The sequence below is a fragment of the Plectropomus leopardus genome, chromosome 6 (genome assembly GCF_008729295.1).
Source record: "Plectropomus leopardus isolate mb chromosome 6, YSFRI_Pleo_2.0, whole genome shotgun sequence".
Taxonomy (NCBI): Eukaryota; Metazoa; Chordata; class Actinopteri; order Perciformes; family Serranidae; genus Plectropomus; species Plectropomus leopardus.
The window spans coordinates 26,719,456-26,984,770 of NC_056468.1; the positions used below are offsets into that span (position 1 = coordinate 26,719,456).

Here is a 265,315-nt window from a genome sequence, read left to right on the forward strand (position 1 = left end):
TTTGTGGTAGTCTTCTCCTTTCCTGTCCTCTTTATCATTTCTTCCTCTGTGGTGATCTTTTTCTTTTCCTCGTTTGCTGTTCCATCCTATGTGGGGGCCGTCATCTCCTTCCTCCTCTTTGTTGTTGGTTGTTCCTCTGTGATGGCCTTCCTCTTGTCCTCCTCTCTCATTCTCCTGTCTCTTTGGTGTCAATCCCTCCTCTGATGTGGTGTTCTTCTGCTCCTCCATTTTCCTCTTGGTTGTCATTCATTTCCTTTGTGGCAGTCTTCTCCTGTTCCTCCTCCCTCCCTCTTTGTCGTTCCTTCTCTGTGGTGGTCTTCATTTCCTCCTCTTCCCTCTTCAGTGTTGATTTTCCATCCTTCATGGTGGCCTTCATCTCCTTCCTCCTCTTTGTTGTTGGTTTTTCCTCTGTGATGGTCTTCCTCTTGTCCTTCGCCCTCTTTCTCCCTCCTCTTTGGTGTCAATACCTCCTTTGATGTGGTCTTGTTCAACTCCACCATCTCCCTTCTTGTTGTTCATTTCTCCTGTGGTGGTTATCTCATCCTTTTCCCTGTCTCTTCCCTTCATCGTCCTTCCTTCCTACATGGTGGTTTTCATCTTCTCCTTCCAATTGTCCTCTCTCCTTTTTGCTGTTGTTCCTTCCTCCATTTTGGTTTATTTCTTCTCCTCCTCCTCCACCTCCTTTACCCTCCTCTTTGTTGTCCTCAATCTCTCTTGCAGTCTGCTCCTCCTTCTCGTCCTCCTCCATCCTGTTTACTGCCATTCCTTCCTCTGTAGTGATCTTCTCATCACCCTCATCCTCCTTGTTTCTTCTTTGATTTTGTTCCTTCCTCTGTGGTGGTCTTTATTTTCTCCTCCTGCCTCCCAATGACACATCCCGATTTCTTATTTTATTTTTTTTTTACTGGGGTGGCCCAAGTGGGGCATTGACCTATGCAGGGGTGGCATGAAGAACAAGCATGTTGCGGGCACCAATACCTACTTTAACTGCTAACACTGCAGTATCCTACATGCCCTGTTGTCTCAGATGGTCTGGTGTCATGAGTTTTGGTTTACACTCTGCTGGGTATAAACCAGGAGACCTGACCACCAGGCCATCTGGGACAAAAGGACACTGAGATCTAAAACAGAAAAATGCCCGTGCATAGCTTTAGTCAAGGTGCTGGTACTATGGCAAAAGTACAAACGTGTAAAGAAAAAAACAACACTGAGATCTAATTTTACTTGTAAATGGTAAGGCAAGCAGCACAATGTATTAATCCAATGAGGCTAAAAAAATTGTAGATATGAGCCAATAACAACCCTATTTCATACAGCAAGCCCTTGATTAACTCAAATCTTCATCTGAACTAAAACTTAAGGTCCTTTAAGGCACAGATTAAATGTAGCCTCTAATGTTAAGTTTTTCTTTAAAATAAAAACACTTACCCATCAAGCTAGCTAATTAATCTGGCTCAACAACCTGGGCTCAAATATACTCACGTTCTCTCTATTCCTTCCTCTGTGGTCCACAGTGGAAATTGGGAAATTCACACGTTGAAATTGGGAAATTCACAAGTTGAGATTGGGAAATTCGGAAGTTGAAATTGGGAAAATCACAAGTTGAAACTGGGAAATTCACAAGTTGAAATTGGGAAATTCGCAAGTTGAAATTCGGAAAATCACAAGTTGAAGCTGGGAAATTTGCAAGTTGAAATTCGTAAAATCACAAATTGAAATTCGTAAAATCACAAATTGAAATTCGTAAAATCACAAATTGAAATTCGTAAAATTGATGTGAAACCGACGTGACGCTTGAAATTTGACTCCCACATTCACTCATCACAAGCAGTCCCGTGTGACACACCTCAGGCAGGATTTTGGCGGTTGATATCCTTAACCACTGGACTGTCTTGGGCATCAATGAACTCTACAAAGCAGAAGAAGAAAGAAGATGAGACCTTAGATATAAAAAGTTCCTGCACATTTAAAACTGTTGTGGTGATCTTCAAGTCTGTTCTAGAGGCTCTTTAGGTGGTTCTGAGTTTTGTTGTACTTGTAACTTCTGAGTGTTAAATAAGTTTGTTGTCAAGATGCTAGTCAAACCAGATCTCAGTGTCCTGTTGTACCAGATGGCCTGGTGGTCAGGACTCCTGATTTACACCCAGCCGGTTTAGTTTCAGCTCCAGGTCTGTCCACAGCTGGACAATAAATTTAACAGTTCAAATAACTTTCTGGTAGCAACCTTTAAATTAATATTTACACATTTATGTTAATATTAAAAATATTTTATTTAATGAAAAAGTACACTGCACTACTTGAAAGTTTGATGCCATTTTAGTATCTACTGTTGTAAATACTCCTGTTGTCTGCTGTGTTTAGACTCAAGTTATGACTCCTGGAAAGCTTGGCTCATAGAAGGTTCATTCTAATGCAAATTTCAGTGATTGTGAATTGTATTTTGTCTCCCTATGTGTCTCTGTCTGCAATTTTTGTTCTCACTGCTGACTGTCTTGGCCATGTCTCCCTTTTGAAAGAGATTCTTAATCTCAATGGGACCAACCTGGTGAAATAAGGATTTCCATAGCTTAAGTCTCACAGTTCGCAGATGGTCTCTGTTACTGGTCCACATCCAAAATCTCCACAACTTGCAGACAAAAAACTTCAACGCTGCATTACTGAAATAAAAGAATGGTCCAAACTATGGAGAATCACCCTCAACCTCATCAAAACTCAATGTGTCATCTTCTGCAAAAACAACCAACTACAGTACAATAACATCAATGTCACGCTCCACCATCATAAGATCACCATCAGCAAAGAAGTAACTTTCCTTGGCATCACATTCCAAAATAACATGACGTGTGTGTGTGTGTGTGTGTGTGTGTGTGTGTGTGTGTGTGTGTGTGTGTGTGTGTGTGTGTGTGTGTTTGTGTGTGTGTTAGAGCCATTTCGGCATATTTTTTTGATTATTGTTGTTATTAATAATATTGCATTATGGACGATGAAATAATTAATGGCTCTAGGTTTATGTTTTATTTTTAGTTAAGTAAATGTTTATATTATAAGATCCTCCTCCCCGGAAATGAGATATAGAGGAGCGAGGGACAGGTGTTACTGATGAGACAGGGGAGAGCTGTATTGTTTTTGGACCGCTCTCTTTTTTTGTTATTTTTCACACTACAGTAATGGCCTAATTGTGCTAACCTTTTGTTATGGACATTGCACTATCAACAGCAATAAATCTTCAGTTCGATCCAAGCCAGACTGATTATTTAATTTCAGCGCGTCAGGACCGCAGGTCTCCTCTGAACAAAGGAAGGCGGCCAAAACCTATGTAGCCTATAAATATAACTATGCATACAAATATATATATATGTTTACTCCACCCCTCTGTGCATCTGATCCCTTATAGATTAATCTATACTCATTTTATGTATTTATTGTCAATTTTTAATGTTCAATTCTATTTTGGTGCCTTGGTCCTCATGTGTGCTCTTACCTTCTAAGCCCTCTGTCCCCTCCTTTCCTTTATCCTCACCAAGCCTCCAACTATGGATAGAAAAGCGCAAAAGCCCTGAGCTATCCCTCCATGCTCAATGTCTGTCTGTCATATGGCTGACTACACCTTCCGGGGATGAGCCAAAGAAACATGGGGGGTAGCACATTCAAACTAGCATAAAGAGACAGTTATATCCTAGTTATATCCTGACCACAGTCGATATTTACTCAGATAATCTAGCTTGTTAGTTACAATTTGAGGTAGCGTTACTTGGGTTTTCCATTGGAATACTTAATTTCAGTGCTAAATATTGCGCTTAAATAGATTTATTTGACATTAATGTAGTCACTTTTCATGGAGATTTAATGCGGCAGTTATCAAATTTCTGAAAGGGAGTGCAGTCAGATAACCTAATATTAACCAACAACACTGTAGCTAACATGACATTTCCTGGTTTATATCTAACGTTAGCTGGCAAGAAATCAGTTGTTCACTGTTAATTTCTCCACCTTTTTCATTGTAATGCTGCTCCACACTGTGAGAACTTAACTCTTTCTCCACTTCTTTAAGAAAATAATCTAACTCTGCACAGTCACTTCTGAACGGGAATGATGCAGACAGATCATAAACTGTAGGTAAAGACACAGATATTACATGCAGTCTATAAAATAGGTAAATTGAAAAAAAATGCCAGAAACTATAAGCTGCTGTGATTGGTTGATTCCGCTATGAGCATTTAATAACGTGCGGCGGAGATCCCGCCTACCTCCCTCCGGACGATCCATTCTAGCATCACCCTTAATGCTCTACTGCTGAATAAAATGATAAAACCGTGAAGACTGTCTAGACTTTCCAAAGAGCATTGATTACTCTCTGACAGTGAAGGCATGAATAACTGCAGCTGGGTAAGGCAAATAAGATAATAGATTAGCTAAATGATCATAGTACCACCATCTAAAATGAAAAAACTTGAACATATAACCCAGTATATTCACTTTTTGTTCAAAACTGAGCCGGGGAGCGAAAACAGAGATGGGAAAGGAGAATTACACAGTGGTGAAAATGTTCTCCTAGCCAAGAGAGATTAAATGCAGCAGTGAATTATGCACACTTTGATCATGATGCACTACTATTTCGTAAATCTATAGCCTACAACTTGCTTAGACATCTTCTCTTTGTTGTGTTCACTTATTTTTAAGTTTTCAATATGCAGAATGAAAAAAAAATTGAACGCAAATAAATAGATTTCTGATCCCTCCAAAACTCAGACAAAAATACCACCAACAAATAAAAACTCTGGACACCAGTGGTGGGTGCAAACAGCAGCCTAACTGAGCTACGCGAATTAGGCTAAATAAGCCAATCCCACACATTTTGTTGCACCACCAAGACAGACAACACGGAGCTGTTTAAACTTGAAACTGCAGCAACACAAACACATTACAGCAAAGAGGAGCAATAGGAGGGGCTGTAGGCTACGAAAAGTTGTTTTTGATATCATCTCGAGTTGTTGCACTCACCTGTATGAGTCTCTGTGAGCTGTGTCCTCGCGAAGTCCTCCATTTGCACTGCAGCGAGACAAAAATGCATTAAAGAGAAGCAAAATAAGGGAATGTATACAGTATTGCCTGTAGTGGTTGTTGATATTATAATCTCGAGTTGTCGTACTCACCTGTATGAAGCATTCTGAGAGCTCTGTCCAAGCGAAGTCCCCCTCTTCCTCAAACGTCTCTGCTCGTTCATCTAAAAGTATAATGTGAATATAACCAGTCCACTCGTCCTTCTCGTGCCACTGCGCTCCTCAAAGTTTTCCAAAAATGTTGAGTTGAATGCGGTCATATTAAGTTTTATTGTCAAAACAGTATAAAGTACTTTGAATGAAAAATCCCTCTTGTCAAAGCTCTGACGGACGCACGTGGACTTTAGCGTGGTATGCAAGCACCTGCAAAGCCGCAGAATGTTTGTTTTTGGTCACTAGCATACACGACGCGTTGAACATTAAATGAGTCAATATTTAGGGTAGACGCAACCTTTCTTAGAGCTATGTCCAGGCACAGCAACCCTAACCATAACCCACACGGAAGCAAACTTAATTTGACTGTGTTGTTGCGCATTTGAAATGTTTGGTTCGTTCCAGCTGAACGCCTGGAGAGCAGGCGAGGGCAGGCGGCCGCAGCGGGAGGCGGTGACTAATTTAAGACTTTTGCAGCGGCCTTCAGCCTGTACAGGAAGTCACTGAATCACCCACATCCTGTTAGATAGGATTCCTATTCATTCAGATCTTATCATATCATTTATCAGACTGTTTAGAGTCTCAAATTATTTTATTGATTGACAATGTAAACTTTTCAAATATTATACAGGCAATCTGTGATTTCTGTTCATGGTTCAGCCTTCATTTACATGAATTCTAATGTATATCAGCATTATATCATTTTGCTGCTGTATGTAAATCTGCCAAGCACATCTGTCACCCTCAAACTACAGAAATGAATCAAAACCATTTTAACAGCTCTTAGTGCAGATCAGTCAGAAAGCCTATGGTCAGGGCTTCACATCTGTACACACTATTTTAAGAATCCTCACATCCCACTTAGACTACTGACTACAAGTTGTGCTGTTTAATCCTGAATCCTTCTTTTCCTTCCTTCTTCAAAATCATTAACATACTATACAAAAGACTGTGTATAGTCTATGATGAATGTATTTCCTCTTTGTGATTGCAAAACAACAACAACATTCTGGTTTGGGGACCTCAGAATTGCATCTCTTCTTTTTGCAGATGATGTGGTTCTCTTGGCTTCATCACACTGTACACTCAACATGCACTGGGACGGTTTGCAACCAAGTGTGAAGTAGCAGAGATGCAAGTCAGCACCTCCAAATCTGAGGCCATGGTTCTCTGCCAGAAAACGGTGCTGTCACCTCTGGGTGGGAGGAGAGTTGCTGCCCCAAGCAAAGGAGTTCAAGTATCTTGGGGTCTTGTCCATTAATGAGGGTAGAACAGAGTGTGAGATGGACAGGCGGTTTGGCGCAGTGTCTGCAGTGATGCAGGCACTCCATTGGACCATGGTGGTTAAGGAGCTGAGCCGGAAGGCAAAGCTCTTGATTTACCAGTCCATCTACGTTCCAACTCTCCCCTATGGTCATGAGCACTTGGTAGTAGCGGCCTAAATGAGTTTCTTTTGCAGGGTGGCTGGGCTCAGCCTTAGAGATAGGGTAAGGAGCTTGGACATCCGGGAGGAGCTCGTAGTAGAGCCACTTCTCCTTCACGTCGAAAGGGACCAGTTGAGGTGGTTCGGGCATCTGATAAGGATACCTCCTGGGCGCCACCCACTGGAGGTGTTCAGGGCACGTCTTACTGGTAGGAGGCCCCAGGGCAGACCCAGAACACACTGGAGGGATTACATATCTCGTCTGGCCTGGGGACGCCTCGGGGTCCCACAGGAGGAGCTGGAAAGCGTTGCTGGGGAGAGCGACGTCTGGAATGTTCTGCTCCACCTGTTGCCCCCGCAACCCGGCCCCAGATAAGCGTAAGAAAATGGATGGATGGATAATATTATACAATATGATATTATTATTTAATTTTAATTTGGAACATTTATTTAGTTGTCTGTATTTATGTACTTTTTAAAATGTTTTGATATGTATTTTTATTGTTAGATACGTTTTGTGTAAATAAAAAGTAAACACAAACTGCAGAAAAGGTTTTTTAACATTGTTTTCACAGCAAGAAATTCTAGTAGGACATTTGCAGATTTGTCAATGTTTATATATTTAAGGAATTAACATTATTATGGGAAAATGTGATGTTTAGTATCTTCAGAAATCCAAAAGAAAAAGACTGATTTTTTAAAGGATACATTTGACAAGTATGTTTGCAAAAATGTATTCATAATTAAATGGATGGTTGCAATATGTGACACTACTTTCCAACTCAACTAAAAAAAGCTATCAAGACAATACTATCTGTACGATATGTAATGTTTTTGTCTAGTATTTCTTTTGTTATTATTCTGTTTGTATACTTTTCCATGCATTCTGAATCTGTATTATGTTCTTTTTTTTTTAATAAAATAATTAAAAAAATATACCAACTATACACACACTAATGCATTGTATATTTTCAAACCATACAAGTTTCTGCAATAATACATATACAATTACGTCACAAAAATATCATTATTATAAACCACCAGCCAGTTTTACGCAAAGACAAAACACATCTCAACAAATTATATTTTGAGCTAAATCTATCACTGTTTACTGCCAAGTTTACGGTGCACTTACTTATTTTCTCTTCCAAGAGAAAACATATTATAGCAAATTCAGTAGCATGTATTTTGTAACTGATAATTAATAACCGCAATGCTTGACCTGTTATAAAATTCAGCCAATTCAGTTCATAATATAGAGTCTTATATTTTCAAAAAGAAAATACATCTCTAACAACAAAATAATTATCTGTTTTGGAAAGTTGTTAGATAACACAATTACAAAATGAACATTAATCTCAATAAAGCAGTGAATTGACAGGACCATTTCCTCTTCCTCTTCATCCTCCTCTTGTGTTAGGAGTCTATTTTTACATAAACTTTGTCCCTGGAGAATATTTTAATTGCCTCCTCGATTTCAGAAAGTCTACAATCAAGATGAGCCCGGCGTGAACGAACACTCAGATTGTCAGCTTTGAGAGGGAGAGACAGCAGCTCACTGACCAAGGAGCGATGGGCTGAAAAAACAAAGTCAGCAAAATTAGAGAGGCAAGTATTCAGTATACATGTGGTACCTTAAGGTAATGTTGTCTTTATTAATATAAGGACGGAGATAAAAAGCTCTGAAGAAAAGCTGTTAGCTCGAAACATCCCTTGTGAGTAGCTCAATAAAAGCTGCAAGGGGAGCTTAAGTGTACGGACCTTTCTCAGTGTTTTGCTTGTACTTTATGTGGGTCCAGCACCTTTCTCAACGTTATATGAACATGCTCATTTTCTACCCTTTTTTCCATAAAGAACAATGGAAACATACTCTCTTGGAGGGACTTCAGGGTCTCCTGTCTCTCACTCTCAGGCATCAGGGTGTGACCAGCTGGGGCTGTAGGATCAGGTGCGTTTCTCTTCCTTTCCTCCTCCTCTCTCTGCCACTGCTCCTTCCTTTCCTCAAGACTGAGTGTCAGAGAGAAGGAGAACAGAAATAAGCGGAGTGAAAAAGGCAAAAATCCACCTGTTGTGAAGGGTTATGTGGTTTTACCAAATATTTATATAAAATTGAAGAAGACCTAAAATCAAGAGAGGTGGACCAGTGTAGTAATCACATCTGGTATTGATTTGTAAAACATTTGTGAATTTTCCATAAAAATGTTTATATGAAATAGAAGATGGGCTAAAATCCAATATAAAGAGGTTTGTTCTGCATAGTAATGAAATCTGGCATTGAGTACAGTCATGGGGTCACATTACATTGAAGCTTTCTACAAAAACATACATTTTCCAAAAAATAGAGAAGGAAATCTGACACTAAGTGGTGGGTCCTGTATAGTAATGACATCTGGTATTGCTTTTGAGTAACTGGCTTACATTACCTTGAGGCTATTGAAGAAAAAAACCCCAGTAATTTTGCATTAAAAAAAATGGAAAAGTCATTGGACATCTAGTCCAATGACTTTTCAAGACTTTTAAGGCCCAATTTCCTTGAATTTAAGGACCCAACACAGCTCAGACACAGCTAAAAAATAATTACTGTTATAGATGTCGACCCATGTCAAAAGAACTCCCATTTCTATTCTTGTACAAAACATAAATCCAAGCTCTTTCAATGACTCATGGCTGTTTATGTCTATTTTTAAAGTTTTAATAACTTTTTTCCCCTCTGTTTCACAACGTTTCAAAGACTTCAATAGAGATACAAAACAGAAGCTTTAAATTCCTATATGAAAAGCTGTTTTCTGTATATCTATTGTAGCCATAATATCTCATGCTGAGTTTGAGTCACTGGATTACATTACATAAAACCTATTGAAACAAAACGTGAATTTTTCATAAAAATGTTTATATAAAATAGAAAAAGCACTAAAATCCAATATGAGGATGAATATGAATACTCACTACTGAGGCACCTGTCCCTTGACTGCACTGGGGATGGGCTTCTCTCTAAGGTTTGTCAGTGACTGTGACCTACGCAGCGAAGTTTTTCCTGCAGATCGGGCATTGTGTTTTATGAAGTCTATCGTTCGGCCTTGCACCTGTAACTGTATCCATATACAACAGTTTGTGGAATTAAAACAAAAAGGAAATTGTGCAGATACACATCTACGAGAGAAAAAATGCACAATAATGTTGTTTGATGTTTACTTTTGAAGCAAAATACACTTCTCTTTTCAAAATAATTTTACTGTTCTTACTGTCTCATCATCTGTGTATAAATACTAAGTAAACATTTACTGGAAATTCTCACTTGCAAGTTTTGATCCTGTATAGAGTTGCAGGAGGCCGGGCGTTGCAAAGTTACAGGAGAGGTTCTGGCATGTGGTCTTTGTGGGGTAGTAGAGTGGGCCTTCAGAAAGTTTTGACACTGTGGTTTAGGAGCTGGAGTAGAAACCTGCACGAAGGAGAATAGAATTAAACATAATCCAGAGAAAATATTCATAACTGAAATACTTCCATCTTTCACCTCCTTACCTGTAGCTGGACCATCACCCTGGATGGGATGTTCTGGTATTTGGAGGAGGTCCAAAGAGCTTTGACTGGAACTGGACGAGACTGTGATCTCTCAGCCTCCTGCTCTTTACAGCGTCTCTGGATCTCCCTGAGCCGACGCACATTCTCTTTACCAAAGTCATGGACCCGCTGTTCTGAGGGTCAAGAATCACAAAAACTGTCTTGATTATTTAAAAAAATAAAAATAATTATGTAGGGTTAGCACACTCAATCAAACTCAGTTCTTGCTATAACAACTCAAAAATTGAAAAACAATAAATAAGAAGACAGACATGTCCTTCAAGTCCACATGGAACCACTCGGTTCTTGCATAACACAACTTTGAAGAGCTGAAATTTTTTTGCACTTACTAGGTTTGAGAACAGGGGTGATAGAGACACTGTCTAGTTTGAGTAGTTCCCCTACTACCCCTCTCTGTCCTCGTTCCAGAATATGGGTGGCACTGGGGCCGATGCGGGGAGGATGTGCTGGGGTACGAACACTGTAGCAGCCAGGGTACAACACAGGATCTGGAGCGAGTGGCCCTGAGAGCAGGGCCAAAGTCCCATCATGGTTTCCCTCTAAACGGCCACGTGCTGGGGAAAGAAGGAAAAACTAATCCATCTCATTTGAGGCTAATATTTTGTCAATAAAACAGTGAGTTCAAAGTCATGAAGAGAATATGTTAAAAAAACAACAACGTATTTTCCTCCATTTGACTGATCTGCAGCCTCATTTGTTAAAAGCACTCAAAGATGTTAAAAGTCTACTTCCAAAAAAATTGCAATGATTCAAATAAATCAATTTATATTTGTGTGATATGGCACAAAAAGACTCCTGGTTTATACTTGTCTATACTGGGATTTTAGTATTTTTGTCTGTTCTACATCTATTGCATGTCTGTCTATGCTGCGAGAAGGATCCCTACTCAGTTGCTCTTCCTGAGATTTCTTTCTTTTTTTTCTCAATTAAAAGTTTTTTTTGGAGTTTTTCCTTATCCGCTGTAAGGGGTCCAAGGACATGAGGTGTCATATCTTTGTAAAGCCCTCTGAGGCAAATTGTCATGTGTGATATTAGGCAATACAAATTAAATTGATCCAAATTATTATACTATTACCATTAATATTAAGTTTACTGTCCAAGCACAGACTGTTTCAAGTCTGGGTTGTTTTTTTTAATATAGCATAGTGTGACCACATCTAACCTGAAGCAGGTCGTTTGTAGTACTGGGGAAACAAAGAAGGATCCGGGGGAATTGGCCCAGATATTGATGAAGGTCCCTCACACATCTGAAGCTGCAAACTGCACAAAAAATAAGAGGAGAACGGTGAAAAGAGTATCAGCTAAGAAACAGGGTGAAGTCAGGTAATTTGAGACACTTTTTGGTAGATTACCAAGAAAACCACTCAAAATTCTGAATACTACCTTAAGTGTACTTTTAGAACAGGTTATAGACCTTTGCTATATTTCTATAAAGAATACATGGTACCAAATAAAAGAATTCAGAAACAGGGACAGTCATGTTTGTTTTTTAAATTGTTAAATCCATATATCAGTTCAGTCTTTAATTAATTAAATCATCTATGTAACCTGCGGCTGGTCACTTAGTAATATTATCCAACCTTTCTGACATGCTTTCTCTGCCATATTGTCTTTAATGGGCGTGGATGTGTGCTTGAGTGTGTGTAATAATTTTGACTAATTCTGGAATATTGTGGTTGACATAGACTCACTGCATTATTTCTTAAGTGACACAAATACTAATAATGTCTATGACATTACGGGATGGCACAAAATTATTATTGTTATTAAATTATTATTATATGAATTAATCATTATTTTATGGCACCTGATAGCCTAAAGGCATGTTGGTTTCACTTCAGAAAAATTACCCATTTTTAGCTTAATATTTTGTTCCGTTTTACCTGAATGCAACAACTACTCACTGAAAACCCTTCCCCAGATAAATTAATGTATATTGTGGGAAATTTTGAAAACAAATTAAACATACAGCGCAACATTCCACAACCATTCTAGCTGTTATATTCATATTATTTTCGCTGCAGTACTCTTATTATCAAAACTAGAAAATCATCATGCCTCATGGCTTTGCTTGCACATTGTGGGACCGGTGATTTGTTGACTTTCTGCCCTGCTCATGCTAGTTATCTCAGACTAATAAAAAAAATGTTTCATGTATTTGTAGCATGTTTAGTGACTGGCTGCTAATATTTACAGAGCCAACGATGTAACATCTTATTTGTCCCATTTTAACTTAACTCACCCTGTAATTCAAGCCAAAAAGAAACACACATTTGTCATTATGTTCGGCTCGAGTGAGATCGTAAATAATTAGGCCAGCAGGTGGTGTAATAACTTCACTTTTCCAGCAAAACATAATGGCTATAAATCAAATCAAACATAATGAATTAATAAGACCGATGCAGAGGTGTAATTTATTTTTTGATCAAGCATTTACTGTGTGTGGCGGCGGCTACAGTAACAACTATAACACTTGGAATAAATGAATGAATGAATAAATAAATAAATCAGATTACAACAATGAATAGTTGATGAATTACATGAAAATACAGGTTCATCTAGCGCTACATTGCTTGCTAACGCTATCTAACGCTCTCTAACTGCAGCTATTGTTAACTTATTAAGCTTGCTCGCTGTAGTTACCTAATCCTCACGGGCTCATTCGACGAAATTTATTCCTAAACATGCATCTACCGAAAATATACGCAATTTGCACGTCGACCAAATAACTGAAACCGATTTCGATGCATAAAGTAATCACGTTAATTTGTTTACCTTTTATACCGTCTTGTTTATCTGTTGAGGATTTTGTTCACGCAGACTGATGACGCTGCGCTATCAACACTTGTTTCAGTATTCTTCACCATGGCAACGGGACAGCCGCACATAGAACTAGACCCGACTGAAGAGACGTACGCCACATGAGAGTATCAACCTTTCTTCCACATTGATCCAAATCCGGTCTTTATAAGCAGTTGGGACTTTATCAGACATAGCACACACACAAAACAACCCAAAAATAGTGTGTGAATGCAAATTATTTCGCAATCAGTGTCAGATACAATTGTGGAGCATTCGTTTGGAGACAAGTCATAAAGAGATAAAGTGATAAAGGGCTGTTCTTTATTTATCACAGGATTGGGGGTGACTGGGATGTGACTTTGTTTTTTTATCCTCCCAAAAGCTACAAATATTTTCTTTGAGCGTACTTGAGTGAACGCATGGCCCTTCCCTCCACTATAAATTAGTTGCTTGATTTTAAAAATTTACCATTTGGTATTATTAAATCTTGGAGTATGCAGTTTATTATTGGCAAAATTTAAACGACACATAGAATAAAGTTAATTTGATGAAATACCAAAAATTTAAGCTATTTGCTAATGATTTGTTTTATTATTATTTTTTCTACGGAAGTGTTCGTCCCACACAATATGTTCAAGGACCACTGATTTTTTTAAAATCCAACGATAATTTCTGTTTTTACAGGTTCTTGTCTATTGTTGTTGTTTTATAAGTAAACATGGCTTTAAAGAAAACGTGCAGGTTTGGAAGGCATATTTTCTTCACAACCGATGATTTAATGGGTTAGGGTTAGGGTCTTAAAAAGTTCGTGTTATATAGTACTCCCCTGCTTTTGGAGCAGTTGTAGGTTCTAGCAGGTGTATTTCTATGGTAATTGTGCTAGTTTAAAGACGGGTTTTTTGATCTCCGTTTTTTGTCTTTCAGGTTTACCAAACAACCCCTCCTAATTCAATATGACTGCCACACCCAAACCCTCACTATGGCTCTAATCTTAACTATTCATAATCTAAATCAATATACATTATTTAATTGCTGGAGCGTCCTGGGAACGTACACAGTACACAGTCTGCGATTAGGGTCTGCCTGACAGGTAATCATCAGGGCTTCTATACCATTCTATACCACACTAGGGGTATGTCTTTAAGCTAGAGGTCATTGCCCCTGAGTGGTGTGCCAGTCTTATTACGCCAAATAAAATGCAGCATTTCCACAGTTGTGCTTCCAACGGCGGTTTCGCATTGGCAGTGCCTGCAATGAAATGAAATAAAATGAAATAGGATATGTTGATATTAAGACATGTAAGCAACACATTTCTCATATTCAATTGTTGCTGCAATTTTATTAATCATTTTATTTTAATTATTTTATTGATAGTATTTATATAAGTAGTTTTCCGTAATAAAACTATAATCACATTTTTTCTACAGATATCATACGTATATTGGGGATATATAATCAGACAGATTGGCCAATCTCAAATAAACACAAACAGAGCACCAGAGATATTCTCAGCATCATTGTTTATGTTGTAAAACATTTTCAAACAGTACACTCTTTGAGAAGGGACTAGTATGTCAAATCGTTTTTGAAACACTGGGGAGAGACTTATGTATTTTATTTTAGCTTAGAAAACACACTTTCAAAACTCAACAGCGGATTTGTAAGACATGATATCTCTAAAAATCGCCATTAATCTTACCCAGACACCATAAAAATAAATCATGAATGGATTTTTAAATTTCAAACAATCCTTAACTACATCATGAGGGACGAAGGCTTCCATCAGAAAAAACAACCACAACAAAATACTTCATTGTTCTCCAGGGGGAAATTGTGATTCGTACAGTCACTCTGATGCTAAGCATAGAGAATAATAAAAGTAGAAATAATAAGTATTAAAATAAGCATTGAATACAAAATATAAAATTAAATAAGGATACCATTAAAAAATAAAAATAAAATAAAACTGTGCATTACTAATTATATAAAATAAAAACGTGCATTATTCTTTGATTTGACACCAGCATGTAAGAATTTAAAGATGTAAAATCTGTATAACATGGTAAGTGTGTAAAAGATTTAAATATATATAATTTTTATATAATAATAATAATTACATTGAACAAACTGGTATGTAAGGGTTCGAATTATAAAAAAATGTGACAATTCATCAAAATCACCTTTTCTACAGGTATCATTAAAAATTCTGCTAAAGAGTCAGAACGAACTATCCAACATGCACGGCGAGTGAAAAACAAGGCTTTTTTCATCTTTCAAAACATCAAAGGCAGAACAATAAAAATTAAGTCACATCCCAGCCACACCCTCCTCTGATAAATACAGAACAGTCCCTAACTTTTCTTTCTCAATGTGAGTTGCACAACGGCCCCGCCCCCGGTCTGCCTCGCGCCTGCCCAGTCTGTTTGTCTCTGCTTTCTCCTTCACTGTGCCCCGCTGCACCGAACAGCGTCGTCAAACTCCGCACGCTCCGCCCCACAAATAAAGGTAAGAAACAACTGACATTATCGAATTGATATTTTCACAAACTTATTCACTCATGTGGTTTATCTGCATGACGATTTAGCTGCTGACAAATGTCGCCGGATTGTCAGTAAGAGAAATGAGTCACACATATAAAAAGGGATGGGTGTGAAGCAGCAGCTGCGGGTATGACAAGATTTTAACGCCAGTTCAGGCCTGCACGGTTCCTTTTGAGTATATTGTAAACTACCTGAAAACTAATAGTCACAAAAGGAATTTTACGTAATGTAGCTGCTTAAATGTGACGCAGACGGGACACAGAGGGGTGCCCCGTTCTCTGCAGACGTTACAATGTAGCAGATTTTTACAAATGCTATGCAACACTCAGAATGTAACAGCTAAAGAAAGGGTTTTTTTTGTTTGGAAAGAGCTGTTGCAGTGGTGGCGGTCACCTCTCAGACTGACAAACAAAAGAAATCAGAAGCGGACGCATCTGGCAAAATAAAAAAAAAAAAAAACACGCGTCCTCTATGAGGCAGAGCGCAGTGATGCCATAGATCCGGCTCAAACGTAATTTATGACTTTTTGTCTTAAAGCACAAGGTCCACGAACAGCTCCTAACATTGACCGTTAACTTCTGGCACGGACCACTTTTACGCACGCCCCTTCCTATGTAATTACAGTCTGCTCAGTGTTAATAGTGACCTACACTGAATGTTCATTGGGCAAATTAATCATCATGTTCAGCCTGGATGCACAAGTGAACGTTAAACTGTTTTTTTTTTTTTTTTTTTGCTTGATAAAAATGGGAAATTGTGGTAATTTATATACTTTTTAAGGATGTTGCTCTCCAGAGTTCTGAAATCACGCCTGGTTATGAAACACTAGAGCTGAAAAACATGACCCATGACTTAGGTCCATTAGTAAACAGGTGCTTACACATCTTGTCATTGTACAACTTTAAACCCATTGGATGCTGAACAAATCACACTATGAAACATATTCACCACTACCTCATGCTCTTTACATTCAAGCTATAAATTGTCTTGTTGTAATTTGACTACACTTGACCTTATCTCACACCCACACATTCCTACAGTTATATGCCACACACACTTGCCTTGGTTTCACCTTATCTGAGGGTTCGGCCAGTAGTTGGGTAACGGCCTGTTTACATAATTTTATAGTTTCTTTTTGTTCAGTATCTGCTTATTAGCAAGGGGTCTATCATCAGTGTTTAACTACTAAGTTCTCACTGTTATCTAGATGTTGGATAAATGATAAAATTATTGCTAGAATTAGGTTAGCTCTGCGATATGGAGAAAATCGGGTAACATGATATTTATGACCAAATAACTCGATATCAACATTTTGACAATAGTGTAGGGTTGACTACTGGCGCTTTCATGAAATATTCAGACATGATATTTCAGATAAATAATCATCAGTATTGTAGATGTAAAGGCACATAATAGCACAGCTAGAACAATCTGGAAAGTTCAGAAAAATACACAATTTTACTGTAAAGCCCTCTTTTAAAACGTGGAATAGACAACCCTTACAGTATTACAATATCTAAAATTTATGGTGATATCTAGTCTCTTACATATGGAATTAATATCATTATAACATCCGCGCTAGAAATATTGGCAATTAAAACAAATTTTGCTTTGTTTATTGAACATATCAACAGCTGTACCTGATTTCTAGGAGCAGGTCTCTGACATATCAAGTCATTTAGTCATTTATTAAGACTAAATTCTTACAAGCGCATAAAACAATGTTATCTTTGTTAGACAAATATGGGTAAATAACTAATTGGCAAAATACAGACTTTGTACTATTTCAAACATAGTGTTTTAGAAATATTAATTGTCTATGTTTGATTGACCCTGTCATAACCACCATCTTGTTGTATGTGCAGTCGCCCTTTTCCTTTCACATACTTCTGTTGTTTATGGCTGTCTTTTTGACCTTTGAGCTCAGTCAAGGCTGTCATCTGGTTGCAGCTCATGAAAGTGTTAAGATGAGTCACAGGAGTTTGTTTGTATATAAATACGGTGTGTGGGTACAATACAGACAAATGAATCTGTTTTCATAGGGGTTTTAATAGGCTGAACCTGGAGGAGGACACATGCTGAAGCTATAGTCACATGTGTTGTAGTGTTGGGTTGACCTGAGCTAAATTTAGAGCTGCGTGTTGAGACCAAGAGATGAAGGCCAGGACGGAAAGGGTCAAAAATGGACTGAGTGGTGGAGGAGGTGAAGGGGGTGCAGAGTGCAGAAGGAGTGAATGTTGGGTGAAATGACAAAGACGGTCCAGGACTTGCATGTGGTCAGCAAAATGCAGGTTCGCTGGCACGCATTTGCTTACTGTGTGAGAAATGAAGTGTCACACTGAGAGAGCAGAGAGGGACAGGACTTCATGACACATACTGTGATTTATGGTCAGGTGTTTGTGTGTGAGGAAGATGGAGATCTTAAAACAGCAGTGTGCAGGATTTAGTGATGTTTAGCGGTTAGTATTGCAGATTGCAACAAGCTGAAACTTCTCCCAGTTAGGATTCCCTCAGTGTTCATTGTTCAATAGGATTTACTGGGAGCCAAATTAACTGCAGAGGTTTCTTCCTCTCTAAAACTGCCACACCAGGTAGTTTAGACCAACAAAAACACTTAATAAAACAGTTTCATGTTAGAAATCAGTGTTTTTCTGACACTGCTCTGGACATCTCAGACTTGCCTCTAGCCCTGCACCTGCCAATGTGTGCTCAACTTTTTTTTTCTCTGATAATATAAGATCCAGGCATTCAGGAAGGTTTTAAATGGGAGTCAAATTTCCCAGAGGTCTCTTCTTTACAAAAACAAATGGACCTGGTGATTCAAACAGGTGAAAAAAAACAACTAAATAAAGCAGTTTCACAATAAAATATTTGTTTTTTCCAACACTCTCAACACGTGTGGGCTGCCATCTACAGTGGCCAACGTGAATACGCAAATGGCCTTATCTAGAGCCAGTGTTTGTTTTTTCCGTTCTGGGCTATTGTAGAAATATGGCGGACCTTGTGGGCGATGGACCGCTCCTATGTAGATATAAACAACTCAATCATATTTAACGAAAAAACGTTTTTTTTCAAGAGCTGAGCAACATTGAAAATCAGAATCTGATGAACGTTGTGGGGTTTCTTGCTTATGTTAACAGTACTTTGTCAGTTATAATAAAAGTACACCCACACCACCTTGATGAAGCTGATATGCTGTTTGGGTTTTTTGAGTCATAAACTTAGAGGTTACTTTACACGGAAAAAATACCATTTGTATACAAATGTCCATGCCATGTTACCTTCAATTCATTAAAAAAAATATTTTTAAAGCATGCCTCCACAAAAACAGCAAATGGATATGGATTTGTTGATTGATTGGGGACCACGTTTAACAGCTGCAAAACTATATCAAAACACCATTTTTCAAATTCTTACACAACTCATCCAGTTTAATCTAAGTCTCATTTATCAAGTTGTATGCTCAGTACTTTCCAAACAATTTATCAGTGTTCTTGTCTGATGCCATTATTCAGTGTCAGTGTCATACAAGGGCTCTACATGGTCCTTATCATGTTCAAATGGTGTGCACAAAGCACATGTGTTCATCATCTGCTGGCCTGTGCACATACTGCGCCACGTGATGTAATAGTTCTCTGCACAGAAAGGAGACCTCTGAGCTCTGACTGCATGCTAAAGAAACATGCTCATAATCACAGCAGCTACAGACAAACCCACATATTGTGTGCTGTTGCTGTCAAAGCAGTGCCAGACTACTTGTCAAAGTTTTCTCTTGTCCCTCCTTGCACTTCCCTTCTCTGAAGAGACATGGCAGAGAAAGGAGTGGGGAGTGAGGTGAAGCAGGACGAGACAGGAAAAGGCAAGCAGGCAGAGATCAAAGGCCACTGTGGGACGTGTCAGCACCACGCACCCAAGGGACATGGTGAGTGTGGGGGTTTGTGTAGAGAGAGACAGATAACGCATCATCAGGGTCCCTGGATTTAGCTTTTGGCTGCAGTGACATTAATCTTGGATATCTGTGACTATTTCATCGTTACATTTTGTCAATTCTGCTGCATTTGATCACAGTGACATTTTTATTTTCTACACTGGCTCATTGATTTATTAGCTTAAAGAGTGCACATTTTCCAAAGGAAAGTCTCCATCGTCTGCAGAAAATATATCATTGATGAGATTAATAGTGGATGAAGTAGCAGGACTAAAACACAGAAAGGAAGGCAAGTCACAAGTTAAACATTAACCAAGCTCTGAGGAATAAGTGAGTGCAGGATATTCAGATTGCTCCTGCAAAGTCACCTTGTCAAAAATGTCTTCCTCACACACACACAAAGAGTGTGCACACACATATGCACTGAGCCAGGGGACCCTGATGACTGTCTGAAGCCCGGTGCAGTGCAGTGGTGTGCAGAACTCATAGCTGCTGACTAACCAAACCTGCCTTTGCTTCGGTTAGCTCTACTGCATCAGCTCGCATAGTATTTCTTTGGACATCTTACATATTATATCTCTTTTCACAAGTGTGGCATACTTGTGGAGTTTTTAATGTTGAAAGACAGTGATATGCCTTACAGAAAAATGTCTCTTTTGGATGGATTTACTGCTGCACATTTCGACTCCCTTCCTCCTAGTGAATCAGTTGCATTAGTTTAACAACCTCCATTGCTTGCTAGTGGACTGCTGCCAAGCAATCAATAGGGTTCACATGGAAGAGGGAGGGGGAGGAGAGAAGCTGGACACAGACAGGCCCCCCTCCAGATGGCGAGGGTCTCCCAACACAGAGAGATATGCATACTAATGACTGTTTGCAAATAAATATATGGTAGAAATTGCTATCTGCAATGCTTAGTGTGTGAGTGAATACACAGCTTCACATGTCTGTGCCCTCAGAGTTGCATTGTTCATCTTCCACAAAGGTGCTTGTAGTTGTTTGTAGCATTTATTCTAGCATTGTCATGTGAAGAGCCTGAAAAAAGTCTGACAAATTGGGTTTAAGACTGGCTATGTGTTCCAATACCCACACTACTACAATATTTAGTATGCCAGAAGAAGGTTTAATATGTCCCAATACATAGTATGTCAAATGCACTATGCCAAAAAATATCAGGATATCAAACTGCATCTTTTCAGATTATGCAGCATGCAAACCAACATGCCACAATCCTCTGTAGAGCGGGAGATACATCAAATGGATTGAGCCACAAACAGCTCTTTGGCAGAGGATGACAGTGCATTCAAGTGACAGATGAGCAGTCAAGTGAACAAACACTCATTAAGATAACCAATAACAGGGTTTGAAAATAACAATGACAGAGAAATGCATATGTAATTTTACGGTTGTGAATATAATGCTCCATATTAGAATCAAGCGGGATGAAAAAAAAAAAGCCAACGCAGAGTTACCAAAAACTGCAGTTTCTCGAAACGCCACTTGAGGTTGGCTTCAGAAGCGAGTCAGTCCTCATAGATCCCTATGTTAAAATGCTTAACTTTACAAAAACAGCACTGCAATATACAAACAGTACAGTTTGTGCCTGAGTGCACTCCGGCACACGGACCAAGAATTTCAAAAGCATTTTTAGTAGCGAATGAAAGACATTTTGGAGTTGTATCATGGGAAATATAGGATCTAGGATTTTTGGATTGTGGCCCATGCTAGGTACTAAAAATCTGCACTTTCCAGTCTCTGCTGCATCACTTTTTTCATTTTTTGAAAAAAATTCTTTGTGAATTCTCCAACTTTATGTTAATGCATTACTCAGTTGGTGAGTAATTCTTTATGTATTTGGACAGATTACTGCTGTAAAATATTTATTTGTGTCTTATTACAATGTGCATGTCTGTTTTTGCAGGCACAATGGCCGTCCCTCCTGCATACTCAGACTTGGGGAAATCTGCCAAAGACATCTTCAACAAGGGCTTTGGTAACTCAACACATTCTTCAAACATATACATACACCACAGATATGATATTGTTTTTTTTGACAAGATTTGCTCAAACAGGACTAATGTTAGTGAACATTTTGTTTACTCTGTCACTTTGAATGCTGTTTATTTTTGCTGCAGCTGTTTGAGAACCACGCTGTGCAGTATAAGGATGTAAGTTATTTTACCACCCTTTGTTTTTTTTTCTCAATTTCCTTTCTTTTACCAGGATATGGCATTCTGAAGCTGGATGTTAAGACCAAATCCCAGAGTGGTGTTGTAAGTACTGCTGTTGTCTCTGTAAGCCTGATATGTTTAAGTTTTATGTTCAGGCCTCTCTCTCGCCACTAAGTTGTGTGCACCAAATGGCTGACTCACGGCCTTGCAGCACTTCATGTCAGACAGTTTTTGTTGCCTGACATGAACTCAATCAGTCAGCAGACTGTCTGCTCGACAAGTTTACACCTTACTCTTTTCTCTCAACCAACATGTTGTGTCATGATGGGAAGTGCTCAATTTCACGGAGTGTTCACTTAACTTTAGACAAATTGTGTGTCTGTGTTGCCATGGTAAAGCCATAATGAGCACTTGCATACAGAGTTTCCCACATGCCACAAAACTCAAACCTCAGTGGAAAAACATTGTAAATGTATTCCCTCTGTGTCTGAACTACTGCTTCCCAACTAGCATGTAAACTCTGTGTGGTTCTCCCTAACTTTCTCTCTTTTCTCTTTTTTTCTCTGCATCTTCTTTTGGATCTTCCTGTTAGATGGTAAGAAAGAGTGTGTTTGAGCGTAATTAAACACAGGTACTCTGCAGGGTAAGCCAGTGATACCAGTCATGTTTGTGTGCAGGCGATGCGTGCAGGCGTTCTGCCAAGTGTTTCTTTGCAGCTGTAGCTCGTCTTGGCGACACCCTTAGCGAAACAACTGCTGCAGCCGCAACAGCAACACTCACAACCAACCTCTCCCTCACAGTCCCACCTGTATTTTCCCAAATCTGTCTTAAAAGGTGTAGTTCAGGGATACTCAACTTGCTTTGCTTTGGGGCCACTTTTGTGAAATGACAGGAGGCCAGGGGCCTTTTGCAGCAGCTCCATATGTTTCTAGGATTTTAGGATGTTGCTAGGTTTTTAGGACATTTCTCAGATATTAGGACACTTTTAGGATTTCAGGACATTTCTAGGATTTTACGACATTAGAGTCTTAGCTAGGGTGCGGGGGATCTTCCGCTGGCACTTTTTTAGAAATCTATTTTGATTTCTTTTATATGCACTATAGCACCTTATGTATACTAAAAGCACAAAAGCAGTTTCCATTGTAATTCACTTCATTTTCTGGGGGGGGGGGGGGGGGTTCCCCTCTTGGGGGCCAGATTTGGCCCACAGACTGTAAGTTGAGTATCACTGGTGTAGTTCTTCATTTACATAACCAGCCATACAAACCTGAAATGGATTGTGTGGCAGAGGAAAAGCAGAGAAGCAATGCTTGTTTCCCTCGCTTTTATTTTTCCTTCTTTTTCCTCCCTGTATGCTTCCTCTCCCCTTCTGACTCTAGTTTCTGTAGTTAAGCTCTAATATGACTTTCTGCTTCTTTTCCTACCTTTTCCATCTTCATCTCCCCCCGTCATCATGTCATCCCTCTTTGTCCTGCAGGAGTTTGCCACCTCTGGCACCAACAACACAGACACAGGGAAGTCAGGAGGCCACCTGGAGACCAAGTACAAAGTGAATGAGCTGGGCCTCAACTTCAGCCAGAAATGGAACACAGACAATACTCTCACCACAGAAATCACCATGGAGGACCAGGTGGGTCCAAACTAACAAGATATGGGTCACTTTAAATACTAAAAGAATACCAGACAATGGTGGAAGAAGTAGGTCCTTCACTTGAGTATTCATACCACACTGTGAAAATACTCCACTGCAAGTTAAAGCCCTGCATGCAAAACCAAACTCAACAGAGCAGTGTGTAAGATTTTGGGGAATTTAGTGTCATCTAGTGGTGAGGATTGCAGATTGCAACCAGCTGCAACTTGTGCCAAGCCTGAACTTTTGGTGTAGATTCCTTCAGTGTTCATTCTTCAGAGTGTTTTTCAGCATGAGCCAAAAAGGTGTCTTCCTCTTCAAAACAAATTGATCAGACAAGTCAAACCAGTAAAACTCTGAATGAAGCAGTTGAAACTGAAAATCACCACATTTGGAGATCCATAGTTTTCACTGAACAGGAAAGGCAAACAAAACTTATCTGAAAAGTAACTAAAGCTGTCGTGAACATAAAGGCAAATAGAAACAACACTGACCTCTGAGATGTACTGGAGTAGAAGTAGAAAGTTGCATAACAGAAATACTCAAGTAAGGTACAAGTACCTCAAATTTGTACATAAGTAGTAAATGGAGTTAGTTAAATTAATTAGTTAGTTAAATTAAATTAAAAACATCAGTATATTAACTTTCAGATAGAATTTTTTGACGGTTTTCTGTCCATTTGTAGCTGGCCAAGGGCCTGAAGCTTGGTCTGGATGCATCATTTGTGCCAAACACTGGGTAAGACCAAGCCTGTTCATGCTAAGTAGTCTTAAATAAATGTACAAAAAAGTGAATAAATAGGTCATTCAATACAAATACATATCATTAATATATTAAGAAACAGTACTGCTGATCTTAACGACTTTCTCTCTTTTCGTTTCTTGTTATTCCTTCTGCAGCAAGAAGAGTGCCAAACTGAAGTCCGGCTACAAACGTGACTTTGTAAATGTCGGCTGCGACCTCGACTTCGACATGTCCGGGCCCACTGTCCATGCAGCTGCTGTGCTTGGCTACGAGGGCTGGCTGGCAGGCTACCAGTTGGCTTTTGACACAGCCAAGTCTAAACTGACCCAGAACAACTTCGCCCTCGGATACAAGGCCGGTGACTTCCAGCTTCACACCAGCGTGTGAGTCCCTATCACAGTAAAGAGAGGCAGGAAATGGAAGTGATATTTTTGATGAGGGCAGCATTGAGAGAGGAAGTACTTCTAAAGGATGAAACTTCAACTTCAGACTAATTACTACTCCTGCTAATCTCCACCTTCTGTATCTGTGCTTTGTATTTCAGGAATGACAGCACAGAGTTTGGTGGCTCCATTTACCAAAAGGTGAACAGCAACTTGGAGACAGCCGTCCACCTGGCCTGGACGGCTGGCAGCAACAACACACGCTTTGGGATTGGAGCCAAATACCAGCTGGATAAGGATGCCTCCCTGTCTGTAAGAACTGACTTCAAATAATCATTTAAAATGATGAAACCCTAATCATTTAGTAGTAGCAATACCTGCTTAATGTATTGTCGTCATGCAGTGCACACTGAATTAGGGACTGTTCTTCTGTCAGAGGAGGGGGTAGCCGGGGTGTGATTTTTTTTTTTTTTTTATCTCGAGTCTCGCTGAGTAACTAGGGCTGTGACTCGCACCAAATGTAGGTATTGGAGCGAATGCAATAAACAAACAGCGCGGAGGGAGTGACAGTTGTCACCAGAACTAATGGCTAACTTCTTAAGCAAAATGCAGTGCAATACAATCTCCTTACAAATTACATCATCACACAGGTTGTGTCTGCATTTCACCAGAATATGAGTGCATGACAGCCACTCGCCCAACCACACAAACCAACAAAATTTAACAAGACCACACATCACACGCACAAATCATAGCACACCCGCAGCCAACCATAGCATCATGTGCATAATTTTCATATTCCCAAATAAACCATAACATTCACAACAGTGGCAGCAGCGGTTGGCCAGAAAAATATCTGTAAGTTGGCACAGCGGCCATCATTCGATTTTAAAAAAAACTACCCTTTGATGTTTTAAAGGTAAAACTTGAAAACAAAATCCTGGAGTTAAAAAAGCCTTGGTTTGCAATAGGTGCTCAGAATTTACCAAGTGCTTTATCTTTGGTGACAATTTAAATGAGACATGTAGAATAACCTGATTTTGATGAAATATCACTATTATTGTCTTAGATTTGCTGATTATTCATGGTGGTAGCATTTCGTTGCCCTTCAAACCCACCAGCAGATTTTGGGTTCAGATCAGAGAGCAGAGATAGTGTGGTGTCTCAACACAGTGACAAGACGATTAGGAAATACAATACTTCTAGACTAATTAATGTTGGTTAATGTTAATACCTCCGGGCCACCTGAAGCAGCAGCCTATCTCCAGAGTGCCAAAAGGGAATTTCTTTAAAATTGGCACAAATGTCCACTCAGACTCAAGGATGAACTAATTAGATTTTGGTGATCAAAGGTCAAGGTCACAGTGACCTCAAAAAATGATCTTGATTCTTGTGCAAAAATTTCACATAAATGTCTAATAGGATAAAATTATGAAATTTTATATCCAAAAGGTCAATTTCACTGTGACATCATAATGTTCTGCAAAAACACTTTCTTGGTCATTACTCAACATCATAAGTCTGGAACAGATGGGGAGACATTTGATCAGATACTGAATTGCTAACACTAATCTTGGGTGTTCACCTTGAAACTGTGCTCATTGTATAGATCTTCTGTGCTGCTGGGGGGGTGGGGAGTCTTCCATGATTTCTCAGACGTGGATTTAAACTGTAAGTGGAACTTGACTGGTGTGCAGAGGCATTCAACCATGTGGCAGTAATTACAGGTTTTCTTCAATTTGGGTAATATGAAATTGGTTTTAAATTTCAGAAGAAGTCATCCTTTGGGGATCATTAACATCATTCTTAATGTCAGGCTATCCATTTATTAGTTGTTGAGTTATTTCAGTCTGGTCCAAAGTGACAGACTGACAGACCAGCAGGCCAACATTGCCACCCCTAAAGCAAAGCTGCTAGTGTAGCCAATAAAACCCCCTGACCTGCAGAACTACCTGCCATACAACCCAGGAATGAGACTTAACAATCAACTATCTTTCTCCAGAGTTACATACAGCACTTTCAACTCTGTGTTAATGATTATCTCACCTGTCCATAATGTTCTGTTTTTCCACACAGACCAAAGTTAACAACGCCTGCCTCGTTGGAATTGGATACACACAAACCCTCAGGCCAGGTCAGCTGATTTAACTTTTCTTTCCTGTAACAATACAAAGAGCAAGACTAGACTACTTGACATACAATCTCACCCTCTCTGCTGCAGGAGTGAAGCTCACCCTCTCTGGTCTGATTGACGGCAAGAACGTGAATGGCGGCGGACACAAAGTTGGCTTGGGTTTCGAGCTGGAGGCGTAAAGATTCAGTGAAGGACAGACAAGAAGAGAGGAAAGCAACACAGGAGAAGAATAAAGAGCCCACATGTGAAACCACAACAGAGGTCCACTCAGCGACACATAAACACATCTTCCCTCTGAATCCTACACACATATGCACACAGATAATAACACGTTCGTTGGCCTTATCCCTGAAACCCCAAGCAGCTTCTAAGACCTCTGATACTGTAGTTTTAAAAGAATCAAGCATTATTTTGTGTGGTTACTTTTAAAATTTTCATTATTTAGAGCTCCCACAATTTTTGAGTATACGTTATCAGAATACAGGAATAGAACATATGCATCAGCCGAAAAGTCATGCAAAACCCCTGTTCCCCAAAGAACATGCTGCTTATGACCAGTTTGACCAGACAAAGTGCACTTCTAGTAGAGCATTTGTGTCTCAGACAAATGTTTTCCTCTGAAATCAGATTCAAAGCACTTTTTTATTTTGACTGTGTGGTCAGCTTGTTTTTGTTCAGATATACTCTGGGTTTAAGACATTAATAAGAATATTAGAGGATGCTTGTTTTGGTATATTGTGGTTTCGTTGCATGCTTTCAAGACTAGAGGGATGCTTTTTGACTTTTCATTGTCACATTGACATGTACAGTGACTTTAAACAGATGCAATAAGAGCTGGAGAAAACGAAAAGACAAAGAGCGTCTGATCCTGAGTGGACTGATTCCACCATTTGACCTCAGTAATGCAGTTTTTAACTGTGAACCTTCAGTTGCCTATATGTCTATTTTTCAGGTCCTGTTTGATAAAAAGGCAGAGGGCAATTTGAGACTATGTGTCCTCTCTTTGTCTTGTCTCGTTTTGTGTCCTGTACCAGTTCAACCTTTACAACATTTCACTTTATCTGTGCTGTGCTTTGTATAGGAGCGTTAGTCAACAGTTAGGACCTCAAACTGATTTTATTGAATTAATGGAATAAAGAATGTTAAACACTATGATTTTGATGGTTGTGTTTAATTTTGGTTGATTTAACAGGTGAAGAACTTATGTGCTCATTCCCCAAAAACATCACTTACAGAACATTACAAATACTGTATTCAAGATACAAAATTAACTTTTTTTATGGAGATTATTCTAAAAATGTCTAACATTCTGTTATTCTGACATCATTACAATCTTAAACTTACATGTTTTGAGGCTGCAGTGCAATCCCTATGTGCAATTTTATCATGGAAAAGACCCTACAGAGAAATTAAATGTTTTTCTTTATCCTACACTTGTCTGTTTCTTACTGTAACTAAGTCTTAACTGAAGAACAGTCAAGTTCACTTGAGTTAGAGAGAGGAGAGCTGAGAAGAGTTTGTTGTGTTTGAGTACAAAAAGTGTATCTTAATTTTATCTAAAAGATTTTAAATGTCATCACTAAATATTTAAGTTATTTCATCAATGTGAAAAAGTAAAGCAACAAACAAATTAACAAAAGTTAAACAAATTAACAGAGAGACTAGATCAGCAAAAGGTCTCTGTACAGTCCTTTTCAAAACGTTTTCAAACAATCTGAGCCTGTCGGAGGCAAAAACAAACACTTTCACTGGACAGAAAATGACGCTGCAAAATTGCCTGAAAGGATAACATTGCAACCTGTTTTGGATGCTGCGGCTGCAGCGCTCTCTCTCAATGCTGGACTGATTTAAAAAATTGCTGTCTCCATGGGTCACTCAGACAGAGAAATTTGAGTTTATCTTTAACAGCTTGGAGTGAGTTCATAAAGATAGACAAGATATCACAGAGCAATATGTTATATATCTCATCAATTTCTATAGTCTGTGCACAGTAAAGACCACATCCACTTGATCTAAATATAATAGAGGTTAAGTCAATATAAAATATTTATTTTGTAGCTGTTTTTAAAGTTTTGTGCCAATCCAAATATTTTACTCTAATTTTGCATTTGCAATGTTTCAGTGAAACAAGGAAATAATTCAGAATCATAGTTTAGACCATAAATCATATGTTTGAACCAAGCCAAGACAGACACAGGATGTGTTTATTATATTTTTGACTATGGCCACAAACCCAACCTCTCTTGAATCAGCCTTGAAATGAATTCAACATTACAAGCTTCAAGGCACTTTAAAACCATTAGAACTGCAATTATTATTATGGATTAATCCATTACTTGTCAACTATCAATTCAGTCGCCAACTAATTTGATCATGGATTCATCCATTTGAATTAAAAAAAAAAAAAAAAACTCACTGAACACCTGCTGGTCCACCATCAGTTTGTTTGTTTGGGTTATTGTGAAATTTTGGTTTTTAAAGGGGTAGTTTGGATTCACAAAAGTCACATAATAATATAAACTAGATAGCTGATTGAAGCAGTGTTAGACCAGTAGCTCCCATGTTCAATGATCTAAAATCATTGTTTTTGTCAATGGAGTCTAGTGGCTTTGACTTGAGCACAGACTGGGAACTGAAGCAATTAATGGCTTCCCTTGTCAGAGCGAACTATCTGACCAAAAGGTAAAGCAGGGTTGGAAATTAGCACCAGCCAAATGATGGAGTCCAGCAGCCACAGTGGAAAGTGGACAAAATAGTTATTTTCTAAATAAATGTCCTACCCTGATAAAGTGAAAACATTCTTAACACAGCACACACTTAAACTGTTCATATATTTTTTTAGGTGGCCAAAATATGTTTTTTTGCTGAGCCCATGGACGTATTAAGAAGATCTGACCCCCACCCACGGCAGTACACGGCACCTTACGTTAGTTCCTCCTGCTCCTCTTTAATCTGTGGAGGCTCTGGGTCCTCTTGGTCCAGACTGGTGCTCTTCTGCTGAGTACAGAGCTGCTGGTCAGCGAGAACCTCCTCCTCTTTACAGACATGTTGAAGTTGGGAGCTCTGGAGTCACAGAGAACAAAACAATAAGATACGACTATGATGGAAAGAAAAAAAAAGATTATTTTTAAATCAAACTTCTCCATTAAATGTTATTAGTTAGATCTTTATATAACATGGCAAATAAAATAAGACAACAAAACATCAGAAAATAAAAAAAACATCAGAATGCCCGTTGAACAGATTCAGTAAACAAATATAAATATTTCATGTTGGAAATCGAGTAGATGTCTTGCATCAGATCTTACTGTGCCCGCTCCCCTCTCTGCTCTAACATCTCATAATTTTAAATTCCACACTACAGCTGTACTACACATTTTACTGTAATAAATGATATTTAGTGTCAGTCCTCACTAACTGTTTCTTGAACATACAAATTCCTCCCAAGTCATGCATCACACAAATGAAATAATTATCTAGGCTACGATTTTAATAACGTATTCAGGCGGTGTGAACCGTGTAAACAAATGCATGCCGCTGCTACTATGGATGTGAAATCTGCTACTCGCGCTTCTGTTGTTCACTTCCTCCTTCTCCTTCTCTAAATTTAATGGCGGATCGCAAACCAACGTGAAAAGGTGCATACCGCCACCTACTGTATCGGAGTGTGTGACCTTAGGGTAACGTACTTCTGTTAACATTGCACAGGAATAAAATAGCATAACAATAGAAATTACATCAACACTCATTTTCTCCCTTTTCGTCTTCGTTTGTTTTAATTGGCAGGCTACAGACCAACGTTAAAGGTGCATGCTGTCACCTACTGCACTGTTACACACCGTGTGTTACACAGTGTGTAACGTTAATGACTTTTGGAGAGTTGTATCCTGGAATTTAACCAATTTCAAATAAATATTTAAGTAATGCCTTCTGGACAATTGATTGTTCATCTCCTATCTCTAAGAGGCCTTTGATGCTCCACTTTCTTCCTAATCCAACCATCCATCCTTCAATCTGCTTCTTTCTGCTCTGAACCTGCTACAGTCCAACAGTACATGCTCTACAGTTTCCCTGCAGGAAGGCCCACACATTTCATATTCATCTGACCCTGCCTTTTAAAATTTTCCTTAAATCCTGTATGCTCTAATCATAATTGAATTCATAAATGAAATTCTCTTTGTGATTCCTTTGTCAAAGGGATACATACTCCCACCCCAACATGTTTTGTTCACTCCCAATGGATATCACACTATAAAGTTATGGCAGTGGAAGTGACTTCCTCTTTTGTTCAATTTTCACTTAAGGTAAAAGTTTTCACTCTTTAAATTTGGCATTTGATAGGGATTCTTTGTTTTATTTAATTTTATTCACTTTCTTCATTGAGCACAACTTAATTTCCAGAAATACAAAAAAACATACATAAAAATCAGGAAAAGCATTTTCTGGAGTAAGTGTAAAAAAAAAATAAATAAATAAAATAAAAATTTAACAGGTCAAACATTACAACTGTTTCAAAGATTCTTCTTACAGAAATGTACAGTAAGTGGGAAAAGCTTTAACAAACTTACTAGCATTGTTAATGGTATACTTTTCATTACAGTGAGATGCTGTGAACTGATTTGTAAGAAATGCTTTCAAGATTTTGCTTTTAAACTAGTGTTTCGTTGGATTATTTTGTCTATTATGACAGTTAAAAACAAAATTCCCACGAGTGCTGTAATTATGTGGCTCTTCACTTTCGTGGCTTTCAATAGAAAACTGCTTGTCTGTATGCACTCTTTTATGCCTTACCAATCCAAACACTGTAATAAATCTTTTCCCGCAGGTCTTGCAAAGGTGTGGCTTTTCACCAGTGTGGGCTCTTCTCATGTGGACCATCAAATTACTACCGCACCTGAAATTTTTCCCACATTTTTCACAAATATATGGCTTTTCACCCGTGTGGACTCTCATGTGGCTTGTCAGTGCTGAACTCCTACAAAATCGTTTCTCACAGATCTTGCAAACGTACGGCTTCTCACCTGTGTGGGTTCTCATGTGGACCAACAAGTTACTACTGTGTCCAAAATCTTTCCCACATATTTTGCAAATAAATGGCTTCTCGCCTGTGTGGGTTCTCATGTGGACAAACATGTTATAATTTTGTGCAAAATCTTTACCACACGTTGTGCAAGTGTATGGCTTCTCACCTGTGTGGATTCTCATGTGGTTCAACCAGTCCTTCTTTTGTCCAAATACATTTCCACACAATTTGCAACAATAAGGCTTCTCACCTGTGTGAGTTCTCATGTGCGTCAACAAGCCATAATTATGTTTGAATTCTTTCCCACATGTTTTACAAGAATATGGCCTCTCACCTGTGTGGATTCTCAGGTGTCTCTTCAGTGAACACTTATGCCTAAAATCTTTCCCACATGTTTCACATTTGAAAGACTTTTTACCTGTGTGAGTATTATGGTGAATATCTGATAAGTTAGGGATGTTTACATTGTCACTTTGACTTCTGCTTTTGTGAGAGTTTTTCTTTGATTCTGCCTCCTCAGTCGATCCTGAGCCTCCATGCTTGCCTCCTTCCTGATCTTGGCTCTCAGCTCCATGAGAGCTGTGAGAGAGGAGCTGCTGGTCTCTGTGAGCTTCTGTTACCACACAGATTATAACTGGCATGTTGACTGAAGTCTCGTTACTGCTGCACCAAGAGTGTCATCAGGGTTGAAGTTGAGAGTCTGATCTTCACTGTATTCACTTTCCTCATGAGTAGAAGTAAACATAAATGTATCAGTCTCCTCCTTCAGTTCAAACTGCTCTCTCTCCTGACTGGTGCAGACCTCCTCCTGCTCCTCTTTAATCTGTGGAGGCTCTGGGTCTTCTTGGTCCAGACTGGAGCTCCTCTGCTGAGTACAGAGCTGCTGGTCAGTGAGATCCTCCTCCTCCTTACAGACATGCTGATGTGGGAGCTCTGGAGATACAGACAAGAGAAATAGGACACTGACGTGATGGCAGAGAAAAATAATGTAGAAATGCAGGGATGTTGGAACAAATCACATCTAAAAAAAAAAAAGAGCTTACAAATCTAAATTCTCATTTTTATGTTATTAATTGGTTAAGTTTTACACACCCATTCAGTTGAACTTTATTTCAGGTTTCCAAACGATATCCAGCCGTTTGCGCTGACGGTTGATCTCTTCGTACTCGACGGTAAATGTTTTAAAGCTCTGAATATTTCCTCGGCAGCAGCATATGGTCGCTCGCTGACAAACTCTCTCAAATGCTCAACTGAAGACATTGTTGCGTGATTATAGATGAAATAATTATCGAAGCTACGCTTTTAATATCATCTTCACATAGGCTGAAGACACACATGACGCTGCGACTTGCGCCTCCGTCGTACACTTCCGCTGGAAGTCACACTGCTAAGTTCCGGTAGAGGAAGTGAGCCCGTCTTTCGTTCCGCTTTCACTTTCAGTAAAAGTTTCCACTCATTTAATTTCACAAGAATTTATCTTATTTAGTTTAAATGTATTACTTTTCACTTTATTTATTGTGCACAAGTCAATTTACAGAAATACAAAAAAAAAATATTTAAAATAATTTAACAACTCCAACATTACAACTGTTTTTAATGACACTGCTTCTAACTGAAATTCATAGTAAGGGAAAAAGTTTTTGACAAAACTTGCTGACATTATTGTAGAGGCCCTATTATGCTAATTTTTGGGATCATATTTGTATTTTGGGGGTTTGCTAGGATGGGTTTACATGCTTTAATGAAAAACACATCGTGTATCTCATATTCCCTCTGCTGCATCACCTGTCTGAAACAGTTTGGTCTGAGTTTTATGTACCCAGTCTGCTCTGATTGGTCAGCTGGCTCTATTTGTTACTTAAGCAATATTACACCAGAGGAAGTGCTGTTGTACTGTACATCATCAGGGCTGTGAATCAGTCATAGGCTCAAGGCTGCAGGCCTCATGCTGAAGATAAACACAGCCGTGATAATATACAATACAACAACACGACCTCAAGTGTTCTATTTGCTTTTATACAACAGTTCAACAAGCTCTCATTTATTAGGCAACATTTATTATTTTGGCTCTGCTGAAACAAATAGTTACGCAACTGCTGGAAGTGACAGCTGTTGACTACCAACACAAAACTTTTTCCTGCAAACTAGCAGGAAAAAAAAATAACTTGCTACATTGTGTTAGCTAGGTCTACATGTTATGTGCAGGGCTGGTGCTTAGTATCATGTGCAATTATCTGCATGTTTCCATTTAAATAAGAGTCTGTTAACTGTAGCAGACTGTTGTATATTGTGTGTCTCTCTCTGGAATTACTGAGGCGAGTACGCAGAATCCTTTTCGGGCTCATAACTGCAGTCTCCGCCACCTCCAGCTGCTTCACCCCGCTGAGGAAACTCTGGCTCCGGTCACCAGTGAAGGGAGAGTCTCTGCCGGGCGAGCGACAGTCAAACATCCCCGTGCCGGACTTAAAAGAATACTTGTCTCCGCACCACATCTTCATAACATAGTTGTAAACAGTCTTGAAGCACCATGCATGGGTTAGCCAGCTAGCTAAACTGAGGCAGCTAAGCTAAAAACAACAGCAAGGCTAACGGCTCCACACGTGCACAGAAAAGCTCTCAGGCGGCTTGTTGATGAACACTGCTGCCACCAATGTGACTAACAAAACAATACATGGGACGGAAGACAGCGTGATAGCTCCAACAGCAACTGCTGCCATTTTTATTTTCCTTAACAAAAACTCCCACACATGCACAAGCCCCAAAAAGAGTGAAGGCTCCCCTGATTACCTTTTTTCTTGCTTCAGGGCAATTTCAGAGTGACACACACTAGGCCTCCAGAGTAGTCTGTCACACTACAATCTACAGTACCGTTAAATAACTACTGGCCGTTAATGTAGGCCTAATTAACTGTTTATAACAGATGTAATGCAGAGTTATACATGAAGATGTACAAGTCCCAGTGCTGTTGTGCTGTCCTGTATATCATATCTGACCAATAAAATTGCTTAGTGAGAACTAACAGTTGTACAAATTGTGATATCAACAAGTTACAGAACTAACAATGAAACTCAAATTAGCTGTTTCAAGCAGATTAGGAGTAATGTTTTATGAGGAAGAGAGAGCTCCCTTTGACTTGGACTTTGGGCTTTATTACTCAGGAGACCTTTTACATGCACAGAAATGTTTCACAGAATAAAGAGAAAAACCCAAAAGCAGAATAGGTACCTTTTAATGGTATGCCTCCTTATTACAGTCAGATACTATGTATCGAAAATGCTTTCAAGATTTTGCTTTAACAAAAGTGTTTCATTTTAGTGGGTGGACACTTATGCAGAGTGGGGTCTTGTTCTATCTATGGATTGTTTTGTCAGGTATGACAGTTGAAAAAAAGATCCCACTAGTGCTGTAATTATGTGGCTCCTCACTTATGTGACAGAAAACTACTCGTCTGCATGCACTCTTTAATGCTTTTCCAATTGAAGCATTTCTAAGTATCTTTTCCCACATATCTAAAAAAAGGTGCAGCTTTTAACCAATGTGGAGTCTTTTCATGTGGAGAGTCAAGTTACTACTAGACCCGAATTTTTTCCCACATTTTTCACAAGTATACGGCTTTTCACCCGTGTGGACTCTCATATGCGTGGTCAATGTTGAACTGTAACAGAATGTTTTCCCGCAGGTCTTGCAAATGTAGGGCTTCTCACCTGTGTGGGTTTCTCATGTGTACCAACAAGCTCCCTCTGTGTCTGAAATCTTTTCCACATGTTGTGCAAGTATACGGCTTCTCACCTGTGTGAGTTCTCATATGATTTTTTAATACCGTAAATGCACGGAATTTTTTCCCACAGCTCTTGCAATGGTGCGGCCTGTCATCTGAGTGGATTCTCATGTGGTTCAACAAGCGATCATTATATTTGAATTCGTTTCCACATATTTTGCAAGAATATGGCCTCTCATCTGTGTGGACTGTCAGGTGTCTCTCCAGTGATGACTTCCGGTGAAAATCTTTCCCACATATTTTGCATGTAAAAAGTCTCTCAGTTGAATGAGTTCTCATGTGGAACAACAAGCCATCATTATGTTTGAATTCATTTCCACATATTTTGCAAGAATATGGCCTCTCATCCGTGTGGACTCTCAGGTGTCGTTCCAGTGATGACTTGTGCCTAAAATCTTTCCCACATGTTTCACATTTTAAAGACGTTTTACCTGTGTGAGTGTTATGGTGAGTCTCTGACAACTTAGGGTTGTTTACACTGTTACTGTAGCTTCTGCTTTTATGGCGTCTTTTGTGTTTAATTTTGCCTCCTCATCTCTAGTCGATCCTGAGCCTCCATGCTTGCCTCCTTCCTGATCTTGGCTCTCAGCTCCATGAGAGCTGTGAGAGAGGAGCTGCTGGTCTCTGTGAGCTTCTGTTACCACAAAGCTTATAACTGGCATGTTGACTGAAGTCTCGTTATCTGCTGCACCAAGAGTGTCATCAGGGTTGAAGTTGAGAGTCTGATCTTCACTGTATTCACTTTCCTCATGAGTAGAAGTAAACATAAATGTATCAGTCTCCTCCTTCAGTTCAAGCCGCTCTCCCTCCTGACTGGTGCAGACCTCCTCCTGCTCCTCTTTAATCTGTGGAGGCTCTGGGTCTTCTTGGTCCAGACTGGAGCTCCTCTGCTGAGTACAGAGCTGCTGGTCAGTGAGATCCTCCTCCTCCTTACAGACATGCTGATGTGGGAGCTCTGGAGATACAGACAAGAGAAATAGGACACTGACGTGATGGCAGAGAAAAATAATGTAAAAATGCGAGCAAAATAGTAACATAATGCATAAAAACTGGGATTATAAATAAATGTCCCCCTTTTTATGTTATTTAAATTATTATAAAGTGTTACACACCGATCTCGTGTAACTTTACTTCAGGTTTCCAAACGATATCCAGCAGTTTGCGCTGACGGTTAATCTCCTCTTCGTACTCGACGATAGTTGTTTTAAAAGCTCTGAATATTTCCTCAGCAGCAGCAGTTAGTCGCTCCTTGACAAACTCTCTCAAATGCTCAACTGAAGACATTGTTGCGTGATTACAAATTAAACAATTATCTAGACTACGATTTTAATACCGCATTCATGCGTGTGTAAACAAATGCATGCCGCTGCTACTCGCGCGTCGGTTGTTCACTTCCTCCCTTTTCTTCTTCGTTTATTTTAATTGGCGGGCTTCAAACCAACGTTAAAGGTGCATGTCGCCACCTATTGCACCGGAGTGTTTAACATAATGACTTTTGGAGAGTTATATCCTGGAAATTAAACCAGTTTCAAATAAATATTTAAGTAATGTCTTTTGGACACTTGATTTTTCATCTATCTCTAAGAGGCCTTTCACACTGCAGGCAGGCCTACATATTTCACATTTATCTGACCCCTGGCCTTTTTCAGTTCATCCTTAAATCCTGTATGCTCTAATCATAATCTAGAGAAACCCACTTCTTCCTGCCCACATTTGCATCTTGTTCCTCTCACTCTAACATTATTTTAACTTCACAGTACTCATTTGAAGAAGTGATTTTGCTTCCTTTCCTCTTCCTTCTTATGTCAAATTCTGGGATTCCCAGAGACACTCTTTCACTTATTCTGTCACTATGATCATACCAGAAGGCTATGTTATGACTTGAGCAGATATATTATTGATAATATTGACCCTGATTTTAATCTACGTCTAGATAATGTTTGGTTTGGTTTTCATAGAGGTAAAAGTAAAACCTGTGAATATTATATTACTAATATGGCTTTTCTTTTGAGCAAATTTCATACACACAAATCCAAATTTAGGAGATATAGGCCCTTTTTTTTATTGTTTGAAAATCAAACCAAACCATACATTAGAACAAATTCTCCCCCCCCAGAACAAAAAGGCAATGAAGATAATAAATTTGTGTACATCTTTACGCATTTCTAGTTTAATTTATATTGCTATCTGGCTTTGTTTTTGCATATTTCTTTTCATTTGTCTGATTTTTCTTGTTGTAATTTTCCTATCTCTCTCTGACAATATATATATGTACATTTTTTTGTGCAATAAAGAGAGGAAAACAACAACAACAAAAAGCAACTCTGGGATATATACGCCTGCCCCTACATGTTTTGTTTACTTCCAGTGGATGTCATACTACTATGTCTTTCGTTCTGTTTTCACTTAAGGTGAAAGTTTCACTCGTATAAACTAACAGAGAATCTTTCTTTTACTTTATTTAATTCACTTTCTTCACTGTTCACATGTTCATTTACAGAAATTAAGAAAAGAAACATACATAGAAAATAGAAAAAGCATTTTCTGAAGTGGTGTATAAAAATAATTTAACAGGTTAAACATTAAAATGGTTTAAACGGTACTGCTTCTGACAGAAATACACAATAAAGGGAAAAACGTTTTAACAGAACTTGCTAGCATTGTTGATATAATTCATTACAATAAGATATTGTGAACTCTTCATTATATGAAATGCTTTAAAGACTTTGCTTTTACAAAAGTGTTTCATTTTAGAGGATGGGACCCTGTTTCAGACTGGTGAATGTCTTGTTTTGTCTGTTTTGACAGTTAAGAAACAAGAATCCCACGAGTGCTGTAATTATGTGGCTCTTCACTTTGTGGCTTCCAATAGAAAACTGCTTGTCTGTATGCACTCTTTTATGCCTTACCAATCCAAACACTGTAAAGAATCTTTTCCCGCAGGTCTTGCAAAGGCGCGGCTTTTCACCAGTGAGGGCTCTTCTCATGTGGACCATCAAGTTACTACTACACCTGAAATTTTTCCCACATTTTTCACAAATATACAGCTTTTCACTTGTGTGGGTTCTCATGTGGACCAACAAGTTACGATTGCGCCCAAAATCTTTTCCACATATTTTGCAAATAAATGGCTTCTTGCCTGTGTGGATTTTCCTGTGATTTATCAACGCTGAAACAGAACAGAACTTTTTCCCGCAGCTCTTGCAGATGTATGGCTTCTCGCCTGTGTGTATTCTCATATGGACCAACAGGTTTTTCTCCAGTCTGAAATCTTTTCCACATATTTTGCAAGAACAAGGCTTCTCACCTGTGTGGATTCTCATGTGGCCGATTAAGTCATGCTTATATGTGAAATCTTTGCCACATATTGTACAAGTGAATGGCTTCTCACCTGTGTGGATCCTCATGTGGGCCAACAAGACACTATTATATCCAAATTCTTTCCCACATGTTTTACAAATATAAGGCCTCTCACCTGTGTGGACTCTCAGGTGTCTCTCCTGTGATGATTTATGTTTGAAACCTTTCCCACATGTTTCACATTTAAAATACTTTTTATCTGTGTGAGTATTGTTGTAAATATCTGACAAGTTAGGGATGTTTACATTGTCACTTTGACTTCTGCTTTTGTGAGAGTTTTTCTTTGATTCTGCCTCCTCAGTCGATCCTGAGCCTCCATGCTTGCCTCCTTCCTGATCTTGGCTCTCAGCTCCATGAGAGCTGTGAGAGAGGAGCTGCTGGTCTCTGTGAGCTTCTGTTACCACACAGATTATAACTGGCATGTTGACTGAAGTCTCGTTATCTGCTGCACCAAGAGTGTCATCAGGGTTGAAGTTGAGAGTCTGATCTTCACTGTATTCACTTTCCTCATGAGTAGAAGTAAACATAAATGTATCAGTCTCCTCCTTCAGTTCAAACTGCTCTCCCTCCTGACTGGTGCAGACCTCCTCCTGCTCCTCTTTAATCTGTGGAGGCTCTGGGTCTTCTTGGTCCAGACTGGAGCTCCTCTGCTGAGTACAGAGCTGCTGGTCAGTGAGATCCTCCTCCTCCTTACAGACATGCTGATGTGGGAGCTCTGGAGATACAGACAAGAGAAATAGGACACTGACGTGATGGCAGAGAAAAAAAAAACTATACGAGGATAATATAGAAAACACATTTATTCGTTTTGTTATTAGAAAGCTTTACACACCCAAACAGTGCGATTTTATTTCAGGTTTCCAAACGATATCCAGCAGTTTGCGCTGACGGTTGATCTCTTCTTCATACTCCATGAGTCTTTTAAAAAGCTCTGAATATTTCCTCAGCAGCAGCAGTTAGTCGCTTGTCGACAAACTCTCTCAAATACTCAACTGAAGACATTGTTGCGTGATTACAAATGAATAATTTTCTAGGCTACAATTTTAATCCATCTTTCAGCAACTCTCACATATTACTGCAGCGCTATTACCGCGTGTGTTGTTTACTTCCGCTGTATGTCACACGTTCCGGCAGCGGACTTGAGCTCTCCGCTCCGTTAGTTCCGCCTTCACTCTCCTCGCTTTCCTTGCAGGAAGGAGATGATACATCCGTGGGAGATGACGCGCCCTCCTTTCACTGTCTTTGTCTGTGGACTGAGGCAGCCTGAGGCAACCATAATTTGTGAGGAAATGTATTCGTTTGGAAAATGAGGTCACTGTACTCTTAATGACAACAATAATTCATTTAAGGGAACAGGATCAATATGCCTTGGTGTAGGACTGGATAGTGCTGACTGCCACTGAAGTTTGGGAAGCATCCTCGAGAAACAGGATAATGTCATCTCCCTGCTGACTATTCCCCTGCTGGCAGCGGCAACACGATTTTTTATATATTTTTCAGGTTGTTTTGGACACTTTATGTCCTTTTTTTCCAGATAGTTTTGTGTGTTAACACAAGTACAACTGTAACGATAAGTTAGATAATCAGTCGACTCACAACTATTTTGATAAAGATTTTGATTTTTAAGATTAAGATTTTATTATTATTATTATTATTATTATTTATTAATTTTTTTTATATATATAATTTTAAGTATTTATAAGTATTTAAGCATACTTTTTATACTGTAAGTTCATTTTCCTCACTGTACTTACTTTTACTCAAGTTACATTTTCAAAACGGACCTTTTACTTATCAAAAAAATATTTTCATAGGGTGGTATTAGTACTTTTACTTGAGAAAGGGATCTAGATCCTTCCTCCACCTCTGATAGTGTCAGTAAAGATCTCCTTTAGAGCAGAAAAACAGCCCGGTGCAGATTTCAGCTGCTGAGTGTAATTATAAAGGAGTGTTGTCGCCCTCCTGTGGTCACAGAGCGGAACTGCAACATTGAATTAATCAAGCTCGCGTCACTTGTAACGTTACAGTTTATGAACACTTCCGTTAACCGCTTTCAAAATAAAGTCACACAAACTGACGCAATCAGACACGAAAACACAAAAATGCTCTTTAAATATTTATTAGCGCGGACAGTTAGCGATTAAAACGTTATATTCTCTAGATCAGTGGTGGAATGCAACTTATACATTTGAAGTATTTGTACTTTAGGCTACTTTAGTATCTTCTTTCCATGCTACTTTATTCCTTTACTACACTATACAGCAGAGGGAAATATTGTCCTGTTACTTCACTAAATCTATCTGACAGCTTTAGTTCACTTACAAATTAGGATTCTCTAAACATCAGAAGAATGATTTATAAAATATGATGTTTTAATATAAATGAGATCACCCAACAGATGACAAAACTACAACTGTAATGATAAATTAAATAAAATTATATTTTAAAAAAGAACATTGAAAAAAAGACTCAAAATGTTTATCAAAATAGTTAGAGATTAATTCTCTGTGAATCGACTGATTGATTACATTTTGTGGATGTTTTTTTTTTCTTTTTAATTTACTTTCCTTCTTTTTTATTAAAAGTAATTTTGAGTTTTAGGGGGTGTAATGACTTTTTGAATATAATTTTAAGTTTTGATGTGGTTTTTTTCTAATTTTATTTTTTTTAAAATCATTTTGAGTTTAGGGGGTGTTTTATAAGCATTTTTTTTTTCATTTTTTCTTGACTTTTTTGTTGTCTTTTTTTAAGATAATTTTGAGTATTGGTGTGTTTTTTTTTTTCTTATTCCTATATTTAAAATGAATTAAGAACTTTTATTTTTATTGTATTTATTTATTTATTTATTTTCAAGATTTGTCTACATATGGATACATTTACTTTTTATACTTTAAGTTAATTTTCCTCACAATACGTACTTTTAATCAAGTTACATTTACAAAACCGGCCTTTTACTTATCAAAAAATATTTTCACAGGGTGGTATTAGTACTTTTACTTGAGAAAAGGATCTAAATCCTTCCTCCACCTCTGATAGTGTCAGTAAAGATCTCCTTTAGAGCAGATAAACAGCCCGGTGCAGATTTCAGCTGCTGGGTGTAATTATAAAGGAGTGTTGTCGCCCTCCTGTGGTCACAGAGCGGAACTGCAACATTGAATTCGTCAAGCTCGCGTCACTTGTAACGTTACAGTTTAAGAACACTTCCGTTGACCGCTTTCAAAATAAAGTCATACAAACTGACGCAATCAGACACGAAAACACAAAAATGCTCTTTAAATATTTACTAGCGCGGACAGTTAGCGATTAAAACGTTATATTCTCTAGATCAGTGGTGGAATGCAACTTATACATTTGAAGTATTTGTACTTTAGGCTACTTTAGTATCTTCTTTCCATGCTACTTTATTCCTTTACTACACTATATGGCAGAGGAAAATATTGTACTGTTTACTTCACTAAATCTATCTGACAGCTTTAGTTCACTTACAAATTAGGATTCTCTAAACATCAGAAGAATAATTTATAAAATATGATGTTTTAATATAAATGAGATCACCCAACAGATGACAAAACTACAACTGTAATGATAAATTAAATAAAATTATATTTTAAAAAAGAAAATTGAAAAAAGACTCAAAATGTTTATCAAAATAGTTAGAGATTAATTCTCTGTGAATCGACTGATTGATTACATTTTGTGGATGTTTTTTTCTTTTTAATGAACTTTCCTTCTTTTTTTTTTTTTTTTTTTTTTATAATTTTGAGTTTTAGGGGGTGTAATGACTTTTTGAGTATAATTTTAAGCTTTGATGTGGTTTTTTTTCTAATTTATTTTTTAAAATCATTTTGAGTTTTGGGGATGTTTTATAAACATATATTAATTTTTTTTTTCATTTTTTCTTGACTTTTTTTGTTGTCTTTTTTTAAGATAATTTTGAGTTTTGGTGTGTTATTTTCTAGTTCCTTATTTTAAAATGAATTAAGAACTTTTATTTTTTATTGTATTTATTTATTTTCAAGATTTGTCTACATATGGATACATTTACTTTTTATACTTTAAGTTAATTTTCCTCACAATACGTACTTTTAATCAAGTTACATTTACAAAACCGGCCTTTTACTTATCAAAAAAATATTTTCACAGGGTGGTATTAGTACTTTTACTTGAGAAAGGGATCTAAATCCTTCCTCCACCTCTGATAGTGTCAGTAAAGATCTCCTTTAGAGCAGATAAACAGCCCGGTGCAGATTTCAGCTGCTGGGTGTAATTATAAAGGAGTGTTGTCGCCCTCCTGTGGTCACAGAGCGGAACTGCAACATTAAATTCGTCAAGCTCGCGTCACTTGTAACGTTACAGTTTAAGAACACTTCCGTTGACCGCTTTCAAAATAAAGTCACACAAACTGACGCAATCAGACACGAAAACACAAAAATGCTCTTTAAATATTTACTAGCGCGGACAGTTAGCGATTAAAACGTTATATTCTCTAGATCAGTGGTGGAATGCAACTTATACATTTGAAGTATTTGTACTTTAGGCTACTTTAGTATCTTCTTTCCATGCTACTTTATTCCTTTACTACACTATGTGGCAGAGGAAAATATTGTACTGTTTACTTCACTAAATCTATCTGACAGCTTTAGTTCACTTACAAATTAGGATTCTCTCTAAACATCAGAAGAATAATTTATAAAATATGATGTTTTAATATAAATGAGATCACCCAACAGATGACAAAACTACAACTGTAATGATAAATTAAATAAAATTATATTTTAAAAAAGAAAATTGAAAAAAAGACTCAAAATGTTTATCAAAATAGTGAGAGATTAATTCTCTGTGAATTGACTGATTGATTAAGTTTTGTGGATGTTTTTTTCTTTTTAATGAACTTTCCTTCTTTTTTTTTTTTTTTTTTAATAATTTTGAGTTTTAGGGGGTGTAATGACTTTTTGAATATAATTTTAAGCTTTGATGTGGTTTTTTTTTCTAATTTATTTTTTTAAAATCATTTTGAGTTTTGGGGATGTTTTATAAACATATATTAACTTTTTTTCATTTTTTCTTGACTTTTTTTGTTGTCTTTTTTTAAGATAATTTTGAGTTTTGGTGTGTTATTTTCTAGTTCCTTATTTTAAAATGAATTAAGAACTTTTATTTTTATTGTATTTATTTATTTTTTCAAGATTTGTCTACATATGGATACATTTACTTTTTATACTTTAAGTTAATTTTCCTCACAATACGTACTTTTAATCAACTTACATTTACAAAACTGGCCTTTTACTTATCAAAAAATATTTTCACAGGGTGGTATTAGTACTTCTACTTGAGAAAAGGATCTAAATCCTTCCTCCACCTCTGATAGTGTCAGTAAAGATCTCCTTTAGAGCAGATAAACAGCCCGGTGCAGATTTCAGCTGCTGGGTGTAATTATAAAGGAGTGTTGTCGCCCTCCTGTGGTCACAGAGCGGAACTGCAACATTGAATTAATCAAGCTCGCGTCACTTATAACGTGACAGTTCGAAGTGTAAGACAGTTTTGGTGTGTTTTTTCTAATTTATTTTAGTTTGGGTGTGTTTTTTTTTCTAGTTCCTTATTTTAAAAATAATTATGATTTTTTAAAAAATTTTTTAATGGTATTTATTTATTTATTTTCAATAATAATTGTGTTTCCTCATCTGAGATAGCGTTTCCTGAGTTGATAATGCCCGTCGTTAGCTAGTTTTTTTTTTTTTTTTAATTTTTTTTAACGTAGATTAATGTTTTAACCTTATGCAGGATGGGGATGGTGGGCTGGCAGGTTGTATTTTTGTATTATTTATGTCTGTCTGTTTGTAGAGTACTTCGTGCTACAATGTTTTTTTGTGTGAAAAGTCTAGTATAAATCAAGTTTCATTGATTGAAAAAACATTTTCACAGGGTGGTATTAGTACTTTTACTTGAGAAAAGGATCTAAATCCTTCTTCCACCTCTGATAGTGTCAGTAAAGATCTCCTTTAGAGCAGATAATCAGCCCGGTGCAGACTTTAGCTGCTGTGTGTAATTATAAAGGAGTGTTGTCGCCCTCCTGTGGTCACAGAGCGGAACTGCAACATTGAATTCGTCAAGCTGACGTCACTGTAACATTACTACCACTTCCGTTGAGTACTTTCAAAGTAAAGTCTAACAAAATGACGCGATAACGCACGAAAACACAAAAATGCACTTTAAATACTCTCTTGTGTTGACAGTTAGAGGGTAAGGCTTTATATTCATCTGTAGAATCGATACTCGGCTAACAAATGTAATACAGTGCCAGTAAAGTTCACCTTTTGAATTAATAAGCAGGGGATTTCAACCAGTGTTAGAGCCCTCCAGTGATCACAGTGCGCAACGGCAACATGGAATACATTAATATAATTAAATTTGTTACACACAACACATTCCCATCATTTTTCTAAAACTATCAATGATTTTTAATAGTTCCATGAATTTTCTAGGTTTTCCATGACTGTGGGAACCCTGGCATTTTATAACAACTAACTTATCAAATTGGGAGTTATTCTGAGTAAAATATGATGCCGAACTTAGCAGCAGACCTCACTTATATCAGTAATATAAAGTAGTGGTGAAATAAAACTTAATGCATTCATTAGAGGAGTATGGTAAAACCAACATTCTCAACGAAGATGACTAAACACATAATTCATGGTGTGATGCTGTGATTGTTTTATAACAATCAATTTTCAAATTTAAATTGTAGCATTTCTTCATTGTGACCTTTGGAGGGAGATTATCATTAGTAGCTTTTACTGCCGTTTTTTAAATTTTACAGTTAATGTTACTAATTATCTGGTGTGCATAGACAGGAGGGCGACAATGTGTGAAAATGGTCAAAAGGAAAACAAAGGCGCAGGCAGCGCAGATCAGTTTTACTGCAGTCACAAGCTTCACAATATAACTGAAACCTTTTTTTTTTATCATAAAATATCTATTGTTTCCTGTTAAAGTCCATCAAACATTGTGAAACAAATGTAACTAAAATATACAGTTTCAAAATATAGAACAAATATTTGTTTCTGTCAACTTTGGTAAAACATTATTTACATTATGAATTCTCTCACTTCTGTATCTCAACATTGAATTAGCTCTTTATGTCTGTGTGTTTTAAAATTAGATTCAGATGCTTTGTACAGTGTGTACACCTCTCCACATACTGACACTGCAGGAATGTATGAAGGTTTGATGTGAGTGAGATTTTCTTTCTTTTTTTTTATGATTTTATTTATTGAGATTCTGTTAGTAACTGTATGAGTGAGATTTTCTAAGTAGTTTGCATGTGCAATTTTACCTTAAAAACATATTTAATATTTTGTTAAAATTCAAAAGGGGTAAATAAATAAGATCCTGCTTTAATAAATTCCTCTGATGTTAATTCTTATTTGAGATAAATTTGTTATTAATTTTCCTTTTTTTCTTTTTTTTTTTTGTTACTTTTTACATCAGCCAGGAGTTGTGAGCAGGTTTACCTACTCCTTAATCTCATTCTCTCACTATTACTCTATTCACATTATTTAACAGACCAGTTACTAACACATCTCTGTGCAGTTTGACATCTAATCCACCAAGAGGCAGTAAAATACCATATGTGAGCAAAGAATGAAATCCAGCTCAGGAGAGGTCGCTGGAGAAATTGTTGCTCCCACGCAGCCACGTCCACTCCCTCAGCACCTAGGACGAAAAACAAACGTGGTCCTTTTTAATCGTCATCAGTTGTAGAACAATTAAAATGATAATAAACTACACCAGACAGCTGCTTGGCAGTGTGAGAGGTGAAGAAGAGAGTGTGAACATGTCCGTACCTCCATACTGCTTTCTGATTCCTGGATGGTGTCATGCAGCAAACTCTGGAGTCGGCTCTCGAATGTCCTGCTCTCCTCCACAAGAGACTCATCACTGTAGACACACCCAAAGTGATTTGTGCAGATGTTATTCATAATTTTGATGATAGCTCATCTCTACTGTTTCAATGGGAAATGCTTTTGTGCCTTTCTGAAAGGTTACAATGATTAGAAAGTGAGGTGGACACAACATGTGAAAGCACATTTAAGTTGTGGAGTTTGTAGGAGATCAACAGTATACTGTCCAAAGAAATCATGCCCAATTTTGACTGAAAAAAAGGTAATTAGTTTAAAATATTCTCAAACAGTCAAGTTTATTTGCTGAAGTCTTTATAAGGATGGTGACATAATTTATTTCATTTGTCAGAGTTTTGCTGGCTCTCAGGCTGTTGCTTGAACTACAGACTGTACTTTCATACTGTCTGCCACCACGGTCACAAAGAGTATAGCACTGGTTTGAAGGACTTACCCGCCTCTCTCTCTTTCAAAGTTGGACCTAAATCCGATCAAACGGTGCTGATCGAATATAAATCAAGAGGAAGTTAATCCACTGCCTATTTCTCTCCCGATGTATTTTTGGAAACGTATTTAAATGTCCCATCTAGCTGTAATAGTGAAAGTTTGTGAACAAGAAGTGGGCGCCATACTGCTTCCTGCACAGTGAAAACGAGAAAACAGGCTGAAAAAACGGAGATCAATTGGTAGAACTAAGCAGCGCTGATTAAATAGAAACCAAGATTCTGTTACTGCGTCAACTTCGTCACCCACAAGTGGGAGTGTCTCATAAGGTGCAAGGCATTCTGGTGGTTGTAGGTTTTCTACCTCTTGAGCATCTTTTTTCTGTTTTTTTATGGTCATGTAGCACAAATTTCAAAAGCATTTGCATCTTTCTACTGCAGAGACGACCTAGTTTTATGTGATGTCTCTATTTATATCCCTGAAATACTTCTTTGACAACATTTACAAAAGATGCGTCTTAGTCCCTGGAAAGAAAACCCCAGTGAGCGGTTTTGTGGTGGTGTGTGTGTACTCTTAGTGCACTCACAGCTGCTGTAAGCTGTGTCTGGGGGTCAACAGAGGCGGCACTGAAGAGGGGGTCCGTAGTCCATCAGGACTTCCACTGACCGGGCTGCGGACTTTACTCTGCATGAGACAAGAGGATGCTTTATGAGAACTGGAGCACATATAATCACGCTGAAAGTGATGCTGATGAATTAACACAAGCATTGATAAAGTGAGAGCAGGACTTGGAGACTGTGTGTGTGTGTGTGTGAGCAGGTCACGTGTCCTCACACAGGCGACTTTGAGCAGGTTCCACAGCTCCCTCTGTCGTTTCTCCTGCAGACTCATCAGGACTTGTTCGCTCTCAGCCATCTTCTGGACCACGCCCTCCACTTTCGGCAGCAGCTCCATCACATGCTGACGGCACACTGCTGTCTTACTGCACAACACACACACACACACACACACACACACACACAAAAATAGTGTGTCTAGAAGCATTCTGTAGAGCATTCAGGCTCTAGACCACTTATTAACGACTTCACACACTAGTAACTGCAGGCTGGATGGTTTAATTTTAAAGGAAAATTTTCATTAATAGAGGGTTGTGACTTTTTACACTCCTTTATAAATACTGGCATGCACTTAATTAATTGTTGCAAAATGGTTCACCTTACACTTAGCCATGACTTAACAGTTACATTACAGAAGTATTACTGGAAAAACATTGCTTCACTTTAAAACTGATACACAAATTCCACAATGAGAGTTTCACAGTGCAACACTGCCCAGTCCCAATATCCTCCCTTTAAAAATTAAGCCTTGAACTCTCAAGGACTTTACGTCACCTGATTAGTGCTTGAGTGTGAGAGGCTGCCGAGGCTTGAAACTGTATAAACAGGAACCCTGACGACGCCTAAAAATGTTCTGTACAATTGTGAGTTCAGGATTTTTTACTTTATGTTCTTTTTTTCTTTTTTTTATACCCTTTTGAACAGAATAGTTTTGTTGGATCAGATCTGATGAAATCATTATCATATTGTCATAGGACAAAATACTACACACAGTTCTGGCTATGAATCACCAGTGAGCTATGTGTTTATACCTACATGTGAACTTCTTTTATCTTGTAGCTGCTCCTTCCATGTTGATGTGCCATGTTTTTTAACACTTCAGTGCTTGGTCCAGTGTTTAACATCACAACACTATGAACTTATACACTCAGGCCAAGTCTGCAGAAGTCTGCAAGAAAAAGACCTTACCCACTTGATAATTTCACAATGGGACACCCATAAACCCGTGCATACTTTGCAGGAACGTGCCTCAAAGTCTGTGAGTTCTTGAAGAAAAACAAGTAAAAACACTAAATAAAGCAGTTTCATGTGACACATCAGTGTATCTCCTACATTGTGTGACAATTCGCAGATGGGTCGCTAGTCCAGCAGCTGCTGGTGCGTGCCCACTTGTTTTCTGATAACTTAAGATCCAGACGTTCAGGAGGTTTTTACCAGGAGCCGAATTATCCAGAGGTCTCTTCCTCTCTAAAACTATCAGATCCAGTGATTTAAACCATTAAAAACACAGAATAAAGCTGTTTCACAAAGAAAAGTTAGTGTTTTTCTGATGCTCTCATCACAGAGGGGCTGCTAACTACTGTCTATAACGCAAAAATGCAAATTGGCCTGTCTAGAGCCAGTGTTTGGTTTGTCCATTCTGGGCTGCTGTAGAAACATGGCAGTGCAAGATTATGTTCTTCATGGACAAAGACTTGCTCCCTATATAAATATAAACAGCTTATTGTAAGGTAAAGAAAACACAATCATTCTTATTTTCAGGCAATTATACACTAACTAAAACATATTTATTATATTATATTCAATTTCTGCAGATATATCCTCCTAAATCCTACACACTGAACGTCTAAATGCAGAATTCCAGCTCAGTGGTAATTAAACCTTACATGAAAATTTGTAAAGTGTCCCATGTGTATTTTTGAATTGTTTGTACGATGCATTCAGACCGAGCCATTCAGTTCCCCACCCCACCTCAAACACAATAACATACTGTGTTTGTTATTCTTCAAAAGATATGCTTTGTCTTTGGTCTGTGAAACCATAAAAATACTGTTACGTGTTTAAGTACCTGAGATGTGTGTAAAAGTCTCGGAGTTTCTTTTCATAGAACTGCACAGCCTGAAACACCAGCCGCACCACCTCCTGACTGTCCCCTGGGCATCTCTGGTCTGCGCAGGGGAAGGAAAAGGAAAGCCTGGTTTATTTTCACATGGAAACACTGTTACTAATGTTATGTAAGAAGTGCAGAGATGCGTGCCATCCAGACCTCTGGGCTTCTCTCTGAGTTTGCGGAACAGCTCCATGGCCTTTCCTTCACTGGGGAACAAAGAGGGGAAGAGAGCAGGGTCCAAGGTCATAAAGCAGTTGTTACTGTCGTTTTTACAGTTGAGTTTGGTTCAGACTTACAGATTGTCCAGGGCTTCTCCACTCCTCCACGGTTGTCTTTGCACATCCACTATGTCTGGCTGCAGCTGCATCATCTCTTCCTCCAGTTCGCTCACTTTGGCCTGGACACCCATATGTGGGTTTGAGTCTTTTTAAAGCACATGTTAATACTCCTCACAGACACACACACACAGACACACACTCAACTCTACCTGACCACAGCTGACAGCAGTCTGCTCCATCTCCCTCCACACACCCAGGAGTTTCTCTGATGCTAGAAAATGTAAAAGGCTATCATTAGTCAGACAGAGGCAAACTGAATTGCTATAGACATTCAAGTGCACTTTCCACCAAACTAAAGGATCAGTGCGTATGATTTAGAGGGATTTAGTGGCATTGTTGATTTCAACCAGCTGAAACTTCTCTGTTTGGCATGTTGCAGATGAGCTATGAGCCCAGTACCTGCACCTGGTTTGTCCGTTTTGGACTACTGTAGCAAAATTGCCGTGCCACATGGTGATCTTCGTTGACGAAGACGCAATCCTTAGGTAGATAGAAACAGCTCATTCTAAGGTAACAAAAACCAAGCGATTCTTTTTTTTTTCAAGTCATTATACACTATATGGGTCTTAAACAATGGGTCCTAACATTTACGGATTTAAGTGTTTTTGTTGTTTTTTTTCTTTCAAAAATTAAAGTATGTCTAAAAATACACATTAACATAAATCTAACGCATGATGAGCAAATATAAATCAGCCCAATAATGAAAAAAAATCAGAGTAAACAACATTAATGATAAGTTAACTGTTACCAACGAATACTTGTACGATCACGTGAGTTAACTCGCATTACACTTATCCATAACTCCAAGGTAATGTAGTTGGTTAACAGTTTTATCAACAAGGGCTGTTTTTATACTATATGTGTAGTAGGGGGACCCTGCTCCGTCTTTTTTTCAGCTAAGGGGTCCTCTGCCTGAAATAAGTTAGAAGACCCCTGCCCTAACAAAATACACTTATCATATTATATACCATTTCTGCGATTATATCCCCCTAAATTGTATGCACTGGACCTTTAAACAATACATCATTATGACTAAGGGACAGACTAAATGCAGGTTTTGGCAGCTGTAGTGTAAACATCTTTCTATCTACCATTGTGTTTTTGTAACATACCGATCCCCGTGGCTGTCTGCTCCTGGTACTTGTCCATGTCTATGTGAAGGCTGGTGGTGAAGAAGTCCAGTTTGGCCATGAGTCTCTGATGCATGGACACCATCTCATTCTTCTGTTTGGACAGTGAAGAGTTGTGTCTCAGCAGGCTCATGCTAAAAGAAAAAGAAAGGAGCTGTTTTTCTGTCTTTTTTCATGAAACACTTAATACATGTGTGTGCATGGGACTTTGTGTGTGTATTTCTGTGTGTCCTACATGGCAGCTTTCTGTCCCTGCTGCAGACGTTGCCAGTCTTCCTTCAGGGAGCGAATGGTGTGCCACGCCTGGCCGCAAGTCCTCCTCAGAGGGCTGTAAGCCAGAATGTGTTTGGGGTCGGTTTCTATGACAAAGACAAAGAAAGAGTGAGACAGAAACAGTCATACAAAAGCAAAGTTTGTTTTTTGTTATCTTATCTTATCTATTCTACTTTGTAGTCATAAAAAGAGTTTATTTCCCTGCAGGGTTTTCAATTCAAGCATAAATATAGTTTGTGTTTCATATGATCTTAAAACTTTCTATTTTAGTCATACCTGTAAGCAACCATACATTCTGAAGGCCCCTTTCACACACAGACACACACACACACACACACACACACACTAACTGTGTGTGTGTGCGTGTGTGCGTGTGTGTGTATGTGTGTGTGTGTGTGTGTGTGTGTGTGTGTGTGTGTGTGTGTGTGTGTGTGTGTGTGTGTGTGTGTCTGTGTTTTAAAGGTAGTAAAGTGTCTGCTGATTCTTGTTTTGAACAAAACTTTCTCTAGAGCTCTACTGTGGGAATGTGGGAACCCCAAGTGAAGGATACATCTTAGTTGAGGCACAAAAGAAAATAATTACTTGTATCCATAATTAACCAAAAATATTTAACAAAAGTGTTTACAAAATATTGTTTAAGCACCACTAAGGCACTAGTTCAAGTCACTTAGATTATTTCACGTAAATCAACAAAAGAGAAAAAGAAGGCAGTTTAAAGGGATAGTTTTGATCTTTTGAAGTGGGTTTGTATGAGGTAGTTATCCAGAGTTAGTGTATTATCTACAGTAGATGTCAGTCAGCACACGTCCAGTTTGGAGAAGCAGGCAGGAGTACCAACACATAAGCAACGGGATGTGCTGCTGTGAAGGGATTAGCAACAAAATGTATTTCAGCCATCTAAAAAGAGGTTCAACCCCCCAAAAAACAATATCAGTTTAAGAGTAGTTTATCAGAGTGCCCTGTATTTAGAATACTTTCACTACTTAACTTTTTTGTAAGACACCGATTTCCAACAGGCAACTGAAGCCATTATATTACTATGTTCAAAGCCGGTAGCCATTGAGAAAAAACAGTTATTTAACATTACTGAACACAGAACCTGCTTGTCTAAAGCTAGCTCGACCAGTTAGTTTATGTGTGTAATTGTGAGACTTTCATGTTCAAAAGGGTGTGTTTGAATTCATCACATTCAGACAATAACACAAACTAACCAATTAAGGCAGCAGTAGACCAGCAACTCTCATGTTCTGCACACTAAAATGACTGAAGCTGTTAATGGCTTCTCCATTGGAACAGACTGCCTGATGAAAATATAATGACAGAAAATATTCTAAATATGGCTAAAACTTAAACAGTTACAGTTTTTTTTTAGGTGGTTAAAATATGTTTCACTACGGTCCCAGTCCACAGCAGTACATTGCTTAGTTTTCACGTTGGTAGTCTTGACTCCTTCCCTAAATTGGGAGCATACCGACTGACATCTACTGTGTGTAATGCACTGACTCTGGATATGATTACCTCATACAACCCCACTTCAAAATGTTGAACTATCCCTTTAAACAGAAAAGATTTGCAGGAAACCACAGATGAAAAAGCTTTTAAATGTTGCTCTCTAATTGCTGTGTACTCACGGACAAAGCGGATGTTTTCTGGAAGGGTGCGAGGAGCAAACTGAGGTTCGTAAGTGCACGAGGAACGATCAAACAGGAAGACCAGAGGCAAGTCTGTCCGTCGCCCATCTATCTCCTACAGATGAAGATAGTAATACTTTGACTCAGTCCATTATCACATTATCCCACTGACTATTCTGTGAACATATTGTGTGCACAGTGTTAATATTTGATATTACTGTGTAATCTATGGCACACTGTGTGGCCAGTCCATGGGGCTCCAAGGCTAACCCGGCCTCAAGCAGCAGCTCCTGATTGGCTGCAGGGATGTTGGTGTCTTTTTCTATCCTTAGCTGCAGGTCGGCGACAGTCTCTTCATCTGAGACGGAGTACGTCAGGATTTTAGCAGAAATCATGTTCAGGACATGAACCAGCTGAGGGAAGACAGAAGGGCCGAGCACATTTAAGAAACAAAAAGTTAATTTGTTGGTCTAAATAAAGAAAAAGGGGCAAAAACCATTCAAATTCAATCAAAATGGAAACAGAAAAAAATGAAAAAATAAAGAAACACACATACACACACACACACACACACACACACACACACACACACACACACACAGTGTTACGTCGACAGCTGCAGAACATAAATTTGCAGTTATGTTACATTACATGGACATTATCCATGTGTAGTTACTGTAACAATTTCACCATACACTACAAAATCCCATCTCTTTTCCTAAAACTTTCTATGTTCTTTTTAGTAATAACTTTTCTAGGTTTTTTCATGACCATAGGAATCCTTTGTAAAGTAGCATAAAATGAAAATACTAACATAGAGAATAAGTATCTTAAAACTGTGTAGTACTTGACTAAATGTATTTAATTACCTACCACTTATGACTGAAGTTCACCAAAATAACAAAAATATGTCCACAATGAGTGAAAATGAGAAAATGTTAAAGAATAAATGAATGAGTTATTCACTGACCTTGAGCTGTAGAATGACCTCCAGCTGGGAGAAGCAGTCCGAGGGCGTAGCGTTGGGGTCTTTGCCTCTCTCCTGAGGAGACCACTTTAACATCAGCTGCAGCCACCCCTCCATTCTCTCTAATAACAGACTGTTAAAAACACCAGTCAAAACGTTAGGCTGAGATAGTCCTATTGGTCCTGTGTGTAGGATTTAGTGGCATCTAGCTGTGAGGTTGCAAGAATGAAACTTTTCCCGTTTACCGAACGTGTAGGAGAACTACTGTGGGATGCCAAAATGCAAATGGCCCTATCTAGAGTCAGTGTTAAATTTGTCCGTTCTGGGCTACTGTAGAAACATGGTGGACTCTGTGGAAGAGGACTCTCCATATGTAAATATAAAAAGCTACAAGACATGTTATTCTTACAAAATTTCTCTTATTTTTGTTTGGATCCAGGATTTTTTCTTAATTTGTTATTACCGACTGATTTCTTTTCAGGATTCACCAATGTTTTCTTATTCTTATACACTCTAACCAAGATAAGAGAAAATAAACATCTAATTTTCACAGTCCATAAATGATGCTCTTTATAAGGAAAAGTATGTTTTATATTTGAGGAACATTTAGGAAAACATAATATCATATAACTGAATTGTGATTATGTTTTAGAGTAATTTTAATGATTGTATTAATAAATTTCAGGGCTTAAGAAATACTAGTACACTTAACTGTATGAGTAGTTTTACTTTTAATACTTAAATACATTTGCCTGATTGCACTTATATACTTCTACTTGACTTTTTAATGCAGGGCTTTTACTGGTAACAGATATTTTTTTAGTGTGGTATTAGTACTTTTACTTAATTAAAGGATCTGAATACTTCCTCCACCACTGCTGCAAACATGGCAAAGGTTTTCCATTGCTGGGTTTTTGATTTTCCTATAACAGCAGTATTGGCACTCTGGAAAATCACATTGACTTTTTTTAGTTTATTTAACAGTACGTCAGTTTTACTACTGCTAAAGTTCTTCCTCCTCTGACAGCCTTTTTTGATGGCATCGCTCCAATCCTGGCCATGTGCAAGAGTCTTTGACACATCCCAAAACCTGCCCTTTTGACCTCACTTATATTTTCTCTTACCAGAAAATTAAAAAAAATATATAAGAGCAATTTAAGAGAATATTGCTGCATGAGGCCCAGTGATTTTAGTCAGGTGATTATACAAAAAAGAAAACATACTTATAGTATATTCAATTTCCGCCATTATATCCCCCTAAGTCCTACACATTGGACCTTGAAATTCATATTTGTATGTGTATATGTATGTGTATGTCTATGTGTGTGACAGATAAAATCACCTGTTGAGATTGTTGGGCTGGGGCAGATGTTTAGAGAAGCGGACTTCCCCTGAGAGGTCCTCATAGACAACAATATCATTGTCCTCCTTCATCCTCAGTTTGTTGTGCCTTAAAAGGATACAGATGGATTACATGTGAGAAAATACTTAAAAATCAATTTTTTAAAAAGATTTTTTCCCCATTTTATCCTAATTTGTTCATGGTAAATGCTGATCTGCAAAAACAGCCAGTTTTGTGCCAGAAACTAAGCCTTCAATAATGGAAGGGCATTTTTCCTTCATGTAACCAGACCCCCCTGAGCTTCCATATCTGTCACTCATCATATTAGTGAGGCACAAGGGACAATGATGTTGGCACAACCCACATATCCTGTAATTCTTAGCTTTGGCAACTCCTGTTTATTTTTATAATTCCTGTGAGTTATGATGCAGTCACATAACAAAATGTTTCTTTTCATTGCTTAACATTCCAAAACATCATTGTTAAACTTATTTTGCAAAAGCTAGACGAAAAAAAAAGAGGAAATCTGATTTGAGAAATATTGGAAATTTTGACATGCATCATCCTCAAAAAACAACCATGGAAAACATGACTTCACGACTTTCGTGACATTTTGAACAAACTTGGTTCAGATGCAGAAGTTTTGAAAGGTGGTACTACCAAGGAACAGGTTGCCAGGTTGGTAAGAAAGGGCGAAATCCTGTGATACACTCAAACACTAACGTCCCAAAGCTCCAGTAGTCCACAGTGACCGTGTATTTCTGTCTCTCAATGAGCTCTGGAGCCTGAAGGGTGTAAACAGGTTCAGTTGTTACTGTCCAGAAAACTGTAAGAGGATCATGTGCAATAGTTGTCAACTGGTGTTTTCATCACTTACCAAGTACTGAAGCGTTCCCACGAATGAGGTGCACAGGCTGCTCTGGTCCAGCTCTTTAGCATAGCCAAGGTCTATGATCTTGTGGATCAACTAATATTAAAGGAGAGAAAAAAAGGTGTTGCCAGAAAAATCTTATCCTACAATAACCAATGGACAACTTCATGGAATAGTTGGATATTTTCAGAAATATCCTTATGCCCTTGCTGTAGTAAGTAAGATGAGAAGATAAATGCCACTCTTGTATCTGGTGCCAGGCAACTGCTCAAAGCCAAGACTTGCGCGGGTCCATTGTTTCACAATTTGCCCATGTCTGTGCCAATCTCAGCTCTAGTCAAAATATGAAAATAATTTTCAAAAAATATATCATGCTGATGGCATGATGAACAGCAGGTTTTACTGTTCGACAGAGTCAGAAAAAGATGAGAGATGTATCTTCTCATTATACTTTCCAGCAGAGAGCAAGTAAGTTTCCCAAAATGTCAAACTATTCCTGAAAATCCTGAGCAACTCAAGAATACATGAGCAGAAATCAACTTTTCTATTTTTGTACCAAAAACTAAGTCTGTATGTTGAATTGACTGTTTCTTTAGAGTGCCACACAAAAATAACTGCAAAACTATAAAAAAGTTAGACCAGAAAAATTCTGTAGTGTGCATAAACATGAATATATAGGCCTCTTTAATATGTCTGGCCTCATTTTTCACACTTTTCAACACTTTCAACACTTTTCATTTTGCTGTACTACTGCAGGCTGGAGAGTGACATTATGTAATTTGCTAGAATTAACAAAATTAAGAGGAAATTAAGAGAAAGTCAACCCCAAACGTGTCTCATGACAGTAAGGATCAGTTTAGGATTTCCACATTAAATATTCAGTGCAGCAAAGTTCTTGCTAAACTGGTGTCCGTAAACATGGACGTGAAAGAGACGAGTCTCCTGCACTTATTCCACATAACCCACATGGAGACAAAAAGGCTTTATATGGCATCTTTGTTGTGGTTTGGGTGTATTTGTCATAATTAGATGGTTCACAGGGTCTTTAACTCACTCTTTTCTCTCCCTGCTGCAGCACAATGTTTTCTGGTTTTAAATCTCTGTGGATGATCCTCTTCTTATGGAGGTAGGTTAGTGCCGACGCTGTAGGGAGAGAAGAAGAAGAAGGAACAAGAGTCAACAAAAAAGAAAAATTAAGAGTTGTGGATGCTTTCTGCGTGAAACATCTGCAGGGGTTGTGAGTGTCAAAATCGCTGATGTGACGTCACATCATCAGACAACCCCTTTTTTGGGGATCTTGTTCGTCGTGTTTTTTGCCTGCTTGTGAACAAACAATATTTTCTATCTACACATACAAGGATCGGCAGAGAAAATGCAGAAATCATGCTTTTTATACACTGCCCCCGACAGTTTAAAAAAAATCTGGTTTGCTGCAAGGACGAAACCGCACAGAGTGTAAAAGATCCAAACCTTACCTCGCCACAATTCCATGTCAGCTCATGTCCGCAATCATGTCAAAGGCTATGTATGTGAATGTTACTATTTATTATGTGGTCAATCATCACAATCATGATTATGTTTTAACTTTTGCACTTTTTAAGTTAAAATCCTAACCATAGATATTGGTTGCAAACTGACTTGGCTAGAAATACGATATGCAATACATCTTAAACCTGTTTCAATGTATTTAACATTGCCTTTGACAAATAAGCTAATACATTGCTAAATTAATTTTCTTGTTCTTCAGTCCGAATTGACTGACTTAACTTGAGGCAATTTTTTCAGACTGTACAGTTCCCTCTGGATTTATTTGTACATACAGTAGTTCTCCTTAAGACCTGTAAACATACTTAAACACAAAGCTTAAAAGCAGTTAAAAGCTGACTCAAAGGTCTTCTGACCACAACAAGTGTCACTGAAGAATGTGATCAGAAATGTGCTAAGTTTTATTACAAAAGTGATGTCACAGTGTACTGACACACCCTAGAGTACACTTCCACTTCACAGCTGCAAGGAAAGACATTCAACCACTAGAGGTCACCAAAAACATAATTTTCTGCCAGTGCTAAGTTGCTTTTTAAGAAGTAAATTAACTTTTATTTTCTTTACTTACCTCCAGATGTTTATCCTCTTTTTGCTGCAGTTATGTAAAGGTGAACTACAGGACCTTGTGACAATACTGTTGGGTATGCAGGTAGGGTAATGGTCAGAGGTGAAACAGGCTCATCAATTTTAACCAGAGGGAGCAGTAAAAGAGTGAATTTAAGCCTGGTGTTATGTCAGTCTTTAATAAGATCAGTAAGAGGATAAGACTCATGTATATACACATTCTGCAGCCTTTTATCTGCTGGAACCAAGGTTAAAATCTAATAGGCCGAAACTATAATGTTCCTTTATTTATGCGTCAAAGGATGACTAGTGTGTGTGCTGGCAAAAAGTGTTCAACGAAGCAGAACTCATAACCTTTGGGCACCTGTGTGTGTGTGTGTGTGTGTGTGTGTGTGTGTGTGTGTGTGTGTGTGTGTGTGTGTGTGTGTGTGTGTGTATGTTTGGGTGTGGATGTGCATGCCTATGCTTTGACCCTCACCCATGAAGCAGTTTAAAGGGGATCACTCATTATCAGGAAATGTCCACCAGTGGGTAACAGGAAAAGGAGTTTCTGTGCGAGTGTGTAAGTATGTGTGTCTGTTTGTGTGTGTGTGTGTGTGTGTGTGTGTGTGTGTGTGCGCGGGTTAGGGGGGGCTGGGGGGGGGACTACTCTCCACACTAGATGTCTATGATCTATACCATATGTGTCCTTTCTCACACCTGTTTATACAGCGTGTAATGTACAATGTCTTGTTGTTGTCCAGTTGTTGACGTAAACCTCCGTCTGAGTGTGAGCTGTTGCCACGGTGACTAAGAGGTTGGTGGTTTGGGGTGAATGATGACATCATGCTAACGGTCACCATGACCATTTCCTCCATACTGCAGGAAACTAATCATACTGCCAGCTCACTCAATCACACAATCAATCTATCACTCTCACACACACACAGTTTAAAGTGGTTTATTGGTTATATTAAAGCTGAAAATTGAGGATGATACTTACAAATGTCACGTAACAGAATCAAAACGGAGCCCTCCCTCATTCCACAGCAGTTCTCCAAGAGGTTAAGATACTGTAGACAACACAAACAGACACTTAATACAACAAATAAAATTTATCTGTCCCCTCTATTAATGTTTTACAACTTTCTGCTCTTCGTTAGAACGGCTGTTTTCTATCCATTCAGCACACTGAGTTTATAAGGCATCAGACATGTACTGGAGGTTAAAACAGGCTAAAATAAACCCAAGTATCAACGTCATCTAATATATCAGTAGGCTCTTTTCACAAGGCATTTTTGAACTGCTGATGTGGTTTTTAAGAGCATTTCTGGTAGTGATTTTAAACTAAAAGAAGTTTTTCAAATGAGCAAATCAGCACTTTTGTTGTAAATCTTTTGATTGTTTTTACTTAAAACAATAAACTTAAATTGTTCTACTGCTGGAAACTTGTGGCAGGCCCGATAAAAGACTACTTGGTTTTTTGGCCATCTGGGATGCTTTGAAATATTTATGACACTGCGGTTTGTGATGGTTGGCATTTTCCTCCTCTACTGGCTGCCTGGTGCCAAAGTTGCCTATCGCCTCAGGCTGCACACTCAGTTTCCAATTAAAAACTGCTCTAGATATCACCTACAGAAGAAGTGCAAACAATCAACTGGTTGTTAGCCCAAAAAAATCAGTCTCATTCATGTGTGAGCTTCTTTAACTCAGTAAAATACAAAAATTGTGATCAATAGTTACATTTGTGATGTGCCTGTACACGAAAAACAGTATAATTTTTTTGAAGGACATCATAAAAAGGATCACCACCACACATGATTACCAATCTTTATTCATTTGTTATGATAGAAAACTTTGACCTGCAAGTCTATGGGCTCTGATCCGGTGTGCTAAACAACACGCTCTGATTTTTACCTTTCTCAGGTCTCCTCCTTGACAATACTCCATCGCCAGCAGCGGCAGATCATTGGTCGCCACCATTTTCTGCATCCCCTCAGGAACCTCTCTGGCTGCAACAACATTAACATGATCCAACCTATGTGAGGAGCAGACATCAGTCAGGAGGGCGGCACAGTTTATCATTTTATATTTGTTTCATTATGGAGATTTTTCACAAAATCCACTTCCAAGAGCTGCTATATTAGACACTGAAGATTTGTAAATGTGGCAGTCACAGTGCAGTTTGTTCGAGCTGTAAGACAGTCCTTCTTTGCAAAGTTTGCGGACACATACATGGAATAAAATGCTCCTGTTACGTCAACAAGTATGTTCAGAAAATTGTTCTCAGTGCATTACACTGTTGTTTGTTATGTGTTGATAGAGATAGTCCGCTGATGCAAATCAACGAAGGGAGGTTGGACAGGGTGGTGGATGGGTCAAACTTAGGACTTTCACCCAGGAGACCAGAATTTGTGTCCTGTGTGAAACCAAAAGTTAACGTTGAGTTATTATCCTGCTGTGAGGGACCAAGGACAGAGGGATGTCATATGCTGTAAAGCCCTCAGAGGCAAATTGTGATTTGTGATATTGGGCTTGATAAATAAAATTATATTATGTTGTGTGTGACTTATGTCACATGACATACATGTTGTAACATACTTATTACTTTAAGCAAAACAATGTTTTTATTACCACAACTTAACCTAACCTAAACCTAAGTGTAAGTGCGAAACCTTTCTAACTTACCAACCTATGTGTCTACTTGCCCCCCGACTGCAAATGTTAATAAGTTCTGATAAGTAGATTTATTTTTTTGTTTTGTTTAAGTTGGTTTCTTCCAGTTGTTCAAGAATGAAAAGCAACAATTATAGAAAACTGGGCAGAATTTTGTTTATCTACCAAGTACTGAACTGAAAACATGAATATCTCAGTATGTACCCACATCAAATCATTCAGAGATGTAGATTTAAATCCTTTCTCTCTTGCATCCAATCTCTATTGCCATGTTTGTTATTTCATTTTTACGACGATACCTCTTCATCACAAAGATCGTCATCCTTCTCTCTCTGTTCTTTCTCTGCTCTGTTACTTTCTCTTTCTCTCATTCTTCGCTGTTTCATAACTCTGATTGAAACAGTGTGTTTCTGCTTGCCACAAAGTCAGGCCCTCTTTGAAAAACAAAGGAGAAATATAAAGATAACAAACTTAAATTGACTCCAGATGGACCTGGAAAAGGACTGGAATCATAACACTGTAGAAAATGCAATCAGTGTGTGGAAACGGCTACGACAGCAGGAGAGAGATATGATAGTCGTCAGTAGAATAATAAGCTCGTTGTTACGTTATTATCAGTCATTAAAAAGTTTTTCTTTTTCCCGCAAACCTATAATGTTTGGTTGAATCAGAAAACACTAAAACAAACCTAAACACGATTAGAAGCATTGTAATATTGCATTACAATTTGCAACATACAGACGTTGCGTAAGCGCTCCATATATGATGTGATCTCATCTTTGTTCTGTCTCTCTTCAGCTTACATAAAACACATTTTGGCGACAGAAAAAGAGATAGAGAGAGCAGGATTAAATAGTGAACCTATGCAAAATCGTGGATAAATAAATATTTTTTCTTGATTTTAAAAAATTCAGCCAATGCAAGGTAATGCAGTAAAAGCTCTATAAACATTTGCGTACATCTGTGTTAAGGAGTTGCAATAATAAAATTTTAGGTTGCCATGTATGTGTCCCCTGCCCTGTGGTTTTTCAACAAGTTTAGCGTGGGTGCATGGGGTTGGGTCGTGACCATGTCTGTCTGAAGACAACACACTTGTTAAACTGGGAATAGGAAAGAAATGGTTTTATACGCATGTTTGCACCAGCAAATAACAAAACACTCACATCTCACAAAGCCGCATGAGCTGCCATTTAGCTCCAGTGACCCAAACTGAAACTGTTAATAGACAACGCAGACGTGTATGGAAATGAATAACACACACCAAAGCAGAGCAAAATGAGGAGGCGGCACATTATCCCGTCAGAAATAACCACCAACAGACCAAAATAACCCAAACGTCCCTGTTGTTCTAATTATTTAATGTCCTGAGTGATTTTTACTATTTCAGGATACAAATTTAACTTATGTATTTTAAGACAACTTCTGAAACAGATGGGTACATAAAAATCAAATGTCAAACTCATAAGCACTCCACGTCTCATGGAATGTACAAAGTTGAGTCACAACATGCAAAACAAAACTTGTCTCAAAAGAGCTGCCAAAAAGAGCTTTAGGCAAAGCATGACAGGGAAAAAAAGAACGGGGGAAATCACCAATTTCTCCAGCCGGGTTAAATGTGTCACACACTAAGATGCTTTACAGGGGGAAAAGACACCCCTGAAACTCTTTGACACAGACACGAAAGCTTAGGCAAGGTGCTGCTGTCACAATAAACAAACAGCAACATTATATTAGGAAATCTGGTCTTTTTCACTTCCTGCACATTACAGAATGAATCTTTCTCAAGACAAAACTGTGACTAATCCTCATGACCTGAAGTCAGGTCTTGTTATTTAATACTGAGGGCAGTGGACTTATTTTTGGCCTGTGTTAAAATCTAGTTTATAGGTTTATTATTCTGGTAAATGTTGTGCACATATGGTCCAGAGTCGTACATAAATTTCTATTTACAGCACAGGGACATTGGGTATAGTGTGTCCTATTAGTGAAGACACAAACTGTACAACACACCACAGTTGTCCCCCTTTTCTCTTCTATGTTTCCTGTCTTCACTGTGATCTATCTAGTAAAGATGACATGCCATAAAAAGAAAACTAGTGAGCATCTGGGTGAAGTGACATGAAACTGATGTGTGCCCTGTAGATGTTATGTGTGTATGAAGGTGACAGAGGACAGGCTCATGCACTGTTTGTATTATATGTTTTCCTACAAAAAATAATACACAAAAACTTGTGTGTAACCAAAGTATTTCGGAACGCTGTGATAACATGACTTGAGTAAAGAAGAAAGCAGTCCTGTAAGGAGGTAGGTTGAGGTTGTGGATTCGTCACAAAATGCAGGACTTTCTTCCAGGAGAACAGTGTTTGGAACAACTTTGAGTAATTTTTAAGTACATCATCACCATGTTCATTTTCCTTGACCAGACATGCCCAAAGTCTGGCTCGGGGGCCATTTGTGGCAAACAGTCCGCAGCTTGTTGTTCAACATATACTATATGTGTCCCACCACACAATATTCATCAATAAAGCCAGGTCACTCTGAATTTTTTCTGTTTACCTCACAATTGCGGGTATATCATACAGTTTCTAGACATGCACCAAGTAGGAACTATGCAGGTGGAACTGATGTGTTTTCATAAACTGGCGGTAAGTAAGCAAATGAAACAACAGCAGTCATTTCCTGCTCGGTAGCAACCATGGCTGGAGCGGTGGAAAGTTGAATACATTTTCACTAAAAGAAACAGTTTTTTTTTTTGCTATTGGGCTCTTTAGGATGTTGATAAATGTGAGCATGAAACTGACCTCTTCATGATCTGGATCTCCAGACACCATCTCTCTTTGTTTCTCTCGCTGAGCTCCTGACGGCACTGCTTTATAGCAATCTGCTCCTCTGTGTCCTGAAATCACACCCACAAAAACACACAAACATCCATTTGAAATATTGTCAATAGGCATTTCATAAGGAAGAGAAATTAATGTTGATATTTAGAAGCTAATCACCATGTTTGAAGTGCACATAATTGGGAAATTATGTTACTGTTACATGTCTGTTTACATTTCAACTTAAACTTCTGCAAAAACTTAAGTTAGTTAAGAACATCCCTCATTAGTATCTGCCTGATATCCAATATCAGTTTTGGATCTGTGCCTTCCACACACATTATACATTTAACCCCTTTGCCAAAAACGATTAGCAACACAATATCTCACTACCTGTTTCTTGTGGCATCATTGATGAAAAAGCTCCCACCCTGCTTCCCATAACTTGATCTATGAACTAATAATAGCCCAGAGTATTGTCATTAATACAGGAAGACGGGAAATTTTCTAATGAGGAAGTTTGGTCATCACAGCAGCAGCAGTGCCAGTGGTGCCCACTTTAGTCAGATCACTTCCACCTCTTAAACTCTGTTCTGCCATTATGAAGTACTTTGCTATGATTAATTGGTTGAAATATATCATTTACTCTTGAACATGATTTCATTATTTACTGTTAAGAGCAGTACAATTGAATTACATGTCAATCTTAACTGTTCATGATGTACTGACACTAAATTTCACACATAACGCAGGTTTGATATAAAATGAAATTATACAGGAGTAATGACTGTAAACAAACTACAATGAGTGTGACACACATTCTCAGTCTTTTTTAGCAAAAACTTAATAATGGTCGGAAATCCAGCCACACAAGGGAGCAGTCAGCAGATGTTGCCTGTTTACTTTATTACTCTACTGCTTAATATACTCAAGTGATGACAAATGCTTCTGAAAAAATCTTTTATTTTTTGAAACTGCAAGAGAAAATATTTAAAAGGAATCATATTCTCAAGTGCTTCCTACAGTTTCTGACTCTCCATCACTTGGATATCTACATTCACACGATGATGCTTCCCGGTTCAGAGCCAGCTCTGAGTTTACTTTGACAGTTCGTGTGAGTAAGACAGCTGAAGTACAGTTCATAGAGAGGAAGAGGAAGGCCCACTAAGAGGGCGTGTTCGTATTCCCATAGTGCTTTGATGCAACTCTACTATGCCCTCATCCTGTGACTAGGAGTGATATCATTACAATAGACGCCTTTTCGGTTGGACTCAGTGCACAAAGAAGAAAGCTTCCTGGACTGATGTCATACTAAAACGTCCAGATAAAAACCCATTTAAACACTGTGGTTTCAATCTCTGAACTGTTGTCATGCCATTGTGATCATGTACAACTGTTTTTAATTTAGATGTGACAAGCAGGTGATTTGAGTTCACACATGGATATGCACAATGCTTTTTTTTCCTTTTTCTCCTTTCAATTCTGATTTCATTAGCCAGAGGTTTAGAGGGCAGCACAGAGGGAGGGATGAGTCTACGATTTCGGTCAAATTTTAGTCAAGTCTAAGCACACATGCATAATACACTTAATAATAATAATAATATTAATAACACACGGATTCAGCATGATGCTTCCAAAGAAGGCATGGGGGCAAGTGATAATGCATAGTATCGAGTATTTTCGTGGCAATATTTTCAGACACCAACTATCAATTTTTTTAATTCTATAAATTTTCTTTTATTAAGTCCAGTGGATATGTTTTGCTGCAGTAAAAGTGAGAGAAGTGAGAAGAACAGACTGAAAACTTTATCTTATTAGATAAGAGAGGTTGAAAATCACAGTACATGTCATTGCAATACCCAGCATTCAGCAAAAAGTTTAAAATAGCAACAACATTGTATCTTGACCTAAATATTGTGATAATATCTTATTGTTAGGCTTCTATTGCACAAGATATCATTATCTCATTCATCCTGAATAAACATCCATAAATCTGCTCAAACTCTCAAACTCCAGGACTTGCCTGAGAATCATCACAGTTTTAACTTCTCTTCAATATGAAAGTAATCCAGTGATTGTCATTGATATTTATTCACGGTACATTGCAAACAGGAACTGTAATGTAAATGTAAATGTAAACAAATGTAAACAAATATGGGCTTAAAAAGCTGGGCTCGTAGCCCACAACTAACTCTTAGACTCCATGGCAACATTATACTTCCTGTTTACATCCCACAAAGCCCTCACATTATGGAAACTCTGGGGCTACTTTGGCTCAGGAGGTAGAGCAGGTCATCCTTAAATAACAGTGAGAGTGCAGTTATCTATTTTTGCTTCAATTTTAAGGAGCCAGTTAAAAGTTCAAGGGTTAATTTGTAAATAGGACCAGTATTCATTTATGTATTTCCTTTAATGTATTTTATTAGTTTTATAAGTTAGCTTACTTGAAGAAAACTTGTTTTAACATTTTGTTTAATCAAAGCTTTTTGTTTTTTTTTTTTGTTTTCATTTTGTCGTATGTTAATTGCACTGATGGTGATTTTGTTTCTGTCTGCTGGGAAACAACAACAGATTAACTGTAGTTAACTTCCATCTGAGTAAAAATGCTCAAATATTTTCAGTCAGTCTAGTAGTCTGTTATTTAAACATTATTTCTGTCTTGTACTTTCACAGCCAAAAATCAAAAAGTTTCTGTCGCGATAAAGATATAACAGTGTGTTAAAGTGTGTGGATAGTGTACCTTGTTTTGCCATCTTGTGACATTCCCAAAGCCTCCAGTGCCCAGACGCTCCTTCAGCTCCCAGGACCCACAGCTCTGCTGCTGCTGCAGGGGGACTCTATTCATGGCGTCCGCTGCTGGTCCTACGGCCAGGACAACAATCTAAAAAGATTGCAAAACAAATAATCAACTGACTGATTAATTAGGAAAAATAGCACAAGTTGCAACCCAGATTCCGATATCCAGTGGCTGTTCAAGCACTCCCAAACTCACTCTGATTGTGCACAAACACAGTGGTTTAATGTTGCTTTTCAAATAAGATGCATTTATACAAAACAAATAATCAACACATAATCTATGGAGGAGTGAAAAGTCAGGTCCCTCTTTATATATATATATATATATATATATATATAGCTATAGTAACTATCCCACAGGCTGGGATAGTTTAGTTCAGGCCTATTCAATACTGCAGGGAAGGCACATGCATCAGTCAGGTCAGTCTGCTTCCGTTTTTAGATTTATGCTCTATATTTCTGCTTATGAGACAAGTATGCTCTCAAACACAAGAAAAAAACTTTCTTTTATGAAGTTTTTCCAATGCACGAGTGCGTACATGTTTTCGGGTTTCATATTTATGCAGACAATCGCTTTAAGTGCAATGGTCTTTTTTTTAAAAACTGAATCCTACCTTAGACTTCGTAGGCTGCGTTCACACCTGGTTTTCTTTCAACAGTGTGTGTATGTGTGTGTGTCCTCGGACCTCGGTCTTCAACCGAGGTAATCTTTGAAGACGACAGTAGTAATTTCGGCGACACAACAAATCTCAAAAACTTTCTACTTCCTGAAACTCATATTTCCTGTAAACCTGATGGGACCCGCCCACGAGGAGGCAGAGTCCTCGGCTCAGAGCTCAGCTGGAGGTTTCATGCCCGCAAGATTAACACTTATTCACACATTGAATATATTTTTTTCATGAATGATTAACCTCTTTCAATACCAATTTGTATTGAATACCAAAAATTATTTAATTTCAAATGTGCAGTTCTGCAATTCAGTTTATACAACTCAGCTTGAATTGTGACACATGATTTTTTTTTTTTTTTAAATAGTAAACACATTTTCCTATTTCTTTCTTTTTGTCTTTCTTTCTATTTATTTATGTATTAAATATCTAAATATTCCACCATAGCCACTTAAAATTAATTCACAATAATACAACAATAATACATTATATTAATTTACACTGATTTACTGTAACTGTACAGTATAACAAACACTTTTTTGCTATACTGTACAGTGGGGTTTTTTTTGCATTTTTAAATTAATGTGCTAATCATAAATTTTAGGTAAGGACAAGGCCTCTTCTACTACAGTCAATAAATGTATAACTTGTCGCATGTGCCTTACAAAATTGCTTATTAGCTACATGACAAAAAGAGGTTTTAATTTTAAATATTTGTGCCATTAAAGTGGAGAATGCATCACAATTAATATAATATATCGATTGGTTATTGTTAGAAGGTAGCAGGATTATCTCTAAATTGAATCCCTGTGTTGCTATACATATGTGTGAAGCCCCATTGGTGTCAAAATTGTGGTTCGGGGGCCCCTATGAGTCCTTTATCATGCTTCAGTGGGTCCAGTAGGGAGGGATTATTTTAAATCTCTATTTACAAAATGGGGAAAACAGCTAATTTTAATTCTATAAAGAGGTGTATGAGCCAGACTGTATTCAGCCTGTGTTATGTATTATTATCAGTTCAGACTGCACATGTTCTTTTGTTATCACCTCTGGACATTAACACAGGGGTTTGGATTCATATTATTTACTTGGTCATTTAATGGGCCGGTTGGATTCAGACAAACAGGGTGAGTTCAGCTTCCATATTTTGTTTAATTAACACCATGAAATACTTTTGGACTTCAGTATGGATTTGTTCAAAAGTGTCACAGTTAAGACGATACTTAGCCTCTTGGTGACCTTTGTCATTGATAGACTTTACTGTAGGTTTTAATCAGTTCTCTGATATTTTCACATGAGATTACTGAGGCAAGTTTGACATTTAAAGTATCAGTCCTGTGGAATAGTCTGTCAGTCCATAGTGTGGTGTAAAAGCTTACAAAAGGACAATTCATGTATTTACTTTTTTTGTTAAGGATCCAATGGCTTCCACTATTTTAGGAATGGACATAATAAACTCAGTTTTATAACTTCTCGCTAATGGTTGGATCAAGTTCCCAAACCATACAAGACAGCAGAGTCACCCCCCTATCTGCTTTCATGACCTGACAACTCATCTGAACTATTACATCATGTCTTCCTCTCGAATTACACCTCTCACTTTTAGTTGTGAAAACTTTTTTCTGTGTTGGTTTTTAATATATTTTCAGGGCTGATCTTGTTTTTGTAGTACTCAATCATAATCTTATCTAAAAAATATTACACTAGGTGCTGATGTGTCCCAAATGGTTTGCTAATGCTATTTTGTAATGCGTCTGTGACCATTTTCTTAGTGAGGCATACTTAAAAACATTTCATGTGGGTTAAACTAGCTAAACAGCAAAAACACATACAATCAGTCTTCAAAAAGACACTCAAAGACATTCTTATTTGAAGTACTTGATGTATCTTTGTGTAAATCAAATATTTAGCTCAGTATTTAACATTCTCTGTCTTTGCAGCGTCATTGTTGATCCAATGGATGTTGTATTTGGAGAGGATACACTTCAAAATTTCCAGAGTACAGCAGTGATGTTTTTTTTTTTTTATTTCATCAGATGTTACTCTTGGATTGAATAGTTCAGGTGAAAAAAGATAACTCACTTTGAGACAATCAACAAACTTCAGCTGTATCTCTTTCCTAACACATAACTGACGTTCCTCTGACGTGATCTGTGGGAGTGTAAGACCTGCTTTATCAGTATGTAAATGTTTGTGAAAGAAAAAAATAGTTTTTTCCTGTTTATACTACAAAAATATGGAGCTGCTTCCTGATCTTTGCCAGTGAGATACACAACAGAGAGTGCTTTCAGATTTAGCTCATAATGAAAGACCGTTGTTGTCTTATTTAGCTCTGTTTACTCACGTAAACCGAGCCTGTGGAGATGGCTTAAATGTTGTCCTCAATTATGTGTCTGACACAAGTATTTATTTTCCACAACCATCTGTTTCAGTATATAACCTTTATACTTTGCCATTTGTAGTTATTGTCAGTTGAACATCCTGTTACCACTAGCAACCGTTACTAGTACAGTGCCACAGCAGTTTAACCGATACTGTTGGAGCCATGGATTGATTACTGAACAGGCCTGCAGGCCCAGGAGCCCAGAGTGTTAGGTGCCCCACACCCTTTATCTTAAAAATGTCACTCAAACTACTATAACATGGACTGACCTTGAAGAGACTCAAAATGAGATTATTATTATTACTATTATTATTACAGACAACTCTGTCCCCCCAATTCTGTCTTTGTACCTGTCACACAGAATAACAAGGCAGCGCTGTGAAACTTCTGCCTTTCAGAGGAAATTTTAAAGGGGCTTATGTTGGAGAGGTGTCTGGGCGTTTTGCGTATCTGTGCCAAGCGGTCCATTGTCTCATAATCTGACTATGGTTTCAGCCATCATTTTGTCAAACCTGGCTAAATATTGATTTATATACTTTACTCCTTAATTAATTCCCTTGAAGCACACCATCACATCAACAATCACAAAAAGCTATCAACAGACTTAATAATAGCTTTTTTGTGACTGTTGATGTGCAGCTTGTTAATTAGGTTTCCTTGCAAACAGTTATCATTTTAGCTATTACCCTACCCTAATCGTTTGAGGCTAATGTGTCACAAACAGACATTTTTTTTAAACTGTCTAAATGGGTCTATTTGTATTTTCCTGTTTGAATGTTTTGTAATTGAATGACATAGCTGACTTGAAGTAAGCATGGATCAATGCTGTAGCTCATGCATTTCCTGGGAAATGGTTTATGGGTTACACATTTATGAGTAACTGCTAAAGCTGTATGTATGCCAGACACACTTAATTACTCTCCTACTGAGAGCTACATGAGAAGATTAATACCACTGTTATATCTGTTGGTTCAACGTACCCCTCAACAGGCAGTGCAAGAAACTCAAGCATGTCTAGTCGTCTATTACATAACACTTTAAAGTTTATTTGAGTGGCACTTTACAGGTGAGGGATGGTTTAGTTCGGGCCCCTGGGCCTGTGCACATTAATCCTGTTTGGTAATCTTTCCACAATTAAGAGTCACTTTGCATATGGATTCAGAGAGTCTAGTCCAAAACATTCACCCACACACTGAGACAGTAAACAAAAATGTTTAAAAATAGTGGTTGTCTAATTTCTAAAATGCAGTTAATTGCCAATCATTGCATAATTTAAACAATGGGTGGTCAAATCAAGGATAATTTATATACTTTTTCAACAATTCAACACAAGGGGGAGTGTGCTTTAACTGTTCCATGTGTTTAATGAATCTGATATTCTGTGATGAAGAAACAGAGAATAAGTCAAAGAGATATGACTCTTGGCTGATGTAATGCATAACTCTCAGTTTGAGCTTAAAATATTTCATTTTTAAGTACATTTGTGTGTGTTTATGTGCAATTTTCCTCAGCAAGAAGTGGGAGTGTGCTCTAATCTAACAAAGATGGAAACAAAGAGGACAGGCGCCAAACTAACTACCACCGCCCATCACATCCTCGAGTACCATATTCTCAGCTATTTAATGTGGAGTTAACAGACAGTAAAAACAATGAACATGAATTATCCAATGATAATAAAATCAATGTTGGCGCTAAGAAAAGATGGAGCTATTCTTGAGGCTAAGTGACTGATTTCCTGAGGAAGGGATGGGTTGAATTAAGAGGATTGTGGCCGTAACAAATGAGTCTTGGTGCCAGGTGGTTAACCACACAGATATAGTGTCACCCCACAGCCCATCACAGACTGCCAGAGGTCACTGATGGTGTGAAGAATCAATAGTGTGCCAGTTTTTGTGTCACTCCATCAGAGTCCTTTTAGAAGCTCTGATAAAGTGATGTCAGCACAAAACGATCAAATATAACACACCAGTTTATTGTGGTCTAGGCTAAATGTTTGTGCATTATACTATATAGTGCCTTTATTTTTATTTTTGTACAACAGGTTGTACATATTAGATGATTGTGATGTTGTATTTTGGTTTAATGAGGTTAAACTTTCCCCATTGACAGAGCTGGCCCTACCCATTAAGCAATATAGCATTTGCTTTTGCCTACTATAATCAAATCCTACTTAGGCCCCCCCAAAGTCTAGGTTTGGCCCTGTTTATTCCTAATATGCACTAGTTTGTTTGTTTTTTTAACTTTAATTTGCTTCTTGGCACTTTACCAATATCAGATCAATAAATCTTATCATAACAATGTGTATCGTGTGCGTCTCACAAATTTTTGCTTTTTATAAATACTAAATAAAAACACATTCTCCTGTTAACAATGGTTTATTCATATTTAAATTTTCATAAATACATCTAAGTATACAAGTTTATTATATTTTCCACACACGTATTGATTGGTGGGCTTTTTATCTTTTTATAAAACAGTATATATACACACACACACACACATTTATGTATATGATTACAAAATGATATAATATAATATTTCAGAACTGATCGTCTCAGTGATTTTCCCCGTGAATCTCCTGGGGCACTTGGGACTGTCCCGTCAGCATCGGCCCCGCCCAGCGAGGCTGCATCAACATCCGTCCGGCCCGCGACGCTTCCCCGCTGAGCCCTCCCCTTTACGCACCGGCAGAACCGGAGCGCTCCGATAAAAACTGAGAACAGAGGACCAACCAACTCAGTCCGAGCGACAAAACCGTGTGAAAATCTCACGACTGCTCCAGAAAAACTGAGAAGTTAACGACTGAGAAGACATTTAATCTGGTAAGAGCTTGTTTCTCGCATTTATTATAGTCATATGCTCTCGTGGCACAGATCTATAGAGTATGCACCAGACTGTTTTCTGATTCACTCTCAATTGTGCCATTATGAAGATATTGTTATCTGGAGCTGAAAGTTCATAGGATAGGCTTATAGATGATGTTATTGCATTAAATATTTTGCATGTTTTTTGATATGGCAATAGATAAATAGATACAATCATTATTAACTCTTATCAGTTATTTATTATTAGTTATTATGTTAGAGACAATATATGTGCAAAGTTTAATTTTAACATATGAAGTCTTACCATTGAATCTTTTACGGTTAGATGATACTATGGATTGACCCACAGTTTTTTTTCCATCTTATTCAAAGATAATAAGCAAAAACCAACTAGTAACCTGCAACACCTTCAGTGTTGTAATTAAGCATGACACACAGCTTGAGGGTAATGCAGTTATTATTATTATTATGGTGATATGAATTTTCTGTGTGTGGATGTGAAAATGTGACTTTAGAATACCTTGTGCTCACTCATTTATTTGGCATCCCAACACTTTCTCACTCAGACTCCAGCAGCTCTTAATTTACCTTTCTCAATCCACATCCACCTGTTTGATCTGGTGAGAATACTCTACCACTTAAACATCACAGCATCACACATTCACTCTTCATCATCCCCAAGCTTCACTTTAATTTTTTTCCAACACCAAATGCTACAAATGTAAAGAACGTGGTGATTTTGTTCTCAGCTGCTGGACTCGGTGTGTGTTTGTTATCAAGGAATATCCTTGCTATGATGCAGGGATTTATCTCAGTTTGTGTGTGTATCTGTAGTACTCTGAGCCAAAACCTGCACAGGATCACTGCAGACTCTTATCAGCCTAATGAGTTGGATTTGGAGCTGGAGTTTTGGGAGTTCTGCTTCCCCTGAGATCCGTCAGCGCTGATACTCTTCATCACACTGATACTCTGTACTGTTGCATGTTCAGAGAATGTAGAGTTTGTATCCGTTATCTGCATTCCCGGCAGTGTGGTCAGCTGTGTTTATGCCTCACACTGATGTTTGTGACTCACTGGATAGGCCTGGTGGTCTTAAAGCTGTAAGTAAAGAGTGGGTCAGACAGAGGATAGAGCCAGATCAGACTGTGGGAACAATAAGCAAGAAGATGACTACGTTGAAACCGATACTAATACAACTAGAGTTTCACTTGATTCTGGACAAAAACCCACTGTTACATCTCTGCTCTTCTTATCTGACTAATTTTGTTGAATTGTGGCTTCATCTGATGAACTTGATACTGGTTATAAATCCCATCAATGCCTCCATCTGTGTCCCAGTGCAGTCCTGGAAGCTGGGATGACTCAGGACTACTCACCGTCTTTCTGCTGACCTTTTGGGATTTAATTTCTCTCCCTCCTTTCCCCCTTCTCTTCTCTCTTTTCATCCTATCATCTTCTTCCACATATAGCAATCTCCTCACTCATTTCTTATGTCAACACCTGCTCTGTCTACCTGCATTTTTTGACTTTATTAGTCTGTGTTTTCTTTCTGATTAGGAGCTCAAGGCTCAATATTGAGCATAGAGGGGAGCAGTGATGAAACAATGCAGCTCTCTGTTCTTGTGGACTTTTTTCAGAGATGGATCACAGCTGGTTTATTGAAGCTTTACTGAAAACCCCCGAGTAAAGAATGCATAATTCCTCCTAGGTAGCTTACCAACGTGACACTACATGCCATAATACATCATCGACAAACATGCAACACACGTGCACAGGAACAATGCCTCAACTGAAGCTATTGCAATGGTTCAATGCAAGTTTGGGGATCCCAGCAGGTCAAACCAGTACAAAAAGGTATTGTGAGGTTCAGATTTGCTGCCACTGCTTGGACAAAAGAACAGGAATAGTTTTTACAAGCCAATTCCATCAATATTTAGCTCTCAAATAAATATTTTTAAAAAAATAACATCAGTGCCAAAGAAAATAAGTCTGCCATAATGCTTTCTTTAAAGGTATTTCCTCTGTCACTTCCTCCCCTGGGTGCCAATGTGACAATCCACCCACTCTAACTACTCCATTAAGTATCAATTCTATTGAAGACAGACAGTATAAGTAACATCAAAGATACTTTAAAGTGCACAGTTAACCATAATTTAAACTTCACATGCAGATGCAAATATGTTTCCTGCATGCCGTTCAACCATTCGAACCATTTTAGACTTTTTTTTGGCGTGTTACTGGAAGACAAGAATGTCTCAGCTCCGACCTTTACAACCTCAGAGCACCATCATCATTACACATCCTTGCTAATGGTCCAGTGAACTCACCGCTAAAATGTCAGAGGTTGTTGTCAAGTTGAGCTTCTTTGAATATACTAAAACTGCATGCTAATAGGAAATGAATAACATTTCAGCTTTGGACATTAATTCTGTAAGTGCATTTGCATGTGTCTGTGTTACCATCTTGTTGCATGCGTTTGCTCCACTGAAGTGGTGGATCTTAAAACGGCTGTTGGAAGCTGTTGCTGACTCACAGTCTGGCTGCTGCTACTCCGAAGATGTTTTCACTTCTTCCATTCATATTTGACCTACTGGGGAACCACACTCTCCTCAGGCTGCATACTTGGTGGTACATGTTTTAACTATTAACTTATTGGGTGTAACAGACAGAGGCCTTAACCCTGTCAGTGTTGGTGTGACTGGGCTTGCTCATAAATCCATTGCTGCATCTTGCTACCAGTCAACATATCATAACTTAGCCCATTAGTTGTAACCCCTCTTGACCAGGGGTGGATTAACAGACAATGGTCCCCCAGGCACAAAAATGCAATCGGCCCCACTCCCTGCCCTTAATAGGAGTTTGTAGTTGAATTTGGCATCTTTTTTTTGCTTGTTTTGTGTCTCTATGTGCTTGTTTTGCCCCTTTTTTGTTATTATTTTGTGTCTCTTTACAATTTCTATGCATCTCTTTATGGTCATTTTGAATCTTTTCCTGGTCAGTATCCATTAATTTGAGTGACATGTTGCAAGGGGGGGGACAGGGAGCCCCTGTGTTGTTATGGCAGTCCACGTGTGTGCATCAAATTGGCAGAAGAGGCTGTAAATAGTTCACTGAATATTTATTCATTTTTTATTTGCTATGCAGTCAGAAAGGTCGAGGACATACTGTAGTTTGACTTAAGTCGTTTGAGCTTTTTAAATTTTATTTATTTACTTGTTATGAAGTTGTTGTATGCCTAGCTGCTAACTGTAACACCAAAAAATCTAAAAAATTACTGTACTCTAATGAGCTGTCATATGTGACACCTTCAGATTTTTGTGTCAGATATTCTCCATGCAGTCTTAAATTCACATAAAATATTTCTTAATTTTCAAATAGCCCTAGTTATCCTGAAAAAGAGCATGTGCAAGATAATATATCTATTAAGCTCTTATGATATTTTGAGAGTCATATAACTACAACTAATACAACAAAAACTGTTTTTGTTGAGAGATTCTAAGAGTTGATCACCTCTAGGATGTTTATTGTACTTAAAGAGCAGCTACAGTTTTAATTTGTATCCTGTAAATGAAACTGTACATTTTTACTGTGTATTTTTGTCTGCCCATATGCATTAAATGTTGTAAGACAGACCACAAAAACAGCTTAAACTAAGGGCAATTGCATTGTGGGATTCTCAGAGGACCAGTGCTGAACACCGCCTCTGTATGTTGTACGTACTATGAACTTTAAAAAGGGTGGGGTACACATATGTTCATATCTGATGTGTGCATGTTGGCATGTGTTGATATGAGCGCATGTTTTCGAAATCGATGAGGCCCGTGCTGGCAGTATTACAGCAGGAAACACATGTTTTAAGCTGACAGGGCTGGAGTGAGGGGTGACTGAACGGAGCTGGACAGCTGCACAAAGGAAACAAAAAGGAAACTGGTGTGTTGTTGTCGCCCTGCCAGTGAGGCTCAGTTGGGGGGTGAAAGCGGAAGACAGAAAGGCTTTTATTTGTTGGAGGCAAGGATAGCTTTCAAGGAATCTGTTCTCTTAATGGTGAGTGTGTGAATGCATGTGTTGTGTTTTAAAAGTCAAATCCTGAGAGAGAGTCTTTCTCCCAATGAACAATGAGCAGTAAATCTTTGTGTGTTGGGCTGTTGATTAGCTCCACATTCCTGAACACTTTGTGTGTGTGTTTGTGAGAAAGACTTTGTATGTGTGTGCGTGGTTGCCAGCGTAGCAGTTTTACCTCACTGTTATACCAAAACATACCGCTGTTAAGTCAACCGCAAAAGATGAGTCAGTGGAGAACCAGCCGATGGTGCAATGGTGAGGAGAGTATAAAAACGTGGAGGCATGTATGCACATGGTATGTCTGGCTCTTTGCATGCAAGTGTCTGTAGAAGACGTTTCTTACAGTTATTTTTAAAGCAGTTGGGAAGATCTGTATATTGATGTCATTTCTACTTTTCATTCCTCATTGTGTGCATCTTCTTTTTTGTCTTTTTCCAAGTTTCCTCTCTACTCCTTCCTCTCACCCCCTCCTTCTTGTGACTCATGTTTACTCACACTTGAATAAAGAGCAATGTGAGCTCTTCTCCAAACATCTTTACTGCATAATATGAGTCCTTTGAAACAGAAAAGAGGAACAAATCTGTTAATAACAGACATGTTTTCGTAGAAGCATAAAAGGGAAATATAAGTTTAGTTACTTTTTCTCGCTGCAGGCTTTCCCTCCTGTTTCCTTTTAAGTCCTGAGTCACTTCATCCTCCCACAGCTGCCGCTTTGCTCTGATAGAGAAGGAATGCTGTCAGTATGGTGCAGAAACTTTCTGCTGTGCGTGCTGCCTTTCATCACTCCAGGGTTGTCTAGATTCTGTTGTTTGATGTGGTGGTCAGTTTCACATTTGTAGCATGAAGTGAAGATGATCTGCTTCCTGTTTTTTTCTCCAGTTGGGAAGTCATAGTGAAATTATAATAAAAGGGACATTCACTGAAGCAGGACAACAAAGACATATGCAGCACGAAACTTACTGTCCTATCAGACAGTCCTGCACAGGCTGTTCAAACTTCCTGTCTGAGTCAACAAGTCAAAACAACTTAAAGAAATTACCTCCAGTTTCCCACAAGCACTCTTTTCCCACCATTTCCTCTCCAGTGACCTCCCTCAGTAGCAGGCATAGGGACGGAGGAAGGAAGCTGAACAGAGAAACAGTATAGTCTGGAGATGGTGACCAGTGTCAGTTGTTTTCCTGCAATTGTTACCTCAGTAGTAGTGACAGATTCATGGCAAAAGATTTAGATAGTTAGACATACAACCATGAAATCCATGCTCAGTCTCCCCATACAGATTCACCAGCTATCATTGCTCACATAAGTCCATCGAAACTTTATTAGTTTGTTAAATCTTTTGTCAGTTATTTCCAATATGTATTTCTATGCTTTTTCCAGCAACTTGAAGACCACTTGAATAGCCATGACCAGAACACCTGGATTATTAATGCTCCTGTCTGCTCTATGCTGCTGTTTAGCGGACAATGTAAGTACTACATTCTTGTTATGTGTGGAGCATAAAACAGGTTTTGCCTCAAATCCTGCATACTTAACAAGGTCCTATCTTACTACATTTCAATTCTTGTGGTTTATAATCCATCAGAGCAAACATCTAGTGTGTTTAATGTGTTTGCATTTGTGTATTTCTTTTTTTTTTTTGTGCATGGTTTGGTTGAAAACGCCTCATTGGCAGCACCCTCAAACTTAAAGGGACAGTTCAATCCCAAATCAAATATACACATCTTCCCTCTTGCCTGTAGTAGTATTGATAAATCTAGATTTCTCTAGTGTGATTGGCTGAGTGTTGGAGAAATCCAATGTAGAGATGTATGCCTTCTCTCGACCATAATGGAACCAGATGGCGCTCTGCTTGTGGTGTTTAAAGTGCTATAAAAGTACATTTGAAAAACATAACAGCAATGTCTCCTTCTAGAATTCATGAGCTGGTCAGTCAAGATAATCCAAAGACCGTGAGCAGTTTCATGGAGGAACTTTTTTTTTTTTAACCAAACTACACCCACCAACCATATCATTTCACAGAAGGAAGCGTGCATCTCCTTATGCATAAGATATTGGACTCGTGACAGTGCAAGATGCAAAAACTAATGGCTTCCTCCTTGGATGAGCTGTACTCTTTCAGAAGGGTAAACAGTCATTCAGTTTTTAATTTAACTGTTTGATTGTGAAACAGTAGCTATTGGTCATTAACTCACTGTTGTCCTGCATTAAACTCTCAAAACTTGGGTAATTTGAGCACATCTGTGCTGTGTGTACCAACGAGTGACTTTTGACTAAAACTTAAAGGCAGATAAATGTTGACTGGGATAGATTACATACTGTGCGCAAAGCAAATGAATTTTCACAGTATCCCGAGGAATTTAATAACAGCACTGGCTGCTTAGGTTGGAAACCAGTGCCTTGCAACCAGTTCCCATGCACTGCTTCTCTATGTTTAACATCTCCTTTTTTTCTGTTGCAGGTGGAGCTGCTCCGCACTAAGAGAGGGACTCGTTTTTACAGAGGTGAGCCTGACAGGCAGCCAACCAGAGGGACGCTTTTGGTTATTCATGTCCAGAAGTCTTCACCTTCCTTTGACTCCTCCTGTGAGCCCCATCACTCTTCTGTTTGCCTTCCATTAACACCATCACCACACAATCATTATCATCATTCTTTCAATTCACTATTCTCATTCATGTGTTTGTGTTCCTCTTCTGTTTCGGCACCTTTATGTTTGTAACAGCCTGTACATGTGATAGTTATTTTCTGTGTGTCTTCCTGTTTGACTGGGTGTTTACTTATTGTTTGTATTTGTGTGTGTGTTTTCTCAGTATATTGTGTGGATAGTGACACGTCAGCAGTGCGTAGTTTTGGGGACACTTGGCTGCGATGGAGGGGACAGCGTGTGGAGTATTGCCGTTGTGCATTAAGAGGACGAGAGCGTTGTCATATTGTGCCCGTCATCAGTGAGTTTGACATGGAAGCAAACACACACAAACATATGGATTGGCTTGACTATCTTATCACTAATACGTATAATATAGTGTTCTGTTTGTTCATTTGTCTGTCAGTCTTCTTGCCTGCCCTTACTGACCTCTGTCTTTATAGCTTCACTTTACCTCTAACTTGCTGTTACAACCTCTGATGATTATTTTTTTGTTGGTTTGCCTCGCTCTTGTGTCCAAATCCCTGTTATTTCAGCATATCCAGATGAAGAGCTATTGGGTTTCTGTGTTTTTGTGTGGGTGTAGTTTAGTCTAAGATTGTTTGAAATACACTTGCCAGACAAACCCTCATGCGCACTTTCACCCCCATTGACGAATCCTGTGAAGTATGCTTGCCCCTCCCTTTAGACAAATTACAACCACATTTTCAGCCCGCCAAACTGTGCCGTCTGTGAGCTCATACCACTGAGAGTGAGTGGGGTGCTGTTATTCTGAATGCCAGTCTTTAGGAAATGTTGAAATAATAAATAAAAAACCAAACTGGTAATGGCATACAACCAGTTCTGCTCTAGAAAGAAACCCTTGGCCTGACAAAACATTTTAACAGTAGCTATGAAGATGCTTGAGAGTCAGGATGAACCATGAACACAGACCTATGCATATTTCGCAGTATTTCTACGTCAAATGTGACACACAAGGCCAATCCCACACATTTAATTATTTGTATACCCAAGTGGTCATGGCCAATCAATCATATTCTGATTATTCAATTTTTTTTTCTGAAGAACTGGATGAAGTATGACTGACTAACTGACCTTCTGTCTTCCAGACTGCTACACATCTCAGTGCTACAACGGAGGAACCTGTAAGGAGGCTGTGTACACATCAGACTTCATTTGCCAGTGTCCCCCAGGCTTCAGTGGGACTCAGTGTGAGATCAGTAAGTACTCAACCAACTTTTTTTTAATGGTGTAATTATTTTTTTTTGATCATTAACATGTTTTTTTCTTGATCAATGAAATCCTTCTCTCTTAATGTCTTTTACATGCAGAGTTCCAGATGCTTCAGTCAGGGTGGAGCTTTAGTCTCCCCTAAGATGACACTAATACATACAGATTGACTTTTGTTGCATTTGCTATTGTTTTTTTTTTTTTAATTATTAACCCTAGATGTCATGTCATTGTGTGTCTTCTTTCTATTTTTTTCCATTACTTTGGTAAAAGCATAGGAGATTTGAACCTTATGCTGTGTTGTATATTTGTGTTGGACAGCTCTCAGCAAAATAAATTGCTGCTTGGGGACATAAACGTTTTTTGAATCTTGAATCATCTGTACAGGCACACCCCAGCTCTTTCACCATGTCTAGTATTTAATTTGCATTTTTTTAACAATAAACCCAGCCATGTCCATAACAGGATGGCTGGTGACACAACACTGATCAAAAAGTTCTACGTACTTGTTAATGACTGTAGATAAGGTCACAGTCTGACTGTGTCTCACCCAGTAGGTGTCATGGTCCTGTGGTTTAGAGAGAGGAATCATAAACCTTGGAAAGACATTTTGGGATATGAATGTTTTTGTTTCTGCGGGTGACTGTTGGAGGCTTTAGGGACACCCCACCCTTGCAGTGGGATAATTATGCAAACCCCAGTGGTCACAGCCAAGTGATCTTAGTCGAAGAATAATGAGTTACTACAGCCAGACTCAATAAATCTGATTACGTCTACTATAGTTTATGATTGGTCAATGTTTTAAACCACTAATTGGGAAAAATACTATAAATGTCATTAGGACACAAGTGTTGGGTGAAATGTCTTACATAATAACAATGTTTTCATAATCTGTCCAAATATTTTAAATGACATAAGTGTTTCCAAAGCTAATAAACATGCTTTATTGTGTCAAAATAAATAAATTAGGTCAGTTATTAGTGTGATATCAGTCACAAATATAAATATGTGACACCAGTTTAACTTTTTCTCTATCTCTGACAGACACCAATGAGAGGTGTGTTGTGGGGCAGGGTGAAGGGTACCGTGGCACATGGAGCAACACCCATTCAGGAACAGAGTGCATCAACTGGAACTCTACATCTCTGAGAGGACGGAGATTCACTGCAAGAAAACTGGACGCCAGCAGTCTTGGACTGGGCAATCACAACTTCTGCAGGTGTGTGATTGGTTTAGTGCCAGAGCATCTGGAGGAATAAACTGAAAATACTTTCTGTGTCCATGCAAATAAATCAAAGAGGGGGGTCTAATCATCTAAAACATACCGGTCAAGTTTTAATAATGTGTATGTATCCATTTCATTTATTTAATTTCATGATCTGATTGAGGCATTATAGCTCATTTTGAAAGGCAAAACTTAATCCTTGTAATGACTCAGTTTACCACATACATGACTCACAGACAAGGCAGTGAGGTTAAAAGCAAAGTTTACTGGGTCAAAGAGGCAAGCAGAGGACAGCAACAAGTAGGAAACTGAAAACAGGCAACCAAGTAGAGAATCAAACGAGTAGGTAAATGTCAAGAGTGACAGACAAGAAAAAGGTAAAAAGGATCCCACACATGAAGGAAGGACATGGAGAAGAGGACAACACATGACTTTTTACTAAAGATCTGTTCAACAAACTTTAATTTAAACAATGGCTATATAAAGCACATAAATCAGTAACATCAATAGTGTTTTGCATGTTGAATTAGTATAGAGGGAAGTGTAATGAACAAAGAAAACAAGGAAAAACATAAACCAGACAACAAACTATACACCCATGGAGAGAAAAAAAAGCGACTGAATCCACCAGCATTTATAGTTGAGAAGCAGCAGCACAGGTGATAATCAGCGATGCACTTCCTAAATCCTAATCAGAATAAGATTTATTTCCAAGTACTGTAGGTTTTCACATACAAGGAATCAATCTTTGGTGCATACATTAAACATAAAATAAATGCGTTAAGAGGAAACAGAATTAAAGGCAAAGTACTGCAACAGTCAGGAACATACATGCAGACTAGAACAATTGCAGTAACATGAAAAAGATACTTAAAAGATACTATAAGATAACAAATATGTTCAAGAAAGCTGTTTCAAAAAGAAAAATACATCTGGAACAGCAAGTCAAGAGGGCTGACATAATGACTAAGATGCCTCAATAAACGGAGACATGAATGTCTTAACTCACTATCCCTTGCTTTCTTTTCCCCGCTCAGGAACCCTGACAATGACAGCTCTCCTTGGTGTTACGTCTATAAAGGCACTCAGATCGTCTGGGAGTTTTGTTCCACGCCCAAATGTCCGGAAGGTACAGCTTTACAAAAAGCTAATTAGCTTAATACCACTAATCAAACTATCAATTGCCTTAACTCTCTGTGTCTCTGTGTATTTTGGAGCAGACAAGTACCGGGAATGTGTCCAGGGTGACGGTCAGTCATACAGAGGCACAAAATCTGTCACAAAGAGTGGCTCTCGCTGTCTCCCATGGGACTCTCCTGCTGTCAAGCACAAGCTCAACAATGCTTGGAAATCTGAGGCATTGGAGAAGGGGCTGGGCAGCCACAGCTTCTGCAGGTAGATATGCCAACATACACAATATGATATTAATGTCAGAGGTTCCCTTAACATGCAGAAAGATCAGAATAACTTTTTTCGTCTATGTAACAGAAATCCAGATGCTGATGAAGGTCCATGGTGTCACACCTACAAGAACATGCAGCTGACCTGGGAGCTGTGTGACATACCTAAATGCTGTGAGTTCCTTCATTTCCATTGTTTCATTTTGTAACAATTTTAAAACATTATTGAGAATGATGCCAGACATTCATGCAGTTATATGAATTTGCAGCAGTGTGCTATCAGACTTACTTTTCCATACTTTATTTTTTAGCGAGAAGTCCACCCATAATCACCACTCTTGGCCCACGTGCCCCAACCACTAACAACAACGGAGGTAGAACTTAAAAAAATCACCCAGAGTTAATTACCTCTGATGTCTTTCTGTTGTGATAATTTTATGGTTATATAACCATCATCCTGCAACTTGTCCACCCTGTAGCATCGTGTGGCCAGAGGTTAGACAACACCCTAAATCGCCCGGTGTTCCGCATGTTCGGGGGCAAAGTGAGTGACATCACTGAGCAGCCATGGCAGGCAGCCATTAATGTTTACCAGGCTCGTCTCAGAAAACACTTTCACCGATGTGGAGGAGTCCTTATTGACTCTTGTTGGGTCCTGTCTGCCGCACACTGCTTCGAGGACAAGTAGGAATGACACACATGCACAAACACAGACAAAATACATGTGTTTGCCATACAACATTCAAACATATTCCCTATCTTTTTTTCAGTGCTAAAGCAGAAAAATTGGAAGTGATTTTGGGAAGAACGTTTCGGAAACAGAATTCCAATAGTGAGCAGATTTTCAAGGTTGAGAAGTACTGGATCCATGAGAAATTTCACAACGAAACATTTGACAATGACATCGGTGAGTGAACCTTTTCTGATATAAAGTTTTACAATTTTTAATTGTTTTAATTGTTTGCATTTTATGTTTGATGTCTCAACGTTATCACTGAAAACTTTGTACCATCAAAATATCAGATATTCACAAGCAGAGTTTTGGCATGCTACAATATGAACTCTCTGAGACACTCACCATTTTTTCCCTCAGCAGTGATGATATGGAACCTTCAGTGGGCAGCGAATGCTTGTTAAAGCTTAAAGTCATCCTTTAGTCTCCATCCCACATTTTCCCAGTGCATTACCCTGACTTTTCCTCTGGTCATTTTCCACTTGCAGCTCTCTTGAAACTGAAGACGGACATTGGCATCTGTGCTATAAACTCTCCAGAGGTCCTTCCTGCGTGTCTGCCTGAACGTGGGCTGGAGCTGCCCGACTGGACTGAATGTGAGATCTCTGGATATGGAAAAGACTCCGAATGTAAGCAAACATCCCGCCTAATTCACCGCATTCTGTAATTTTGCATTGGCTGCAGTTGTTTCAAATGTATCTCTCAATTGACTGACCAGCAGAGGGCAGTATAAGCTTTTCATCAAACCTTTAATAAATTTGTTTTTGGACAGGTGATGCTGAAGCACTAATTTAAACACTCTCTTTTCACAGTTTCTGCAGAGTACTCAGAGCGTGTTAAGAGAGGTTATGTCCGCCTGTGGCCCAAAGAGCGCTGCATCCCAGATGTGCTGTCTGGACGCACAATTACCTCCAACATGCTGTGTGCAGGTGACACCCGAGGCCTAGACGATGCCTGCAAGGTGAGAATTTCTACACATAACCTCCTCAGTTAGTCAATGCAGATTCCTTTAAGACAAAGAAATAAGTGACCTGTCAACTGCCATCTGGTGCATAGGTGTTATCTTACAGTGAAATTTTCTTTGGATCTTTTCATTTTTATTTTTTAAATTTTGGTTTGTTTAGTCTGTTATGTTTTGTTTGTTTTATTTTGCACCCCTGAGTGTATTTTATTTATTCTCTTTCTTTGTTTTTTGTTTTCTCTGTTTATTGTATGAGTTTTTTTATAACTGATCATAGTGTGATTTTCTTTTAAAGTTGTGGGTGTTTAGAGAAGTTATGAGGAGATCTAGGGACACAGGGTGGGTGTAAGGGAAATGTGGGTTTGGGGTGAGACTTACGAGAATGCAAGTTAACAAATAAATAATTTTTACTTTTCTCTCCCTCAATTTTGCTTCTTGATGTTTACCCACAGGGAGACTCTGGGGGCCCACTCGTCTGTCGAAACAACAACAAGATGACTCTGATGGGTGTGATCAGCTGGGGTGACGGGTGTGGGCAGAAGGATAAGCCTGGGGTCTACACCCGTGTCACCCACTACATCGACTGGATCAACAGTAAAATTAAAGCCAACCCAGTCTAAAGTTAGAGAGACCACCAAGATGTTTTTTGATGACTATACCCATGAATACAGTGGTTAAAACAGCAGATTTGTTTATCATTGAAAAGATAGATAAGGAGCTTCACAGGACTCTGATTCTGCTGTTTATCTGTTGATCTAAATCCAAACCAATGGAGGTTTTACAGCAGCAGGATGACTCCGACAGAGGCAAACAAAAAGGACCTCAATCGTGAGTTTTCATGCTCAGTGTAGCTCCGTGTTGTCAAGTTTTCTGTTCATTACTGTGTTTAATGTGACAGTATGTATGGAGGGCAACACAGAACAAACTTGTTTTCCTCTTTCTGGGCCATTTTGATAATACTTTTGTCTTTTCATGCGTGCAAAGTTTTTCTGATTATTGCATCAATCAAACTGGAGGCTCAGGCAAGAACAGGAGAAATAGGAAACATCAGTATATTCTCTCTGCTCCGACGTTCTTTATACTGGTTTATTTAAAGACATCACAGTGGTAGACATTTGGTCAGTAGCATTTCAATCTAAATGAACACTTAACACAAGCATTTACTCTGCACAACACAGTAAGTCAGATAGGAATGTAGGCATTTTTTTGTGCAAAGATTGACTTGTCATCTAGACGTGACGTTATGTTGGCTCGATTACGCTTAATGCAACACATCATGCATTTGCATTCTTTGGGGCTTTAGGGGGTTGCAGATCTAAAAACAAAACGTATCTGCTGGTTCAGATTGTGCTTGTTTTTGCAGTTTGAACTCTTTTAGCTCCCCACCGCCTTGTAGATTAGATTTGGACAGGTGGAAGCTCTGAGATATTCAATATAACAAACCGGTGCCCTGTTTCTTGTTCTTACCATCTTTTAAAAATTAGATTTCTAGAGCACTTCTTCGCCATCTACACCTGGGTTGAGCCCAGTATGTATATAACATGTATATTGTCTCACTATTGATTTTACATCGAAAACGATCTTTTCTACTTAAAACTGCTTATTGACTGCAAAGCTTTTCTTCTCAACAAACTCACTTTGTTCTGTGACCAGGTTTTAGATGTTTTTTTTTTACTAAGTTAATATTTATGTGTATTTTGTAATGGAGAATTTGTTCTGTGTGTGCTGTAGTTTGATAATTTATTGTATTTCTCATTATAGCCACATCTGGCAACATACTCATTTTTCAATAAATAAAATTTGGAATAAATCGTTTTATACTCCATGCTTTTTGTACTTGCTGTGGAATTTTATTATCTTTAATAAGTCAATTGATTACACCAAGACAGCTTGGTGTCACTGAGGTATCAGTTGATTTTTGTTTCATTTTTGTTATATCTCACATTCCTAGATATTTTCTACATTTTGAACTATTACTGCAACATCCATAAACCAAAGACGATATTTCTTAGACAAGTGTGGATGTTTTATGACCTTTAATACTCATGCGTAAGATCTCATTCCATCCTATTAACAGATAAAGACTTGTGTGTCTGTCTACTGTGTTTTGCAGATGACCCTGTTGACCCTTTGCTGTACCCATTACTCTTGCAGGAGGGGACATTTCGAGTATTTGCAAGAACAGTGTTCAAGTTTCAAGGTCAAGGTTGAATTCATTCATCCACAAAACATGGAAATTACAGTGTTCTTAATCAAATGAACAAACACTTAGGAAAAAAGTACCTCTAGGAAACTAACCATTGACAAAAACTACAGAAGATGGGGGAAAAAAAATCAAACAAAAGCATAATTAAGAATAAAATTTAATTTAAGTTTAGTTTATGTCCTTTAAAATTCTGATTGTACTGCACCAGATTGTATTGACTTCCATCCCATGTGGAATGAAACAGACCACACAGTGACACCTGTTGGAGGTTCTGGGAAGCAACAGGGACTTTGGTGCATGGCTGTGATAAAACTAAATGTATGTAGGATGAGATTGTCGCTTCTCTCATTAAGATCTTATTTATTTATTTTAAATATTTTCCTAGTTTTAATCATAAAAAGTAACATCATGTAACATAAACAAACAAACTAACAATCTCTGTAAAATCCTAGTACAGCACATTAATACTCCAGAGAGTTGGACATATATAATATCAGGGAAAGAAGATGTCTTTAAGAAAGTTTGCAGACTATTCTTGTTCTCGACTGAAAGGCTAACTTAAATAAGAGGATAAATTCCCTTATTATCGTTCAACAATACCGATACAATAATGGATGAAATAAGCAATACCATGTTGCAAAATGCAATTACCACTTTTTACTTTGTAAACAATGTAAAGACCATTGAGATATTTTCACCTTTAATTCAGCTTTAACTCACTATTAAGTGATGAATAATAAGGCATGTTGTTGCCAAAAAGAAAACATATTAGGGTGGTAATAAAACCTCCACTCGGGGGCCAGTTTATTAGCCGCACCTATCTGAAACTAATTCATTTAAATAGGACAGTCCTGCAATAAATCCAACCTTTATGAAGACTGAAATACTTAGCTGAAAGTTGTTGTTTAGTTATTTAGAGAGGTGTTGATTCAACTGCATGATCATTTTGGAGGCTGCCATTTATGGTGCTGCTGAATTGCATTTAATAAACTGGCAACTAATTGTATGCAGCAGATTGTTTGTTTCGTTTTAAATGCACTCTGTACACACTGTGGTATGCTTACTTCTTGTGGTTTTTGTGTTTGTAATGATGTCTTCCAATTCAGAGACAACTTAGCATTATTGATAGCATTGTGTATGGGGTTTAAAAGTTAATTATTAATTTCCCCTTCTGATTGCATACGGGATACAAAGGAGAAGTTCTTCTCTAGTTGCAGCAAATAATAAAATTCTGTTTATTATATGGCCATAAGCAGTTTTCGGTTGGGAAATTTGGAGCCGTGTTTGAGCTGTGCAGTCTGCGGCTCATTTAAAGGCAGTGAGTCCAGCTGCAGGTGAGGCTGTCTGTGTGACTCAGGTAGGAAATGCAAATGAGATCAGTTAGAGCTGCTCTTCACACTCTCTTTGTATTGCTCACTTTCAATCTTCAAAACCGTTTGCATCCAACGACCGAAACAAAGACATTTCCTCATGACTTGAGCTTCGAGACTTGACCTCAAATCATGACAATGGTAAAGTACTATTTGGTTTTTGTCATTTTTTGGTTTACACTGTGATACGTTTGGGTGGAGTGAGGAGGAAGTGAGCAGGTGTTTTTTCGATGGCAGAGTTTTAGTAGCTGAGTCCTCTGTAAACATTTCATGTGGTTACTTTTATTTCAGCATTTTCTCTTAGGGGGTTCTGAACAGGGGAAAGATGATGGCAGCTCTTCAAAGTTGTGATTGTGTGGGAGTGTGAAGACAAACTGTAAAAATAACCCAGACAACTGCAGATAACCTAGAAGAAAATACACTTACAGGTATCTGCACTGTGCTCTAATCTAGAATAAAGGTAAATTAAGTTTGCTAAACTCTCTTTTCAATTTGTTCCTCACTCAACAGTCTTTAATAAAATCATTTTCTTAGTTGGCTTTGAGATTAATTTATTAGATTTCAATCAAACATATTTCAGAGCAATTTACTATCACTTTGATAACAAAATTAAAGCGCAGTTGGGACAGGGTTATGTTTTTTTTTTTAATCTGCAAGGTAAAACTGAAATAAATTGGAAATCAAGCAAACAAAAATAGACACACTATTTGTTTCAGGTAAATCAATTAGAGTCACTTCTACATACTTTCAGGTAACATCTCAAGCTTCATATTAGGCTCACAGTTGTGGGATTCAAACTGCATTCTTATTTGAAATGTGTTGCTGTCACCTTACCATAATGCATTTCAGACAGCTTTTCAGTAAACATGACCATGCAATAATTTGGAAAGCGCTGTTGTTCACTCACAGGGTGTCGGAGTTCTGCAGAGAAAGATGTACTTATCTTTGAGACTCTGTGTCTCTGATTCTGAGAGGAGTTTGTTTGTTTCAACTTTTCATGTTGTTGTGATCTTTTTGAATAGTTTTATTTTTTTTGTTTCATGTAAATAGTCCCAAATCTCTCAAGGGTCACAGAAAAACTGGCATTTTATTTCACTTTGAGATAAGAACGTGTTTGCTCAGATAGTTTCACTCCCCCGCCTAGTTGATAAAATAACAGATATCATCTGTATAAGTGATATCAAACTGTAAACTATTCTCAGAGGGAGTGTTGCTGCTCTGAATTGAGTTTAAAATGTCCTTGTTTGGTGACAACAGTTTATGTAGATAAAATGTTTAGTGGCTGGAGGAGATCATCAGTATATTCACATGGTTAAGAAAAAAACATAAAAAAATGAGGCAATATCCAGTCTGTGATGTGTGAATATATGGGTGGATTAAGAGAGAATGGGCCCTTGTGCACAGACGTGCAATATGCCTCACCGCCTCTCCACCATACCAGCAAGACACGTTATCGTGTTTGTTTGTTTTTTGTCTAATTTTAGTTGCTGTTATTCTGTATCTTTGTGGTTTCTTTGCATGTTTTGTTGTTTTGTGTCTCTTTGTGGTTAGTTTGTCCCTTTTAGTAATCATGTATCTCCTCATTTCTCTTTGACTTCCTTTGTGTTTCTTTTTTTTTTTCCTCTGGTCGGTACACGTTAATTAATTGACTTCAATGTTGTATGCAGTGTCTTCATTAAACTGTCTGTCTGTAACTCACTGTTTTTATTTTGTATGTTGATGTCTGAAACAAGTCTCTCTTGGGAATGAGACCCTTTGTCTCAGTGAGATTACCAGCATAAATAAAGGTTATATAAATAAAAAGAGACATTTTGCAGGTGAAGGCCTGGTGGGCCCCTGACACTTTGGGCCCCTGGGACTGTGCCCACTAGGCCTGTTATTTACACTTACTAAAACTAGTGTGGACGAGGCAGAGCAGACAGTGGGAAACCAACCCTCCCCCCTTGAATCTTTATCAACCAGTTGCATTGTGTGTTTAAGAATACAGTTATTGGTCGACTTAACAAATATTGCTTTTTTAGTTATAATACTGTATGTGGTTTTTTTCTAGCCCGTATCTAATAGAAATTTTTGTGATTAGAAATGTTTGTGATTATACAGATACCATGTCTATTGTCTGAATATTGAAACATCTGAATGATGCTCAGGGTGTCTGGTCCTTGTTTGCATCAGATTTAATTTAATGGCTGCAGGGCTCTTTCCTTTTTCCTTCTCAGACAGTACACTGATAATACTTTTCCGTGAGACTTTAGAGGTGGCTCATCAGAGAGAAGTTACAGCAGGTTGACACACAGCAGAACATTGCCACTGTAATTTGATACGGCCGTATAATGCAGCTATTTTTGGAAATACTGTCAAAAAAAAGTTGGAAATTCTGCAGCAGAATAGTAACGTTATTCTGTTGCCCTTTTTAAAATCACCTTTCACCTGCTCCTCATTTATCAACAGAAAAGCAACTATTTTCTGACACATATGCCACTGTGTAAGAGATAGAAACTCTGCAGTCTCTCGGTCTCTCTCTGTTCACCCATAATTTACTTTCCATCAGCACTTCCTCTATGGCTGCCTGGCACTGTGGGAAAACAGATACTGTTGCTCCACTTCCTGATTTTGCTTGACGTGTGTATATCTCTGCCTCTTCCTACCAACCTTAGTTTCTGTACATCCCTGCAGATGGACCTTTCTCTTTTAAGCGGTACTGTTCATGAATGTATGCATCAAAACAGCACTGATTGCGAATTAACAGAGTCACAGAGATACAATTCATGAGGATCAGAATCAGAAGGGTTAAATAGGCTGAGTTACAGCAAGACTACTGAAACAATCAGTGATGGAAAAAGTAGTCAGAGCTTTTACTTTTCCAGTGTATGAGTATTTTGTTAGAGTAAAAACATGCATTCAAATTTTCATTTGCGCAAAAGTATAAGCATCAAAAAGATACTCAAAGAACCAAAAATAAATGTCTTATTATGTAAACTCTTTATGCAGAATGACCCATTTCAAATAAGGTATATTATATTACAATTACTGATGCATGTCAATTATTTTAATGGTGCAGCAGGAAAAGGTGGAGCTTATTTTATTCACTTTATATACTGCTGAGTAGCTTGTGAATTTCCCCTGCAGGGTCAAAAAGTGTCATCTTATCTTACTGTCAATAATACATCATACTTTATTTGTTGATTAGATGTTGTAAAACATGTCTTTATACAAATCATTGGCCTGGACCAAGAACCACTAAGTAGCATCTACAGCAGACTATAAATAACACATAATGTACTACACACATCACACACATGTAATACACATCACTATAGTCACTCACCCTCAGGCTGCAGATACAGGTCACTGCCACTTCTAACCAAGCAGGTCATGTCAGGCTTTGTGTATACACAAATAAAGTTATTTTAAAATCCACAAAGTTATTGGCAATTTAGGGTTATCAGTTAAATATTGTGAAACAAAATTTCCTTAGAAATTGTGGTGAGGTGGAGTACAAGTACAGTTGTACCTCAAAATTAAAAACTGACTATTATGTATTATAAGCAGATAAAAGCACCTTTTTAACTGTTTTGTAATGTATTTCGATAACTTAACTATAACTCCTCTAATAGTGTAACAAACCTGTATCTGTGAATATATGTCCTATTTTATTTAATTAAAAATACATTATGTTCAATAATTATTACATTTAAGCATCATTTTTTAATGATATTTTGATGTCAAAATATATATCTAAGCAGGCTGTACATAGACATGTTCAGTATGCATGTATACCATCTAGTGTATGTATATAACATAATTCATTAAATATCAATTCCAGCACTCTTTACAATAACACCCACTCTTGCTAGTGCTTTAATCTTTTTTTTTAGCTAAATCACCTTGCTTTCTGAATAAAGCTCTATTGTCCATCACATGACTTCCCGAAAAAGCAGGCACTGACTCAGCCCTGATGATGGAGCTGTTAAATAACTACAAGTAAATGATTTCTAGCTTGGCATGCAGTTTAATTTGTTCTGACTGTGTCAAAATCTCTGACAACTCACCCAAGGTTTCTGTGTTTTTCAGACCTTCTTTGGAAAACTAAAGAACCTGTGAGTACTGTGGCCATGAGTCTTATTAGTGCTATTGTTAATGTATTTTGCATAAAACAAAATGGTGCTGCAGCATCTTACCTCTCGTCTTTCCTTCAGACACAGTGGACCTCCAGCTCCACCTAGAAGGACAGGTGAGAGTTAACATCACTTATGCAATAAGGGAAAAGGTTGTGAGTCATGCTGTCTTTACTTCAGTACTCGATTACAAACTATATTATCTATCATAATGTTTTTCACACAGATAACAATGCGGATTTTGGGTGGCCACAAGATGAATTTGTAAGTAGAAAGAAAACAAATTCCCACATTTGTGCTATATTTAAAGGCGATACATGTGGCATTTTTCAAAGATCTTTTTCTTATTAATATGATATTGTTACCACAACCCCCTACCAGCTCTGTTGCCTATTTTTGTGAGGAATACCCAATGACTGTATATAAAGATGGAAAGTGTGTATAAAATACTGTTATCACTAACTCATCAACCAGAGCTATGTTGGTTATGCAGAACTCCAGCAAATTTCCTGCATAATTTTATGCTGTTGCACAAAATTTACTGTAAAGATATGCAGATATGATGCTTGTAGTCATCTTAGCTATGGTTTCATCTAAAGGGATACTTTGACAACCAGCTTTGTATGTTATCAGTGTGGGCGGTAGCTCATGTGTAAATGAACTGTGGTTAAAAAAAAAAAAAAAATCAAACAGATGACCTCAAATGGCCTCTCAGGTCAAACTCAGATCAAACAGTAAAACCAAACAGTGCTGATCAAATATAAAGCAAGATTCTGTTACTGTGTTGCCAGTGTCTTGCCCAAAATGTCTTTAGAAACATATTTTACTTATCATTAAACTGTAAAATGAGATTGTTTGTTACTAGCCAGGCACTATATTGTTCCCTGTGGTTAAAACAGCCAGGTTTTACATCACCCACCAGCAGGAGCATTTATTGGTCTGTTGAGCTCAGTGCATTGTTGTAGTTGAAGGTTTTCTACCTCTTAAGCAGAAGTGAATGCCACACTCCTTTGTCTTTGTTTTCTTTGGTCATGTAGCACCAATATAAAAAATATCTGCTTCCTTCTACAGCATAGATGGCCTACTTTTATTAAAAAAAAAAAAGACCATCTTTCCAACAGAAAAAGACTCCTTTAACTAAAACACTTTTACTAATGTTTCAATATTAATGTGGTGATGACTTTTTGTGAAAATGCAAATTTGAAATAATTACACTTTACATTGTCTAATGGCAGGATGACGAGGAAGGTGACATGTATGAAGCGCCTCCCTGTGAGCGTCCAGCACTGAAAGTCCCACAAAGACAAGTGGAGGAGAACGTTTATCTGGGTAACAGCACTGTGCTGAGTCATTACTGCAGATAATGTCAGGGTATAAACAGTTTACACCCCTTTTCAATATTGATATCACTGACAATTCTGTCACTTGATTTGACTTTTTGCAGAGAGGACATCCAATCCTTCTCTTCCACAGAGACAGGCTGCTCCTCCACCCAGACCAGTCAAACCTTTGGTAACAACAGCTCCTGGAAGTCTGTCTCTTTGTGTTTCTGCATCTGTTGAGACATTTTATGTATATTTAAAGATGTTTCATGTGTTTTAACTAAATGATCTGTCATCTAGAAACCTCAACAGCGTTCTGAGGACTTCTTCCACGATCTCAAAACTAAGAAACGTGGGTCATTCATCTGTATTCATTTGCAGGGACACACAAACAGTCTGGTGATTTTGTTTATTTACTGTATAATCCACTTTCACTTCTGACTTTAACCAGTTTTATTTTTCCAGCACCTGAGATAGACAGAAATGAGAAGCCCGGGAGAAAAAAGCCTCCTCCTCCACCAGACCGCTCTGCTCCTGCTCCAGTTCCTTCAGCTAACGCAGAGGAAGGTGCAGTAATCACATCTAACAACACAAATAAGCCTTTAATATGAATAGTTCATCAGCCTGTAAATGACTGTTGACTGAGAAGAGAGTTAATGTATATATGATGCAATATTACAACCCCACATGCCTAAATAAATATTTGCTTTAATTACTCATTTTCCATTTACAGAAATACAGTCATTTGATAAACCTACTCCATGGAAGGTTTTGCATTGTTGCTGCAGACTTGATGTCTCATTGATCTTTCCCAGGGAAAAATCCTCATGGTGCACAATCACTGTCTTTAATGTCTCCAGCAGCAACAGCACTTTGTTGGGAATACATAAATACAAACTAGGACGAGAACTAGGAGGTAAAGGGGAGAATGAAGCTGTGACTTAAACAAAGAAAACAGTGCCACCCAGTGTTGTTGCACTGAACTGCACCTTGAGCCCCTCAGAAACTCCACTTCATTAGCAAGATGATCTGCAAGAACTTTGCTCCAACAATGTTGCCAAAATGAGACATTTAAAAGACAATGAACTTTTCACATTGCTTGACCTTAATAGAAGATTGTTTCCACACTCTCTGATGTTGGAGAAATCTCTCTATTCCATATTTCTGGATATCTCCCTAACTGTAGAAATACAACATTACAAAACAGGACCTACACAGCACCTTCAGATCAGATTCTTCTACTTTTTTGACTTCTGACCCACCATTACCCCAGCCCTACACAATAAACAGTATATCAATATCCCTGCTAATTATCAGTATGCAGTGTTATATTTGGCCTTGCTCCATTATTTTGTCACATAGCATTAAATCATCTGAAGCATCTGTAATAGGCCTATTAATAACGTGATAAGTCACTGATTGATGTGTGACACATTTTCTGGTCACACCTGTTTGACTGTATGCACTGCTAAAGGGATAGTTCATCCCAAAATCAAAAATATATATTTTCCCTCTTCCCTGTAGTGCTATTTATCAATCTTGATCACGTTGGTGTGAGTTGCAGAGTGATGGAGATATTGGCTGGAGAGATGTCTGACTTCTCTCCAGAATAATGGAACTAGATGGCACTCTGTTTGTGGTGCTTAAATCATTAAAAAAGAAAAGAAAAAAAGAAAAACTCAACAGCAATATCTCTTTGCAGAAATCATGGCAGATTACTTAAAATAATCCACAGACCTTGTTGTGAGCAGTTTCATGTAGGAACTATTTTCTGTCTACTGAACTACACCTGCTAACTGTATCACTTCACAGAAGGAAGTGTGCATCTACTGCTTGCTCACCTGCTAGCTCAACAGTGTCTGTGGATTATCTTGAGTAAATGGGTCATGATTTCTTAGAGTAACTAAAAACCAAAATAATCCAAATTGATAAATGGCACTACAGGTAAAAAGAAAAATATGTATTTTTAATGTTGAGGTGAACTGTCCCTTTAACCCTATCTTTGACTGTTTTTGGGGGCCATTCACACCTAGAGGCCTGTTTATCATCACAGCAACGCAGATCACTGCCAGTATTTTCTCTCCTCATTTTAGATGTGTATCTGGATCCAAATGAAGAACAGGTAAGATCATATAGATAAATCAGCAATAGCAAAAGCTTAACACATAAGGTGGCATCAGAGGGCTTTGATATGAGTTTAAAATAGATATAACTGGATATAATGGCCATCCTGTACACATAAATATAACTGGATGCTACCAGCTACATAGCCACTGTATGAATGATTGCAAACATGAATAAAACTAATCCAAGTGTGACTGTAATGCTACGTCTCATTAGTGGGCTTCCACAGGAACGCTCACCCAACTGTTGGCACTTTTCTCCATGTTTCTCTCTACGTATTATATACTTGTTACTTTTTGTTTCAGGAAGACAATGACGACCTGTATTTGGAACCTACAGCTGGTACGTTGCATCTCACTCCAGAGGAACTCCTTCTGTACTTTACATTTGTATGAACAGTTTTTGATCTGCGTGAAAGTCAGACATCAAATGTCTTTTCCAGATGATGAAAGGTCAAATAAAATTGATAATCTCCTTTCCTCCTGCTACTCAGCTTGCTCTCCTCCCCCTCGAGGGCCGATGAGGATGCCTCCAGCTCCCAAGACAGCAGTTGTGCCTTCTCCCACACCAATGTAAGTGCACTTCAAACGACTGCCTCACATGGTGCATGCACTAACCATTGATGCAATCTAGCTGCATAGCTTCATAGTCCATCTCACACCAGACAATCATGCTGCTGTGTTTTTGCAGCAAAATGCAAATGTGGCAGTTATATTAGTAGCACTACGCAGTAAATTCTTGGTACTAAACATGTAATGAAAATTAACATTCTCTCTAATCTGCAGAATGAAGCCTCCAGTTCCCAGAGCTCAGTCTGTGAGTGTGTCTATTCATCTCAGTGCTTAGTTTTATCATTTCCTTATGCTAAGCTCCATCCTCATTTAAAGTAAGACTGTCAAGATAGCATCTGAATAAGAAGTGGAAGTTTTCATTCTTACTCTGTTTCCATTTGCTATGTGGGAAATTAAACTCTTCAGTGTGACACAGCAGTAACTTTTCATTTCTCTCTTTCAGAATTCTTTCTTGCCTTTTTTTAATGAGCCTAAAGCAGGTAAAGACCACCTCTTCTCTGCTTGTAAAAACTGATCAAATATCAGTACAACCCACATCCAAAAGTATTTTTTTCATCGTGATTATATCTTGTCTCTATTGCTCCTTCAGCTGAAGTAAGACGTGCCACATTTCCTCCCAAAATCCCTCCACCAACCCCAAGTGTTAAACCCCCTCTGCCTCCAAACCTGAAGGAAGCCAAACCCAGGTAGGAGCTGAAGAATACAGAGTGGCTTGTTATAAAGAATCATCAGTTAAAAGGGTAAAGGAATATTTCACACATAAAATGACCATTTATATACTAATTATTCATGCTGTGCAACCTAGAAAACTTGATTTTTCTCACATGCCTCAGTTGAATGAAGAATCCAAAAACAACAAACACTGTTGATTAATTGAAGTAAACAGGGAACACATTTTCAAACAGCAAAACTATAAAAAAAAAAAATCTATTTACAAACTCTCACACAACTTGTACAATATAATCCAGGTCTTATTTATGTCTGTCAGACATTATGTCTGTTTACCCTGTCAGACAGGGCAAGACAAGACAAAGACAAAGACAAAGACAAGTTTTCTTGGGTAATTCAGTTTAACATGGCATAAATAACTGATATATAAATGTAAATATATAAATGGGCATTTTGTGGGTGAAGTATGTCTTTAAAACTGCACTGATTTTAATTCATTTCCAACTTGATTTTGCAGTTGACTGCATCTAAAAGTGCACACATACACACATCAGAATTAAATTCAGTGTATAACTTTTGCCATCTTGTCTTTATTCCAGCCTTCTGAATCCTCCTATGGCAGACACTAAGCCTGTGGGTAAGCTCACATTTTCCCAAAAAGTTTAAAAAGTTTAATCCTAAGGGATGACTGTGATCATTTGGGGTTTGCTTCAATTCTTCTTTTAAAGTAATCCGAACATTGCATGAATCATACTTCTTTTTAACCATCCGGCTGTTGCCAAGTACAGATTTCCCAAACCTGTTTTCTATCTGTTTTAAGCTTCCTCTGGTGGAGTGAGGGCAACCAAACAATCTGGAAATGAGGTATGGTATCAACCACCACGCAGATACTACAAAACAAGTTCGTGGTTTACTGTTATTGATATATTTCTGTCATATTACAGGACAAAGATTGGTTTGCTGGAGACTGCAACAGAAAGGCAGCCGAGGATCTCTTAATGAGGGTCAACAAGGTCAACTAAACAGTTACATGTTTCATTTGATTGTGTAATTATCTCTTAATAATGGGTGAGTCAACCGGGCAAGGGCTTAAGGCAAGGGTGTTGCACAGACAACGGGGAAATTTGCTGAGAGTTTATGTGCATGTTTGTGCTGACTGTCAAACAGAAGCCAAATCTGAGTCAGACACCTTCAGGGCTTCCATAACAGTGATTTTGTCTCCATTTCCACCGTTTACTCTACATACTATGTAGTCTACAGTCTGTTTTACATTCCCCTAAATCCTTAATCCACCTCTCACTCTTTTGGCCCTCATTCTCCTATCAAAGCCAATAAAAGTTTCTTTTCTTCTTCGTTTATTCCCTTTTTTGTGTTAATCTTGCTCAGGTGTTCCTCTTTTTCACTGTTGTAGGACGGTGCCTTTCTCATTCGACACAGCTCAGCCCAGAGCGCCCGGCAGCCATACACCCTCGCAGTGCTCTACCAGCAGAAGGTGTACAACATTCCTATCCGCTTCCTTGGGGAGACACAAGGTTACGCCCTTGGAAAAGAGGGCAAGAAGAATGAAGAGGTGAGGGCAAATTAGACAGTAAGATACAGAGAAGGATTCTGGAAGAATTTCAGGCTTTTTATTTAATCCCTTTTCTCCCTGTATCTCTCAGATTTTTGGTACCCTCAACGAAATGATTTCTCACCACAAGAATAACCAGCTGCTTCTGATAGACAGCAAGAGCCAGGCCAAGCACACAGCGTATTTAACCCACCCTGCACGCCCATAAGACCTCAACACTAGGAGCTTCCCTCACATTGTATTCATCTGGGTTATATGAGGATAACTGCACAGTTTGAAAGTTTAACATAGGCCTACTGTGTGTCACAAAAGTGTAACTACAACTTTATGAAACCAGTCAAACGGCTAAAAGCATTGTTTTCTTTATTTTGTGACTGTAATAGACAATGAAAACGTTTTATGCACTGAGGAGATTTTGTAAATGTCACAAACATTTGCTCTAACAGCTAAACTCAGCTTAAACATGAAGTTTGTCAAAGTAATTTCCCTGTTTTATTATCATTTTAACGACAACTACACAATGTTAGCTGTTGACATTTGTATAAATGATGATGTTGCTGTCAAATGGATCACTGTATTTTGCTGACTTTTAAACAAACAACGTATTTCTGCTATTATAAGATATCAAACCACATCACAAGAGCTTCCCAGTTTGCAGCTGAAATTTTCACCATCACTTTGTACCTCTTGCTCATTTTCATTATTACTGTAAAGTCATGTGTGATGAACTTTACAAATCACTAACTTTTAAGTTACTCATAAGTACAGATTTTGGTGTGTTTCTTTTTCCAAGTTTAGTTTAGTGTGATGACTTTTATTCTGAATATATATACAGTATGTTACAGGTATCTTTTTCAGTGTGATATTGTAGATATTGTGCAATACAAAGTCAGAATAAGCCTTTTACTGTTGTTGACCAGTAACCATTGGTTAACCTAGACCAAGGTTCTTTTGGGGTTTCTGTGATTCACTGCGATGAGTGCAAGGTTTGTGGCTTTAACTGAGACGCTGGTCTCTACGTGTGTGTGTGTGTGTGTGTGTGTGTGTGTGAACTGCTTTCCAGTGACCACTGACCAGATGCTGCTGGTTACACCTGCTTCCTGTCAGAGTTAAACCACCCTCTCTGTGGCCAAACCATAAATCCTGGGCCTGTCAGTATATAACAACACAACACCAAATCAACACTACACACATAATGGGGTTAAATCTGACATTTTAGCTATTTTGTTCACTTGTTTCAGTATGGTATCAGCTCACTGAGAAGGCAGACAACTCTCCAACCTTGAAAAGTAATAAATAAAGGCCATATTATGATCCTTAGTGTGTCTGAAAGTCATCAGTTACAGATCACTCATAAAGATATATATTTTAGGTTTCAGAACTGACTTATGTTTTTAAAGTAATAACACAGTTTAAAGTTTTTTAATCTTATTATGCCATAGATTTCAGTGCAGTCTGAAAGTGTCTTGTTCCATGGTAGCTGCTGTATTTGCATAGGCAGCTGGTGTAAATGCGTACTGAATAACTTCCCGGAGCCGATGTAATTTGGCAGGTGGGTGTAAGGCATCTTGTAGCTCTGTAACAAGATTACTGCTGGCATCAAAACTAATATATTCTGAGGATCCCGAACCCCAACAACGCTGCATGATTTACAACATTCAGTACAGCAGCTCACCATCCATATCTTGCAGAATCACTTCAGCAATTAAGTGTTTTTAATTTGCTCACTGAGACTCAAATCCATCCAATCACAGCTTTTGGGCAATTTTACCTTTGATAGGTAGTGCAAGTAGAGGCAGGAAATTAAGGGAAAGGGATGAGGGGGGTGGCGTGCAGCAAAGATCCCTGGCTGGACATTTCAGTTACACAGCGAGCATCTTAAAGCCACTACTATGCCCCAAAGTTTTCATTCAAAAATATGATTAATAAACTACAATATCATGGAGACATATTGCCACTAGTTTATCAATAAGTAAATAACACGACATAACATATTCTATGCTTTATTAGCCTCATAAACAAGTTTAAATCTACTATAAGCACAATGACTTTTTATTCATAAAATGTTACAACCTTCTGCGTATTGATAGGACCAACTAGATACTTACAGGCTGATCATAAATGTCTGTGCAGCAACTAATTAATACCTTCCGTACAAAACTTAACCACATTTATAAACTGAGGAAGTTCAAAGTGAATTGTGTGAGTCAGTTCCTTTAGAACATTAGGTTTTGGATTTCAACTGATGTCTGTCTGTCCACATCCTGTATGTAATACAGACTCATATCAGTGTAAAGGCTGGTTTTAAAAGGAAGTATTTTTCAGACCAACCGCAAACTGACCTCTGACGGATCTAAGTAATTATAATGTTTAAACACTGCATTTTTATACAATTTTCTTTCTTTTCTTTCTTTCTTTTCTTTTCTTTAAGCAAAAATGTGACCACCGATCATATCAGCGTTGGAGCCAGACGTAGTAAACATTCAGGGCTCAGCCCTGACCAAGAGGGGTCCAGACGGGGTCATACTCCACAAGGGAGATTTTTTTCCCCCAAATTTACAGCAGCTATACACATGGATTTGTTTTTCATTTTGAGAAAATAGAATACCCAGAAATCTTTACATAATTTGAGGAAAACATGATGACTGACAAGAAAAAAAATCCTCCTGTAGAGCCTACATCCTTTTTTGTATCTAATTATTCTCCGGCTGTCTTGCTCATTTTTAAACTCAAATACCACAAATGTTGGGGATGACTACATTTTACACCTGCACCCTAACAAAGGCAAAGATTTGGATGTTACTATTTTAAAGTTAACATCAATAGGAAAGGAGTTTGGCATAAAAAGTTTTATTGATCTTGAAACCAACTATTGTTATGCTATGCTGGAGTAGAGTGTACAGAATGAAAGTTTAGTGGACAAGTTTCCTTCATTTGATGCCATCCCATAATAATCTGGATTACTCTAATTGCAAATCAAAGATACCTACGACTGCCAAATACATGTGGTCTAAAATAGTCTGAATTGAATTAGATCAACAGAAAACCATTTACTTGGTTATATTAGATTAATTTAGGGAATAGCATGGTTGGATAAATAAAACGGACCCCAGAAGCCATCCACCAGCTCCACCTCTGCTTCATATGCATTCAACATTGCATTGAGGCCAGGGCAGAATTAAGTTCAATGCATGACAGAAATAATGTTTGTTAAGAAGTTAACATGCGGTTGTGCACAACCTGCTGCTCACCAGGCATGAGGAAAAGATGAGAGTAGATGAGATTCCGTAAAGGTCCAAAAGATGCTGTTTCAGCTCTTTGGAAAACACTGTGAAACGTCAGCAGTCTTCTCCGGTACAGGGACCATGCCTCATCCATGCAACAACCCACTTTTTTGAAAAGATGAACACGATTTTGAGGAAACCATGCAAAGGTGGGGCGCTTGTCACGCGCCCTGATTTCGAAGTTAGTGGGAAGGAAGGGGGAAGGGGGAAGGGGCTGCGGCGGAGGGGTACAAACTGCACATCCGACCGCTTGCACTGACAGCTCTGTGAAGAAGAAAAAACACAGCATGGGCAGCTTATGATTAGTCATCACTGACAGTAACTGAGCGTGGATTTTTAGGACAGCCCCGTATCCTTACAAAGCTCGTGGAGGAACTGCGTTACGCACCAATAGTAGTTAAAGTGGACTAGTTTTCTTGGCGGATGTGCGGAGTTTTTGATTCGGGACTGCTGTAGGGGGGCTACTGAATGGGAGCAGTCACTGGATTCGTGTGATACTAACGCAAGCCACCCAGACTACCTACTACTGCCCATCATATTTGACTTTTGGGGACGTTTAGGGCACAAAAAGAACAAGATCACCTCTATTCCTCCTGCTGTCCCCTTCCCCTTTCCTTCCTCTCGGATTCTTCAGAAAGAGAAATCCTCCAGAAATGGCTCAGATACTGCCGATACGATTTCAGGAACATCTGCAGGTAAGCAGAAGCAGAAAAGCCCTAAAATAAATTTCAGCTCTTTTCTTTTTGCGCAGCTCCTCGCCCCTGTAGCTCTGCGCACAAACGGCACATGTCGCATTTAAATGGAATCTGAAATAGGGCTGCAGGGTGGTGCTCGATATAGCTACAGGCCTAGTTTTCTCCTGCCGGGCAGATGATGACTTGTAAAAATTGACCAGTCAGATCGTATACAGCTCCAATGCGGACCGGTGTGTGTTAGTGTGTGTGGATACGCCGCAGTTTTTTCCCAAGTGGAAAAACGCCGCTGTCATATTCAATCCCTGTCTATGCGGTGTCCTGACACTTTATGTTGCAGACAACTGAGCTCAGCTGTTGGTTGTAACATTGTAACTGAGACCTGAATGGCACTTCTTGCACTCAAGCTTTGTGGCTACCATGTTGTTGTCATGTCCTGCAGCAACCTATTCTTACATTGTGCGGGACTGTACACTATTTGTTAGAGTAGAAGGGTGGCTGTAGTGTGACTATATATATATATATATATATATATGTTTCATGACCGACCCTGGAGCTACAAATATTTTGCCTTGAGCCTCCTCCCTGAATGACTTGGGGAAAATGCACAACCCTCCCTTCACCATAAATAATCACATTTCACAGTTTCTTGCTATAAAAAATGGTGTGATTTTAGAGATTTTTTTTAAAGAAAACATGCTTTCAAAACTCATCTAAGGGGGTTTGGGGTTCTGAGTGTATTAAAAAAAAACACAACCTTCTAAATTTCAATGTCCTTCCCCCAAGGCAAATCAAAAACACAACTCCCCTCCCAGTGCTTTAAAATGACCTGGGTTGCATTCAGTCCTGACAAAAAGTAGCAAAACGTTTATGCAAACAGAAACGGTGGGAGGTTGAACACGCTGTTGTGTATGCAGACGCGTTGCCTTTTAATATGGCAGTGTTTCATTCGGTTTATTTCAAAGGGCTTTTTTTGACTGCAATGCAAAGAAAACATGTAAGTATGAGTAAAGGTTTGGGTAGATAGATAAAGATTGGGTAACACCTCTGACACACCCACCAAACAGGAGAAACATACTTCAAAGGCTGTGCACACCGTTTTGAGGAAACATGCCATTCAATCTGGAGGCCGTGGTAAAACAGTGCAAAACGTTTTGAGTTTTTTGAGTGCCTTCCCATTTCAGCACCTCCCCTTCCCTCTCATAAATAACAAACAATCTCTAACCTTCAACAACATTAATCAGTGTGTCTCTGCAAATATAAACAAACAAAACCACCATGTCATAATAACATGCGGTGTTTTAAAACAGTGTCTTTTCAGTTTAGGTGAAGAAGTAGAAGCACTCACAACATTTAACTAAGTTCAGAAAACTGCATCACTAAGCTGTAATGCAGCCAGCAAACACATTATTTGAGCAATATCTTCATATTGCAATAACCCCAAACCCCATATGAAATCTAGTTTCATATTACAGCATCAATGTAATATTGATTTGATGTGTCTCCCTGCTCTACTTGTTGGTATTTTCATGCCAGAGGAGCATCTGTGCAGCTTCAAAAATGATCAGCATCAACATGACAGAGGAGCAAAGGCCTTGTTCGTTGGCAGTCTCTTAGTGGAAAACCCCCACAAAATGCCCCCTTTACAATCTGCAGGGGTGTGTTATCAGGGGGGAAAGTGGGACTGATTACCCAGGGCCCCAAAAAAGCCTGGCATGAAAAGATTGGTTTTGTGTGCAGTTTTTTACTTCTAAGTTGTGCTTCAACAATCTGTACAAAGACTGAACTTTTAATAAAAACGAAAATGGAAGCCCTCAGAGGCCCCTCTCGCCCCCTTTAAGGTGCAAAATGGTTAAGTCCGTGCTTGCACTGGGATTCGTCTCTAAATGAAGGTAAAGCCGAGTGAGTGCTTGCTTATGCTGCTGGAGAACCAATGCAGACTGTCTTTACCTTAAAAAGGGAAGTGGGGTCTTGAGAGAAAGGAAATGGAAAGAGGGGAAACTAACCAAGTTACAAAAGATCAGAAGGTGCATGAGAGAGACTTGGATCAAGAGATGAAGTGTGGGGGGCCCACAGAGACTGCTTATGCACGAGGCCCAGAATTTGGTGGTACGCCCCTGATAATCTGTGACAAAAAAAACAAAACAAGCCAGTTATTTGGTCGTTTGTATAAGAACTATTTCCACTATGCCCCCCCCTTTTGATCTCTGGTTTGGTCTTTGATAATCGTTGTCCCAAAGCAGCCCCAGTGCTTGGTGTCTTGCAGCCAAAAGAGAAAGTTTGTGACGCAACCCTCCACCTCCCCTCCTCTGTAGCCTGTTGTTATGGTAACAGCAGGCAGTGAAATGGCCTTTCACTAGAAAAAAAACACCCCCCCTCTGCTCCCTTCCTCTGGCCAGTAGCCCCACTTTCGTCAGCCAAAGATCCTTTATCCTCTAAAAAACTGCTGGCCAAGAGAGCTTGCAGGCGACCAGGCTCCTCTCCTCACTGACAGGCCTGATACACTGTTGCTCGCTGATGGAAGGCAGTGCAGCAGTACCTGGCAATGTCTGGGTTATTAGTTCAAATTGCTCTCAACAGCACATACCTTTCCCTTATATTGTACATCTCCTGAGAAACCACTCGCCTTGAGACAGTGATAAGCAGCAGACTGCTTTACGTTCCACCTCTACCGTGAAATCCCAGCTCTGCCCCAGTCATATCCCTCTGTGAATCTAGGTGGCTCCAGCAGAGTGAAAAATGCTTGGAATTTGCAAACCCAGGACTTTGGGCCTCAAGTTGTTTAGCTTTTTTTTTTCTTCTTAGCCTGGTATTTACAGCTCAGTGTCTGCAGTCTGGGCTGGGGGTTCATGGGTGTATCACAGACCCAGATACATGAAGAGGTACTAGCCTGTTGAACTGCAAGAGCAAACCAAAAAGCTCCAAATATCTTAACCCAAAACAGATCTTTAACATGTCTTCGGTATTTCATGCAGAGGTGGAGGAAGAAGCCTGAATCTTAGAGCTATTGTTTAAGCTGTGAGAGATTCAATAGTATTCATTTTCTCACTCCACAGCTATGTCATTAACGCTAAGCTGTGTGGAAAAGTCTCTCCATAATTACTCTTTGTCTTCTTTGCTTGTTGACATCACTATGATTTATGATCCAAGGTCCAGGCTGTGTATGAGCGTGACAAAGCTTGTCGTTAATTGACCAAATGGAGCAAATATGGGAAGCTGAATGTAGGCTACATCACAATGGCCTCTTAACTGTGTGGATTATGTTGGTGGCAAGATGAAGGAAGACAAGCACAGAGAATGGTGCTGAATTATGAAAGTGCAAAAATAAGTCGTTTGCAGCTTCTGTGGCTCTGCTGCTGGCTTACAATGCAGCGGCCTACGTACTGTAGCAGCTTGTGTAAGTGCAAAAATGTCCTGCAGCTCCGAAGCGCCTGAACATTGTCCTGTCAAGTTGAGCTAGGAGAGTCCAACCTGCTGCTCTGCGGCCGTTTACAGCATCCTGGTGTGCTGCTGTTATCTGCACTGATGAAGTTACGCCACCACATCAACGGATGTGATGGGCAGATGAGGTAAGGAGGCAGACCTTATTTCAGTCTGTCAAATCACATCAGGATATGAAGAATGATGACAACGGTCTAACAGAACACATCGGTGACCGCAGCAGTGGCTGGTAATGATGTGTGTCTGTGTTCAGTCACCAAAACTGAATCATGAATGCATTGAATAAGCAGTCATTCACACATACAATAAGCACATTGTGTCTTTCTGTAATTTTAAATGAGTCATGTACTGTTAAACTTGCAATTACTGATTAAGGGATGCAACTAACAGTTACTTTTCATCAACGATTGGCAGAGCCAAATTATAGTAATAATTTGCAGATTATTTTCTAGATAATTTGATTGTCTGTAAAATGGCAGATGGCAAGTGACTGTCCATTATAATTTCCCACAATTCCCTGTGAAATTCTTAAATTACTTGTTTTTAATCAAGTAATCAGAGGATCAGAGATCAGAATGTAACGATATTGAGGTTACTGTCATGTATATCAAGGCAAAACATAAAATCCTCACATCTGAGGATCTGAGACCAGTGAGTGTTTGTCAATTATGCTTAAAAATTGCTGAAATTATTACTCAAATTATTTTCTTTGTGTGATGAGCAGGCAGTATCGTTTCTTTTAAGTTGATGCATATAAATGTTGAATCGAACCTTTCATTTTTATACATGTAACAAAATAATGTGTCAGTCTCTCTGAAACACTCTGTTTGTAGCACTAGAGACAGCTAGTGCTCCTCTCAAAACCACAAAACTTCTCTTCGATCAGTCAACATGTATAAGTTTACATTTGTAAAGATAAAACATTTGTTTTAATGCATTGATTTAGCATCCCACTTTTATGTAGATAGGCTAGGGAGACTCAAGACTGTATTAGAGAAATATCATTGACCAACAATTTGTCATTCTTTGATGGGTGAGTTGCAGACTTTTGAGTTACATTTGAAGCCTATACTGTATTCATGTGGTGTTGGAATAATCTGAAAAATGAGTTACCAATTGTAATTTTGGCTCACCCTAATCTGTTTCCTCTGCTCACTCTGGGCACTTGAATACAACACATCTTCTTGGTATAATCCATGTTGTTTCTGCATTACCACTTAAAGCTCATAAACCTGCTGAATTCAGATGAATGACCATTTGAGGAGTACACAAGTGCTCCATTTAATCATTCACAATAACAGTGAATTGGCAAATGCCTGTCCAATAGCCCACTAATCAAGCAATTGCTTCAGCTCTAAACTGATTTTTTGTCTCTTTGGGACAAGCTGTAAAGACAGCATTGACATACTGTCAAACAAGTTACATGACAAACATGTTAGCAGCAAAAGTAGTTATTTTGACTTTCTAACCACAAACAAACATAAATCCAATAGTCTCAACTTTTAGCTCTGTTTGGTTTCCACCAACATATCAAGCTATTTTAGCAGTCAAATGTATGTTCACGAGCTGGTTTCTAATTGTGTCTGTATAATATTAATCTGCTCGGCAGGCTATGTTATAGAGGATTGTTCTGAGCTTTTACACTGATGGAAGTGGTGAGAATGAACCAAAACAGTAACGTTTTTGGCCAGATAACCAAAAAAATGAGCTGAAATATGTTGTAAAACCCTGTAGAACTGAGGGGAACTGTAGTTACTTCATCTATTTGTGTGATCCCTCTCGCGTACACATTCATTTGATCCATTATTCGCAGAAATAATTGATAATAGCAACTTTAAGATTTGGTTTATCGCATGTACCTCCAAAGGCTGTCTGTAACTACAGCTTGTACAAGAAAGTGAGAAGTAGCAACACTTGCACGTCTTTTTGCTGCATGCCTCAGTTTTAATTGTGCTTGTGTAAGCTTCTCATGAACCCAAAACCCTCGGCTGCTGATGCGACATGTCAGTGCTTCAGCAATTCGTCCACCCAGTCTATGACTCATCAAATACCGTCAACACTGTATCATCGGTGAAGTTCTGCTGCCTTTTGTTATTGGGATATTTTTGTGTTTGTTAATCTCTGTTGAGCAAAAAGGATTTACATGAGTGTGTGTTTGTGAACTGAAGATGGTTTTAGTTCAAGTGCGATTTTAGTCTGGAATGTTCTACCAAGAAGGAGTGTGGGGGGGTTTCTTCCGGTGAGTCAGTTGCCCCACCCTGAGCTGAAGATTGCCAAAGGCCTGTGTTATTGGAACGGCACTGCACAGACATAGCTCCCATCCCTCCTTCTTCTAACTAATAAAAGGTGCATTTATCACTCTGGCTTCTTTGCTTCACACTGACGCTCTCATAACACTCACCCTTCCTTCGTTTTTAGAACGATACTAGTCTGTGTCTTGAGCTGTGTCCTCACTCCCATTCTTATCATCTCCCCCACTATCTTTATTGTGGTTTCCCCCCCCTCCACTCTCCTCCCAGACATAGTTTTGGCAGCCTTTAGGAAATGCAGCATATGGCTCCAATCCTCCCTCAGGTCTTCTCCGTGGCCTTTTTAAGAAGCCTTTATCTTGTACGTCCTCCATAACTCCACAGAAACCAACTGCACATTGAGTTAGGGCTGAGTGGTGTGATTGAATTCATCATTACAATAATAATAAGGATATTTTTTGTTATTAACATGTATCTCAATATGGCTTATATTTGCAAAATCATATATAAAACATGGTGCAGGGTTGCAACTAGCTATTATTCCCGTATAGGTTAATCTGCCAATTATTTTCGTAATCATTTGGTCTTTGAAAAATTAGGAAAAAGATAAAAATGCTCCTTACAGTTTCCCAGAGCACAAGGCAAAGTTTTTATATAGCTCATGTTTTGATTTAGATTGATTTAGTTGAGCTCTTTATTGTGAATATGTAAAAAAAAGGGAAGAAAAAAAAATTGGGCATTTTTCCATTTTGACATAATACTTTTTTAGAACAAGTAATGATAACATCATACTAGGGGTGTAACAATCCATCAGTCTAGGTCAATGTATTGATTCAATGATCAGCAGTCCAATATCATCAGTCCAAAGGGAAAACATCAGTCCATTTCATCATCTTTAAGATATGCCTTCATTTTGAAATTCCCGTGGCACATCTCTGCTTTATTTAAGCAATATAAAATACCATAGGCTTAAGCTAATCATAGTCACCAGCAAAAAACAATTGTTTTGTCTGTGGACCTTGGCAATTATTACTTAGCTGAATTTGATACTTTTTAAAAATGTTTTGTAGTTAAGTCATGTTTTATCTGTGGAGTCAATTTAAAGTAAACTTTACTGCACTTAACTGATTACAGTTATTTATGTATTTTTCTTATTGGCCTAAAGCTAAAAAAAATAAAGTGTTTTCAGCTTATGGATTGTGTTAAGTGGACATATGATATCATCTCATGATGATTGCAGCCCCTGACCTGAATTGAAATTGTATGGTGGTGGACTTTGTAATATCAGGAAATTTCATATCGTCCAAAGAATCAATATAATACCATATTGTAATGGAATGTATGATTTACACCCTTAAACTACACCCCTACTATACAATTGCAGTATGCCTCAGTTAAAAGTTTATAATAATGATAATATTAAATCTGCATTCATTGCTGCTGAACATTGGGTTTGTTTGCAGAGTTTGTGGGTCATAAAACCAATACAGTGAGCAAAAAGTTGAGTTGGGTGATAATTCCCTGCGGGTTTGTCACTGAAAACTCCTTTCACATTACTCATAGTGATTTGTTCCATTGCTAATATGAAAACCACTGATTAGTACAGGTTTAAAATATCTACCTAGTATAATCAAAAATATAAATAGTCATTCCTTAGAGGAACTTTTCTTGCTAGAAAACAGGTCCTCTCATTGTGACCCCTCTGTTCACCCCCGACTGATGAAGAGTGTAACATCCTTCCTGTTTTGTAGATGGCATGATTTAAATGGCTCAGCAGTCATGATTTGTTGTCCTGCTCCACCAGCCAACTGCGAGATAGTACGGTCCTTGTGATGAGCATAAGGATTCCTTTCCGCTTGCCTCAGACTGCATAATGCAGTGAGTGCAGTCATCAGAGGGAGATAGAGAGCATGTTTTGGTCTGTCCTCTCAGTTCACAGTTAGTTTGACAATGTCCGCAATAATTCATCTGTTTAGCAGCTGTTAACCTAGGTGGATAGTTTCATGCTTGTTAGTTCTGCTAAGACTTGACACAGCAGAAACTGACATCAGCGCTGTTTTTGTGTGTTGCTGCGTCTCAGGACTTCTTCTCATTAGGAAAGTAAATATGCTGAATAATGAATTGGATTTGCTGATGATGCTTTATAAAAAAGATTCAAATTTATGCTTTCTATGGATCTCTTAATGATTTTCTTTAAAGTCTGGTTTAGGTTGAATAATCTAGTGGTGATTTAACTTGTGTTCAGCTGGCTGCTGAGTTTAATCATAGGCTTTACTGAAATAAAGTAAGCCTTTTCCTGTATAACTGAGATGTGATGATGGTTACTGGTAGTGCATAGTGATGGCTGTGCACATAAAACAAAACATCCATCATCACACATAGTTCTCAAAATACTTCAGTTAATTCAGGAGATTATTAGCAGCTATAATAAGGGTGTAAAATAAAGCTCTGTTGAGTTGACATCCTGTTGTCCGGTGTGTGCCCATGCTTGTTCCCTGGCTCCACGTACCACAAGACCTCTTGTCTGGAAAACTACCTTTAAGAGTATCCCTGGAAAATTGGAGCAGACCTGCTGCTATTTTAATCGAAACACTGTTTTGGTTTGCTCCTTGCTGCTTTTTTCCCCTGTAAGGCAAATGTGCTGACATTTGTTTTTTAAAAAAAATATTTTTGTGGCGCATAGAGCACCACAAGCTGAATGCCACCTAATTCCATTATTAGTTATCCAATTAGGGTAAAATTCTCATTATTGCTGTTTTTATTTCCAGTTGCAGAACATGGGTGTGAACCCAGCCAACATTGGTTTCAGCTATCTGACCTTGGAGTCAGACAAGTTCATCTGCATCAGAGAGAAGGTTGGCGAGCAGAACCAGGTGGTGATCGTGGACATGTCTGACCCCACTAACCCGATCAGGAGACCGATCTCCGCCGACAGTGCCATCATGAACCCCGCCAGCAAGGTCATCGCCCTGAAAGGTACGAGTATGCACTCACTGAGACATTCAGGCGGCTGTTATGAGAAATACTGAGGGAAAAACTGTTTGCTGGTATTATTAGTGGCTTTATACCAAGCTCTGAGGTTATTTTTGTTGTTGAAATTCCCAGGATGTAGTCTGCATGGCATCAGCACTGTTTATTTGTCTCTAGTTCTAACAGATTTAGCCTTCCACTAGCATTGCTATGGGAAAACCACGGTCATGCAATGACTAATGCTCTGTCAAAGTTGTAAATATGTAGAGTGCACTCATTTCTATTGCCTGAATGTACTAAATTGGTTGTGCAAATTGATTTCCTGCCACTAAATCTAGCCCTTAGAGCAAAAACACAAGCGCTGATCAGGATGATTTGCCTATAATGCTTCTCTCTCTCCCTCCTCCCCCCTCCCTCCCTCTGAGGATTATATGCCCCCGTTTGCCCTTTCTCTCTTGTCTATCTGTCTCCTCTTTCTTACCTGATTGACACTTTTGCTTTTTCTCCCTTGCTATCTGTCCTTTCTCAGACGGTGAGTTGCTTTCTGTCTGTGTACGCGCTCTACACTCTGTTGTTATTATACAGTAGCCATGTCTCTCTCATAAAAGCTTCCCACATCCCCCCTCTCAAGTATGCAGAGCTATTTTGACCACTAATCAATCCAAAGAAAGAAAACTGTTAAGAAATGACTTCCACTGCCAGTATATTGCCTCATCTCTGCTCCAACCTAACCTCCGGGCACATATCTGACTTTTATGAGAATCATACATGTTAGCATGAGTTGTTGTTTGCTGGTAGTGTTTACGTGGCACGCATCATCAGATGTTACTCACTGAAAAGAGTCTGGGCACCGTGTGTGTGTGTGTGTCTTTGCACGCCTGTGAGAGCGTGTGCTGGCAGCAGCCACATCAGATTTTTCCCTGCTGCATATAAAGGATGCCATTAATGTATCATCATAGCTGTGTGTGCTGATGGTGGTGTGTACAACAGTCACCTGAATCATGCATTAACTCACCTGTTTCTCTGTAACTTTATCAGCAAATGGAGGTTGTTACTGGTCATATGTGAACTACAAACAATATTTGGGAGCACCAGAATATTAATGAGGCTCAATCAAACATGTGATATCTCAGTTTAGTCAGTTAGTGTTTATGGCCTTTGTCAATATTTATCCTCGTGGTATCCAGCTATGCATATATATATATATATATAATTTGCTTAGGTTTTAAGATATTTTTGTCTTAGATTTCTCCAATTACAGTGGAGGTGAATGGCATTTTTTGTGTGGTGCTCACAATATTGAACAGTGTTTACATAAAATAATAAAAAATTCAACACCATCACCTCTTTAAAGAAACGTCATCTCTGTTGCTTTAAATGATCCACAGAGCATGTTGTCAACAGTTTAAAAAACCCAGATAAAATAATCCTATTTAGTTTCAGTGTGGTTCATTCAGTCAAACCTGTGGATTACTCATAGTAGTAGTTATGTTCTTCCTTCAAACGTGTTTGATATGCTTAACTGTCAATTAGAGGTAAGAGGGAAAAAAAGTCATTTCAATGGAATTGCACTGAAGTGGCAGCAGACATTTCAGAGACAGATATCACAAAACCTGTGCAGATAAAGCCAAACCTCTCTGTGTGGCTAGATACCACAAGATATAGATGAGTTAATATGCTTTTCTTAATAATTAGGGTGAACTGAATGAGCTGGCTGGAACAGGGAAAAACAGGGAAAAAAAAATACCAGACTAAATTTCAAAAATCAAAATGTATGGGCGGCCAATGCAAGTGTAGTTTGGGAAAAGGGGTGGGTACTACAAGCTTATGAAGACAAAACAAAACAACCTGTAAGTAGGTTATGTTTTCATTAGTTTATATACATTTTTGTTTTTTGTTACCTTTGGATGGCCCATTTATATCTACACACAGAGCGGATCTTCCTCAGGGCATTGTTTTTGTAGTACCTCAGAACACACAAATCAAACACTGGCTCTAGATAGGACTGCTTTTTCTCCTATATGTGTAAACCATAGTAGTTCTTGTAGATGGCTCATGAAAAAAGTTTCAGTTGGTTACAATCTGCATCCTCAATGCTAGATGCTATTAAATCCTACATTCAAGACCCTTAAGCAAAAGCAGTATTTTTTAACCAGAGTGAAATATCGTTAATTTGTTACCCTTTAATTAATTGTGTGAAAGGATCCTGATTCTGATTAGAGGTTACTTAACCTAGCCCCGCTTTGGGTGAACTGATGGGTGAGGCTCTCTCCACCCTCTGGACTCAACTTCTCACTCCCTCTCTCTGTTTTATTTATCTCCCTCAGCTGCCAAGACACTGCAGATCTTCAACATTGAGATGAAGAGTAAGGTGAAGGCTCATACAATGACAGAGGAGGTCATGTTCTGGAAGTGGATATCTGTAAACACCGTTGCCTTGGTGACAGATACGGCCGTCTTTCACTGGAGCATGGAGGGTGATTCCCAACCCACTAAAGTATTCGATCGGCACGCCAGTCTGGCCGGATGTCAGATCATCAACTACAGAACTGACGAACAACAGAAGTGGCTGCTGCTGATAGGGATTTCTGCACAGGTATGAATTAGCATGACTTATCACTGTTTATGATCCCTTATCTAGCCTCATAGGACAAAAAAGCCTGCATGCGAAAACAGAGCTCTTCTTCCAGAGTTGATAAATGCAGAAATATTCACATTTAAATATGGATGGGGAAAACAGCTTTTTGGAAAATGATGAATTAAGCTTGTACAGATAGGGTCACTGGCTGTGTGGCAGAAGCCAAAATCTAACTTTTTCTCTGAACACAAATTTGACGAATGAAACAGAAAAATATGTTAATTAAACATCTTGAAATACCCTGCACTGGCAGACAAGGTTGCGTAAATGATGATGGAGAGCAGAAAGGGACAATGTTTAGCAGTGCAATTGGAATGATATTAAAAGACATGACTTTTCAAGGATGATTTTATTGGCTGCAGACTGAAAGAGGAGGAAGAAGAGGACATTCACTTGTTTTCCCATTGTTTTGAAGTTTCACTGTGGATGCAGTTTTCTTGCAGAGAGTTAGATGAGTAGTTAAATACCACAGTTATGTCTGTATGGTAAATATGAAGCTGCATCCAGAAATTTGGTTCGCTTAGCTTAGTACAAAGAATGGAAATGGAGGGAAACACCTAGCCTGGCTCTGTTCAAGGATACAAAAATAGGCCCGTAGAAACAGAGTGAGGGTTTCTGGCACAACTTCAACTACTACCAAGGTGCACAGTGAAGGCATATAAATCAGAAGAAGTCGAAGCTCCAGTAAGTTTTATTGCAATAAAGCTGTTCTAAATACTGCAAGTGTTGTTGGAGCTTTGACCTCGACAGAAATAGGCTTACCAGCATCTTTAAAGTTCACTAATTAACAATTTGTCTCATTTGTTTACACTGCACAAAAACATAGGTGTACAAGTGATGGTTTTACAAGGGTTACATGAAGGACTGTTTTTTCTCATTACCAGGATTTTGCTTGCAAGCAGCAAAGATCCCTGGCTGGACCAATATCTAACTTTCAAATAAACAACTTTAACCATCTCTATCATATTAAAATAAATTCAAATAGTACAGTTTTTCTGACTTTCTACAAATACTGGAAATAATTAAGCATCGACAAACCAAGTTCATCAACAAAGCATCAACAAGACTTTCTCTCACTGTTGTGGCGTGAGCTGGTTTTTAAGAGTTCAGATTGAGCATATTGTTTCACAATATATATATATTGTGAAGTATATAAATTGTGAAACAAGCTCATAATGTTATATATATATATATTTATGTTAAAGGAGTCATATGCAACAATAGTCTACTATATATTTAGATAACAAATCGTGGTTTGCTGCTTTATTAACGCTAGGAATTTTGCATACAGCTCCTTTAAAATCTTTATGGGCCTTTAATACATTTCTAGTGTGAGTATTTGAAACTTGATCCTCAAACCATCTTTGTTGTCTGACAATTTAAACATTATGGTTAATTAATGCCTTTTATGCATCCATTTATTTTTTTTTTTATTTCTTGTTTTGCTCTTTGCTTTTGTCCTGCAGCAAAACCGTGTGGTCGGGGCGATGCAGCTGTATTCTGTTGACAGGAAAGTGTCCCAGCCCATCGAGGGCCACGCTGCTGCCTTCGGGGAGTTCAAAGTGGAGGGAAATGCCAAACCGTCCACCCTCTTCTGCTTTGCTGTGCGCTCACAGGCAGGGGGAAAGGTGAGGGCCCTCAGACTGTACACAAGGATTTCACTCATGATGCTATCACAGTGTATTTAGTCTTTCAACAAAGAGCTCTGATTTGCAAAGAAAGGTAGTAAGGATAAAAACAACCTTTTTGCGTCATGCTTCTTGGTCAACAGACTAGCTTCTTTGTGTTGATACTATCGCTTTAATGTTGTTGTCTGCCTACTGTGATCATTTCTTTATGTGGGTTTTATTCCTTCAGTTGCACATTATTGAAGTTGGTCAGCCAGCTGCAGGAAATCAGCCATTTGCTAAGAAAGCAGTGGACGTGTTCTTCCCACCAGAGGCCCAGACAGACTTTCCTGTAGCTATGCAGGTAAGGTAAAACCCCTGCTAATCATAAGTTGTAGGTTTAAACTAAAGGTGACTAATGAATTCTTAAAATCTCTGTGTCTGATCTTTCTCCTTAGATTGGTAGTAAGCACGGTGTAATATATTTGATTACAAAGTACGGTTACATTCACCTGTATGACTTGGAGTCTGGAGTGTGCATCTACATGAACCGAATCAGTGCAGAGACCATCTTTGTAACTGCCCCGCATGAAGCCACCTCAGGAATTATTGGGGTCAACAAGAAGGGACAGGTGAGAAACAAGCAGTAAATGGGCATTAAAAAAATACAGACATAAAAATTGTCTGTTTTTGAGCAGTATTTACATGTTTGTTCTGTTTTTTGCAGGTCTTGTCAGTGTGTGTTGAGGAGGAAAATATTGTGAACTATGCCACCAACGTCCTGCAGAACCCTGATCTAGCCTTGAGGATGGCTGTGAGGTCAAATCTTGCTGGGGCTGAGGAAATTTTTGCCAGGAAGTTTAATACTCTGTTTGCCCAGGGAAGTTATTCAGAGGCTGCAAAGGTTGCTGCATCAGCACCAAAGGTACGCCTGTATTTACTGCTACGTTTTCGTGTTTGCACATCCTAATATGAACCAGATGCATTGGCAAACATTCAGAAACATTTGTAGGAAAAAGTGCTTGCATATATTTTTACATTTGTAGATCAAGTTGTGGACTATTTATATGGTGATGATTCGAAAAAACTTCAAACACTAAAAGAGTCCAAAGGGTCCACTAAATATTCTTCGCCATCCTTCCTCACCTCAGGGTATCCTGCGGACAGCAGAGACCATCCGTAAGTTTCAGAGTGTCCCAGCCCAGCCAGGTCAGGCCTCTCCACTGTTGCAGTACTTTGGTATTCTGCTGGATCAAGGCCAGCTCAACAAGTTTGAGTCTCTGGAGCTGTGCAGGCCCGTCCTGCAGCAGGGCCGCAAGCAGCTCCTGGAGAAGTGGTTGAAGGAGGACAAGGTAGGACCAGATTAGAACAAATTAACTTACAAGCGCTGCTTGTTTACCATGTAGTATCATCTATGCAATGATCAGTAGAGGTATGCTATGCAGGAATTCTCGGTTAATGTTCGTAAACACAGCATTCAAACTTGTCCCCACAACTCTGCACTGCTTTTACATTCACTGCAACCTACCGAACAAAAGCTGATACCTTAACAAGGTTTAGTAATTGCTAGCACCTACATGTCCAATGGAAAACAGACCAACTTTTTGTTGCTCTTTATCGCCTCCTTTGCTGCTCACCAGCAAAAGTGAAATTAAAGGCTAACCCCAGACTCACTCTCTTTTGGAATGAGATTTGTCTGTCTAGCCTCAGAGCTATGATTGGGCCTGAAAATCAGGACCAACCTTACATGAACTGGCACATATTCTGTCCAAACCCAACCTGAGGCCAAACCACGGCAACAATATTTGGCCCTAGCCCAATAAAAACATAAATTTCTTCTTCTTCTAAAAAAAAAACTAAAACATTTTATCACAAGCTAAGGGCTGACACGTTTTCTTGCAGCACCCCCATGGCAATGAGCAGAGCGCAGATGACAATTATCACTCTCCGCTGCATGTTACACACGTTTCCCACTGCATGTCAGGCAGAAGCAAACACTGCTGACCAAGTTATCTTGAAAGAGGGGAAACATTGATAAATTACAGCCTGGCCCTGTCTGAACCTGGCAGGTCAGGTCTGGCCCAATCAGGCTCAGGCAGAAAATCAAGACTATACTTGGCATTTTGACTCACTTTATTTGTGTTTTTTCAGCGCTGTGATCGTGATTTTTGTAGCATCTTTTTGAATGTGTGCCTCTAGTACTTAAAGTCACCTCACTTGTGTGATGTTACTGACTGGGGGCTACACACCCATAAGTGTCCCAAACACACTGAAGTGATAACAAAATACAAAATAGAGGTAGAGGGCAGAAACATACACATTTAGAGGGATTACTTTTGTATGAATTTATATACTGTTTTTGAGGAAAATCCTGCATTGAATGGCTTTAACTGTCAGTAACTGATTGTATATATGTTGTAGCTGGAGTGCTCAGAGGAGCTGGGAGACCTGGTGAAGGCCTCTGATCCCACCCTTGCACTTAGTGTTTACCTCAGAGCTAACGTCCCCAACAAGGTTATCCAGTGCTTTGCTGAGACCGGACAATTCCAGAAGATAGTGCTGTATGCTAAAAAGGTAATCAGCGAGTACGAATGACTTCTCTTTTCATTTACATTATTTAACTTTGCATGGAAGACATATTTATTCTCTGGATTTACTGAGAGTTTGTATATTTAGAAAATACAATGTGTATCTTTGTATGAATTCATTATTACTGAATAAAGAATTACATTTTTATCTGGTTTATCAATGGCACTTTTGTAGGTCGGCTACACCCCAGACTGGGTGTTTTTGCTCAGAAATGTGATGCGGGTCAATCCTGACCAGGGACTGCAGTTTGCCCAGATGCTGGTCCAGGATGAGGAACCGCTGGCCAACATCAACCAGGTAATGCATGTCCAACATGACCACCTCACTCACTTCAGACACACAGTGATACTCCATCTTTTTCAAAAAACATCTTCGCGTTTAACCTCACACATGCACATAAACACACAAAGTGCCATGTGTGGGAGCCTCCATCTCTGTTATTCCAGATGTGGCAGCAATGCCAGGAATTCTCTGAGTCAGTGACCCCCTCCTCCTTTTAAAGCCACATCATCACTCTGCTCAGTCCAAAGTCAACCAGAGAAGTTGATCACTTGAACACGCCTGCCCATTTTTTTGGTTGTAGCCTCCACAGATGTTTATTATGAAAAGCTGAAACATCTGGCTGGGGGCCATTTAATAGTGTGTGACTCTAATCTTACCATGCGTGCTAACTCAAAACAATATTTCACACATGGTAGGCATTCAAAAATCTAATATGTTACCTTTCATTGTTCTGCTTTTTCATTCCTTTTTTTCCCCTCTTGCCCTTTGGTAGATTGTAGATGTGTTCATGGAGGGCAACTTGATCCAGCAGTGCACCTCCTTCCTGTTGGATGCTCTAAAGAACAACCGCCCCGCCGAAGGACACTTACAGACACGTCTGCTTGAGATGAACCTCATACATGCCCCTCAGGTGAACACTCGGAATGACTGTCCTGATTATAAAAATAACTTTACCTTTGGTAATATACACATAACATATAACACATGATTTGTGTGTTCATGTGTGTGTGAACTTTCAGGTAGCAGATGCAATCCTGGGGAACCAGATGTTCACACATTATGACCGTGCCCACGTTGCTCAGTTGTGCGAGAAGGCAGGTCTGCTGCAGAGGGCTCTTGAACACTACACCGACCTGTATGATATCAAACGAGCCGTGGTGCACACACATCTGCTCAACCCTGAGGTACGCCTGTGGATGTTCAGTCACGCCTGTGAATACCACTCTCCCGGGAGCTGCTCCTTTTTACTTGATTTTTTTAGATGATGTGTGAAAATGCCTTTTCACCTTCCTCCCTACTCACTCTGATGTCTCACTTTCTCCCTGTCTTCCTCTTCTTCATTTTAGTGGCTGGTGAACTTCTTTGGCTCTTTATCAGTAGAAGACTCGTTGGAGTGTTTAAGGGCCATGTTGTCGGCTAACATCAGGCAGAACCTGCAGCTATGTGTCCAGGTAGCGTCTAAGTATCATGAGCAGCTGGGGACTCAGGCATTAGTGGAGCTCTTTGAATCCTTCAAGAGTTATGAGGGTAGGTGTCACACACATGAGTGCAGGTCATCTTAGGTAAATGCAGGCTAATAGTGGCCCGCAGAAATATTACAGTGTCCCCCAATCATGATATGAAATGCATGCGTTATATTTTAATTAACTGCAGTCCATTTCAATACTTTCACTTTCAGCAGCCTGTATTTCATAAGAATGACAACTTGTAAAAATCTGTTGGTTGCATTGTAACAAGTTGCATCTCAGTGGAACATCTCAGTTGATAATGGTGGACAGCTCACAACTGCATTTTTCCCCGTGCAGCCCACAGTCATATACTGGCTTGCTAAATTGCCACTCAGTTATCAAAACTTTGAGCACCTCTGGATTAAAGGAAGACAGTGTGTTCAATTTTGGCTTTAAGTCATCCCAGATTGAGCTGACCTTTGTGCTGTTTCTCCCCCTGCCATCTCTTTTCAAGGCTTGTTTTACTTCCTTGGGTCGATTGTGAATTTCAGCCAAGAGCCTGACGTTCACTTCAAGTACATCCAGGCTGCCTGCAAAACAGGCCAGATCAAAGAAGTGGAGAGAATCTGTAGAGAGAGCAACTGCTATGACCCGGAGAGGGTTAAAAACTTCCTCAAGGTAAAACAATGATTGATTTTTTTCATTCTGTAGCAATATTGTGAAATACTTAGAACCATTTCATACAATTTAATCACAAATCAATCTTGTTTCATCTCTTCGTAGGAGGCAAAGCTAACAGACCAGCTTCCTCTCATCATTGTGTGTGATCGCTTTGACTTCGTCCATGACTTGGTGCTCTACCTCTACCGCAACAGTCTACAGAAATACATTGAAATCTATGTACAGAAAGTAAGATCAAGGCTTCTGCTGGGTCTTTATACATATTTGGTTTCCACCTAATCCATTTGGGCTGCATATGGACATCTTTATTTAGAATTTATTTTGCATGTTTTCAGGTGAACCCCAGTCGTTTACCGGTGGTGATAGGCGGTCTGTTAGATGTCGACTGTTCTGAGGACGTCATTAAGAACCTGATCATGGTGGTCAGAGGGCAGTTTTCCACTGATGAGCTGGTGGAGGAGGTAGAGAAGAGGAACAGGTGAGAGCAAATAATAAATGGCTTCTACTATTTCTTGTCATCTTGTGTAGTTGCTTCTGTATGTCTCACTGGATACAGCATCTGATTAATAGTTGTCTGTTAAAGTCACTTGGTACCTATTGCAACAGTATCACTTTATGTCTCTGTAGGTACCTAATAGGTATTTAATTGAACCTAAACCTAAAATGTAACAACAAATACACTGCAAGACATGTTTGTGGTCTAACTGAATTACTTCTTATCTTACATTTTTTTTCCGGTAATGAAAAAATGCACCAGCTAAAATAAAAAGACTGGTGATCCCACTCAAAAAATAAGTACTGACTTAAGAAATAATCATCTCTTTCTCAAAAATGCTAGAAGCACCTTGCCTTCAGAAATTTAAATATTTATTAGAGCCTCTGATGTCCATAAACCAGGGACACACACGCAGCAGTGAAAGACAAACAGAGGTGACTAAAATCTGCAGATAACTAAAAATATAAAGAAATATGCAGGCTCTTGTGTTTGTCTTTTGCACAGTTTATACTTGGCAGTTTCTGCATTACAAAAGCTGGAATAAATATTTTACTTTTGTTACATGATTTGCTTCCAATGTTGATTTTCTCTGGGCTTTTGTTAGACTCTGTATTACGCATGTACCCCAATAATGCTCAATAAAGAGCTCCCTCTCATCCAGTGAAGCTACAACAATGAGCTACAGTGAAGCTAATCTATCGTTACAGCTCCATAATAAAAAAATGAATGTGAGCATAAACACTTACAGTTTACCATGATACTGCTGAATACACAACACTGCCATCTAGTGTTGTGTTGGTGCAGTACACTAAAGTAGCAATAAGGATTAATGCCACCAGGATCAAGAGTTAGAGAACATTTTTCATCAAGTACTGATGCATGTTACTCTACAGATTCCTCTAAATACTTATGATTATATGAGTTGGGTAAACGATGTGTTTTTTATTATCCTCTCAGGTTAAAACTTCTATTGCCATGGCTGGAGTCCCGAATCCATGAAGGGTGTGAGGAGCCGGCTACCCACAATGCCCTAGCGAAGATCTACATCGACAGCAACAACACCCCTGAGCGCTTCCTGAAAGAGAACCCATTCTATGACAGTGCTGTGGTCGGGAAATACTGCGAGAAGAGAGACCCTCACCTGGCCTGCGTGGCTTATGAGAGAGGACAGTGTGACCTGGACCTCATCAAAGTGTGTAGATTACATAACGTAGTATTTAGATAATAATTTACATAATTCTGACGTATATAGATCTTGAATTACTTTGTGTCTTTTCTTCTCAGGTGTGCAATGAGAACTCGTTATTCAAGAGTGAGGCTCGATATCTGGTGCGACGGAAAGACCCAGAGCTTTGGGCAAACGTCTTAGAAGAAAATAACCCCTTCAGAAGACAACTCATTGACCAGGTTAGAGGCTTTTCTCGTTTATTTTGTGCATCCAAGTCTCTCCTCCGTCCTTCTGCCTTTGACTCGGATGTCAATCTCTGTACATCATCTTAAAGGATGTTTTAATTCTTAAAATGCATCTCAAGGAGTGAGGAAGCTTGCTGGAGAAGCTATAAGTGAAAATGCACAGGTGTATCTTTTACAGATTTTTTTTGGCACATGTGATATATAAAAGAGTCATAATCACAGCTGTGCTAGATGTTATATGTAATTGAAGTTGCTTTAAGACAACAGCTCCAAGTACCTATGTCTCATTTTGTGAAATATCTGTTGCCTCTACTCATCTCACCTTGAGTCTCTTCCTTGCTTCCTCCACTCGCATCTCAGGTGAGAAGGACTAAGACGTGAGTAGATGAGGCAAAAAAAGGAATTGAAAATCTAAAAAAATGTTGTCTGTCTCCTCTCAGGTGGTGCAGACAGCACTGTCAGAGACCCAGGACCCGGAGGAGGTATCAGTCACAGTCAAAGCCTTTATGACTGCAGATTTGCCCAACGAGTTGATTGAGCTGCTGGAGAAGATTGTACTGGATAACTCTGTCTTCAGTGAACACAGGTACAGCAGGCTCACAGCTTGTTAGGCATCATAAAAATGTTAAAAAATAACTTGTCATTTTTCTGATAATCCCCCTGTTTCTCAGAAACCTCCAGAACCTCCTGATTTTGACGGCCATCAAGGCGGACCGCACCCGTGTGATGGAGTACATCAACAGGCTAGACAACTACGATGCTCCAGACATCGCCAATATTGCCATCAGCAATGAGCTCTTTGAAGAAGCGTTTGCCATTTTTAAGAAGTTTGATGTTAATACCTCAGCCATACAGGTGAGATAAACTGCTCTAGCTGCACTGATACTATTATTTTAAGAACAAGTTCCATGGTTTGAATATTTGTCTATCATACTTGGGATCTCAGATCATACAATACACCTTTCTCCTTTCCTCTCTAGGTATTGATAGAGCACATAGGGAACTTAGATCGTGCCTATGAGTTTGCTGAGCGCTGTAATGAGCCTGCAGTGTGGAGCCAGTTAGCCAGAGCTCAGCTACAAAGAGACCTGGTCAAGGAGGCCATTGACTCATATATCAAAGCCGTTGACCCTTCAGCGTACATGGAGGTGGTTAATGCAGCCAGCAAGAACAGTAAGCCTTTGTACACCATATTGATTGTCATTCTGTTGTGATTCATCCGAGTTGATCTTCAAGGTTTTTGTGTTTTGCAGATAACTGGGAGGACTTGGTTAAATTCCTCCAGATGGCTCGAAAGAAGGCGAGAGAGTCATACGTAGAGACAGAGCTGATCTTCGCTTTAGCGAAAACAAATCGTCTGGCTGAGCTGGAAGAGTTTGTTAGTGGGCCGAACAATGCTCACATACAGCAGGTAAGAAAAACATCATCATAGTTGTGATGTTAAGAGTAGCTTTTGCAGAATGGGCATATTTTTCTTTTCCTTACACTTGCTACTAATTGCATGTTGATCTGCTAATTTGTCTCTTTCCTTCTCCAGGTGGGCGATAGATGTTATGATGAAGGTATGTATGAAGCAGCCAAGCTCCTGTACAACAACGTTTCCAACTTTGCTCGCCTCGCATCCACACTCGTTCACCTCGGAGAGTACCAGGCAGCTGTGGATAGTGCCAGGAAAGCCAACAGCACACGGACATGGAAGGAGGTAACTGGCACAAAACACACAAAAAAGTTTAAATCCTCTATTCAACAAGCCTTTGTCTACTTATGGATTATTAATAGTCTTTTACTTCCATCATAGAAGGCGCTATCATCTTTTATTAGACTGTCTAAAAAGTCAAGATGTGATACGGCATATTTTAAGATCAATTAGTAATTCATACTGCATAGTGTTGAAATATTAAAGCACATCACCATATTATAATAGATTGCAAATTTATTTTGTGAGCATTCAACGACAACATATTACTGGGAAATATATCTGATATATCTGACTAATAATACAAGGACACTTGGAAAAGTAAACAAACATTGGTACTATTGGTGTTGGCTGAAGTCAGAAGGTAATTAAATGCAAATTTAATCACTTTAGTGCCATATTGACTATGCATATATTCAGGTGTTTAATTCAGTCCCATTGCCACAGGCGTATAAAATCTGTATGAATGGGCAAAAAATCCCACAGACACACTCCAAAATCTTGTAGAAAGCCTTCCCAGAAGAGTGGACGCTGTTATAGCTGCAAAGGGGGGACCAACTCCATATTAATGCCTATGGATTTAGGGGGGTTGTCATAAAAGCTCCTGTAAGTGTAATGTGTAGGTGGCCCAATACTTTTGTCCATATAGTGTACCATAAAACTGAGTTTTCTGATGGTGTTAATGCACTCAAGTCATAAACAGAATCTTTTTCATCCCACATTATATAAGCTATAAATGCACGGTTCTAGTCTTACTTAGTTTTTGAATTCTAGTAAACAAATTAGATTATTGTTATTGTTAATATAAAGATTCTTTCAACGTTTTGCTACCCAGTTTAGTTGTAGATTCTCATTTATAAGAACACGGACAGAAAATTTCAGGAATTTCCTCTCTTCGATCATCAGGTGTGTTTTGCGTGTGTTGACGGGGAGGAGTTTCGGTTGGCACAAATCTGCGGCCTTCACATAGTGATCCACGCTGACGAGCTGGAGGACCTGATCAGCTACTATCAGGACCGTGGCTACTTTGAGGAACTCATTGCCCTACTCGAGGCGGCGCTGGGTCTGGAGCGGGCCCACATGGGCATGTTCACCGAGCTCGCCATTCTCTACTCAAAGTTCAAACCTCAGAAGATGAGGGAGCACCTGGAGCTCTTCTGGTCCAGAGACAACAGCCCGTGTGTGGGTGTGTGTGTGTGTGTGTGTGTGTGTGTGTGTGTGTGTGTGTGTGTGTGTGTGTGTGTGTGTGTGTTTCAAAACAATTCTGTCGTTTCTAATAAATCAAAGAGTTCATCACACAGGAGGAGGCTGCCTGTGTGCCATGAACTCCTTTGATTTATTACCCCGCAAAGACTTCTGCTTCTCATCAGCATCCTGGAAGTAAAATAATTATGAGCTCAGGAGATTCTTTGAGTTGTTTGTTTTCTGTCTGTTGTTGCTGGGCCTCTACTGACATATTGTGATGTTACAAATTAAAAAATCGAATGTGTTTAAAATTCTCGGGGCGGCTCTGATGAGTCTGCCAGGAAGTCTAAGACTGGATCTGTCAACCCCACACATTACCAGATAATCTGGGCTGAAAATCGATAACGATCAAGGTCCAAGACTGGATTTTTCCTCCATTAGTAGGGAGGGGTGAATCAGGGGTAAATTGAGCCCGGCTTTAGGTGTTTTTCTGCCCCTTGAAATCACTTTTTGATTTTGAGAAAGGGGCTTCATAATATATAAATTTCATACCACACAAAATTTTGACCTGAATGACGTTTACATTGTTCTGTTTTATGCATTTACCAGGTCCTTCGTGCAGCGGAGCAGTCTCATCTATGGGCGGAGCTGGTTTTCCTTTACGATAAATATGAGGAGTTTGACAATGCTGCCATCACAATGATGTCCCATCCAACAGATGCATGGAAAGAAGGGCTGTTCAAGGACATTATTGCTAAGGTAAACAGAACAGAAGTATTTGTGTCTGAGCTTTTCATTTCCATTTCAAACATCTTTACTTTTTGCGATGTTTATATGTTCCGTTATTTCTCGTCAGGTTGCCAATGTGGAGTTGTACTATAAATCTCTTACCTTCTACCTGGAATACAAACCGCTCTTACTGAATGACCTGCTGAGCATTCTGTCTCCGCGGTTGGACCACAGCCGAGCTGTCACCTTTTTCAGCAAGGTAACCAGAGGCGAGGTCAGCCAAACCTTTTCTTTGCAATCAGTATGTTGTGCCGTATGTGGTTAACCTGACTTGTGTTGCTTTTGCTCAAACAGGTGAACCAGCTGAAGTTGGTCAAGCCTTACCTGAGGTCTGTCCAGAATCACAACAACAAGTCCGTCAACGAAGCCCTCAACAACTTGCTGACAGAGGAGGAAGACTACCAGGTCTGTTAGCCGTTATGTCACTGATGTTGATCATGGAATATTAACAATATTCAATAATTTAGCCATTTCTTGCATGTTGTAGGGGTCATTTGAGGGGCACATTTGATATACTACAGTTAAATAGTAATAATTTTACCCAGCTTTTGTAGGCACTAGGTTGCATTTCTGAGGTCCAGTAACAAGAAATTGACTGCTTCAGGTATCCTTTTCTCACTTTTTGGTCTGTGATGTCATATTTTTTCATCCTGTGTGTTATCCACAGGGCCTGAGAGCATCCATCGATGCCTATGACAACTTTGACACCATTGGCCTGGCGCAGAGGTTAGAGAAACATGAACTGATTGAGTTCAGACGTATCGCTGCTTACCTGTACAAAGGCAACAACCGCTGGAGACAGAGTGTAGAGCTCTGCAAGAAGGACAAACTCTACAAGGTAAGAAAGACAAACTTTTGAGTAAAGGTCTTACATGTATTGCCATATTCCTATAGATGGCACTGTTTGTTTGTTTATATCTGGAGATACCGTAGATACGTGGACCAATTAATATCAATAAAGACAGGAGAAGCAAATCATGCCAGTGTTCATCTCTTCACACAAACAACAGATTAGACAAACTCTTAACCTTGCATGAAGGCTTTACTGTATTATTGAATAATACTGTGTTTGTGACTTTCCCAGGATGCCATGCTGTACGCTGCAGAGTCTAAGGATGCAGAGCTGGCAGAGACTCTGCTCCAGTGGTTCCTGGAGGAAGGTAGGAAGGAGTGTTTCGCTGCCTGCCTGTTCGCCTCCTATGACCTGCTACACCCTGACGTGGTGCTGGAGCTGGCCTGGAGGCACAACATCATGGACTTTGCCATGCCGTACTTCATCCAGGTCATGCGAGAGTACCTGACAAAGGTTAGCACTCCACTGAAGAACAAAAAAAAGAGTTAATATTCTTTATTGTTGATTTTTAGTTTCTGGTTTAATGTTAAATTAGGTTTATTTATTGTGTATTTTTTCAGAGGATGAAAAATTAATTTTACTGTGTACTAATATTGGTTTGTATTTCTTAGATTGTTTAATTTCCTGTAGTAACCTGTTCTGACAGGTGAGAGGTGGACATAGGGGATTTTAATTTACACGGATAAGGCTTTCTTAAGTCATTTTAGTTAAGTTTATTTGCCAGTGAGCTCCGTGTGGTCATCCTGATTTCCTAAAATGTTGACCTGCAGACATGTGAGGTCACTTGAGGTCATCTCTTTGGGTTCTTTTCCAGGTTGATGAGTTTGCAGCGAAGGTGACGGTCTCTGGCCCTCTTTTTTATTTCTCCTATGTGTTCTGTCTGTTTTATTTGTTGTAACTTATCTCTTAGGTTTCTGATGTAGGAACCTAGCATGGACTGTAGACTGGGTACGGCCTAACTAGCTCTGGTCTTGGAGAGCTGTAGTGGTGTGTGCAGGCTTTTGTTCCACGTCAGCACCAACACAAACATGTTTTTAATACATTTTGAGTTTTATCTGCTGGAAGCAGTTTCTAAATTTTCCTCCTGGGGAACCTCATTGTCTCGTTGGTACAGGGTTAATGAATTTTCCTTTTCAAATAAATACTCTAAGCAGTGAAGCAGAAACAAATTCATGGAAATATGAAAAATGGTAATAGCATGATGAGCACTGCTGTCTTTCATTCTCAGTGGAAACAAAAATCAACAGGCTAAATGTGGAAATAGCTTATTGCAATCTGAAATAGCACCTCTTCTTTTACAATTTTATACTGTGGAGCTGATTAGAGATATGAAGTTTGTGACTATGAGGTTTAAAAACCACTACATAAAAGAATATACAGTATGTTAACATTGGAAATATTATAAGCTGCTGCTACAGTTAAAGGAGCTGTAAACAACATTCAGAGCAATAATGTAACAGCAAACAACTGTTTGCTTGGTATGTAAAGATATATTGGAGAGTAGAGTATAGTGCTGTAATCTGAGTTTTTTTGTTTATTATAATAGTAGACAATGTTGTGTGTGTACTCCAATGGCTAACTAACCGCCACTACTCTGCAATGTGCTTATATGGAGATAAATGGTAATAACACTGTACCAATCCAAGGCATTGCTCTAGAGGCATAAGGCCCCTTGTACATGTTGTATGTAGCTCCTTTAAAGAAGATGGGTGTTGATGATGAGAGATTACAATAATTCAACATGTGCACTGTTCGGTTGTTTATAATTTATTTTCTATAAACCCATAGCTAGTCTGCATTTTGTGGTCAATAGCTGAACCGATTTCCAGATTTTCACTTTACCCAGGAGGTATAATTTAGTCTTAAGAAAAAGTCTTGGACTGCTGTGTTGATGGCTGGAACCAAAGCCTGTGCACCATCTTGTTCTTCAGGATTAGTCTGTCCTGGCCTAACAGATACCTCTCACCCTCTAACTCCTTGCTCTTGGGGCTGCATCTAGTGTTTCGTGGCATTTTAAAAAAAATAAAAAATCTTGACAATTTCAGTTGTGCTGATGCAAAATCATGAAATTGATGTTTGGTACAATATGGAATAATATGAGAAAAACAGATTTATCCACTTGGCTAATCATCTTCAAATATCAGAAGAGCTAGCCACTATAGCTTTGTTAGATGCATCCCCATGTTTCTAACTCCAGGTTAACAAGTATTAGTTTAATTTATTTAACAGTTAGATCAGTTCAGGGATACAAACACTAACTGAAGGGTATGGAGTCCCCTTTCCTCCGTCTTTCTAAGACTTTTTATTTCAGCTTGTTGAACAGTTTATTTTCAAGACACCGAATGCTTTGTTGCATAAATGACAGAGCCATCCAGGAAGTTAAGTAACAGCTATTTTTAATTCGAAGTAGCTGAATACATACCAAAAGGGTAAGCTTAGTATTTTTTACCTCAGACCCTACTTCCCCATGTTTTTACGTCTCATTGACTAATTGTTTTTCTTTAACCAGAACAGCCCCATGATCACCATCATCAAACCCACCAGACTCCTTTTGAATAAACAGTTAAACATTCTTCATTCAGCGTCGACAGAAACAAATTTAAAATCACAAAAACAATCTTGGTTCTCATTTCCACTGTTCAAACAATAAACAACTCTCGTTTGGTTGAAATAGATCCACAATTTGTGTAGTTAGATTTGAAAATCTGCTGGCTCTATACTCACTGAAATGACTCAAATACAGTCTGGTTAGTTTGGCGATGGTGATTTCGGGGCTGTTTCTAATAAATTAATAGGATCCTACTCTTTAACAAAAAAAGTTTGTCTCTGTAGGGACCCTTCTATAATGTTGCCAGACACTTAGGATCTGAGCCTGTCTGTGGCAAAAAAACACTTTTATTAGAAATAAAAATCGCCGGTGTGTACATGCCCTGAGTGGTTATATTGCAGCCTGTTTTGCTGCTGCTGGCTTCACTTAATGCTGGCCCAATTTTAAGAAATTGTTGTTCCTATTAGTCATATTAGTCACTTAGAAACAAAAACATGGGAAAACAGGGGCCAGGTTGTAAAATACCATAACATTCATTGATATTAGATGAATACTGTATTTCAAATCTGCATCTCAGAAATAATTAATTCCTTTACACTCTATGTAATATATTGTTGTCATACAGAAAAGTGCTTTAAAGGTGTCGTTTAACCTCTTTTTTTCTTATTTTCTTGAAATTATGACTCAGGAGAAATTCTTACACCTTTTATTCCACATTAATTCATCAGATCCATTAAAAAATCTCCACTTGCATCAGAAACCTTTGTTATTCAGCTTTCTCCACAGTCTAAGCACAATGCCTGATTATTTCTTTGCACTTAGTCTCAAAGAATATTGACACTACAACCAGCTCACTGCACAAACACTGAATGCCTGGCAAAGTATGAGCGTAACCTGTGAGCTTCTAATATGTAGCTTTATTATAAGGTGCAGCAGAATGAAATACACTCAATGAAACTCTTACAGGATGCATGTGGAAGCTGTGACTGTCATTTATTGATATAAGATTGTTAACAGTGAATGGCTGGAAATGTAGCATCAGCGTATAGGCATGTGTAGCTTCTCCTTTACTTAATACACACTGTAGTATTTCTTTAACCTTGAATCCCTCTATGATTTACTTTTAAATGGACAGTTCACCCAAATATTAAAAAAAATCCCCCTGTGGTATCTAACCATGAGATATGGAATGTTTGCTGAGTTTTGGGGCACTGTTTAATTGGTGTGAATCTGCTTTTATTTTTGGTGTTGAAAACATAAAAAAACACATTGCTATCTTGTTATTCATGATAATTCTCAGGACTTGTTGTCAACAGTTTTCATCTGAAACCATTTTCTGGTGAATGTGAAAAATAGCAACAACTGTCAACAATGAGGCATGTGAATTATTTGATGATGAACGATGACACTGTATCTGAAAAGAGACATTGCTTTTTTATTTGTTTTTTAAATTAAATATTTCAGTGCTTCAGGCAGCATAAATGAAATTTCACTTTATTAAATTGGGGTGGTAGCTGGAGTAAAAGTCTCAGCAGTCTCTATTGGCATGGTTAGATACCACCAGAGGCTATTTTGTTTTTTATTATTTGGTTGAATGAACCCTTTAATTGTTGAGTTAACATATGTACTGAAAGCTGCATTAGTATTTCTCAACAAACCTGCATGGCATCCTCTCCCAGGTAACCTCAGCTGCACTGTGAACGACTGTGTGTAGTTTTGTCTTTCAGAAGTGGGTTTGGAAGTATTTATTTGTTTTATATAAATGTAAAAGTTTAGCGTAGTCTTACAACTAAAGCATTTAGACTTTATGGTCTTTTGTAGTGCATTAATTAAATTGTAATTTAAATAAAGGTGGCACATCACTGTGATTACTACTTTGTAGATGACCAGCAAAAGTATTCTGAATATTTTGTTTTTTATTGGCATTATTTTATATCATATCACCAATAGGAAAATTGGCATGTTTTGTAATTTTCACTTAAAATATTTGCTTAAATTTAAGTTCAATAAATAGCCTGAGCACAGTGAATAACAAGGTTTCTGTAGGATACCTACATTGTTTAAAATCAGATTTTCTTTTGTTCTGCACAGTGTGTGAGTGATCCACATCTGATCTTACCTCTTTTCTTTGTTGCCCTCAGGTGGACAAACTGGAGGAGGCAGACAGCCAAAGGAAAACTGAAGAGGAGGTGACAGAACCTCAGCCGATAGTGTTTGGTAGGTTTACAGGCAGCATGTCACCCAGAGAGACCAACAGACATACGGTTGTGGTTCCTACATAGGGGAAATTGCCTCCAACTGTGACAACAGCAGGGCGTGAACTTAAGTATTTATCTGTATGCTCAAACTGTCAGTAAAACCTGGATAGAAAATGGCTGTTGGTGTTGAAATTCAACATTAACCAAACATTTACAGACTGAATGACTGTAACCAGCAGTTTACTGAGATTAAAAACACAAGGCAAATATGTTGTAGTCAAACTTGGTCATATAGTTATTGGTAAAACAGATTCTGCTGCTGTCATCTTTTTCCAGACCAAAATCAGACTGAGAAGGAAAATTTGTCATTTATAGTGGCAGTCTCGTGTCTTTGCAATAATGTCCTTTTTTGTTTTTACATTTTATGAAATTACAAAGAATGAATGTTGCCTTCCCACCAAGTTAAGCCAAAATGAGCAGAGACACCTGTTTGTGAAGAAACCAGCAGCAATTGTGTTATTCAGTAAGGGCTTTTATTCTATGATCATTTTACCATGAACACAATTTAAACACAAAATCTGGACAAATCAGGAGGACACTCCTCTGGTGCCCAAAAAGAGATTTGTTTCATATCACTATTAAAAGGAATACTTCACCCACAAAATGCTAATTTCATGCTTTTAATGGTGAATCCAAAAAGCTAAAACATTCTTGAAGAATTAGAGTAAAAAGGTGCCACATTCAACAAATTGTATGCTCCAGTTGTATGCTCAGTACTTCCCAAACGTGCATTTTCACTAAAGCTTTACTATATATATAAAGAAATGTTCATTAACTAAACAAACCAAAGATGATAAAGACATCAGTTTTGATAATAAGCTTGAAAGTGTTTCTATCATTATGTAACCCTGTGTGTGTTTATGTGATCAGGTCAGCAGCTGATGTTGCCTGCCTCTCCTGCTACAGTGGCTCCACAGCAAGCGTACCAAGGCTACGGTTACCCCACCGCCCCTGCAGGCTTCCCCGCTGCACCTGCTTACGGCTTCAACATGTAGAGGCCTGACCCTCCCCTCCCCCAACTCTCCCCTGCACACAATCACACACCTTGGACCTGAACCATGCTGCTCTGGGTCTGAAATGGCAGGTGAAGATCCATGAAACTGTATGGGGCCTTCATTCCCAATGAGACTCCACTGAAACTGCAATAGAAACCTGTCATCTCTACTTTCTCCACACACTTCAGAAGGACTGGCCCCTCAAGGCTGTTGTACCCTCCCTGCCTCCCCCCTTTCCACTCGGACGTTTTAACTGCATCACTGATCTACACAGCATGAAGTCACCTCTCAGCTCCTAGAGGAATTAACAAACCGAAGATAAAATTAGTGACATCAAACCACTCTATCCTGTTGCTGTTCCATGTAGACTTTATTAACCATAGAGCAGCTTCTTTTATTTTTTATTTTCCTAGAGATTCAGCACTGATGAGGAAGAGAATATTCTGAGGAGTAGAGGGAGGATGTCTCCCCCCTCTTTCCTACAGCACTGCTACGGCCTTATATACTTTGAAGAGGTGGCAAAAAAACTGGCTCATTTGTTCATGTTTAATTTCACAATTGTCTCATGCGCTGATTAGACAGACAGTTACTGTGCAATAGTTTTGTTTGTCCTTTCACTACAGGTACAAAGTGTTTGCTGTATATGGACTAAAAACACTTCTTTATGAGGTTACGGTACTGTCTGTGTGTGCGAGTGTGTGTGTGTGTGTAGCCTCTAAAGATTTCGAGGGATATGTCACCAAACCAAGAGACACTCAGTGAAATTTCCACCCCCTTGCAGCCACAAACCTTTCGCTGGGTCAGAGCGGTTTATCTCGTCAGTTGACTTTTCAGACTTGAATGGAGTTTCAGGATGTTTGTGAAAAAAAGACAAAAGAAAGAAATGATAAAAATGCTATATGCTGTAGTCCGTGCATGTGCTGCCAAACTATAATGCTGCAACCAGGAGCACAATTTTCATGTTACACTCAAATATATCAAATATTACTAATGTTGTGTCAAAAATGAAGCGATGTTCGATGAAACCTTCTCACCTGACTAACAGAAAATGAAGCTCTAAAGGCAAACAATGGGGGGGGGGGGCACAAGCTCAAGTCCTGGTGCCGGTTGGTTCAAAAGAATAATCATTATTGTACTTAAAACTGTATAATTTAAGATATATTGAAATACCTAACTAATCAAAGAAGTGAAATATTATGGAAAACCGTATGTATTGTCTATAGTGTGTTGTTGTAGTCTTAAAAAAGCATAATAATTTTTGTAAAAAAAGGACAAAATGCAAAAACAGCAGGTTAATAAATGGCAAAGTCTTGAGGCAAGGCTGCCCAAACAGGTGACAGTTTAGTTGTTTACTTCCCGTGCAGTCCGACAGTCCCCTGTATGATACACTGAGCTCTGGTGTCAACTTTTGATCTGTCAAAGTGGGAAGCCTGAGCTGCACATGAAGAAGCACTCCCTTTATCTGCACAAGTCATGCATACAGAAAGAGGAATAAAGTTTACACACAGTGTTGTTGGTGCATTTTTTAAATTAATTGACATCAAGAGAAATATTTACACCTCTCAGGAGCGTTAAAGGGTTATGTGGAATTTTTTGGGGATTGCATGTGGTTCTTATGCATAGTCAGTATATTAGATGTCATTTAGAATGCCCCCAGTTTGGAGAAGCAGGCTGGAATCCTACAGAGAAGCTAAGCAATGTATTGATGTGGATCGGGGTCAGCGACAAAACAAATTTTATCCACCTAGAAAAAGTCCCACCTAAATAAATCAAAATCAGTTTAAGTGTACTGGGATTATTTTCACCGCTTTACTTTTAATCAGACAGCCCATTCCGTGTTGTGTGTTTCTGGAGGTGGGTTTAAAGCTGTACAGCTTGGTTTATGGCTAGTTTTTTCTCTCTGTTGCATCCTTATTTTCATCCCTGGCTGGTGTGTCATTTTGGTAACCAAGCTGCCAAGTCCTGATTGATGGTTTCTGTCCCTGTGAGAGCTGCAGCCTTTGTTTGGAGAGGGTGTGGCTGGACCTTTAACTGGATGCATGCGGAAGGTTTTGGTAGCAAAATGATTAATAACAATACAAGAGAATCTGATTTGATTGTTCCTCATTGAGCTGTATTCAAAGAGGCAGCGCCCCGCCTCTCTTCTGATGTGCGACAAAAGTGGTCGGTCTCCTCTCGCCCTGCACTCAGACAAGCACCCACAGTGTCACCCTCTAGCCCCTGTCTCACAAAGCAGCATCTGAGGTTTAGATATTCGCTCGCTTCACGAAGAAATCACCACGATCCACGCGGCAGCAGGATACGGATGTAACTCTTGGTCCGCCCCACCTTGTTTCCGGGTTTGCTTTTTGCTCTCTTACGCACTACTGTCGCGATACAGCGTTACCATGGTTACAAATAACAGATATTAGATATTTAACAGCCCAACTTCCTTGACAGTCTTCGTATCCGCCCACTGTCAACAGAGAGGAGTGTCCGGACGCGTCTGGGATCACCTGCATCCAGGAAAGCGCATCAGACAGCAGCCGTCCATGTGTTGCGCGCTCCAGTGTGCTTGGAATTGCAAAGCAACTACTTGAAGAGAAATCTCAACAGAGAGTCAACGTTTTTTTGTAGATCTTACAGTGTTTTTTTAAGGAAATAATGCAGGACAGAGGCACACTTATTAGCCCTTTCCTCAGACCGCGGTGTCTGGCGGCAGCTGCGCCGGCGGGGAAAGCGAAATTAACTCACCCGGGGAAAGCGATTCTGGCAGGTAAATTCATCTTAATTTTATCACGACTAAAAGTCAGAGTTGGACGAAATTTCGCGGATTTAAATGAAGTCACAGTTGAATAAAATCGTTTTCAGATAGTTTTCTTTTGCGTAGCGGAGCAAAGTAGGCGCAAAACCATAATAAAAACGGGGAAAGATGGTATAAAGGCAAAACAGCAAACCATTAGCGGAGTTAATGAAAACTTCGCGTCTAATTTTAAGAGGAACTCTTGCAACTTATTCAGAATTTGTAGAAACATTTTGGGCATATACGGATATATATTAATGTGTTGTTTGCAGACACAATGAAAGCAATGATAATTTATAATACTCTTAGTTATTTGTATTTCATTTTGTTTCGTATTTTTTTAGTCGTACGGATCACAGACAAGGCGTTTCTCTAAATGACACGTTTCACTTCGGTCTGCACGGGAGAGCCAGCCTACCTGTTGTCCAAAGTCAAACAGTGAACTGGTAAAACAAGGTATTTTAACAGGCTTTCTACGTTTCCCACATACCTTTAACAATTGCCCTCAAACCATGTTGACCCCGTGACCCTGTTGTAGAGGGGAAATGGCCTTGAGCACTTATTGCTTTCTTCCTCTGTCCTGTTCTGGTCAGCTCTTACCTGATGCGATTTTATCCATCTAATCTCAAGATCACCTATAGTGCACTTTACATAATGCTGTTAGAGTGGATTGATGCATGCAGCTCTCCTGAGAAAATAAAGTCCTTCACAAAATGTCCCATATGGATGTGAGGACTGAGAAAATGCAACGCCAGAAACATAGCTAATGTCAAGCTTTTCTAAATGGACATATCAGGTGATATTCAGCAGATGAATTTTGCCCAGTTGTCATGAATAGATGTTCAAGTTTCTATTTTTTTCGGTGCACTTTAAAGACATTAAGGGTAAAATCCATCTGCTGATGCACATCATGTGATATGACTGAAAGGTCCCTGAACCACCACTAAATGGACCATATGGTTAGATTGTTCTTAAATTTAAATGTTCTGTCAGTTTCTGCTCTCTGACACTGTGACAGTACTAAAGCTGGGAACCACCAGAAACTCCTCCGTATGATAAAATCACGATCATGATTAAGTCATGATACAATATTACTGCGATTTAGGGTAATAAATTGCAACATACTGCGAGTATTGCAGTATGTTGCAATTTATTACCCTTTTTTCTACTGCAAATTATGTCCCAAAAGGAAAACTTTATCTGAAGATTTTAGTCCCTTTATATCACTTCATTAATTTTTATTGCAGCAGAATGCAAATAGTGGACCAGTAGTTCACCAAAAGTTGAATTTGTATTTCCAATATTAATAATTTAGATAATAAAAATATAGATACTTTGCATCTGTGAATCAACACAATATTGCCACTATCACAATACTGGTCTGTATCTATTTTTTCCCCACTCCTAGATAAAACCAGAAATGTTTCATTCACTTTGTTAATGCTTTGTTAATGTTAATGCTTTGGCTGAAACTATCAGTTGTAACAACTGTTGATCAATCTGTTTGAATAATGGGTTAACCATGTAGTCAATAAAATATGAATTATGTCAACCATAAATAACAGGATCCAAAATATATTCTGATAATTTATTTAAATATAGGTATATATTGTAATGAGATTTGATTAAAACAATTTGACAAATTGATTTATTGACTTATTGGGTTTTCAGTCTTACTTGTTTTTGCCATTCCCATGATTCATCACTTTGTCCCCTCTGAGATCCTCCTCTGCTTCTGCACTGCTCCCCTCTCAGCCCCCTCCTGTGTTGCTGATCAGGGTGCAGCAGCTCCAGTTGATGAAGAGCCTCTCAGAGATGCTCCTGTATTAAGGCCACATGCTGCTATTTGGCAGCACTCTGCTGATTTCAGCCTTGTTCTCTGGCACCAGTTACAACCTGAATGTTTAATCGTTTTCAATGAATTCCTTCTGATTGAAGATGAAAAATAAACTGCTTCAGGGCTGCAACTTCTGATTATTTAAATTATTGTGCTGGTGTTTTTTTCTGATCAATCTATGAATCATTTTGGCAAAAAAACCCCCAAAAAACAACAAAACATCAGAATAAAAAGTGAAATGTATATTAGAAGTTCCCACAGCCCAAGGAGACATCTTTGAATTGCTTGTTTTACGTGGACTGGCAGTTCAATACTCACAACATTTAGTTTACAGTTATATACAAGACAGAAAAAAACACCAAATCCTTTTGAGAAGCCGAAAGTATTTAGTATGAAGCATAGTATGAAGCATCAGCAAAAATTACTTTTGAATATTCAAAGCTTCACTGGGATAAGACAGGGGTTAATAGTAATCAGTCATGTTCATAGATGTTAATAAACCAGATGCCCAAGAGCTGACTTTAGTAGCACTTAACACTGCTGCATGTGTGAGAGAGATTTATAGAGAGAGGGAAGAGATGGTGTAAAGTGGACCATTGCAAGCAATGTTTCAGTAAGTTATTATTAACCTGTAATACCCCAATTCCCTACTGGAATAATGAAACCAAAAAGTTTTTCACTCCACTAGATACATGTTGCTATAAAAATAATTGAAGTGAGATGAACAGACTGAAAACTTCATCTTATCAGATACAAATGTTTTTTTCCATAATTTGTAGTTGAAAAAATGTAATAAATGTTAATTTATCACAAAGTATGTTGATGCAATACTTGGCAAATCCTGCAAAAGTTTAAAATCACAGTATTTTTTTATCCTGGAGCCTCTGAGGATTCCCACCGCTAACATCTATAAACATTTAGATTTGTATACATTTACAATGCTGCTAGATTCATGGTTACATCATGTGGTGTACAATCAATAAACTGTACACAATACAAAAATGACAAAAAAATAGCACCCAGTAGGAATAAGTCAGACAGACACTTTTAATTACTATCCAAGCCTTATATTATTAATATTTTCATATGTTATGTATTTTTCCTATTTTAATTTAACATAAAGATCACACATACGTTTGAGCTTGTTATCCAGTTCTTTATGAACTGATACATCATTCACTACCTTTGACTAAAAAAGATTCAGATAGTATTCTAACATTTAAAAAAGACTGTAGAATTAGTTATTTTGTAGGATGTGGACTAAGATGAGGAGAAAAAAAATCTCCTTTGCTGACACGTCATGTCAGCCACTGAGAGATGGAAATGTGGCCATGGTGAGACCTTTCCCCTCCCCCATCAGTCCTGTGTAGCCTGATTGACTGGATATGGCCCAGTGTTGCTCTCTGTGTCGTTTAGCTCATCTAGAGCCTGTCAGTCTAGTTTTGCAACAGCCGCAACTGCAACAACTCTACTCACCCTCTGACTCCTCCCAGCCTCACTGTCAAGAAACCATTGATTCATCTTTTAAAGGATTTGGAAATGAAATTGTGTGTAGTTTAATGAAAGTACATGTTCAGAGCGTCACTGGGATGACTCAGCGACAGATAAACTGTCTCTCTGAATCTGACCCGAGATGTCGTCCATCAAAAACCACAGCTGATAGTTTACATCGCCAGGATACAAATTCTTCTCACTCAGCCATGGCAGTTCATAAATCCAATTGACACCTCTCGCGGTGTTCTGACATGCTAATGCTACTTTAGATTTATCTGTTATGGATAGCAGTGTGTCTGTGTGGAGAGAGTGAGCCACATGTGCACGCCTGAAGGCTCTGAGTAGACAAAGCAAGAAGTAGAAGGTCAAAGCTTAATGGATAAGAGAGCCCACATAGACAGTGGTCAGGGAGGAGGGGTGCACATTTCCAAAGCTTTTAGAGATCTGCGAGCTCTTTCTGCTGCCATTGGCTGGTTCAAGTCCTCTCTCAGCAGCCACTGGTGATGACTAAAGTTGAGACACGGAAGGAGGGAGAGTTTTATCTGCGAGAGGCCTGAGGGGGAAGAGAGAGAGCTGTTTAAATGGGTCTCTGGTCCTGATTTGCTGGCTGCTGTGCATTCATACACTGTTGTGGCTTTCAGTTGTAACCCTTCTGAGCTGAGCCTGGGAAGCAGAGGGATGGACACAGAGAAAGTTTCTGTTCTTTATTTTGATTTCATGATATATTGGATTTTCCAGTGAGACAGGGATTTTTTATGTCATTTTTCCTGCTCTTTTTTCCTTATCCTTCGTCTCTCTGCCTGGCCTCAGGGCAGCCAGTTAGGTTTTCTGAGTGGCTGTCTCCTCTCAGGCTCAGAGGGCTTGTCAAACTGTGTGCTGTACTCTCCGTCTCCTCACGTCACAGGTGACGCACACAGTCACCTCCCCTCCGCTGTGCTGCTCCTTGCAGACCCTGAGAACCAGGAGGCAAATTATAACAGGCTATGTGACTTTCAGCTGAAAGTTACTTTTTTGTGTTTGGGAATGTCTTAGAGCTTCATTACCGCTCCACACTGGTGGTTTTGCATGTTTTATCGCATTAATAACAAATTACCATTTTCCGTAATATACCGAAAGTTTTTACATTGATTTTCTGCCTTTCAGTCAGCCAGTGGTTTTAATAAATTATGTAGTATAGAAATGAACTTGCAGAGATTTGAAACTTGTTTTAGAAAATCATTAAGATTAAACATGTAGTTGCTATAAATCTTTGCCAAAGTTATGTAATTACAGCAGGGTAATTCATTTTAAAGTAATCAGCTTGTTGGGTTCAAAACACTCTTGACGTCTTGGATTTGAAAAATGGTTGCCCAACAACAATCTTTTAAAGGTCTTGAAAATCTGTTTTTGTAATCTACGTCTTACTGAGTGATCTTCAGCTGCTAAATGTTCCATCAGCTCGTCTCTAACCTACACAGCACCAAACAGCAGGCTGTTTGGTGCTGTGTAGGTTGTGTAAAGAGGAGTTTTTAAGCTTTTTCATTGAAAACAGCTGCCTGCATGTGGAAACCCCACAGGAGAGAGGCGAGACTGAACCAAACCAGTGAAGTTGAAAGAAGTAAAACCCCTCCATAGAGCTGAAGGGAAGTAGAGACTCAGGTGATAGTTCTCTACGTGTTTACTGCTATGAGAAACCCCTTTCACATAAACAGAGTTATGTGATGCATTGTTAATATGAAGATATAGATTATAGCCACTTCTTTGTTTATTTAATATTAGTTTGAAACTTTGACGGTTTGTGAATACAGATTGATGCTTGATAGCAATTAGTGCTTGAATATTAGAATTCAGAGCTGCACTGAATGCACCAGACAGAGCAGCAATTTTAAATGCACAATAAGGAAGAAACTGAATAAAAATACACTTTGTTGGGTCATGAGCTTAAACCTATGGAAGAGTAATGTATTGAGAAAAAAAAGATCCTGTTTTTCAGAAAATACAAAATAATAATCTCAGAATTATAAATAGTTGTTTTTCTGATTTAACAAGATTATAATCTTGTTATACCTGTATTTCTGAGCATAGGTGGATTATGAGACAATGGGCCCCTGGGCTTAGGTATGCAAAAGTCCCACCGCCTGTCATATATAGCAGCAAGACGCATAGCCTTTGTGGTAATTCTGCCACTTTTTGTAGTCATTTTTAGTCTCTATAGCCCCTTAAGTATCTATTTTGTGTCTGTTTACAATCCCTTTGTGTGTCTATGCGGCCATTTCAAGTCTCTTCGTGGTTGGTACTCGTTAATTTGAGTCATATTTTCCAGGTGAAAGCAAGGGGGGCCCTAATCTTTTGGGCCCCTGGGCCTGGGCCTGGTAGAACCATTCATTAATCCATCCATGATGCTGAGATAATCTGTTCACAAAAACACAGAGGATTTTTTTTTCTCAAGTCAATGTATTACGCTTCCAAACTCACACACTGTCAAAATGACCTGTGTGCAGTTGTCCTGTTCATGTTAATCAGTGTATAATCTGCATGCTACAGTTAAAACAGTTCCCATGTAAAATTAATCAGCATTCATCCTGTAATTAAGCAGCAGTGTAGCATTAGGGAGTGTTGTTCAGGACAGAGGGAGCCTAAAAGGCCAGACGTCAGATGAATAATTCTTTTCATGTGCAGCGCGAGGCAAACAGGAATATTATGACTCTGTTAATAGGACACCTCATGTTTGAAGTACATCAGTCCTCTGGCTATGTTCGCTATTTGGACTGGTGGATATGGACTTATTAACATCTTCCCCCCAGACTCCAGAGAATTCAAATTGAGAGATAATGCTCTAAATAAGGAAAACTTATATAAATAATAGATAGATTCTGCTGGAAAAAATGCTTATTAATTTTGCTGGCACATGCTCATGTTTCTATGTGCGTTTGTGTGTATAACACAACTGCACACAGAAACACATCGTGGAGTGTTTCGGATCTTTTTATTTAGTCGAATATGTAATCACTGCAAAGAGTATTTAGGTTTTACTGCCAAAGTGCTTTAGAAATGTTTATTTTTAATGAACAGAGCCTCAGATATGTTGAGAACCTTCCACATTTAGAGACAGTGCTGGATAGTCAGCTCCTCCAGAGAAAAAGGAAGTTTTTTAGTGGACCAGATGTGTTGGAAGCTCATTAGAGTCACCGAAGCAGGCGAGACAGTTCCTCCCTGTCAGCTGGCTGCCTGCCTGCTCACCTGGCTTCCTCTGTGCCTCTCTGCTGCTGCAAAAACATGGCTGTGATTTTTTTTTTGTGTGAATCTTGCATTTATGAATATGTACACTGTGTATTCAAAAGTATACATGGCTGAAATTATTACCTGATTAATTGATAATAAGTTGATCATAAAGTAGTAATTTTTGAAGAACAGATACCAAACCATAGCTTGTTCCAGCATCTCATTTGTGAGGATTTTCTGCTTTTCTTGGCTCATATGATAGTAAACTGAATATTTGTTAGTTTTACACTGCTGGTTTTAAAAAAGCCCTTTGAAGATATCACAGTGGACTATAGGAAATTGTGATTGGCATCTTTAGGTCTGTCACAGGTGGCAATGTTGGTCTGTTGTGACATAGACATTTGTGGCTCCCAGAGGATGATCTTGTTCACTGTGGTGATCCTCTGAATTCTCCATAGTGCCAGCAGGTTGACATTTTTGTTCTCACAATCATCTGTCTCAACATCAATGGATAGATTGCTCTGAAATATCCATAATGACAAGAGGATAACCCTGAAAGTTAACATTTGCCACCTTTTATGTGGATGTCCAGTTATTATTGATGGTAGTTGTAGTCAACTGCAAAAATAAATTCCTCAGCGCGTGCTGTATTGACAGGGAAAGTTCTCTTGCTTACGTAGCTGAGCTGGCAGTACCTAGCCTACATGTACCAGGATGCATTGAGCAGGAGGTGACAAGGTGCAAAAAGAAAACCAGCTTGTAGTTCTTTCTTACCTTCAATGACATCATCACTGTCCCATCAAATGATGGTGCTGCATGCAGGAAGAGGAGCAGATTTTGCAGCTTTGAACTCTGCTTTCTTGTCAGTGTAACACACACTGGGGAATGTATTGCTTCAATGAACTACATTTACTACATTTAACTTATTGGACATTATCATAACAGGTGGGGAATTTTACCTTTAACAACAGTAGGATGGTGATCCTCCAATTTTTCATCTATTTTATGAGCAATGGTTTTCCAACTTTAGTATGGAAGAACTTGATAATCATCAATGAGCTTTGGAATAAATTGGAACGCTGACTGTGGGCCAGGCCTTATCACCCAGTATCAGTAGCTCACTAACGCTTGTGGCTGAATGGTAAGAAATCCCTGCAGCCAGGTTTATCATTCTTGTGGAGAGCCTCTTCCTTAAGAGGGAGGTTGTTATAGGGTAGTTTTTTCATATTCACATACTTTTGAATTCAAATCATATGGCAACAATAGGATTGTGGGCCAGGCTGTAAAAGGGTGTTAGATTGTTAATTGATTTATAAATTTGCCTTGTCCGAGCAGAGTTACCTTAAACTGTACATAAACCTTTATATACTCTGTATCTTATTTATAAACTGCTGCTTCACTTTTGGAAGTTTCAGGTCTTTCAGAGTCAGAAGAAGCAGATGTTTATCAGACACTGCTCGTTTTTTTACCGCCTCTGGGTTCTGAATATCACTCCAGTACCATTTCCATTTCTTTTCGTGTCATAGTAAGTGTCAGAGATCTGTGTGGATGCATTGATTTTATGACACAGCGTAGAGTAGTGTTGCTGGGGGATGAAGAGAGAGGACGGAAGGTGCTGCTGAGAAAAAATTAAGAGCGGGAGAGGAGAGCGAGCCTGTGAAGATAAAGATTAATGGCTGTTTTTCTCATGAAAACCACGTTTGGCAGCTGCACAGAAGTCATTTGGGGTGTCATCTGTAAATATGTGTGTGTGTGTGTGTAAGCGTGTTTTAGATGTAGGCTGCAAAATGAACTAGAAGACAAACAAACTGCCTCTCCTGTAAACACGCTGTGTGTCTGATGAGAATTGATTGTGTGTGTTGCTGAGTCGCTGCCTCTGAGTGACTGCTGGTTGGTTTCCACGTGCAGCGCCGTCTTGGCTGAAGACAGATGAATGAGGTTTATTGTTTCTTCTTCCCCGAGATACACTAACCCACTGATCCTGGATCAGCACGGCTAGAATGCTGCGTTGTAAAGCTCATGTGATTTTTACTTATCTCCACCAGGATTAAGCATTACAGCGCACAGGCCTGGTGATTAAAGTGTGTGTGTGTGTGTGTGTGTGTGTGTGTGTGTGTGTGTGTTTGTGTGTGTGTGTGTGTGCGTGCGTGCATGTGCGCGTGTGTGTGATCACATGAATGCCATGACTCAGCTCAGTGGTGCTCACAGTTTTTCTGAATTGTGCTGATTATGTGAATCCAGGTATAATCAATGATGGATGATAAACAGTTGATTATTATTGTGTCATTCATCACAACGTTATCTGAATACTGATGTGCTGATTTTACCTGAAATACTCAAAATCGCATGTCACAAAATCACAAAATCCTATTCATCACATTGAATTAAATAATTGGCCGTATAATGTTCAGTTAAACCAAATAAAATATGATTTACATATCAAAGATTTTAATCACAATATTTGAATTTTCTGTATTTAATTTTTGTCACAATATGGAGATATGGAGAAATGATGATGCATAAGATAACTGTGCAGCTTGGCATTAACTAAAAGCCTTTTTCCCTTATTGATTTTACCCTTATTAAATCAGTTCCACTCTGAGAAGAGGAGACGCAGATAAAGAGGAGCAGATGAGTCACAGGCTTTTTAGGCTTTGAAACAAATGAGATGTGGATTGTGCCTAAATGGTGCCAACCTACAGTAATATCAGGAGGATATTTTTTATGTTGTGTGCATTTAAGTGTGCATGGAAATTTAGCTATTGTTGCAGTGCCATCTACTTACAATCCTAAAGTATGTGTCTTGGGTTAAATATATGTTTTTATCTTAAGTGGATGCTCCGCTTCTGGGTGCCAGTGTGATAAAAGTCGTGTTGGCAGCAGTGACATGAGGAGTGAAAAAGTGCAGAGCTAAATGACATATGCACGTTTATACTATATGTGAAACACTGCTTCACTGTTGCCATATGTGAATGAGCAAGAATACATTGAAAGAAATATAATACACAGCCAGCTGAGCAAGGTACTCCAGACGTCCTTCACCCCGGCCAGGTGATTTATGTAATCCCTCAAGCGTGTTCTGGGGCTACCCCAAGACCACCTACCAGTTGGATTTGCCTGGAAAACTTCTAATGGGAGACGCCCAGGAAGCATCTCGATCAACTGCCTGAACTTTCTGAACTGGCCCCTTTTGATGCAAAGGAGCAGTACTCTGAATGTCCAAGCTCCTCACCCTGTCTCTAAGGCTGAGCCCACACACCTTCCCAAAGAAACTCATTTTGGTTGCTTGTATCCGTGATCTCATTTGTCAGTAAACGTCTGATCATCACTGGTAATTCCCAGAAACAGAAAGAAGCCACCACCACTTCTACCTGAAACCTCCAGATTTGGATTTTTCATGTAAAAGAATGGCCTTTCAGTTTTTAACTTCCCAGTCATCGCTTTCTTTTGGTCTTGTGTTAAATATGTGTCCTGACTTGGCACAAATACACATCATGTGCAGTAAAAAATGTCCCTCATAATTAACCAGAAGCTTTTCTTTCGAGGTATCGGGAGTTTCTTTTTATTGTTTGGGGGGCATGTGTGTATGTTTGAGTGTGTCTCCCTTTCACAGCGTGCTTCTGTGCATGTGTCATTGAGTTAATGGAGGGTCTTGGCCTGGGTAATGGAACCCCTCCCTGCAGGCTGAGCGCATAATTTAATTAATGTCAGCCCTCTCTCTCTCCTCCCTCCTTCCCTTGTGACTCATCTGTATTGTGCATTGGCTTCGCTTTTGGACACTTGTCTCTATCAACTCAACTCATCGACCGTGGCGGGTTTCAGGCTGAACTCTCCAGCAGTCACTCACATGTTCATTCACTCACTTCATCATTTCTGTATATTTCGCATCTCTACAATCATACACTAATCATATTTTAGAGAATATTCTAGAAGCAGTTAAATTTTCCACACAACCGTGGTGTAGTTTAGCCAGACCAAGGAACAGTTGATTTATCCTTGCCTAGCTCGTTACTCTTCCTGCAGAGCTTTTAATGTTTATGGAGGGAAGCCATTTGTGGATTCGCTGTAATGATCCATGACGTAATGGCACCTCCATGCAATTCATAAGGGCGACAGGGGGCACTGAATCAGACTGTAGCCAGGCAGACATGGTATGCTAAGTTTAGGCAATGTGTCAGCTAAGCTGCCTTTTACTTCCTCAGCACTCAGTTATTTACACATATTCTTTATGTTCTTCATATAAATAAACATCTGCTTTGGTTTTCTGTGTTTTTAAGGTGGAATTGCAGGTGGCATTGAAATCTGCATCACCTTCCCCACAGAGTACGTCAAGACCCAGTTACAGCTGGATGAGAAGGCCAATCCTCCCAAATACAGAGGAATAGGTGAGTAAAGCTTTAAACAAAAGAAAGCCAGATTTGAAGAATCTCAGTCGACTGAGGCGCCTCCGACTGATGATTTGAATCTTCAAAAACACAAAACATAAACACAATAAGATTCCAATAAAACAGTAAGGCAATTAAAGACACAAAAGAAACAGTTCAACACTGGGGGAAAATACGCTTACTTGAAAACTGACACTACTCTCATGTCTATACAGCAAATATGAGACTACCATTAGCAGCAGCCAATTAGCTCAGCATGATCTATACCTGTCTGTCTATCTGTCTCTCTATCTCTCTGTCTGTCTACAGTATATTGTGTTATTCATTCTGTCTCTCCAGCTCTCTCAGGAGCTCATTATCTAATTACCCATCATCCCCAGGTACATTAGGGATTCTGGTAGGCTGTCGCGCTGCTTGTTTATATGACTTAGAACAGACCAGTGCACACATGCACACTCTCTATCCATGTATACCAGGGTACACACACACACACACACACACACACACACACACACACACACACACACACACACAGAGGATGTGTGTTAATGTTGGCTGGAGCTCTGAGGATCAGATCGGAGACCATGCTAATGAGCGCTCAAGACAGCTGTTGCTTTTCTGCTCCGTTGTGCATTTGGCTTGATATCAGAACATGGCTAACAGGACTGATGTCTCCAAGAGGAAGTTCAAAGAAAAACACCAAGTTTGGGGAAAATCAGACTGTTGATAAACCCAAAGTGAAGGACAGATGTTTCTGGCGTGTTCTTTATAAGGTTCATGCCATACTAAATGACATAGGTCCATGCTTTACATTGATTATGCTACATGGGAAGACTTGACAGGAGCTACTATGGTGTCTGGGACATCTAATGCATACACATGATAAAAAAGATATTTCTACCAAAGAAATTGACAATTTTTCTAACCTATTGATGTGAAATGTAGTATTCAATAGTTTTGGGCATAGTATAATGTGTGTGTGTGTGTGTGCTCTTTCAGGTGACTGTGTGAAACAGACGGTGAATGGTCATGGTGTTAAAGGACTGTACAGAGGACTCAGCTCACTGCTATATGGATCCATACCCAAATCTGCTGTCAGGTGAGTTTCATACCTGGAAGGATTCTGATTTAAGTAGATGTGCAAGACTGATATATGTACTCAAGTTTTAAAAATCTACCTTTGCCGAGATAAAAATAGTAGCCCGTGGGCTTTTTTTTCTTGATATTGTGTGTGCTGGCTCACTGTTACCCTCACTAGAGCACTTAAATAGAGCAGAGTCATTGTTAATGTTATTAGTAACACCTAAACTTTTCCTACAATGCCTGCTGTGAAAAATCTAAGAATTGATCAAAAATATGTGATCTCCACAAGGACAAGGTGAGTTCATAGTTTATTCCTCCGATCAGTAAAATTAGTAACTGCAGAGCTTGCAGACATTTATTTTGGAGAAATTGTCCTCATCATAATCATCATCATATAAAAAACATATCTTAATCTTATTTGTAGCTCTAATTCTTTTCGGGGCAGTGTACATTTTCTAATATTTTACATTGTGTGTTTGTATTTTAGTAAGTATGAAAGGTAGAGTTTGTATGTGCAGTAAAGGCTGGAATAAAATGAACACTTTTATTGGAGCCGTTCTGATCTCTTACCTGGAACCACTAACTCACACATTCCAATTATTCTAGTCCATTACCCACAATGCATGGCATAAATGCCACATTAGCCTTCAGTATAATTGCATTATTCTTTCACATCAGTGACATTTATCTCGAGACAAGTGTGCACACTGCAATTCATGTGAGCACCCGCGCACACATACACACACACACACACACACACACACACATTGCACAAAACTAAGTCAGGTGCTTTTGTTGCTGCAGCTCTATGTTCTCCGTTTCATTCTTTCATTAATTTCATTCTTTTCTTTCTTTCTTTCTTTCTTTCTTTCTTTCTTTCTTTCTTTCTGTCCTTTCTGTAAGCAAGTGTGTGCACATATGTGTGTGTGTGTGTGTGTGTGTGTGTGTGTGTGTGTGTGTATTGGATGCTGGAGGGTAGCCTGTCTGTTCAATGGAGAGACAGGCTCAGCCAGGCGGAGCAGAGATGCCACTCAAACTCCGGCAGGGTCTCAATAAGGGTACAGAATGGGAGACTTGTGTTGGTACTCTGTCAATGGGTGTATGTGTATTTATGTACTGTGTGTGTGTGAGTGTGTGTGTGTGCACACACGAGTGTGTCAGTCAGCCTTCAGCATTCCTTCCAGAGGGAGTATGAATGGTTTCATTTCTGCTCTGAGGAGAGTTTTCTCTGAGGAAATATTGCATGAAGGAGTTAGGGCCACGTCCTCTTTCTGCTCTTGCCATCAGACTATGGTTTATCTAAAAATGCATTTAAGTGTCTACATTGTGGAAAAAATACACATTATATTGTATTTATTTCTGTTTTCCTGTCTCTGTAATCATCCCAAATGTGATCATGTCAGGGTGTGCCCATCCCCAGCTTCTGATTTAGGTAACATAGCAAAACATGAAAAGCTGAATAAAAAGATGAAACATGACAGAGAGATTGAAAGCAGTCGAGATGAGAACAGTTAGATTTGATTCATGAAGAATACCTTGGCACTTTTCCATTGGCTACTGCTTCCACGGAATCATTTATTCGATCCGTTCTCCTCGTGCTTCATCCATCTTCCCTCCCCTCCCCTGTTCCTATCGCTCCTTTTACACCCCAACCCTCTTCCTCCCCCATCCCATTAAGTGATTGCTTCTGCACCATCATGCACCATGCAGCCTGCTGGAGGGTTGTCAGCGAGGTATGAGAGGGACAGACAAGAGAACCTTTGACCTTTTCCTCCCATTCACCCTTCATCTACATCCCTTTCTCTCATGTGTGCCCTGCCTTCTTTATTTCTTTCCCTTTCGGTCTCCAGCCGACTCTTTTCTCTCTCCTTCACCTCCTCTTCTCATCAGCACAGCTGACCTTGTAGAAAGACCCACTAATGAAGATTGGGCAGCACTCTGCTGTCCAGAGTGACTCATCTCTGACTGTGGATGTTGGCCAATGTGACATGTCACATTCTAATGGTGAAGTTTAGTCCGCTTGTTTTAAAGGGTAGGGGAAAATTTGGAGAGTAAATTGGCACAGGAGCATGCCGGAGAGCGTCATATTTCTCCCCAGCAGCTTTTAACGAACAGCGTTTGTTTCACAAGGTTAGTTATTAAGTGCACCACTGCAGGGAAGTACACTTTCATTTTTATATTCTCTCCAAAGTTAAGAAGCTGTTTGTAGTCTAGTGTGCATAAAGAGAGATGAGGGGATTTATTTTTACGTGTTGTTTGTTCCTGCTTGACAGTGGGAATCAGCTAATTGTGTGGAACCTGTCGTTCAAAACTAAACCTGTGTGAGGAGTGAGACAGAGTGAACAGATGTGGAAGGTTAATGAGCAGAGGAAAATGTTGCAATATAAAAGCAGATGGGGAAGAAAACAAAAATCACATGAGGCGAGTATAAGATATGAATCCTATTGGGCTCATGGCGACGGCAGGTAGATGGTTCAAGACGGGGAAGAAAACAAAGCATTCATCAAGACCAAGTGTCTGTCCTCCCCCGTCCTTTTGCTAAATGTACCGGGCAGCGTCCTCCCCTTCACCACAATTCAATTCCATCTATAAATAACCTTCCTTGTAAAGGACTCACTGGCACAACATTTTCTGATTGCAGAGATACATAAACCACGCCTCTCTCTCTTTCTCTCTCTCACTTTCTCTCTGTGGGCTGGCATCCATGGCAGCTGTTGCTGGTCACTCGTTGGTTACTGAGACACTACAGTTTATTGGTCCATCTTTAATGAGGACGCAGGAAGGACAATAAAGTAAAAGCCTTAAGCACATTCAGCATATTCAGCAGTTTCCAATAAAAATCTGAGGTGGAAGGAAGTTTGTTGCCTTGAGGTGCATCCGTGCTGATTTTATTTGTGCTCGGCGAGTCATTTAGTGGAAATGTCCTCCCGGACTACCCGTTTCTGCTGATGAGGAGCACTGCATTATCTTTCTATCTGTTGCCTTTCCCAGCTAGTCACCACTGTCTTTGGAGGATGATATTTTATTATGATTAAGCTTTTGGGTGATTGAAGCTACATGAATCAGATTGCCGAGTGGTTTAATATGCTGGCCTCAAAAGGAGTGAACAAACAAGAGCAAAGGCTCAACTACAAAAGAAACTTTAAACATCTGGCCTGCTGAGGTTAACATTATCTCAGAATGAGTTGTGTGTACGATTTTAAATAAAAGTAGGACGTTGAATATACTTACTGTAACATCTCACATGCACTTATTTTGCAGGGATGGTCCTCGACTTGTAGTAATACAACAATCTACACTATCTTGCAGCAGTATGAGATGTCTTTACAGAAAAATACCTTAACTTTTTGTCCTATCTTAAGCTCTCTAGATAAGAATCCGTCTTCCTATAAAAGCCTACAAAAGCAATGGCTGTGTCCAAGCCTATCTCATACTTTCCATCTTAGAAATCCTAACTATTACTGTAAATCTTAATCGGCCCTCATTATGCCATCCCTGTATCTTTGATTACAATGTACCAGAAGGGTCACTGGCTGCTGCCTGGGACAAAAAAGGACTGGTGTTCAGTTTTAGCAAACCAATGTTTACATATTAATACATGAAAAAGGAAATATAAAGTGTCATCATACAGCTTCGGAAAACTTTCAGTTGTTACGGTGTTGTTCCCCGTCTTCATTTTCACTGCCATACATTCATTTTGAATTTAGGACAGCATCTTTGCCATCCTAACTTAGGATTCCTTACTTAGTAAATCTCTGAGGTAGCATGGTTCTGTATCAGCTCAATACCTATCCTAAGACAAGATGATTTTTTACCTATATGCAGTCAGGAAACAAGTTTCTGTAATACCAAAAATCCTAAATGCCACCTGAAACTGAGTTACAATAGGATTTCAGACTTAGTAAGTTTCTGTAATGACGCCCCTGGCCAGTAATATATGCAAGTATCTCCCATAATTCCTTGCTGGCTCTGTTGTGTTCTTCAGGTTTGGGGTGTTTGAGTTCCTCAGCAACCGTGCAAGAGATGAGTCCGGTCGACTCGACAGCACCAGAGGCCTGCTGTGTGGGCTCGGAGCCGGAGTCATGGAGGCTGTGTTGGTGGTTTGTCCCATGGAAACCATCAAGGTATGTTATGGACTGATCTGTGTTCAGATTTCTGATTTCATGTTTGATTTTTAGTGTCATGCACATTAGGTGCCCAGCCATCCCGAATATACATGAAACGTGTGCCCTTTATTCTTAAAGAATTTAATTTTTTTGTATAAGATATGTACAATGTAACGATGAAGTTTGATACAAATTAATTGCTTCTTAAACAAAGAATATTAGCAGAAACATTTTGATAGAAGTCACTTTTCTTACTTATTATATTTTCAGTAGAATTGTTCACTAAACTTCTTTTGAAAGTCTCTTTGAAAGACATTAAACGATGCAATTTCCACCACTTTCTGCGTCTTCTTTCTCTGTGATAGCAAAGCCAACGTTTCCTGTTTTGGATGACTCAGTTCTTTTTTCTTTTTTAATCTCCCAAGGTTAAATTCATTCATGACCAGACTTCAGCCAACCCCAAATACAAGGGCTTCTTCCAAGGGGTCAGAGAAATCGTCAGGTCTCAAGGTAAAAACCGACTTCAAGGCATGTAATCCACCTGACATCTACTGGTCAGACTGAGTACTGCAGCTGAAACATAATTAAAGAGTGTATCATCCAGACATATTGTTGTTAACTAAATATATGAAGAGCACAGTAAATGTACTTCATTAATCACGCCTCACCAGGATTAAGAGGGACATACCAGGGTCTCACTGCCACCGTCCTCAAACAAGGCTCCAACCAGGCCATCCGTTTCTTTGTGATGACCTCTCTAAAGAACTGGTACAAAGGTCAGTGTGCTTCAGGCTCTATGTGTTTGTCTGTATATTGACATTTCCCAAACCTCTCTTTGAGAACTATTTATCCTGTATGTCATAGCTCTTTCCCTGCTAAAACTCAGCAGAATAGGGATATTTGTGCAAAGAGACCAACACAGCTGATGGGCAAGGGAATTTCTTGTTTAATTGTTCAGACATTTAAACTTTGGAAGCAAAAGGTTGCTGCCGAAATGAGCGCATGCAGACTGATATTGATATTTGTACTGTTAATTTGGAACACATTATCTTCAGTACAGTATATTATGAAGTTTAAAATTGTATTGTCACAACCCGGCTCTTAACCCTAAGAGCCGGAGTTGGAGGTACATAAAGTGAATAATTAACCAAAAAAGTTATCAAAATAAGTCAAACAGGTACCCAGCTAGCAGGGGACATTTCCACAACACTGGCTAATGTTACCTGCAAGTTGCAATAATGTTTTAAAGAAAACATTTTAATCTAATGTTCAAAGAATGCTTTAAGGATGTTAATCATTTAAATTAATGTCTTTATAAGGTTAAATGCTGACTAAGAAGTAATGTTATAACTGCAACATTCTGAGGATGATTTGGTGATGTTGAGAGGGGACGAATCATAGAATGTTCTTTTTATAAAATGTTCCCACAATGTTACATGAGAACAAAGGAAGAATCGGGACACACCTGTTGTCTGAGGTCCAAAGAGTTGGCAGAGTTACACCAGTAAAGATGCTCTGTTCAGCTGTTTTGTAGCAGGACTGAATTTGCATTTAAGAATTCACTGTCACTGACTCCTCTGTTGTGTCCTTTAGGTGATGACCCCAGTAAAACCATTAACCCTCTTTTGACTGGATTGTTTGGTGCAATAGCTGGGGCAGCCAGTGTCTTTGGAAACACCCCACTAGATGTCATCAAGACCAGGATGCAGGTACGTGATATGGTGACCAGTGTAAAGCACAGATTTCTGTGTTTCTTGCTGTTGTTTTAATTCAAACTTGTCAAGTTGTTGCAACCTATTTACATTAATTAGAAATACCAATGCCTTTTTCTTTTCTGTCCAAAGGGTCTGGAAGCACACAAATATAAAAACACACTGGACTGTGCTGTAAAGATCCTGAGATATGAGGGCTTGGCAGCGTGAGTACACCTCCACTTTGTTTTAATTTGTTTTTGTTAGGTTTGTAGTGTTAGTTTCACAGCAGGCTTTCCCCCCTTTTATCCCAGCAAGCCTGTGCTGTTTTTTCAGCTTACCGGTTATGTTATTAAAGGAATACTTCAACCCCAGAATGACTCATTGTTACTGAATTACACACCAAGTGTCAAGTTAAATTTGGGAAGAAAATTTTGTTTTTCCTGCATGCCTCCGCAAGGAACAATGAATCCAAGAAGAGAAAACATTCTTGATGAATTGAAGTAAACAGGGATTGTGTTTAGCAACAGCAAAACTCATCTAGCTCATACAGTCTAATTCATGTCTCATTTATCCACATAAAACCTTACTTTTGTCTTTGATCATGTACAGTATAAGCGCATGTACAGCATTGGTTCTGTGAAAAACTAATTGGGATTCAACCTAATCTTCCTTTCTTTAACTTATTTAAACTGTCTGGTTAAACATATGGATGATTGCATATAAGTTACAATAACTACTTGGGTGCCTGTGTCTGTTTTTCTCTGTGAACAGTGTGAACAAGAAAGGTTGTTGCAAAGCTTATGCATGTTATGTGATGTATCATGTTTGTTTGTTCATTGCTGTATGATTACATTTGATTGAACTCTAAAATAAAGTTAAATGTAAAATAAAATAAAACCCATACTAATTGAAACACATCTGCATAAACAGTCTTACACACTGCAGAGTTGTGTTCCTCTGCAGTTTATGCAGAAGTGTTTCAAATACTATTATCTATGGAAAAATGCATTTGTTCGGGAAGTACTGAGCATATTAGTGGATTATATACTCAGTACTTCACCCCACTATCTCTTTATGTCCGTCTGCAGATTCTACAAAGGGACAGTTCCTCGGCTGGGCCGCGTGTGTCTGGATGTGGCTATAGTTTTCATCATCTATGAGGAGGTGGTGAAGGTCCTGAATAAGGTCTGGAAGACAGACTGAGTCACTGGACTCACACAGAGGGCGGCTTCTTGCTTCCCAGGCATCAGACACAGATCTGAGTTTCACAGACCTCCTCTGCATCATAAAACCAGCCGCTGAGGTGGTGAGACAGAGAGCTGAACTTAGATCAGTGTCATATGCTAACCAGGAAGTTAAGGAGCTCATACAAAGGGGCTACAGAGAAGAAACAAAGCCCCACAATAGGCTCGGTGTTGCCCACATCTGGTCAGCTAGAGTGTTTGCAGAGCTTTGCAGCTCAGTCCCAAGACAAGGCCAAGGGTTAGTTTCACAAAGTGGGATTATAAAGTTAGCTAAAAAACTATGAAAAATGATGCTTCATCTTAGAGATACATAATTTCTAAATGTAAGACTGAATCTGAATATTAAGGTCACCAACGTAATTCCTTTAAACAACATTTTTTCAGAAATGTTTTTTCAAGCTATCTAGTTCACTTTCTTGTAAACCTGCTTTGTCAAACACCCTCCTTCAGTGAAGAACATAATTTCTAGTCATTCACAGCTGTTTTACTGATGTTTACTGTGAGTATGCGCGTGTTGTACTTGATTTTCTTGAGTTACTGTTGCTCTCTGTCTCCTTGTCCCTGTTATGGTTTTAAATCCAGAGGAACCAGACTGCAGCTGGTTGCAGTTTACAGTCACATAAACTGCTGTAAATTCCATAACTAAGCCTTTAAAAGAATAATTTTACATTTGTAACATGCCAATTATTTTTATACAGCGTGGATTCTTATTAAGTTTAATACCAGCATTATAGTTTAAATGAGAAAAGTTGGAAATTATGATATATTTTATTCCTGTGCCAAATGACAAACCTGTTATACATTGAATGTGTGTTCAGAATAAGAACATGCAATACCAAAAATAATCCTAACAAGAAAAGAGCAAATACTATGACTTATGTTGTACTTTATATATGTATTTATTGAAAGTTGAATGTTAAATATCCAGTTGGTTGATATAATTTGCTGTAAACGTGTGCCACTTGTTATTTATGTGGTCAGGTCAGGTTGTAAAGGTGTTTTCAAGATGTGAGGAAAATAATTTATTGCTGTATTTAACTGTGAGACACAAAGTAACCTCAGAGCTAATTGTCCCCTTCAGTAGAAGCACCAATATTCATCAGGTCATATCTGACTGTAACAACACCAGATTCCTACCACTCAATGGTTATTTGTTTTCTGCTTATGTTAAAGCAGGTTTCATATGTCCCCCACATCAATGGTTCCCAGCCCGAGGGTAGGGATTCCTTCAACAGGTCACAAGATTAATTGAAAAGGAAAGAAGAGAAATATTCTTCTGCTATACACATTTATGTTCATTTTTACAGGAAACCCCTCTTTAGTGGAACTTCTCTCAATTCATAGACACTTGCAATGATGGGTTGCAAACAGGCACTGCTTCATTCATTGTAAAGGTGCCAGATTTGGGAATTACAATCTGTAGTCTGTTTCCAGTGCCATTCAATTTTTGTGTTGCATTCAGGGTTTGTTTTTACCTCTCACTCATGTGCCTTTTGCTGTTGTGTTTGTTGGTAAATGCTATTTGAGAAACCTAATCTATACATTACTGACCTATTAAACTGTTAAAATGAGGTATCGGCAATTTGAGATATCTGTTGTGCAGTAATATTATTTTTATAATAAGTGATTACAGGAACTACATTGCCCTTTGTGTCATAGATTATGAAAAGTCAGTCTGTCTGTATTATTGTAGTAATTGCATCAAAATACTGATGGATTGTTTCCAGATTTTTTAAATAATGTTAATCTTTTTTTGCATTTTTATGTTTGACCAAACACATGGTTTTTGTTCCTTACTGCTGAATAGCCAAGAGATATTGTTATAGCAAACTAATGTATTCCAAGGCTGAGTGTGTCAATTATGTGGTTCTTTATGAAAGAGCTTGTGCAATAAACACTGTCCCCTCCATTTGTCTGTGTGCAAAGTCCTTTGTTGTGGAGGGGGATTACAGAATTCATTAAAGCAAGCATCTGAAAACTTGAAAGTATTCACAGTGGTTATTTTTTTTAATCCTCTCTTCTCACTCGTCTGTTGTTCTGCCCTTTTGGTTACAACACATCACGTTGGGACAAACCATGGGGGGCAGGTAGGGGAGGAATCGAACAGGGAACTCATTGTTCCAGTTTTGGCTGATGCTCATGTAGGGTGGTTCAACAGTCCATTTCTCTCTCTCTCTCTCTCTCTCTCTCTCTCTCTCACACACACACACACACACACACACACACACATGCATCCTGGTGCCCCAGTGTTTGTTGTGAGAAGGAATGCACAGCTTTCTGCAGAAGATGGGGGTGAGGACAGCATGTAGTGGACATATTGGCCTGAATGGGGAAGTGAGGAAAGTGTGCTGAAAAGTAGTCAAATCTTTTGAGTGAGTTAAAAAAAAAACCTGTCAGTCCCCTCAATTTGTGCTTAAAAAACCTGTAATAATTAATATGATTGGGCAGTTAAACTTGCTATTGGGTAAAAATACAAAGGTATTTTAAATGTAGTTTTAAGAATTATTATAATTATGGATGTGTTAATGTCCATATCACTTTAATGTTGAAGCAAGTAAAGGTGGGACAAAATTACTCTACATTGCTGGGTTATCTGTAATAATACATCGTAATATACTCAATGATTATATATTTTATTCTTAATCTGAGTCTGGAAAGTAACTAAAGCTTTAAAATAAACATAGTGAAGTAAAAAAATACCGTTTTTGCCTTGAAACTTGTGGAGCAGAAGTAAAAAGTAGCATACTAATGTAGTCCAGTACTTACCTACTTTCCAGCAATGGGGGGGGGGGTGTGTAATTTAACAGTGAAGAACCTGGAGTGGCAGCATGATCTATGAAGTAATACTGAGCCACAAACACAGAGCAGGCCAAAAAGTTTATTTTAAACAGTAGGTGGAGCTGTCGCCAGAGTTTCAAACACATCTGTTAATCTCTCACTAACGACTGTTCTGACACACACACATACACACACACACGCACACACACACACACACACACACACACACACACACACAGACACACAGCAGTGATGAGAGAGCCCTCCTCTCACTTCATATCTGTACAATAGGGCTTTATGAGGAGGGTCAAAGAATCTACCACCCTCCCTTCATCCTAACATCATCACTCCCTCCTCTCCCTCATCCATCCCTCAGGATTGGGCCAAAACTGCCTAAAAGTCTCTCATCATCTACAAAGACTTTAGCAGATCACAGCTCAGGCTTTCAGATCATCTTTGAACTCCAGAGATGAAAAGTGACGTTTCACTGTTTTTCTGAGAAATGTTTCTAAGTAGCTATATAGCTACACTGCCTTTATTTTACCCAACACGTGAAATACAAATACTCACAAGTATAAATTTACAATGTTTTTATTCAGTGGTTTTATCATTTAATGCAATAGGTTCAAACTTTTGTTCCACTACCTTATATAAATGTAAACAATCTTTATCAGTGGTTCCCAACTGTTTTGGCTTGTGACCCCTTGTGATCTCACATCACAGGCTATATAGGCTAATTTTTACTCCTATTTTTTGGCACTCTGAGCACTAAAAGCAGAGTGCTATCTAGTTCCATTATAATTGAGGACAGACATCTCTACAGCCAGTATCTCCACCATTAAGCAACTTACATCAAAACACTATAGACTGATAAATAGCACTACAAGTGACAAGTGTACTAACTTATATTTGCTGATACAATACAGTCAGTACATTTACAATACTTTTCATCCAGTTTTCTCCCACTGATCTGCGACATTGCTACTTTAACTGGACTTTAAGCATTTCCCTACAGTTTACAATAATGGCGATTATCTTGTGTCTTACTCGTCCTGATGCGCTTTTACAGTTTTGCCCCCACTGCTCAGTTTCTCCCCGAGAGCCTCCATTCACTCAGAACCAGTGAAGTGTAAGTAATGTTATTGTTCTCCAGCCTTTCTCTCCAAAGGGTGGATGCTCTTAGTTCTGCGGGATGAGTGGAGGATAATTTTGTGTCTGCAGCCCAAAAAAGGACCTCGTTTCTTTCTGCAGCAGCTGCTGGCTGAATCTTATCTTCATGTAAACTTCTCTTTTATGTAATGATTTTGATATAAAGTGGCCGCACCGCTGTCCGTGGTGCTGAATTTGATTTTCTGATTGAAAGCTGATGTAGTATGTTTTAGGCACATTTCGATGGTTAGATATCTTTTTACTCTTGTGTCGCTAATGTTTTGGGTTCTTTGAAGTGTTTTTGAATCCAGTTTTAGTGCAACACTGCAAAGTTGCATAAATACCTCCACTGGGGCTTATTTTGAGTGTTTTCCCACAAAAAAGCGTGTACTTAATTTGCATCTCACGTGTATTTCAGCAGCAGAGGTGGTCCAACACACTCTGAGAAAATAACAAGATATTCTGTAAAAAACACTCATTAGTCGGGCAACAAATTGCGCAACAAGGCGAGCGAGCGAGCGAGCGAGCGAGAGAGGCTGGTACTGTACGCCTCTCCTAATACCCAACAGTAGCTGTGAGGGGCGGTGTCCGACACACGGATAGAGGAGAGCTGGTGCGCACACAGGCTCCACTTTTACGCATCAGTTGTTCGTGTCAAGGTGTCAACGCCGAGCTTGGATTTGGATTTTAAATACAAAAATCCCACCAGTGTCTTTATAGCAAAATTCAGCTGTAAACACAATCCAAAGTGAAACACACAAAGGAGTGTGTGCGTGTGAGTGTGGAGCAAGTGAACCCAGAAAAGTTTCTGTCATGGGAGCGCATGGATGGAGCTCAGCACGTCTCGGGTTTGTAATTTTTGGATATTTGGCGTTTTTCTGCGGTGAAATTGTCCCACGGGCCGAAGCGGGCTGCAGGGAGAGGGAAAGCCCAAACTGTTGCACAGGCCGGAACAACGAATGTTTTGAGTACAGCAAAAGAAAAACTGTGTGCTACTGTGATACCTACTGTCAGAAAACCGGAGACTGCTGCGAGGACTATCAGCGTGTGTGCCAAATATCTGGTGAGTTGCTTGTGCTACCCTGAAATAACTTATGAAACAGCTGATGCCTCTATGTTTTGAAAGCTGAAAGCTTGGTGAAAATGAACTCGCACAGACCCTGTGTGGATTCTGCGTCCTGTCCAGTGATGGCTGCTGCTCATTGTTGTCCAGTTTGAGCCAGAGATGGTTGGCATTGAGGTGAAATGGAGACAGTGAGACATACTACACATAGCTGTCTCCACTGCGCCCATTATGGCTGTTTGTTTAAAGTGACCAGCTGGAGGTGTGTGTGTCCTGTCTTCATAATGTCCTTTCCAAAAGCAGGTTGCATGTATGTGTTTTTGAGTTTGTAGGTTTGACCTTTGGCCCTAAAACCTGACCATAAAGTGGCTGGAAAGTGGAGTGATCATAACAAAATCACAAATTAGCACGGCAGTTTTTTCCTCAGCAAAGAAAGAATAAACTGCACTTTGAATCATGAGATCAAAGTTTACAAAATCCTTAAAATGTGAATGGGGGTAACCTCTTCACTCATCATCGTGGCTGCTGCTATATATGGACAAATGAGGGAATGAACACCATGGGAACAGACTGCCAAAGATGGTCCGGATTACAGAAGAGCTGCGTCTGAGATGTGACAGAGAGGAGCTGTAGCTGAGGCAGCTTGTACTGTACAGTATGTTAAAACAGCTCAAGTGCAGGAGTAATTATCTGTATAGATACACTGAGTGAGTGCATGACCCTCGTCTTAAGTGCATACTAACAAGCACCTGCAGGGTCGGTCCTATAAGTCAAAGAGCACTTCAAATGTTGCAGAGATCCCTCTATTTAGGCACATTCAGTGTATGCAGAATGACCCTTTGTTTGAGTGTTGCATGTGTGCTGTGATGTGAACAGGCTGCCTCAGACACACTTGAGTCAGTCACTTAAAAGTGTGTACAGAAGCACTGTCATGGAAGCTGTAATACACTTTATTAGACCTTGCTGAGATAGATAGCTGAGCAACCTTTTAATCACTGCAGCATGCTTTACTATTGCAGTTATTTAATGTTTTACACACATCTTATCAGTTGTCTTCACTACTTAGAAACTTTACAACTGGCCTTTTACAGAGTATATAGCTTTAGTTAACTGATATTTTGATGCATTTTTCCATACATGTCATTTCAGTAAAAATCTGCTTGTATGTTGTACAGTTCATACAGCCCTTTGATGTAAATTTGAGATTTGGGACAAGGGCGTAGGTTTTGTTTCAAGATGGGGGGCGTAGGTGGGGATGCAGGGGACATGCCCCCATCAAAATTTAGAACATGTGCTTTTTTTGGATGAAATTAAAGACCATTCCCCCACAAATTGATGCTGAAAAAGGCAAAAATTGATGCCTAAAAATTAACCAGAATGTAGGAATATAATTACCTGGGTCCAGATCTCAACTGAGTTTGAGTTGGGTTCTGAAGATTGTGTGTAATGAGTTGACAGTTCTGCCTGATATCAGGCAGGGAATATAGTGTTTGATGCTCACAGTGTCCCCTAACATTGAAACGAAGTCCACACCCTTGATTTTCAGTTTAAATAAATACACTGCAATGTTGCTACTCCCAACTACAACTTACTATAAACAGGAGGAAATATTGCCGGCTGAAACCACAATTTGTGTTTTTGATCCAGCGATCAGTCAAAGAGACATGTAGAGACAACGTTTATCATCCAGCAGCCAGCTGAATGGAGTCCAGGCATCACTTGATCCATCCCATCTGTCTGTCAAACTGAAACTTAACAGAATACTCAGAGGAAGGCACTTCAGGTCAGTGTTGAGTCATCACTGTACTTTTAAACAGCAGCTGGTTTCTTCAGAGGTCAGCTAACGGCCGCCATGTGCCTTGGTTCACTCACGTGTTAGACAAGGCACAATGCAGGTGTTACTGGTTGGAGAGTATTTCCCAGAGGATTGTGGTGACTATACAGAATATCTGTAAATTAAGAAGTATAAAAAGCCCGACAATCGTCTGCAAATTAAAATGATTCATTCTCATAGCTGTGAATGGAAAAAATGGTTTTACAATCTTTGATATGTTTTAATTTGAACATGACACCAGCTTGGCCATGACCTCTTCATGCTGTATGGATCAGTGAGCACTGATTGATGCTGTGAAAAGCACCTTGACTTCCTCCCTCTGCAACCTGAGCATCTCACCAGTATAAACACAACATGCATCATGTGGCTTGGCTCAGTTCCCTCAAAGCGCCCTCACCCACATCACACTCAGACTTTATCTGATCCTAGTCCTGGAGCTCTGTAATGCATCGAGGAGTCTGTCTGTGTACTGTCCGTCACAGTCTGTAATTTAGCCGTGTCAGCTGTGACCGAGGAAAGAGCTCGGAGTGGGTGACATCAGAGGAGAGACAGAAAAACCTGGCAGACTGTTTGCACCACTTGGACACAAACACTTACAGTCTTAAGAGTTTGCTCCAAAAATGTTGTTCAAATAGAGGATTTGGCAGGAATTCTTATTGGTTATAAACAGTGTGGAGGATGTTCCTCTGCACTCAGGAGCTTTGAGGTATTAATTTAAAACAAATCAGTGGTGGAATGCTTTAAGAGAAAACAAAAATCCTCCCTACATCACCAACAGTAAAACAAGTTAAAATGATGTGCCATGCATTTCACTTGTAATCTGGAAAAAAAGTATTTCCCAAGCAGACTGGCAGAACAGGCAATTTGCTGGTGTTTTTTAGGGTTTCATCATGTTTTTAAAAAGAAATGTGTTTGCATTTCTTAAAACATAACCATTTTGTGTAATTGTTTTATTTATTCACGTTTATGTGTGACCTGTGACTAATGTTACTGATTGTGCCATGACTTTGCTGGTCTTGAGCACACTTGTGCTTTGTTGGAGTCGACCTGAGTGTGTGCACACTTACTTCATTGATTGCCCCTTGACGATTATCTAGTACTACTCTGGTTAGCTGGCACCTGACATCAGCCTTGGTGTGTCTGTGAGCTGCCACGTGTTTTTACATGCCCACATGAAGACTGCATGTTGAAACGTGTAGCTGTCAAGTGCATTTATTGAAAGCTTTTTAACTTTTGCAAAACAGTGTGCCTTGGAATTTTTGGTTAGACTGTGATTTGCTGTGTGATTACCAAAGGGGATTAAGGGTTGTTCACAAAAATCCAGCATATTACTGTAAAACAGAAGTGGAGGTGGTAACTTAAATTAAATTGGATTTCCAATGGGGGAGCTGTCTCCTGTTGTAGGAGCACCTTCTGGTTATTTCCATGTCAGTCTAAAAGTAAGACTCTAATTGTGCATTCCTCTTCGTGGACTCGAGAGATGAGGCTTACCCAAAGGAGGATGTTAGGGGCAGCTCCTCTCGTCTCCTGCTGTGGCGTCTGGTAGTTCTCACTTCTGCAGGAAGACATATAGTAGCCTCAGATACTCATCATCCATCTGTCTCTCCTGTAGGCTCTTCTGCTTCTCTTTCCTCTCCTCTAGGGAACAGCATGCTGTTGTGCCATGATATTTTCATGTTTACTCCTTCTTGTTCTTCCCTCACCCATCGGCTTTTTCTAACTTCTGTTAGTAGTGAATTTTTTTTTGGCTGAAATGAGCCAGCTGTTGTGGATTTTGGGACAAACAGCAACCTGCCCAGTTCGATACTCACATACTGCACGCACAGCAATAGATGCTCCCGATTGCAAATTTGATGGTATTTATCTGGTGTCTTTATGACCAGCAAACACAGATGTTCTGTTTGAACTTGAACTGTGTTGACATTATTCATAGGAACTATTTCTTCAATAGAAAGTTGGTTCAAAGAAAACTTTTTAACAGCAAGCTTGGGAATTACCCAGAGTAACAGGGACATTTGATGCAGTTTTACAATGCCTTCATGCTGTGGCAGAAAAGATGGATTTCTGAAAACCTGAACAAATTAAACCAAACATTATCTGTATGGCAACATAACAGCGATTAATGTTTCCACAATTTTTAAACTGAAATATATCATCAACAATGCAATGGATTGCCATGAAATTTTGCAGATGTATTTGAGTTCCCCAGAGGATGAATCTTCCTGACTTTGGTGATCCTTTGACTTTTACCCCAGTGTCACTTTAAAATTATAAGTTCGTTATTAATCCCTGAGCTTTTTTCCAGTGTAATCAGGTCAGCTCAGTTCAGCTTTTGTTGTCTCTTTCATTCTTCAGATGTTGCCCCAACTGTGAAGTAAAGTTCACTTTGTCTTTTGTTTCTGATGGTAAGCAGCTGAACCTTCTACTGACAAGAAGAGCTTCTTAAGAGTTTTCTGTTATCTGTCTTTTTTGATTTCTTGTAGCACTATGATTAGGTCCCTGAAAAATCACACCCAACCCTATATTAACCCTCAAACTTTCTGTCTAAGCCCAAACCAAGTGTGAACCATGGCAGCAGTTTTAAACCTGAGCCCAATTAGAAACCAGAATTTCTGTAAAAGATATGTTACGTTGTTATGGTAAAATATTTTACCATTTATTACAAGCCGAAGTCAACTAAAGCCTTTACAGTTTGGTATCAGGCATTTGCGATATGATCTCTGTGTGCTTTCATCTACTATATATTCAGCACAGCACATATATAGAAACTGCACATTTCACCTCATAACTGTATGGCAGTAACTTTGCAAATCAGGTTGGGCCCCTCAGCTTTGGGAAGAGAATCTAAGCTGTCTTTCCTTGTTGCTGTTGTCTAAATTAAATATTCAGAATTATATTTTCTTATTTTTGTATCAAGTTTATATTTTTATGCTATAATAAAGTGTTGGGAGGCCAGTGCAAGCACTTTTTAGGTTGTGTAATTTTAACAGGAATCTGTCTCAGCTGTGTTTGTAATGAATCCTTTTAATGAGTTGGTTTGCTTGGCTCCTCTTTTCAAGGTGTCTACAGGAAACATTTATGCACTAACCCGTTATTAGGGCTCAGTCCTGCGTCCTTCACCCCTTTTAAACAGGCATCTCCCTTGTGTTGCTGAGCGTTATAAGGCTTGTCTGATGGGACTTAAGCCCAGCTCTAAAGGGGGGCTTGCTGTGAAGTGTTTAAGGTGCAGTGGTCCTCTAGAGCAGCTGGACATCTGGGTCCCATCAGAGAGGAGACGGAGGGAGAAGAGAGGGGGTGGGAGAGTGAAAAAAAGGGAGACAGATGGGGACAGAGAACAAGGGAGAGTGCAAGACAAAGTGATAAAGGGAGAAGGAGATAAAGCAAATTGGGCGGGCAGGTCTGATAAGTCTTTTGTTATGAATCCCTAAAATGGAAGCAGAGTTCAGGGAGAGTGAAAGAGAAAGCAGAGGAATGCCAATACGCCATTATCTCACTGTAACAAGTGTGACTGGAGATTGGCTGACAAGTCAGGAGATAAAAGTGCTGATGTTGGATACATATTCAGGGGTTTAGTTCATTTATTGGCATTTGTGTGAAACTCGGCCAACTGTCAGGAGAATCAACCATACTGCCACAAACTACTTCCAAACAAACCCATGACACTACCAACATTTTTTATACTAAAATTATTTAAAAATGCAGACTCATGGGGATGTATTGGTAGAAATGGATTATAATATTATAGGTATGTTTTCTATGGTAAATAATCACCTGAAAATAAGAATTGTGGTGTTTTTGTTACCATAGAATGAGCTGTTTATATCTACATCGAGTCGGGTCCTCTTCCACAAAAAACACCATGTTGCACCTCCATGATTCTATGGTAGCTCAGAATGGACACACCAAACTCCAGGGCCAGAGTTTGGTGTGCCCACCAAATCTTTCACACTGTTCCTTTAACAAAAACCAATTTCAATTTTGGCCTATAAGTTTAGAAGATTATATAAGTACAGAGTAAGTAAGATACAGATCTAAAATCATTAACAGAAAAAAAACTGTCTCTGTTTAAAAACACTTTGCAAAGATACCAGCTGATCACATAGACAAAAGCTTAACATGCTGACAACAAGCAGCATTTGTTTCCTGTATTGGGGTTAGAGGTCAGAGGCATGCTTTCCAACTGGGGACTTTCTCGTCAACAATGGGGACAGGGGACAGCAGCGGGTGTAAGCCCTGTGTGGGTCAGGCTGTGTCAGGCTGTCAACGGGGTTATCATGTGGGTGGTGGGACTGTCACACTAGTGGTACCAGAAACAGAGCGGAGGGACCACCACAGTTTTGGTAATTGCCTTCTGACCTCTGGTGGCTTGGGGCCAACAGGCTGAGACTTCCAGACAGGGCCTCTGTCCTGTTAGTGTGTGTGTGTGTGTGTGTGTGTGTGTGTGTGTGTGTGTGTGCGCGCTCGTGTGTGTTGATCATATCCCTGTTTCCCCTTGGGTGCGGGAACTTACTGACCCTATAAGTTTCACTGCACACGCTCTGCTGTAAAGACCTCAGCTGCCCTGCTTGCTTGTGTTTTTCCCAGTATGAGAAAGAATAACAGCAACCTAAAACATTCTCCCTGTGAATGTCAGAGGATGTAGGAGAGGGAATGAAAGGCAAGGAGTAAGGATAAGAAGTGGTGAAGGAGGCAAGAATGGGAAGCTGATTCGTTATGGTGTCTGATTCGATCACACCCTTCAGTATTCTTTCAAGAATGTCACTTTACAAGTCTGAACAGGGGTAATGTGTATGTCTGTGTGTTTTAGGGGTGATGACTGAGGGTGGAACAATCGCAAGTGGGTGGGTTTATCTGACAGAAATTGTTTTCGATGTGTGTGTATGTATGTGTGTGTGTCTGGGGTGATCTGGGAAAGGCGAGTGTCAGGTGGGCAGCACTAATGTGCAGGAATGCAGAGATTCCACAGTGGCTTTGTGGATCGGCTGTGTCACTGAGACAGCCACCCCCCCCTGCAAAAGCCCAACAGGACCATGGGAATGAACCGAACAGGCGGCACCTTGAAAGCTCTCTCTCTCTCTTTCTCCTGTTCACACACACATACTTATTCACTTGCAGCATTGTGCTGTGGGGGCGAGCATGTATTATAAAGACAGAGTGAGGTAGATAAGAAGGAGAGGTAGGATTAGATTCAGTTATGGTATATTTATCCTCTCCCTCCCTGTAATTTCACCAAGAACTTCTAAGAGCTTCAAGCTGTGTGCACCTGCTTTCATTGTATTAAACTTCCACAAGGAAGCTCCACACCAACATCAGGCTTTATGAAGAAAGTGTCCTAATGTAAACAAAAATGTTTGCATTAATTAATTTGTGTGTTTTAGTGCCTCTCTGCTTATTTGTTTACGTGTTTATGGAGTGCGCACTTCCTTCCTAAAACAAGGCTGTTAGATGTCCACTGCTATTAAATCTCTGTGTTGGACAAGGCTTGATTACTGCTGGAGACTCTTAGCTATGATCAGAGCAGCCATCTAACTAATACAGCTTCCTCTTAGCCTGATGTAATTGGCTAAATCAGCCTACTGAACAGGAAGCCTGATTGCCTCTGCTGTTGTGTTTATGTGGTGTGCGTGTGTGTGTTTGTGTGTAGTGGGAAACCAGAGAGAACAGGATGCAAAATTAGCCCCGTAATTAAATGGCCCCACACATGTGACTCAGGTCACAGACTTCCCGAGTCTGGGCTTTGGCTGCCATTAGTAGATGGTAATGACCCAGTCAATCATTTGTTACCCACCTACCTATGCCCAGTGCAATATTATGCAACTCTATATCAGGGTGTGTGCTGCAGCTCACACTTTCAGCCATGCAGTTAGGCATGACAGCAAAGATTAGGGGAAAGTTTGCAACAATCTCTGGAGTAAAAATCTATTCATTTTTCAGAATCAGACCATTTGTTGACAGCTGGAGTGAGCTTGTTTGACTCACACAAAGATGTTTCTTTCTCTTCAGCCCTCATGCCTTTAAATCTTCCTGAACTGAAACTCATCTAAACTTTCCAAATGTACTTGACCTTATCTGTACATAACTCTGTGAAAACCTAAAGCATCTTTAAACTGCCACAGGCTCCAGATACTTTTTGTTTGCATTCATGTTTTATGAGTCTTTCCCAAATTTTTGACTAAAAGATGTATTCATTGCTGAAAATATGGTCTTTTTTTTTTATAAACCTGGGCCATTCAAGAAGTAGAAAAATGCAAATTCTTTTGAAATTGGTACCATATAACTACAGACAACCACTGACTGCATATATAATGGACATAGCTACCTTGATGTCACCGATTAGTTTGTGGACTGCTGTTTTGAAGCCTTGAGTTCAACATTTCAGGCATTGCCATCTTGGTTTTTTGGAGCCAGAAGTGACCATATTTGAATAAGAGGTTGGAGCTGTTGAGGAGCAAGGGGTCGAACTGACCCACAGACTGTAGTGACACCTTGCAGACAGCCTGTCAATGACAAGTCACACATGTTGAAATTGCCTATAGAGACCAAACCCGCCTTTTATAATTGGCTGTAAACATGTTTATATGCCGTACAATTGGGTTTTTCATGGCCTCTTCTGAAGCCAGCCTCATGTGACCAGTTTTTGTGCCTCCACATTGACTTCATTTATCAGTTGGCACTGGAGAAAAACGGATGAACACAGTGGCATTTGCTTTAACTCAAGTTGTAAAAAACCTACAAATACCAGAATGCATTTTGCTGCACCAGACCAACAAACACTATTGCTGGTGTGTGACATAATGCAAGACTGGGCATTTGTTTTTCAGTACAAACAAATATGACAACTGGTTTGTAACGCACAATCTCAATTTACAGGCAAATGGCAAACTAGAGTATGTTTTAGGCAAGAAATATGAAATGCAGTATGATCACACTGCGTAGTTTTACTGTTTGATCTGAGCTTGGTCTGAGTTTGAGGGGCGGGGTGGGGTGGGGGGTGGGGCAGGTTTCTCTCTTGATCCGCTTCTCTACTCTGGTGGCAGGCAAGAGGAGTGAAAATGTAAAAGTACAATCTGTAGTTTGAGTAAAAGCCCTAGAGCAAAACTAGCTCATATTAAGCAAATGAGCAGAGAGATCTGGGTGCAGGCAAGATAGAGGAAAGTTAAGCCAAGTTCATTTACACATACTACCCACATTGTTATGATGCAAGTGTTGTTGATCAGTGAAGCATCCCTCTAATGTTTATCTAAAAACCCCCAGCTGATCTCTGTATCTCCCTGCTTCCCCAGCAGCCATTGACTGTGTGGTGGGATCATGGGGTCCCTGGTCATCATGCACATCTCCGTGTGGAGTTGGCAGCACAGAGAGGAGCCGCCTAGTGTCCATTCCCCCTAGGAATGGAGGCACGCCCTGTCCTGACCTCAAACAGCGTCGAGGATGCTTTGGAAACAATGAAATATGCAGCACTGCAAAAGGTGAGAATGTGGCCTTTTCTACATGTGCATGCGTTTATGCATACACACCCTCCTGCTCTGAACTCTGTTACATAATAATTTGGTGTGTCAGAATTCTCTGGGGTCCCTCTTGTCGACACTTTTACTCTAAGTAACAGGTCTTATCTTCAGCTGCACTATTTCAAATGCCTCAGTTATGCTATTTACTGTTGAATCACCTCCCCAGTAATAAAACACCAGAGCAAAGATAAGTAAAAGATTTCCAAAGAAAAATCATCACTTTGAGTCATTTAATACAATGAGTCATCTTGAGTCATGGAATAAGATGCAACAGATGAAAACTGTAATGTGTTATACTGACTTTTCTGTAATTTAAAAAAGATGGCCATCAGTGGTAACAAGAGCTTATTTGACGGGACTGTTTCCCTTTTCATCTCTACCTTTTCATCACCGCGCCTGACCTGCAGAGGTGGCAAAGATCCTGCCTGATTCCTTCAAGAGGAACTTCAAGGATCCTTGGAGGCGACCACACATGCTGATGAAGGAGGAGAAGGCCAGGTAAGGCCTCTATTATCAGACTGCAAACAAACACAAAGACTGCTCACTAGTGACCCAGCCAGCCCACTTTGTTTTTGTCTGTAGTGCCAGCTTTCATGTGCCACCAATGCAGAGAAGGTGTAATTACAGCTCAAATGTGTGGACCGTTGAATGATCATGTGTCCTAAACAGGGATTGAGATCTTACAGCACCAGAGGAGAATCATTTTAAGAATGATATCTGCATATTTTGTGTGAAATTTCCCATCCTAAAAGTGCAAAAGCATACCAGTACTAGATTTTTTCTTTAATTATGTGACACCTGGATTAATACCATTTTTGTTGTGCTACATTCAACACCTTTTGCATGCATTTAATCCTCTGAAACCTAAGCAAATTGGTTTGATTTCTTTTAAAAAATGCAGTCTTAAATTTTACACATAAAATTCATGAAAGTAATTCTGATGACAAGAAAATAACCTGAAAATTAGCTAAAGAGAGTGCACGCGAGAGAGGGATCAACCAAATTTGCTTAGGTTTCAATGGGTTAAGCACAACTCTCGTGACTATAGTTATAACCAACAGTAAGCTTTTTTGCCAGCAATCATTTTGTATAAGACATAAACCTCCTTCCCCCCAGCTCCAAGGCTGCATTTCAGCTTCTCTGATACAGCTGGATCTGACTTCAGGTTCATATCAGTTTTTTCTTAGTTTTGACTTAGTTTCAAAGGTCACTTTAAGATCAACTTTGCTCCAAAAGATTAGAGAGTACAGACAAAGTCCAACATTGCCATAGCACGTAAAGCCTTGAAATTGCTTTGACTGTGTAACATGAACGCTGTCATTGAATATTTGCATCATGAGGTGACCTTTACTGATAAAGCAACCATAATCCGTGTAAGAGGCAACCCTCCCTGCATAGATCATCTTTGATCTGAGCTGCCGGCAGATGTTTTAGAGCTGGAAAAATCAGAAACTAGGAAAAAAATCACTGCTGGTTTCCTGACATCCTGCAGCTTTTTACACTGATTAAAATGGACATCGGATAGCTGTGTTTTGACTAAAATACAAAGCATCAGGGGATTGGAAGCACATTACTCATGAATGTGAGCTGTGCAGCATGGATGACACAGAGTCAGGGTGATTTCACACAGACATCTGGTGCTGTTGATGATAGGTCCCTGGTGTTGTCATGGGAATTGACCCAGGAAACAAGGGGTTAAAATGACATGAAACCATGATCGGTGGTTGCATTGGGATCTTGGGTTATATCTGTGACGTATCAATTTCATGATGATCATGAGGTAAAAAAACTTCCAAGATGCTGTCATATAGTTTTTACTCTAAATTTATAAAGACTTAACACAGACCTGTGCATATGTATTTCAGAAATTAATACATAATGGTATTGTGTGTATTGTGTGTATTTATTGGGCAGCTATTTTCTTGGTATGAGGCATTTGCATTATTTGTTTTAAGTTTTAGGTTTTGCAGCACAAACAGGTTCAAGCCCAAACAAGGGAGAGGAAAAAAGTGAAGAAATATCCCTTCAGCTATTTCATGTGTGTATCTGCTCAATGTGTTAAAACCTCACTGTACTTGCCATTTCGGCAAAATATCAAAATAATCCCAATGGTAGATATGCTAATGATGCTTCCTGATGGAATCCATCAAACACAAGTTATTATGTTAGTTTTTCCTTCTCTCTTCTGTATGCTGTACTTATTCATTCCATTTATGCATATTTGCCTGTCTGCTTTTTTTTTGCAAAGTATTATTTAAAATGCAATGAGGAACAATCAAAATTAGACCTAAATAATAACATTGTTTGACAAAAACAGGATGTGTTGGACAAATTCTTCCAAGAATCATTCTGAGAAAAAAAAAAAACCTGTAGCTTTATGTTTCTTTGACAAACCACCCCAATGGAAATGGTGTTTTGTCACAGCTGACTGAATCAGAGACAAAATAAATAGTGCAGAAGTTCAAACTGGCTGCCAGAGAACACAGTGAGAAGAAAAACAAGACTTTATTATTATTTCCAGTGCACAGACTGAGCTGTGTTGATATTAGGATACTGCAGGTGACCATGACACTGCTGGATCACCTTCAAATGGAGCAAATCTCTTATCGGGAACATTTGTTTTGTCTTTTGTCTGGTGATAGTTGTTATCAAGCACAGTTTGATGGGCTGGATCATCACTTTGCTCCCATTAATCAAGACATTTTGGATTGCTTTCACTTCAAGGGAAGTGGAGCGATGCCCTTTTAAGAGAGTGTAAACTTTACTTGTGTCTGTCTTAATCTTAATTTTTATTTTTCTCTTTTGTTGTTAATATTGTAGTGGCATACAGATGTTTCTCATTTCATTTGGCGCACTTTCTAGTAAATGATAACAGTCCAAAGCTCAATCCAAAGAAAAAATATTAGATATTGAGCTCTTGGCTACAGAGCTGTGTGAGCAGCACCTTGTTAAGTTTCACAGGATGACATCTATCTGTTTCTGAGCCCAAAAATGTGTGATTTGACCTTTTGACCCCTGTATTTGTTTTTGCCAGATTGAAGAATCACATGTAAATGAACTCGAGTAAATCAGCTTTGTCTCTTTTCTCTCTCTTTCTTTACTCTGTGCTTGCAGTTACTGTGTGTACCTACGGTTGAAGCAGGCCAGTGCAGCATGTAAACTCAAACTGTGGAGCGCTCAGCTGGTGAGAGAGAGGCTTATCTGTGCAGAGTGTCAGAGCGATGCAATGTCAAAGTCAGACCGCTGTGGAGGCGACGGCCTACAGGGCACCAGGTAAACCAACCAAGCAAACGAAACTAAAGACATGAAGTAAAAAGGAAATCAAAATCCTGCACTGGCTTGCACCCAGGAAAAAGGCACGGCTGTGCACAGCTCATATTTAGTTCTTAAAACTAGAGTCTTGCTCAACCACTGCACTACTGACAGTTTTTAGTTTACTGTAGTGGTCTTATCTAGCTAGTAACACTTGTAAGCGAAGGATTTATATTCTCCTGTCGGCAAATACTAGTTAAAAAGCCCATGAACAAGGCACTGAAAGGAACAATTAAATATATGTTTTATGTCTTTCAATGCAGTTTAGGGTAGAGTAGAGAGCAGGTGCTACTTAAAGAGGGGGAACACTTTTCTCAACACACTGACCTGTATGTCCTCTCATTTTTTCCCTCTTGTCTTTACAGACATATCACCTAGCAATCATGTGAAGAATAAGCATATTAGTTGTTATAGTCAAAAACTTAAAACCATAATGTGTCTTGATCTTAGGTTTTGAGTTATGTAGTGGATTTTATTTCGGGGGTGTTTCCATGTTTCTTGTTACTTATGTTCTGTTTCCTGTTTTATTTTGTATTATTACTCCACGTGTGTCTGTCTTGATTAGTTCCCTGTATATATATACCTGTGTGTTTCCCTTTGTTCCCTGTCAGTTTGTCTGTTGTTCTTCATTGTGTTTCCACTCTGCTGTTTCTGTTGTGTTTTGCTCCTTTCTTCCCCCGTTTTATTCCTATTGATTCTGGTTTGTTTCAGTTTGTTTTTTGATGTGTACATTATCTTATACTTTGTGTTTTTCATAACCTTTTTGTTTTTTGGACATCATCATCAGATTAATAGCTCGCTTTTCGTTTGCACACCTGTCTGCTCTTTCGTTCTGCATTTGGGTACTCATCCAATCTCACCTTTGACATAATGGCAATGGATTCGTATTTTCAAGGGCATATATAGTAAATGACACAATTTTTTAATTTACTGTAAATTCAATCTGAATTACTCACAAGGGCCCATGTTGGAGGGCACAGGCCCAAGTTGCTCTGGGCCCTAGTTGCCTCAGTTGTATTGGGGCCTGTGGGATGAGGAGTGCCTGCACTGTCTATTTTTACACCCCTGTTGATGGCATAATACTTTGTACTCATCAGCCAAGAATATGCATATTAGTTTGCTGTGTAAACTTATAACCAAATATCTTGGTTGTGCCAAAAGCAACTTTACAAATATATAAATTGGGAATAAGTATTACTTTGGTCCTTACTTTTACTTGGCTGTAATCACATAAAACACAAACTGGATTTTAATAACATAAATGAAAAATCGAACTAACTGTTTCATTCTGTATACGGTCCTTTTAGAACATTCTGGGCAGCAGCTTCAGTCCCGGGCTGTCATGGTTCCTGGGTGCGAGAGTCGTCCTCTGAGGGCTGCCGGTGTCCTCCCTACTCTGTGCTCTTTGTGTGAGCCAACATGCAAAACCCAGACGTCTGTATGCAGGGATGAGATTTCCCTCAACACCTCCTGCTAACTGTGGAGAGCCCTGTCAGCCAAGCCAGACCCCTCCGATCCAGATTACTGGATGGGTAACTCAAGGAGATCAGCAGCATCCTGCCACTTTTTTCTTTCACCTCATACTCTGTACTGTATAACCTATCACTAAGCACACAGAAATTCTTGCATTTAATTTAAAATTTTACAGCCACGTTATGTACTTATTCTCCTCCAAAGCACAGCGACATCTATATGCCTTTTTACCTCTGAATCTTTGCTATCTACCTCCATCAATGCAAGTGCATTTATTAATGCATAATGTATAAATATATAAATATATTATTTTGCTTTATACATTTTCTACTATTAATTGTTTATGTGTTATGTATATGTGTCTATATAGCTACACTTACTTGTATCTAAGAGTTAAAACACCAAACAGCAGTTGCTGCACCCAGTTTAAGCTCCAATGTAAAGGGTGCCTAAATCCCCTGCAGGTTGGAGATGCTAAAAACTGGTTCATCCAAATTGTATCCATTGCTAGAAAAATGTGTCAATATATCTGTGTTTTGCAGTTTTGTCCCTGTTATTGTTTCTTTTCAACAAAAACATTTATACCAGCAAGTAAGTTGAATATCAGGTATTGATTCTCAGGTGCTGAGATTTGTGTCTTTGTCTCCCATCAAGCTGTCTGCCTCCTCTGATGGTCGGTCACTGATGTTTTTACTAGTTTAAAGTGACTCATAGCTGAAATCAGTCCTACGTGTTTAGAAATAATAATGTTGGAGAGGAAAAAGAGCCATTTAAAAGAATTTCACTGTGGTTCTCTCTGTCTTCTGTGTCCAAGAACTATGTTTTCTCTCACTCTCTGCCCTGCTCAGATATCCTCTTACCATCAGCAAAGTGTCATCCCATGCAATGATCACATTCAGCCATGTTACTCCCGTTTTATTCATTAACAGAATCTACTCCCAGCACTCCCCATAGTTCCCTTATCTGCACTTCTTTCTCCTCTCTGCCCTCTACCGACTTGTTGCTTTCTTTTAAAACAGGAGCAGTTAAAAGAACTTCTGGTTTAATGGTCCAGTGTGTAAGATTTAAGGGGATTCAGGGGCATCTGTTGTTGAGGATCGCAGATCACAACCAGTTGAAACTTCAGCTGGTTAGAATTCATTGTTTATTGTTCTGGAGGTTTTTACCATGAGCCTAGTTATCTGTAGAGGTATCTTCCTTTCAAAAACATATAGACCCAATGATTAAAAACAGGTAAAAACACTGAGAAAAGCAGTGTCACATTAAAAATCTGTGCTTCTCTGCTGTTTGCACATTGCAGATGGTACGCTAGCCGAGTGCTTGCTCGTGTGTGCTCACCTATTTTCTCTGAGAACCTAATGTGTGCTCACCTTATCTGTGATCCAAATGTTCAGGAGATTTTTATTGGGAGCCAGATTATCTGCAGAGGTCTCTTCCTCTCTATCTCAAAAAAGAAAGAAAAGAAAACAAAGAAAAAAAGCAAAAAAAAAAAAAACCTGACCCAATGTTTTAAATCAGTATAGACACCAAATAAAACAGTTTCACATAAAAAAATCAATGTTTTTCTGATACTCTCGTTGCAGAGAGGCTGCTAGCTGTGCTAGTGTTTTTGGTTTGTTCACTCTTTGCTTCTGTAAAAACAGGTTTGAAAAATGCTGTTCTAAGATAACAACGATTCTTATTTTCAGGTGATAATACACTAAAGAAACAGACCTATATTATAGGTCTCTGCCAATATATCCCCTGAAATCCTACACGCTGCACCTTTTAGAAGAGGACAAGTGTAGTCCCAGGAGAGGGCTTTTCTCTCTGGAAAAATGTGACTTTCTCTCTCTTTCTCTCCCATGTCTGTCTGTGTTTGTGTGTTTATTTATTATAAAACAAGTGATGATTAATAGTGCAGCACAGCATATATCTGTAAACTGTCCATTAGTGAAAATAAACAACTATACTGTTTTTTTTCCTCCTCTTCTTGTCATATTTTCTAGTGTGGATATTTACTGCATCATTGCATTAACATTTCTGACCTCTCCCCTCTGCAATTACTCTGATGGGGCCAGCCCGGCTAAGTATACCCCTCAGTTTGACCAGTGTTTACATGCAGCACTTCACAGTTAAAAGAAGAGCTCCACTGAACATATGGAACAAACATGGACCCAACATCAACATATTTTTGTTGCATTCCTCACATTTTTGTCCTGTGGTGTAAATGGGATGATGACAAAAATGACAGCTAATGTGTATAATCATGTTTGTGCGCTGCATTTGCCTGCACTTTGGTGATGGTGATGTAACTGCCATAGAGGATATGTGGACAGACTAAATAAGAGGCCTTACACTAGGCACCTTACATAATCTGGAAATACATTTGTCACTCACATGTTTTGGTTTTCACAGCAGCACTGGACAGAACTGAGATGCCCAATGCCTCCTCTATTTGATATATGGAGTAGTTAGCTGAACATGAAGGAGGGGGTGTCTAAACCTTGACTCTGACCTGATAGTTGTTTATAAATTTGCTCTTTGTCCTTGCTGACAGTTTAAACATTTGCCAACCCCATCATACAAAGTAACCACAATATCAGTACCTTCTATGTTTTTCTCAGTATCTTGCCTTGTGCAAAACACACCAATGCATGCTTTTTATTGCTTTTTAATCTTATTTACTGTACAGTACAGCCCTCATTGCAGGCAGGTATGTAAGCAGAAAGATAATGAGAATCGGCAAGGAAAAGGTAAAAAAAAAAAACAACACAATTTAGGATGGATTTGAGGGTGTATATGTTACATTTGCAACCTTTTTAAGGTTTGTGTTTAGACAGTGTTGGAGCCATTTTTGTGTTTATGGGTCTGTGAATGAAACGTTTTATTTTGCTGTAATTCCCTTGTTGCCACGGTGGGTGGTGTATGAACTATGGTGTGTGGGGGAAGTACAAAAGGGGAAGTTGTGCTGCTTACTGGGGGGAAGCACGCAGTTTTTCTGACCGTGGTTGTGTAGTGGCCAAACTTTGAGCCTTTGTTTGTTTTGCATATAAGTTATTAATGGAAATAAGTGTGTGCAGATCGGCAAAGACTATGTCATTGAATGGACCCAGTGATTGTAAATAAACAAGCTTGAGTATGACTGCATGGAGGATTATGAATCTGGGTCATTCAGTGAATCGCATCAATTAGGCAAGTATGAGCCTATCAATTGCTTGTCGGTTTTTTGCTTTGGTGAAATCAAATCACTATAATAAATTTTAAAAAACTCTGCTTCAATTAGACTGTAGAAAGGAGGTCACCATGGCGCGGAGGCAGATTCCGTTGGGTTTCCTGGTTCCTGTTTTGCTGGCTGGGGGACGCGGACTGCATGGCTGCGTCTCTCAGAAGGACGCCGATCAACAGCTGATTGGCGAGGTAGCGCACTGACGTCCAACTTTCATGGTGTGAAATGTAATGTAAATGTAAAATTATATGTGTATGATTACCAGCTGTATGGCGATATTTAAATATGTGTGCACAGGACTTGCTAGAATAATCCTAATGCATCCATAAATAACACTGATGATTGCGCAATACTGGACGTGCATTGTTGATGAACTAAATAGAGACATTATGGAGGGCTAATCCACTTGTCTGCCTCAGCTAAAGCGGCTGTGGGGAGAGTTAATAAACACAATCTGTAAAAAGTAAACGACTTTTTACATTAACACACAAAACTCTTGTTGAAAAGGCTACAAAATGTAAGACAAGATAACTTAAATAAGGCCAATCCGAGAAAAGTACTTCAAGAGCTCATGCAGAGCAGCAGTGTTAAGATGTGAAATTTACACTGGAAAAAAGGTTAATTTGTGTGGAGAAGCAAAAAAACGCCAATAATTCTCTGGTGCCTTTAATGCCCACTGAAGAAGGTGATGAGCAAAACATTTGGTTTGCTGCAAAAATGCTTGTGGAGAAGGGTATCATTGCTGATGTTGAACATTGGTTGACAAATAATGACAATGATGGTGATGTGTTTGATGATGTTAACCCTGTTGACAGTATATCCAATGTTGCAAAAGTAGTAAAACTACAGTTTCAGCTTGCATTAAAGCAGAGGCAGAAAAAGCTGCACTTCTCACTTGTGTTGCAGATTTAAAGGAAAAGGATGCTTTGGAGGACTAGGAACAGCTGAGAAGAAAAAGGGAGCAGCTTGAGCTTGATGCTGAAACAACAGCATCCACTGCAAAACTTTTACAAGCTACCTCAGATTATTCAAATGACTCCCAAGCACCATCAGATGGGTCGAATTCTTACTTGAGAAGGAATAAAGGACAAAAAACAAACTCTAAAAGGCTCAATCCTTCAGCAAACTCACATGAATCCTTGACATGGAGTGCAATGCCACAAAGCAAATTCCCAGTACCTCAGAAGGACTCAACTACACAGAATTCACACTCAGGAAAAAAGGCAGTGGTGCATCTTTGGATCAAAGCATGAGACAGCACAGAATGGAGCAACACGACATCAAACCCCCTCTTTGCCGGTCAATAATGTGCAACTTACACCAGTTGAGCAACAACAGCCTGTACAAATGCAAGGAGATATATGCTCCATAATGCACTGACAGAATGAAATAATAACAGCTCTTGTTCAACAGCAATGCCTAACGTCTTAAACATCTCGAGACATTCCAGTATTTGATGGTGATCCTCTACAGTACAGAAACTTCATTAGAGCTTTTGAGCATGGCATGGAATGAAAAAAAAAATTCACAAAGAGAACACCAGCTTCTTCACTGGCGTTATCAAGAAAGGCCATGCTGAGAAGGTGCCTCAACATCAGCTGGATGGTGAAAATGGAAAAGTGTGGTATATTCCCCATTGTGGTATACCTGAACCCAGAAAGGGCACGTTACATGTCGTTTTTGACTGTGCATCTCAGTGTAAGGGAACTTCCCTCAACAGTCAGCTTCTATAAGGCCCAAACCTCACTAGTTCGCTGCTTGGGGTCCTTACCAGACTCAGACAGGAGCCAATAGCGTTCATGGGAGACATTCAGTCTATATTTTGCCAGACTTGAAGTAGCAGTTGCATGGTTTCTCAAGTGGAGGAGGGCTCTTCTACAGTTCAAAGAAAGGAGGAAGGAATTTCATACTCTTGAGTTCCACAGAAAGGATGCAGATGGATCATCCAACCATGTCTCACTGGAGATGGAGAGGGCCAAAAGAGCACTAGGAGGTCAAACCATGTCAGCTGAAGGTCTCTTGGATGCTGAAATTGGCATCATTTGCTACAGTCAGCACAAAAGGTTCAAAGATGAAGTTGCTGCACTATCAGCCAGAAAATCTATGGCAAGAGATGATGCCATTTACAAACTAGACTATTTGGAGGATGGACTCCTGAGAGTTGGAGGGCGATTGAGTAAGGTAGCTTTGCTGAAAGAGACAAAGCATCCACTCGTTTTGTCAAAGGATCAGTATATCTCCACACTCATATTGAGGCACATTTACCAACAAGTGGGTCACAGTGGAAGAAATCACACACTGTCAAGGCTATGCAAGAGGTTTTGGATAACAAATGCCAATTCAGCCATGTGAAAAATCATTTCACAGTGTTGCTTCTGCAGGCGATATAAGGGAAGGGTAGGCAAACAAAAAATGACAAACCTGCCAAAGGAAAGGGTTCTTCCCAATCTCCCTCCCTTTACAAATGTTGGTGTAGACAACTTTGGGTCTATAGAAGGGAAGAGAGGCTGAAGTCTTTGCAAGTGTTATGGTGTCATTTTTACATGCCTTGAAGCAGAGCTCTTCATTTGGAAGCGGCTCCAAATTATGGACACTGAGACATTTCAATGCTAACGAAGGTTCATCAGCCAAAGAGGACAGGTGTCTTGTATGCATTCTGATAATGGCACAAACTTTGTTTGATCAGATAAAGAGCTGAGGGAAGTACTTGCATCTTTGAATCACCACCAGATACAGGGAGTTTTACTGCAAGATGGCATCCAGTGGAGCTTTAACCCGCCTTCAGCATCACACCACGGCGTTGTATGGGAAGGTGTCATCCGTATGGTCAGTAAAGTTCTCACTTCTGTGCTATATCTGCAAACTCTGGATGATGATGGACTTCACACAGTTCTGTGTGAGGTTGAGGCCATATTGAATCATCATCCCCTCACCAAGCTCTCTGATCTCAATGATCTTGAACCTCTCACTCCAAAGGTAAACCGTCCTTACCACCTGGACTATTTAACAAGGATGATCTGTACGTGAAGAGGAGATGGAGACAAGTCTAATACATTGCGTATCTTTTCTGGAAAAGATGGGCACAGGAGTACTTCCCAATGCTCCAGGAGCGCCAAAATGGAACCAAGAAAGGAGAAATCTTGTTCCTGGAGATATTGTTGTTGTGATGGATTCTGCAGCTCCACGTGGATCCCGGCTTCTTGGTAGAGTTTTTGAAACTTTCCCAGGAAAAAGACAAACATCTTGAAAAGACCTGTCACTCAGCTTTGCCTGTTGCAGGAGGTCACAAGTTGCTAGCATGGAGATGCATAGTGACCTCTGAGTTAAACACAGCTACATTTACAGATATATATTTTTTGTTTGGTACGATTTGTATGCATAAACCTTACATTATGGCTCTCTGGCTTTAAATTTGAAGGTAATTGCTATGCCAGCCACCATTAACCATTAGGGGCCAGTGTGTTAGAGCCATTTTTGTGTTTATGTGTCTGTGAATGAAATGCGCTTTATTTTGTTGTAATTCCCTTGTTGCCATGGAAGGTAGTGTATGAACCATGGTGTGTGGGGGAAGCACAAGAAGTGGTAATCACTCTGCAGGTGTACTGCTAACCAGGGGGAAGCCCACAGTTTTTTTGATGGTCGTTGTGCCAAACTTTGAGCCTTTATTTGTTTTGCATATAAGTTTTTAATGGAGATAAGTGTGTGTAGATTGACGAAGGCTATGTCGTCGAATTGATCCAATGATTGTAAATAAGCATGCTTGAGTATGACTGCATGGACGATTTTGAATCTGAGTCATTCAGTGGATCTGCCACATGGAAGACGACACGTCAATTAGGCAACTACCAGTACAGCAGTGGCTTGTAGGTTGTTTGTTTTGGCGAAATCAAGTCACTATAGACAGTATTAAAGGCCACTTATTCTCTTTGTAGAAAAATTAAATTTTTCTGAAAAATTAGTACAGAAAGACCTGACCTTTGTGGAAAAAGAGATGACCTAAAATCTAACAAATCAACGCTTCACACATTAGTCCTTTGGACTAACTCCTGGCTGCTTTCATGTGTCCCATCTCAGAGGCACTTGAACTTTACCTCCTCCATTAATCTCTCCAGCCACCCTCCCCGCTTTCTCTGCACTCCTCCCTCCCTCTCCCCAGATCCCTACCAAACTCCCCTCCGTCAGCACAACTCTTTATTTTCTCTTACTACAACAGTGGCAATAGAGTGCTGTCAGCCTGACAGTCCATCCCCTCTGAAGCAGGCTTTACCCCCCTGGCTGCCCTGCCTCTGCTGCTAACCCGCTTTCCAAAGGGCAGGAAGGCCCGTCTCTGGCCCAGTGCCTGATGGGCTCCGACAGCAGTGTGTTCTGGGATTACGCCTGCTGAAAAGGGGGGCATTCCAGCACCAACGGCCTTTGTCACAGCACGGCCACTGTTTGCTTTTGACAAGACAGCTGTTCAAAGCCCTCCCGGCCCCCACGGGTGGTGTTAAGAGTAAGAACCCAGGGGTGACTTCCGTTTATTGATGGTGTCGTTGGGTGTGTGGTATCACCTCCACCTGAGGTTGCTTTAGATGTATATTTATCTTTAGCTACACTCTCTGCATCTCATACAATCCTGTTTTTACATGATTACATTTGAGTCACCAAAGCAAGTAACACGTCAAACAAGCTATAAAAATACTCCCTCCAACAAGGTCCATCTCTATACCTTGACCCAAACAAAAATGGTAACTGCTGAACTTTTTCCCTCCTCTCCTAATGTGTAAAGGCTGTTGCAATTGCCAAAAACTAGGCATGGGCAAATTATGAGACAATGGGCCCCCAGATATGCAAAAGGCCCCACCACCTCTACTAAGAGCAAGACTTGCAGACTTTGTGGTGGTTTTTCATCTCTTTGTAGTTATTTTGCTTCTTCTTGTAATTTTGTGTCTCTGTGGTCCTTAATTGTTTGTTTTCATTGATGTAATTTTGTCTCATCAAGGTAATTTTGAGTATTTTCTGGGCATTTTGTACCACATTGTAGTCATTTGGTGTCTCCCTGTTTATGTTTTCTGTCTGTACTTATTTTGGATCTCCATGTATTTGTTTTGTGTCGCTTTGTAGTCATTTTATGTCCCTTGTATTTGTTTTGTGTTTCTTTGGTTTGACCATTTTTGTGACTTTTTGACTCTTTGCATGTCTTTGTGGTCATTCTGAGTCTCTTCTTCGTCTGTATTAGTTTATTTGAGTGACATTTTTATTGTGAGGGCTAGGAGCCTCCTCTGATGCTTTGGACCCCTGGGCCTGTGCTTGGTAGCCCCATTATGTAATATTACTATATTTCCATCTACGGTGTTTCCTCGTCTGTGTACACCACATGCAGGGTTCTAAATAGGAATTATCTGCACCCCTACATCCAGTATTATGTGTTTGATTTGTCCATACATTGAGAAATCAAACACATAATACCAATACATACAACTACTGATCAATTAATGGACTCATTCCTTCATTAAATATGTTTGGACACATAGTGCTTGTTTCAAAGTGCATTGTTTCCTAACCAGTAGCCTCCAATTTAAAATCCTAAAGAGGAGTACTTCTGTTTATCATTGTTGCAAGTAAAACAGCACTTTTACTCTCCCTATTTTTGAGAGTGTATGGAAGGTCCTGCAGCATTCAGCCAAGCCTCACTTAAAATTAAAAAGAAAATTAAAGAAATGAAATACTATTAAAAAGATATTTACAAATGCATGCTTGAGATGTCTGAGTAAACCCTTCTAGTTCAGACATGCAGGGGCTTCCATCAGTCTGGGGGCCCTGGGTAGTCGGTACCCCCATTTTCCACTCTGTGTCGCCCCAGTGTTGTATATACGCCTGTTTTTGGGAAGTGTGTACTGTAATTAGCAAGTCATCCTAATGAGGGCCTGTTGCCACTGTAGGAGCAGCTGGTCCAACACAGAGGAATGATAATGAATAGATGGTCAGACATGAAGACCTGAACTGCACACAGCAACACAGCTGGTGCAAAACAGAGATGGTAAACACAAGAACACACATCCTCTGATGACAGTATTGCAAACATTCATCAATTTTTATGCCATTACAGGCCATGTATCATTACAAGACAGAATATGTCAAAGCTTTTGGTGTATTGTAAATGCAGAAAAATGTGAGCAGATTTTGGTCTGTCTGAAGTTTACTTTGAGAATACAGTACAGTTTTTAAATACATTAAAGTTATTTTCCACTGTAGTAAATGCACTTTCATTAAAAAATGGCACCTTCTATCTAAAATATCGATGTTGCTACATCATGATGCATATAAAAATGAAACAAGTCAAAGTGTGTTAATATACACCATTAAATAAGTGATGAACAATGTTATCTTTTTTTTGGAGCTCATGCAGATTCCACCCTGAAAATGTGGCGTCACCTTGTGGTGCTTTTAACTTCCTGCTCCACTTCAACAGAAACACATTTCATAAAGCAAGTGAGACTCCCCTTATAAATGTTTTTATTGGGTATGTGGTTTTGATTAGAATACATGATATACATGACAAAAATGTAAAGATATGACCATGAATCATCATTTATTTGTCTATTTTTGATTGCTTTGTCAGAATTATTGTGTGTTTTATTGGGGAAAAAAACATAAAAGTGGACATTTACTGAGAAATGAATCAGGGAGATATATTAAGATAATCTGATAATAATGGGGGTTCTCCTTCAGTTTTGAGTTTTTATATTCACAGCTAGTTTGTTCACATTATGTATGCTGTACAATATATCACTCAATCACATTATGCAGAGTTCAATTACATATAAACATTTTATATAAAGCTAGGGTAAGCACTGAAGAACATTAAATGTACTTTAAAAAAAAAAACCCAACAGCAAATCAAAAAGAAGCATCTTATCGTGAGATGCACCAGTGGACACTGAATCATGGCACAATACCAAATGCTACTCTACTGTACATACAAATGATGTGTAAGGCAAAAGTGACTTGAGCTGGACTCTCAAAGTGTTTTAGTAAATCTGTGTGTGGAGGCAGGTCCAGGAAGTTAGCACTGACATATGAACCACTCACACAAGACATTCCAGTTTTAGACACATGCCGTACTCACATTTTTAGTGACTCAATCAACAAAGCTCCTCTTTGTTTGGGAAACCATTCATCTGTTTTACCCGAATAATGAAAAAACAACAAGCTAAAAAATATTTTATGGTCTTTGGTGATCAAGAAAAACTGATCAAACTGATACTCTAATCACCCAAGCCAATGCAAATTCAACAGACTACATTCAGACAGCAGATCAGTGGAGCTTCATGAAGAAAACAAACAGATTTTACCTGGACAAAGACAGTCCCTTACATCTACGTGGAATATAATATCCCCTGTAGAACGCACAAGTTAACAAATCACAGTTATTTTGAGGTGAAAAATTCAGGAAATAAACATGTTGGTATAAAACTGAGTGGAAGGAGAAAAGTTCAAGGTAAACTTGGATTTAAGGACAAATCTAAAATGCAAATAAATGGGAAATAACCTTTTAGACAATTAAGAATAAAATCATCTGGGTAAAAGTTTGCTCACTTGCTTATCTGCCAGTTACATCTTCCAATCCATAAAAAACACAGATTATTCAACAGACGGAGAACCAATGGAGAGGATGTGCTGTCTTTTGTCTCTGAGAGGTGAGTCCAAATGTTTGTTTTATTTCAGGTTCTTAATCTGTTGGTTTGTGTTGTGAATCTTGAGATCCATCTTGTCCACTTTATTCATCAGGGCATCGATGGAATCGTCCTGGTCGTTAATCTCAGACTGGAGACCAAGGCCGAGGCTCTTCAGTCGACTCAAGCCGTCGCACATCTCATCTAGGTAATTCACAAAGGTTATTGGACATTAGTTAAACTGCAGACTGGGAGACAATACTTAAAAATGGATTTGATCAAAAACTCACATTTCCTTGCTCCTTTCTTGTTAATGCATTGTATAAAAAAGTATATTCTAATCAAGTGTAAGAGAAATGAAACAAAAATGTTTTTACCTAAATTTTTGTCGAGGGTCTGGTGAGCCTCCCTGAGGTGTCTGTTCTTAGGGTATCCATTTTGTCTAGATGAGCTGTCATCCACTGATGCAGAAGCTCCAAATCCTGGAACATAGAAATCCAGGATAGGACAGTCAGTTTGTGGTATAGTGCTATGTTTATGCCATACTGGGGTTATTGTGCAAACTCTTACCTCCTGTATCCAGCTTTCTTAAGTTGGGGTGGCTGGCTTGATACTTATCTTCGTGTTCTCTACTGCTGGACATGGCATTCTGTAATCTGAGAAAGTCAGATAAGTGTACTGTTTAGCCGTTTAGTGAAGGGCAGTCAATGACAATAAACTGAAAGTAGAAAAAGCACGAATTTGAAGGTATCATTACTCAAACACTAAATACTGAGCCTTTATATATAATACTTTTGTTCTAAAATAGGATCTCCATTGGCTACAGAAATCTGAAATTCATAGAAGGGATCTGTATGTGCGACAAAGACATTTACCTACTATTGAAGTAATGGATCATATATTACACATTAAACATACCTAACAGTGTCCGTCTGGTGGTAATTTACTCTCCATCAGACTTTGTTGGAAGAGTTGATACTTACAGCTCAAACCATGTATTTAAATCTCATGGGTATACCATATAAATAGAGACTATAAAAAATCTATCTGATACATAACTGACTGGTAGGATTCCCTTTCTTTTAAACTGTGGTGGGTGAAGTACTAATACATCTGAGCCTGAGGCTTTTCTGTTGGCACAATGTACTGACTTAAAAAGCAAAGGACAAAGAAAGTGTATTTGAGCAGTTAATTGTGCTCTATACTGCAACCATGTTAAATTTAACTCTAACCTTACTCAAGTGATGAAGAATATATCTGATTATGTCAGCACTGACTTAGATGATTAAAAGGCTGCCATCAAACAACAGAAGCAAATTTAAGACATATTGTGAACCAAACCTTGAACTGTCCATCAGCTGTATACAAATAGACCCGATACAAAAGATCGTGAATTGCATTTACAAAGTTCTGCCTATCATCCCACAGCACTGATTACATATTGTATTTAATTAGGAAGATGGCATTGTACACTATCTGAACTATGTGGCAGTGGCATATAGACTAAGACACATGTACTATTATGTCCTCAGACACATGACATTTAAGCAAAATTTGTCCATAAATGTAACAATCTCAGTTTAGTATTTATGGACACAGATAAGAGTCTTAAGAGTTACATTGCATAACTGACATTGATATAATATCTATAAATCTCTCAACTCTATTTGAATCTGGAATCACCACATTACAAATTTCAGAGGATCAAAATAATAATAAAAAAATAAAAATATATATATATCAAAATTGTTTTAATTTACAACACATTCTTAAAGGTAAGATTAGTGCTTTAACAATTCCTAATAGAACCAAAAAAAAATACAGGTGATGAACACGGATCGATACATAACAAACAAGAAAAGTAAATTAACATTATATTTCTGGCAGCTTGGAATTAATAATATATTATGTAAGTACATAAAAGATTTCTGATAATTCAGACTGAAACTTACCTTTCGTTGGCCTGGTAGGCCTTTGGCTCCTCAGGTGGTGGCTTTGTCTCTGGCTTGCCCTTGAAGTAATTGACAAGACCGCCCCACACACTCTTAATACTATTAATATGCTTCTGGCTGGTCTTCAGGTCCTGGTCCATATTGTCCATCATTTTGTCGGCCCTCTTCAGGGCCTCACCCTGTCGCATCAGCTCCTGAGATGTAGACAGAAAGATAGAGGGAGAAAGAAAGCGAAAGTAAGTTTTTTTGTGGATTGTCACTCTCTCAGAGCCAATTTAACTCTTTGTGTACCAGGGCAAAGCTGGTCAATTTGACATACCTCTGCAGTTTCCACACCCATCTTCTCTGATTCATAGATGAGGCCAAGGGAACGGTAACTGCTGTCCACAGCCGACTGAGCTGTGCGCATCACCTCCTGCTGGAGGTACCTCTGCCTTCTCTCTGCTTCACTCATCCCACTATCAATGGGGTCATCACTGAACCCTCTGCTTTTAGGCCTGAAATCTTCCTCATCATCATCATCAGCAAAAGGGTTGTGGGATTTAGGGTATGCCATCTGTGGAGCAGACAGTGACAAAATGATCTTAACTCTAGGTCTACTAGGCTTTTCCAGAGTTTTCAACTGAATTATATCGTCTTCATCAAAGCAAACATGTCTGATGTCAAAAAATGATCTTTGACACTCAACAGAGAGTTGTCTCTTGGGAGTTGGGATAATGATTAACATTTAATTGGCCAACAGCAGGGTTGGAAATGAACTTTTTCAGTCCACCTGCCACCATGGCTAGTGGAGTCCAAAATCTACCAGTCACTCAGTAGAGTACCATTGTGTTTTTGACTGGTGGGTAGTGAAGTAAGTCTAACTTGCATATTTTAGCAGCATTTGGCTAGTGGCTGGTGCTATTTTCTAAATCTGGCTAACATAATATTAAATAATAGGTCTGAGTTTTGATAATAGCGTGGTGAAGTAATGAGTCCTAAAACGCGCAAGTCCGTTAGTCCACAAAACGTCTAAATATCTTTAGGCTGTGTTAACCACATACCTTATTTGGGGCTTTTTACCGAAACAAATTCAAAAAACCTATAGACTGTAAGACGACGGAACCGGGAGTGCTAAGAGGCTAACGGACTCATTACTTTACCACTCTATAGTGTAACGTAACTAATCTTGTGAAAAAGTTTTTTTTATTATCGGCATGTAATAGCATTAAAAGTAAAAAGAACTGAATTTGGGTTGCAGGTCAAGAGTAGTCAGGTAAGAAATGATACTTTTAACTATATTTTCAGGCTCTGTTAGCTTGCAGTTATCGGCTTTTGACATTTCCTAAAGGATGTGATTAGCTACTCAATTGGTTAATAGATAGAAAATGAACCACTTATCAATTCTTAAAAAAATAATGCTCGGTTGTATGAAGTCAGTTGAATCCCTACAAAAATCAATCCCATCTACTGTGTGAGAGGCAGATGACAATTGGTAACGTTGTCCCGTTGTCGTGAGTTAAATTAATTAACACAATCTTCAAGATTGTTAGCTCCACTTAGCCACAACTTCGACACAGTTCAACGACTTTTAGGCAATGAAGAAAATCTGTCAAAATGATTCAAAATACTCATCCACCAAGGAAACTACTTGGTGATATTAACGCAAAAATAATTCACACTATTGCTACATTAAGTAATATTATGTCTCAAGTGAGCTAGCTTGCTAACGGGTGTTGTCTGCTAAATCAACGAGCAACGCAAGCTGGCCAAATAACCACACCTTTAAACCGCGAAAAGTGTTGAGACAAATGTTTTATTCAACGACAATAGGTGAGTGTTAAAATGAAACTGTAAAAAATATATAGCTACGATCAATTAAAACGACAAACCTTTGACCGTTGTAGAAGTTGCTTTTGCTTTATCAGCTGACTGTTAACAACAGAACACTTCCTGTCCATAAGTTCCTGTCACGTTTGATGACGTCGCCGCGTGCTATCCCAACGTCTACTCCTGCGCAGCAAAAACGCACACGGTGAAACGGAAATTTTGTTTAAAGTAAATAAATTAAATACGAAACCAGACGACATATAGTCTTGTTTGCCCGTCATTTTAATAAAAGTAGAATTTGTATATCAAATACAATGCCACTACTGTACCTACATGCTCTTGTTAGGACTGTCCGTGCTGGCTTGCCGTACTGCGGCTGTTACAGCGCCAGATGCCGCGGCTTGTTTCCTCTCATTGCTGAATTTCGCTTGTTTGATGTAGGGGATAAACATGTCTGTAACAGGAGGTGGTACGAGAGGGTTTTATTTCAACACAGTCCTGTCGCTAGCCCGCTCTCTAGCTGCCCACCGTCCCGCACCGGTTGAAAAGGTGAGGAAGGAGAAAACCTAAAGAGCTCAAGACACATTTTTATCAGTTAGCTAGTAACGTCAAACCAAAGGATTGTAGAGGGTGTAGCTCCGCTTCCGCACAGGCGGTGGCTTATTTTGATCCGTGACGCGACAACCAAGCTAACATTTGACAGATGTGTCACGTCTGTAATTGTGAATATTTGGGTGTTTTTCCTGTAATAAAAGAAAAGAGCATTGCAGAATGAAGTGGCGTCGCTGCTTGTGTGCTGCCTGTTACTGCATCAGAGAGGCAGAACAGTCAGGCTTGATCAGCACTGCAGTCAAACAGGTTGATGAAGGTTCACAGCGGCTCTATTTAGCATGACAAGACCATACCAAACCAACCTGTTGCGAGGATGATCAGGTCTGCATTTTCCATGCTAATTAGCCATTAAATGAAATTTATGGAAAAAGCTTTGCTTGGAGAAAGTAATATTTATATTTGGTGCAATCAAACAAAATATACGAGAGAATATAGATGCAGTCATTAATATATTACTGAATGTTGCTATTTCAGGGAGCATTTGGGTTTTGTAATGCTCAGTTTCAGTGTATTTTTCGAGGGACTTACCACTTTTGAGGTATAGTAAAGTGGATGTCTTGCACTACATCAGATGTCATATATACCGTCATTATTATATCATTGTTATAGTGGGCACCAGCTTCTGGTTCCCACCTTGATACCAACCCACAGTAAACTTAATCGTTCCCCAGGAGGGATATAGACATAAAGGAACAAAATGCAGACAAGAATGCACAAACAATACAAAATTTAATTTTAAATATGCAGTGTATAACCCAAGACCAGTGTGCACAGATGTATGTACTAAATCTATAGTGTAGTTTCATGATATTCCTGGTAGTACTCTGTCTTGCAAACATCAAAACTCAACCTTGGAACATGCAGTTGCTCTCCAACAGATCTTCAAGTCTGGTCAGGTTAAACTTTATTTGTAGAGCACCTTTAAAAACAACTACAATTGTCCAAATTGCTGCACAGTCACAATATAACAAGACACAACAAAAGAAAACAATAAATCTATCAGAGAACAGATTGCAGCACAAAAGAAGATGAAGTTGATCAAGGTACCATGCTCAGATGAATCATATGCCTATGAGAGGGGGTGGGTTTTCAGCTGTGACTTAAAGGTTTCTATGGTATGACCAGTTTTTATGTGGATAGGTAAGTTGTTCAAGAGCATAGGAGCAGCCACTGCAAAGGCTTGATCACTATTGTTTTTATGTCTGCTTCTTTAATGCATCACAAGAAAAATAACTAATCTGTCAGATTTCTTTCATAAGTTTATTTCAACATAAAAAAAAATTATGCTCCTTTTGTGATCTTTCAGGTCCAGAAGCTACAATGTATGTGTCCAGTGGAGGTCCGTGGTGTGTTCACTCTAGATGTGCGCCGCAGAGATGCTGTTATTGCGTTGGCTGTGTTTCTGGTGGAATCTGGTTTACAGGTGGGTGGTGGTCAGTAAAATGTTGGGCTGTTCTAACACAGTGGGAGGGTTTCATCATCACTTTAAATATCAGCTCTTTAGGCAGTTGTGACAGTTAATATATAATATAGTGTATATCATGACTCAAAGGGATGCAGTTGTCTGATATATTTATACATTTTTAGTATGAAGTTAGTACTTTTATACCATTTTTGCTACCACCCTCTCAGCGGGAATTCACATATATCACCATGATAAGCTTATTCCCATAATCTGATTAAACAGGCGATTAGACATGCAGCTGGCCATGTAATCCTCTAACCTCATCACACTGAGATGCAGTGTGTGAAGCTTTGCTGCCATCTTATTATGTAAACATGGTAGCTTCACTTTTTAGTTTAAATAAAGTAATGTTTGATGTATTTTCTTTGACTCAGATTTGATGTCAGAATAAACTATTCTTAATATTTTATGGATCAGTGCTTGTTTGGGAGACAAAAGGGCTGCTCCATGCCAACAAGTGCAGTGGTTTGTGGTGTGTAATGATTTTTGCTTCACTCTCGTAGCACAAAGACATACTTGTTTCCTACTTGCTGAGCCTATTGAGAGGGCTTCCACGGGTCCAATGGATTGAAGAAAACTCGGGAAAGAAAGGAAAGGGTGAGAACAATCCTCTTATAGTAGGGCTTTCTGATTTACAATGGCCTCTATTGAGGTGGTGTGCATTTAGTAATATGTGTAGTAATTCTTGTTCATCTTCAATACTATCTCGAGGCCTATTAAAATAGTATTGATATCCATCTGTACAATGCCACAAGCAGCAGCCTCCACTTGTTAAGAGAAAATATTTATGTGGCATTTAACTATAGATATTTGTATTTTTGTCATATTCTCCTCCTCAGAATTTCTCCCAGTTGCAGAAAACTTCAGCTACTGTTTAGTGACTATTTTGGCAGATGTGGCTCAGAGAGATCCAGACTCCCGACAAGAGATCTTGAACACTATAATGGAAGTCATGCAGGCGTTGCAGGACATGTGCCAAACACCTGATAATCACGACAATGGTATACATACGCACACACAAGGGCAAACAAGGTGAATGACATCAGTTCTTCAAAAAGGAAACGCTTCATAGATGCTTTCTTGTCTTCAGTCTACTTGTGCAGGTATATTGTTCCCAGCCTGCTTGGCATGACTCGAGCATTTGGCCGTTACAGCTACACAGATGAAGCCCTGCTGTCCAAGCTGTTTCCCAAATATTCGCCACAGGCCCGCTGTGTCACAGAGGAAACAGAGGGAGTGCGGCGCAGATCCTTCAATGACTTCCGTTCTATCCTGCCATCCTCACTGCTGACAGTGTACCAGAGTGAGACTCTGCGCAGAAGCACTGGGACTAACCTGGATTCCTCTGCACAGGTGTGTGTGTATTGTAATGGAGCTGACATGCTGTGTGTGTTTAGGACAGTTGTCTGCAGAGTTAATATTCTCACATGCTTTGTGATTTCTTTTATTAAATTCAGAAAGCGAGAGGGTAACATTTCAGTGATATTGTTATGATTGGGTAAAGAAATGTTGTATGATGTGCTGTCTCGTAGGTCTTTACAGATCCAGGAGGCCACTCTCCATGCTCTCCTACAGCCCCTGGCCCACATTACTTTGAAGGTAAAACTCAAGAAACACAAGCTGCTTTGATTAAATTTGCATTTGCCAATGTAAAACCTGAATTCTGTCACATTATCCCGGCTTATCATTGTCATTGCCATCAGCACTATTATAAATTATATGTATGCATGTTGCTTATGTGCACTTGTATGTATCCTAAATGAATGATATTTGGGTACACTGGACATAACTTACATACTGTAACAATACAGTAATAAATACAGTTAAGGTACGACGGAGCATTAGCGCCACAGTGGATAAAAAAAATTGTAGATTTTAAGAATAAAGTCATAATGTTACAAGAATAAAGTCGGAATTTAATCTATGATTCTTTTTGATTTTTTAATATTGCCTTAATCCTCTTTCATATTTAGGTATTTTAATTTGGGTGAAACATTTGATGCTTGTTAACACATGCTACACATTCAGTGTTATGTCCTCTGATCTTCATTTCAGGTGCCTACCTCCCAGACAGCAGTACGATAGATCCCGACTTCTATTTCTCTACAGTCAGCTCCAGTTTCTCAGTGTCTCCTCTCTTCATGGGAGCTGAAAACGAGGTGGAGGTGCCTGTTGAGCTGCTCCGTCAGCTCCTTGGCATGGTACAGTAGCCCACTACCAGCATACTGTATCTGTTGTCTCCCATCCTGTATATGTGTATTACATCTTTACCAGTGGTTGTGCGTATTGATTTACAGGTGAAGAAGTTTGTTTCCGACTCTTTTTTGAAAGCACTCGATGCTACTATGGCGGAGGTTATAGAGGTATGTCACCACTGTGTGTGTAAGAAATTATAAATAGAAAATTCAAAGTGAAATTCATGCCATTATATGTTAAATAATCTACTCTGTCATTTTCTCTTCTGTTTCTTGTTAAGTCTAATCCTGGAATCAACCTCTATTACAAATCCTTCAGTGACACTCTCTATGTGTGTGTGTTCAAAATGCTGCGGGACACACTATACCACATGAAAGGTAAAGTAATTATTTTGCATTAAAGCCTAACTAATGGTTTGTTTTGTAGTCTTTTTTAATCGACTACAAATTTTCATGCTTGCTTTATGTTTCTCAGCTTTGCAGCCAGCTTTTGTACGAGAAGTGCACGACTTTGTACTGGAACAGTTTAGTAGCAGTCAGTCTGAGCTGCAGCGGGTACTTCATGATACCGGGGGGTTGCCGGGGGAACAGAGCCCCCTCAAGCTTCGTTGCCAGGCCAACGCTGCCTGCGTGGATCTCATGGTGTGGGCTGTCAAAGATGAGCAAGGTAATCAATTGTTTTAGTGTGTGAGCAGAGCATCGTGTTCAGATGTCATGGTCAGAGGGATACTGGATGGTTTTTTATTTTCACTTTTTTAAATTTGGCTTTTATTTAACAAGGAAGTCCCTTGAGATTATGATCTCTTTTTTAGGAAGATCTAGCCAAGATAGCACACCAAACAAGTTTATCAACATTTTGGTCTGGTTGCATCACTTTTCTTTCCTGGTGTCTTTTTTCAGGAGCTGAGAATTTATGCACCAAACTGTCAGAGAAGCTGCAGTCAAAAACCTCCAGTAAAGTCATCATTGCTCACATGCCCCTGCTCATCTGTTGCCTACAGGTATAATACCGCAAGGGAGAAAGAGAGATGTGATATTTTCTCAACAGAAGTAAAAAGTTACACAAGGAACTTGACAATGCTGGTCTGTAAAATTACTTGACTAAATTTTGTGGGGTAAGGTGCATGCTTACCTGGTTTTGAAGCTGACCTAGACCTGTATTGCATGTCATACTTTAAATTTTTTTTTTTTTTAAAGTATGACTATTCATATTAAAATTGCATATTCATTCAGTTTTATTTTGATTGTTTTCCCCTCTGTTTCAGGGTCTGGGTCGTCTGTGTGAGAGGTTTCCAGTAGTTGCTCACTCTGCCACCACGTCTCTCAGAGATTTCCTGGTGGTTCCTTCCCCTGTTCTTATAAAACTCTACAAGTATCACAGCCAGTACAACACAGGTACAGATATTTAGTTATTATTTATACCTTGAGGCATACCTGTAACTTGTCCTTGAAACTCACAGGAGTTAGCCTGACACTGCCTGCACAGTAGCTGAAATTCTGAAATGTAATCCTTAACCAATCAGAATTTATATTTCACCTTTTAAACAAAACTAAATGTAACATCCTAAAAACAGTAGATTCGTCCAGCAAGAACCTTCTTATCCCGAATACAGCACAAGCTATCAGAGCCAAAGTAAATTGGACCAAAGTGCTGCAGTTGATGATACAAGGACAAATATACGTCAGTAACAGTGTCGTCACGTCCAGCTCTCATTCACTATTGATCTGAACAGAGTGTTCGCTGATGAGCTGCTGCAAATACAGACAATTGAAAAGCCAATTGAGGTTACTGGTGTTTCTGTGCTGCCCTGTGCACTGCTTTTTCATTGATTAGCTGCTGATTTGTCAGATTGTAAAAGATAAATCCTCTGAAGATTTGACACTACAATCAGCCCTTTTCTTTTCTGTGCAGAATCATATTTTGTATGTTGTCTTAAACAGTAATACAATTACAACAGCTTGTTTTTCATTGTCTTTGTGTTGATGTTTGTGATGTTTGTAACCCTGTCTGTGCTGTTATCACTCTTTATTTAAGGCACAGGAGAAATTAGGATAAATGTGACCAATGAGCACTCCCAGGCCACCTTCAACCTCCTGTCAAACAGGAAAGACCAGCCGTCCATGTACGAGCAGCTCAGAGATATTTCCATTGACAACATATGCAGGTCAGACACAGACTTCTGGCACAGCATCAATAAAATTTTTATGCATATACTTTTTCTTCAATTGTTCATATTTGTGTGTATGTCTTATCTCTTAGATGTCTGAAAGCTGGTCTGACCATGGACCATGTGATAGTGGAGGCCTTTCTTGCTAGTCTGTCCAACCGGCTATACATTTCACAAGAGAATGACAAGTGAGGACCATTTCTAGTTGAAATGAGGCTACACTGTGCCTCGTATTCAGCGACAGTATTTTCAGGTCCTAAACACTGATGAATAGCCATTCTAAAAATAAAACATGTCTCTCTGCCAGGGATGCCCATTTGATCCCAGATCACACCATTCGAGCACTGGGCCACATTGCAGTGGCTCTGAGAGACACTCCTAAAGTAATGGAACACATCCTGCAAATCCTCCAACAGAAGTTCTGCCAGCCTCCATCACAGCTGGATGTACTCATCATCGACCAGCTGGGCTGCATGGTCATTACAGGAAATGTGAGTCAGGAAATTAAATAACACATTTTAAGAGTATCTTGCCGCCATTATTTTACACACTTATGGTTGAAAATGAATATGAGTGCATGACATAAGGGGATCATTCAGAAGTGAAAACCACTGATGTAGTTGATGAGAGAATGCAGATTTATTATATAGTAACCATGTTAGACTGAAATTTATATTACTGTTGCTAAAATTGTAGCAATGGAATCCCTTTATCTTAACTCAGAGGGGCTGACACACTATAATTACTGGCAACCTGCTGGTGGCTGTTTACTTGCAGTATGCATTAAAGACTAGGTTTCAGTATTTTAGTTGACATCCCCTTGGAGTGTAATTGGGTGTTTTTGATGGCCAGTGTACCCAGAGTGAGATGGACTACAATTAACAAAGGACTGGAAAAGGGTCTGCAGCAGATAATGCCTTTAGTAGTAAGAAAAGAAGCACATACAAACATACAAAGAATTTTTCATTTTATCTTAAGTTTAATCTACTGGTGCATGTGCAGTCTTACTTCTCTCCGTCTGTCTGTTTGTCTTGTAGCAATATATCTACCAGGAGGTGTGGAACCTGTTCCAGCAGATCAGTGTGAAGGCCAGCTCGGTGGTCTACTCAGCTACCAAAGACTACAGAGATCACGGTTATAGGTCATTATCTGCACTAGTGACTTTATCAGCAGGGATAGGCTGTTGGGAAAACATTAATAATTGTTGCTCTTTGCTGATGGTGGAGAGCCGTGCACTGTGATTACTCTGTGCAGCATGCATTGGAGTGAACTACAATAAAATGTATTTTTCTCTTGTTCCCTGATGGTCTGAATAAGTCGCTAAATTTGTTGTAAGTTGCAAAGAGGGTCTGAAAAGTCCCTAAATCTAGCGAAAAAGTTGCCAAGTTGGCAACACTGCATTTCCCTGTTTGTGTTACATTGTGTGTTCTGTTCCGTTTGACAAATAGGAGTTGCTAAATAAATATCTACAGTAAATATGTTGGTCTTGTTTACATTTTCTGTATGTCCACATTGAACTGTGTCTAACTTTTCCTTCATCTGTACTGTCCTCCCAAGGCACTGCTCTCTGGCAGTGATAAACGCTCTGGCCAACATTGCAGCCAACCTGCAGGGGGAGCAACTTGTGGATGAGCTGATGGTGAACCTTTTAGAGCTGTTTGTTCAACTGGGCCTGGAAGGAAAGAGAGCCAGTGAGAGGGCCTCAGACAAGGGACCAGCGCTGAAAGTACGTGCCTTAATGCACGAACATCTTAGCACAACAGGAAATTGATAACAGCAACGTTGCTAAATTGTTAATGGCTATTTATCTCCTGCAGGCATCAAGCAGTGCTGGAAACCTTGGAGTCCTGATACCAGTGATTGCTGTGGTGAGTTGTGATGTCTGTACAAGCTGCTGCCACTTTGGAGACAATTCACATTCATGTCAGACAAGAATTTGTCTTAATATATACATGCACACACTTTCATTCACAACCACACACACACACACACACACACACACACACACACACACAGACACACAGAGTACAGCGCAGTTAAATGATCTACAGTACTTGAGTGCTTTAGTTGAATCCAAGTGGTTAGTTAGCATTTAACTTTGTAGACAAATATTTACCCTGTTAGCTGCAGTACAAACATCTGTGTCACCCGTTCAGTGTGGATGTTATAATCACACAGCCTTGTTTTTCTCAAAAAAATCAACAATGGGTCTGTATAATGAAATATTTTAAGAAAATGGTGTTGAGAAAATAATAATTTTAAATATTTCGAATGTAATTAGAAGTAATAATGAAATTATGGTATGGTATTACAATTAGAATTCATTAAAAAAAAAACCTAAGATAACAAAAAAATATTTTCCCATCATAGCTCTCCATAGTTTTATATGTTATTTTATTATCCCCTTCCTTGTGTTATTCATGTTTCTATAGTGTTTCTGCAATTATTACAGTACAACATGGGGGTTATGGCAGTTACACAATGTCATTTTTAGCACATTTCTCCTCTAGCCTCACTGCACAAGATAAAACATTAACAGACAGATAACAAATATTCATTCACTAACTCCGACAGACTCACAACACAGAGAAATAATAAGAAGTTTAAATGTTGTTAATAGAAAAACAACATCTATTTAATCTATTGAAATCAGCATTGTGTTAGTTGGAATATCTGACCAAACATAGGATTTGTAGAGAATGGTTTAGCTGTTCAAAAGTGCTCTTGGGTCAAGTTTAGTTTCTTGAAGGATTGACCACTCGGCCCATGAACACAAGACAGTCTGTGCGGTGCTCATAGATCAGGAAGAGGAAGGGACGGTCCACAATGAAGCGTATTTGAGAGGAAAGGGGCATGAAGCCCACCTGGGTCAGAGCAGCAGCCTCAGTCCCCTCTTCATTCACTGTGATTGTTCCCTGGTGCTTCAGCTGGAGAGGGAGATCAGAAGGCTTTTGATATTTTGAAATAGTTTGTAAGGATTATTGATTGCAGACAATAAGGTGGCCAGGTGTCTAAATGGCCAACACGCTTTTATTTTGTTTTGATGTCTGCTTTAGTTTTACTCACCCAGTTCATGAAAACCTTTTCAGAGGTTATTCCAGAGAAATCTCCACTCTCCTGGAACAAGTCAGTGAGGCCCATCTCCTTCATATTTGCAATCAAGTCGTAGTTCTGCTCTAGTTTAAAACGGGGTAACACCACCTCTCGAGTCCTGAAGGGAGGCATAGAAAATTTCCTCACGGTATAGCTTTTAAATCTCCACTAGGTTGAAACATTTTACCTAAGCCATTACAATCAAGGGGTTTATTACATATTGTTATCTACAGTGTGGTCTCTCAGCTATCCATTGGTTTGCAGAGGCTCCTCCAAGGAGTGGTCAGGGGGCCACTGATGGGGCTGGCTAAAAAAGAAAATTGGAGGCTGATATTATTCTTTTCAAGAGGGTGTGGTGCCTCTTAAAGCTCTATTTCAGATAAAGCAAAGATAGTGGTATCTTGTGAGATAATCTTAAGCATCCCCTGGTACCAACCATGACATGTTAGCCTGTCAGGTGGGGGGCTAAAATGCTCCAATTTTTTGCAGATGGAAAAACTGGCATGAAATTTTTTAAAAAAGCCTTGTGAACTTTCACCTCCAGATATCTGAATGAAATGGGACCTATAGGTACCTACAACTAACCCTGTAAATGATTTGCTCCTTACAGTCAATGCACTCATTTAAATTAAAGCTATATAGATTTTCAAGATTTTCAGTGGCCCCACCTGACCACTTCTATGAAGAATTTTTTTTATGAAGTCCCCACTGTTGGTTTGTCAGGTGAATGCTGCTGACCTGTTTGTCATGTTTTTGAGCCACTTGTTGACAACAGTGGGAGAGATCTCCTGCTCCAAGGTCCTCATGCCAGTGAGCTTCCTGGGCAAGGCAATGAGCATGCTGATTTGTCCTGTGTAAGGGAGCTGAAAATAAGAAAGTCAAGTTTAGTCATTATTATGCACACCATTTGACGTGTTTATGGGCCTGTGTGCATGTTTGTCAGGGAATTCTTGTTGAAAAAGCTTGCTACTTTTCAGATGTCAAGTTAAAATTTAATTGTGAGGCCACCTCACCTGCAGGATGTCACAATCTAGTTCATGGTCGGCAGCAGCCAGATAGTTCCCCTTGTTGGTCATCATTGGCACTCTTACATTTGTTTTTTCGTTAACTCGGAAATTGCGATAGTGAGTCATTTCTTTTGGGAATTTCTGTTCCCATGTACCTGTTAAAACAAATGCGTAAAGAGTCATACATTTACTTTGAGAAACGTAAAAGTACAGTACATCTGTTTTAATGGTAATTTGAAAAACAATGTTCTACAACATAAGCATCATTTGAATGATGTTTTTTTTTTTTTTTTTTACTCACCTTTAAAGTACAGGTAGTTGAGCAGCATCAGCACCATATTTGGGTCCACAGTCTTGAGCGGCTCCTTGATCAGCCCTTTGGTCAGCTTTAGGATGCGGCGGTTGGCCTTGTTCAGAAATGCAGGGTCCTTGAAGTCCACTGATTGCGGCTCCGCAAAATAAAAAGCCTTTGTCTCCGCACGGAATGTATCTTTCACTGCGACGTCCTTCTTTATGTAGACATCGTTTACAGAGCGCAGTGTGTAACCAAAGTTCCTCCTGAACAGCCTGTGTGTTAGCTTCCTGAAGAGCTTATGCACTGTCGTGTTGTCATAGTGATGGCTGGCATTGACAAACTCAGCGAATCCCATAGCTTGGTAGATCTGATCGTGGGTTCCAGGTCCGGCCCCTAAAGACATCATCCCCATGGCGATGGAGATCCCGGCAGGTGCCATCAGGATGTTATCACTCTGGTTGACATCGTTTCGAAGACTTCGATAGAGGTTGAAACCAAAATGGGCGTTGACGATGTTGAGGCGCTGGAGGCGAGAACGACCGTTGAACAGCCTCAGGAGTCTGGCACGGCGGATCTTTGGGTCAGATGGTTCGGCGAAGATGTCAATGTCTGGTGCTGGTGTGGCGATCTCATCTATCTCATCGCCTTCACTGGAAAAATGTCATGAACTTATCATTCAGCCCTTCAAAAATCACTCAAAACAAACCCAGCATGAATAAGGCAAATCTAACCAAGTATAAAACTTGCAAACTAAGATGGCATCAAGTTAAAGATAAGAGTTGTCTCTGTTAGGCCTACCATATTCAATTCATGTCTTTTTACCTTATCACTTCACACCTCAGCTTCTTTTCAAAGATTTTATTTTCAGTAAAATCCAAAACAGTTAATACTCACATGTAGTCATCATTACCCGCAGCAAGAATCTTGTCAAAATCAATATAATCTTCATCTTCGAAGCCATCAAAAATGAGATCATTAGTGACAGTGTTTTCTTTGTGGAACTCCAAGGGGATGGCCTCCATATCCGTTGCTCCCCCTGGTTCAAAGCCTCTGGGGTCCGGTTCAGGGTCAGTGAAGTGAGAGCTGAGGTCTTTGATCCCAGCCAGGGATGGACTGACCAGCAGACAGGCCACAGAGATGACGGTGATGGCCCACATGCTGAAGGCTGAGGCACAGGGACTGTACATTTAGTATGGCCTAAATAATAATCTGATCAGCATTTAGAAGATTTGATGAAATGACATTATAATTAGAGCGTAGGAGTAAAATAATGCCTTAACTGGCAGAAAACATGGAAGATTTTGTGTAAAATTCCCTTAAAATTAGTCTGTAATATGTCTTACCTTTACTACGAGCTGACGGAGAGTGCTGTGTTGCTTCTGTTTGTGGGACTAAGAGCAAAGAATTGAATACAAAACTGAACTTTGATGTGGGCTCCTCCTGAACAAATAGACCAGATCAAACAGACCAAAAAGTGCTGTGACTGACTAAAATCTTTAACTCTTCACAATTCAGCTCATTTGTTGAGAAGTTTTCATACTAATTATCCACTGAAGGCAGAAGGTTCATAACAGAGAGAGAGATTTGTTAAATGTCTTTAAGTTATTCAGTGTGCAGCATATTGAAAAATATTTCAGCATTTGAAGGCATTCCACTTTTCTCGATTTTAACAGAATGTGATAATTTGAGTATTGTGGCATTAATTGCTTCACATTTTTCACCCTTTTTTCATATCCATTTTTCTATTTCCCAGTTAACTCGGCGGCTTCCGCCAATCAAAGAGGCCAAGCCCCGTCTCCAGAAGCTGTTCAGGGACTTCTGGTTGTACTCGGTGGTCATGGGTTTTGCTGTGGAAGGATCGGGTGAGCAACTGATTTCATCATATTAAATCTTTAGTAGAAGGTTATGCTTTTCTGTAATATATCACATGATATCACAGGAGTGGGAGCTGATAACTGAAGGATACATTCTCTGATTTTGTGTAAGTGGTTGATAGCTTCGCCCAATCACAAAATCTCTGCCCTGTTCAGTGTAGTTATTTTGTACTCAGCTGTGACTTAAAGGATTTCAAAACTTCAAGTGCTTGTTGCCTTAATTTGTAGGACACGATGATGATTTTCTCAGACTTGTTTTCCCAGGCTATCTCAAGAAGCTGTTGTGATAATGTGTTGATTGTACCGCAGAGTAATTATGGAGATTTATTTCACGCCAGATGGGGAAATAGAAATATTTTATCTATGTGAACAACTGTTCATCAAATAACCAAACAAACAGATGTTTGGCTTTTTGTCTTGTTAGTGTCAACCCACATTTACCCCCCCCAAAAAACTGATTATTGAGTCCTGTGTACTGAGTATTTCTCACAGCTCTGAATAATCATTAAAAACATCAGTGTCAGTCATTGCTGTCCTTGCATTTCTGCATATCTTCTTTGTCCTTTCAGGGCTTTGGCCAGAGGAGTGGTATGAAGGTGTGTGTGAGATTGCCACCACATCTCCCCTTCTTACCTTTCCAAGTGGAGAACCACTGCGCTCTGAACTGCAATACAACTCTGCCCTGAAAAATGATACAGTCACTCCGGTACAGATTTTTTCTTTTAGTGAAGTGGTTAAAAATATTTTTGAAAGCAGAAACACTAATAATTAATTATTTAATTAATTCATTAATCTTTAAACCATCCACATCTGTCCACCAGGCCGAGTTGAGCGAACTCCGAGCAACCATCAGCAATCTCCTCGACCCACCTCCTGAAGTATCTGCTCTCATTAACAAGCTAGACTTTGCCATGTCCACGTACCTGCTCTCAGTCTACAGACTAGAATACATGAGGTCACTTCCATTACACTTCAGTATCCAGTTTATAGTGTTCATTTTTTGCTTATTGTGAGGTAAGATTGTAAAACTTTCTTGTATTTCCTTCAGGATGCTGCGATCCAATGATCCTGACAGGTTCCAGGTCATGTTTCGGTACTTTGAAGACAAAGCCATCCAGAAAGACAAATCTGGTGAGGGCTTCATACCTGTTCATCTCTGGCCATTCCTTTCACTCACACAGTGTAATCCATTTCTCAAATTCTTTTTTTTTTTTTTTATCTTTGTAGGCATGCTGCAGTGCATTATTTGCGTCGGTGACAAGGTGTTTGACGTCTTCCTCCAGATGATGGCTGAGAAGGTATGTCACATAGTTGACTTTTAAATTTTGGGTGATAGCAAACAGTTCCAAATGGCTTTAACATGTCGTTGATCTGTCATATTAATTCTTCAGTATCTATCATTGCATAACATTCAAAGCATATTTCTCCTGCTTTTAGCCCAAGACCAAAGAGCACGAGGAGGAATTGGAGCGACACGCCCAATTCTTATTGATCAACTTTAATCACACCCACAAGAGGATCCGCAGAGTTGCTGATAAATACCTCTCTGGATTGGCTGAAACGTGAGTGTTACTGATCCAAGAATTGTGTATGCCTGCTTTTTTTCCCTATCATGTTGTATTTAGGATGAATCCTATTCCCCGTGTGTTTTACCTCTACAAGTTTCCCCCATCTGCTTTGGAGCGGTCGTGTCTTGAAGACCATGTTGGACATCTTGCAGACACTCTCTCTGTCACTAAGCGCTGTAAGTATGGGCTGGTATGAACAACACAGTGTAAAGTTGTTGATTTGAATTCGCGTAATGAACTTCTAGGGGTGAGAGATGAAATCAGGTGGAAACTTTTAGTCAACGTCAATAGTGAAAAACTAATGTAGTGTGGTTGAACAAAACCAGGGCTTTTAAAATTTTGCTTGAACTGATTCTCAGTGCAACAAATGTCTTCTCTGTTTATTAAGGATATCCACAAGGATCAGCCATACTATGACATTCCAGACACCCCATACAGGATCACTGTTCCTGATACATATGAGGCCCGTGAGGTGAGTTTGGACTGATGTTACACTCATAACCACTAGAGGACAGCACAGTGTTAGTTTTCATGACAGTAATGGTCTCTTTATTGTGCTGTCTTTTGGTCTTTTTGGCTTGGTTAATGTGTTCATGAGCTAAATTATTGTAAGTGGTGGATTTTAATGTGATCTTTTGATATGATATGATTTGTTTTACTAACTAAGCCCCTGCCTAATCTCAGCATTTTGTGTAGTGATACATTTTAGAGAGACTGATTGTCTAAAAAAGCCTTCTGTGTTTCATGATTGGTCATATCCTGGTTTCCCTTTCTCGTGTAGAGCATAGTAAAGGATTTTGCTGCACGCTGTGGTGAGATCCTGAAAGAGGCAATGAAATGGGCCCCTTCAGTCACAAAGTCCCATCTGCAGGTGAGTTTCTTTAATTGTATGTTTTCTCAGAGTGGAGGTCTCTGCTTTGATATCGGGAAGATCAGCAGCGTGGTCAGCGCATACCCACTTAAAGAAGTTAATTTAATTGTTGTTACCACTTCCTTTAAATTGAGAAAAACAAAACAAAAATGACAGGAGTGAAAATAGGTATAAGAGCAGCCATTATTGGTCTTGAAGATCCTAAAAGTCTAAATTTAAGAATTTTTGGCTAGAATAGTAACCAAAGACACCTATTTACTTAAATAAGTTCAGCTTTTTTATTGATATTTTGACATCAGTATATATCTATATATATATATATATATGTCACTGTTGTTCCAATGCTGCTTCTCTTTCCTCTCTTCTCTCTTTGTGTTCGTTCTCTTATATCTTCCCTGTATGTTGTGCTTTGTGCAGGAGTACTTGAACAAGCATCAGAACTGGGTGTCAGGACTGTCCCAGCACACAGGTCTGGCCATGGCCACAGAGAGCATACTGCACTTTGCAGGCTACAACAGACAGAGCACTACACTAGGCGTGAGTAACACACACATGCACATGCTGGCATCCCTGCATGTTTGCACATAAACTTTCTCCCACCATTAAAGGTGGGCTGAATTAAGACAAAATTACACATCTGAAAATAATGGTGAGGTCTTAATCTGAGCTGCCTGTCACATTTTAGTAAACTGAAAGACTGCAGAACAAATGTCTGCCACCTTAACAACACTGAAAACAATGTTTCGACACACAAAATCTCAACAACACAAGCATGGTATTTGTTTTGACTTTCCTACAAAAGTTTTTTTGTAAGGGCAGGTAGACATTTTTTAGAATAGAGGATAGCTCAGGGAGTAAAAAGATGCCTTGTCACTCCCTGAAGCATCAAGAAGGACTCAGCACTGTTGCAACATCATTCTAATACATTGAAAACCAAAATTGGCTTTCTCCTGCCTTTGGCCTTACAGGTTTGTTGATTCGATGCTTATTAACATTTGTCCAACATTAATGGCTTTTTCAGTTAACAAATGTGTCATTTAGTTGCTTTGTCAAAGCGTTTGCAGTTTTGTTAACATTGAGCAGAAGTGTCTTTTTTTAAACTTTTGTGCACATATATGTGTTTAATGTGAGTTTTATGATATTCTTTAGTTCTGTAAATACTGGGAGTCTAGTTGTCTATTTGTTAATAGCATTGTACGTCCATGTGTGCATGCTAACTAGTCTGTGTGACGTTGTTTTGCTTGCTATATGCATTGCATTTTTCTGTTCTTGGGCTTGCATTCTGCTATATCTGTCTTTTCATTTGCTTCATTTGTTATATTTTGTCTTTATTAAACTGCACCGAACTACCTACCTGGTTGCTTGGCTGGTTTGCGGATTTGCTGGCTACCTGGTTACTTACCTGCAATGGACTGGTGGGTTGATTGACTGGTTGCCCATTTGGCTAACTGGTCATGCTGGTGCTGTCCTCCACCATGTGGCCAACCGTAGGCTGCTTTCCCTCAGGTTGGTCTGAACTCTAAATACAGAGAGACAGGGCCCAGGCATGATACCTTCAGTTTATCCAGAAGTGTTACAGTACAGCTATGAATCTTACTTTCCTAGCTTGTGACTGTGTGGACCTAAGCGGCCCCTAAACTGTGTTTTTCATTAGACCACCCAGCTGACGGAGAGACCAGCATGCGTGAAGAAAGACTACTCTAATTTTATGGCCTCCCTCAACCTGCGCAACCGCTACACAGGAGAGGTGAGGTCTTATTTTTACAAAGGTGGTACAACTCTCCTAGGCTTTGTACATACAGTATGATTCATACCTTTATGTGCTATCCAGGTGGCTGGTATGATCCAGTTCTCAGAAGCGACTCACAGCCAGTCAGACCTCAACAAGCTGATGATCCTTCAGATGACAAGTGCTCTGGACAGAAAAGACCCAGAGGCCTTTACACAGGCCATGTTCAAGATGGCCGCTCTGCTAATAACCACTAAAAGTAAGCAGCTCTTCCCTTTTCATTTTGTATTTCATGATCTTCATCAATGGCACTGGTTGTTTTTTTTCATAATTCCATTCTGGTAATTTTCTATGTTTTGTCTTTCAGACTGCGACCCTCAGCTCCTGCACCATCTGTGTTGGTCTCCTCTGAAGATGTTTACAGAACATGGGATGGAAACTGCTATCGCCTGCTGGGAATGGCTCCTGGCTGCACGCAACGGGGTGGAAGTGCCAGTATGTATATTTATCACTTTTCCTAAAACCACATGAAGAATTTGTGAAATTAACATGTATCTTGGCTCAACATTAGTTATAGATTATATTCAGTGTTCTCTCTTTTCATCTGCCTAGTTCATGCGTGAGATGGCAGGAGCTTGGCAGATGACAGTGGAGCTGAAGATGGGTTTGTTTTCGGAGGCTAAGGTAGAAGCTGGCCCTCTGGCTGTCTCAGAGGAGAGTCAGCCTGCACCCTGTGCACCTGACGTCATCCCTCACTTCCTCTGGATTGAGGTCAGTGACACACAGACACATACTACTGCTTTTGTACTGTTTCTATTTTTGTATACAATATTTTTCATGATATAGCTTCAAGAGTTTATCGTTACACTAAGTTTCTATCTGATTTTTACTCCAAAAGGTTCTATGATTTTGATACATTTTTATCATAAAATGGAGCTAATTATTTGAAGGGTGTGATGTTGGGTTCAAACTTTCCATTTTCCCTCCAGTTTCTGGTGCAGAGATTTGAGATAGCCAAGTACAGCAGTGCTGACCAGGTGGAGATTTTCACCGCCATTTTGCAACGATCTCTCTCCTTAAGCGTGGGAGGACCCAAGAGCAGCCTGAACAGACATGTTGCTGCCATTGGACCAAGATTCAGGTATCAGGTCTCATTATTTCAACATGAAATTAATCTGAACTGTTGTAATATTCAGCTTCAAGAATACTGTAGCCTAAACTTGGTAAGACTATTGTGTCATTACTTTGCTTCATTTCAGACTGTTGACTCTGGGTCTGACTCTTCTGCACGCTGATGTTGTGACAAATGCCACCATCAGAAATGTGCTTCGAGAGAAGATCTATTCCACAGCTTTTGACTACTTCAGGTAGAAAGAATTCCAACCTTTTTGGCCGGCTAAAAAGAAAACTCTTTTTCAGATTGATTTAAAGCTGCCTCTCTTTTCATTAACTTCTTTTCCATCCCTGTCTTTTTGTAGTGTCACTCCCAAATTTCCCACTCAGACAGATAAGAGACTGAGAGAAGACATCAGTATAATGATCAAGTTCTATGCCAGCCTGCAGTCTGATAAGAAGTATCTGGCTGCCAACCAGCTTGTTCCCCCAGGTACAAAACTGACAAAACATTGGCCTGATGATTCAGTAAGAATTACTGAGTAAGATACTTAACACAGCCAAAGAAGTCAAACTTTACATTTTATTTGTCTTTGTGTAGATCCCCAAGACATGTCAGTGAACAGCCTGTCTGTAGTTGCAGTGACAGATAGCAGGAACAGTCTTGATGCAGCTGTGGGCCAGAGGCAGCAGGTGGCTCAGGGATGGATCAACACCTACCCTCTGTCCTCTGGGATGTCCACTCTGTCCAAGAAATCTGGTAAAAGGACACACAGGATGTTAAACTTAAATAAGCTGCGCTGGAACACACCATTTGATGAAAGGATAGCAACAGTGACACTTTACCTCAATCTACTTCTTATTAATACATGAAAAAGGTCTTCAGTAATGTAATATTTCCTTTCTCATTATGTTTTACTTCAGTATTGTTCCTGTACTATTTCAGGTTTGTCTAAAAAAAGCAACAGAGGCACTCAGCTGCACAAGTACTACATGAAACGCCGGACGCTTTTACTGGCTTTACTGGTATTAACCATTCCACAACCACTATTTATATTCACAAATATCTGATAATAAAGAAAATTGCATCAATCATTTCTAAGTGTATTTCTATATTTGTCACCTCATTGGTTTGTTATGATGATGAGTCCCATTCCCTGTACATCTCTCTGTAGGCCAGCGAGATTGAGAGGCTGACAACATGGTACAACCCATTATCCACACAGGAGCTCGCCATTGCCACTGAACAGTCGGTGGAGACCAGCATTGCTAACTGGAGGTCCAAATACATCAGTCTGACAGAAAAACAGTGGAAGGACAACATTAACCTGGCCTGGAGCATAGCACCTTACCTCGCCCTGCAGCTGCCTGCCAGGTACACAGAGAAACAACATGCATCACATCCCCAAGTTTCATCAGTGTCAGATTGAAAGTGTGATAGATTTTGTCCAACACATAATAGTGTCCAAAACATGCCAGTAAGTGAAGCAGAAATCCATAACCATCTTCACATTGTTGTCCTTTATCCCAGCCAGAAGTAACTGAATGATGATACAACTAAAACACAACAAATGTGGCAGAGAATTCAGTGTTGCGATTGTGGCATCATCTAACACTTAATGTGTATAACATTCACCAACAAATGGCTGATGCACAAGTTATATTATAACTTAAGTGGTTGTTTTGTTATTTAATAAAGATAAGTAGCATGTAGACCTATAAAAAAACAGCTTTATCTGTACACATGTATTTTATACACACATGCTTGCAGGTGTATTGAGGTTCAGTTTATCTGAATAGATTAAGTCCTTCATTGGGCATGCACCTATTCAGTGCCTTTATATTTTTCAGATTTAAAAACACAGAGGCGATTGTCTCCGAGGTGACTCGACTAGTGCGAATGGATCCAGCCGCTGTGTGTGATGTTCCGGAAGCAGTCAAGGTGAGGTCTCTGCCTGCCACCACAACCTGTGGTGGCACTGACAGACAACAGTTGTGTCTGCCAACCTGTTGATGTCATCCATGGTGCTTTTATTCTAAAGTACTCAGAGCAGATCTCATAAAATCACAGGTACAAGGCCAAATTTACACTAAGTGGTTTAAGTTATGTAACTATTAATGGGTTTTGAGTGGTGGTTTTACCACCTGGACAAGACTATTATGTGTAATCTAAAGATCTGTTGTGAATAAAACCCTTTTTGGACCTTATTTTGCATTTGAATGTACCATATATTGAGCCATTATGATCACCTAGAGTCATAGCTATAAACCCAGTCGTACTCTTTAATCTTAAGAGGCAGGAATTTTGCAGCCCTTTGATAATAATACTGTCTGCACTGTACTGCAGATAATACTGTCATTGAGTCGTTATGACTCTCTTTGAATTTTAGGAATTGAAATCCTCTTAGGTGAAATTTTCAGTCATTTGTTGCTTGGTTTCCACTGCTGTATATCTGTTAAGTTGCATCCAAGTTAAACAGAAGAAAGTTTGTCAGTCAGTGTTTTGAGCTTTTAAGTTGACATGTTCTGTCACTTGAGAAATGTTGGTGTTATTGAAGTAATATCTTTCCCTTAAGCTTCTTCTAGTCTTCTTCATTTAGTTCTAGCTCACTGAACTGTTAATGAGCTTGTACCTGCCTAAGGAAGAAGCAGGGGAGGCAGAGCACCACCCTCCCCAAAGGCCACCATAATTCAGCAGATGATTCTTCTTGACATGTCATAGTTGTTTATCACGGTCACTTTAGTAACAAAAAAAAACGTTTCCCCTGGAGGCTCATTAGCACACTGTCAAGCCTGGGGTCATAACCTTGCATCAGATTGCTGTCATATTCAATGCAAAAGTATAGATCTGTTTCTTTTTTTCTTCAGTTCCTGGTGACATGGCACACAATTGATGCTGATTCTCCAGAGCTGAGTCATATCCTGTGCTGGGCCCCCGCAGATCCCCCAACTGGACTGTCCTACTTCTCCTCAATGTACCCACCTCACCCCCTCACAGCCCAGTATGGGGTCAAAGTGCTTCGCTCCTTTCCTCCTGTATGTTAACATATATGCCACACATACACAATCTTTTGTTATCATTCCTTTTAAATGTGAGAGTGTTCCCTGTGCAGAGACATTACAATGATTTTTAAATAGTATCAACAATAAATACCATACAAACAGATTTTGCAAAAGATTTACATATAATTGATCTTAGCACTGTGTTCAGGGGTCTTTAATTGACATTACTATGCCCAGCACTGATAACATTTGATGAAACTATGTCTAATAAGCACAAGAGATATCCACATTAATTGTAGGGAACTCTATTTTTTTTTTGCCACTGTTAAAATATTTTTTCCCCCACCATTTATAGGATGCCATCTTGTTTTATATTCCTCAAATTGTTCAAGCGCTTCGTTATGACAAGGTAAATGTTTGATTTCCTGACTCAACTAATGCATTTGAAGCCCACATATCTTCAAATTATTAAATTATCAGAACTCTTCTCTCTGTGTTTCCTGTTACAACCCGGTGCAGATGGGTTATGTGAGAGAGTACATCCTATGGGCTGCTCAGAAGTCTCAGCTTCTGGCTCATCAGTTCATTTGGAACATGAAGACTAATATTTTCCTGGATGAGGAAGGAAACCAGAAAGACCGTGAGATATTTACCCTCACCAAGTCTTAACAGACCTAAAGCTTGCATACCACAACAAGTGAGCATACAAATGATAAAACCTACAATCCTCTCTTTCCCTGCAGCGGACATCGGTGAGCTGCTGGAGCAGATGGTGGAGGAGATCACCGGCTCTCTGTCAGGCCCGGCCAAAGACTTCTACCAGAGAGAGTTTGACTTCTTCAACAAAATCACCAATGTGTCGGCCATTATCAAGTATGACCACACTTTACTTTTTTAAAAAAATGACTCCAGAGACTATACTGTGCGTTTAGCAAGTATGCCTATCTCCTTCCTAAAAAGTTTTCAGAAACATATTTTAGTTTATCGTTTAAAGGTAATATGAGATTGTTGTTCACCAGCGAGCTACCACATTGTTTTTGTATGTGCAACTTGCATTACATCACCCACCAGGAGGAGCGTTTATTGATCCGGTTTCTGCCTGTAAAGTAAATGTTACTCTTAGTTTACGAGGCCTGTGTAGCTATGCACTCCCTTTACTTTAAGATTTGAATTTGATTTTTTTTATCTTCTGCTATATGCTTTGCTTAATTTTATATTTCATTATTTTCATTATCTCATTTTCATCACTTTGTCATCACCATTGTTTTAGCTTCACGTTTATCTCTGACTTTCTTTGCTCAATTCAATGCCATCTCTTGTAATGATGTAGTATAATTCACTCATTATCTGACTGGGAGATTGAAAGTGAAGATAAACATTTCTGAGGCCACTAAGACTGATCTTTGCCAAAGGCTTCAAAGTCATACTACAGTACAACTTTTTGGTTAAATGAAACCCTTCGAGTTGTTTATGAAGCGTTAACAAGTGTTCCCTTAAGACAATATGTTTTGTTCTTTTCTGCACCTTGTATCACCTGTGGATTACTCTCTAAATCCCTTTGTTGTTCATTTGTTTAGCTATTTGTTGCTGTACTGTCTTGCCGATTATGCACCGGTCTGGAAGGTTTCCGACAGGCCCCGTTATTGCTGGCTCTTACAGAGTGTTTTGTCAGCCCACTAGAGACTACCTCAGCCCTCATTACAGCATTAATTACAACTATTCAGGGGGGAAACTTCTACTGCTCCCTGGCTTCTACTCTATTACTCTGAACCCCAGTGACTTCCCTCTGTGAATAACAACAGAGCCCGACTGTCGCTTATGGTTTGAAGTCATTTAGTGAGATACCCATACATGTTTTTAGTAAAGTCAGTCATAGAGGTGTAGAAACTCTGTGTTCAGATTGCTTTTGTTTGTCCTCATCAGACCTTTTCCCAAAGGGGAGGAGAGAAAGAGGGCCTGCCTGGAAGCCATGTCACAGATCAAAGTCCAACCTGGCTGTTATCTTCCCAGTAACCCAGAGGCCATCGTTTTGGACATAGACTACAAGTCTGGGACCCCCATGCAGAGGTGGGCCTCATAACCAACTAGTGTCATGCTCAAAACAGTCACCTGAATTCACAAATAAATCTGGTTGCTTCTCTAAATTTACAAATGCACATTTTTGTCCCTTTGTGTCCCTGTAAAGCGCTGCCAAAGCTCCCTACCTGGCTAAGTTCAAAGTTAGGAGGTGTGGAGTCATTGAGCTGGAAAAAGAAGGTACTGCTGATGTCAAATTAATTACATGTAATTCTTAAATGTGTGCACAGAGAAAAAGTTGGACATGACTTCTTCCCCTCAGGTCTGCAGTGTCGCTCAGATTCTGTGGATGAGGTGAAGAATGAAGAGGAGGCCAAGAGAATCTGCTGGCAGGCTGCCATCTTTAAAGTGGGAGACGACTGCAGACAGGTCTCAGTTTCACACTCCTCTCCTTTCACTCACCACATTGCTGTGTCCCGTCCACTTACTGACATTTTCCTCTGACCTGATTCAGTTATTTTAGCTTGGTTTTCCTTTCTTTACGATTTTGTCCTTTGCGTTCACAGGATATGCTGGCTCTTCAGATCATCAGCCTTTTTAAGAACATCTTTCAGCTGGTTGGCCTGGATCTCTATGTGTTTCCATACAGAGTGGTGGCTACAGCCCCTGGAGTAAGTTCATGCAAATCTTTTCCTACATTCATGTGTATTACCTCCATCCAAGTCTTAACTTTTCCCTGTAACAAAACCACTTCTCAATCTTCCTGTTTCTGATGTTTCGCCACAGTGTGGAGTGATCGAGTGCATCCCGGACTGCAAGTCTCGGGACCAGCTGGGCCGACAGACAGACTTCGGCATGTATGACTATTTCAGGAACCAGTATGGAGATGAATCCACACTAGCTTTCCAGAAGGTAAATGCCAAATCTTGCGACCTTGTACAGGCGTTCTAGTCATTAGTCAGTCATTCAAATATGTAAAATTGTAAAATTAGTGTTCATGTTAATCTTTCCAACCATACTCTTTTAGGCACGGTACAACTTCATCCGCAGTATGGCAGCTTATAGCTTGCTGCTGTTCCTGCTGCAGATCAAAGACAGGCACAATGGCAACATCATGCTGGACAGCCAGGGCCACCTCATCCACATTGGTGCGTTTTGTGTGCGTTTCCTGATGGATTAATTGAAGTTGATATGTACTATATGTGACCCTCATGTGAAGTAAGGACAGCACAAGACTCTGTTCAAGTCAAATTTGTTCAGCCAATTCTGTGTGTTTCCTGATCTTCCTACAAGCCTCTTAACGAGTTTTCAAGACTCTTCTTGCACAACTGCATCATCATAGGATGATAATAAATAATAAAAGTCTAAAGTTTGGAAGCATTTTGAGGCTCTTAAGGTAATCTTTGTTACCAGCCATTCTCCGCAGCTTACTGAAAGTTAAATTTGGTTTTTTGTTCTTCCACCTGCAAAACTTTTCTGGATATGCATACCCTACACCCCAGACATTATCTTCATGTGACAACATGGTAAAAGTAGCAAAAAGAATCCTAAGCTATTGTGTTGTGTGTCCCCTGTGAATGTGCATGTGTGTTTCTAGACTTCGGGTTCATGTTTGAAAGCTCTCCTGGTGGGAACCTCGGCTGGGAGCCAGATATCAAACTAACCGATGAGATGGTGATGATCATGGGTGGGAAGATGGAGGCGACACCCTTCAAATGGTTTATGGAGATGTGTGTGAGAGGATACCTGGCTGTCAGGTGAGTATCCAGAGGTGCTAAAGCCATTATTCACTACACATCAAAGATGGCTGACATGTAACAGTAGGACATGTCTCACTGGTGAATCAGGCCCTACATGGACGGAGTGGTCTCCTTAGTTACACTCATGCTGGACACTGGACTTCCATGCTTCAGAGGACAGACCATCAAATTGCTCAAGTGAGTCAGGTGTTTGGATGTGTCTGCGTGTGTTATTGAGAATAAGCAGTTTGACTGTCAATTGCTGTTGTTTCCCATAATCTCTCTCCCCACCTTTAGGCAGCGATTTAACCCTGGTTTGAGTGAGAAAGATGCAGCTTCCTTCATCATCAAAGTCATCCAGAACTGCTTCCTCAGCAACAGGTCAGTACAAAAGTCGGACAGTTTAAATATTCTTGTTCTTTTTAATGTGAATATAGGTTTCCACAAAACATTACAGACAGAATCACTGTAATCTTACTAACAACTATCACTTCTAGGTAGACAGCTGGCAATTCATTTTAATTGCAGATATGTGAAATCAGCAAATTTGTTTATTTCTGTTGTATTTTAGCCACTTGAAATAATCAATATCAGTTTTAGTTTATGCTACATTTGGAATATTTTCTTTGCCTTACCTTACACATTAACCAATCTAGGATGCAGTACACCAGCAACCCCCATGTTCTGCAAAGTTAAATCACATTTTTTTGTCAGTGGAGTCTGGTGGCTTTGAGAAAGAGTTGTCTGATAGCAAAGTGGAATGGTGGAAAAAAATTCAAATATAGCATACACTTAAATTAATTCTAATATATATTTTTTTAGTTGGGCTTTATTTTAGATTGTTATTGTAACAAACATTATGATTTTGTCTACTGACATTTGTCTGATTGCTCTTTTTTGTCTTTCAGGAGTCGAACTTATGACATGATCCAGTATTACCAAAACCAGATCCCATACTAAACGCTTGTGCCTAAGTATGTGCATATACTGTATTGGCTGGTACATGGTGTGCGTATGTGCGTGTGTGTGTGTTTGTTTGTGTGTGTGCCTCTGTTAATGTTCACCATTGAAGGTTGTGGCTCATTGTTTATGCTGATTGTTGGATGTCCTTTGTGTTGGCTTTAGCTTCTTGTTTCCTCTCAAACCCTATTTACTTTATATTAGTTGTCTGTTCCCTTATTTATTATGTTATGTTTAAATCAATGATATTATTGATCATTGTTATATTATTGCACTAGCATCTTGACTTCTGTGCACTTAGAGAAAAGAAAAAAAAACCTCTTGGTAATTTGCACGTTCAGTAAATACTTAATCAGAGTTTTGTGCCAATTTCAAATCATGTGTAATGTTTGTGAATGTGATGATTTAAATGAGGTTTGAAATGTAATTGGATACTTGAAGTAGCTAAAAGTAGACCAGTTTCAGTTCTGACCAATGTGGCCTATTCTGTCATCTCGTACTTGACTGTACTACTGTGCTTCTCTTTTAATGGACCAGTCCGAGTTCTTTGATCTGTAGCATGGTACTCGTCTTGTATTTAACAGTGACGACTGACTGTACATACATGAGTTACACTGTCTGTATCTTTGGGTTTCCATATTTGCAGTAACCATGGGAGAAATCATGCACAAGAGTTCTGGGAAACACTGGGGCTGAGTTTTGTATATTTAGCAGTGCCAAAGGGGGAGGGAAGATAATGCACATAAATCAGACTTTTCTATTGTTTGTGGATGAAGGTAAGGCACGCTTGAACGTTGGGCAGTTGCATGAAGTTAAGCATTAACTACTATGTAGCCTGTGTCCAATGTGGCTTTTGGTGAAAGTTATTTTAGTAATCCAAAGTGCTGTGCCTCATGTCCATATGGCTAGCTTAAGCCTAAATGTAATGTTACTGATTGTAAAGATATGCCTCTTTGTATATTTATATCCATGAACCATTTTCTGTCTCCTTTTCTATCTTCATGCCTTTTGAATGAGATTGCATAAGATATGAAATCAAATAAAGGTATATTAACTTAAACATTCTTATTTTTGCTGGTGGTAATTCATTTAAAACAATCTTTATTAAAGACACTATAGCACATGACAGTACCACTAAATACTTAATATAATTATACTTTTTTTGTTTGTGGACCAGAATGGAAAAAAAACAGAATAAATCAGCACTGAATAAAAAGCCTGATTTTTTTGTGGTCCAAACATTCAGTAGGCTATTATTGTGGATGTTTTGCTAATGGAGAGCCAGTATAAAAGTTCCTAACTGATGTTATCAGCCCATTAAATGGCCTCTATATGTGAAATGGCTGATATTGGTGGTTATAAGCCTCATAGATATGGGGAGGTTCAGAAGTTCTGTTATAAGCCCATTCAAGGACTGTTTTATGTGCCAAATGACATAGTTAGGTTTAGAAAAGATCATGGTTAGGTGTAAATATTGGTTCACATGACACTCAAACCTCAGTATCCTGGATGATACTATATTTTACCCCTTTCTGTCAGAACGTTTTATTTAATGACCTGATAATGACTGTCTCAATCTAATAGTAGGTGTGGCAGGCCTCTACTAACTCATATGTATGATTCTTACCACCACTGGTAATGACCATTTAATGGCCCGATAATAGCACAATCAGCTAAAAGTTGAATGCATATTTATAAGGGCTATTGGTATGCATATGTAGTTAAGGTTAAAAAACAAACAAACAACAAAAAAACCTTCAGAAGTTGGCTTTCAAATAAATGTAATACATAAGAAGAGGTTCTTTTTGTAGAACTGCTTCACACTCAGTTGTGTAGCAGCACACCAATGTCTCTTTCTTAAAATGTTCTCTATTTTTTTTTGCAGCAAAGGCATCATCTCCCATCATGGCTGTTCAAAGATCAGTGGAGGTGAGTTAATTATTATCACTATTATTTTCTGATTTAGGGTTGCCTCCAGAACCCTCTGGTATTAGATGACAACCTCACACCTCCAGGTTGTTTGCACGTCCTTAAAAAAGTAAAAAATGTCTTAAATTCATTTTTATAAATTTTTGGCCTTTAAAGTAATTAAATACTCTTAATTTTGAATTTGTTAGGTCCTAATTGTCACAAACATTTGAACCAATTTTATCTGTTCATCCCTATTAGTTTTTGTCGGATGAGTCCAGATTTCCTGCATGGAAGTCCACAGTTCTGATTTTACAAATCTTTAAACCTACCACTGAACCTAAAACTGTATTCTTACTTGATTCTTGCACTTACCTGTTGGCAAATGTACAGGACCACATATATACCTTTATACTAATAAGATGACGACTTCGTAAATAAATCTGTCTTAAATTTGGTCTCAAAGGTCTCAGCATTGAATTTAAGTGTCTGATACTTGTAGACCTCCTATTCTGTTGCACATTTATGTTTGCTGATGTTTGCAGTTTGTTTATGCTCAGCGCCTGCATGCTTTATTTTATATTTATATCCACCAGATGGCAGCAAATAATGACATATTTCATGTGCCTCTAGTTCTGGGGAGTGCTACTTCTGATAGATTCAGTGGCACAATCATAACTAGAGTGAAATCAAATCCGGTATCACAGCATTCGGTTCCTTTTTGAGGATGGCTCTCATTGTTGATTAGACGCGAAATACTAAAGTAATTCCAGAAATGTGTCTGAAACAGAGCTCAGGCATTACAGCTGTCAAGTGTTTCTCTGTCAGGTAATGCCTTTAGCGGGCCTTAAAGCCTTTACAGATACAATGAGTGACTCTGCGTTTGAAGAGGATCTTGCCCTCTGACAGCAGCGTGGCTTTAAATAGAGGCTAACATGTCCTTGCTTGTTTCTGCTGCAGTCAGATATGGGCCTGAGACACAGCAATGTGTGAATTTTTGCAAAACTGCCCGAGCCAAAAAGTAATAACAAATTGGCAATTTTCCCTCCAGGTTCATGTTAAACTTTGATGTACAGAAACACCAGGGACTGGGCTGTGTTACATTCTGCAAATGCATTCACAGTGATTGTGCCAAAAAACAATCTCAAAGAGGTGACATTAGTAAGTTATTGGAGAAATTCATTATAAAATATTTCAAAAATACAGTATGTGTATAATAACTGCTAAGTGCTTTCATATAATTTAGTGTGTGTGTGTGTGTGTGTGTGTGTTGAGAGGATGTGTTGTTGGACTATTGGGTGTGTCGGCAGAGGAGAGTGAGAGCCCGAAGGAACAAGCTAACTCAGTTCAGGTCAACACGCTGGAGGCCAAACAACAAGATAGAGAAAGTGAGTGCAAAAAAGAAAGGCAGGGATCCCATGACAGCACACTGGGCTGCTCTTGCTTTTAGTTCTCACGGCTGATATACAGGAGGCTCTAATGAAAAGCGAGATGTGCTGATGGTTGTTTATGGCCGGATTCTCGATACTCGATTTGGTTAATATTTCATTGCATACAGATGTCTGGAGGGGAAACACCTTGATGTATTTTTGATGAGATCAGATCACAGACTGTCATGGCTACTCCCTGTGGTCCTGCAGGTGTACTGATCTAATCCCCGTAGTTTTCTGTGAGTGTGTGTACATACTACAGAATGGACATTTGCACTATCTTAATGTTTGAACAAGTACTAGCCTATAGCCATAACAGACACATGTGCCCTTAACGCATTTGGTGGCTCATAAATCCTGAATTAGAGTTTAGGCAAAGCTTTGTTAACATCAATCTATATTTGTGATATTATTTTACTCATCCAGCATTCAGAGTATTAATATGGCAGCAAACAGCTATTTGCTAAGTAAAGATATAACTGAGTAATGGCGTCCAGAACAGAGAATGAAGTCGCGCCACCTCTTTGTGTTATAATCTAAGCTTCTCTGTTGAAGCAGAGGGTCTGGCGGTGCATGTTGCATGTGAGTCCCTGTGTGTATATCCCATTTACTAGCCTATTGCTGCTGCTCTGCACTGTGTTCATGTGGTGGTTACTGCTGATAATGCTTTCCTGACCCACGGAGGTGATATAGTGTTGTAGGAGAAGTGTCAGGGCTCATTTTTGCTCAATGTTAGGTATTTGTATGGCGACAAAGCCTTCTGTCTGTAATCTGTCTCCTCCACCATTGCCTCATTTGTCATCTGAAACTTTTGACTGGACCTTTTAGTGCCATCTGTTGGCAGTATTTATGCTATCAGAAAGGATGCATGGATGTATGACGGCAGCGATGTTTACAGTGTTTGAAACCAACACATCTGTTTGTACATAAAGGGACTATAAATGATCCTTAATGCTCGCCCACTGTTTCCCATCAATGTTAACACTGTTAGTTCTGACAGCACTGTTGCAGTTGTCAGCACTGTTCACTGCCAGCAACGAACAGCGCTGCCACCGCCATGTTGAGAGCTGTGTGCAGACAATCCCGGCATCCGACTCGGAAACCATAGATGTGCTCTAAATGTCACAAACAGCTCCTTAAAAGCAATCTCCTTTTCGCTATAGGTTTATTTCATGTAAACAAAAGGCAAAAAACCCCAGCAAAAATAGAGAAATGTATGTACAGAAAGCATGCAAAAAAGAGAATAAACTTCAACATCATGAATGACACAAAAAATGACATCAGCACATTAAACAATGAAGAAAATAAAAACCAGCATAATGTGGATACTGGCCAAAGAGAAAAAATTACATATAATAAACTGATACATTTTCCAGTGCCTCGCTGACTTGAACCTGACATTCAAATTTCAGTGTCTGTTAAATCAAACCATGAGTATAATGAGAATAATGCTGATAGCTTTAAAAAGAAGTAATTAATGCTCTGGACTTCACACTACACACAAAGACATGTTGATGCTGACAGTGTGAAGTGCAGTGTGTGTTGATGTGGGCGGTGTGTGTGTGCATCCGTCTTTTGCTGGTATGCTAGTATGTGGGTGGTGGTGGTGTTGAAAGGATTGATATTTGAATTGTCAGCACATGTGAGTGATTATTCACCATGAGCATACTGAGGTGTTTTTTGTTTGTATTAGCTCATGCATGAATTCCATAATGGGATAAAGCCACCTAATCTATTAACTGAAAATGCTCTCCTTCTCTCTCTTTTTGTCTCTCTTTCTATCCAAATGGATGCCGTGCATCCTTGTTCATCACATATGTTAACCCTGTACTGTGGGGCGTCTTGTGACACATTCATGCTTCTTGAACTGATGCAGTCACGGTGCTGTATGCCAGCCATGTGCTATGCAATAATTAACTCTTCTCTGAGCTGTTCCAACCACTAAAGCTGTAAGGAGTGAGGTTGAGTAGAAAGGGCTATTTGTCCAAAGGCTGAAGCAGACAGTCAGGCCTATTGATGAGATTCTGGAGCTAATCAGGAATAGTTGCTGCAGTGCCCTGAATAGCAGCGCTGATGTGGGTTTTTTTGTGGGAGAAGGGAAGCCAGTACCACACAAAAGTCAGGCTGCTCCCCTTGTCACTGCTGTTATAGTTTTTTATTTTCACATCATTGAGGAATCTTTAAAACTGAGTCCTGACTGTGATGTTTAATCTGTGACTCAGCTTTAAAGGTCCAGTGTGTAGGATTTAGGGGAATATATTGGCAGAAATGGAAACAATATATAATTATGTTTTCTTTAGTGTATAATCACCTGAATATAAAAATGGTCTTGTTTTCGTAACCACAGAATGAGCCGTTTAAATCTGCATAGGGAGTGGGTCCATGTCCATGGAGTCTGCCATGTTGCATAGTCATGTTTACACAGAAGCCCAGAAGGGACAAACCAAACACAGGCTCTAGACAGGGCTATTTGTGTTTTCGCGTCAGCCGCTATAGTTAGCAGCCCTTCCACAACAAGCCTAACAGCATTGAAAAAACATAGGTTATTAACGTGAAACTGCTTTATTCAGTGTTTTAACTTCAATCACTGGTTCTGTTTGTTTTTGAGAGGAAGCAACCTATAAAGATAATTTGGCTCCCAGTAAAAACCTCCTGAATGTCTGAATCTTAAGTTATCAGAGAAAAAAGGTGAGGACTTGTGCTGGACTAGTAGCTCGTTTGCGATATGCCAAACTACATTAGAGAAACACTGATTTGTAACTTGACACTGCTTTACTCAGTGTTTTTACCAGTTTAAATCACCCAGAAGAGAGGAAGAGACCTCTGTGGATAATTTAGCTCTCAGTAAAAACCTCCTGCATGATGAATATTCAAAGAATCGTAACTAGGAGAGCTTTCAACTGGTTGCAATATGCAGTCTTCAACACTAGATATCACTAAATCTTACACACTGCTGCTTTAAAAGACTATATATTATAGAAGTGCTGGCACTTTTTAGCAGGCCATGACTACAAAAGAGATGTAATAACATTAATTTGGTTTTACAGATATAGTTCAGTTTAGAGGCAGCCTTTACTGCTCCCGTTCAACCAGTCTAACAAGCATTTTAAAAATGTGTTCAATAATGCTCGAGAAGTTTAGCCCAAATCATGGATGGTATCAAGTGGCAGCTTGTTTACAAGTCACTTTTTGACTTCTCCAAAGATGGATGGCCAGTCTAATGAAAGCACATATTGTAATTTGCATTTATATTAACTCACTAATTTCACTGTTAACAAAGAATGAGCCTATGTCAAACCTCCAATCCATTTTCTGATCACATACGTCCACAGTCACAGCACACGTGATGGATAGATATGCTTTCCTAAAAAAAAATGTGTGGACGAAAAATTAGAAACACCTATGTAATGCAATACAGTTTACATCCTCTACATCCTCCAAAATTACCATGCACCACGTGTATAAAAAGTATCAACAAAAATTGAACACTTGAACCTTCATGAAGGTAGGATTTCTTGCATTGACTGTTACACTGTTTGTATCAACAGTAATTTACTGGCAATTGAGCATAAATGTGATTGGTATGAAAGAGAGGCTGTTAAATTCCCCCCAAACCAAACCCTTTTATTTATGTCATTTCTGTGTGGTGACTGTTTGCTGCAGTTTGCTTCAGCCTGGAGGGCGATGGTAGGGTCAACCTCCCCTTTGCAGTGTTTCCACTGCCGATCAGCTATGTTATCTAATGGTGTGATGACTCAAGGGAGGGGTCAGAGCCACAGGCTTAACCAACATACACTGTTTACCTGTGAGCTAAAGGCCACTGGACAACATTTAAACATGCAAACAGTATTCACACGCAAACAGAGGGCAAGTACTGTCCGTCAAAACAGTACGACGAAATCCACCACAATGATATATTTCACTGTATTCAATTCAATTTGCCCTATTAGCATAACAAATCAGTGTTTCATAATGCCCTCTATATGAAAAAGCTTTCCCAGAACTCTCAAAGGGCTTGTCAAGACTCACACTGGGGCCAAACTCTCTTTTTTCCATTCTGTCTTTTTCTCTCTGTTTCCCTGTGCCCATGTGTTATACGCTTTTGGTCCGGGCTGCTGAATGGGCCCCAGTGTTTGCCCTCTCCTTATCGTGTGACCTTTGATCTGTTTGGACAGCGTGACCAATAGAGGCCGCAAGGAGAAGAGACACCCGAGTCAGAGCAGAGGAAACCCGGCACGATTCAATCATAAAGGCACTAAATGAAATGCAGGGATTGAAAAACAGGCTTCTAGGGTATCAAGTGCACATTCATGTGGATAAAATTAAAATATTTATCTATGGTATCTGTAGTAGCCTTTCAGAGCATCACTGTGCCCCTGCTAAAGTCTGCATTGACCTCAAAATATTAGCCTCTGACTAACAAAACACATCATACAGGAGATTTGTACTTTTATGCATGAAAAATATGTCACACCGGCAACCTGCACTGTGAGATGTCAGGATGCAAACGTCTGACTCCCACTTCAAGAAACATTTTTTTTTTTCCCCTAAAAGTCAATTTCCATAGAAATTCATGGCACCCTGTTTTTGCATGTAGAAATAGTCGCTGGTTGTGCAGTATAGAGTAAAAATAGCACAGTCAGCCTTTGTCCTCTTAACTCTTTGTTTTTCGTCCCTTCCTGCTGTCCTCTCGCCACCCTTTAACCACTACTGCCCCTCCTTAACCCATCGTCACCCTGTCCGCGTCTGCTTCTCTCTCTATTGACTTACTGCAATAGTCCCTCCTTTTTTTCACTGTACTGACTTTGTGCACTTTAAAGTTGACCATTCAGAAACATAACAGCCAAGCTTATCATGAAAAACAGAATTATGATAGTTAATTTGTGCATTTATAATGGAAATCACTCACACCTTGTTCTTATTCTCTCTCTGTCTCTCTCTCTCTCTCTCTCTCTCTCTCTCTCTCTCTCTCTCTCTCTCTCTCTCTCTCTCTCTCTCTCTCTCGCTCTCTCTCTCTCTTTTTTTTTTTTTTACACAACCCTAACATAAGAAATGAATAGCATGGATAGCACCTGTAATAATTTATGATAATTTGTCAATCCCAGCTATATGTCATACTCCATTATTTGTTATCTGGTTGCATTCACATGTTCATTGTTTTAATAGGCATTTTATTATTCAATGTAAAGGTACCATATCATAAGAAGTCAGATATCCATGTCTTATTTATATAAAGTAGATATCGGGGCTATATAAATACTGTGAAAGTATCAAAATGCCTAATCCACAGAAAAATGCACACAGCCCATACTGAGAAACCGAGCCTTTAAATGAGCCTTCAGGATTCACGTGAATCGGTGATTTCACAGCTATAGGCTGCAATGGAGAAAAAAAATGGTTTCAAACTTAAACATAAAAATTGTAAATGGGTCCCTTTGTATTTCCTATGAGAATAAAATGTGTTTTGTTTTTTTGTTTTTTTTACATTAGAGCATTTAAATATAATTGTAAAAAATAGAAACTCAAATTAGAAATATGGACCTTGAAAATGAGCAGACTATGGGACCTTTAAAACTTATGTTCAATTTTTCTGTTTCTTAAAATTATATATATATATATATATATATATATATATATATATATATATATAGCATGTATTTTTTTTATTGTAGCCTATATATATTGTTGCATTTTTTCTCCGATAACAGAGATATATATGGCCCGGGCAAGATATGGCCTGAGGCAAGTAGAATTAATCAGCTAGCACAACACTTCTTTAAACATAGATACATAAGAGTTTTCCCACAGTTTCTTGGCTGGTGCCAGACAGATGATGTGAAACCATGCAGTTGTGTGTTTGCCCAGCAGAGGGCTATGGCAGCACCAATTCAGCACAGAAACTATGAACACCAGACAGTATAGAAGAGCTGCATATGGAATATGCAAGAAAACTCTATTTTCCCTACAAATCCTGCTCACTCACTCACTCTCTCTCTCTCTGTCTCTCGCTCTCTCTCTCTCTCTCTCTCTACTCTAAATTTTCTCTTAAAAGCTGTTATCTAAACTAATTTCTATTCTAAAGATTTCTTTTTGCATTAGGACCGATTTAAACTGAAAAAGTATGATTTTCCTTCTAAATCATACACAGTTTTCCCAGTGTTGCTGAATCAGATTAATTAAGCACTGTCCATGGCAACGAGACAACAACAAAAAGCCTCTGCCACTTTCTCAACCGCCATGGCCACTGTTGCCACGGAGACCCATTCAGATGCCCGGTGGTGACCTCTGACCTGAGGGGAGGCTGGTGAATGTAGCTGAAAGGGGCGGCTGGGCCGGGGCATCTGGGGTATCATCTGGCGCCTAACAAAGCCCCTCGCCAGCTGGGGAGGAGGGCAGGCGATACAGAGAGAGAGAGAGGGAGCTGCAGGACGGGGCACAGAGGAGAGGGGAGTGGAGAGAAAGAGAGAGCACCCTTTTCTTCTTGCCCTCTTCAGAGAGAGTGGCCATTGACACTGTGCATCTCCCCTCTGCATCCCATTAAAACCTGTCCACCCCCCCCCCCTTCTCTCTCTGGAGCACAGCGCCCAGGCAGCTGCCTGTCCTGCTTTGGCCATTCAAGCTCAAGTGCAGTCCGCTGCAGGATAGAGAGAAAAAAGACAGACAGAGAGAAGGTTAGGAATTTGGGGGTGGGTGGGTCGGGGGGGGCAGTGGAAGAGGCCTTGGACATATGCCACCACCACTGGGAGTGGAGAGGCTGCACAGAGAATGACATCGTTCTTCTGTTATGTCTTAGAATCATTATTTTTCTTTCTTTTAAAAACTTTTATTAAGTTAAAAATGAAACAAAAATGGTGCTGATCAAGGGTGGATCATAAGACAATGGGCCCCTAGACACAAACATGCAGAGGGCCCCACCATCTCTCCTACATAAGATACATAAACTTTATAGTTGTTTTAAGCCTCTTTTGTATCTCATTGCAATTGTTGCCAGCTCTGTCTGTGGTTTTGTGTCTCAGTAGTCATTTTGAGTCTCCTTTTTAGTTGTTTATATCTCTTTGTAGTCATTCTGTGTCTCTTTGTGCATGCTTTGCCCTTTTTGCGCAGACTTTGTGAGTCTCTTTATGTCTCTTTGCAGATGTTTTGCATCTCTTTATAGTCATTTTGCGTCTTTTTGTGGTCATTTTGAGTCCCATTGGTTATTTACATCCCTTTGTAGTCATTCTGTATGTCTTTGTAGATGTTTTGCCTTTTTTCATAGTGTTTGTGAGTCTCTTTGTGTCTCATTGGAGCCGTTTTGCATCTCTGTAGTCATTTTATGGTCATTTTGAGTGTCTTGCTGGAGGGTACTTATATCTTTGAGTGACATTTTGCAGTTGAAAGCCAGGGGGCCCCAGAGCCTTTGGGCCCCTAGGCCTGTACCTGGTAGGCCTGTTCAGTAATCCATCCATGGTACTGATTAAAAAGGCGGTGTGCACAGTTAAAATCTTTTTTTCCCAACTTGCATGCCAGCTGAATGATTTCATTACCCTCCCTCTTTATTGAAAAAAAATGCCAGTCACAGCATGCATCCTGAGTTGGTCCTTTTTTGGTGCATTCTCTTCTTTCTTAGTGAGCTCAAGAGTGATGTGATGTGATGTCACCAAGGCGCCAGACACGGCTCCATCCATGTGCGTATGGCCAGCAGGATAAAACATGCAAACAGCTGCCGGGTGGCAACACGCGTAATCACAGACTGCAAACAATGACACACACCCGTCTCCCTCCCATAGCCCCTCTGGTGTCCCTACGCCCCCAAAGGACATTGTGGATATGCACGGGGCTCTCTGAGGGTCATGGTCATGCAGTGTGTGTGTGTGTGTGTGTGTGTGTGTGTGTGTGTGTGTGTTAAGCCAAGAGAGCACAGCAGGACTGCTGTCAAAACAGAAAATCTGCCATGGGGTGCAAAAGGTGGGGGATCCGTAATAAGGGAGGGGAGAAATTACTAATATGAGGGGCAGGGCTTAAACTGGTGGGTGCTATGCTAATGCAATGATAACACTGCAGGTAGTGGGGAGTGAAGCACATGCAGAAGTGTAATTACTCAGAAGAACATAACATGTTTGTGTGCACACTAACAGACTTTAGTGATTGTTAAAGGATTGAGTACAGGGCTGATAGACTGAAAACAGCATGTACCACATGTCTGGAGAAATCAGTCTCAACTCTCCGACCTCTGTTTTCCACTCTTCTCAAGGCAGTTTGGATTCCTAAATTCAAGGGTACAGCAACATAGCCCCCTGTCCCCCACCTCTCCCCTCTCTCTCTCTGTCATCTCTGCTGATGAATGGGGCTTTGCGTGTGGATTTTAATTACTGCTCTGTCGAGGTGGGAATTGGCCATGCATTAAATTGGAATGAGACACATTTTTCCCCTCAGCAGGGGCGGGAGGAAAACGGAGGGTAAAAGGAGAAACTGGTTACTGTATATTAATTGCACCATCCAGTTCTCACATAACTGTGCAAGGTTGACAAAAATAGGAGCATGGAGAAGTGCACATTTTTACATGCAGGAAAGTACAGATGAGTTATAGAAATTTACTGAGGGGCTCTTTCAGATTTCTATATGAGCATTAAAGGTGACTTATTTTATTAACTGAAAGCCTTGTGGCTTCTTATCTTTGGATTGCAGGAATTTATTTAGCCAATCTATTGTAAGTGGAGGAAGTGATGGAGGCAGAACACTGCAAGGATCCGGCATGGTTGGCAAGGGCATATGCAGTTATGATGAAGGTCTATCTGTGTCAATTACCTCTGATTAGAAAGGACATCACATAGGTCAAATTCCATTTTGCAGTCTGCCACCACAGCTTAGCAGTATCAAAGAAATGTGAGCTTTGAATTTGTTCACACGCACACACACACACACACAGAGGAGGGCTCATCTTGCAGGCCTGGTGTTCAGTGGACCGGGGAACGAACTTTTTTTTCTTTTCATTTTGAGTTCTGAAGGAAGGGGGAGAGACATTAAAGTTTACGACCAGGACATTACCTTTAAATGGCTGATAAAATGTAAATACCTTTGGGAACCTATAGAGCAAATTCAGCAAAATCAGATTTGTCAGGATCACATTTCGCTCAAACTCACGAGGGATGACCAGCTAAAGGTGTGCGGGTTAAATACATGCAATGATTCCTATTTTTCTGCAAAGCCCCAGGATAAACACCATATTTAAGCTGCCAACAAAAGCAAGTGGTTGCTCTTTTATATACTTCAAGTACCATTACCAGTGATCAATGGCTATCTGAGCTGTTTGATGTGGTCATGTCATATTTACCACCTTTATGGGTTAAAGAGGACCGCCTGGACGCTCCATTAAACACCTGACTGGTGATGTGACATTTTTAGCCGCTCCATCAGGATACTACTTCAGTATAACAGCGCTTTTATTGTGGCATCCCAGCAGGGGAATCAATCATGCTCTAAAATAAGGTAGCTTCTTCTGTCAAATGGGGTGAAAAAACAACTTAATGAACTGGCATACACATGCACTGTCTTGGCTCATACTGAGAGGCACAGGGTACCTATCAGAGGCCTGCTCATACAGTCTATGTTGCTAAGATTTTTTCTTTGATGACCCTTGTGGCATCATCTCCCGTGCCAAGAGATTTAGCAGGCTGCGCTCTCTCTTTGGCAGGTGATCATTAGAGCAATGGTAGCCTGTTTCTGTCTGATCCCCTTTGCTGCTGCATTGCTCTGCCCTGCTTTGTTTTTCTTTCATACACCTTTACAAACACTGGCACTTACGCTCATGCACCCAACATACACTACTGACACCACTGACTTTAACACTCTACATTAAATATTCAGTAAATCTTTAATTTGGCCTAATTTGGTTAAATTTGTTTAAATTAACATCTTTTTTTTCTTCATTTTTCATTTTTTTTCTTCATTTTTTATGGTGCTTCTCCATTTTGTTGTGGCCATTTGAGCCAGGTCATAACAATTTCCCCCTTGTATTACAATAGACCTGCTCACAGCAGACATTTTGACCCATAGCAGGTTTGTAAAATTTGCAGGAGCCAAAAATGTTGATCCAGGAACTATTGCACTTGTTGTGTTTTGCGGGCATTACATGTTGTTATTGGCAATCTCCTGTGTTGGTCTGCTCCACTACCAACATGCATTGAATAAATTACTCTTCAGTAAGTGATGCGCTCCACTCCCTTTGCATGCTTTGTCATGTTCAGTGTTTGATGTTGATACACAGCCTCGTGTGAGATTATTTCAAATGTGATGTCGACAATAGCCATATTGTAATTGATTTGTAATTCGTAATTGAATTTAGTAAAACTATTCAGTCCGGTGCAACATAAACCATAAAACAGATAAAGCTACTCCCACAGCAGCTCAGAAATTAATTTACAGGCTTCTAAAGAAACTGCAGACAGCACACACTGACTTCATATTAAAGCATAGAGTTAAATTTTATAGCTTTAAATCTGACAAAATGCTTGTAAGTCACATTTGTTGGCGCTGATGTTCAGGTTGTAACTTGTCATGTTTCACCTGTGGGCAGAGATGTACTTCCAGCTGTAGCTGCCATTGAGGACACTGAGACAATGTCCTGTGTGTTTTTAATGGGAATTCCAGGGTTTTAGTTTCATACACGCACCCCGCTACTTGGTTTTTTGTTTTGGACTCAGCATGCTTATTCTTTGCTACTTTTAGAAATATTTAAAATTACACTGAACAAATTGAAACTGCTCTATAACTGTATTCTTAGATGCATTTGTAAAGAGGTAGACTCAAAAACTCATTTCAAAGATCCTGGTTACAGTCCTATTCCCACCTGCATTCATACAAAATAGCAACTACCATCCAATTTAGACTTTCAGAGGCAGAAAATGTTGCCTCAAAGGAGCTTTTCTATAAATAGTATCGACCATGTTCAGGTTAGATTGATAGAAATTGACTTAAGGCCGAACGTGACTCATATCAGTTGGATATTGGGGGCATGAAACTTAATAGGATCACAGCCAAAGATGAGACTTTGAAGTGCATATCTTATGGCAGTGTTTGCCTTCACAGCAATCTGTGTGTCTCTGAAGTAGCCGCAAAATGATAGAGCTGAGTGTAAAACCCAATTATCATTCACATTTTCTGTCAATTATTTACTGTCTCTTGATAAGACCGTGACCTTAAATGTCTCTTAGTCAGTAGTTTGTCCTTTGCTGTGAGTTCATCTGCTTTTGGACGATTCATAAAGTTCTCATGTGTTAGAAGATGAGTGTGTCCAGCAGACTGTGGTTTTGGAGCAAATGCAGCTATCACATGGTTTAACTGGAGGTTGCAGAGGTCAGCACATGGTCATCTGTGGTCAGCTGACAGGCCGAGTTGGTCTCTGATAACAGGGTAGACGGGCAAAGGACAGGAAAAGCATGACTTGAAAACAACACGTGACCCTGACAAATATTGTCGTCTGTTTTTCCACATTTGTCTCTTTTATTCTTTTAGACTCTCTCTGGCACTCTTATTTGTTTAGAGTCATTTTACTGTTTTAGTTTTTTTGGGAAGGAGTTTTTAGTTAGTCGCAAGGGTCTAAGGACAGAGGGATGTCATATGCTGTAGAACCCTCTGAGGCGAATTTTGATTTGTGATAATGGGCTTTATAAGTAAAACTGAATTGAACTGAATTCTTTGAAGCATCTTATGATCAGCTCTCTTCAGCCAAGCACTTCTGTTCTCTCTCAGTATACTGAAGCCAGGTGCTCCAGAGTTTTTTTCTGAATGATTGATAGGAGTGCTTCATTGAGAGTGTTAAGTTTCTCAGGCCTGACGACATGGAAGTATAAGAAAATTTTTCTATTTTTGTCCCTTTTCTTTTAGTATTACTCCCCTTTTTAATTTTGATGGTATTACTCCTCAAATGTTGGTTGTTACAGATTATTGACCTGTTAAAAATTTTTTAAAAAAGGCAACGAATTTGACCACTTTACGCTGCCGTCACTCAGTAATTTTCAACGAGAGCTTAGGTTGTTGTATCACTTTCCTCAAATCCAGACTCCATTGAGAAAAACAGTAAGATGGATAACAGTGGGCATAGAAAAATCCAGACAATTTATCTGGAACACTTAAACACAGTGAATCAATTGTACACGCTCATTACGGTTTGGTTTCCATGACTTTCAAATTCCATGAACTTGCTGCAAAACAGACAACTTCTTGCATTTAATACAGATTTAACGCTTTAATGCTTCTGTCTCTTAAATCAATATCTAAACATCTTTTCTCCCTCTGGCATGCTTTTAAATAAATGCATGTCAGATTTACTTAAAAAAAAACAAGTGTTGATAATCCGATTACTATATTTTATAATAACTGTGATGGAGCAAAGTTGCCAGTTTTCAAACTTCAATCTCATTAAAGTACTTTACTCCATCACCGTTCTTATCCTATCAACCCAGCTCTAATCCTCAGATTATAAAAGGAATACACAGGCACTTTATGTTTATGCTCCCCTCCATTTTCATATACCATAAACTTTTTCCACTCCCCTTTCCTTCCACTCTGCTACTTCTTTTCCCTCCCTTTTCCTTCCTCTTCACCTACTCTTTTTCCCACTCCCTCCTTCTCTCCTTCTCCTCCTCCGCTTGTTAATGGAGTGTTGGCAGCGAGCCAGGGGAAGCCTTGCTCTGTAGGTCTTCCCTCCTTGGCAGAGCTCCCAGTGTGTTTGTGTGTGTGTGTGTGTGTGTGTGTGTGTGTGTGTGTGTGTGTGTGTGTGTGTGGTGCAGAGCTCTTTCATAATCACTGCCATTCAGCACCTCGCCGGAGTGTGTCCGTGTTTACACGAGAGGGGTCAGGGAGCAGGCAACAACTCTCTCTCTCCTTTACTTCAAACACACACACACACACACACACACACACACACACACACACTAACAAAAACAAATGCCCATGCGAGCACGTGCACAAATAGAGGTCAAGAAGGAAACAAGGTGCATACTGAAAATATTACACTGCTGTGCTCTACACTTAGTGGGTGGCAGAGGTGGGAAAGTTCTATTTTTAGCACTAAAGATGACTTAATTCATTCTGTACCAGTGAATTATATCTTCTATATCATTCTTCGGGAAAATACTATTTTCTAACTGGTCTGTTGGCTGCTAAGTTTCCTTTTAAATCACATAATTGGACACCCCAGATATACTTTCTAAGTCAGGTCCGGTTTATTACAGCTTTGATTGTTTAGTTTTGGACATTATTTAGATGGTAATATTAATACAGACTCCCCAAGTTATTAAGATGTTATATTAAACTGATCTTTGGAGTTCGGCCCATTTCAATTTTGCCCTTAGTTAGACTTGTGCATGTTATACTGATGTTTATAGTTGTCAAATATATATGTTGAGCTTTGTTCAGCATTGTTGATGTTTTGACTGTATATCTATTTCTGTTTATGCACATTGAGAGCAACAAAAACTGGAGTCAGTTCTATGTATATTTAGACAATTATATACTTTATCCACCAAAACCACACATGCAGGTTTTGTCTAAAACATAGGGGACCTGCTTAAAATTGGCTAGGATAGGATGATCTCCTTGCCCATTGATGGTTGATGAGTATGCCTTACTGGTTTTTGTTTTCTTTAATTTTGTTTTGTTTTCTGATGTGTCACGTTCTAAGTCAGGGACTCACTTGAAAACAGGTTAGTAAACTGTAGAAAGCAGCATATAGGCCAATGAAAATCTTGTGTGTTCAGTTTTTTTATATCTCTTACTTAGTCAGTCTCTCTTGCAAACTTGGTGGCAAGTTATCTTTTAGCATTGCACTGGAAAAGAGGTGAAACGTAACTATTCCACACGAGTATCATGGTTCCATAACTGCCAATTGGAGTTGTAACAAATAAATACCCCTGACTCCTGCAGAATAGTTGGTCCTGATTGCTGATTGTAATCTTTTCCCACTAAGTACAAATGCCAGATTTCTGTGGGTGTTAGTGTTTTTTTGTCCAGTGGGAAAGGGGCTTTACTTGTCAATTACGTTTAATTCCAACTGTGAAGATCACAAAAAAAAAACCTTTCTTATAGCCTTAAAAGTTTTAGTAACCTTACCTCCAGGCTAACTCAGAATTAGAGCTATGTTTCCATGGTAACACTTAGATTTACCTGTTGGCCGGTGGAGCAAAATGACAAAAAAAAGCAAAACATGTTTTTGTGTGAGCAATGTGAAGTGAGTGCATTTTCAAAGACAAAATAATGCCAGTCATATTTATAGCTTTAATTTACCCAGAATTTATTGTAAATTAGTTTTAATTAAGATAGTCAAGACAGATTTGTGCCACGAATGAATTCAGACATCTCTCTAAGCCAAGAAACACAAGCGGTCATATGATCATACAGGTTTTACACAATGCCCCAGGTGAGACAAATTTCTTTCAAAGAGAAGACAATGTCAAACTGTAAAATTATGACCCACACTGTCTGTTGCAAACATCAATCACAGTTTATAGACAAATGGACCTTTTTCACAGCAGACATGTTGACTGGTTATAGTAGGAAAAGCACAGGTGAAATTGATCACATTAATAATGGCTAAGTTCCATTAAGTGTCCCAGTAAGCTTATCCAGTGAGCCAGCATGCAGAATACCAGGACCTCCCCTAAATGGAATGCAGCCATCATTACTGTTATAGAATACACCTGTGCTTTTCCTGCATGTCAAAATGTCTGTCGTGAAAAGGGTCTATGGAGGATTATACAACCAACATTTTTGGTGCACTCACTTTCACTTTTTTCTCCAAATGAGATGGTAAGATAACTTGTTTTAATGAGCAGATTGCAGACATAATCTGTTCTTGCCCAGTAAATGGTCCTTATGTCCAGTACATATAGTGCAGTAAAATTACACTCTCTTGTAATACCACTGTTCTGAGAAAAGAGACTTACGTCATCATCTATTATTTGTGAATGTAATAAGACCTTGTTGTGTAACACCCCTTTCTTGCTTGTGAATCAAGACTGCATTTAGCAGGTTGGTATTTATGTGTAGAAGCACACTGACATCCGAAATGGAGTTGGCATTTGTTGAGGTCCTAATTTGTCACTTTTCCCGGAGCAGCACCACATAAAACCTGACCTTAATAGCAATAGCATTAAAAATACTAGTTTACAACAATGAAGTTGATGTCGTGTGTTGATGTTTTTTGCTGTCTGTGTGAGTTGTGCTTTCAGCTCAGCACTCAGAACGTTGTGATGGACAAACAGCTGCAAACTGTGAGCACATAAACACATTACTCTTACCATAATGTTCTAGACATTCAAATAATCTGTGGTTGCATTCATGAAAAGCTCTATGGACTTCATGAGTGTTTGCTGGTAGAAGCATGTTAGTGACGGCTCTCAGCAGGGCAACCAGTACCACAGGTTTGAATGTACAGTCACTTTGCTCACATTGACAGGCACTGTAAGAAACTAATTGCAGTAAAGATTCCCCTGGCATGGAGGAATGTAGCTCGTTCTCTCTCTCGTTCTGTCTGTTGTCTCTCTGTAATCTGTTATTCTTTTTTCTCTCTCTCTCTAATAGCTACCCTCTGCTCTTCCCCCTGAGGGCCTGCGAACCATTCTCTTTATATTTGCATGTCAGGAGTGGGTGTGTGAGCAGTTCAACTGTCTGTTTGAATCTCAAATAGCCCAGGGATACACCACTCATCACTGGATGGCAATTCTGCTTCTTGGGAGAAAATGATGAAACACCTTCAACTGTGACACTGACTACCTTTGGGGCTGTCCAAACACAATTACCATTTTACAGTGTTAGAGAGTTAATATTCATGATCCTGGTAACTGACTTTGGTTTTTATTAACTGCTGTAGGACCAGTGGTGCCTTTTCTACTGGTTCCAGTGTGTGCGCACAATCTGTTTGATGGGTATTTGTGTATGTCTGTATGTGCGTGCGAGCAAACATGCCAGAGCAAGAAGAGCATTTACATGTGGGTGAGACACACAGGCAGACAGGAAAAGAGTAAAAATACAGATAGAAACATACACACAGCATCAAGGCTCTATTCTCCCAGCATGCCTCACTCCCCTGCAGTTAAATTTGCAGCTGTAAAACAAGTAACAAGATTATTATCAAATGAGAAAATGATATACAATAGACTGGCTGTGGGTTTTTTTATTAGTTGTAACATCATTTAATTTATTCAGAACAAATCAAATTTAGTTTGATTTAGTGACAAATACTTTGATGAGACAACTCCTGCTGTGACACAACAGGCCTGCAGGCTGTCAGCATGTGACTTATACAGTGGGCTCAAGTGTTTTCTATAGGCCTTATTAGGAATTGAATGAGCAACATATAAATGTTTGAAAATTTTTTTTCTTAATTTAAAGAGAACATTTGCTGTACTACTGTAGCCCTTAATATGTTCACAGAGAGATTTTCATTGATATGTCAAATAAGGACAGCTAAGCCTTCTGGATTTACTTGCACAGGTTGATTTTAAACTGGCAACATTAACATGATGCATGTCCATACATGCAGAAAATGTTGGTTCCCTCGCAGTTTTTTTATGTTGTTAAGATGCCATATAGCATTGCTGCCACAAAAAGAACTTTTGAAGTTCCTCTATGGTCAATTAATCTGGCGATCATTATTTCAATTAATAGTTTAGTTTGCAAAATTTGAAAATTAAAAAAAAAAAAACAATTTAAATCAGAATTTTTATTAGATGAAGATGACATGTCCAATTTAATGTTTTGTCAAATAGTGCAGAACCCCAAAATATTGAATTTACAACAATGGAAAACAGAGAAAAAGCAATTTGGAGAGAGAGCAACTTGTCACATTGAAGGAAAAAGAATAATTAAATGTTTTGCATTTTTGCTGACATGATTAACCAATTCATTAACTGTCAAAGCTATTGCAGGTTAATTTCAGTTAGTCCTTTCAGCTGTGCATGTTTGTGAAAAGAAATTAAGATCAGTTCTCAACAGTGATGCTCATTTGAATGACACGTACACAATGTTTAACATTTTATCATTTAATTGTCTTCAAGTGAGAGCTCATAGCTACAAGATTTTTACAATATAAGTGAAAGCAGAGGTAGTTGAGTATGTATTTGTTGGTTACACAGCAATAAAATTAACAGTGTATCAGCTAATGGCTGCTGATACAGCCTGTGGTTCAATTTGGTGTTTGGTAAGAATTTGCACATGTGGGAAGGTTCCAGCTCTCAGCTACATTGGCAAAGTGAACACAAGCGTGACAATGCATCACAATAACTCAAGGCCAACACCTCAACACCTGTGTTAGGCAGATTCAATAAACAGACTGGCCATAGTTATGATTGATCACAGAGCTCTTTGTTTATTTATAAGGCAGCAGCACAAACAGGTCTCTCAGAAAAAACTTTACATTTTTCTTAAGTGGCCACGAAATGGAAATGCTAATACATGCATTATTTTCTTCACACTTAGATTACTGTAATTCTCTTTTCACTGGCCTCAACAAATCCTCATTACACTGCTTACAAACCATCCAAAATGCTACTGCTTGGCTCTTTACTCAATCCAACAGATATACAACAGTACTACTCCAAATTTTCAGAATTTTCCATTATTTTCAGAATCAATTTTAAATGACAGCTGGGATTGGCTCCAGCCCCTCCGCGACCCTTGCAAGGACAAGCGTTTATAGACAATGAATGAATGAATTTTAAAATCATTTGCTCTCCTATAGAGCCCTACATGGTCAGGCACCATGATATAATGACCTTCCATTTCTCCAAACCCAAACTTTGGAAAAGTCTCCCAGCTAGCTAGAGATCACTGGACTCCATGGAGTCTTTTAAAAAGCAGTTAAAAATCTTCCTTTTAAAACAGGCAATTAGGTTGCATATATTGTTTTAGTCCTGTGTTTTTTATCTGCTCTCACTGTATATTTTATCTGGGTTTTTTTTGTCTTTTATTCTATTTTGTTTGGGAAGCACTTGCCATTTGAGGAACTGCAGTTTTGGGCACGTCTATGCTTTATGTTTCAGGCCTGGAGGTTATTGCTTGAAGTACATCATATGTTGTCTTTCAAAGTTGAGTTGGATCATTACTCTCACAAACTTCCATTTTAAAATAATGATGATATATTAAAAAAACATAACATCACTGGAATATGCCTTAAAAAGTAATAGCACACATCTGCTAAATGAGCTGCACAGTTCGCTGTTTATATGTTTGTATGTTTGTAAAAGCATGTGGGACCCAAATCATACAGAATAACATACTGGCCTTTACTATCATATTCTCCGTCGTAATCCCGACTCTAACTTTGCCCTTCGTTTATGCACTTAGCTTTCAGAGTGGCTCACTAATCAGCAATCTGCTTATACCAACTGGGTCATTTGCACTTAATGAGATCAGGGAAGGGTGATCCAATGCTTTGAGCTTGAGATCACATCAACAGCCCTTTTTTATTTGAATGTATACAAACATAAAACACAAAATCCTCCACCTTGTAGTACTTAGTATTCTAAAAATTTCAATTTATTTCGGAAATGTGACACGATGTGATTAAGTGCTGAATTAGGATGAAAAAGTTTTGTATAAATAACTGTAAATAGACAGTGTGGCCATTGAGCAGAAGGTTTTAGATAAGGTCCAAAACACCCGTCCCTCCTGTTTCCTTTGCTGTTTTCTAAGAAACAGCAGCATTGAGCTTAGAGCTGGTTTAGTAATTCTCCAAGCAGATTAGGATGCCTACTGCATGCTTGCAGGGGATTGGGCACACAAGCACAAAGTCCAACAATACATCAAGACAGATTACCAATCCACAGTGGCACATGGTCAACTATAGCTATAAGAAAGACTATTAACACTGATTTCTTTCTCTTATAGTCTTACATTTAACACTCACAGGCATCCATAAACACACATGATGCAACTCTCTCCAGATATGCAGCACATACATGCTGTTCACACACACATGCTAGCACACATGAACACACATGTACACATACCATGCACTCACCAGTACCCAAGCACGTGTGCCTGATCATCTGGTGCTGATCTCTTATGTTTGTACAGAGGTCATATTACATTCTAAACAATACATAGTATTATCTTCAAAAACAATTATATGAGCGTTCACATTGCTGTTTTCTCCTCACAGATAATCTGCTCTGATCTGTAATGTTCATTTAAAGGGAAATGCCAACCGTGGCTTTCCATGGTACAGTGAATCAACAAGTTATTTTATCATTCTGTATCTTTTCTTTTAAATTACTGCTCTCTGTTTGTGATTTCCCACTTTTCCCAATATGCCCGTAAGCAACCCTCAGTGTTATTTCAGCCATAGGTTATATAAGGTAGAAAAAAACAGAGAGTACAAGTAGAAACAATTTGAGAACCACAGTAAAAAGTAAAAATGTCAAAATTTGACCTGTCCCAGAAACAGCTAAAAAACAACTCAAAACAACCTAAAATACTGTGCTGAGACACCACACAGCATTAAAACATGCAAAATTAGCCAAAAACACCATAAAATAGCATGTTGAAAAAAATGACACAAAAAGAAAGGCTATAGTATGGCAAAAATGTCAAAATTTGACATTTCCAAAACACAGCTGAAAGCATTTTGAACCACATGACATAGCGTGCTGAGACATGCCATAGTATGTGCCAAAAACAGCTCAAAAATCAGCACAACAGCATAAAATAGAATGCTGAGACAGGCCATAGCATTAAAACAGCCAAAAACACCATAAACATAGCATGTCAAAAAAATGACCAAAAAACCAAGGCTATAGTATGGCAAAAATGTCAAAATTTGACCTGTCCCAAAAACAGCTGAAAACACCTCAAAACAGTCTAAAATACTGTGCTAAGACACGACACAACATTAAAACGTGCAAAAAACGGCCATAACCACCATAAAATAGCATGTTGAAAAAATAACAAAAAAGCAAGGCTATACTATGGCAAAATGTCAAAATTTGACATGTCTCAAAAACAGCTAAAAAGCACTTTAAACCACATAACATAGCATGCTGAGACAAGACATAGCATTAAAATGTGGAAATATGACCAAAAACCTCATAATATAGCATGACAAAAAAAACCCAAAAAGTAATACTATAGAATACTATACTATATATACTATATAATAATACTATAAAAATGTCAAAATATGATCTGTCCCAAAAACAGCTGAAAACATCCAGAAACAGCATAAAATAGCGTGTCAAGACATGCCATAGCATAGAATGTTGCAACAACAGCCAAAAACACCATAATAATGCATGTTGAAAAAAATGACCAAAAAGGCAAGGCTATAGTAAGGCAAAAATATCAAAATGTGACATGTCCCAAAAACAGCTTAACATACCTCAAAACAGCATAAAATAGTGTGAGAAGACATGCCATAGCACAGAATGTTGCAAAACAGCCAAAAACACCATAATAATGCATGCTGAAAAAATGATCAAAAAGGCAAGGCAAAAATGTCAAAATATGACCTGTCCAAAAAGAGCTGAAAACACCTCAAAACAGCATAAAATAGTGTGCCAAGACAAACCATAGCATAAAATGTTGCAAAAAGGGTGTGAAACCCCATAATAATGCATGTTAAAAAAAATGACCCAAAAGGCAAGGCTATAGTAAGGCAAAAATGTCAAAATATGACCTGTCCCAAAAACAGCTGAAAACACCTCAAAACAGCATACTATAGCATGCCAAGACACGGCATAGCACAGAATGTTGCAAAAACGACCAAAAACACCATAAAATAGCATGTTGAAAAAATAACAAAAAAGCAAGGCTATAGTATGGCAAAATGTCAAAATTTGACATGTCCCAAAAACAGATAAAAACAGCAAAAAATAGCGTGCTGAGACAGGCCATAGCATAGAATGTTGCAAAAACAGCCAAAAACACCATAATAATGCACGTTGAAAAAATGACCAAAAAAGCAAGGCTATAGTATGACAAAAATGTCAAAATTTTACATGTCCCGAAAACAGCTGAAAACCATTTAGTATAGCATGCCAAGACAAGCCATATTATAGTATGATGAAAAAACTGCCATTTACATTTTTTAGTATAGTTTGTCATTCAAAATATCATAAAACATCATACTATACAATGGTTCTTAAAATGTTGTTTAAAAGTAATTTAATCGTACAATATGTCATTGAAAAATCTCATTCATCATATAATCATTATTATTATTATAGTGTGTCATTAAAAAATCTCATTAAAATCATATTATGGCATGTCATTGAAAATGTAAGTAAAAAGTCATCAGATAGTGTGTCATTGAAAAATCTCATGAAAAGTCACAGTATAATATGTCATTAAAAACTGTCATTATACAATTATGTTACAAATATTTTTTCTAAATGTTCAGTTACATTTTATGAGAAATATAAAAAATCATTTGTGTTTGCCCTCTCTACACTGCCAGGGTTCAAATTCTGGCGAGTTCAAACTGACTCACGCAGCCATTTTTTCATCAAATGAAATGTACTTAAATGCTTCCTTATTCTTTCTTTCTTTCGTTCTTTCTTTCTTTCTTTCTTTCTTTCTTTCTTTCTTTCTTTCTTTCTTTCTTTCTTTTTTCTTTTTTACAAATATTTGAAATAAAATCTACTGAATAATTTACATTTAGTTATCATTGCCTGTAAGTAGTAAATAAATATTATCATAAATATTGAGTCTAATTGTCCTTAAATTAGCTAATTAAAATCTGCGCGATACCTTGGGCAGAGAATGCAAAACACTGGATTGCCCTAAAAACATCCTGACCTCTGTGTCCTTGGTTGTAGCGCCAGCCCTTTTCAATATCATGAGGACAAGCAGTAATTTGAACTATGAGGAATACTGACAGAAAATGCCTCATGTGATCCACCCCCATCTGCTCTGCTGAGGTAAAAGTGAACACAGAGCTGTCTCCTTCTGTTATTCCCATGACTGTTGTTTCCTGCCAGAGCAACAACACTACAGTTTCCTATAAAAAATCAAATTGAAGACTGCTGTTGAATAATACCATGTTTACATATGGCACAACTGCCCATTTATTGACTGCAAAATGTCCAAACATTTTGCATGTCCACTGAACAGGTCTGACCCATACTAAAGGCTCAGAGTCCCAGAGGGCCAGCGAGGGTCTCAGGGCCCCCGTGGTTGAGAATAGGTAGGCGATCTATATTCATTGGCCAGCTTTGGAGAGGCCTGCTGTCATGGCCTCCCCACCCCCCCATGGCAGACCAGACCAGGGACCTGTGTGTGTGTGTGTGTGTGTGTGTGTGTACGTGCTCCTCATGGCACTAATGAAGTCTGACAGAGATGAATGGAGCTGGACCACACGGTTTCCAGCAACGAGGGGTCCAGAGAGCAGAGCGGAGGGAGTTATCTGCATAAAAACGCAGGGAAGAGAGGAGATGGAGAACATGGAGGTGAGAGGAGAGAAAAAAGAGAGAGAGGAGAAACTGGGATTGGAGAGAGAGAGGGGTAGATAGCATGAGGGACTAGAAGGGGGAGGATGTAGGTGTTTGACTAGACCTGAGAAGGGAGGGAGGTGGCGAAGAATGAGTCACTCTTCATTGGCACCATATTTGCATTGAAGGTCAAGAGACAAGAGAATAACGATACTGAAAAAAGACTAAATAAAGTGAGAAAGGAAAGAATAGGGGAATCACGGGGGGGGATAGTGATGGGCAGGAAAGAGAAGAGGAAGTAGGAAAAACAGGAGAGGGCAAGCACTTAGAACCATTTGAGAAATGGGGGCTGGACCCATTAATGTTAATCAAACAGCTCTGACAGATCCTAATGAAGGTTTCATAAGAAGGTTATTCATGATTTCTCTTTGTGCTTTCACTGTCACATGTCCACATGAAAGCCGGACTGGCAGGAGCTGAAGTCTTCATCTCTGGATAATTTAAAATGAATACAAAAACAGGTCAAAAATATCTAGGTGCTTGCTTAGCTGCTGATAACAGGAGGCCTGGAGGGTCCCTTTAACAATAGACTAAATACAAAAATGAAAAACAATAAACAAATAAATAAAATAAATATGGTTTATTTATAGAGCACACAAATTTACATTGGTAAAAGTTGAAAGTTACATACAATCATAAGATAGATCACAAAAGACTGTACATTATTCACACATCAAAAGCCATTTTGAAAAGGTGGGTTGAACTGGGTGCAGAGTTCAGGGGCGGCTATGAAGAAGGCACCGTCACTCCAGGTCCGGTGCTTGGTCCTGAGTGGTGGCGTCCATGAGGTGGGAGGCATCCTGGTTATGGTGGGTTTATGAGTAAGCAGAAGCTTGTTGAGCATTTAGAAAATAAATAAATGAAGCATTGCGACAACAAACACACATGCGCGCACACACACACACACTGAATTTTGCATAGAGCCCCTTTAAAAACTCCAACTTGTGTGAATGCAGGGTAACATTTTGCAGCCCGAACAGGCTTCAGGTATGTGTGAATTATTAGGCTTTTTAGAGTGATGGGCTGTATGACTACCATGGTTATTTACAGCATCTATTTGAGGTGATTATTCAGCAGGGTGTAATGCGTATAACTAACGATGTGAGGAACAGCTACAGAATAATTCACAGCATGTTAAAAGACCTGCACTGTATGGTATAGTGAATATGTGTGTGTTAATCATTGTATTTATTCTAGATATCTGGTAGACCAGCTCTCAGCGTACCTTTTACAGTCATGATAATGACTGTTTTGCAGAGGATGTAGACACATATACATGTTCCCTTCCTGCAGGCCGTCTGTGGTGGCAGCATTGATGTGTTTATGTACCATATGCACCATGCTGGTTCCCATTATGGACCTGGGGCTCTCTCACCTCCCTCCTCCGCTCACCACGATTAACAGCACTCTCCTGTCAGACTAATGAACATGCCAGAAAGCAGAGGAAAGAGAAAAGAGCGGGAGGAAAAAGAGAGAGGGGGGTGGTTATGAAAGAGGCAGAATGAGAGAGAGATTGTGAGATACGAAGAAGGATATTAATAAGGGAATGAAGTGAGAGGGGGAAAAGAAAGGAGGCAACAGAAAGAAAGGGTGATTAGAGAGGATGTAATTTCACACAGTCAGCCATCAGATCTTGTAGTGATCGGGTTTTATTATGACAGCAGGGAGAACAAAGACTCACACTGTATGGAGATGGTCTGACCTGCATATCAGAAGGGCAAAAAAAAGCAAATAATGTAAACAAATAATGACCCACAAACACTGGAGGTCTGTGTAAAAAAAGGGGGAGGGGGTATTGGAATAGAACTGTCATTATGAATTCCAATTACTAAAAAAAAATTAATTAGTTTTGGTTCATTTTGCTTTCGGTAGTACAATATCCATCATAAAATAAGTGGTTAATTTTTTAGAAAATATTAACGTTTACTTTTTAAGGGGAAAAAAAGGCAAAATGATGTGAAATACAGAAGGCCTTTCCTTTTAGTCCGGCACTCAGTGAGCTTAAGCACCACATTTAAAAGTGCTATCCAGTTAGAGGTGGTGACATTTTATTGTTTGGTGATGCATTCAACGATTGCCAACATGTTCTCATCCCAACTCCTCAAAAACCCTCAATGATGATGTGTTAGGTACCTTCCTGGGTCAGTTTCGGATGTTCACAGACAGCATGTCAATATACACTTTGTTACATGCACTGTGTCTTTTCAAAATACACCTCCATTTGCACAGAAATGTACAGTTTCTGCTCATTTTGCCCATAGCCTTTTCAAAATGAACTTATTAGATAAAACATTGTATTTCTAGGTTTATTTCCTTAAGATTAGGAAGCAAAAGTCTGATTAGGTTTAGAAACAAACATCTTGATTTGACTTAACATTCACATAGTAAACAAGCAGCGGGCTCCCCGGTGAAAGTCCAGAGTTTGACGCTGACATCACAGACAAAGTAACTGTGTTTGACGTGTTGGGAGTAAAAATGGGCTGCAATTACTGATGCTAATACCTTTCTCCCACCTGGACACAAATTTGTGTTTCCTGGGATAGTGAAACTTGCTCTACCTCTGATTGTCTTACCCTGACATGCTTACCCTTATACCAGTCTCACTCTTTTGCCTAAACCTAACCATTCCAACCAGCAACAAGTACCGCCAGTCATAGGGAGAGAAGGGCGGGTCATTCCTTCATTATCGTAGGATTCGCGAAAATCATACCTAGAATGCGTCGCTGCAGAAACATAGCACTCCTCCACTCTCCCACATAAAGCCAAGATTAATGTCTTCCTTTAGAGCTGCAAAACCCCTTTAACAATGTTAACTATGTAAGCACAACTAGCAGTTCTGACACTGTGTGCTACCAGAGCTTACAGTTATTAAGTTATTAAAAGGGGGTTTGAAGCTCAAAATTGAGCAGCTTATTCACCAGTGCGACCTGGGTGGGTACAAAATTTCCACAGCTTATTATCCCACAGCGTTATTATTGGTACTCGCCAAATGAGCAACACTGTTAACAATCTCCTACCAAACCCATCTGGTGCACTCTGCAGTAAACTGAAGAGTAAAAATTTACCTGCAGACCCAGATACGTAAGCGCTCAAAATATTCCAGGCACTGAAGCGATTAACAGTTAAACAATGACATCCTTATTTCCGATAGAGTGCAACTAGCTGTAGCAACTGAATTAAATGAGAAAAAGGATCAACAACAGTGGACTGATTCTCTATAACATGAATACACAGATGAAGATTCCAACAAATTTCATGCTGTTTCAAGTTTGAGGAGTAAAAGCACATTTCTTTATTCTCCTGTACAAAGGAATCATTTTTCTACAAGCCTCAAGTTGTTCACATGAGAGAGCAACTTCAAAGCCTCCATGATGAGATGGTTTGTCATTAATCTGTCGCCTCTTTCACTGTGTATTATGAAAAGAGCTTGGAGCATGTAAAATGAGTCAGTCTGCCTCTATAGAGTGAAGAGCTGGTTTATCTGCTGTTATGTTTTCTGTTTGTTGTATGCTGGGAGACCACAGTGGAAATAAGACATGAGGCTTCATTGTGTTTCCATCCCTGATGAATATAACTACTGCAGAGAGGAGAGTTATGGTGTATTTTTAAGCATAAAACATATCAATCAACGATGAGCTACTTTGTCATTTCCTGCACACACACTTGCTGTTCAGACCTGTAGATGACCGATTTCCCCTGACACCTATTTTCCTCTAAAGCAGCCTGGTGCCACACAGACAGTACAGTGCAGCTTTCAGCCCTGCAGTCAGCCTTGAGTGAAACAATGATGACAAGATTATTAAATCTGATAGCGCCGCAGATGTTGTGCTCCTGTATTCTGTGTTAAATGAAAGAGAACCAAGGTAAGATGATAATGATGACCTCAACAAATGCCCAACCTGTAAATGGCTATTTATACAGCAAATTAATGCATGTACAATGTCACATTTGAGCACTTTGAGAATTAATGTCCATGAATGATGATCAGAAATAATTCCATCAGCTTGTTAATAAATCATTTACTGCCGCTTCCCTGTATCTGGGCTAGATTAGTGGGGGAAATTCATAAAACGAGGAGATGGGAGGGGGGAAGGTTGCTGTGGCAACACTAATGACACCCACCCCCTCTGTCTATATGTGCTGGTCCTTTCCTCAAGATACTATGTAATTGCAGCGGCTGCAGAGGTTGGTAGTGCAAACCCTTATGGAAAAAGCTTTGATTTAACCTGCTGCGTGTGTGTGTGTGTGTGTGTGTGTGTGTGTGTGTATGTTGTTTGATGTTTCAAGAGGAAAATTCTATACTACGGCATTTTTTCCCCCACACAGTTAAAATTTGTGATCTTGAGCAAGTCTCTGCCAAATGCGTGAAGTGATAAAGCCCGCACTGTGATGTACTTGATTTAATCAAAGTGGAACAAAACTATTAGATCAACAAAAGCACCAAAGGCATTTTCATGGAACATGTTCTCATTATATGATCCTTGAGTGTGTACAACTATAAAAGAAATTCATTAGGGTGCAAAAGCAAGCATTTTACGGAGTCGGCAAATCAGTGCAGATGCTAAAGTTTCAACAGTTTACTTTCCATGAAATAACTTCATGAAATAACAATTGAACTTTAACTATTTATTCATTGATTATTAAATTTAACATTTTCAGCCTGTTTTGTTGTTTTACTTTTTACTTATTTACTTCATCCTTCCTTCCTTTCTTACTCACTCACTTACTTATTATTAATATCATATTTATTAATTTTTGTCCTATTATTTATCCTGCCTCTGGTGTTTACTTACTCACTTAAAAGTAGTTCAGAGTGTGTCTTTATAAAAAACAGTCATATGTTGTCACTAAAGGTTTTTTTTTTTTTTTTTTTTTTTTTTATTAACAGAGACATCGCAACTTTCCCTCCTGGGATTGTGCCATTCCCAAAACTGGGTATTTTAAACCAAAATCAAAGAATGTATAAATAATAAGCGTAGCTACCATGATCTTATCAACTGGTTTGTGGCCCCCTGCTTGAAGCCTGGAGTTCAGCCATCTTGGCTGTTTTGGAGCCAGAAGCGATCATACTTGGGCAAAAGGCTGCCGCTGTGTAGGAACAACAGTGGATCTGACTGAGAAGCAGAGGACACTATCAGCAGACAGTCTGTCACTCACAGTGAGCCACCCTTAATTATGCCCAACTTTAAGCCTTAAAAAAATGAAAATGGGTGAGTTATATGAAAATTCACCCCTGTGCATTTGCCATGAAGGCGGATATAGGCAATAGAGAACGGTTAAGAGCATAATCTTTTCCAAATCATAACCACCTGGTTTTGTGCCTTGACCTAATCACATGCTCACCACAGCATTGCTGAAATGTAAAATTTCAGTGTATCAGCTACATTATATTTTGCAGAAAGTTACAATTCCAACATTTTTTCTGGGTTGTGTTTGCACCGTTTATGCAAGTCTCATGTTCAGTATTTGCTCCTGTTGAATTCTTTTTGCCAAAGGTGTGTTTACATGTACATATAGCCTACATAGATGTCTTGCTGTGTGTCTACACATTGTGACCTTGTGTCACTCTGCAAACACTATGTGTTCTCAGTTTATCTGCAGGGTAGGAAAGCTAAATGACTGGGTTTGCTACAATTCAAATTAAGTTAATCATTTAACTGGGATGGTGTTGTTTAAAAATTGATGATGCTTCAAAGCCAATAATAGCAGATTTTTTCATTCTGATAAAAAAAAATAATGCTTTAATATTTCTCTGTGTAAGCAATAGGCAGGCACAGTGATGCTTAGCTCACATCCCTCTGACTGGGATTCGATGACTGAGGAGCCCGGTCTGTTGGTGTGAAGAGAGGCTTAGGCCCATAGGCTGATTACTGATTACCACAGTACTGCTGAGTATGCTAAAGCACATAGGCTCAAGGTGGGCTGGGTCACTATGATTAAGGGAAAAGGAGGGTGGGTGTTGTGGATTGGAGAGCAGAGAAGGGGACAGGGCCACTGAGATCCCACCAAGAGAGAGAACTGCTGAGGTGGACCAAGTAAAGCCATTACAGGCAAAATCATCTCCCTCAACTGCCAACCTGCATAACCATTTGGAAAACACATGAGGAAACTGTCTACTTTTTAAAGAAAACACACCAGGAAATGACACAAATGCTATATAATGACAATGTTTGGAGCAGTGCTTGTCCACAGTTGCTGTTAAAAGTGTCAGCCACTGATACAGAGCCTGACCCCTTTTAAACACTGGAATAAAAATGTGGAACAGGAGGCCTGGAGCAAATCCCTGTCAGTATGTCTGGGGTCATGGAGTCAAGTCTTGAGGGGAAGAGGTTCAGCTCTTAAACACATGGAGAAATACAAAAAGAAAATGTGCTTTGGTAAAGGAAACCGTCTTAAAATGCTGAATTTACCATTAATCTGTATGTGTGTGTGTGTGTGTGTGTGTGTGTGTGTGTGTGTGTGTGTGTGTGTGTGTGTGTGTGTGTGCGTGTGTGTGTGTGTGTGTGTGTGTGTAAAGACCCAGAGTGAAGATTATTAAATCCATTTGTGTGTGTTCATGTGTCCCCTTGAGGTAGATCATGATTTTATTGCCCGGTTATTGCCAAGGTGTAACTGTCCAATTGCTAGAGGTGAGACCATAATGAAGTTGGCTTTTATTGTTTTAACAGTCAAAGTCAAGAGGCCACTTCCCAGCTGCATGACACAGCATTTTATGCAAACCTAGATGTGTGTGTGTTTGTGTGTGTGTGTGTGCGTGCGTGCGTGCGTGCGTGCGTGCGTGCGTGCGTGTGCGCGTGCGTGCGTGCGTGTGTATCTGTGTGTGTGCTTGGCGTGAAAGAGAGAGAGTATAAGAGAGAGAGAGATCAAGTGAGTGCTACCTTTATTTACAAGTATGTATTTACTTGCAAGCTTACATTTGACTTAAAGGACTACACTGGTGATTTTGCCTGTTTTTACTGCTATTCCTGTCAACTATTGCCATTCATTCATTTTTGTTTGTATGAAAATCAGTTTGTGGGCTACTGAAACTTGCTTGAATGTAGTAATAATCACAGTGTATATCAAATCTGTTAAACCCAATTTTGAGTCATTTCAGTGGGAACAATAGAGAGAAAACACTTAATTGGCAGCTTCAGTCTGACTAACAGGACACAGGTGTCCTAATCAAGCCTGAATACAGTGACTGCTATTGGAGAACAAGGCATGGGGAAAGGGTATGGGGTAACCCCTTCACATTTCCCCCTCCCCTGGAAGCTCACTATCAGGAGCACTTCTGGGTCAGTATGGGGAGAACCCTTATACAGCTTGGTTAGATTTACTAAGAGGTAAGTGAGAAAATATTATTGGAATTAAAGTGAATTTGGCTATGTTAATGAAAACCAGAAGCTGCTGGAAATGTTAGAAATCTTAAACACAACATTGTGGTTTACAGAGTTGTTAGATGTGATGTAAAGTACATGTGATTTTTAGTAGATGGGCCAAAACATGCAAAAACAAATTATATTATCCTTCAAAAAAGTGGATTGATTCCACAAAACAGCATTATGAAATCACTGAAAAGTAACAAGCTGCAAAGAAAAGGTCACAATAAGGCAAGTGTGGCTGTCTTTTCAATAAGAGCCATCAGGGGCCTTTTAAAAAGAACTGACCAATGACACGACATGAAGAAATGCCACAGCAGAGGGTCTTGTGACCAACAGCCTCACTGCCACACCAAATCAATATTCGTTAACACTGAAGCTATGTAATGTCAATTACATACATAACATTTTCAAAGCACTACACTGAGTCACACAAAGGAGAAGCTGAAATGTTTGCTCTAATTGATCGCACGGAGCCCTTCTTATGACCCACTGTACCAATGCTTTTCTAGATGCACATCGTCCACACTTCATTTGTGCTCATCTGGAGAAAATTGATATCACTGCAGAAGAACATATTAACTCAAAAGAGATAAGCTGCTCTTCTTTTGCTCATGTGAAATCTGGAATTCACTCCCATGTTGCAAGCCACAGCATATTTACCCTCCTACCCACACACACACACACACACACACACACATACAAACACACACACACACACACACACAGAAACAGTATGGCTGCCAGGCAGGGTGGAATTACCAGAGATGTGCTTCAACTTGCCCAACGACATTCCCCAGAAACCATGGCAACCTAGGTATAGCGAGAGTGTGTGTGTGTGTGTGGTGGTGTTTACTTGCCTTTAAGGATCTCCAGTGCCCATCAGCCTCACACAGTATGACTGACTGCACCGACCCTCACTGGAGCTACTCACATCTTTCAGGAGCTGAATAGGGTCAAGCCTGCATGGCAACAATCTCTTCTTCCTTTGTGGCTCTTGGGGATCCTGAAAAGAAACCAGGAGGGCATAAAACTCATTCACTGACTCACCCACTCACTTGCACACACTCACACACATACACACATGGACACGAACATGTACAGCTGCAGAATGTGGTGCTCCAGTGGGAATAAAAAGGTAAGTGCAATGCAACCTCAAACTGACCCTTGGTTGAATGAAGGTGCATGCATACGTGCACACAGACACATGTACACAGACTAAACTCCATCCAAAGACTCCATCACCATGTTTCAAAGGGGAATCCAGCATTAACTCTACTTATCTTTAACCCTTTACAATAAGCAGCTGGTATATTTCAATAATACCTGGTTGTGCACAGTTGAATGTGGATTCCTGAGCTACGGGTGGGAAGAAGCTAAGGGTCAGTTTACACATCTCTCCCTCTCTCTTTCTCTCCCTCTCCTCAATTATTCATACACTATAACATCCTCTCCAGCACCCTAGCCAATCACCATAAGCCAAGAATGAGGAGAGGAGGCTTGGGGGAGGGCACGGGGAAACTTAGGAGTGAAGAAAGAGCTGATGAATCCGTGGGCTCCGCAAGGAACTGCCACTCACTCACTCACTGCAGGCTCCATTATCTGCTGAAAGGTATCAGGCGCGGAAGTATCTGAAACTGTAGATGGTACACACACAAGCATGTACACATGTACGCTCATTACATACAACGGCTTCACCCCCCAACCTCTCTCTCTTTAATGCACACAAACAAGCAAGGAAGCCTTCGCTGAACAATACCTCCACAATTGCTGTGTAAGCATTAGCATAGTAATGGTGTCTTGAATATAGAGTCAGGCACAGCTCTTAGGTTATTAGACCCACTCCAGGTGCCCTAAATCTAAAACTGATCCTGCTCAAGCATGGCTGAAGGCTCATTTTATGTGTCAAAGCAACATTTTTCTAAGGGCTCACTAATATTTGTGGAACAGATGTAATTGTATGTGAAGCAGGCTAACTGAGGGATAACGTGTGTGTGCAAAGATTTTCGAGTAGGAACAGATGAGGATCTGTGCCTGGATGAAAAAATAAAGTGAAGGACCCAGAGCAATAAAACACTGCTCAGCTTGAATAATAACTTAATACACATTGGGAAAAAAGGATGATGTTAGGTAAGTCTGTGCCATCTGTATCAGCATTAAGTAAACAAATTACATTTACATGAAGATGGAAGTAGAAAATGGTTTAGTGGTCAAAAGTTTAAAAAAAGAATGAATGAAAGCAAATGTCCTTAATGGTCAAAAGTCTTTTGAGAGCATATTTAAAGGGGCACTCATGCAGTTTAGTATTCCATCAAGTTGGGGAACCCACCCCCACAAGAGACAAACATCCAGAGATTTTCTACAGATGTTTAGTTCTAGTGAGTCAAACTCCAAAATCACTGGGTCCTACATGTCCCATAATGCAACTTGACAGTCTTTAATTAAAATTCTTCTGCCTCCTAAATACTCATCTCTTTTAAACCCCCTATCTCCATTGTCTGTGAAAAATGTCAAGTTTCAAACTCAAAGCCAGATAACCCAGATGACATAATAATAATGTCATAAAGGTTAGTATTTGAAAACTCTGAGCCACTGATTACAAAACAGCTGTTTTCAAAGTGTGTGTAGTGCTCATTATGATGAAAAACATGAACTTGGCAGAGTGCCCCTTTAAAACAGACATTACCCTACATGTTAGTTAATTTGAAAACAAATGAAGTTTTGTGTCATTTTGTTCCATTTGATCATATCAGTCACAGTACAGCCTGGTGTATTGTAATACCTGGCTGTTTAAAATGCATACATATTGCACATTGTTGTGAGGAGCTGAGTAATCAGCCTAATCAGGTTCCTCCCTGGTGTGAGGCCACCACTGACCTCTTTCCCACAATGCATTTTGGTGGCTGCAGGGCAAAGGGTGTAGCTCAGTGCCACAAGGGAGCTTTCCTCCTGCCCTGTAATACACAGCCAAAACCTTTATTCCACTCCTCTCTTCTGCTCTGTCTTTGAACACAAAGTAAAACACAAAGAGAGTGGAAGAGTGCAGGGCAGAAGAGAGCAACAGAGACAATGAACAGCGTTTTTTTAATGAATATATGGCATTATGGGCAAAGAGAGCAAAGCAAAGAAGTAACCAAAAAAGGGAAAATAGGGAAAAAGACGACAGAAAAAAAGAAAGAGAAAGGACATATCAAATTCTGTCCAATTACAGCAGGAGCTGAGGCGTAAAGTGAAATGGTTAAGGGAGGGAGGAGGTACTCTACAAACCTAATATAGCCTGATGGAGAGGAGAGGAGAGGAGAGGAGAGAGGATTGAGGCCAGTGGATGTCAAGACAGAAAGGTGAGAAAAGGAATGGACTGTGAAAAGGGATGGTGATAAAGAGGTGAAAAAAGTAGCGAGAGACAAGAAACCATATTAAAAAATAATGATGATTAGATTTACCAGCAGCAAAAAGGGGAATATGACTGGGTCATTGAATGGGTCATGGGCATTTGGCAAACTTCTGTAGACACTTAATTACTACAAGTTTCATTTTAACAACTGGATTGATGGGAATTTTGCAAGTAATTGAATAAAAAATGAAAAAATAGTTAGAACAAAGATTAGATCAAATGGCAGGACAAATGTGTCAAACCAATTGTGGCCTAAAAGTAAAGCTAACACTAAAGAATAGATAACAAAATTGAAGGTGAATTTATTAAGAACACAATATAAAATGAATAAATAAATGGCCACACAATACTCCAAGTCCCTGTACACTAATTCATCTTGTGGGCACCCAAGAGAGGAGGCCCACAAGGTAATGACTGACAATGGACATTTATCACAGTTATTATAACATAAAATATGCCTTTATCGGATAAGTCATATCAGCTGACAAATACTGTACATTACTAAGCACTTGCAACGTCCTCACTGCTCATACCAACAAAAACCAAGATTGTTTACAGAGAAACGATTAAATCATTGTTTGCACCAATGGCAAGACAAACATTTAATATAGTGGTCAGTCTGTAAAAGCAGACCAATTAAAACCCAAAGGCATAAAATAAAAGCTTAAGTCTTAGATGCCGAGAGAAATGAAAGAAAAATAATCCCAGCTGATATTAGTCGAGAGGCTGCACCATGGACAAGATACCAGACCATCACAGGGCTGACACATAGAGACAGACAACTAATCATGCAAACATTCACACCTCTGGCTAATTTAGTCACCAATTCGTCTGCATGTCTTTGGACTGTGGGAGGAAGCAGAAAAACCTGGAGAAAACCCATGCTGACACGGGAAGAATATGCAAACTCCACGCAGAAGGGCCCCAACTCCAGGTTCAAAGCTTCCACCCTGGGTTAGAACCTGGACCCTCTTGCTGTGAGGAGACAATGCTAACCACTGCACCACAGTGCCACCTAAATCCTATAACATGCACCATCTAATTTGACAAACAAAAACTAGAGGCTGAACAAAATTTATCATGTAATAAGCACAAATGAACATTCAAAATGTGCTTTTTTTCCCCCTTTATATTCAACACTGCTTATTATCTCTACATGTAAAGCACACATTACAGCTTTGCACTCCACATCCTCTGTATCTTTAATGAGGAGCAAAAAGTAAAGGAGAGGAATTGCTCTGAAACTGATACACGTGTCTCCTCACAGACCCAGCTCTTGATCTTCTAAAAGTGGCAGATCTTCTAAGGCTTTTTCATACCATCATCTGTACTCCTTTTAAAATATGAAATGAGATCTTGTTGTTATTCTTCTTCACATGCACTGCCTTGATTTTTATATAGAGACAGAAAGACCTAGTAAGCAGAGCATTTAGCAAGCATTTATATGGACATAAATATTTGTAATACATTGTACTCTTTATGTGAACTCGTATTGTGAATGCACAGATCTGCTTTTCAGCTGTTTTGTTTAATGATTCTTTTGACATTGTAAAACAAAGTGGCATGTAATAAATGTGTCACACTGTGTGTAAGCAGCGGACAGTAATTAAATTTTTATGTTTTCCACACAAGATTATCTGTCTGATCATGTGTGTGTGTTTGTGTGTGTGTGTGTGTGTGTAAAAGATGAGTGTTTCAGTGTGTTAATATGCACACTCTGATTAACACTCAAAGTCAGCCAGTGAATGATAAATTAGGCAAGTTTTAATTCGCTCACCACCAAAGGGAATTAGAATCATTCACTCACACACACACACACACACACACACACGCACACAAACACACACACACACACACACACACACACACACACACACACACACAGACACACGGGAAACAGATAAACAAATTAGTACAAAGGGGAGGAGATTAGAGACCAAATGAGTTTACCCATACGCCATGACGCTGATTACTCTGAGACGAATACCTTTCCCCTCATAATATCCTTCCACTGTTTATGACTTGATTGTGCTGTAAGTCTCATTATGGAGGACAAATGAATGAGAGACAGTGGCAAACAGTGAATGACCTCATATTTAGAGGACACTTGCAGTGGAGGGGGTTCGATGCTTTCCCGAAATGTGACTTCATCATTAATCTCCAGTTATATGAATGAGGAATAGCTACAATTTACAATCATTTAGTTTTCAATTAATCTGTTGATTTTCCTTTTTATTGATTGTCCAGTTGATTAAATGTCATAAAATGCCATTAATAAAAACCTCGAGCCCAAAGTGACATCTGCAGTTAACCCGTTTCATCTGACCAGCAAAACAAGCAAAGGTATTTAAATTCCCATCATATGAAATAGAAAAAAGCAGCAAATCCTTACATGTGACAAGCTGGAACCAGACAATGTTTGGCTTTTTTGCTTGATAAGTGACCATATGTGATTATTCAATTATCAAGACTGTCGATTAATTTCCCTGTTGAATCACTAATAGACTGAGTTTTAACGTTTATTATTTACCTTGGAAACAAAAGTTGACAAAAACAATCCCCCCTAAAGGTTTATTTAAGCTCTGCTGGAGCTGTCGATCACATCCACATGATCTTCATTAGCAGTGGATAATGATGATAATGTTTTGAAGTTGTTGCTGTCAACTGCTGCAGCCAAAACTCATCCTGTGTTTCAAATCCTCATACTTTTTCTTTTTCTTTTTACTGTAAGTACATACTGTTGCATGGAGTATTAATACAATGGACATTCTACTCTGTCATAACATTGCATCCTCAACAGCTGCCATCTGTCTGTGGTTCAGTCGATGTGATGTATCTTCTGTTGCACAGAGTACTGTTGGTAAGAGTGGCCAGAAAAGCTATCGGGCTTACTGCAAAATGCAACTGGTATTGATCTGTTATTTTGGGCATACTTTTGACATACTATTGGACCATACAACCTCTTTTTCTGGCATACTAAATAGCATGGTAATATGGCTATTGGAACACCACATCAATTTTCAAGCCAAAAGTGGACGAGAAGTTCTAAAATGCTTAGATGAAAAAAAAATCATAAATTTTGACATCTACATGTCATTGGCAAGTTAAGCTGATGAGAAACATTGTGACTGTGTTCAAAATCGCTCCCTATTTACTATATAGTACACTATATTTACTGCGTGCCATGTTATTTGAGCCTCTGAATTCTGATTGCATACATTCATAGTCCCTCAAACTGAAAAAAGTTCCCAACAATCCCACTATGTAGGTGTCCAAACTAGAGAGTTAACTGAGTGTCTGTTGTTGCTAGTCTCAAAATGGCAAAGAAAAAAGCCAATTCCTGCATACACTTCTTACCTCTGCATTGATTTATGAAAAGAACTGTTGATGGAAGTTTCTCAAGACACATTTAAACAACATAAGGTGACACAGTGCTTAAATACAGCTCATAATTGCCTGTGTAATCATGATCACACAAAAACAGCCAATTAAGATTCTCTACTTTTCAAGCATGCAAAATAGGTCAGTGCAGTAAACAAATGCCTGCTGAATAGCGCTAGATTTATCCATATAAATGCACAAAAATATGGAGACGAAGCAAGTGGTTTGCATGTTGCCTTCCACTCATCAAGTTTTCAAAACTGCACCAAGAATTCATAGACATGAGTTAGCATAGATCATGTTTCAGACTAGATGTTAAGAGTATCTAGTCGTCTTACACATCCTTGGATCAGGTCATAAGAAATGCAAAACTTTTCACAGCTGACAGGAAAAGTTTCATGAAAGCCACTCTGATTTCTCTTAAAGAAAACCACAGCATCACCTCACAAAACAAAGGAAAAAAAAACCCCAAACTGCCATTCTGACACAACAAAAACCCAAAGCAGAGACTGTACCACAGTGCAGGTCAGCCAGTCTCTAATTCTTATTTAGCTCTGAAAATGGGATAATGATGATAATGAGTATGATTACCAAAATGGACGTCTTGGAGCACAATAATCTAAACTGTCCAACACAAAGAGAAAAAAGGATCTGTGCATTTTTTTCTCTGTGTGTGTGTGTGTGTGTGTGTGTGTGTTAAGCTTACAGTACTACTCTGTAAATGAACTGGCATTAGCATGCTCTGAAAAGGAGCCGGGCCGCGGTTGAAGGGAGCAGGTGAAAATCTCACTTTGAATCATTTCCCCTCCCGGTCCCGGCCATTGTTCCTGTCCTCACACATGGCAGAGGCAGAAAGAAAGGATCCTATTATTCCGGCCCAAGCCTGTTCTCCTCGTTTATCGTTTAAAGAGGGGGAAGAGAGGGGGAATATTCTGATGGAAAGCAGGGCCTCTGTGGCAGCCTAGCAGTTGTGTGCCAGCTGAAAAGACTCTGCGGGCTGAAGCTGCGGCGGTGCCCACCACCTGCTGAGCTCTTTCTCCTTCATCTCGCTCTGCTCGCTTTCTCTGCCTTTCACCGCCAAGCGCTCAGTGACTCAGCAGTCCAGGTTCAATTCAGGCTGAGGTCTTGTGAAATAAAGAAAAAAAGGAGGGTACATAAAGAGAGAAAAAAGATTAATTTCTTGAGTGGGAGATTGAAAGGGGGTGAAAGAAGCAGGCAGATACATAGGTACTGTATTTTGTTGTGCCTTGAAAGAAAGGCCTAAGCTGCACCTGGCTCTGGATTTTGAAGTGATTTTCATGGGCGCTGAAGGTTTAACTAACTCTCTTCCAGAAATCCGCAAGATTTCAGGAGCTTGTATAACGCAGTCAAGTCACTGTGCCTACTTTGGCCTTAATTGTCTTCTTGTCATACCAGCAACATAGGCCTTGAACATCCTCCCCATGCTCCATAAACAGACCCACTGAATTTAAGATCAGGTATTGATGCTCAGAGTGTGCTCAGCCCCCATCAATACTGATGGGTTATTGATGAAGGAGTGAGTGAATCCTTGCACAGCACCATCATGAGACTGGGAAAGATGTGTGTTCGTGTGTGTGTGTGTGTGTGATGAAATAATGAGATTGGGCTAGAGCAAGGTGTTGTAATATATACGTGTGCACACTCACGCAGCAAAAATCAATGAAAACCCACACAAATGGAGATATATACATTGCCTGCAGCGCTGCACTTTTGTGCCAAGACACGTGTCATCCCAGTGGGATGGGATCCTCTGCACTCTTCCCTGAGGAAAAAGAGGAGGAGGAGGAGGAGGGCACAGTTAACTGCATGGACAGGGGGAACTGCCCCACAAGCAGAGGCAGCAAGATGAAAAGATGCAATTATGAAAAAGAGGCAAAGTGTTGGAACTCAGGACAATCAGGACAGAGCTTTGTATCAGAGGGGAAAGTGAATCAACGTGTCTCTCTGCCCCGCTACTCCAGGAGCAGGATCTCATAACGGCTCTACAGACAACCTGGGGCTCAAAGGCATAAATTCAACATATTGTTAATAATTGATGTGCATCAAAACAGTGAAGATATATGCACACATGATCAGAATGCATAAATTCAACTTGTGGGTGATTCACTCTCCTCTCAAGGGGCTTTATCAATCTGGTTCATGCGCTGCTGGTATAGCTTTCCTCCCTCTTCACAGCAAGTTTGGACAAATAGAAGTTGGTTTGCATTCAGTTTCTGCATCTGTAGCTCTTTCTTTTAAAAAAAAAACCCTCTGCTTAATCAACCTAATTGCCTAGCAAGTGAGGCTTTAACATAACAAACAGAATGTATATAGTGGTGTCAGCGTACATGTCCTTTAGATCTCGAGTGTGTCTCCATCTTTTTAAAATCATGTTGTTTCTCAAAGCATCACTCAAACCCACACAGCATGAATATTTCACTCAAAGCAAGCATCATACAGCTTCAACCAAGCACTGGACCAAGTTGATCATGTGATAATGAGCAGAGAAATGTGTATTTTTAATATGTTTGAAGAAATTTAAAGGAGCAGTGTGTAGGATTTAGAAATAAAAAATTAAAATTTCTCTGGTGTTCCAAGTATGAACTCTCTGTTAGAATTCCTTCAATGATTATTATTTAAACAGTTCTTACCAGGAGCTGAATTACATTGCAGAGGTCTCTTCCTCTTGAAACAAGTATACCAGGTGATTGAAACTGGGCGGGGGAAAAAAACAGTGGATAAAGCAGTCTCATGTTATAAAGCAGGTTTCTCCAGCATTATTCGGCTTGTCACAATCATGTTGTTAGCCAAGCCCCTGCTAATGTGTGCTCACCTTTTTTCTCTGATATCTTACGATCCAGACATTCAGGAGGTTTTTACTGGAAGCTAAATTATCCACAGAGGTCTCTTCCCCTACAAAACAAATGGACTGAGTTAAACCAGTAAAAACACATAATAAAGCAGTTTAACATTGTATTTTAAAAAAGTTTCTCAGACCATGAGTTTCAGGCTCGTGGCAGAGGGGCTGCTAACTATGCCGGCCGAGGCAAAGGCACAAATACACCTGTCTAGATCCAGTGTTTCATTTGTCCATTCTGGGCAACTGTAACATGTCAGCACATCATTGTGGACTCCATGGAAGGACACCCACTCTGTACATTGATATAAACGGCTCATTCTAAAGTAAAACACAACCATTCTTATGTTCAGGTGATTATAAACAAAAGTAAATATACTTATTATATTTTATTCAGTTTCTGTCAATATATCTCCCAAAATCACAAACTGGACCTTCAAGGAGAATTTCAGGAGTGACAAGTGAGGACTTTAAAGGAAAAGCTTGTTAACTTAGGACATATATTCATTCACTTTATTGCAGTAAATAAGTGAACATCAGCACCGCTATAGTATATTTGCTGTGAATATGACACCATTAGAGGGTTATCTTAGCTGAGCACAAAAACAGCCAGCCATGCTCAGTCAAAAGAAACGCTTACAATCACTAATAAACATGTTTTTGTTTCATCTTTACAAAAAAAGTGTGTAAAAATGACAAGTTGTGGTCATGTGCTTGACTCTTCTAACTTGCTGATGGCTGTAGCATTATATCTATTGAACAGACACTGGAGACGTACAGATTACTATATATTTTATCACAAATAAAGCAAATAAACATATTTACAAAAATGTCACTATTCTTCAAATGGAAACTGAGCCAGCGACCAAGACAAGATCTAGAGTCCCTCTGCTTAATATCAGCATGTAGACAAGAGGGTCATCTGGCACTGGAGATAAAGGTGGGTGTGGGTCGTTTGTGTGTGTGTGTGTGTGTGTGTGTGTGTGTGTGTGTGTGTGTGTGTGTGTGCGCACCACTTTTAACAGACGCTGTCCATCTCCCTCGCCCACCATGGGCAGGCCAGGCATCTCTCAGCCGCATTCCTCAGATAATAGAGGGCCATCCCAGACGAGCAGAGGCAAGCCTCGACCCACCTGGGCAGACCCTGGTGAATTCCACTCATGCTCGCAGACCCACTGGGATAAGAAGAGCTGGGGAGAAGTGGGGGCATTTTTAGGAATTTCAGCGTTCTGCTGAGTTTCAGCTCCTTGTCCTCAAGGAGCCAAAACAGCACTCAACATGAATGACCCCTAGCAAGCAAACAGACACTCCAGGTCTTTGCTGTGGGTAATGTCCACCCTGTACCGACCCACCCACCCACTCCCCTCCACTCTCACTATTGTGTTTACTTGGCGCTGATGTTAGGGGAGAGAGGGGCTCGGTTGGGGGAGGGCAGGGTAGGGCGACCGACACCAGGGCTATTGTTTCTCAGCGACCCCCATTCAGGGTCATTTAGCATGTGACACCTCCAGGGGCACAGTGCATTACTAATGGCACAGAGGAGCAATAAATGTGCCAGCTCCCTACTCTCTGACCTGAGTCACTATGGTGAGAAATAAGGCGGGAGAGATAAGAAGGCAGAAACATGAACAGAACAAGGAGGGCAAAATCATTGTCACAATATTATAGGCACCAGAAAGCCACAGAGAAAACGCACAGTGGAGGAAGGATGGCAGCGAGAAACACCAAGCACACGATAAGGTTAAAGGAGCTCATCTGCATACCTGAGGAGGGTGTGTGCTCGAGTATGTGTGATATATGCAAGAGTGTGTTTACCTTAGGTGACAGGAAGGTCAGCAGCCCATAGACATGGGATGGGCACTCCTGCCAGGGCATCAAAAGGAATATGAGAAAGAGACACTGGGGGGAGGGGGCTGCAGACAGACTGGAAAAGGCACAGTGTTAAAACAGCTGAGTGTGTCCCAACTGTCCACCATGTTCAGTTTTGAAGAGATATTAAGACTTTTTATTTCATCCCTCGGAGACCCACATAGACCCATTTTGGTCTTTTTTTATGGGTGACAAGGGATCTTTAGGTGGAGTTAACAGGTCAACAGTATTTGCCACATAGAAGTAGCTAATCATCTGAAAGCAGGAAACTTGAAGATTAACTTGCAACGTACCTCAGATTTGTGTTAGGTTTATCCCGTCATAAATATGTAACAAACACTATGTCTTGGTTCGGTGCCTATTCAAACTTCTAGAGTTTAGAGTGCACAAGGGCTTAGAATATCCTGACAAAAGTATACGATCGTTATTGCCATGCTAAACTATGTCTCAGAAATTTTTGCAGCAATTTTGGGGTTGATGCCATTAGTTACACAGTTTTGTTATTAAATTTAAGCAACTTGAGAATTGATTTTTTAAAAGGTTTTTTAATGGTTAAAATCACCAAAAAAAAATAATATATTAGATATGGCAGTAAGACTCAGCTGTTTGAGGGAGCTCTCAATGAATTGGAACAGTGAGCAGGATTGTGCTGAGAGCTAATCCCCAAACACTTCTGATAAGACATCAGATATATGTACATAAACATAAGCTTAGCAAGATAATACTAAAGCTGCAATGACATGATGGAGGGAGCTGCACAACATTGCGATAAGAGAGTCAGCTGAGTAACAGAGTTTACAAAGGACCTAAACACTTGGTTTAGGATATGATTGGATAATACTGATTACCTGGTGGCAAACATATGATCCATTAATAAGCTAATGATATGTGACAGCTGATGTAGATCAGCTGATGTGACCAGGACTTCAGGACTCTGCCTGAATGACAACTGAAGGCTATGCTATATTACTGTAATGCTTCTTTTTATGCTGTTTTAAAGGAATATTTCACACCAAATGACCATTTACATTGCAGTTACTCACCCCTTGACTTTGTGGAGAAAACTGTTTTTCTTGCATGTTTCTGGTGAACAAAGAAAAATTAATTGGGTTCCATAGTTAACAACAGCAAAACTTTCAAAACACACAACTCCTCGGTGCTTCCTGAACAGACAGCCTTTTCTGACGGGGACCTGAACTGAATTTTATCTTTCTGAATACTGGAGCAGCTGGTCTATCTGCCTCTCCCTCCTTGATCGATTAGTTTGTGTTATTGTGTGACTTTGGTGTGTAGCTTGGATAAACCAAAGTCACATAATTACAGATACAAACTTCAGATAAAGGCAGTGGAGGAGGCATGCAGACCAGCAGCTAGAGCTACAGCAAGAGTTAAACGGAGACCAGGAAGTCACTGAATTACTTTTGCATGAGTGGCAAACAGTAAAATTGTGCAATGTGGCAAAAGGAAATGACTCAAGAATGACGATAAATGTCAAATACAGAAAAACTAGCGGCCACAAGTTAACCATGGTTAACTGCTAATAAAACACTTGTGGCAGGAAACTTGCAAAACCACATATGAATTCAATAACAACCAAAACATTAAGTCTATACCTTTGTCAAATACCGAATGCCAAGAGTTTCAGTAATTCCTGCAATGCTCTACTACAGTCAAGTGTTATTTTGTCCCCACAAGAAGAGTGCCAACAGGTTTTAACTTCAGAGGAATGAAATACACATGCACAGCACCACATAACACGTGTCAGTTAAACATGTTTATAGAATGTACATAAATTAACCCCAAGGCAAGCTTCACAGGGTAGCAATACCTGAAATGAGACAAAAAAAAACATGTGACCTGTGAGTGGGGAGACATTACCATTAGATATTATCTACCAACAGGATCACTTACACAACGACAGAATCAGACTTGTTCTCGACAAACACAAAACACAGAACATAGTCTTGGTTTTCAATCAAGCTTTTAATGAAAAGATCATAAAATAACAGTTTATTTTTCCTCACTGCTGTACATTAAGACTGCAAGGTTGTGAGTGCTGAGGTCAGCTGTATTACACTTTTATGACACTTTGAGTTTGCGAGCCCCATCGCTATGCACGGCGGTGGCTCTGACCTGAATACGAGCTCTCTGAGGAGTGGAGATAAAAGAGAGAGAGCCCAGCCTGGGTGCTGCCAAAAGCCACACAGAGGGTCACAGAATCTCACCTTAAATACTGGTGTGTGCATGTTAGGTTGTGTTTGAAGTCTAGACGGTGGCATCTGTGTTTGCATGAGTGGAGGCGTATGCGCATACATGCCAGCAAAAGTGCACCTGGGTGTGTGCACCTTTGCATGTGAAGTGTGTTTGCTAAGGGGGAGGGCTTCTCGTCCTTTAATTATTCATCAGCAAAGACCCTACATGTCCATTCCAGAGCCTCTCAGCCTACCGATCCTGATACATTATTGAGAGGATGTTCCTTGAGAAAACAGACCAGAGAGGAAGCTTGATACACCCACTTCATGGGCATCTTCGCTTATCAACTCTTCAAGTACCATTTTTTAGCAGCTAATCATGTCTTTCTGTTTGTGTAGTGCACGTCAAAGTGACACTGTGCCTTTGTAAAATTTAAAAACAGGTTTTAAATTAAAGGTTTGTATGAAAATATGCTGCTACAAGCTCCATTTCGAAAAGGATATTTTGGTTACAGATGGACGGCAAAACAAAAAAGTATAAATGCTGAAATGTGATGGCAAGATAGCACTGTAAACACTGAAAGTTTTGAGGTAATTTGGTGTTTCTCAGTCACTACTGCACAACATCACAGGAGGTACAGTAAATACTGATGTGAAGTGTAACATGCAGCAGAGCTGAGTATGAAGACGCCTGCGCAGAGATAGAAGGTCAACTGGCTAAAGCTTGGGGGGGGGGTCAAGTGTATGTGAAATAAAGCAAGGGACAATAAAGCTTAGAAATCCTTCAATGGCACTAGAGGCCATTTTTAAAACTGGCTTTGGTTTAGTCTGCCGAGGTAAGAAGGAGCATCTCCATAATAACTGGACAGACCAGCCCCTCTACTATACAAAATGCCTGGAGAGGATTGTAACAACCACACAAGGTGTTAGCCAAGTAATGAGATGGAAACGTGAATGCTTCAAGCCGAGTACAGCCTCTCGGTTGCGTTTCCTGCTTTGTATATTCATTTTTAAAGCTTTTGTAACACTGCATAATGATATGATATTTTCAACAAACACACTGGAACAATGATGAGGTAAGAAGAGAAAGACAAAGAGTAAACCGTCAGTTAAATGGGAACTGATATGAGAGCGTCTGGGTCTTCCCAGAGGCTTTGAAAAACATACAAAGTGCACTTAGTAAAGCTATCTCACCCAACGTTTCTAAAATCCTCCAATGTAGAACTAATAGACACTAAAAACATGTATGTTGTGTAAAGGAGAAAGAAGTGGCAAGTGGTTTAAGATAAGAAATGTAACAATAGTCGTAAGAACACATCATTCGGCGGAGAGAAGTGTCACTTATGTGCATGTTTCTGCTGTGTGAATGTGTTTTTTTTAATGGCAGCAGCATGGCAACACCCAGGGAGAGCAAGTTTGAAAAGATACAGTAGCCTCCGTTTTGCACAGGCAGGTCACAGTGTCCCGCCTGTGTCCACAGACACACACGAGGGGTTAACTCCCCTGGTGTGCAGTCATTCAGTGAGAACTCAAAAACACATGGGTAAAAAAAAACACCCATACATGAAATAAAAACCCCACAGACTGTCAGGTAAAACTGAGAAAGAAGATATTAAATGCCATAAGACCATTTCTCTTTGAGTTGGAAAAAAAATAAAATCTCCCACAAAAAAAAGTCAACTTCACAGATTGTGGTTAATGGCTATGTTTTGTGTCTCATTTTTGATTCTCAGCTTGAAATCCTCAAAACAAAACAAAAAGGGGGTCCTGCCGCCACCTCAGTCTCACACACTGAGCAAATTCTTTGCAGAGGTGAGGGCAGGACCAGAAATAAATACATTCATCACTGACAATAGACATTTGATAAAAAAAAGAACACTGTCAATAAGTGTTTGCACCAACTTTGTATGAGGCCCGGCCAGCCAGAGGTTTGTGCTGCTTTACCCACAGAACACAGGCAGCTATAAGAAAAAAAAACATCATAAAAGCAGAAACAATAACATTCACAGTTAAGACTACCAGATACGCCTGTTTACATGCAGTGAACAAATCAAAGCTACATTCTCCAGATAGGTTTCAAGAACCGCCAGCATTAAGAGATGTACCTAAAACAACCCAAACCATTCAAGCATCACCCACCCACTCCTACATATCACCAGACCCAAGCATCAGAGGTAGCCCTCAAGTGCGTTTGGGTAAACACAGAGACACAAAATTGAGCTAAAGACCCTGACTAACAATGCCCTTTGATTAATACGTCAAGGACGCACTGCCCACCCCCCATCGCCGCTGTCCCATCTGAAGACAGGCCAGAGGGCAGGGGGACTGGGGCGCAGGGTCACCCCAAAGCCAGCTGGCAGAGAGGGTGGGGGTTCCCCTAAACCACACAACCCTCCCCTTAATTGAATATGCAGCAGTTCACCCCATGCTTGACGTTATGCTTTTGTTTTGGCAGCACCCCCTGTGGAAAAGCATCTTTAAAAAAAAAAATAAAAATACAAATACACAAAATCACCTGTCTGACTGGCCGAGTCTCGACTGAGGTCTGTAAAACTGTAAAAGTTTATGTAAACAATGAGATAAATACATATGTTTCTTTTTAGAGCCACACATGGTTCCATAATCATTCAAATGTGCTTTGGTTTAAAAAATAGTTTGTGGATTTGGGTATGAGCTTCTTTTTTTTTTCTTCTTAGTTTCTTTGTACAACTTTGCAACTATTTCTGAACATACTGTGTTACTAACTAAAATGTAGACTTGTTTCGAGCTGCCTCGCCTTTGTCAAGGCTCTTTGTGTTAGTTGAAAAAAGTACCCCCCTGTTTGTCTTAAATATGAAACTAGTGTTCTGCTTTTTCCCATGATTAAAATACAGAGAAATCGATACAATACCATGTCTTACAAATGTAGCTGAGAGTCTGCATTCACAGATGCAGAACAATCCCTGAAGTATTTGAATAGTAGTAGTACTAGTAGTAGTAGTAATAGTAGTAGCATGGTCACAGTTTGGAGTTCGTAGTTTTTTTTCTTCGTTATGTCAAACAAGCAAGCATTCAAATGCAGCTGCAAAGTCTTTTGCAGAGATGGCTAGAGATCTTAATGTAGAAAAACACCCTTTGCATGACAGACATTATGCCGTACTGCAGTAAGTGCTGACAAGTACAATAACGTTTGAAGGCAATGCATTGTGGACTCCCTCTTAAGCTAGAAGAGGTCACAAGCAACAGTGGATCAGGCGATAAATAACATGTTTGTGGTTGGGAGGGTGGGGGAGTGTGAAAAAGTCATAGATGTACCATGCAATCACTAAACAGCAACTGCTTAACAGCAAAGACACCAACATCCAACATAACCAAGTAACAACTCTGGGAGTCCAGGACGCAGGTACCTTAAAACGGTAGTGATGTTTGTGTAACTGTAGCTGCATCCCAATGATAACAAACATTTCACAGACCATAACATGAGGACGAAAGAGGAATAGAAATAAAAATCAAGAAGACAGTTAAACCAACGTAATAGAGGAATGCCTATACCAAAAACTTGTAGTGAAGGTTCATGCTCCACAGTGTAACTGTTAAGAGTAGATACACTGGACAGGTTTCAGTGACAACAGAGGGGCCATTCCCAGCTTACGGTTGCTTACGATGAGGTAAAGCTTTTGAGTTTTATAATAATTTAAAAATCATTCTGCGATATAATGGAATACAATCAGAAATAGAAGGATGCCGCAGGAGACCGATGAGTTGTCCAGCTGTCCAGTGCATCTCTGCTTCTCCCTTCTTATTACAAGTTTTCACAAGTCTGGCTCAAAATAAAGAAAAAACTAACAAGCAACTTGTACTTCACATTAAATTTCTGATTATAATTCCTATCTTTTTTTTCTTTTTCTTTTTTTTTGGTCTGAACAGAACACATACAATGTCATCAAGTCCTGTTTATAAAGTCAGGGAATATAAAGTGATAAGGACTCTGGATACAAACAAAAAGAAACCAAAAACATGTCTGAGGAACATGTTTTTTTGTTGTTGTTGTTTTTTTTTTTTTTTTAAACTTCACCATTTTGGTTAGGTGGTAAAGTTTACATTATACCGGCCCACCAATCAGCACAAGCTTTCCTTCCTCAGTCTCAGAGTCATTGGCCAAAAACTCCATCAAAAGAGTGGATTTCTTTGTCTGGACTTAGAATATAATTCATAATTTGTATTTATACAGCAAAAAGAAATCAAAAAGTGAAATAATTTAGTATGCTATATATCTTAAGTACATCATTTCTTTAAAAACTTTGGTTATGAACTTGTCTAGCAATGTTAGTTAGCTCTGTTCTCCTTAACATTCATAAGATCTTTGGAACACTATACATCTAAACCAACTAACCACTACTTTTCTCCAGGCAGGAAGCTACAGTACACTTTGAGGTGGGGCCACACTGAGCAGGGCACCCAAGAAAAAGCTATATCTGACGAGTAAAAACAACAGCTAAAAACAATATTAATGTGTAAAATCTATGAGCATTAAAAACCTGTGTTGAGAGATGGGCAGGTTAAAGCATTAGGTGAAAAGTTACC

At 39.4% G+C, this 265,315-nt stretch overlaps 11 protein-coding genes, 1 long non-coding RNA gene and 1 pseudogene across 17 annotated transcripts; 7 read left to right on the forward strand and 6 right to left on the reverse strand.

Moving 5' to 3' along the window:
• Positions 1 to 1,851: 1,851 nt before the first annotated feature.
• On the reverse strand, positions 1,852 to 5,574 carry LOC121943957. Its single transcript, XR_006105883.1, has 3 exons — positions 5,154 to 5,574; positions 5,002 to 5,049; positions 1,852 to 1,909 (listed from the first exon to the last, which is right to left on the reverse strand). It is a non-coding gene; the product is annotated as an uncharacterized LOC121943957 (long non-coding RNA).
• Positions 5,575 to 8,034: 2,460 nt separating this feature from the next.
• On the reverse strand, positions 8,035 to 13,102 carry enkd1 (enkurin domain containing 1). The gene is made up of 8 exons (XM_042488774.1): positions 12,991 to 13,102; positions 11,378 to 11,475; positions 10,545 to 10,769; positions 10,156 to 10,328; positions 9,932 to 10,075; positions 9,583 to 9,725; positions 8,507 to 8,643; positions 8,035 to 8,213 (listed from the first exon to the last, which is right to left on the reverse strand). Exons 2-8 carry the CDS (start codon positions 11,460 to 11,462, stop codon positions 8,053 to 8,055), a joined length of 1,068 nt encoding a protein of 355 aa, XP_042344708.1. The 5' UTR covers positions 11,463 to 11,475; positions 12,991 to 13,102; the 3' UTR covers positions 8,035 to 8,052.
• Positions 13,103 to 15,418: 2,316 nt separating this feature from the next.
• On the forward strand, positions 15,419 to 27,699 carry vdac3 (voltage-dependent anion channel 3). 3 transcript variants are annotated; one of them, XM_042488115.1, is made up of 11 exons: positions 15,439 to 15,522; positions 19,363 to 19,479; positions 21,407 to 21,478; positions 21,709 to 21,758; positions 22,249 to 22,251; positions 23,134 to 23,286; positions 23,972 to 24,024; positions 24,186 to 24,413; positions 24,575 to 24,725; positions 26,490 to 26,547; positions 26,635 to 27,699. In XM_042488115.1, the coding sequence occupies exons 2-11, from the start codon at positions 19,365 to 19,367 to the stop codon at positions 26,724 to 26,726; spliced, it is 975 nt and encodes a 324-aa protein (XP_042344049.1). In that variant the 5' UTR covers positions 15,439 to 15,522; positions 19,363 to 19,364; the 3' UTR covers positions 26,727 to 27,699. The 3 variants fall into 3 exon arrangements, with proteins under 3 accessions (XP_042344051.1, XP_042344050.1, XP_042344049.1); XM_042488117.1 differs by lacking the exon at positions 19,363 to 19,479 and having other exon boundaries at positions 15,419 to 15,522; XM_042488116.1 differs by lacking the exon at positions 22,249 to 22,251 and having other exon boundaries at positions 15,421 to 15,522; positions 19,361 to 19,479.
• Positions 27,700 to 38,098: 10,399 nt separating this feature from the next.
• LOC121944161 lies at positions 38,099 to 40,310 on the reverse strand (annotated as a pseudogene).
• Positions 40,311 to 45,605: 5,295 nt separating this feature from the next.
• ikbkb (inhibitor of nuclear factor kappa B kinase subunit beta) lies at positions 45,606 to 67,476 on the reverse strand. Its single transcript, XM_042487852.1, has 22 exons — positions 67,323 to 67,476; positions 66,653 to 66,793; positions 63,895 to 63,989; positions 60,335 to 60,455; positions 59,421 to 59,490; positions 57,384 to 57,472; positions 56,336 to 56,425; positions 56,119 to 56,243; positions 55,459 to 55,566; positions 54,120 to 54,249; positions 53,368 to 53,562; positions 53,150 to 53,264; positions 51,481 to 51,604; positions 51,228 to 51,379; positions 50,265 to 50,326; positions 50,074 to 50,174; positions 49,934 to 49,983; positions 49,736 to 49,835; positions 47,885 to 48,032; positions 47,637 to 47,734; positions 46,553 to 46,646; positions 45,606 to 46,421 (listed from the first exon to the last, which is right to left on the reverse strand). The coding sequence occupies exons 2-22, from the start codon at positions 66,755 to 66,757 to the stop codon at positions 46,362 to 46,364; spliced, it is 2,232 nt and encodes a 743-aa protein (XP_042343786.1). The 5' UTR covers positions 66,758 to 66,793; positions 67,323 to 67,476; the 3' UTR covers positions 45,606 to 46,361.
• Positions 67,477 to 72,440: 4,964 nt separating this feature from the next.
• plat (plasminogen activator, tissue) lies at positions 72,441 to 86,646 on the forward strand. 3 transcript variants are annotated; one of them, XM_042487853.1, is made up of 15 exons: positions 72,441 to 72,581; positions 78,024 to 78,111; positions 79,105 to 79,228; positions 79,454 to 79,588; positions 80,397 to 80,507; positions 81,562 to 81,736; positions 82,780 to 82,871; positions 82,963 to 83,137; positions 83,231 to 83,316; positions 83,454 to 83,516; positions 83,622 to 83,826; positions 83,913 to 84,049; positions 84,364 to 84,504; positions 84,688 to 84,836; positions 85,289 to 86,646. In XM_042487853.1, exons 2-15 carry the CDS (start codon positions 78,049 to 78,051, stop codon positions 85,454 to 85,456), a joined length of 1,824 nt encoding a protein of 607 aa, XP_042343787.1. In that variant the 5' UTR covers positions 72,441 to 72,581; positions 78,024 to 78,048; the 3' UTR covers positions 85,457 to 86,646. The 3 variants fall into 3 exon arrangements, with proteins under 3 accessions (XP_042343787.1, XP_042343789.1, XP_042343788.1); XM_042487855.1 differs by having other exon boundaries at positions 79,105 to 79,147; XM_042487854.1 differs by lacking the exon at positions 72,441 to 72,581 and adding an exon at positions 76,429 to 76,628.
• A 1,807-nt stretch (positions 86,647 to 88,453) lies between these two features.
• Positions 88,454 to 99,498, forward strand: si:dkeyp-117b11.1 (B-cell linker protein). Its single transcript, XM_042487859.1, has 19 exons — positions 88,454 to 88,553; positions 92,484 to 92,509; positions 92,609 to 92,643; positions 92,754 to 92,791; positions 93,763 to 93,856; positions 93,972 to 94,039; positions 94,150 to 94,201; positions 94,315 to 94,416; positions 95,943 to 95,971; positions 96,279 to 96,315; positions 96,467 to 96,545; positions 96,759 to 96,789; positions 96,988 to 97,024; positions 97,135 to 97,231; positions 97,814 to 97,851; positions 98,035 to 98,078; positions 98,159 to 98,227; positions 98,626 to 98,784; positions 98,876 to 99,498. Exons 1-19 carry the CDS (start codon positions 88,545 to 88,547, stop codon positions 98,990 to 98,992), a joined length of 1,161 nt encoding a protein of 386 aa, XP_042343793.1. The 5' UTR covers positions 88,454 to 88,544; the 3' UTR covers positions 98,993 to 99,498.
• A 2,962-nt stretch (positions 99,499 to 102,460) lies between these two features.
• On the forward strand, positions 102,461 to 134,129 carry cltcl1 (clathrin, heavy chain-like 1). The gene is made up of 33 exons (XM_042487863.1): positions 102,461 to 102,763; positions 111,219 to 111,426; positions 111,950 to 111,952; positions 113,748 to 114,016; positions 115,525 to 115,686; positions 115,916 to 116,029; positions 116,124 to 116,297; positions 116,393 to 116,590; positions 116,817 to 117,017; positions 118,087 to 118,239; positions 118,429 to 118,551; positions 119,030 to 119,167; positions 119,277 to 119,441; positions 119,604 to 119,784; positions 120,220 to 120,383; positions 120,489 to 120,614; positions 120,722 to 120,864; positions 121,840 to 122,074; positions 122,167 to 122,289; positions 122,736 to 122,881; positions 122,967 to 123,150; positions 123,276 to 123,468; positions 123,549 to 123,706; positions 123,833 to 123,997; positions 124,898 to 125,173; positions 125,786 to 125,935; positions 126,033 to 126,164; positions 126,260 to 126,370; positions 126,633 to 126,803; positions 127,050 to 127,271; positions 127,633 to 127,659; positions 131,508 to 131,583; positions 132,495 to 134,129. Exons 1-33 carry the CDS (start codon positions 102,722 to 102,724, stop codon positions 132,617 to 132,619), a joined length of 5,058 nt encoding a protein of 1,685 aa, XP_042343797.1. The 5' UTR covers positions 102,461 to 102,721; the 3' UTR covers positions 132,620 to 134,129.
• A 991-nt stretch (positions 134,130 to 135,120) lies between these two features.
• On the forward strand, positions 135,121 to 156,354 carry si:dkey-178e17.1 (tricarboxylate transport protein B, mitochondrial). The gene is made up of 9 exons (XM_042487860.1): positions 135,121 to 135,374; positions 146,211 to 146,318; positions 147,318 to 147,417; positions 151,387 to 151,525; positions 151,933 to 152,017; positions 152,179 to 152,283; positions 153,101 to 153,216; positions 153,352 to 153,425; positions 154,290 to 156,354. Exons 1-9 carry the CDS (start codon positions 135,263 to 135,265, stop codon positions 154,402 to 154,404), a joined length of 954 nt encoding a protein of 317 aa, XP_042343794.1. The 5' UTR covers positions 135,121 to 135,262; the 3' UTR covers positions 154,405 to 156,354.
• Positions 156,355 to 159,022: 2,668 nt separating this feature from the next.
• si:dkey-178e17.3 (somatomedin-B and thrombospondin type-1 domain-containing protein) lies at positions 159,023 to 173,815 on the forward strand. Its single transcript, XM_042487862.1, has 5 exons — positions 159,023 to 159,435; positions 168,553 to 168,738; positions 169,185 to 169,275; positions 171,892 to 172,050; positions 173,397 to 173,815. Exons 1-5 carry the CDS (start codon positions 159,186 to 159,188, stop codon positions 173,500 to 173,502), a joined length of 792 nt encoding a protein of 263 aa, XP_042343796.1. The 5' UTR covers positions 159,023 to 159,185; the 3' UTR covers positions 173,503 to 173,815.
• A 9,433-nt stretch (positions 173,816 to 183,248) lies between these two features.
• Positions 183,249 to 188,320, reverse strand: snap29 (synaptosome associated protein 29). The gene is made up of 6 exons (XM_042487861.1): positions 188,249 to 188,320; positions 186,697 to 186,933; positions 186,378 to 186,571; positions 184,996 to 185,081; positions 184,803 to 184,907; positions 183,249 to 184,629 (listed from the first exon to the last, which is right to left on the reverse strand). Exons 1-6 carry the CDS (start codon positions 188,315 to 188,317, stop codon positions 184,469 to 184,471), a joined length of 852 nt encoding a protein of 283 aa, XP_042343795.1. The 5' UTR covers positions 188,318 to 188,320; the 3' UTR covers positions 183,249 to 184,468.
• Positions 188,321 to 188,565: 245 nt separating this feature from the next.
• Positions 188,566 to 214,954, forward strand: pi4kab (phosphatidylinositol 4-kinase, catalytic, alpha b). Of its 2 annotated transcripts, XM_042487850.1 has the most exons (54): positions 188,566 to 188,735; positions 190,105 to 190,221; positions 190,767 to 190,860; positions 191,103 to 191,264; positions 191,354 to 191,616; positions 191,796 to 191,862; positions 192,319 to 192,464; positions 192,561 to 192,626; positions 192,740 to 192,836; positions 192,934 to 193,125; positions 193,359 to 193,459; positions 193,724 to 193,853; positions 194,494 to 194,623; positions 194,719 to 194,814; positions 194,934 to 195,117; positions 195,664 to 195,767; positions 196,184 to 196,352; positions 196,444 to 196,494; positions 200,775 to 200,883; positions 201,465 to 201,601; positions 201,717 to 201,850; positions 201,944 to 202,026; positions 202,123 to 202,193; positions 202,333 to 202,457; positions 202,558 to 202,639; positions 202,852 to 202,935; positions 203,245 to 203,334; positions 203,752 to 203,871; positions 204,826 to 204,840; positions 204,989 to 205,081; positions 205,166 to 205,322; positions 205,431 to 205,558; positions 205,676 to 205,834; positions 206,053 to 206,204; positions 206,323 to 206,430; positions 206,542 to 206,669; positions 206,778 to 206,936; positions 207,123 to 207,202; positions 207,352 to 207,551; positions 208,028 to 208,118; positions 209,045 to 209,212; positions 209,535 to 209,588; positions 209,699 to 209,819; positions 209,923 to 210,052; positions 211,103 to 211,246; positions 211,365 to 211,435; positions 211,518 to 211,624; positions 211,762 to 211,866; positions 211,982 to 212,107; positions 212,223 to 212,343; positions 212,793 to 212,952; positions 213,043 to 213,132; positions 213,232 to 213,315; positions 213,843 to 214,954. In XM_042487850.1, the coding sequence occupies exons 1-54, from the start codon at positions 188,637 to 188,639 to the stop codon at positions 213,892 to 213,894; spliced, it is 6,306 nt and encodes a 2,101-aa protein (XP_042343784.1). In that variant the 5' UTR covers positions 188,566 to 188,636; the 3' UTR covers positions 213,895 to 214,954. The 2 variants fall into 2 exon arrangements, with proteins under 2 accessions (XP_042343784.1, XP_042343785.1); XM_042487851.1 differs by lacking the exon at positions 204,826 to 204,840.
• serpind1 (serpin peptidase inhibitor, clade D (heparin cofactor), member 1) lies at positions 197,004 to 200,436 on the reverse strand. Its single transcript, XM_042487858.1, has 7 exons — positions 200,365 to 200,436; positions 199,916 to 200,186; positions 199,028 to 199,671; positions 198,733 to 198,881; positions 198,458 to 198,582; positions 197,693 to 197,837; positions 197,004 to 197,553 (listed from the first exon to the last, which is right to left on the reverse strand). The coding sequence occupies exons 2-7, from the start codon at positions 200,176 to 200,178 to the stop codon at positions 197,362 to 197,364; spliced, it is 1,518 nt and encodes a 505-aa protein (XP_042343792.1). The 5' UTR covers positions 200,179 to 200,186; positions 200,365 to 200,436; the 3' UTR covers positions 197,004 to 197,361.
• Positions 214,955 to 265,315: the final 50,361 nt, after the last annotated feature.

Excerpts from the sequence above, each read along its gene's own strand:
- enkd1 (XM_042488774.1), bottom strand. The coding sequence starts at position 11,462 with ATGTGTGAGGGACCTTCATCAATATCTGGGCCAATTCCCCCGGATCCT. Across the intron at positions 10,329-10,544 it reads CACCCCTGTTCTCAAACCTA|AACAGCGGGTCCATGACTTT; the intron begins GTAAGTGCAAAA and ends CTTGACCCTCAG. Across the intron at positions 9,726-9,931 it reads TACAGGATCAAAACTTGCAA|TTACAGGTGCAAGGCCGAAC; the intron begins GTGAGAATTTCC and ends ATATGGATACAG.
- vdac3 (XM_042488115.1), top strand. The coding sequence starts at position 19,365 with ATGGCAGAGAAAGGAGTGGGGAGTGAGGTGAAGCAGGACGAGACAGGA. Across the intron at positions 19,480-21,406 it reads CCACGCACCCAAGGGACATG|GCACAATGGCCGTCCCTCCT; the intron begins GTGAGTGTGGGG and ends CTGTTTTTGCAG. Across the intron at positions 24,726-26,489 it reads ATAAGGATGCCTCCCTGTCT|ACCAAAGTTAACAACGCCTG; the intron begins GTAAGAACTGAC and ends TTTTCCACACAG.
- ikbkb (XM_042487852.1), bottom strand. The coding sequence starts at position 66,757 with ATGAATAGAGTCCCCCTGCAGCAGCAGCAGAGCTGTGGGTCCTGGGAG. Across the intron at positions 51,605-53,149 it reads AGAAAACATCCGCTTTGTCC|AAACCGACCCCAAACACATT; the intron begins GTGAGTACACAG and ends TCTTTGTCATAG. Across the intron at positions 46,422-46,552 it reads AATCAGAAAGCAGTATGGAG|GTGCTGAGGGAGTGGACGTG; the intron begins GTACGGACATGT and ends TTTTCGTCCTAG.
- plat (XM_042487853.1), top strand. The coding sequence starts at position 78,049 with ATGACCAGAACACCTGGATTATTAATGCTCCTGTCTGCTCTATGCTGC. Across the intron at positions 83,517-83,621 it reads AACCACTAACAACAACGGAG|CATCGTGTGGCCAGAGGTTA; the intron begins GTAGAACTTAAA and ends TCCACCCTGTAG. Across the intron at positions 84,837-85,288 it reads GCCTAGACGATGCCTGCAAG|GGAGACTCTGGGGGCCCACT; the intron begins GTGAGAATTTCT and ends GTTTACCCACAG.
- si:dkeyp-117b11.1 (XM_042487859.1), top strand. Across the intron at positions 94,417-95,942 it reads TTCAGCTAACGCAGAGGAAG|ATGTGTATCTGGATCCAAAT; the intron begins GTGCAGTAATCA and ends TCCTCATTTTAG. Across the intron at positions 95,972-96,278 it reads TGGATCCAAATGAAGAACAG|GAAGACAATGACGACCTGTA; the intron begins GTAAGATCATAT and ends TTTTTGTTTCAG.
- cltcl1 (XM_042487863.1), top strand. The coding sequence starts at position 102,722 with ATGGCTCAGATACTGCCGATACGATTTCAGGAACATCTGCAG. Across the intron at positions 120,865-121,839 it reads GAGGTAGAGAAGAGGAACAG|GTTAAAACTTCTATTGCCAT; the intron begins GTGAGAGCAAAT and ends TTATCCTCTCAG. Across the intron at positions 122,290-122,735 it reads GAAGACAACTCATTGACCAG|GTGGTGCAGACAGCACTGTC; the intron begins GTTAGAGGCTTT and ends GTCTCCTCTCAG.
- si:dkey-178e17.1 (XM_042487860.1), top strand. The coding sequence starts at position 135,263 with ATGCAGGACAGAGGCACACTTATTAGCCCTTTCCTCAGACCGCGGTGT. Across the intron at positions 135,375-146,210 it reads GGGGAAAGCGATTCTGGCAG|GTGGAATTGCAGGTGGCATT; the intron begins GTAAATTCATCT and ends TGTGTTTTTAAG. Across the intron at positions 153,426-154,289 it reads AGATATGAGGGCTTGGCAGC|ATTCTACAAAGGGACAGTTC; the intron begins GTGAGTACACCT and ends GTCCGTCTGCAG.
- si:dkey-178e17.3 (XM_042487862.1), top strand. The coding sequence starts at position 159,186 with ATGGGAGCGCATGGATGGAGCTCAGCACGTCTCGGGTTTGTAATTTTT. Across the intron at positions 168,739-169,184 it reads AATATGCAGCACTGCAAAAG|AGGTGGCAAAGATCCTGCCT; the intron begins GTGAGAATGTGG and ends CCTGACCTGCAG. Across the intron at positions 172,051-173,396 it reads GACGGCCTACAGGGCACCAG|AACATTCTGGGCAGCAGCTT; the intron begins GTAAACCAACCA and ends CGGTCCTTTTAG.
- snap29 (XM_042487861.1), bottom strand. The coding sequence starts at position 188,317 with ATGGACAGGAAGTGTTCTGTTGTTAACAGTCAGCTGATAAAGCAAAAG. Across the intron at positions 184,908-184,995 it reads AAGAAAGCTGGATACAGGAG|GATTTGGAGCTTCTGCATCA; the intron begins GTAAGAGTTTGC and ends TCTATGTTCCAG. Across the intron at positions 184,630-184,802 it reads GACCCTCGACAAAAATTTAG|ATGAGATGTGCGACGGCTTG; the intron begins GTAAAAACATTT and ends TGAATTACCTAG.
- pi4kab (XM_042487850.1), top strand. The coding sequence starts at position 188,637 with ATGTCTGTAACAGGAGGTGGTACGAGAGGGTTTTATTTCAACACAGTC. Across the intron at positions 192,837-192,933 it reads CACACTATACCACATGAAAG|CTTTGCAGCCAGCTTTTGTA; the intron begins GTAAAGTAATTA and ends TATGTTTCTCAG. Across the intron at positions 212,344-212,792 it reads GGGCCACCTCATCCACATTG|ACTTCGGGTTCATGTTTGAA; the intron begins GTGCGTTTTGTG and ends GTGTGTTTCTAG.
- serpind1 (XM_042487858.1), bottom strand. The coding sequence starts at position 200,178 with ATGTGGGCCATCACCGTCATCTCTGTGGCCTGTCTGCTGGTCAGTCCA. Across the intron at positions 198,882-199,027 it reads CAACTACCTGTACTTTAAAG|GTACATGGGAACAGAAATTC; the intron begins GTGAGTAAAAAA and ends TTGTTTTAACAG. Across the intron at positions 198,583-198,732 it reads TAGATTGTGACATCCTGCAG|CTCCCTTACACAGGACAAAT; the intron begins GTGAGGTGGCCT and ends TCTTATTTTCAG.